This window comes from Nycticebus coucang, chromosome 10, assembly GCF_027406575.1.
Source record: "Nycticebus coucang isolate mNycCou1 chromosome 10, mNycCou1.pri, whole genome shotgun sequence".
Lineage (NCBI taxonomy): Eukaryota > Metazoa > Chordata > Mammalia > Primates > Lorisidae > Nycticebus > Nycticebus coucang.
The window spans coordinates 112533663-112796394 of NC_069789.1; the positions used below are offsets into that span (position 1 = coordinate 112533663).

General features: G+C 43.8%; 5 protein-coding genes and 2 pseudogenes across 37 annotated transcripts; 2 read left to right on the forward strand and 5 right to left on the reverse strand.

The window, feature by feature from the left end:
* Window positions 1-476: 476 nt before the first annotated feature.
* On the reverse strand, window positions 477-93738 carry LOC128595744 (zinc finger protein OZF-like). 19 transcript variants are annotated; one of them, XM_053604626.1, is made up of 12 exons: window positions 61973-62044; window positions 60716-60976; window positions 57776-57844; window positions 56941-57031; window positions 52213-52339; window positions 51818-51946; window positions 22514-22592; window positions 20379-20605; window positions 15177-15267; window positions 10162-10288; window positions 9764-9892; window positions 477-4211 (listed from the first exon to the last, which is right to left on the reverse strand). In XM_053604626.1, exons 9-12 carry the CDS (start codon window positions 15189-15191, stop codon window positions 1936-1938), a joined length of 2547 nt encoding a protein of 848 aa, XP_053460601.1. In that variant the 5' UTR covers window positions 15192-15267; window positions 20379-20605; window positions 22514-22592; window positions 51818-51946; window positions 52213-52339; window positions 56941-57031; window positions 57776-57844; window positions 60716-60976; window positions 61973-62044; the 3' UTR covers window positions 477-1935. The 19 variants fall into 19 exon arrangements, 16 of the variants coding, with proteins under 16 accessions (XP_053460601.1, XP_053460603.1, XP_053460604.1 ...); XM_053604628.1 differs by lacking the exon at window positions 52213-52339 and having other exon boundaries at window positions 61973-62045; XM_053604629.1 differs by lacking the exon at window positions 52213-52339 and having other exon boundaries at window positions 51818-51949; window positions 61973-62045.
* Window positions 80042-98316, reverse strand: LOC128595746 (zinc finger protein OZF-like). Of its 6 annotated transcripts, none has more exons than XM_053604647.1 (6): window positions 98234-98316; window positions 94140-94208; window positions 93043-93133; window positions 87851-87977; window positions 87458-87586; window positions 80042-82648 (listed from the first exon to the last, which is right to left on the reverse strand). In XM_053604647.1, exons 3-6 carry the CDS (start codon window positions 93055-93057, stop codon window positions 81300-81302), a joined length of 1620 nt encoding a protein of 539 aa, XP_053460622.1. In that variant the 5' UTR covers window positions 93058-93133; window positions 94140-94208; window positions 98234-98316; the 3' UTR covers window positions 80042-81299. The 6 variants fall into 6 exon arrangements, 5 of the variants coding, with proteins under 5 accessions (XP_053460622.1, XP_053460623.1, XP_053460624.1 ...); XM_053604648.1 differs by lacking the exon at window positions 98234-98316 and adding an exon at window positions 95054-96517; XM_053604651.1 differs by lacking the exon at window positions 80042-82648 and adding an exon at window positions 86525-86635.
* An 11198-nt stretch (window positions 98317-109514) lies between these two features.
* On the forward strand, window positions 109515-115363 carry LOC128596548 (etoposide-induced protein 2.4 homolog; annotated as a pseudogene).
* On the reverse strand, window positions 115159-142580 carry LOC128595745 (zinc finger protein 845-like). 4 transcript variants are annotated; one of them, XR_008382978.1, is made up of 6 exons: window positions 142534-142580; window positions 137424-137508; window positions 132625-132751; window positions 132236-132364; window positions 123269-128558; window positions 115159-115640 (listed from the first exon to the last, which is right to left on the reverse strand). XR_008382978.1 is itself a non-coding variant. In XM_053604646.1 (5 exons), the coding sequence occupies exons 2-5, from the start codon at window positions 137436-137438 to the stop codon at window positions 120071-120073; spliced, it is 300 nt and encodes a 99-aa protein (XP_053460621.1). In that variant the 5' UTR covers window positions 137439-137508; window positions 142534-142580; the 3' UTR covers window positions 119527-120070. The 4 variants fall into 4 exon arrangements, 3 of the variants coding, with proteins under 3 accessions (XP_053460621.1, XP_053460618.1, XP_053460620.1); XM_053604646.1 differs by lacking the exons at window positions 115159-115640; window positions 123269-128558 and adding an exon at window positions 119527-120099; XM_053604643.1 differs by lacking the exon at window positions 115159-115640 and having other exon boundaries at window positions 120107-128558.
* A 58022-nt stretch (window positions 142581-200602) lies between these two features.
* Window positions 200603-221210, reverse strand: LOC128597350 (zinc finger protein 888-like). 7 transcript variants are annotated; one of them, XM_053607667.1, is made up of 4 exons: window positions 221174-221210; window positions 217770-217851; window positions 211891-212017; window positions 200603-202017 (listed from the first exon to the last, which is right to left on the reverse strand). In XM_053607667.1, exons 2-4 carry the CDS (start codon window positions 217782-217784, stop codon window positions 200645-200647), a joined length of 1515 nt encoding a protein of 504 aa, XP_053463642.1. In that variant the 5' UTR covers window positions 217785-217851; window positions 221174-221210; the 3' UTR covers window positions 200603-200644. The 7 variants fall into 7 exon arrangements, with proteins under 7 accessions (XP_053463642.1, XP_053463644.1, XP_053463641.1 ...); XM_053607669.1 differs by having other exon boundaries at window positions 221099-221188; XM_053607666.1 differs by lacking the exon at window positions 221174-221210 and adding an exon at window positions 220863-221163.
* Window positions 204546-207620, forward strand: LOC128597352 (kelch-like ECH-associated protein 1; annotated as a pseudogene).
* Window positions 221211-237168: 15958 nt separating the features above from the next.
* Window positions 237169-238029, reverse strand: LOC128596549 (zinc finger protein 83-like). Its single transcript, XM_053606133.1, has one exon. The coding sequence runs from the start codon at window positions 238027-238029 to the stop codon at window positions 237169-237171; it is 861 nt and encodes a 286-aa protein (XP_053462108.1).
* Between the last annotated feature and the right edge of the window lie 24703 nt (window positions 238030-262732).

Genomic DNA, 262732 nt, shown 5'->3' on the forward strand with positions numbered 1-262732 from the left:
CTGTGTTTTATTATTATTTTTTTTTGGCCAGGGCTAGGTTTGAACCCGCTACCTCCAGCATATGGGGCCAGCGCCCTACTCCTTTGAGCCACAGGTACCACCCAGAAAGCTGTGTTTTGTTTTGTTTTTTCTTTTTCCTTTCTCTCTTTGTTCGCTCTTGTAGGTTTTCTACAGGCAAGTAGTGAACTGAGGACCTCTTGTCTCACCCCACGGGTGAGAGCTGTAGGAAGTGGGGACTACTTCCTCCAGAGGGATCCTGTGGTGACTCTGAACACTCTCACCAGGCAGAAAAATTGACCTAACATTTTCCCTGCCATTCTGATCTTCCAGTCCACCCTTCCTCCCTCACCTGATAAACCAGAATCCTAACCCCTGCTGAGACTGAGGGAGGAGGCTCCAGAGCAGCGTACCCCCACCCCAGTCTGCCAGACCAAACGCCCCGCCCCCCAGCCAGAGGCTGCTGGAGCCCTGTGCCCCACGCCCTCCCTGCCTCCACACCGAGCCTGCCAGGCCAGAGACTGCTGGAGCTTGGCACCGCGCCCACCCTGCCTCCATGCCAGACCCCCATCCAGCCACAATCAGGAGCCGAGGAACCTCGAGCCAGTGGTGCGCTCCTTGCTGAAGAATTGTAAGTGACTTCTTTTGTCTGAAGGCTTTGGCACATTCATCACACTTGTAAGGTTTCCCTCTAGTATGAATTCTGAGAGTAACTGTTAAGAACAATTTGTGCCTGAAATCTTTGCCACACTCATCACATTTCCAGGGTTTATTGGCTTTATAGATAACCTAATGTGTACGCAGTCTTGAAAACACACTAATTTTTTTCCACAGAGATTGCATTTCTATGGATTGTCTCCAGTATCAAAGCTTTGATGTTGTGTAAGGTTTGAATTGCTACTAAAGATGCTGCCACACTCATTGCATTTGTAAGGTTTTTAGTTCAGTATGTCTTGTCTGATGAACTGTAAGAGACAGCTTCTGTCTGAAGGCCTTGTCACACTCATTGCATTTGTAAGGCTTCTCTCCTGTATGAATGCCCTGATGTTGGATAAGTTCTGAAATGAACCTAAAAACCTTACCAAATTGATTGCATCTGTAAGGTTTCTCACCAGTATGAAAGACCTGATGTCTTCTAAGGTACCATTTGCAAGTAAAGACCTTCTACACTCATTGCATTTGTAATGTTTCTCTCCAGTATGTGTTTTCTGATGAGCTGTACAGAATATCTTGTGTCTGAAGGCCTTGTGACACTCATTGCATTTGTAAGTTTTCTCTCCAGTGTGTGTTTTCTGATAAACTGTAAGGGAGTCCTTCAGTGTGAAGGCCTTGTCACAATCATGACATTTGTAAGGTTTCTCTCCAGTATGAGTTTTTCGATGACAAGTAAGATTTGAAATTTAATTGTAGAACTTGCCGCATTAATTACATTTGTAAGGTTTCTCTCCAGTGTGCATTTTCAAATGAACTACAATGGGCATCCTCCGAGTGAAGGCCTTTTCATATTGATTACACTTGTAAGGTTTCTCTCCAGTGTGTGTTTTCTGATGAACTGTAAGGGATTTCTTCTGTCTGAAGGCCTTGTCACATTGATTACATTTGTATAGTTTCTCTCCAGTGTCTGTATTCTGATGAATTGTAAGGGCTGACTTTTGTCTGAAGGCCTTGCTACATTCATTACAGTTGTAAGGTTTTTCTCCAGTATATGTTTTCTCATGACATGTAAGGTTTATCTTCTGTCTGAAGGCCTTGTCACATTCATTGCATTGGAAAGTTTCTCTACTGTATGAATTATGTGATGAGCTATAAGATCTGATTATTGAGAAAAGACCTTGCCACATTTATTGCATTTGTAAGGTTTGTCCCCAGTGTGAATTTTTTTTTTTTTTTTTTAGAGACAGAGTCTGAGTTTATTGCCCTCGATAGAGTGCTGTGACGTCACAGCTCACAGCAATCCCCAACTCCTGGGCTTAAGCAATTCTCTTGCCTCAGCCTCCCGAGTAGCTGGACTACAGGTGCTTGCCATAACGCCCAGCTATTTTTTTTTTTTTGCAGTTTGGCTGGGGCCAGGTTTGAACCTGCCACCCTTAGTATATGGGGCCAGTGCCTTACCCACTGAGCCACAGGCACCGCTCCCCCAGTGTGAATTTTATGGTGTCGAATTAGGTGCTCCTTTCGCCTGAAGAGTTTCCCACAGTCATCACATTTGAAATGTTTCTCCCCAGTGTGAATTACCTGATGTCGAATTAGATGCTCATTTCGCTTGAAGAGTTTTCCACACTCATCACACTTAAATGATTTCTCCCCAGTATGAATTTTCTTATGTACAGTTAGGTATTGCTTTAGCCTGAAGAGTTTGCCACAGTCATCACATTTGAAAGGTTTCTCTCCAGTGTGTGTTTTCTGATGATCTCTACAGGTTTTCCTCTGTCTGAACACCTTGTCACATTGATTACATTTGTAAAGTTTGTCTCCAGTATGTGTTTTCTGATGAACTGTAAGGGATTTCTTCTGTCTGAAGGCCTTGTCACATTGATTACATTTGTATAGGTTCTCTCCAGTGTCTGTATTCTGATGAATTGTAAGGGCTGACTTTTGTCTGAAGGCCTTGCTACATTCATTACAGTTGTAAGGTTTTTCTCCAGTATGTGTTTTCTCATGACATGTAAGGTTTATCTTCTGTCTGAAGGCCTTATCACATTCATTGCATTGGAAAGGTTTCTCTACTGTATGAATTATGTGATGAGCTATAAGGCCTAATTGTTGAGAAAAGACCTTGCCACACTCATTGCATTTGTAAGGTTTGTCCTCAATGTGAATTTTATGATGTCGAATTAGGTGCTCCTTTCGCCTGAAGAGTTTCCCACAGTTATCACAGTTGAAATGTTTCTCCCCAGTATGAATTACCTGATGTCGAATTAGATGCTCATTACGCCTGAAGAGTTTTCCACACTCATCACACTTAAAAGATTTCTCTCCAGTATGAATTTTCTGATGTACAATTAGGTATTGTTGTCGCCTGAAGAGTTTGCCACAGTCATTGCATTTGTATGTTTTCTCTCCAGTGTGTGTTTTCTGATGGACTCTAAGGGATTTCTTCTGTCTGAAGACCTTCTCACATTGATTACATTTGTAAGGTTTCTCTCCAGTGTGTGTATTCTGATGATCTGTAAGGGCTATCTTCCTTCTAAAGGCCTTGTCACATTCATTACATTTGTAATGTTTCTCTCCTGTGTGTGTTTTCTGGTGAATTCTAAGGGCTGACTTTTGTATGAAGGCCTTGCTACATTCATTACACTTGTAAGATTTTTCTCCAGTATGTGTTTTCTCATGACACGTAAGGTTTATCTTCTGTCTGAAGGCCTTGTCACATTCATTACTTTGGTAAGGTTTCCCTCCTGCATGGATTGTGTGATGAGCTGTAAGGTGTGATTGTTGAGAAAAGACCTTGCCACACTCATTGCATTTGTTAGGTTTGTCCCCAGTGTGAATTTTATGATGTCGAATTAGGTGCTCTTTTCTCCTGAAGTGTTTCCCACAGTCATCACATTTGAAATGTTTCTCCCCCGTATGAATTACCTGATGTCGAATTAGGTGCTCATTTCGCTTGAAGAGTTTTCCACACTTATCACACTTAAAAGATTTCTTTCCAGTATGAATTTTCTGATGTAGAATTAGGTATTGCTGTAGCCTGAAGAGTTTGCCACAGTCATCGCATTGGTGAGGTTTCTTTCCAGCACGGATGCTCTGATGTTGTACAAGATCTGAATTGTGCCTGAAGGTCTTGCCATGCTCTTCACATTTCACATGTTTCTTTGTGTGTGTTTTTTTTATTGTTGGGGTTTCACTGAGGCTCAGATGTTTCATTCCAGTATAAAATTTCCCATCGTTAGGAGGTCTTGAAGACATACTAAAGGCTCCATCATGTTCATTATACTTGTAAGGTTCTTCCCTAATCTGTGTGTTCAGTTCTTGTGTGACTATGGCAGAACTTCCAAAACTGCTTTTATATTTATTATGTGCGTGGGTTTTGAGTTTAGAAGGAATGTTTTGAAGTGGAGAAAATGAGGTTATATGGTTGAGAGAGTTTGAAACGTCACTCCATACATCAATTTTTTCTTCATCTTGAATTGGCAGATAGGAATGAATGTATAATCCAAGTTGATCTTTAGTAGGCTTGTATCTTGTATCTATTACTAATACACAGCTCCTCCCTTAAAAAAAAAAAAAAAAGAGTAGAACTTGAGGCTATGGATATGGTATTTCTAGAGTCTGGAGGTAAGACTTGGATATGCATCATCTACTCAAACACTGAAAGGAAAATCCGAGGCCAGACATTGTGGCTCACAGCTGTAATCCTAGCAGTCTGGGAGGCTGACATGGGTGGATAGCTTGAATGCACAGGTTGGAGACCAGCCTGAGCCACAGGGACACCTCATCTCTAATGATAGCTGGGCACTGTCCTGGGCACCTGTAGTCCCAGCTACTTCAGAGGGTGAGGCAAGAGACTGGGTTGAGCCCAAGAGTTAGAGGTTGCTGTGAGCTATGTTGCCATTGCACTCTATAGAGGGCGACAACGTGAGACTTTATCTCAAAAAAAAAAAAAAATAAATAAAAAAGGAAAGGAACATCCCTATACGTTGTATGTCACATTGGCAATGCTAAGAGCACAAGGAGGTGAGATAATACATTTGAACAGTGGGAAATATACAGGGGCTCAGAGGATTATGGGTGAGTTGAAGAGAGATTAGGAGTAGAGAAATACAATATATGCTGAAAGTTGGGGCAAAAAGCACAGGTGAGCTTTGTAGGAAAAATAAGACATTTAAGGAAACCTGATTACACATTAGTAATAATACATGAAAATCTACCGAGATCTCAAACTAATAAGAAGAAAACAACAAACAATTTCATTTATTATTGGACATACAACATGACAAACACTTCTCTCAAGAAGACAGTTGAGTAGGCTCAGCTCCCATAGTACGACGTTTATGGTGCCAGCCACATACACAGAGGGTGGCAAGATCCAACCTGCCCCGGGCCACCTAAACAATGACAACTGCAACAAAAAAAATAGCTGGGTGTTGTGGCAGGAACTGGTAGTCCCAGCTACTTGGGAGGCTGAGGCAAGAGAATCGCTTAAGCCCGAAAGGTGGAGGTTTCTGTGAGCTGTGATGCCACAGCACTCTACCCAGGGTGACACAGTGTGACTCTATCTCAAAAAAAAAAAAAAATAATAATAAATAAATAAAAAAGACAGATGAGTAGCCAACAAACATGAAAAAATGCTCATTGTCCCTAATCAGCAGAGAGACATGCAAATCAAAACCACCTTGATGTACCACCTAACCCCAATGAGAATAGCCCACACCACAAAGTCCCAAAGCTGCAGATCCTAGTGTGGGTATGGAGGCAAGGGAACACTTATACAATATTGGTAGGATTAGAAACTCATACAGCCTTTTGGAAAAGACCTATGGAGAATCCTTAAAGAGCTCAAGGTGGACCTTCCCTTTCATCACACAATCCTATTACTAGACATCTACCCAGAAGAAAAGAAATCGTTTGACCATGAGGACTTTAGCACTAGAATATTTAATCACAGCTCATTTCACAATCAGCAAGATGTGGAAACAACCCAAGTGCCCATCATCTCATGAATGGATGAATTACCTATGGTATATGTAGACCATGAAATGCTATTCAGCCATAAGGAAGGATGGAGACTTTCCATCTTTTATATTTACCTAGATGGATTTGGAGAACATCTGGCCTAAGTCAACCATCACAAGAATGAAAAAGCAAGAGTCCCATGTACTCAATACTACTATGAAACTAGTAGATGAACCCCTGAATGCACACACGAGAGAAAAACATAATTAAATTCAAGGGGGGAAGAAGTGGGGAGGAGGGAGATTTCATAAGCTCGTAACCTTTGGGCATGCTCTAGGGATTTATGGCATACCTCTTGGGTGAAGGGCCCAACTACAACTTGGAGTTTACCTAACAAATGCAAACAATGTAACCTAATCATTTATACCCTCATATTAATCTGAAATTAGAAAAAAAGTCCCAAGTTTATTCTTTGGAACAACATGAAAATCAAATTAGATATCAATAACAACCAAAGTGACCCACAGATTCAGTAAAATTATAGCAAAATCTCAATGAAACTTCCTACAGAAATAAATATACCCTTAAACTAAAAAGAAATCACACTGTCACCTCAATAGCAAAAGAAATTTCAAAGAAATGGAACAGGAGGTCTCACCTTACATAAATTACAAAACTTATCACATAGCCACCTAATCCAAGCAGTGCAGTACTGCCATGGAGACAGATGTAGAAAGCAATGACACAGAGAACCCCAGAAACCCTCAACTACACTGTCCAATGATGGGCAGTCAGGGTGATACCAACATGTAAAGGGGAAAGGACAATCCCCTCAACAAATAGTGCCAAGGAAATGAAATATCCACAAGAAAAAGGAAGGTGGGCCCTTACCGTACATGACATCAAAACTTTAGTTAATGGGGGCCAGACCTGGTGGCTCGCATCTGTAATCCTAGTACTCTGGGAGGATGAGGTGAGTGGAATGCCTGAGCTCAGAGGTTTGAGACCTCCCTGAGCAAGAGTGAGATCCCTTTTTAAAAAATAGCTGGGTGCTGTGGCAGGCGCCTGCAGTCCCAGTTAGTTGGAAGGGGGAGACAAAAGAATCACTTGAGCTCAAGACATGGAGGTTGTTGTGAGTTATGATGCCACAGCACTGTACCAAGAGTGACAAAGTGAGACTATGTCTCAAAGAAAAAAAAAAGTTTACTTAAAATGGATTCCTAATGTAAATACTAGAGCAAAAAATAATGATAGGTGAAAAGATTTATAAGACTGTAAGGAACAATGACTTCCTAGGTAACCATCAATACAGAGTAAACAAGGTAAACATACCCACTAGGATGTTTATCTTCAACAATACAAGAAAATTCACCCACACATAAGAATTCTTGGGGAAAATGTGAGAAATGAAAGCCTTGAGCCCTGCTGCTGGGCATGGAAAATGGTAGAAACACTAGAAAAACCAACACGAAATCTCCTCAGATGATTCAAACTCGAATTATCTTAAAAGCCAATGATAACATATCTGGTTATATATTCAAAGGAATTCAGGAAAGGATTGCAAGTGGATATATCAAAAAAGAGACCAGCATTATTTGGGCAGGCGTGGTGGCTCAGTTTTGCAATTTGATCATTATAGGAGGCCCAAACAAAAGGAACTCTTGAGCTTATGAGTTCAAGACCAGCCTGAGCAAAAGCAATATCCCATGATTACTAAAAATAAAAAATTAGCCTAGTATCCTGGGAGGCTCCTGTAGTCCCTGCAACTCCACAGGTGGAGGCAAGAGGATAGCTTGTGTCTAGGAGGTAGACACTGCAGTGAGACAGGATGACACCACTGTGTATTACCTCATGACAAAGTGAGAATCTGTCTTAAGAAAGAAACCTCAAGGGTGGTGCCTGTGGCTCAGTGAGTAGGGTGCCGGCCCCATATACTGAGGGTGGTGGGTTCAAACCCATCCCTCGCCAAATTGCAACAACAACAACAACAAAAAGAAAGAAAGAAACCTCAACTCATAAACTGAAGTAAATGCCCAAAACACACTTTAATAATTTGTAATTGGAACAAAAAAAAAATTTAAATTACCAACATAAACCATTTCCACTTTGCAGAGGTTGTTTTTGTTTGTTTGTTTTGAGACAGAATCTTACTATGTCTCCCTTGGGAGAGTGCCGTGTTGTCACAGCTCACTGCAACCTCAAACTCTTAGGCTTAAGCGATTCTCTTGCCTCAGCCTCCCAAGTAGCTGGGACTAAGGCGCCTGCCACAATGCCTGGCTTTTTTTGTTGTTGTTGCTGTTATCATTGTTGTTATAGCTGGGCTGGGCCGGGTTCGAACCCACCAGCCTCGCTGCCATCTTTGGTGTATGTGGCTGGCATCATACCCACTGAGCTATGGGTGCCACCCACTTTGCAGAGGTTTTAAGGAAATTCCTGCTGACTACAACCTCTGTACTAAACAATGACATCTTTTAAAATATATAAATCAGTAGACACACAGAGGTACAGCATCTCAACATATTCCAGAGGACAATCCACAAAGAGAATAAAGACAAACATACACAATAGTAAAATAGATAATGAAATATATAAAAAACAGGATTATGTATAATATGTAAAAATGGACAAGATGAGAGTAGCAGTGCCTGAAGGAAACGACAGTAGGAACCACCATTCTAGCGAGCTATGCTCACCTTGTGGACCTGGGGATCCAACATAGGAAGCTCCTGTCCCCTCACTATTCTTTTCACTGAGGAAAAATTTCAGAGGAGCCAAACTCGTCCGCTGTTATAAACAGCAGGAAGCTTTGGATAAAGCATAAATGAAGAGTGGCTCAGGGATCTTGAAATAAGAAGAAACACATACATTTATCTCCTCCCTGGTTCCTCACATACACTCCTAACAGTTTAAAACGTCCAGGGGACAGGAATATGACATGTTCTGATGAGTCTACTTCTATGGTGTCCCACATAAGGACTGGTCACCAGAAAGATCAAGCTATGATTACAAGCCTGAAATTTTCAGCCCCAACCAACATCCTTAAGGAAAGAGGGAGAGTACTGGAGGTGAGTTAACATCCATGATGACTCTTTCATTAAAAAGTTCTACACCGTGGGGTTAGGAGAAATTCCAAGTGCTGAACACATGGATGTGTGTGGAAGGTGGGGCACCCAGTGAAGCTTCAATGAGCCTTGCCCTGTGAGCCTCTTCATATGGCTGTTCATCTGTGTCCTCTCAAATGTCCCTCATAATAGAACAGACACACAAAGTGTGTCACTGAGAGTGGTGAGCCAACCTCACAAATAATCACACCTGAGCAGGGCTTCAAGGAACCTCCAACTTAACTGCTGGTTAGTCACAAGGAGAGGTGAGAACCTACTATTTGTGAGTGGAATATGACGAGGGGGGATGCTTGGAGACTCAGCGGTCAGCTTGTGGGATCTGACCCTAACTCCAAGGAGATAGGGTCACAAATGAAGAACAGGAAATGCTTTGATGGCCACCAAAACATTGGGTGTTTGCGGGTAGAAACACAATATGTTTTGCTGACCAGAAGAGAGACATTCTGTGTTGAGTGGCAGGTGAGAAGATGATGACACTTTGGCTTGTTCTTATGTCCAACTGTTCTGAAAAGACAGAGTGGGCTGGAGACAGCTCTGTGCTATACCCTGGCCCAGATGCAAAGACAGAACAGTCATTATTTTCCCACATCCTAATTAGGTCTCCCAGTACAGAAAATGGGTTGGCACCTAAAAAGGTCAATGCCACAGGTCTATGGTGGCCTCAGCTCTGACCACTATGAGAGAACTGAGCACCAGATAGAATCAAATATAAAAGGACACATCACACGAGAAAGAGATCCTTGGACATGGCCTTCTCTGTGTCCTACACAGATAGAAGACCAAAGAGTTCATAGAAGTGTCGTACAATCAGATAATTTTCCTTGATCTCTGTTTGAGCTGAGCAGTATTGCAGGGTGAAAAAATCGAGTATTCCACATCCAAAGAACAGAGTGGTAAGTAGACACAAAGATTTCTCCTTAGAGCTCACGGGATTTAACCTTTTGCTCATCCACAGAACTCCCACCTGGCAGCCTTTCCCACACACTGTGTAACAGTGTGGCTTCCACTGTGCCCACCTGAGCTCTTACCTGAGTGCACATGTCTGATCCATTCCTCCCAGTTTGAATTTCTTGGTGTTTTCACTTCTGTCTCCACAGTCCAGGGCTCTGTCCCTTCCTCCAACATGGAGACAACACTTAGGTCAGGAAGCAAGAGTCCTGCTTGCAAAAACAAGGAATCAAGAAGTGCTGCAGCTTTGCCAAAATCCAACCCCTATGCTTAGGTAAGACAGAGGACATTACAAACGTACAAAGAAAAATATTTCACAAATTCATCCACATAAGGCTGCCTTCTGAATGTGTATGAAACTGTGCTATGCAAACATCAAGCTCTCTGTCAGGAAATACTGAATGAAAGGTCCTGGAGAGAAAATAGGGAAGTAGACATTTTTCCAAAATGTCACGATGTAGAGCCACGATGTGCTCACCCAGGGAGACCAGGTTCCTGTAGTTCTCCAACATCACGGCCCTGTACAAAGCCCTCTGAGCAGGGTCCAGGTACTGCCACTCCTCCTGAGAGAACTCTATGGCCACATCCCTGAATGTCAATTGTCCCTGAAATGAGAAACATGTTTCACCAAAGAGGGATGGAAAGAAATCCCCTCTTCACAGAAAACCAGAAAAGGAATGAAAAAAATTGATGTGATTGAAATACGTATTTTGAAAGATCCACATTAATATACTTTTCAGCTTGCTATGTAATGGACTCTAATTTTCTTTGAGCAGTTATGACATTCTCTAAATTAGTGTGGATCTCGCTGTTGTGGACATTACAAGAGAAACAAGTATGATATTACACAGGCTTATATCTGTTCTCTGTAGAGGTATTAGATCTGTTTGACACACCAAACTAGAAAACTCAGTGTCACCCAAACTAGAAATGAGTGTTGTCTTGAGAATCACTGTGTCTACAGTGGCTCACAGAGAGATCAGAATCTAAAAAGTGGTATGATGACAGAAATGGCTGTGTCAGAAGCTACTGAACAGTTCCCATGTGATAAGCATGACTCTGAATACTTAATACTCTGCTATACTAACAACAGCCATGAGAAAATGATTTCGTCCCATCTTACTGAGGAGACAACTGTGTCTCATACACTGTAAGAAAAATCTTCCCTGGGGTCAGTGGACTACAATGAGCATAGTAAACACTGACCCCAGGTGACTGGGTATTAGCATGGGACCTAATGATTCAAACCCTTAAGAAGCAGACCAGCCTCAGAGGTAAACTGACAGAGAATTACCTCGTTTAGAAAAACAGAAACAAGTTCAAGGGTGAGAACATGCAACTGCATAAAGGTCATGACATGCACACACACACACCTATGCTGTTTATATGTGAGCAGTGTTACTGATGTCAGCTCATTAACATGATAGAGGAGGGGGTCACCCAGTGCCTGTCCACCTCCCTGCACTGTGCTGAGTGGCCTCCTGAGGGTGGAGGGCAGAAACTCCTACATGGAGCTGAGCCAGTACCAGGACCAGCACTCCCAGGATGACAGTGGAAGCTACAAAAACCTACACAAGAAAAACTGTATCAGGGCCAGGTGTGGTACCTCATGTATGTAATCCTAGCCCTCCGGGAGGCCAAGGCAGGGGGATACCTTGAGCTTATGGGTTTGAGACCAGCCTGAGGAAGAGGGAGACTCATCTCTACTAAAAATACAATGACTAACCAGGCATGGTGGCAGGTACCTATAGTCCCAGCCATTCAGGAGGCTGGTGCAAGAGAGGAACTTGAGCCCAGGGCTTTGAGGTTGGTATGAGCTATGACATCACACCACTCTACCCAGGGCAAAACAGTGAGCGTATGTCTCACATAGATACACAAAAAAATTAATGAAAAGAAAACTGAACGTTGTTGGAAAAATTTCTTTGTACATAACTGAAAAACAATTTTATGAACTCTTCAGCCAAAGCAGTGACATAAATTAAAGTATTATGGTTCTGAATAAAATGAAAAGACCAGCACTTGGACTCTACTTTGTGGAATACTATTCAGGAGCATAATCAGAAAATTCCATGTGGTACATGAGTGGAACTGGTCTGCATGACATGATCATCCCCAGAGATTGGGGTGCAGGCTTTAAGGAGGGCAGGCAGTAGGGCTGTGGGCCATTTGGGGGCCAGGTATGAGAGGAGTATCAGTAAGACTATGAGGCTGGCAGAGAGGGCTATGGAGAACTGGCAGAAACCAGTGAGTGAGAGCTCTGAAAAACTGTGGCCTGTTGAACTTATTTATTTTTTAGAGACAAAGTGTCACTTTGTCGCCTTGGTAGAGTGCCATGGCATCACAGCTCACAGCAATCTCCAGCTCCTGGGCTTAGGCAATTCTTTTGCCTCATCCTCCCAAGTAGCTAGGACTATAGGTGGCTGCCACAATGCCTGGCAATTTTTTTGTTGCAGTTTGGCTGGGACCAGGTTCGAACCCGCCACCCTTGGTATATGGGGTTGGCCCCTACTCACTGAGCCACAGGCACCAGCTGCCTGTTAAATTTAGAAGAGAAAATTACCCAATTTTCCCACCAGCTTATTTTTACCTAGCTTTGATCAGTATTTCTACTGAGCCTGAAGCAAGGACAGAATACAAGAGAATACTTGGAATTCTAGTCTTAGAATCTTGGGTATACAGGGCGGTGGGTCACGCCTGTAATTCCAGCAGTTTTGGAGGCTGAGACAGGTGGATTGCCTGAGCTCATGTTTCAAGACTAGTCTGAGCTAGAGGGAGAACCCATTTCTAAAATTAGCTGGGCGTTGTGGTGGGTGTCTGTAATCCCAGCTACTCTGGAGGCTGAGAGAAGAGAATGGGTTGAGCTCAAGAGTTAGAGGTTGAACTGTGATGTCAGGGCACTCTACCGTGGCAAAAAAGTAAAGCTCTGTCTCAAAAAAAAAAAAAGAAAAAGAAAAGAAAAGAAAAAAAGATAAGGAAAAAACAGAAAGAAAACCACATACAGTGAATCTTACTTGAATTTTGTCTTCTGTAGCAGCTTTCAATAAAATTGGACCACCTTAGCTCAGCTCCTATAGCTCAGTGGATAGGGCGCTGGCAACATACACCGGAGCTGGCGGGTTCGAATCCGGCCCAGGCGTGCCACACAACAATGAAAACTAGAACAAAAAAACAGCTGGGTGTTGTGGTGTGCTAGTTGGGAGGCTAAGGCAATAGAATAGCTTAAGCTGAAGAGTTTGAGGTTGCTGTAAGCTATGATGCTACAGCACTCTATCAAGGGTGACATAGTGTGTATCAAAAAAAAATCATAAGGCCAAATAGTAATATGTTCATGTACTGTAGTTTCTTTATTTCTTCAGCCATTAATGGACACTTAAGTTTATTCTGTATCTTTGGTATTGCGAATAATGCTGCAATAAACATGTGGATGCAGATAAAAAAAAAATCAGACCTCCTTAAAAAAGAAATTATAAATATGTAAAATAACTGAAATTCCATGGAAAACATTCAAGAGAAAATTGCAATGGTAAAAAAACATAAAATTTACATAAAATAATGATGTGCCTTCAATGACCCATGGGCACGTTCATACATATCATACGTGCACACTCACACATGTACACACAGGTACACTGAAATAACAGGACGTGTCTCTTTGCAAAAACGGCCCTCTGCTGCTCACTGAGCCAGGGGGTTTCAAGGACAGTAAGTCCCATAGGAAGAGTTTCTCACCCCTTCTTCAGAACCTACTCACCTTCCAGTGAAGCCCACTCCCACACTTTAGCAGGAAGATCTGGGCTGGACTGAACTTGTCCCAGGGCACAGATGAAAACTCAGGCAGAGCACAGCCTCCACTCTCCCCATGGATCTCAGGCTGATCTCAGCACTCACAAATGTACAATACTGTGCCTTAATTTTCAATGCTGGATACAGAATAGGCTACAACACCCTGATCCACAGAGGATACACTCTATGAACACAGGGGATCTGTGCCTTTGAACCTTATGTGCTATGTAACTTGAAGAAACAGTAAAATAATTTTGAAAAGAACAAGAAAACAGGTAGCTTGCTAAATAATATGAATATATTATAACATATATGATCTGCCAACATGTGATCTTAAACAGGATCAGTGGATACTACTGAGGCTTATGTAGTATGTAAATTGACAGAACGGAGACATAGTTTTTATTTTTTTATTTTATTTTATTGTTTTTAGACAGAGTCTCAACCTGTTGCCCTGAGTAGAGTGCCATGGCACCACAGCTCACAGCAACCTCCAAGTCTTGGGCTCAAGTGATCCTCTTCTCAGTTTTTCTATTTTTAGTAGAGATGGGGTCAGGCTTTTGCCTCAGGCTCATCTCGAATTCGTTAGCTCAAGTAATCCACCTGTCTCAGCCTCCCAGAGTGCTAAGATTACAGGTGTGAGCCACTGCGCCTGACCAAAGACACAATTTTTAAAAGCAAGAAAAAAAAAACACAAAACTGGCATGCTAGATGCCACCAACATATTAGCACTTATCTATAAACATATGCTGAAAGCTGCATGATAGAATATACAGTGAAATAATCACTGAAGAATTTTCTCTAGCCATGCATGCGCCTCATGTTGGTAAACCCAGCACTTTGAGGGGTTGATGTGGGAGGATTATTTGAAGCCAGAAGTTCAACTCCACCTTGGGCAACATCGGGAAACCCCCTCAGTATACACAGGAAAAAGCAGCCAGGCGCAGGGATGTGCACTTGCACCCTCAGCCATGTGGGAGGCTGGGATGGGAGGATGACTTGAGCACAGTAATTAGAAGGTGCAGCAAGTGTGATTGGGCCACTGTACTCCTCTGGGTAACAGAGATCCTGTCTGTGAGAGGAAAAAAAAGTTCCTACAGGAACAGCAGCCTCTGTGGGGTAGAAACATTGAGACTGACTGAACCAATCTACTGAACCCAGACATTTATCATGACTCCATATTTTAAAACAGATGATGGAATAAATCACTCTGTACCACTGATGTCTCTCTGTCCATTCTATTCCTAGTCATGAACAATTAGGCATGAGAAACACAGTGATTCAGTCCTTTAACTGAAAACATAGAGGAAAATCAGTCAGAAAAGATGACCCTGAGGACGTCCATCCCAGAAGGTGCCATGTTACCCCATGACTACAGAGAGCTGGCAGTGTACCCAGATGTGGCCTCTGAACAGTCCCTCCTGCCCAACAGCACTGCTGCCACAGGGCCACTCCCCTTTTTGCCCTAGGACTGAGAGTGAAGCCCTTCCCAGGACTGTGCCCAAGGGAGCCTCTTCACTAGGTCATGTCACTAGTTCTCAGAGAGTTAGAATTAAAGTAGAGATAAGAAGACCTGAAGGAAAGCATGGGAGAGTGTGAGCAAACATGTCACTCAGAAGGGCTCAGAGTCAGAGAAGATCAGCAAGTCCAATGCCCAGTTCTGAGGAAGGAGAAAGACAGAATAATCCACCAAGAGTATCACGGTACCTGAGCAACAGCCATGACAGATTCCTCTTCTTTCCTCTTCCCCCTGATCTGGGTTTCTTCCTCATCCAACACGAATATTTAAAAGTCAATCCTGATTATAAAAAAACATGGTTGTCATAGCTGGGCATTGTGGTGGGCGCCTGTAGTCCCGGCTACTCGGGAGGCTGAGGCAAGAGAATCGCTTAAGCCCAGGAGTTGGAGGTTGCTGTGAGCTGTGTGACGCCACGGCACTCTACCCGAGGGCAATAAAGTGACACTCTGTCTCTACAAAAAAAAAAAAACACATGGTGTTCAATGGAGAATCAACACACCGCCTTTGTATGACAGGATCCCATGGAAATGAACGACTTCCAACATAAGAAGATGGTTCTCTCCTGTCCATAACACCAGGGGATGCAGAGAAAATACACACCTACAGGATGATGAACTAGTGAGTCTTTGACCCTTTCATCAGACCTCACCCACTCATGCTGGTGACTTCCCCACTCACACCATGGCAGGGGGAGCTGGGCTGCACTGAACTCTCCTCCAGAACATAGCCCCAAACCTTAGGCAGAGCACAGGCCCTTACTGCTCTGTGATCACAGGCTCAGCTCAGCCCTCAGCCATGGAGGACAGAGACCCTTTGTCTTTAAGTGCTGGACACGGACTGGACACATCTGGTGACTAGAACCATTATTTGTCGGGTCCCATCTGGGGTGCCACTTATTTGGCCAGGTCTCTGGCCCTGGCTTATCTAGTGTCAGGAAGTGGACCTTATACTGGGTAACAATTACCCTTAGGTGCCTTAGGGCTATTCGCCTTAGCAGAAGGGAGAGGGAGGGAGGAAGAGAGAGAGTCATTAGGGACAAGCAGTCTTAGTAGGAGAATAGATCTTCAGTCTTCTTGGAAGGATGTCAAGTAGATGCCCTGCAGGCAGGAGAAGTAACAGAATCAAAGTGAGCAGTCCATGAAAGAGTATGCAAGCTTGCGACTAACTTCTCCTGCAGCTTCTTTATTTTTTTTTTTTTTTTTTTTGTAGAGACAGAGTCTCACTTTATGGCCCTCGGTAGAGTGCCATGGCCTCACACAGCTCACAGCAACCTCCAACTCCTGGGCTTAAGCGATTCTCTTGCCTCAGCCTCCCAAGTAGCTGGGACTACAGGCGCCCGCCACAACGCCCGGCTATTTTTTGGTTGCAGTTCGGCCGGGGCCGGGTTTGAACCCGCCACCCTCGGTATATGGGGCCGGCGCCTTACCGACTGAGCCACAGGCGCCGCCCCCGACTCCTGCAGCTTCTTATAGAGGTGACCTTGTGGCTAGGTGGAGGTGTAGACTGCCAATCACTGATGTTCTCGTCTGCAAGCTCTCATATTAAGAGCCAAATCCCTCCCCACACCCTTATCACCAAGATGTTATATTACCGAGATGATACCCGTGTTTCTTATGATTACATAATGTTCTGAGCTTAACTCTTGCTTCTCCTTTCCTTAAAGCTATATGGTCTATTACAATTACCGAAGGTGGTTCCCAACTAGACTATGCAAATAGCAAGGGGACACAAGAGAAGTATTTGAGAAAAGCCTCAACACTCTAATGTAAGACCAGTGTTGACCTCCGCTCAGAGGGGCAAGGCCAGGACCCCTCCCTCCTTCTCACTCTGTTCTCTCCTTGGAGACTTGTCACTAGTATCCGGACAGGGAAATGCAAGAGACCCTAAAGAAAAAGTCAGATGGACCAATATTTGGTGTGGTGTGGGTGAAGAGGTGGCTGACATATTGAACAGGGGACAGAGTCCTCTGGGAAAAGGTGATATCAGCACAAACACATAAGGAAGGATGCATGTGACCTGCAGCTCAGGGGAGGAGACTTCTAGAAAGAGAGACATCTAGTATACACCCTGAGGCAGGAGCAACCAGGGGAAAAGAGAGAGGCCATGTGGCTGGAGCAGAGGCAGTGAGCAGGACATACAAGAAGTGGCCAGAGAGGTGCTGGGGGAGCTGAGCAGGGAGGGCCCTGGTCTGCACACCTATTTCTCCTATGTCTCAAGCAAAGTTTCAAAACCTAATTGCCCATTTTTTTTAAGTAAACATGTATTTTTTTTGCTTTAATACAAGAATGCACAGAACACACTGTTGACTGATTGTTAACTGACACAAGTTAACTCGTGTTTGCACTTGCATTAGCTACTGCAAGTTTTTTTTTGTTGTTTGTTTTCTGAGACAGAATCTCACCATGTCACCCTTGGTAGAGTGCAGTGGCGTCACAGCTCACAGCAACCTCAAACTCTTGAGCTTAAGCGATTCTTTTGCTTCAGCCTCCCAAGTAGCTGGGACTACAGGTGTCCACCGTGGCACCCAGCTATTTTCTTGTTGCAGTTGTCATTGTTGTTTAGCTGGCCTGGGCTGGGTTCAAACCCACCACGCTTGGTGTTATGTGGCTGGCACTGTAACCACTGTGCTATGGGCACCAAGCCAATACTGCAATTTTCAAAACATAGGGTAACACAGGATATAGTAAAAGTTTATTTTTTCACCAGAAAAATAACCAGAGACGTGGGATAGCTTCTGGGTAAAATTACCAGTCAACAATGTGTTAAGATATAAAGTCTTATCCACCTACAGTCCTAGAACTCTGAGAGGCTGAGGCAGTTGCTTGAGCTCAGGAGTTTGAGACCAGCCTGAGCAAGAATGAGATTCCAAAAAAAAAAAGAAGAAGAAGAAGAATGAGACTCCATCTCTATTAAAAATAGAAAAACTAGCCGGGTGTAGTGGCAGGTACCTAAGAACTCAGGAGGCTGAAGCAAAATGGTAACTTGTGCCCATGAGTGTGAGTTTTCTGTGAGCTATGATGATGCAATAATGCCATGACACTCTACCCGGGATGAAAGAGGAAAACTCTGCCTCAAAAAAAGAAAATGGCATGTTGTCTTATATACTATTACAAGAGGGCGGCACCTGTGGCTCAAGGAGTAGGGCACCGGTCCCATATGCTGGAGGTGGCAGGTTCAAACCCACCCCCAGCCAAAAACCACACACAAAAAAAAAATTATATATATATATATAATACTATTACAAGAGAGTGAGTACACAGTATGAGAAAATTTTGCTTTGGGGCCATGGTGTTTCCTTATGTCAAGATAGCTCAAGAGACATGTGAGTGATACATGTTTTTCTAAGTCCCAGGTTCAAAACTTGCATAAGTACAACTCACGTGGCAGTTACCATGTAAAATATATGACAAGAATATCCATGAACCCCAGAGCACAGGGTCGTCCTGCTCTGAGTTGTGAGGACCGCAGGAGAACATGTTTCTTACAGCAGAGAAAGTCCCCTTTGGACACATGAAGGTGGAAATGCCTGTTAGTTGGTAAGGACACAACTGGACAAATCCCAGACTTCAGGACAGAGGGCTGCAGGGCTAATGGAGACATATCACAGCCCTTTACACCACAAGAAGAGATAGAAGGAAAGGCAGAGAGTGGACAGAGATGACAAGAGATTCAAGGAGGAAATCCTGGGCTGGACACAGTGTCTCATGCCTGTAAGCCTAGCACTCTGGGAGGTTGAGGCAGAAGGATCCCTTGAGCTCAGGAGTTCCAGACCAGCCTGAGCAATAGTGACACCCCATCTCTACTGAAACTATAAAAACTAGCCAGATCCCCAGTTCCAGCTACTGAGCCCAAGAGTTTGAAAGTGCTGTGAGCTATGATGATTCCAGGGCACTATACCCAGGCCAACAGAGACTCTGACTCAAAAAAATAAATAAATAAATAAAAATTGAAAATAAAATAAAACTAAAAAAATGGAGACTTTACATCCTTCGTATTAACCTGGATGGAAGTGGAAGACATTATTCTTACTAAAGCATCACAAGAATGGAGAAGCATGAATCCTATGTACTCAATTTTGATATGAGGACAATTAATGACAATTAAGGTTATGGGGGGAAAGCAGAAAGAGGGACGGAGGGATGGGGGTGGGGCCTTGGTGTGTGTCACTCTTTATGGGGGCAAGACATGATTGCAAGAGGGACTTTACCTAACAATTGCAATCAGTGTAACCTGGCTTATTGTACCCTCAATGAATCCCCAACAATAAAAATAAATAAATAAATAAAATAAAACTAAAAATTGATGAAGCTGTGCAGGGAGGATGCCAGGCAACCCTGAGACTCTGAGGGGGACTGTCAGTGGTGCACACTCTCAGGGCCAGCAACACCCAGGAACAGGGATAGACCGTCCCCTGTCACTACTGAGTAGAGATCCCAGGCCCTCTGACAGGGAGGGTGGGTTGTTAGGAAATGTCTTCCCTTTAATGTTTGAAATAAAAAAATACTCAAATTGAACACAGAATATTTCCCTCTAGTCACTAATGCATGTGTGATGGCCCACACTGACCACTTGTCTGGGGGACTCCCAGCTGGGTGCCCCATAATTTAATTCAATTTTAACAGTACAGACATGTGTGGGGCAGCCTTGTGGCAATGAGGCCTACATGGGTGATCTGATCCCGGGTCCAGGTAGACAGTGTGATAGCCAAGTTACCTTATGGACACCCGTATGGATGTCTGATGGAGAATCGCAAGCTTATGGGGGGTACTCCACACAACACTGACCAGACATGACATATTCTGTGTTGAGTGCTCATTAACATATGGATTGTGAAAGCAGGACTCATACACTGCCTGATTCCCCACCCCACCTCAGGAAAAGGGAAGAGGGTGACCCATAATTGAATGGGCCAACTCCCAGCCTCTGGCTGAGACTGATCTGGGCTCATTTCCTTGTGTTTCCCTCTCTTACTCTACAAACCTCATCCTCACCTTCTCCCCTCTGCTGTTGCTTTTCTCTTCTCCTCTGTGTGTCCCCTGGGCTTCTGTGCCTCATTCTGGTTTCCTCTCTCCTGCTCTTTGTTCCCTATTCCCCTCTATTCTGTCTTTGAGCTGTTCTGCTCCATTCTGGAAATGAGTGTCATCTTTTCCACCTCTTTGTCCCTAATATTTTGACTGTCCCAATGTCACCTGTCTCTCCCTCTTTCTTCCCCAAATCTGCTCCCCATCTCCTGTCACCATTTTCTCTTCTTTGTCACATCCCGTCTCCTCTCTCTCCCATTCAGCTTTGATTCCTTCTCTGCTATCCTTGTCACCAGGTGCCCCTCCTAGGGTCCCAGCACCAGGCAGCTCTGTCTGCCCTGACTCCCAGTCATTCCTACTCATTCCTACCTGGGTTTCTCTGTCTGAGGCACCTCTCCACTTGCTGCCAGTTGCCCCATGTTGCTTTCCTTCATCTGTTAGGAGATAGAGGTTTTCTGAAATTACTTCAAGGACTTTTCTCTCCCTGCTAGTGTGCAGCTTTCTGACAGGCTGGTTAGAAGAATTCCAAAAACAGAGCAAGCATAGGCCACTCCCTTTTGAGCATAAGGCACTCCATCTTGGCTGTTCAGTGACCTCTGCGGAAACCACAAACTTGTTTCAGGACCCAGCCAGAAGGAAGGGATGAAAGTAGGGAACTCAATGGCTCCGAGGCAGGGCCTAAGCCTTAAAAGAACAGAAGGGTCTCAGTGGGAAGTCAGCTGCAACCTTACATGGCAACAGTTACTGGTACTCCAAAGTAACACCCTCCGCCTCCTACCCTACCTAAAACCTTTAAAATGTAAGCACTCTTACCCTTCAAAGTTGAGGTCTATTGAATCTCAACCTGCCTTCACCCAGGCGCCAAATAAACTTTAGCTACTGCTCTACATTCGGCTTTGTGACTTGATTGGCTGGACGGTTACTTTACGCCTTCTGCTTTAATGCTCACATTTCCTTGTAAATCCCTCGCACGTCCTCTAGTGGGCAGTGTTCATGCCTCTCCCTCACTCTTCCTCTGTAAATTTTCCTATCTCTTCTCTCCTGCTCTCCATGTCGGATACTCCACACATTCATAATGTTAGGCCTACTGGGCTTAGGTTAAGATAGAAAAGTGTCAGGCCTAGGCTATAATGGAAAAATACTAGTTAACTCCTGGCAAATTTCCTGACTGCAAGCTTTCAAAAAAAAAAAAAAAAATGAAATAAGTCTCATTCACTCCCAAGATAAATGAAAAAGTACTAATTGGGTTTTTGCTTCTAGTTCATAACCAGTTTCTTGCTTGGCTAACTCCCTAGGAAACAAAGCAGGAGGCACCAACTTTCCTCGGACTGACCTTTAAACAATACCAGGTGGGGAAAGTACTGAAAATAAGATGTATGGGAGGAAAGTACTGAACCTAAGATGTATAGGGGGAAAATATTCAAACAAAAATGTACAACATATGACTAACCGCAAAATTCTGCTTCTGTACAATGCTTGCTACTCCAAGCGGATGCACCTGGACAGCCTGCATGCCAACCAGGATGCAGACTAAGCCTTAAAAACCCAACCCCTTAAGCACTTGGGGCTTCTCCCAGAAACCCCATGTTGGAACACTGAGGCAGTCACCCCTCCCCCCCCACTCCCCTCTTCAATACAAGGACTCTGCTCTTTAAATTTAAGGTGTTTGGCAGTGTGGTCTTTGTGAAACTCCTGGGCATAACAATGAGGAATACAAATAACATGTTCATTGAAGAGCACACAAATATTATGGATGAGAAGACATTTAGGGTCACACTACAAGCCCCAGTTACCTCTCCCCTGACTCTACTTTGAGGAAGTGGTGACTGAGGGTTGTCCTGGGCAGCTGAACCCAACAAGGACAACGTGGGTAGGGGGGTGAGGGGGTGGGGATGAGGGGACTGAATCGGACAGAGGTGAAGTCTACAGATCCCAGGACCAGAAACAGGACGTAGCTTCTCCGGGGATGCCGCGCTGCACTACACGGGCGACTCAGGAGCGGTCTCGGGAGCCAGGAAGGACGTGAACACCCCCGTGGGTGAGCGCTTTAGGGGCGCCGAGGTAGTACAGGGGTCACTCAAGGGTTCTATGGGGGATGCGGGGCGAAAGGCGCCGTCTCCCCAGAGCTGTGAGTGGAGACCAGGGATAGGCCCAGCCTCAGGGCGACCAAACTCACAGGGAAGGAACTCTCGCTGGAACGTGAATTCAGTCAGGGCGGAAGGAGCCGCGCGGGATTTAAGGTAACTACAACCCTGATCCCCGAGATAAATGCGCTGGGTATTGAGAAGCGAACACCTAATCCCAAAAAGGTAAACTCACCAGCAACCCGGTGGCCTCTTTTCCACTCCAGCTGCTTCCGGGTTTGTGCGGAACCTGCGCGCTAGAGAGGCCGGGTTGGGGCGGAGCCTAGTGGTGGGCGGGGCAGGATTAGGGGCAGAGCCTATACTTCACTGGGTCTCGCTGTCCTGGTGCCCATTTTCTTCAGTTAATGTGACCAAACCTACCTTGACGCAGGAGCAACTCAGGGGTTAGGGAGCTGGGAGCGGCAACGTCCTCCTCTGGTGATTAAATTCAGGAATGTTTCTGCAATTAAAATTAAGTTCTGGGTTCGGCGCTCACACCATAGTGGTTACAGCACCGTCCACATGCACCCAGGCTGGTGGGTTAGAATCCGGCCCTGGCCAGCTAAGCAACAATGACAATGGCAACAAAAAAATAGCTGGGCATTGTGGCGGGCGCCTTTAGTCCCAGCTATATGTGAGGCTGAGGCAAGAGAATCACTTAAGCCCAAGAGTTGGAGGTTGCTGTGAGCTGTGACGCAACTACACTCTATAGAGGATGACATAGTGAGACTCTTAAAAAAAAAAAAATCAAATTCTGCAATTACGTTAAACACCCTAGGAATGTCTGCAGGTGAGGCGCAGTAAAATGGGAATTGCGAAACCCTCCCTGGGCTGAATGTGCATTTTAATGCTAGGCCCAACAAGAACACATTAGAAATCCTTTTTGTTTCCATTCCCCCTTTACATTGAAGGGAGAATGTCAAGCCTGAGATAACGTTGAGACTTTCAGAAGGGCAATCCCCAGGGTGTGGAGGCTGCAGGCCAGTTTAATATGGTCACCAAGGGTTGGTTTGAAAAAAGGAATAATCTTGAATATAGATGGAAATTACTTAAGCGTTCTTCACAGTTGTTATTCTCTTACACTGTAGAGATCATGTACTTTTAAAATGAACTTTGTTGGCCTCATAGTAGGCTCACATCAATATGTTCTAAATGTATGTACATTCATGTGAACGCAAGTTCGTATGAAGGTAATTAGAACTTCTATACCATGGAATACTATGCAGCCTTAAAAAAGGTGAAGACTTTACCTCTTTTATGTTTACACTGAGGGACCTAGAACATATTCTCTTGAGTAAAGTATCTCAAAAATGGAGGAAAAAGTATACAATGTACTCAGTACTTCTATGAAACCAACTTATATTTACTCACACTTTCTTATGAAAGATAGAACACAACTATAGCCCAGGATGAAGGAGAGAAATGGAGTGGGAAGGGTGGGGAGGGGTGAGGTTTGATAGAGGGAGGGGAAACGACAGGACCACACTGATGGAGCATATTGCAAGGGTACAAGTCAAATATGTCAAGTGTAGAACATAAATGTCTTAACATAATAATCAAGTAACTGAGGCAAAAGTAATATTGATTGGTTTGATGTAAGCACATCAGATTGTATAAAAAAAATCAATACATTGGGTCAGCGCCTGTGGCTCAAAGGAGTAGGGCACTGGCCCCATAAGCCGGAGGTGGTGGTCAAACCCAGCCCTGGCCAAAACCTGCAACAACAACAAAAAAAATCAACACATTGTACCCCACATATGCATAAATGTATTCATGATCTATGTATATATGACAATAAAAAATAAAATTTATTATATATTAATATATACTTTTTTTTTTGAGATAGAGTCTGAAGCTGTCACTCTGTATAGAGAGCTGTGGGGTCATAGCTCACAGCAACCTTCTCCAACTGGGGCTTAAGTGATCCTCTTGGGTCACGCACTTGCTCAGCCTGGTCTCCTACTGTGAGCTCAGGCAATCTACCTGCCTCAGTCTCCCAGAGTGCTATGATTACAGGCGTGAGCCATGCAACTGCACCCCTGCTTTTTTTTCTTGAGGGAGTCTTACTCTGTCACTCTGGTAAGAGTGCCTGTCATGTCATAACTCACAGCCTCCTGAAACTGTTGGGCTCAAGAGATCCTCTTGCCTCAGCTCCCCAAGTAACTGGGACTGCAAGTGCCTTCCAAAGCAGCTGAATAGTTTTTCTATTTTCTTTTTTTTTTTTTTTTTTTTTTTTTTTAATTTGGCCGGGGCTGGGTTTGAACCCGCCACCTCCGGCATATGGGACCGGCGCCCTACCCGCTGAGCCACAGGCGCCACCCTAGTTTTTCTATTTTCAATAGACATAGACTCAGACTTGCTCATGCTAGTCTTTAATGTCTGAGCTCAAGCTATCCATCTGCTTTGGCCTCCCAGAATGCTAGAATTACAGGTGTCAGCCACCATACCCAGCTAAATTGTTATATATTTTATGTCTTGTCTTTGTTTTCTCTTAAATGATCTTTGTGCCTCAGCTTTATAGGGAGCTAGGATTGTAAGTGTGCACCACCACATCCAACTTGAAATTGTTACATGAAAATCTATTTATTATGTAACTTCTTTTCTTGTGAAGTAATTGTGGATGAAATCAAATCTATTGGATGCTAGCTTTCCTGGAACAACCACAGAGACATCTTCCTTTGCTCAAAGACATTACTCTGAATAGAAATACCAGCCAGAAGAAGGTGGCATAATCGCCTCAGGGGATTCAGCAATAGAGATTATCTCCTTGTCCCAAATTCAAGGTGAAGTCTAGGGGCTTTTCCCTCTGATTAGTTTTCATTTTCCTCTGAAGATACTGGTTAACTTCCACACATGTGATTTCCAAGCATCTGGTCTTAGAGAAGGCCCACATTAAGAAATTACAGTTCACTATCTTGCACTCTCCCAAAGCTAACCCTAAACTTAACACTTCAAGGTGCTCTGCATTTTCATAAAGAACTTAGTTTTTGCCTGCCATTGGCCTATGAGCATGCTCAGGTCACAAAATTTGTCTCCAAACAGCACCGTCAAGTACAAACTCTATATCTGTCACTAGAATAACACAGGAAATAAATATATTAAACATACATGCTCACCTACAGTATATGAAAGAGAAAACATGAGACAAAAGAATCATATACAAACCAGATATTTTTATTATTATTATTATTTCAGAGACAGAATGTTACTTTATCGCCCTTGGTACAGTGCCAAGGCATCACAGGTCACAGGAATCTCCAACTCCTGGGCTTAGCTGATTCTCCTGCCTCAGCCTCATGAGTAGCTGGGACTATAGGTGCACAACACCCAGCTATTTTATTGTTGCAGTTTGGCAGGGGCTGAGTTCTAACTCACCACCCTCGGTATATGGGGCCAGCACGCTACCCACTGAGCCCAGGTGCCGCCCCAGATATTTTTATTAGACTTAAAATGAACCATTGTATATATTGCTTCATATCATAATCTTAAAATTGCTTCCCTCATTTTGTAAAAATCCTCTTTCGTAAAATTCCTTTTTCATATTTATTACATAATAAACGTTTCCACACAATAATCTAGATTCTAGTATACAAAATATATTAGGAAATTTAACTAAATAATATTTCACAAACTTTTTTTTTGAGACAGTCTCCCTCTGTTTCCCAGAGTAAAATGGTGTGGCATCAGCTTAGCTCACAGCAACCTCAAACTCCTGGGCTCAAGCGATCCTCCTGCCTCAGGCTTCAGAACAAATAAATGGCATCACCGGCCCTGCCCACTACAGTAGCAGGTCAACTTTTCTACTTTTAGTACAGTAATCATGCTCTTGCTCAGGCTGGTCTTCAACTCCTGACCTGAACTGAACCCCCAAATCCCCCTCCCAGAGTGCTAGGATTTCAGGTGTGAGCCACTGTACACTATACCATGTGAGTTATGGGGCAGCAAGAAAGGAATGAAATGTGCAATTAACAAGGTCTTTTCTAACCAAGTTGAGAAATTTCAGGAGAAAATACTCACTGCTATCTTAAAGTCAAACTGGGCTTGGCAACTGTAGTTCAGTGGTTAGGGCACTGGCCACCTGCCCTGGTGCTGGTGGGTTCAAACTCTGCCCAGATGGCTAAACAACAATGACAACAACCACCAAACAATAGCCAGGCATTATGGCAGGCACCTGTAGTCCCAGCTACTTCAAAGGCTGAGGCAGGGGAATTGCTTAAGCCCAGAGTTTGAAGTTCCTGGGAGCTGTGATGCCACAGCATTTTACAGAGGGCGACATAGTGAGTCTTTGTCTGAAAAAAAAAAAAAAGAAGAAAAAAGAAATTACATTTCACTATCTTGTACTATCCCAAAGCTAACCCTAAAGACTTTAAGATACGGGCGGCGCCTGTGGCTCAGTCGGTAGGGCGCCGGCCCCATATACCGAGGGTGGTGAGTTCGAACCCGGCCCCAGCCAAACTGCAACCAAAAAATAGCCAGGCGTTGTGGCGGGTGCCTGTAGTCCCAGCTGCTCGGGAGGCTGAGGCAAGAGAATTGCTTAAGCCCAGGAGTTGGAGGTTGCTGTGAGCTGTGTGAGGCCACGGCACTCTACCGAGGGCCATAAAGTGAGACTCTGTCTCTACAAAAAAAAAAAAAAAAAAAAGACTTTAAGATACACTGATTTTTCTTTTTTTTTAATTTTTTAATTTTTTTTTTTTACCGTACACTGGTTTTATATACCATTTGACAAATTTTCATCACACTGGTTAACATAGCCTTCCTGGCTTTTTCTTAGTTACTGTGTTAAGACATTTATATTCTATATTTAGTAAGTTTCACATGTACCCTTGTAAGATGTACCACAGGTGTAATCCCACCAATCACCCTCCCTCTGCCCCCCTCCCCTCTTTCTCCCCTCCCTCTCCTCCTTCCCCATATTCTTAGGTTATAGTTGGGTTATAGCTCTCATCTGAAAGCTATAAATTAGTTTCATAGTAGGGCTGAGTACATTGGATACTTTTTCTTCCATTTTTGAGATACTTTACTAAGAAGAATATGTTCCAGCTCCATCCACGTAAACATGAAAGAGGTAAAGTCTCCATCTTTCTTTAAGGCTGCATAATATTCCGTGGTGTACATATACCACAATTTATTAATCCACTTGTGGATTGATGGGCATTTGGGCTTTTTCCATGACTTAGCAATTATGAATTGGGCTGCAATAAACATTCTGGTACAAATATCTTTGTTATAATGTGATTTTTGGTCTTCTGGATATATACCTAATAGAGAATTGTAGGATCGAATGGCAGGTCTATTTTTGGATCTCTAAGTGTTCTCCAAACATCTTTCCCAAAAGGAACATATTAGTTTGCATTACCACCAGCAGTGTGGAAGTGTACCCTTTTCTCCACATACATGCCAACATCTCTGGTCTTGGGATTTTGTGATATGGGCTAATCTTACTGGAGTTAGATGATATCTCAAAGTAGTTTTGATTTGCATTTCTCTGATGATTAAGGATGATGAGCATTTTTTCATATGTCTATAGGCCATGCCCCTGTCTTCTTCAGAGAAGTTTTTCTTCGAGTCCCTTGCCCACCCTGAGATGAGATCACTTGTTCTTTTCTTGCTAATACGTTTGTTTTTTTTTTTTGTTTGTTTTTTTGTAGAGACAGAGTCTCACTCTATGGCCCTCGGTAGAGTGCCGTGGCCTCACACAGCTCACAGCAACCTCCAACTCCTGGGCTTAAGCGATTCTCCTGCCTCAGCCTCCCGAGTAGCTGGGACCACAGGCGCCCGCCACAACGCCCGGCTATTTCTTGGTTGCAGTTTGGCCGGGGCTGGGTTTGAACCCGCCACCCTCGGTATATGGGGCCGGCGCCCTACCGACTGAGCCACAGGCGCCACCCTTGCTAATACGTTTGAGTCCTCTAGTTATTAAACGTTTGTTGGAGACATAACCTGGAACTATCTTCTCCCATTCTGAGGGCTGTCTGCTTGCTTTACTGTGTTCTTGGCTGTGCAGAAGCTTTTTAGTTTGATCAGGTCCCAGTAGTGTATTTTTGATGCTGCTTCAATTGCAGGGGTGTTCCTTCTAATAAAATATTTGCCCAGGGCAATTTCTTTAAGAGTTTTCCCTGCACTTTCTTCTAGTATTTTTATAGTTTCATGTCTTAAGTTTAAATCTTTAATCCAGTGAGAGTCTATCTTAGTTAATGGTGAAAGGTGTGGGTCCAGTTTCAGTCTTCTACAGGTCACCAGCCAGTTCACCCAGCACTATTTGTTAAATAGGGAATCTTTTCCCCACTGAATGTTTTTAATTGGGTTGTCAAAGATCAAATAATGGTAAAGCTGGGTTCATCTCTTGGTTCTCTTTTCTGTTCCATACATCCACCTCTCTGTTTTTGTGCCAGTACCAGGCTGTTTTGATCACTGTCGACTTATAGTATAGTCTGAGGTCTGGTAGTGTGATTCCTTCTGCTTTGTTTTTATTTCTGAGTAATGGCTATTCGAGGTTTTTTCTGATTCCATATAAAACAAAGTATTATTTTTTTCGAGATCTTTAAAGTATGACAGTGGAGCTTTAATAGGGATTGTATTAAAATTGTATATTGCTTTGGGTAGTATGGACATTTTAACAATGTTGATTCTTCCCGTCCATGAGCTTGATATGTTTTACCATTTGGTAACATTTTCACCTATTTCTTTTCTTAGAGTTTAATAGTTCTCTTTATAGAGATCTTTCATGTCCTTTGTTAGATAAACTCCCAAATATTTCAGCTTCTTTGGCACTACTGTGAATGAAATACAGTCCTTAACTGTTTTTTCAGCTTAACTATTGTTGGTATATATAAAGGCTACCAATTTATGAATGTTGATTTTGTAACCTGAGATGCTGCTGTATTCCTTGATCACTTCTAAGAGTTTTGTAGTAGAATCCCTGGTGTTTTCCAGATATACAATCATGTCATCTGTCAAGAGCGAAAGTTTGATCTCTTCTGACCCTATATGGATACCCTTGATTGCCTTTTCTTCCCTAAATGTGATGGCTAAAACTTCCATTACAATGTTAAAGAGCAGTGGAGACAATGGGCAATCTTGCCTGGTTCCTGATCTGAGTGGAAATGATTTCAATTTAACTCCATTCAATAGGATATTGGCTGTGGGTTTGCTGTAGATGGCCTCTATCAGTTTAAGAAATGTCCCTTCTTTACCAATTTTCTTAAGTGTTCTGATCATGAAGTGATGCTAGATATTATCAAAAGCTTTTTCTGCATCAATTGAGAGAATCATATGGTCTTTGTTTTTTAATTTGTTTATGTACTGATTTATATCTATAGATTTACATATATTGAATCAGCCTTGAGACCCTGGGATAAAACCAACTTGGTCATGATGTATAATTTGTTTGATGTATTGCTGGATTCTGTTTCTTAGGATATTTTTGAATATTTTTGCATCAATATTCATTAGTAATATTGGTCTATAATTTTCTTTTTTTGTTGGGTCTTTTCCTGGTTTGGGGATCAGGGTGATGTTTGCTTCATAGAATGTGTTGGGTAGTCTTCCTTCTTTTTCTACCTTTTGGAACAGGTTGAGTAATAAAGGTACTAGTTCCTCTTTAAAGGTTTGGTAGAATTCTGACGTGAAGCCATCTGGTCCTGGGCTTTTCTTTTTAGGGACATTTTGTATGGTTGATGCTATTTCAGAACTTGATATAGGCCTGTTCAACATTTCCACTTGATTCTGGCTAAGTCTTGGAAGGTGACGTGCTTCCATGTATTGGTCAATTTCCTTCAGATTTTCATATTTCTGAGAATAAGGTTGCTTATAATATTAATTAAGAATTTTTTGAATTTCTGAGGAGTCTGTTGTTATTTCGTCTTTGTCATTTCTTTTTTTTTTTTTTTGTAGAGACAGAGTCTCACTGTACCACCCTCGGGTAGAGTGCCATGGCGTCACCCGGCTCACAGCAACCTCTAACTCTTGGGCTTACGCTATTCTCTTGCCTCAGCCTCCCGAGCAGCTGGGACTACAGGCGCCCGCCACAACGCCCGGCTATTTTTTGGTTGCAGTGTGGCCGGGGCTGGGTTTGAACCCGCCACCCTCGGCATATGGGGCTGGCGCCCTACTCACTGAGCCACAGCTTTGTCATTTCTGATTGATGAGATTAGAGATTTTACTCTTTTTTTCCTGGTTAGGTTAGCCAAAGTTTTATCTATTTTATTGACCTTTTCAAAAAACCTACGTTCATAATTGCAGGTAGAGAATATGTAGTTTTATACAGTGTTATGCCTGACAGGAGAGCGCCATGGCACCCTAGTAGGGGAAGTAGGTCCAGTTTTTTAGATGGTTTCTCCCATGGGATATAATGAGAGGACTTTTGGACTCTGCTCACTTCTTTGTATGGAGCACTCTGAGCCATTCTCATGGAGAATGGGACTCCCATCCGCTTGGCAGTGGATTTTTGTACCTTTTGTTTGTATCCTTGGGGTCGCAAGCTCACCTTAGCAGGGCTGATGTGTTCTTCAACCTTCTCTCTTGGTGCAGCTCTAATCCACCAGGTTACTTGCTAAATTTCTGTCCTTTAACTCTCCTTCTGGACGGGAGCCTCTGATTTTTCATATTAATAAAGAAATTAGTTTTTACCTCCCATTGTGCTACTATGCTCATGTCACAAAATCTATCTCCAAACACCACCCTCATTTATAAACACCAGATTTTTTCACTAGAGAGGAGGTCGGAGAGAGCTTGTGTTTCTGAGACCTGCTTTTGAGGCCTAAAATGTCCCTATGGGATAAGAAAAGACTGTTCTAAGAACAATGGAAATTATGAACCATGAACCATACATGAAAGCATACATATTTATATATCTCATGATATCACAGGCATAATGTACTTTCTATAGTACGTGTTCAATATTCTAAAGATATGTTTGTTGGGTTTTTTTTTTTGAGACAGATCCTCAAGCTGTGCCCTGGGTAGAGTGCCATGGCATCACAGCTCACAACAACCTCCAACTCCTGGGCTCAAATGATTCTCCTGCCTCTGTAGGAGCTGGGACCAAGTAGCTGGGACCACAAGTGCCCATCACAATGTCCGGCAATTTTTTGGTTGCAGCTATCATTGTTGTTTGGTGGGTCTGGGCTGGATTTGAACCCCATCAGTTCAGGTGTATGTGGCTGATGCCTTAGCCACTTGAGCCACAGGTGCCAAGTCTGTTGGTTCTTTTTTTTTTTTTTTTTTGAGACAGAGCCTCAAGCTGTTGCCCTGGGTAGAGTACGTGGCATCACAGCTCACAGCAACCTCAAACTCCTAGGCTCAAGCAATTCTCCTGCCTCCGCCTCCCAAGTAGCTGGGACTACAGGCGCCCATCACAATGCCCGGCTATGTTTTGGTTGCAGCCTTCATTGTTGTTTGGCAGCCCGGGCTGGATTCGAACCCGCCAGCTCAGGTGTATGTGGCTGGCGCCTTAGCTGCTTGAGCCATAGGCACCAAGCCTGTTGGTTCTTTTTTTAATGTCACATTTTGTTTTATGGATAAAGGTGATGTCTTTTACTTTGTTTTTATGTTTTAGATAGAGGCTCACTCTATTGTCCTGGGTAGAGTGCTGTGGTGTCATATCTCAGAACCACCTTGAACTCTTGGGTTGAAATCCTCTTGCCTCAGGGTCTGGAGTAGCTGGGACTACAGGCACATGCCACCACAACCAGTGAGTTTTTCTATTTTTATTTTTATTTATTTATTTTTGAGACAGAGTCTTAGTATGTTGCCCTCAGTAGAGTGCTGTGGTGTCACAGCTCACAGCAACCTGGTGCTGGTGCTGTAACCACTGTACTATGAGTGCCAAGCCCAGTGTCCATTTTTAAAATTTCTTTTTATACCATTCTGTGAACTAATGTATTTTATATTTCTTTGTAGTAAAGTATAACTGAGATTTCTATAGTCCTTCAGCGATTATTTGAATTATGTCCTCAGTAACAGGTTTTAATGAAATTGGACCACCTTAACAAAAACAAAACAAAACATATATACGTAGAAAAATTTAAAGTCCATAGGAAATATTCAACATAAAATTGCAATGGTCAAAAAACATAAAATTTATGTAAAATGATGATGTGCCTTTGATGACCCATTCCCCCTTACACATCGCTTTTCACACTCACACGAGCATACACATATCCAATGAAATAACAGGACGTGTCTCTCTGCAAAGACACCCATTGTGGCCCACTGAGCCAGGGGGTTTCAAGGAGAATAACTTCTATAAGAAGACCAAGTACAGAGTTTCTGAACATTTCTTCGGAACCAGCTCCCCTTCTAGGGAAGCCTACTCCCACACTTTAGCAGGGACATTTGGGCTGGACTGAACTCCCCTGAGGGCACAGATGAAAACCAGGTGGAGCACATCTCCCTCATCCCTCTGTGGGGCACAGGCTGATCTCAGCCCTCACAAATGCATGACACTGTGCCTTAGTTTTCAATGCTAGATACAGAATAGGCTAAACCTGCTTATCCACAGAGGATACACTCCATGAACACAGGGGATCTGTGGATATGAACCGTATGTGCTATATAAGTTGAAGGAACAGTAAAATAATTTTGAAAAGAACAAGAAAACAGCTTACTAAATGCCATGAACATATTAGGAAATATATTATCTGTAAAGATATAACTTGAAACTTGTATATAAAATATCACAATGAAACAATCACTGAAGAATTTTCTCCAGTCATGCATGTGCCTCATGTCTGCAAATCCAAGCACAGTGGAAGGCCAAGGTGGGAGGATTGTTTCAGGACAAGAGTTCAACCCTACCCTGGGTAACATCACAAGATCCCCTCTATATAAACAGAAAAAACAAGCAGCCAGGCGCAGGGATGTGCACCTGCACTCGGCTTCTTGGGAGGCTGAGACAGGAGGCTGACTTGTGCACAGGAATTGGAAGGTGCAGTGAGTGTGATCGGGCCCCTGCACTCCTGTCTGCATAACAGAGATCCTGTCTGTCTGTGAAAAAAAAAAGAGTCCCTGCAGGAACAGCAAACCTCTGTGGGATGGAAACACTCAAAATGACTGAACCAATCTCCTGCTCCCAGACATTTATGTTGATTCTGTATTTTAAAACATGATGGAATAAAACACTTTGTATCACTGATGTCTGACCATACTATTCTTGGTCATGAACAATTTAATATAGTAATTCATTCAATTTAGCTTGAAATAAAGTAAAAAAAGCAGGCAGAAAAGGTATCTGCTAAGATGATTCCCTTTCCAGAATGTACCATGTTACCCCATGACTTTTAAACTTTTAAAGGTTTTTTTTTTTTTCTGCAGTTTTTGGCTGGGGGTGGGTTTGAACCCACCACTTCCAGCACATGGGGCCAGCACCCTACTCCTCTGAGCCACAGGCGCTGCCCTAAAGGTTTTTTTTTTTTTTTAATAAAGTTAACCTTAACTCCTTAATGCAGTCTGGACATTTCTGGAAATGCTATTTTAGTCAAAGTCTTGGTAAGACAACCAGTGTCTTTATTATGTCCTATAGAATAAAATAGATTCTTATTGAACTTATGCAGATAATTGTATTGTTAAAAATTAAGAATATTTATAAAAGGCTTTTAAATTCCAGAGAAATTAAGGACAGAGAAAAAATAAATGTTTTAAATTTTGTTTATAACATACATTGTTGAAAGTTACAAATAGTTTAAGAGACAGAAAATAGTTTTTTTTTATTTCTGAAAAACAGAACATAGAGATTCGGGATTGTTTCTAACAAAAAGCTACAACAAATTAACTCAGTTTTATGTAACTGATTTCTGTTCTGTTTGAAGTTAGGTTAGTAATACTTAGAGACATGTTAACTTTTCAATTAAAATGCTAAAAGTCTGCTTTTTGTTTGAAGGCATTTAATTTTTAAAGATGTCAGAAATTTGAATTCAAGAGAATTCATCAGTTTCTCTTAACATTTTTCTTGAAGGACAAACTTTGGACTCAGTTATAAAAAACATTTTTTGAGATGAATGAAAATTATTACTGATATATATATATTAAGATCAATATTTTATAATATTGGAATATATCTGAATATAATTTATATAAAATTAATTACCATTTATATTTGACAATTTTTTTTTATATATTTTCAAATAAGTCTAATATGTGTTTTTTAAAAGACTAAATCTAGAGGTTTGATTTTGGAAGGTTTGTCAAATAGGAAAGGCTTAAAATATTTTTTTAAACAAGACTACAAGTTAAAGATTTTAAAGGTAATACATAGTTAACTGGATTATATGTAAATTTTCAAATAAATTTTCTTTGAGTTTTCTTTTTTTATGTTTAATTTTTTATTTTTAATAACTTATTTTTTATATAGTGTACTACAAAGTTAATTATTTACTTGGTTAGACTGATAATTAGAAGGTTTAAAAGGTAAGAATCTGTTTTTTTGACAAATATTCAGTTTCCCAAATAATTTAAATAACTAAATTATTACCTTTTACAAATGAGGGACAGTTTATGGAATATAATATTGATACAGGATTTTCTTGTTTAGGGCTAGACAGGTATCTCTCCCATTTTCAGGTTCAGGTGAACTCAGAAATTTGACTTTCTGTTTCTTTTTTAGAATTTATCTTTAGGCACAAGTGAGCTGCACCCTGCAGACCACACTCTCTAGATAAGTTCATAGTTGAATCTAGAAACTTTAGAAATATTACAGAGGTGGCAGTTTTACAATTGTTAAATATTTGGATTTTAATAACAGGCTTAAAATTAATTTTATTTTAAAGGAAACCATAGTTGCCTGAATAATCAGCCTCTTGAGTTATTCCTGTTCAAAGTTTTTTATTTTTCTGGAGACATACTTACAGGAGTCTCTCATAAGCTTTTAAAAAATGCTTCATGGGCGGCACCTGTGGCTCAAAGGGGTAGGGCGCCGGTCCCATATGCCAGAGGTGGTGGGTTCAAACCCAGCCCTGGCCAAAAAAAAAAAAAAACACACATAAAAAATGCTTCAGTATAGTTTTCAGTGTGGTGGGTTTCCCCGTGTTTTCTATTTTCTTCCCTCAGATAAACCACAGATAAGTTTCAGGTGGGATAAAAAACTGAGCTACAGACTGGGGCCACTCATACAATCATTTTACCCTGTGAAGGGGCGGGCGGCATGAAAGCCCACCTATCGTTATCCGTCTCAGTCAGTCTCCAAGCACTTACATGTACACAATTTCAACCTTGTTCTACCTTATTTATTTATTTATTTATTTTTTAAGAGACAGAGTCTCACGTTATGGCCCTCGGTAGAGTGCCGTGGCCTCACACAGCTCACAGCAACCTCCAACTCCTGGGCTTAAGCGATTCTCTTGCCTCAGCCTCCCGAGTAGCTGGGACTACAGGTGCCCGCCACAACGCCCGGCTATTTTTTGGTTGCAGTTTGGCCGGGGCCGGGTTTGAACCCGCCACCCTCAGTATATGGGGCCGGCGCCTTACCGACTGAGCCACAGGCGCCGCCCTGTTCTACCTTATTTTTAAAGTTGGGAAAGTCTGAGCTTTTCATTTAGTTATTTAAAACTTTCTCTAATACCACTGTTCAGAGTATTTCCCCAGTTCTTAGTAACAAAATTCACATTTGTACTCTTTCATACATCTTTTACAGTTCTGCTGCTGAGTTATTACTCAGAGAATGATTGGTCCTTTTTTTTGGTGATTAAACAGATTGTTGGGAGGTTTTTAAAGGAACAGAAATTTTATTTTTTGGTACAGATTCAGTATTCAATACAAGTGGGGTTTAAAAGCCCCACTGGTTTTTGGGCATACCTCTCATGCCGTCTAATTGGCAACTCGGACTCTGTGTCTGGAAAGTGAGATGGCCAAAAAATGGAGTCATTATAAATAACAACAGGTCAAACAGTGATATAAAGGGGCTGACCAGAGTGTCACAGATTTTCTGTTATCACCTGCCAGTCCTGACAATAGAGGAAGGGGTTAATAGAGCCTTGGGAGACCACCCCATCCTGAAGTTTGGCCATTTGAGCTCACAGAGGGTACAGAGATGTTTTCTAGAAACTTGATCCTATATTTATCACTTTTACCTGTAGAGAAAACATCTTTAAAGTGTCTTAATAAACAACCCACGGGGGTATCTGCCTTAGAAGAGGAGGAACCCATTTTAAACGGACAAAAGCAGCTGTGAAGCACAAAAAGGCACACTGACCACAATGGACTGACAAAAACTAAACTGACAACCAGAGAAAGTAATCAGAGTAACCAGAGGGACCCAGACCAGGGACCCAGACACAAGGGACCCAGACCAGAGAGACCTCCCAGGGAATTATGTTGTGTCTGACTTCCCTTTAGAGCCACCCATGTCCACGGACCCTGAACAGAAACAAAAACCATAAAATGGCTTACCTTCGGAGGTTACCTGATGGACTCATGTTTCTAATTTAGGGTGGTCGTGGGTTTGTTTCATGAGGGCTCCGGGTCCTCAGGGGCCCTGGAATGTCTCAGGGGGCACATCCCTTCTGAGGAGCCACAGCCTCTCTTTCTCTTGGAGGTCGTCTGAGGAGTTGCATGGCTGGGGTCTAGAGGATCTCACTGGGGCCTCCAAATATTATGCCCAGGAGTTCCACAAAGACCACACTGCCAAACAACTTAAATTTAAAGAGGATTCCTTTTATTGAAGCGCTGGCTGGCGACTGCCTCAGTGTCCCAACTTGGGGTTTCTGAGAGCAGCCCCGACTGCTTAAGTGGTTGGGTTTTTAAGGCCTGGTCTGCATCCTGATTGGCACACAGGCTGTCCTGGTGTATCTGGGTGGGGCAGCAGCCAAGCATTGTACAGTAGCAGAATTTTGCCGGTAGTTAACTATAGGTCATACATCTTTGTTTTAATATTCTTTCCACCTGGTATTGTCTAAAGGTCAGTCAAGGGACAGTTGGGTTCATTTCCCAGGGAGTTAGTCAAGCAAGAAATTAGTAAGTACTTTCCCATCTATCTTGAGAATGAACCAGACTTACTCCATTTTATCGAGGGCTTGCAGCCCAGAAATTTGTCAGGAGTTAACTGGTACTTTTCCATTATAGCCTAGGCCTAAGATCAGGAGACCTAGTTTTTCCTCTAGATTGCTTCAGGGACTTTTCTCTCCCTCCTGGGGTCCTGCCTGCTGCTTTCACTTCCACTGTCTCTTTGCAAATCCCTTCCAAGGCCTCTACTGGGCAGTGTCTTCCTCACTCTTCCTCTCTTTCTACATTTTTCCTATTTCCTCTCTCTTGCTCTCCAGGTCTCTTTCTCCACGTATATCCACAGCAAGGACTGGGAATTACATGCTCATCTCCCGAACAGCACCCAAGATTTAGCAACTAACAAAGATTTAGTGTCATAAAATAAGCCTGGGTCCCCTCCCTTAACCCGCGCCTGGAGGCCGCCGGGACTGAGACGGGCCTGGGAAGTTGATCCGGCCCAGGAGAGCCAGGGCGGGGTGGAAGGATGGTGAGGGGAGCGACTGGGGCGAGGTGGGATCTGTAGACCCCAGGACCAGGGACAGGACGCGGCTGTGACACTGCCCTCCAGGGGAGACTCCGGCCAGGCCTGGGGGCCGGAAGGGCGTGAACTCCCCGTCAAAGGTGAGAACTTTAGGAGAGCCCAGGAGTGCCGGGGTCACTGAGGGGCTTCAGGGAAGGAGACGGCACGAAAGGCGGTAGCGGTGTCTCCCTGGCCCTGCGGTAGGAAGACCGGGGACAGCTCACAGGAAAGCGTCCCCAGACTGTCACCGGGATGTGAATTTAATCTGGGCAGAAGGAGCCCCGCGGGAGTTTAAGGCCTCTACGGCCACAGATCCTGGGGTAGAAGCCCTGAGCACTGCGAAGTGGAGACTTAACCTACGGAGTGTCACCAGCCACCGCACGGCCTCCGTCCTGCACCTGAGGGAACCGGCGAGCACCGGAGTGACAAGGGCTGCCTGGCGGAGGGCGCATGGAATGGGTGGGCCTGATCTACCACCACCCTCGTTCCCTTGATACCCAGTTTTCTGCCTTTAGAGGGAAAAACTGACCAGTTGGGCTGGAGCAGCTCTGTGGCATGGGAACTGGAATATGGCTGGGAGAGTCAACGTCAGTTAATGATTGGATATGAACGTCCCTGCAATTAAAATTCAGTTTAGCAATTACATTAAACACCCAGGAATGTCTGTGAAGGAGAGGCAAACACCCGGGGCTTGGCGGGCTCGGGCCAGTAATAAGTTCACTATGTTCACTATGGTTGCTCTTTTAAGAGAAATATCTTCCCCAGGAGCGGTAGCTCATGCCTGAATTCCTAACAGTCTGGGAGGCTAATGTGGGTGGATCTGGTTGAGCTCCGGAGATGAAGACCAGCTTGAGCAAGAGCGAGACCCCATCTGTAAAAATAACCCGGCGTTGTGGCAGCGCCTGTAATCCCAGCTACTGGGTAGGCTGAGGCAACAGAATCACTTGAGTCCAAGAGTTTGAGGTTGCTGTGAGCTATGATGCCAGGGCAGGGCACTCTCCTAATGTTAACAAAATAAGACTCTGTGTCAAATCAATAAAAAACAATTAGCTTTTTCTTTTTTTGAGACAGTTTCCCTCTGTTACCCTGAATAAAGTCACAGCAACCTCAGACTGCTGGACTCAAACGATCCTCTAGCCTCAGCCTCCAGTGCTGCTAGTAGTTCTGACACTCTCTGCTGTGCCCTGCTAGGTTTTCCATTTTTAGTAGAGAAGGGGGTCTGGCTCTTGCTCAGGCTGGTCTCCAAAGGGCATGGCCTTCCACTGTCTCCTGGGCTAGAGTCCAGTGGAGCAATCATAGCTCACTGAAAACTCAAACTGCTGGGGTAAAACAATCCTTTGGTCTCAGCCTCCCAGAGTTCTAGGATCAATGTATGAGCCACCATGCCTGGCCTCAGCAAATTATTAATCTTTCAAATAAAAATTTCAAACTGGGAACTACTTTCATTTATGGAGTACCTATTACCGCTTGTGCGCGCGCGTGCGCACGCACACACACAATACACATATTCTAACACTGGTGGAAGAATGAAAATATTTATTTCTGTAATAATAGAAATTCAACCTCATGATAAAAGATATTTTATTGAGAGGGACTTTGCCTAACAAATGCAATCAGTGTAACCTGGTTTCTTGTACCCTCAATTAATCCTCAACAATTAAAAAATAAAAGATATTTTATTGAAAAGGGCTATGGCAATAGGGGGCATACTCCTATACTAACCTCTCCACATATCCAAGGGTCCCAGAGAAAACAGCATTTCTTTTATATGGGGCATGAACAAGGACTTAGAAGTACCAGGGATGGGGCAGTTGGGAGCACCTGAGATGATCTACAGTACTCTGGCAAGAGAGGGGCTGTCAAGAGTAGAGGGTGGTCATTTCATTGACTAAGGGTGGTCCAAAGTTCAGGGGCTTGGGAGAGGAGGAAAGCCTATGTGAAGTTTCATTAATTCAAATTCACAGGCCAGGCATGGTGGCTAACACCTGTAATCCTAGCACTCTGGGAGGTGCAGGTAGGTGGATTGGTTGAGCTCAGGAGTTGGAGAGCAGACTGAGCAAGAATGAGTCTCTTGACTCAAGAATGAGTCCCATCTCTACAAAAAATAGAAAAAATAGCCAGGCATTGTGCCAGGCACCTGTAGTCCCACCTACTCAGGAGGCTGAGGCAAGAGGATCGCTGGAACCCAGGAATTCTAACTTGCTGTGAGCTATGATGCCATTGATACAGGACAGGTGGCACCCCAGCCAGCTTGGTGGAGCTAGGGGGCATGAACCAGCTGCCTCTGCCTTGGCCGTGTAGGTGTGGTGCCAGCAAGCAGAGGAATCAGTGGGCTGGAGCGTAGGCAGAGGCGCCCCTGCAGAAGGCTCCAGTAGCCGGAGGGGCCAGACAACTGCTGGGGAGACACCAGCATGTTAGGTTTCCTTCCCCTTGCACTTGCAGCTGAACAGGGAAGCCCCCATTGCCTAGGCCTGGTCAATTTCATGCAAATTTCCTAAGCCCAGGAATAAAAGGGATTGTAGCCATTCATTTGCCACCCTGACATGCTAAATGTAACTACAGAGGGTCCCAGACAGGCTAAATGTAACTACAGAGGGCCCCATGCAACTATACATAGCCCTGGACAAAAAGCCTGGAGTCAGACAGAGAAAGGGAGAGAGCACACGGAGCTTTTCTCTCCAACTTGGGTTTTCTCTCTCTGCTGGAAGCTTTGGTGTTTTGATAAGTAAATCCTGTCTTACCACTGCTCTGTGGTTCGTGGATTCATTCTTCGAATCACAGGGACCAAGAACCCACTGAAGATGAAATTCCAGTATCGCCATGGCACTCTACCACAGACAGAGTCTCACCATGTTGCCCTCAGTAGAGTACTGTGGCATCACAGCTCACAGCAACCTCAAACTCTTGGGCTTAAGTGATTCTCTTGCCTCACCCTCCCAAGTAGCTGGGATTATAGGCATCTACCACAATGCCCAGCTATTTTTTTTGTTATAGTTGTCACTGTCGCTTAGTAGGCCTGGGCTGGGTTCAAACCTGGCAGCCCCGGTGTATGTGGCTGGCACCATAACCACTGAGCTACGGGTGCCGAGGTAGCGAGGATCTTTTGAGGCTAGTATTTAAGACTAGCCTGGGCAACATAAAACTCCATCTCTATATGAACGTTTTGAAAATTAGGGGTGTGGAGTTCACCTGTGTTTTCACGTACATGTGACTCTGAGGCAGCAGGGCCAATGAGGCAAAGGCATTCGAAGCTATAGTGAGCTATGACCACACCACTGCACTTTAGACTGAGGGACAGAATGAGACTCTTTCTCTAAAAGAAAAAAATGTACAACAAAAGAAAGTTTCACATAAGAGAACAAAAGTTGGTGGCTTTGGAGAGATTTGGGTTAGAGGTTTTAAGATAAAAGATTGGCAAAGGGAGATATGGAACCACTAGAAAGAACAAATTTGGGGATGTATCTTACTGAAACAGTCCTACTACCAAAAGAAGGAACGGTGCTGCCTTATCCAGCAGGGGGTGCTGTAGGCACGTTTCATCAAAATCAGGTCTACATGGTATTTTATTAAACAGGTAATAAACAGGTAATCTGTAAGAGGCATTTCCATGGAAGCAAAATAAAAACTTAGATAAATGCCTGGAGCAATCGCCAAACTAGTGTGTAAGTCTGGAGGGAAGTTGGCCATGATTTCTTTTTTTCTTTTTCTTTTAGTGCCGTGGCGTCGCAGGTCAGAGCAACCTCTTGGCTCTTGGGCTTAGGTGATTCTCTTGCCTCAGCCTGTGGAGTAGCTGGGACTACAGGTCCTGGCCACAACGCCCATCTATTTTTTTGTTGCAGTTTGGCCCGGGCCGGTGCCCTACTCACTGAGCCACAGGCATCGCCAAAGATTTCTTGATTTTAAAGCATATACAGTTGAATAAAAGTAAGCAGTGCCAATCAGACAGACTTGTCTTGATTGCCATTTGTATTAGGTATTCTAGAACTTTTGGTCCAAAAATAATTCGTGTGTGAATTCCACAGGAACAGCGTCTCACTCTTGCTCAGCTAGGATTACAGGCATGAACCCCCACGCCTAGCTGTCACTTTTCTTTTGAATCCCACAGCTCTTTCAGTTGATTCAGCAACAGCAAATAAGCACTCACCATTTTTGATACTTTCTGTGAGGGAAGCTTGTGCCAGGTGCTTCAGGTCTACCACCTTGGACCCTCTCCACAAATTGCTTGTTCCCCTTGACACAAAGTCACAATATGTGGCCCATCAAGGTTTCCTTCTTTTTTTTCTGTTTTGTTGTTGAGACAGAGTCTCACTTTGTCACCCTCCCTAGAGAGCTGTGGCATCAAGGCTCACAGCAACCTCAAACCCTTGGGCTTAAGCGGATTCTCTTGCTTCAGCCTCCCAAGTAGCTGGGACTACAGGTGCGTGCCACAACATCTGGCTATTTTTTTTTTTTTTTGTAGTTGTCAATGCTGTTTAAGCAGGCCCCAGCTGGTGTCGAACCTGCTGGCCCCAGTGTATATGGCTGGTGCACTAACCACTGATCAACCAGTGCCCAGGTAAGAGGCCAGGTCTTGCTCTTGCTCTGGCTCTTTAAACTCCTGAGCTCAAGCGATCCTCCCACCTCTGTCTCCCAGAGTGCTGGGATTAGAGCTGTGAGCCCCCGCGCTTGCTCTCACAATTTCAACAGTCATATCTTGAGATGACATGCGTATAGAATGTAGTGTGCTATTAAAATGAGAAAAATTCAGGTCTTTCCTAAACAAGTTGAAGGATTTCAAGAGAAAACACTCTTATTTTAAAAAGTCAAACTGTAGGGCAGCGCCTGTGGCTCAGTCGGTAGGACGCCGGCCCCATATACTGAGGGTGGCGGGTTCAAACCCGGCCCTGGCCAAACTGCAACCAAAAAATAGCCGGGCGTTGTGGCGGGCGCCTGTAGTCCCAGCTACTCGGGAGGCTGAGGCAAGAGAATCGCTTAAGCCCAGGAGTTGGAGGTTGCTGTGAGCTGTGTGAGGCCACGGCACTCTACCAAGGGCCATAAAGTGAGACTCTGTCTCTACAAAAAAAAAAAAAAAAAAAAAAGTCAAACTGTACTGTGTGATGTTTGAATAGTTAACATCTTTTATACCTGTGGGTTCCCTCTTCCTATTCTGCTCATCTGGTTAAGAGCAATGCCTGATGCTCCCTTCTTTGGCACCAGTTCCAGTTCTAAACTACATGTGGATGCCTCACCTCCACCCCAAACTAAAATTTTGTAACACCCTGCACATGACAGTTCCTCTCAAGCCATATCAGGACCTGCTGGTATAGGGGGGACTCATCTGCCTTCCTCAGAAAGCCTCACAGTGTGATACAAATTCTCACACCTGTTCAGTGTATAGCATCATTGTCAATGTCCCAACCAAAGGTTAGGTGCATCTGAACAAGCAAGGTCCAGGGGAGTGAAAAGTACAACCTGGGGACAGTGTTACCAGAGTGAATATAAGTGGTTCTTCATTTATCCAGGAAAAAAATTCCCATTTTCAGTGGTGATTCTTAAAATCCATGAGGGATAATATTTAAAAATTATGTCGCTGAGTAGTGTGAGAAAAAAGACAGTGTCATTTTTATCATTATTGCCCACATATTTTTCTTTCTTTCTTTTTTTTGAGACAGTCTCACTCAGACACCCTGGGTAGAGTGGTATGGAATCATACCTCACAGCAACCTCAAACTCCTTGAGCTCAAGCAATCCTCTTGCTTCAGCCTCCTGAGTAGTTGGGACTATAAGTAATTGTGCGCCTGTCACAATGACCAGCAATTTTTTTGAGACAGGGTCTTGCTCTTGCTCAGGCTGCTCTCCAAATCCTGTCTTCAAGCAATCCACCCACCTCGGCCTCCCAGACTGGTAGGATTAGACATGAGCCCCTGTGCTTGGACTCACATATTCTTTTTTTCAAGTAAGTTATCTATTACTATGTGTGCATTATTGCTTAAGGAAAAGGTAGGTGCATGCCATGGGTCCTCCTTGGCACATGAGGAAATGTAATGATACAGAGCATTTCATCCACAGTCATGTATGTTTAAGAGTGTAAGAGACTCTGCTACATTTACTGGACTCACATAAGTATCCTAGGGCAGAGTGTAGAAAGAATAACTTATCTACTAAGGACTACCTCTTAGTAATCCTACTCACCTAAGTGCATGTACCCAAAAGAATACCTTCTTTGATTTCACCAAAAAGAAATTGCTCTAGATGCTTAAACCATAAGGGGTTAATGGTTCATAATTATTGTCTATTATGAAGTATCCTCCTCAGGTGAAATAAAACAATGTTGGTAGAAACATTGTGACTCAGTTCCAGCTATGAAAAAATATTAATGTTTATTAGTTCAAACTGGGGAATTTTGATGTATCCAGAATAAAACAGTTGCAAATTACAATACCAAGAGGTAAATAAGAATCGTATCAATAACATGCTCTACTGGTAGTTTTGATGACACACTGCACTTGAATGTAAGTTTTCTCTCTTCACCTAAAAAAAAAGACTTTCTTATTCAATGTTTGATAAACAACACCTATTGCCATTCAATGAAGAAGGTGACCGCCAGTATCCTTGCATTATTTCTACAACTTTTATTAGTCCTTAAGAACCCACTACTGTCTTCCCATAAAATTCTCAGGGTCCAAAGCTTGTGAACTGTTCTGACACTGCAGTTGTACAATATTCACCGCTCACTGCCATCCTGTGTGTATCAGGCAACATTTAGCCTCAAAATAAAAAGAAATGATGACAGGTGGCGCCTGTGGCTCAGTCGGTAAGGCGCCGGCCCCATATACCGAGGGTGGTGGGTTCAAACCCAGCCCCAGCCAAAAACTGCAACCAAAAATAGCCGGGTGTTGTGGCGGGCGCCTGTAGTCCCAGCTACTCAGGAGGCTGAGGCAAGAGAATCGCTTAAGCCCAGGAGTTGGAGGTTGCTGTGAGCTGTGTGAGGCCACGGCACTCTACCGAGGGCCATAAAGTGAGACTCTGCCTCTACAAAAAAAAAAAAAAGAAAGAAAGAAACGATAACGACTAACATCTGTTATCCCAGCGTGCTGGGAGACCACGTTTGGAGTATAGCTAGAATCTAGTTTGAAACCAGCCTGGAGAACACAGTGAGACATTTCCTCTCAAAAACAAATTAAGAAAAATAAGGTGGGGGCGGTGCCTGTGGCTCAGAGGAGTAGTTGCCAGCCCCATCTGCTGGAGGTGGCGGGTTCAAACCCTGCCCCAGTCAAAAACTACAAAAAAAAAAAAAAAGAAAAGAAAGAAAGAAAAATAAGGTGTACCACTGCTTCTCACTATCTGGGAGGTAGAGAGGACAGGATGGCTGGAACCCGTGAATCATAGGATGCAGTGGGCTATGATTACACCACTGCACCTCACCATGAGTTAGTCTTTCAAAAAATAGAAAAAGGGGCAAGGAGCCCGTGGGTCAAGCGGCTAAGGCACCAGCCACATACACGTGAGCTGGCAGGTTCCAATCCAGCCCGGAGCCGCCAAACGACAATGATAGCTGCAACGAAAAATAGTTGGGCATTATGGCAGGCACCTGTAATCCCAGCTACCGGAGAGGAGGAGGCAGGAGAATCACTTGAGCCCAGGAGTTGAAGGTTGCTGTGAGCTGTGATGCCACGGCACTCTTGAGGGCGACAGCTTGAGGCTCTGTCTCAAAAAAATAAATAAAGTAAAAAAAAAAAAAAAAAAAAAAAAAAGGGGGTGGCGCCTGTGGCTCAGCGGGTAGGGCGCCGGTCCCACATGCCGGAGGTGGCGGGTTCAAACCCAGCCCTGGCCAAATTAAAAAAAAAAAAAAGGAATTAATCTCCAAAGGCAATGTCTCTTCCTTCCAGAAAATGGCACAGAAATGATTTATAGTGGTCAATTGAGACCTTTCATTGTACTGATTCTATCCAAGACAGCACAGTGAAATATTGGTTAAGGTAGGCATATGAAAAGATTTCAACGTTCAGGCTGAAAGTTATGAAAAGTAAAGTAGCTTTTGAAAGAAACTAAAATAATGAAATGTTGTATAAGCTAAATATATTTGACCATGTCCACATCATCTTCCGGGTTTGATATGGTATCAATTCATATGGTTGAATGTATTTTGGTTTATAGTTAGTTGCTCCATGTAACATCAGACATTAAATGCTGGAGAACCAGACATTTTTTTCTTTTGTAAACTCTCTGATGTTCCACAGTAACTGTCCTTCCGTATTAATTTCATGATAAACATCTCATTTTTGTGGTTTCACTGAAGATGTGCCTTCAGATGTGTAGTAAAAGTGAGTAGTCAGGCCTACATAAAGCCCCTGCCACATACATTGCATTAATTTGATTTCTCTGTAGGATGGACTCTGTGATGTTCATCAATGATGGCACTCATCACGAAGAATTTGCCACGCTTGATGAGGCTGCAAAGTCTGTCACACATCAATTCTCTGATGCTGTTCAAAGCATGAAATGTGACTGAAGACCATGTAACATAGGTTACATTTGTAAGGTTTCTCTCCAGTATGAATTCTGTGATGACTTTTAAGGTATAATTTAAACCGAAGAACTGGCCACACTCATAACATTTGTAAGGTTTCTCTCCTGTACGGATTGTGGGATGACAGTTAAAGTTTGATTTGTGATGAAAGACCTTGCTAAGGTTTCTCTACAGTGTGTGTTTTCTGATGACGTGTAAGGGATGGTTTGTGTCTGAAGGCCTTGTCACATTGATTACATTTGTAAGGTTTCTCTCCAGTGTGTTTATGCTGATGAAGTGTAAGTTGTATCTTCTGATGGTAGGCCCTGTCACATTGATTACATTTGTAAGGTTTCTCTCCAGTGTGTTTATACTGATGAAGTGTAAGAAATATCTTCTGATGGAAGGCCTTGTCACATTCATTACATTTGTAAGGTTTCTCTCCAGTATGTGTTTTCTGATGAACTCTAAGGGATGGCTTTTGTATGAAGGCCTTGCTACATTCATTACACTTATAAGGTTTTTCTCCAGTATGGATTTTCTCATGAAATGTAAGGTATATCTTCTGTCTGAATGCCTTGTCACATTCATTACATTGGTAAGGTTTCTCTCCTGTATGGACTGTGTGATGAGATACAAGGCCTGCTTTTTGAGAAAAGCCCTTGCCACATTCATTGCATTTGTAAGGTTTCTCCCCAGTGTGAACTGTATGATGTCGAATTAGGTGCTCCTTTCGTGTGAAGAGTTTCCCACAGTCATCACATTTGAAATGTTTCTCCCTAGTATGAATTACCTGATGTCGAACTAAGTGATAAATTTGCCTGAAGAGTTTTCCACACTCATCACACTTAAAAGATTTCTCCCCAGTATGAATTCTCTTATGTTCATTTAGGTGCCGCTTTACCCTGAAGATTTTGCCACAGTCATCGCATTTGTAAGGTCTCTCTCTAGTATGAATTACCTGATGTCGAACTAGGTGATGATTTTGCCAGAAGAGTTTTCCACACTCATCACACTTAAAAGAACTCTCCCCAGTATGAATTTTCTGATGTAGAAGTAGGTATTTCTTTAGCCTGAAGAGTCTGCCACAGTCATCGCATTTGTAAGGTTTCTCTCCAGTATGGATGCTCCCATGTTGTACAAGGACTGAATTGTGCCTAGAGGTCTTGCCACACTCTTCACGTTTCACAGGTTCCTTTTTGTTTTCTTTTTTTATTGTTGGGGATTTATTGAGGTTCAGAGGTTTCTTTCCAGTATGAATTTGCCCATGGTTAGGAGGGCTTGAAGACACACTAAAGGCTCCACCATGCTCATTATACCTGTAAGGTTCTTCCCTAATCTGTGTGTTCAGTTCTTGTGCAACTATTGCAGAATTTCCAAAACCGCTTTTATATTTATTCTGTATGTGGGTTTTGAGTTTAGAAGGAATGTTTTCCAGTGGAGAAAATGAGGTAATTTGGTTGACAGAGTTTGCAACCTCATGCCATATATCAATTTTCTCTCCATCTTGAATTGGCAGATAGGAATGAATGTATAATCCAAATTGATCTTTAGTAGCCTTGTATTTTGTATCTTTTCCCAATACACAGCTCCTCCCTTAAAAGAAAAAAAAAAAAAAGAGTAGAACTTGAGGCTAATGGATCTGGCATTTGTGGAGTCTGAAGGTAAGACTAGGCTCTGAGCTACCTACTTAAATATTGGAGGGTACATCCCAGGCCACGTGCAGTGGCTCATGGCTGTAATCCTAGCACTCTGGGAGACCACGGTGGGTGGATTGCCTAAGTTCACAGGTTGGAGACCAGCCTGATGACTCCTCATCTCTAAAGATAGCTCGGCAGTGTGCTGGGCACCTATAGTCCCAGCTACTTGGGAGGCTGAGTCAAGAGAATGGCTTCAGCCCAAGACTTTGAGGTTGCTGTGACCTATGTCGCCATGGCACTTTACAGAGGGCAAAAGCATGAGAATGTGTTTCAAAAGATAAATAAATAAATTAAATTAAAAAAAAAGGAACATCCCTATATGTTGTATGTCACATGGGCAATGCTAAGAGCACAAGGAGGTGAGATGATACACTGGAACAGTGGGAAATACACAGGGGCTCAGAGGATTATGGGTGAGTTGAAGAGAGAGCAGGAGTAGAGAAATACAATATATGCTGAAAGTTGCTGCAAAAACCACAGGTGAGCTTTGTAGGAAAAATAAGACATTTAAGGAAACCTGCTTACACATTAATAATACATGAAAATCTACAGAGAGTTCAAAGTAATCAACAAGAAAAGAGCAAACAGGGCGGCGCCTGTGGCTCAGTGAGTAGGGTGCCGGCCCCATATACCAAGGGTGGCGGGTTCAAACCCAGCCCCGGCCAAACTGCAACAAAAAAAATAGCCGGGCGTTGTGGTGGGCGCCTGTAGTCCCAGCTACTTGGGAGGCTGAGGCAAGAGAATCATGTAAGCCCAAGAGCTGGAGGTTGCTGTGAGCTGTGTGACGCCACGGCACTCTACCGAGGGCAGTAAAGTGAGACTCTGTCTCTGCAAAAAAAAAAAGAAAAGCGCAAACAATCTCATTCATTATTGGACATACAACATAAACTTCTCTCAAGAAGAGAGATGTGGGAGGTGCCTGTGTATATGGGGCGCCGGCCCCATATACAGATTGTGGCGGGTTCAAACCTGGCCCCAGCCAAACTGCAACAAAAAGAAATAGCTGGGCGTTGTGGTAGGCGTGTGTGGTCCCAACTACTCTAGCCCAGGAGTTGGAGGTTGCTGTGAGCTGTGATGCCACTGCACTCTACTGAGGGCGACAAAGTGAGACTCTGTCTCAAAAAAATAAAAAAGACAGATATGTGGCCAACAAACACATAAAAAAATGCTCTTTGTCCCTAATCAGCAGAGATATGTAAATCAAAACCCCCTTGATGTACCACCTAACCCCAGTGAGAATAGCCCACATCACAAAGTCCCAAAGCTACAGAGCCTGGTGTGGGTATGGAGGCAAGGGAACACTTTCACAACATTGGTGGGATTAGAATCTCATACAACCTTATGGAAAAGACGTAGGGAGAATCCTCAAAGAGGTCAAAGTAGATTTTCCCTTTCATCACACAACCCCATTACTAGACATCTACCCAGAAGAAAAGAAATCATTTGACCATGAGGACTTCTGCACTAGAATATTTATCACAGTTCATTTCACAATCACCAAGATGTAAAAACAACCAAAGTGCCCATCATCTCATGAATGGATAAATTACCTATGGGTATATATAGACCATGGAATGCTATTCAGCCTTAAGGAAGGATGGAGACTTTCCATCCTTTGCATTTACCTGGATGGATTTGGAGAACATTTGGCCTAAGTAAAGGATCACAGGAATGAAAAAGCAAGCGTCCCATGTACTCAATACTACTATGAAACCAGTGGATGAACACCTGAACGTACACACGAGAGAAAAACACAACTAAATTCAAGTGGAGGAGAAGTGGGGAGAGAGAAGAAGGGGAAAAGGACAATCCCCTCAACAAATAGTGCCAAGGAAATAAAATATCCACAAGAAAAAGGAAGGTGGACCCTTACTGTATATGACATCAAAACTTTAGTTCATGGGCTCAGACCTGGTGACTCACTCCTGTAATCCTAGCACTCAGGGAGGACGAGGTGGGTAGAATGCCTGAGCTCAGAGGTTCAAGATCAGCCTGAGTAAAAAAGACAAAGAAAACCATTTCCACTTTGCAGAGGGTATTGTTTTGTTGTTGTTTTCAGACAGAGTCTCATGATGTTGTCCTCGTAGAGTGCCCTGGCATAACAGCTGACAGCAACCTCAAACTCTTGGGCTTAAGCAATCTCTTGTCGCAGCCTCACATGTCGCTGGGACTATAGGCACCTGCCACAATGCCCAGCTTTTTTTTTTTGTTGCAGTTGTCATTCTTGTTTTAGCTGGGCCTTAGTTTGTGTGGCCGCCGTTCTACCCACTGAGTTATGGGTGCTGCTCACTTTCCAGAGGTTTTAAGAAAATTCCTGCTGGCTACAACTTGTGTAATAAACAAAGACATCTTCTAAAATATATAAATCACTAGACACACAGTGGTACGGCATCTCAACATATTCCAGACAGGACAATCCACAAAGGGAATAAAGACAAAGAAAAAAACACACAATAGTAAAACAGATGATGAAATATATAAAAACCAGGATTATGTATAAGTGAAAATGGACAAGATGAGAGTAGCACTGCCTGAAAGAAATGATATTAGGAACCACACCCATCATTCTAGTGAGCTATGCTCACCACGTGGACCTGGGGATCCAACACAGGAAGCTCCTGTCCCCTCACTTTTCTTTACACTGAGGAAAAATCTCAGAGGAGCCTGTTATACACAGCAGCAAACTTTGGATAAAGCATAAGTGAAAAGCGGCTCGGGAATCTTGTGAAATAAGAAGAAACATATACGTTGATCTCCTCCCCCGTTCCTCACATACACTCCTAACAGTTTGAAATGTCCAGGGGACAGGAATATGACATGTTCTAATGAGTCCACTTCTATGGTGTCCTGCATAAGGGCTGGTTACCAGAAAAATCAAAGTATGATTATAAGCCCAAAATTTTCAGCCCCAACCAACATCCTCAAGGAAAGGGAGAGGCCACTGGAGGTGAGTTAACATCAATGATGACACTTCCATAAGAAGGTGTAGACTGTGGGGTTAGGAGAAACTCTAAGTGCTGAACACATGGACGTGTGTGGAGGGTGGAGCACCCAGTGAAGCTTCAATGAGCCTTGCCCTGTGAGCCTCTTCATCTGGTTATTCATCTGTATCCTCTCAAATGTCCCTCATAATAAAACAGACACACAAAGTGTGTCACTGAGAGCAGTGAGCCAACCTCACGAATAATCAAACCTGGGCAGGGCTTCAAGGAACCTCCAACTTAACTGCTAGTTGTTCACAAGGAGAGGTGACAACCTACTACTTGTGAGTGGAGAATGATGAAGGGGGACTCAGTCGTTAGTCTGTGGGATCTGACCTTAACTCCAAAGAGACAGGGTCACAAATGAAGAATAGGAAATGCTTTGATGGCCCCCAAAACATCGGGTGTTTGTGGGGAGAAACCCAACACATTTTGCTGAACAGAACAGAGACATTTTGTGTTGAATGGCAGGTGAGAAGATGATGAACACTTTGGCTTGTTCTTATGTCCACCTGACCTGAAAAAACAGAGAGGGCTGGAGACAGCTCTGTGTTGTACCCTGGCACACATGCAAAGAAAGAATAGCCATTATTTTCCCACCTCCTGATTAGGTCTCCCAGTATAGAAAATGGAATGACACCTAAAGAGTTCAATGCCGCAGGTCTACGGTGGCCTCAGCTATGACTCCTATGGACAGAAACCTGAGCACCAGATGGAATCAAATAAGGACACACCACACGAGAAAGAGATCGTTGGACATGGCCTTCTACACAGACAGGGTTCCCACGTGTTCACAGAGGTGTTGTGATGCAATCAAATAATTTGCTTTGATCTCTGTTCCAGAGGCAACACCACTGCAGTGTCAAATAATCCAGTATTCCACATCCAAAGAACAGAGAGGTCAGTAGAGACAAAGAGCTCACAGGATTTAACCTTTTGCTCATCCACAGAACCCCCAACTGACAGCCTTTCCCACACATTGTTTAACAATGTAGCTTCCACTGTGCCCACCTGAGCTCTTACCTGAGTGCAAACCTCTGATCACTTCCTCCCAGTTTGAATTTTTTGGTGTTTTCACTTCAGTCTGCACAGTCCAGGGCTCTTTCCCTTCCTCCAACATGGAGAGAACAGTCAGGTCAGGAAGCAAGAGTCCTGCTTGTAAAAACAAGGAATCAAGAAGTGCTGCAGCTTTGCCAAAATCCAAGCCCTATGGTTAGGTAAGACAGAGGACATTATAAATGTATCAAGAAAAAAAATGTATTCATCCACATAGGGCTGCCTTTGGAATGTGTATGAAACTGTGCTATGCAAACATCAAGCTCTCTGTCAGGACGTACTGAATCAAAGGTCCTGGGTAGAAAATAGGGAACTAGACATTTTTCTAAAAAGTCTACGATTTAGAGCCACGATGTGCTCACCCAAGGAGACCAGGTTCCTGTAGTTCTCCAACATCACAGCCCTGTACAAAGCCCTCTGAGCAGGGTCCAGGTACTGCCACTCCTCCTGAGAGAACTCTATGGCCACATCCCTAAATGTCAAGCGCCCCTGAAATGAAAAACATGTTTCACCAAAGAGGGATGGAAAGAAATCCCCTCTTCACAGAAAACGAGAAAAGGAATGAAAAAATTGATGTGATTGTAATATGTATTTTGAAAGATCCACATTAATATACTTTTCAGCTTGCCATGTGCTGGACTCTAATTTTCTTTGAGCAGTTATGACATTCTCTAAATTAGTGTGGATCTCGCTGTTGTGGACATTACAAGAGAAACAAGTATGACATTAACAGGCTAATATCTGTTCCCTATAGAGGTATTAGATCTGTTTGACACACCAAACTAGAAAACTCAGTGTCCCCCAAACTAGAAAATAAGTGTTGTCTTGAGGATCACTGTGTCTACATGGCTCATAGAAAGATCAGAATCTAAAAAGTGGTACGATGGCAGAAACGGCTGTGACAGAAGCTACTGAACAGTTCCTATGTGATAAGGATGATTGTGAATAGCTGGACTACCTGCTATACTATCAACAATGCATAAGAGAAAGATCTCTTCCCACCTTACTGAGGAGAGAACCATGTCTCAGACATTGTATAAAACTTCCCTGGGGTCAGTGGACTACAACGAGTAGAGTAAACACTGACCCCAGGTGACTGGGTATTAATATGGACCTACTGGTTTAAACCCTTAAGAAGCAGACCAGCCTCAGAGGTAAACTGACAGAGAATTGCCTCATTTAGAAAAACAGAAACAAGTTCAAGGGTGAGAACATGCAACTGCATAAAGGTCATGACATGCACACACACACACCTATGCTGTTTATATGTGAGCAGTGTTACTGATGTCAGCTCATTAACACGATAGAGGAGGGGGTTACCCAGTGCCTGTCCACCTCCCTGCACTGTGCTGAGTGGCCTCCTGAGGGTGGAGGGCAGAAACTCCTACATGGAGCTGAGCCAGGACCAGCACTTCCAGGATGACAGTGGAGGCTACAAAAACCTACACAAGAAAACCTACACAAGAAAAACTGCATCAGGGCCCGGCGTGGTACCTCACGTATGTAATCCTAGCACTCTGGGAGGCCAAGGCAGGGGGATACCTTGAGCTCATGGGTTTGAGACCAGTCTGAGCAACAGGGAGAGTCATCTCTACTAAAAATAGAAGAACTGGCGGGGCATGGTGGCAGACACCTATAGTCCCACTGACTCAGGAGGCTGATGCAAGAGGACAACTTGAGCCCAGGGGGTTGAGGTTGGTGTGAGCTATGACATCACGCCACTCTACCCAGGGCAAAAGAGTGAGAGTATGTCTCACAAACACACACACACAAAATTAATGAAAAGAAAGACTGAACGTTGTTGGAAAAATTTCTTTGTACATAACTGAAAAAAATTTTATGAACTCTTCAGTTAAAGCAGTGACATAAAGAAAAGTATTATGGGGCGCCTGTAGTCCCAGCTACTCGGGAGGCTGAGGCAAGAGAATCGCTTAAGCCCAGGAGTTGGAGGTTGCTGTGAGCTGTGTGAGGCCACGGCACTCTACCAAGGGCCATAAAGTGAGACTCTGTCTCTACAAAAAAAAAAAAAAAAAAAGTATTATGGGTTTGAATAAAATGCAAAGACCAGCACCTGGACTCTGCTTTGTGGAATACTATTCAAGAGCATATGCGGAAAATTCCATGTGGTACATGAGTGGAACTGGTCTCTATGACAAGATCATCCCCACAGATTGGGGTGCAGGCTTTCAGGAGGGCAGGCAGTGGGGTTGTGGGCCATTTGGGGGCCAGGTATGAAAGAATTATCAGCAAGACTATGAGGCTGGTGGAGGGGGCTATGGAGAACTAGCAGAAACCAGTGAGAGCTCTGAAAACTCCTGTGGCCTATTGAATTTAGTAGAGAAAATTGCCCACAGTCGTCCAACTAGCTTATTTTTACCAAGATTTGGTCAGTATTTGCACTGAGCCTGAAACAAGGACAGAATCCCAAGAGATGCCTTCAATTCTACTCTTAGAGTCTTGGCTATACAGAGCCAGGTGCGGTGGCTCACGCCTATAATTCTAGCAGTTTTGGAGGCCGAGGCAGGTGGATGGCCTGAGCTCACATTTTGAGACCAGCCTGAGCTAGAGGGAGAACTCATTTCTAAAATTAGGCAGGCGTTGTGATGAGTGTCTGTAGTCCCAGCTACTCCGGAGGATGAGGCAAGAGAATGAGTTGAGCCCAAGAGTTTGAGGTTGCTGTGAGCTTTGACTCCATGGCACTCTACCAAAGGTGACACAGTGAGCCTCTGTCTCAAAAAAACAAAACACACATAGGTCCTCCTTAATAACACAACCCCATAAATATGTAAAATAACTGAAAGTCCATGGAAAACATTCAAGAGAAAATTTCAATGGTCAAAAAACATAAAATTTACGTACAATGTGATGTGCCTTTGATGACCCATGCCCACATTCACACACATCACTCGTACACACTCACACATGTACACACAGATACACTGAAATAACAGGACGTGTTCTCTTTGCAAAAACAGCCCTCTGCTGCTCACTGAGCCAGGGGGATTCAAGGATAATAAGTCCCATAGGAAGAGTTTCTCACCCCTTCTTCAGAACCTGTGCCCCTTTCAGTGAAGCCCACTCCCACACTGTAGCAGATCTGGGCTGGACTGAACTCTCCTCAGGGCACAGATGAAAACCCAGGAAGAACACAGCCCCCTCACCCCTCTGTGGATCTCAGGTTAATCTCAGTGCTCACAAATGCACGATGCTATGCCTTAGTTTTGAAGGCTGGATACAGAAATTGGCTAGAATCCCCTGATCCACAGAGGATATAATCCATGAACACAGGGGATCTGTGGATATGAATCATATGTAAGCGGCTATGTAAGTGCTATGTAAGTTGAAGGAATACTAAAATAATTGTGAAAAGAACAAGAAAACAGGAAGCTTGTCAAATGATATAAATATATTATGACATATATGATCTGCCAACATGTGATCTTAAACAGGGGATCAGTGGATACTACTGAGGATTATGTAGTATGTAAGTTGATGGAACAGAGACATAGTTTTTATTTTTTTATTTTATTTTATTGTTTTTAGACAGAGTTTCAACCTGTTGCCCTGAGTGGCATGGCATCACAGTGCCGTGGCATCACAGCTCACAGCAACCTCCAACTCTTGGGCTCAATTGTCCTCTTCCCTCGGTTTTCCTATTTTTAGTAGAGATGGGGTCTTGCTTTTGCTGGACTCAAACACATGAGCTCAAGTAATCCACCTGCCTCAGCCTCCCAGAGTGTTAGGATTACAGGCATGAGCCACCTCGCCAGGCCAGAGACATAATTTTTTTTTTTTGTAGAGACAGAGTCTCACTGTACCACCCCCGGGTAGGGTGCCGTGGCGTCACACGGCTCACAGCAACCTCTAACTCTTGGGCTTATGCGATTCTCCTGCCTTAGCCTCCCGAGCAGCTGGGACTACAGGCGCCCGCCACAACACCCGGCTATTTTTCTGTTGCAGTTTGGCCAGGGCTGGGTCCGAACCTGCCACCCTCGGCATATGGGGCCAGCACCCTACTCACTGAACCACAGGCGCCGCCCCAGAGACGTAATTTTTAAAACCAAGAAAAGAAACTGGCATGCTAGATGCCACTAACATATTACCACTTATGTTATCTGTAAACATATGACCTAAAAGCTGCGTGATAGAATATACACTGAAATAATCACTGAAGCATTTTTTCTAGCCATGCATGCGCCTCATGTCAGTAAACCCAAGAACGTAGAGGGGTTGACGTGGGAGGATTATTTGAAGCCATAAGTTCAAGTAAGCTTTGGCAACATTCAGTGAACCCCTTCTGTATACACAATAAAAAGCAGCCAGGTGCAGGGATGTGCACCTGCACTCTCAGCTACATGGATGGCTGGGAGGATGACTTGAGCAGAGGAATTGGAAGGTGCAGCGAGTGTGACTGGGCCACTGCACTCCTGTCTGGATAACAGAGATCCTGTCTGTGAGAGGAAAAAAAAAAGTCCCTACAGGAACAGCACAGCCTCTGTGGGGTAGAAACACTGAGAATGACTGACCAAATCTACTGAACCCAGACATTTATCATGACTCCATATTTTAAAACAGATGGTGGAATAAATCACTCTGTATCACTGATGTCTCTCTATCTGTCCATTCCCGGTCATGAACAATTGGGCATGAGAAACACAGTGATTCAGTCCTATAGTTCAAAATATAGTAGAAAATCAGGCAGAAAAGATGACCCTGAGGATGCCCTTTCCAGAATGTACCATGTTACCCATGACTACAGAGAGCTGGCAGTGCACCCAGATGTGGCCCCTGAACAGTCCCTCCTGCCCAACAGCACTGCTGCCAGAGGGCCACTCCCCTCTCTATCCTAGGGCTGGGGGTAAAGCCCTTCCCAGGACTGTGTCCAATGTAGCCCCTTCACTAGGTCATGTCACTGGGTCTTAGAGAGTTAGAATTAAAGTAGAGATAAGAAGAACTGAAGGAAGGCATGGGGGAGTGGGAACAAACATGTCACTCAGAAGGGCTCAGAGTCAGAGAAGATCAACAAGTCCAATGCCCAGTTCTGAGGAAGGAGAAAGACACAGAATAATCCACTGAGAGTATCACGGTACCTGAGCAACAGCCATGACAGATTCCTCTTCTTCCCTCTTCCCCCTGATCTGGGTTTCTTCCTCATCCAACATGAATGTTTAAAAGTCAATCCTGATTATAAAAAAACATGGTGTTCAACGGAGAATCAACATACTGCCTTTAGTGACAGGATCCCAAGGAGAGTCAAGACTTCCCACTTAAGAAGATGGTTCTCTCCCGTCCACAACATCAGGGGGATGCAGGGACAATACGCTCCTACAGGATGATGAATTAGTGATTATCTGACCCTTTCATCAGACTCACCCCTGTTCTGGTGACTTCTCTACTCTTGCTGTAGTACTGGGGAGCTGGGCTGCACTGAGCTCCCCTCCAGAGCACAGCCCCAAACCCTAGGCAGAGCACAGGCCCTTACTGCTCTGTGATCACAGGCTCAGCTCAGCCCTCAGCCGTGGAGGACACAGACCCTTTGTCTTTAGTGCTGGACATGGACTGGACACACCTGGTGACTGGAACCATTACTGAAGGTGGTTCCCCACTGGACTGTAAATGGCAAGGGGACATGAGAAAAGTGCTTGAGAAAAGCCTCAACATTCTAATGTAAGACCAGTCTTGACCTCCACTCAGACAGCCAAGGCCAGGACTCCTCCCTCCTTCTTATGCTGTTCTCTCCTTGGATACTTGTTGTCACTTGTATCCAGACAGGGAAATGCGAGGAACCCTTAAGAGAAAGTTAGATGGACCAGTATCTGGTGTGGTGTGGGTGAAGAGATGCCTGAAATATTGAATAGGGGACAGAGTCCTCTGGGAGAAGGTGATACCAGCACAAAGACATAAGGAAGGAAGGGTGCATGTTACCTGTAGCTCAGGGGAAGAGACTTCCAGAAAGAGAGACATCCCTTGTAAACACCTTGAGTCAGGAACAACCTTGGGAAAAGAAAGAGGCCCATGTGGCTAGAGCAGAGGCAGTGAGCAGGACACAAGATGTGGCCAGAGAGCCAGGGTGAGCCGAGCGGAGAGCCCCGGCCTGCACACTTCTTTCTCCTATGTCTCGAGCAAAGTTTCAAAGCCTAATTGCCCATCTGTTTTAAGTAAACGTGTACTTTTTTTTTTTGCTTTAATACAAGAATGAACCGGGGCGACACCTATGTCTCAAGGAGTAGGGGTGGGTTCAAACCCGGCCCAAAACTGCAAAAAAAAAAAAAAGAATTCACCTAGCATATTGTTGACTGATCACAAATTAAGTCATCTCTGCACTTGCATTAGCTACTGTAATCTGTTTTTAAAATTTATTGTTGGGGATTCATTGAGGGTACAAGAAACTGGGAGCTACTGCAATTTTTAAAACACAGGGTAATATAGGATATTGCAAAACTTTCTTGATTTTATAATAGAAAAATAACCAGTGACATAGAATTGCTTCTGGTTAAAATTACCAGTCAACAATTTGTTAAGATATAAAGTCTTATCTAGGCACAGTGGTTCATACCTACAATCCTAGCACTCTGAAAGGCTGAGACAACTGCTAAAGCTCAGGAGTTTAAGACCAGCCTGAGCAAGAGTGAGACCTCGTCTCTACTGAAAGTACAAAAATTGGCCAGGCATGGTGGGAGGCACCTAAAGTCCCAAGTACTCAGGAGGCTGAGGCAAAAGGGTAACTTGTGCCCAAGAGTGTGAGTTTTCTGTGAGCTATGATGATGCGATGATGTCACTACACTCTACCCAGGGCAAAAGAGTAAAACTCTGCCTCAAAAAAAAAAAAAAAAAAAAAAAATGGCATATTGTTTTATATACTGTGACAACAGAGTGTGTGCACAGTATGAGAAAATTTTGCTTTGGGGCCATGATGTTTCCTTATGTCAAGATAGCTCAAGAGACTTGTAAGTGATACATGGTTCTCTAGGTCCCAGGTTCAAAACTAGCATAAATACAACTCACATGGCAATTACCATGTTAAATATATGACATGAAGTTCCATGAACCCCAACAGCACAGAGTCATCCTGCTCTGAGATGTGAGGACTGCAGGAGAACATGTTTCTCAGAGCACAAAAAGTCCCCTTTGGACACATGAAGGTGGAGATGCCTGTTAGTTGGCACCACAAAGAGGTAAGGACACAACTGGACAAATTCCAGAGTTCAGGGGAGAGGGCTGCAGGGCTAATGGAGACATATCACAGCCCTTTACACCACAAGAAGAAATGTAAGGAAAAGCAGAGAGTGGACAGAGATGACAAGAGATTCAAGGAAGAAATCCTGGGCTGGGCACGGTGTCTCATGCCTGTAAGCCTAGCACTCTGGGAGGTTGAGGCAGAAGGATCACTTGAGCTCAGATGTTCCAGACCAGCCTGAGCAATAGTGACACCCCATCTCTATTGAAACTATAAAAAGCCAGATGTTATGGTGGGGATCCCCAGTCCCAGCTACTGAGCCCAAGAGTTTGAAAGTGCTGTGAGCTATGATGACTCCAGGGCACTATACCCAGCCCGACAGAGACTCTGACTCAAAAAATAAATATATAAATAAAAATTGAAAAGAAAATAAAAGTAAAAATTGATGAAGCCGTGCAGGGAGGATGCCAGGCAACCCTGTAAGTCTGAGGGGGCCTGTCTGTGGAGCACAATCTCAGGGCCAGCAATACCCAGGAACAGGGACAGACCCCTGTCACTACTGAGTAGAGATCCCAGGCCCTCATACGGGGATGGTGGGTTGTTAGGAAATGTCTGCCCTTTAATGTTTGAAATAAAAAAATACTGAAACTGAACACAGAATATTTTCTGTCTAGTCACTAATTTGTGTTGTGTGATTTCCCACAGTAACCATTTCTCTGGAGGACTTCCAGCTGGGTGCCCCACAATCTAACTCAATTTTGACAATATAGATGTGTGGGGCAGCCTTGTGGCAATGAGACCTACACAGGTGACCTGATCCCGCGTCCAGGTAGACAGCGTGATAGCCAAGTTACCTTATGGACACCCTATGGATGTCTGAAGGAGAACTGCAGGTTGATGAGGGGTACCCCACAGATCAGTGACCAGACATGACATATTCTGTGTTCAGTGCTCATTCACGAAAGGACTGTGAAAGTAGGACTCACATCCTGCCCCACTCCCTACCCCATCTCAAGAAAAGGAAAGAGGGTGACCCACAATTGAATGGGCCAGCTCTTGCCCTCTGGCTGAAACAGGGCTACAAGTGGAGGGTAACCTAGGAGGCTAGGAATTACTTCATGAACCAGAATTCCTGATAGGAGTTGTGCAATTCTCAATTCCATTTATATATTGGTAGCAAATGCTAAACTTATTAAATGACAAATAGGGAAACACTGTGTCACAATCGCTTGAACACTAATCTGGGCTCATTTCCTTGTGTTTCCCTCCCTTATTTTCTACAAACCGCTCATCCTCACCTTCTCCCCTCCTGCTGTTGCTTTTCTCTTCTCCTCTGTGTGTCCCCTGGGCTCCTGTGCCTCATTCTGTTGTCCTCTCTCCGGCTCTTTGTCCCCTGCTTCCCTCTATTCCTTCTTTGACCTGTTCTGCTCCATTCTGGAAATGGGTGTCACTTTTCCACCTCTTTGTCGCTAATATTTTGACTGTCCCAATGTCACCTTGTCTGTCCATCTTTCTTCCCCATCTCTGCTCCCTCTCTCTTTTATTATATTTCCCCTTTCTTCTCACATCCCATCTCTTCTCTCTCCTATTCAGCTTTGGTTCCTTCCCTGTGTCCCTGTCACCAGGTGCCCCTCCTGGGATCCCACCAGCAGGCTGCTCTGTCTGCCCTGACTCCCAATCATTCTTACCCAGGACTCTCTGTCTGAGGCACTTCTCCATTTGCTGCCAGTTGCCTCATGTTGCTTTCCTTCATCTGTCAGGGGAGCCAGGTTTTCTGGAAATTACTTCAGGGACTTTTCTCCCCCTGCTGGTGCAAAGCTCTTTGACAGGCTGGTTAGAAGAATTCCAAAAGCAGAGCAAGCATAGGCCACTCCAATTTGAGCATAAGGCACTCCATCTCGGCTGTTCAGTGACCTCTGTTGAAACCACCAACTTGTTTAGGGACCCAGCTAAAAAGGAGGGGCAGAAATGGGAATCTTAATGGTTCTCAGGCAGGGCCTAAGCCTTAAAAGAAGAGAATGGTCTCAGAGGGAAGCGAGATGGAACCTCATATGGCAACAGTTACTAATACTCCAAAGTAACTCTCCCGCTCCTACCCTACCTAAAACTTTTGACAGGTAAGCACTCTTGCCCTTCAAGGCTGAGGCCTATTGAATCTCAGCCGGCCTTCACTCAGATGCCAAATAAACTTCAGCTACTGGTCTAAATTCGGGTTTGTGACTTGATTGGCCGGACTACTACGTTACACCTTTGGCTTTCACACTCACACGTCCTTGCAAATCCCTCCCACATCCCCTAGTGGGCACTGTTCATGGGGCTCCCTCACTCTTCCTCTGTAAGTTTTCCTATCTTTACTCTCCTGCTCTCCGTGTCCCATACTCCGCTCATTCCTAAGTAAGGAATAAAAATAACATGCTCACTGAAGAGCGCACAAATATTAGGGATGAAAGGACATTTACTGTCACATTACAAACCCTGGTTACCTCTCCCCAGAATTTATTTTGAGGAAGTGGTGACTGAGGGTTGTCCTGGGCAGCTGAACCCCCCAAGGACAACGGGGAGATGGGAATGAGGGGACGGATTCGGGCAGAGGTGGGGTCAGTCGTCCACGGGCGACTCAGGCGCGGCCTCGGGGGCCAGGAAGGGCGTGAACACCCCTGTGCGTGAGCACTTTAGGGGCGCGGAGGGAGTACAGGGGTCACTCAGGGGTTCTATGGAGGACGCGGTGTGAAAGGCGGTGTCTCCCCGGTGCTGTGAGTGGAGACCGGGGACGGGACCGGCCTCATGGAGACTCGGCTCACAAAGAGGCAACTCTCGCTGGGACGTGAATGCAGTCAGGGCGGAAGAAGCTGCGGGAGGATTCAAGGTATCTACGGCCCTGATCCCAGAGATAAAAGGGTTGGGGACTGCGAAGCGAACACGTAATCGGAAAAAGGGAAACTCACCAGCCACTGGACACCTCCATTCCACTCCAGTTGCTTCCGGGTTTGTGCGGAACCTGCGTGCGCCAGAGAGGCCGTGTTGGGGCGGAGCCTGGTGGTGGGCGGGGGCAAGATTGGGGGCGGAGCCTATGCTTCCCAGGGTCTCGCTCGCCTGGTGCACTTTCTCTCGGGTTTATGTGACCAAACCTACCAGAAGGCAGGGAACTAGAATCTGGCTGGAAGCGTCAAAATCCGCTGGTAATTAAAACCAGGAACGTTCCTGCAATTAAAATTAAGTTCTAGGCTCGCCGCCCATACCACAGTGATTACGCCCCGGTCACATACACCGAGGCTGGCGGGTTAGAATCCGGCCCTGGCCAGCTAAGCAACAATGACAATTGCAACAAAAAAACAGTCGGGCGTTGTGGTGGGCGCCTGCCAGTCACAGCTACGTGTGAGGCTGAGGCAAGAGAATCGCTTAAGCCCAAGAGTTGAAGGTTGCTGTGAGCTGTGAGGTACTGCACACTACCGAGGGCGAGATAGTGAGACTCTGTCTCCAAAAAAATAAGTTCTGCAATTACATCAAACACCCCAGGAATGTCTGTAGGTGAGGCAACCTACAATGGGAATTGCAAAACCCTCTCTGGACTGAATGTGCAGTTTCATGCTGAGGCGCAACAGAACACACTAGAAATCCTTTCTGTTTCAATTCCAACTTCACAGTGGAGGGAGAACGTCAATCCTGAGCTGATGATGCCAGACTTTCAGAGGGGCAATCCCCAGGGTGTGGAGGCTGCAGGCCAGTTTAATATGGCCACCAAGGGTTGGTTTGAAAAAAAGAATAATCTTAAATATAGATGGAAATTACTTAAGCGCTCTTCACAGTTGTTATTCTCTTACATTCCTGAGATTATGTACTTTTAAAATGAACTTTGTTGGCCTCATAGTGGGCTCATGTCGATATGTTCTAAATTCACATAAATTCACATGAACGCAAGTTCATTATGAAAGTAATTACAAAATGCACTTGATTTAAAATTTGTTATATATATTAATAATACATCCTTTTTTTTTTTTTTTGAGACAGCGTCTGAAGCTGTCATCCTGTATAGAGTGTTGTGGGGGTCATAACTCACAGCAACCTCCTCCACCTCGGGCTCAAGTGATCCTCTTGGGTCACCCACTTGCTCAGGCTGGTCTGCAACTGTGAGCTCAGGCAATGCACCAGCCTCAGTCTCCGAGAGTGCTAAGATTACAGGCATGAGCCACCGCGACGGCACCCCTGCTTTTTTTTCTTGAGGGAGTCTTACTCTGTCACCCTGGATAGAGTGCCTGTCTTGTCATAACTCACCGCCACCTGAAACTGGTGAGCTCAAGAGATCCTCTTGCCTCAGCTTCCCAAGTAACTTGGACTGCAGTTGCCTTCCAAAGCGGCTGAGTAGTTTTTCTATTTTTAGTAGAGATGTAGACTCAGAGTTGCTGATGCTGGTCTTTAAAGCCTGAGCTCAAGTATCCACCTGCCTTCGCCTCCCAGAGTGTTAGGATTACAGGCGTCAGCCACCATACCCGGCTAAGTTGTTATATATTTTAGGTCTCTTCTTTGTTTTCTCTTAAATGATCTTAGTGCCTCAGCTTTATAGGGAGCTAGGATTGTTAAGTGTGCACCACCACATCCAACTTGAAATTATTATATGAAAATCTATTTATTATGTAATTTATTTTCTTGTGAAGTAATTTTGGATGAAATCAAATCTACTGGATGCTAGCTTTCCCGGAACAACATGAAGACATCTTCCTTTGCTCAAAGACATTACTCTGAATAGAAATACCAGCCAGAAGAAGGTGGTATAATCGCCTTTGGGGATTCCGCAACAGAGATTATCTCGTTGTCCCAAATTCACAGGGAAGTCTAGGGGCTTTTCCCTCTCATTACTTTTCATTTTCCTCTGCAGATGCTGGTTAACTTCCACACAGGTGATTTCCAAGCATCTGATCTTAGAGAAGGACCACATTAAGAAATTACAGTTCACGGGCAGCGCCTGTGGCTCAGTGAGTAGGGCACCTGGCCCCATATACTGAGGGTGGCAGGTTCAAACCCAGCCCCGGCCAAACTGCAACATAAAATAGCTGGGCGTTGTGGCGTGCATCTGTAGTCCCAAGTACTCTGGAGGCTGAGGCCAGAGAATCGCCTAAGCCCAAGAGCTGAAGATTGCTGTGAGCTGTGACCTCATAGCACTCTACTGAGGGTGCCAGAATGAAACTCTGTCTCTAAAAAAAAAACTTAGTATTTGCCTGCCCTTGTCTTATGAGCATGCTCAAGTCACAAAATCTGTCTCCAAATAGCACTCTACATCTGTCACTAGAGTAACACAGGAAATAAATACATTAAACATACACACTGACCCATAGTACAAGAAAGAGAAAAAATGAGACAAAAGAATCATATACAAACTGGATATTTTTCTTAGAGTTGAAAATGAACCATGATATATATTGCTTCATATCATAATCTGAAAATCATTTCCCTCATTTTGTAAAAATCGTCTTTTGTAAAATTCCTTTATCATATTTTTATGTAATAAATGTTTTCACACAGTAATCTAGATTCTATTTAAGTAATATCTTAGGAAATGTAACTAAATAATATTTCACAAACTTCCTTTTTTGGGGGGGCAGGGACAAAGTCTTCCTGCATTGCCCAGGGTATTATGGTGTGGCATCAGCTTAGCTCACAGCAAACTCAAACTCCTGAGGTCAAGTGATCCTCCTGCCTGAGACTCCAGAACAAATGGCAGCCTTGGCACTGGGCACCACACTAGCAGGCTAACTTTTCTATTTTTAGTAGAGTGATCTTGCTCTTGCTCAGGCTGGTCTTCAACCCCTGACCTAAAGTTAGCCCCCATGTCCCCCTCCCAAAGTGCTAGGATTTCAGGTGTGAGCCACTGTACACTATACCATGTGAGTTATGGGGCAGCAAGAAAGGAATGAAATGTGCAATTAACAAGGTCTTTTCTTTTTCTTTCTTTTTTTTTTTTTAACAAGGTCTTTTCTAACCAAGTGGAGGGATTCAGGAGAAAATACTCACTGATATCTTAAAGTGTCAAACTAGGCTTGGTGCCCATAGTTCAGTGCTTAGGGCACCATCAAATGTACTTGGGCTGGTGGGTTCAAACTCATCCCGGACCTGCTAAACAACAATGACAACAACAACCAAAAAATAGCCAGGAGTTGTGGCCGGCACCTGTAGTCCCAGTGACTTGGGAGGCAGAGGCAAGGGAATCACTTAAGCCCAGAGTTTGAGGTTCCTGGGAGCTGTGACGCCATAGCACTGTACAAAGGGCAACTCAGTGAGTCTCTGTCTCAAAAAAAAAAAAAAAAAAGAAAGCAATTTCAGTTCACTATCTTGTACTATCCTAAAGCTATCTCTGAAGACTTTAAGATGCACTGATTTTTCGTATTAAGAGAGCAATTACTTTTTACCTACCATGCTCATGTCACAAAATCTTTCTCCAAATACCACCCTCATTTACGAACTCCAAAATTTTTAATTAGAGAGAAGGTCAGAGAGAGCTTGTGTTTTTGAGACCTGCTTTTGAGGCCTAAAATGTTCCTATGGGATAAGAAAAGACTGTTTCAAGGACGGTGGAAATTATGAACCATCAACTCTATATGAAATCATACATATTTATATATCTCATGATATCACAGGCATAATGCATTTTCTATAATATGCTTTCAATATTCTAAAGATTTGTTTGTTGGTTCTTTTTTTACTGTCACATTTTGTTTTATGGATAAAGGTGATCTCTTTTACTTTCTTTTTAATATTTTTTTTTTTTAGACAGAGTCTTACTCTGTTACCCTGTGTAGAATGCTGTAGGGTCATAGCTCACCTCAAACTTTTGGGTTAAAGAGATCCTCTTGCCTCGGGGTCCGGAACAGCTGGGACTAGAGACACATGCCACCACAACCAGTGAGTTTTACTATTTTTATTTTTATTTCTTTATTTTTGAAGCAGAGTCTCAGTATGTCACCCTTGGTAGAGTGCTGTGGCATCAGCACTCGACTATTTTTTTGTTGTAGTTGTCATTGTTATTTAGCTGGCCCAGGCCGGGTTCTAGCCCACCAGCTTCAGTGTATGTGGCTGGTGCCTTAAGCACTGTGCTATGGGTGCCAAGCCTAATGTTCATTTTTAAAATTTCTTTCTACACCATACTTTAATCTAATGTATTTTATATTTCGTTGTAGTAAAGTATAACTGAGATTTCCATAGCCCTGACAACCACATTATTTCAATTATGTCCTCATTAGCAAGTTTCAATGACATTAGATCATCTTAACAAAAACACAAACATATATATGTAGAACAATTTAAAGGCCATGGAAAATATTCAACATAAAGTTGCAAAGGTCAAAAAACATAAAATTTATATAAATTGATGATGTGCCTTTGATGACCCATTCCCACATTCATACACATTGCATGTTCACACTCACACGTGTATACACACATCCCCTGAAATAACAGGACACTGTCTCTGTGCAAAGACAGCCCTCGCTGCCCACTGAGCCAGGGCGTGTCCAGAATAACTCCTATAGGAAGACCAAGCACAGAGTTTCTGAACATTTCTTCAGAACCGCCTCCCCTTCCAATGAAGCCCACTCCTACACTTTAGCAGAAAGATCTGGGCTGGAATGAACTCCCCTCAGGGCACAGATGATACCCAGGCAGAACACAGCTCCCTCACTCCTCTGTGGGGTGTAGGCTGATCTCAGCCCTCACGAACGCATGACTCTGTGCCTTAGTTTTCAATGCTGGATACAGAATAGGCTAGAACCCTCTTATCCACAGAGGATACACTCCATGAACACAGGGGATCTGTGCATATGAACTATGTGCTATGTAAGTTGAAGGAATAGTAAAATAATTTTGAAAAGAACAAGAAAACAGACAGCTTGGTAATGCCATGAACATATTATGAAATATATTATCTATAACGATATAACTTGAAACTTGTATATAAAATATCACAATGAAACAATCACTGAAGAATTTTCTCCAGTCATACATGTACCTCATGTCTGCAAATCCAAGCACGGTGGAAGGCCAAAGTGGGAGGATTGTTTCAGGACAAGAGTTCAACCCCACCCTGGGTAACATCACAAGACTCCCTCTGTATCAACAGAAAAAACAAGCAGCCAGGCGCAGGGATGAGCACTTGCACTCTCAGCTACTTGGGAGGCTGAGACAGGAGGCTGACTTGTGCATAGGAATCGGAAGGTGCAGTGAGTGTGATCGGGCCCCTGCACTCCTGTCTGCATAACAGAGATCCTGTCTGTCTGTGAAAAAAAAAAAAGAGTCTCTGCAGGAACAGCAAACCTCTGTGGGATGGAAATACTCAGAATGACTGAACCAATCTCCTGCTCCCAGACATTATGTTGATTCCATCTTTTAAAACATGATGGAATAAAACACTCTATATCACTGATGTCTGGCCATATTATTCTTGGTCATGAACAATTTGATATAGTAATTCATTCAATTTAGCTTGAAATAAAGTAAAAAACTGAGGCGGAAAAGGTGTCTGCTAAGATGATTTCCTCTCCAGAATGTACCATGTTACCCCATGACTTCTATGTGCAGCTGGTCTAATTCTCTACAGAGAGCTGGCAGTGCACCCAGATGTAGCCGCTGAACAGTCCCTGCTGCCGTACCACACTGAAACCACAGGGCCACATGTCCTATGTAACCTAGGGCTGATGGTTAAGCCCTTCCCAGGACTGTGCCCAATGGAGCTGCTTCACAAGGTCATGGTGTTGTGTCCAGGAGCTCCCAAAGACCACACCTCCACTCAGCGGAATTAGCAGAAGAGTCCTTTGTTAAAGAGCCAGCTGGCAACTAATGCGAGGGCTTGTGCCAGGTGCTTCAAGTCTATCACCTTGGACCCTCCCCACAAATCACTTGTTCCCCTTGACGCAAAGGCACAATATGTGGCCCATCAAGGTTTCCTTCTTCTTTTTCTATTGTTGACACAGAGTCTCACTTTGTCACCCTCCCTAGAGTGCCGTAGCATCATCATTCACAGCAACCTCAAACCCTTGGGCTTAAGCGATTCTCTTGCCTCAGCCTCCCAAGTAGCTGGGACTACAGGTCCTGCCACAACGCCTGGCTATTTTTTTGTTGTTGTTGTAGTTGTCATTGCTGTTTAAGCAGGGTTCAAAACTGCCAGCCCTGGTGTATATGGCTGGTGCACTAACAACTGATCAACCAGCACCCAGGTAAGAGGCCAGGTCTGCTCTTGCTTGGGCTCTCATCAGATGACTTAAGTGTATAGAATGTAGTGTGCTATTATAATGAGGAAAATTCAGGTCTTTCCTAACCAAGTTGATGGGTTCAAGAGAAAACAGTCACTCTTAGTTTATAAAGTGAAACTGTACTGTGTGATGTTTGAATAGTAACATCTTTTATACCTGAGTGTTCCCTCTTCCTAGTCTGTTCATCTGGTTGGCTAAGAGCAATGCCTGATGCTCCCTCCTTTGGCACCAGTTGCCATTTTAAACTACATGTGGATGCTCCACTTCTACCCCAACCTAAAACATTATAACACACTGCAATGACAGTTCCTCTCAAGCCATATCAGGACCTGCTGGTGTAGGGGGGACTAATCTGCTTTTCTCAGAAGGCCTCACGGTAAGAGATATACACACCTTTTCCATGTATAGCATCATTGTCAATATCCCAACCAAATATTAGGTGCATGTGAATAAGCAAGGTGCAGGGAAGTTAAAAGTGTTACCAGAGTGAATATAAGTGGTTTCTCATTTATCCAGCAAAAAGCATTCCCATTATCAGTGGTGATTCTTAAAATCCATGAGGGATAATATTTAAAAATTATGTCACTGAGTAGTGTAGGGAGAAAGAAAGACATAGTGCCATTTTTATCATTATTGCCCAGATATACCTTTTTGGGTTTTCTTTTGAGACAGTCCTGCTCAGCCACCCTGGGTAGAGTGGCATGGAATCGTTCCTCACAGCAACCTCAAACTGCTTGAGCTCAAGTGATGCTCTTGCCTCAGCTTCCTGAGTAGTTGGGACTACAGGCGCCTGTCACAATGCTCAGCTATTTTTAGAGACAGGGTCTTGCTCTTGCTCAGGCTGGTCTCCAACTCCTGACCTGAAGCAGTGCACCTGCCTTGGCCTCCCAGACTGGTAGGATTACAGACATGAGCCCCTGTGCCTGGACCCCCATGTTCTTTATTTTCAAGTAAGTTATCTATTACTATGTGTGCATTTTTGCTTAAGGAAAAGGTAGGTGCATGCCATATGTCCTCCTTGGCACATGAGGAAATGTAATGATACAGAGCATTTCATCCACAGTCATGTATGTTTAAGGGTGTGAGAGACTCTGCTATATTTACTGGACTCACAAAAGTATCCTAGCGCAGAGTGTAGAAAGAATAACTTATCTACTAAGGATTACCTCTTAGTAATCCTACTCACCTAAGTGCATGTACCCAAAAGAATATCTTCTTTGATGTCACCAAAAAGAAATTGCTCTAGATGCTTAAACCATAAGGGATTAGTGGTTCATAATTACTGTTTATTATGAAGTATCCTCCTCAGGTGGAATAAAACAATGTTGGTAGAAACACTGTGACTCAGTTCCAGCTACGAAAAAATATTAACTGTTATTAGTTCAAACTGGGGAATTTTGATGTATCCTGAATAAAAAGGTTGCAAATTACAGTAACAAGAGGTAAATAAGAATTGCCCTCAATAACATGCTCTACTGGTAGTTTTGATGACACAGTGCACTCGAATATAAGTTTTCTCTCTTCATCTTCTAAAAAAGTCTTTCTTATTCAATGTTTGATAAACAACACCTATTGCCATTCAATGAAGGTGACCGCCAGTATCCTTGCATTATTTCTACAACTTTTATTAGTCCTTAAGAACCCACTACTGTCTTCCCATAAAATCCTCAGGGTCCAAAGCTTGTGGCCTGTTCTTTTTGTCTGATTTGGTAGAACAGTTGGTTCCAATAAGCCACCATGCATTAAGGAGAAGCCTGTGCTGAATGCTCAAGGCATGAAGACTGACACTGCAGTTGTACAATATTCACCGCTCACTGCCATCCTGTGTGTATCAGGCAACATTTAACCTCAAAATAAAAAGAAATGATGACAACTAACATCTGTAATTCCAGCGTGCTGGGGACCACGTTTGGAGTATAGCTAGAATCTAGTTTGAAACTCGACTGGAGAACACAGTGAGATATTTCCTCTCAAAAACAAATTAAAAAAAATAAGGTGTACCACTACTTCTTGCTATCTGGGAGGTATAGAGGACAGGATGGCTGGAACCCATGAATCATAGGATACAGTGGGCTATGATTACACCACTGCACCTCACCATGAGTTACAGTCTTTCAAAAAATAGAAAAAGGGGCTCAGAGCCTGTGGGTCAAGCAGCTAAGGTGCCAGCCACATACACGTGAGCTGGCGGGTTCCAATCCAGCCCGGCCTGCCAAACAACAATGATGGCTGCAACAAAAAATAGCTGGGCATTGTGGTGGGCACCTGTAGTCCCAGCTACTGGAGAGGCAGAGGCAGGAGAATCTCTTGAGTCCAGGAGTTGGAGGTTGCTGTGAGCTGTGATGCCATGGCACTCTACCCAGGGCGACAGCTTGAGGCTTTGTCTCAAAAAAAGAAATAAATAGGGCGGTGCATGTGGCTCAAGGGGTAGGGCGCTGGTTCCATATGCCGGAGGTGGTGGGTTCAAACCCAGCCCCGGCCAAAAACCAAAAAAAAAAAAATAATAATAATAATAAATAAATAAATAAAAATAAAAAATAAAAAATAAAAAAAGGAATTAACCTCCAAAGGCAATGTCTCTTTCTTCCAGAAAATGGCACAGAAATGATTTATAGTGATCAATTGAGACCTTTCATTGTACTGAGTCTATCTAAGACACCACAGTGAAATATTGGTAAGGTAAGGCATATAAAAAGATTTCAATGTTCAGGCTGAAAGTTATGAAAAGTAAAGTAGCTTTTTTTTTTTTTTTTTTTTGTAGAGACAGAGTTTCACTCTATGGCCCTCAGTAGAGTGCCGTGGCCTCACACAGCTCACAGCAACCTCCAACTCCTGGGCTTCAACGATTCTCTTGCCTCAGCCTCCCAAGTAGCTGGGCGCCAGCCAAAATGCCAGGCTATTTTTTGGTTGCAGTTTGGCCGGGGCCGGGTTTGAACCTGTCACCATCGGTATAGGGGGCCGGCGCCTTACCAACTGAGACACAGGCGCCGCCCTAAAGTAGCTTTTGAAAGAAACTAAAATAATGAAATGTTGTATTAGGTAAACATATTTGATCATGTCCACATCTCCCTTTGTGTTTGATATGGTATCGATTCATATTGTTGAATGTATTTTGATTTATAGTTGCTCCATGTAACATCAGACATTAAATGCTGGAGAACAAGACATTGAGTTTTTTCTTTTGTAAACTCTGATGTTCCACAGTAACAGTTCTTCCATTTTTATGATAACCATCTCATTTCTGTGGTTTCCCTGAAGACGTGCCTTCAGATGTGTAGTAAAAGTGAGTAGTGAGGCCTACATAAAGCCCCTGCCACATACATTGCATTTATTTGATTTCTCTTTAGTATGGATTCTGATGTTCACTAATGATAGCACTCATAATGAAGAATTTGCCACCCTTGAGGAGGCTGCAGAGTCTGTCACACATGAATTCTCTGATGCTGTTCAAAGCATGAAATGTTTACTAAAGACCATGTAACATAGGTTACATTTGTAAGGGTTGTCTCCAGTATGAATTCTGTGAAGACTTTTAAGGTATTATTTAAACTGAAGAACTGGCCACACTCGTAACATTTGTAAGGTTTCTCTCCTGTACGGATTGTGGGATGATATTTAAAGTTTGATTTGTGATGAGAGATCCTGTTAAAGTTTCTCTCCAGTATGTGTTTTCTGATGAACTGTAGGGGACTTCTTTCATCTGAAGGCTTTGGCACCTTCATCACACTTGTAAGGTTTCCCTCCAGTATGAATTCTGAGATCAACTGTTAAGGACAATTTGTGCCTGAAAACCTTGCCACACTCATCACATTTCCAGGGTCAATTGGCATTACGTATACATTGATGCATATGCAGTCTTAAATACACACTAATTATTTTCCACAGACATTGCATTTCTATGGATTCTGTCCAGTATCAAAGCTCTGATGTCATGTAAGTTTGAATTGGTACTAAAGACCCTGCCACACTCATTGCATTTGTAAGGTTTTCTGTCCAGTATGTCTTTTCTGATGAACTGTAAGAGACAGCTTCTGTCTGAAGGCCTTGTCACACTCACTGCACTTGTCACGCTTCTCTCCTGTATGAATGCCCTGATGTTGGGTAAGTTCTGAAATGAACCTAAAAACCTTACCACATTGATCGCATCTGTAAGGTTTCTCACTGGTATGAGTGGCCTGATGTCTTCTAATGTACCATTTGCAAGTAAAGACCTTGCCACACTCATTGCATTTGTAAGGCTTCTCTCTACTGTGTGTTTTCTGATGAACTGTAAGGGAGTCCTTCAGTGTGAAGGCCTTGTCACAATCATGATATTTGTAAGGTTTCTCTCCAGTATGAGTTTTTCAATGACAAGTAGGATTTGAAATTTAATTGTAAAACTTGCCACATTAATTACATTTGTAAGGTTTCTCTCCAGTGTGCTCTTTCAACTGAACTGCAATGGACATCATCCAAGTGAAGTCTTTGTCGCACTGATTACATTTGTAAGGTGTCTCTACAGTGTGTTTTCTTTCTTTCTTTTTTTTTTTTTATTGTTGGGGATTCGTTGAGGGTACAATAAGCCAGGTTACACTGATTGCATTTGTTAGGTAAAGTCCCTCTTGCAATCATGTCTTGCCCCCAGAAGGTGTGGCACACACCAAGGCCCCACCCCTCTCCCTCCTTCCTTCTCTCTGCTTTTCCTTCCCCCCCCAATGACCTTAATTGTCATTAATTGTCCTCATATCAAAATTGAGTACATAGGATTCATGCTTCTCCATTCTTGTGATGCTTTACTAAGAATAATGTCTTCCATGTCCATCCAGGTTAATACGAAGGATGTAAAGTCTCCATTTTTTTAAATGGCTGAATAGTATTCCATGGTATACATATACCACAGCTTGTTAATCCATTCCTGGGTTGGTAGGCATTTAGCCTGTTTCCACATTTTGGCGATTGTAAATTGAGCTGCAATAAACAGTCTAGTACAAGTGTCCTTATGATAAAAGGACTTTTTCCTTCTGGGTAGATGCCCAGTAATGGGATTGCAGGATCAAATGGGAGCATCTAGCTTGAGTGCTTTGAGGTTTCTCCATACTTCCTTCCAGAAAGGTTGTACTAGTTTGCAGTCCCACCAGCAATGTAAAAGTGTTCCCTTCTCTCCACATCCATGCCAACATTTACAGTTTTGAAATTTTGTGATGTGGGCCATTCTCACTGGGGTTAGATGGTATCACAGGGTGGTTTTGATTTGCATTTCTCTATACCCTGTTTCCCTGAAAATAAGACAGTGTCTTATATTAAGGTGTGCTCCCAAAGATGCGCTAGGTCTTATTTTCAGGGGACGTCTTATCTTTGCTGAGAGTAGGTCTTATTTTCGGGGAAACAGGATATATAGGGATGATTAACATTTTTTCATGTTTGTTAGCTACTTGTCTGTCTTCTTTACAGAAGGTTCTATTCATGTCTCTTGCCCATTGATATATGGGATTGTTGGCTTTTTTCATGTGGATTAATTTGAGTTCTCTATAGATCCTAGTTATCAAGCTTTTGTCTGATTCAAAATATGCAAATATCCTTTTCCATTGTGTAGGTTGTCTCTTTGCTTTGGTTGTCTCCTTGGCTGTACAGAAGCTTTTCAGTTTAATGAAGTCCCATTTGTTTATTTTTGTTGTTGTTGCAATTGCCATGGCAGTCTTCTTCATGACATCTTTCCCCAGGCCAATATCTTCCAGTGTTTTTCCTATGCTTTCTTTGAGGATTTTTATTGTTTCATGCCTTCAATTAAAGTCCTTTATCCATCTTGAATCAATTTTTGTGAGTGGGGAAAGATGTGGGTCCAGTTTCAGTCTTTTACATGTGGATATCCAGTTCTCCCAACACCATTTATTGAATAGGGAGTCTTTCCCCCAAGGTATGTTCTTGTTTGGTTTATCGAAGATTAGGTGGCTGTAAGATGTTTGTTTCATTTCTTTATTTTCTATTCGATTCCAAGTGTCTATGTCTCTGTTTCTGTGCCAGTACCATGCTGTCTTGACCACTATGGCTTTGTAGTACAGACTAAAATCTGATATGCTGATGCCCCCAGCTTTATTCTTATTACTAAGAACTGCCTTAGCTATATGGGGTATTTTCTGGTTCCACACAAAACGCAGAATCATTTTTTCCAAATCTTGAAAGTACAATGTTGGTATTTTGATAGGAATGGCATTGAATAGGTGCATTGCTTTGGGAAGTATAGACATTTTAACAGTGTTGATTCTGTTCCTCTGCCCATCCATGAGCATGGTGTGTTCTTCCATTTGTTAAAATCCTCTGCTATTTCCTTTCTGAGGATTTCATAATTTTCTTTATAGAGGTTCTTCACCTCCTTCATTAGGTATATTCCTAGGTATTTCATTTTCTTGGAAACTATGATGAAGGGAGTTGTGTCCTGAATTAGCTTCTCATCTTCACTGTTATTGGCGTATACAAAGGCTACTGACTTTTGGATGCTGATTTTATATCCTGAAACACTACTGTATTTTTTGATAACTTCTAGGAGTCTTGTGGTTGAGTCTTTGGGATTCTCTAAGTATAAGATCATGTCATCAGCAAAGAGGGAGAGTTTGACCTCCTCTGCTCCCATTTGGATTCCCTTTATTTCCTTGTCTTGCCTAATTGTATTGGCTAGAACTTCCAGCACTATGCTGAATAGTAAAGGTGACAGAGGACAACCTTGTCTGGTTCCAGTTTTTTTTTTTTTTTTTTTGTAGAGACAGAGTCTCTTTTTGTCTTTTTTTTTTTTTTTTTTTTTTTTTGTAGAGACAGAGTCTCACTGTACTGCCATTGGGTAGAGTGCCGTGGCGTCACATGGCTCACAGCAACCTCTACTCTTGAGCTTACGCGATTCTCTTGCCTCAGCCTCCCGAGCAGCTGGGACTACAGGCGCCCGCCACAACGCCTGGCTATTTTTTGGTTGCAGTTTGGCTGGGGCTGGGTTTGAACCCGCCACCCTCGGCATATGGGGCCAGCGCCCTACTCACTGAGCCACAGGCACCGCCCTGAGACAGAGTCTCTTAAAGAGCTGGCTGGTCACTGCCTCACACCTAATGCAGGGGTTTGGACAGCATCCCCCAGTGCTTAAGGGGTTGGGTTTTTTGTTGTTGTTTTTTTGTAGAGACAGAGTCTCACCTTATCACCCTTGGTAGAGTGCCATGGCGTCACACAGCTCACAGCAACCTCCAAATCCTTGGGGTTAGGCGATTCTCTTGACTCAGCCTCCCGAGTAGCTGGGACTACAGGCGCCTGCCACAACGCCCGGCTATTTTTTTGTTGCGGTTTGGCTGGGGCTGGGTTTGAACCCGCCACCCTCGGCATATGGGGCCGGCGCCCTACCTGCTGAGCCACAGGCACCTCCTGGCTCCAGTTTTAAGAGGAAAAGCTTTCAGTTTTACTCCATTCAGTAAAATATTAGCTGTGGGTTTGTCATAGATAGCTTCAATCAGTTTTAGAAATGTGCCACCTATGCCTATACTCTTCAGTGTTCTAATTAGAAAAGGATGCTGGATTTTATCAAATGCTTTTTCTGCATCTATTTAGAGGATCATATGATCTTTATTTTTGCCTCTGTTAATATGGTGGATAACGTTTATGCACTTGTGTATGTTAAACCAGCCTTGCATCCCTGGGATGAAACCTACTTGATCATGATGTATGACTTTTTGGATGATAAGCTGTAATCTATTGGCTAGGATTTTGTTGAGAATTTTTGCATCTATATTCATGAGTGAGATTGGTCTGAAATTCTCCTTTTTGGTTGGGTCTTTTCCTGGTTTTGGAATCAGGGTGATGTTTGCTTCATAGAATGTGTTGGAGAAGATTCCTTCTTCCTCAATTTTTTGGAATAATTTCTGCAGTACAGGAATAAGTTCTTCCTTGAAGGTTTGATAGAATTCTGGTGTGAAGCCATCTGGACCAGGGCATTTTTTGGTTGGAAGCTTTTTTATTGTTTCTTTAAACTCAGTGCTTGAAATTGGTCTGTTCAGGAGCTCTATTTCTTCCTGGCCAAGTCTAGGGAGAGGGTGTGATTCCAAATATTGATCCATTTCCTTCACATTGTCAAATTTCTGGGCATAGAGTTTCTGGTAGTATTCAGAGATGATCTCTTGCATCTCTGTGGGATCAGTTGTTATTTCCTCTTTATCATTTCTGATTGAGGTTACTAGAGATTTTACTTTTCTATTTCTCATTAGTCTGGCCAATGTTTTATCTATTTTATTAATTTTTTCAAAAAACCAATTCCTTGTTTCATTAATTTTCTGAATGATTCTTTTGTTTTCAATTTCATTGATCTCTGATTTGATTTTGGACATTTCTCCTACTGACGTTAGGCTTAGATTGTTCTTCTTTTTCCAACTCCATAAGATGGCTTGTGAGTTTGTTGATGCGCTCTTTCTGGTTTTTTTTATTTATTTTATTTATTTATTTTTTTTTTGCAGCTTGGCGGGGGCTGGGTTTGAACCCGCCACACTCGGCATATGGGGCCGGCGCCCTACTCACTGAGCCACAGGCGCCGCCCCTGTTTTTCGAATGTAGGCATCTAAAGTGATAAATTTTCCTCTCAAAACTGCTTTTGCAGTATCCCACAGGTTTTGGTAGCTTGTGTCTTCATTGTTGTTATGCTCAAGGAAGTTAATGATTTCCTGTTTTATTTCTTCCTTCACCCATCTGTTATTCAACAGAAGATTGTTTAATTTCCATGTCTTTGTGTGGGGTCAAACGTTTTTGTTAGAGTTGAGTTCCACCCTTAGTGCCTTATGGTCTGAGAAGACACAAGGTAAAATTTCAATTCTTTTGATTCTGTTGATATTTGTTTTGTGTCCCAGGATATGATCAATTTTGGAGAATGTTCCATGGGGTGATGAGAAGAATGTGTATTCTTTATCTTTGGGATGGAGTGTTCTATATGCATCTATCAAGCACAGTTGTTCTAGGGTCTTATTTAAATCTCTTACATCTTTGTTTAATTTCTGTTTAGAGGATCTGTCCAGCTCTGTAAGAGGAGTGTTAAGTCCCCTGTTACTATGGTATTATCGGATATCATATTGCTTAGATTGAGTAAGGTCTGTTTCAAGAATCTGAGAGCATTTAAATTGGGTGCATAAATATTTAGAATTGAAACATCTGCTTGTATTTTTCCCTTGACCAATATAAAGTGACCATCTTTGTCTTTTTTCACTTTAGTTGTTTTAAATCTACATGTATCTGAAAATAGGATTGCAACTCCTCTTTTCTTCTGAATTCCATTTGCCTGAAAAATTGTCTTCCAACCCTTGACTTGGAGTTTTAATTTGTCTTTTGAAGCCAGGTGTGTTTCTTGCAGATAGCAAATGGATGGCTTGTGTTTTTTAATCCAGTCAGCCAAGCTATGTCTCTTCAGTGGGGAATTCAAGCCATTAACATTTATTGAGATAATTGATAAGTGTGGTAGTGTTCTATTCATCTTATTTTGTGATAGTCCATTGCTTAGTTTTATCTTTTGCATCAGTGTTGAGGTTAGGTTCTGTTCTTTAATTTCTGAGTTTTTACTTTGCTGCTGATCCATTGTGATGGTCAGGGTGTAGAACAGGTTGAAGTATTTCCTGTAGAGCTGGTCTTGTTGTGGCGAATTTCCTTAATGTTTGTATATCCGTAAATGGATTTCTCCAACAATTTTAAAGCTTAGCTTAGTAGGGTTTAAAATTCAGGGCTGGAAATTGTTCTGTTCAAGTAGATTAAAGGTAGATGACCATTGTCTTCTTGTTTGGAAAGTTTCATTAGAGAAGTCTGCAGTCACTCTGATGGATTTGCCCCTATAGGTCAACTGGTGCTTACTCCTGGCAGCTTGCAGAATCTTTTCTTTTGTCTTGACTTTGGACAGGTTCATCACAATGTGTCTTGGAGAAGCTCGGTTAGAGTTGCAGCGACCTGGGGTCCAATATCCCTCTGAGGGAAGTGTGTCAGAATCTTTGGTGATATTTGGGAAATTTTCTTTTATAATATTCTCTAGTATGGCTTCCATTCCTCTGGGGCATTCTTCTTCCCCTTCTGGAATTCCTATAACTCGTATGTTGAAACACTTCATAAGGTCCCATAATTCTGACAGTGAACGTTCTGCTTTCTCTCTCTTCTCTGCCTCTTTTACTATCTATCTCAAGAACTTTGTCTTCTACCTCTGAAATTCTTTCTTTTGCATGGTCTAACCTGTTGCTGATACTTTCCATTGCATCTTTAAGTTCCCTAATTGAGTGCTTCAGTTCCTTAAGCTCTGCTATATCCTTTCTATATTCTTCATATCATTCATCTCTTATTTGATTCTGTTTTTGGATTTCCTTTTGGTTATTTTCCACATTATTAGCAGTTTCCTTCATTGTTTCCATCATTTCCTCATTTCCTTCATTGTTTTCATCGTGTGTATTCTAAATTCCCTTTCTGTCATTCCTAACATTTCTTTATTGGTAAAATCCTTTGCAGTAGCTACCTCATGATCCCTTGGAGGGGTTGTTCTGGACTGGTTCTTCATGTTGCCTGGAGTTTTCTGCTGATTCTTCCTCATGAGTGATTTCTTTTATCTGTTTCCTTGCCCTAATTTTCCTTTCACTTCCTTTTGCTCTTTAAGTTCCCATGCCTGTGGACTAAGGTTTCTATGAGTCCTTTTGGTATAGGACCGGAAGGATGAGAAGGTTGGAAAGCAAGAGGGATGAAAGAAAGAAGGAAAGAACGAAAAGAAAATAGAGAAAGGAGAGGGGGTGGGTGAAAAGGAATATTGATAAAAGGAAGAGAGGCACAGAAAGAGGGAGACAGAGCAATATAGGTGTATAGCAGGGTACTTTGACACAACCTTAAAAAACCACAATCTCTGGGGGTGCCCGGTAGGGTGGTGCCCTTGATGTCAGCAACTCTTTGCTAACCTGATCAGATACAGTACCCCACCTCCACCAAGTAGAGAGGAAAGACAAAAATGCTATAAATCAAAGCCAAAGAAGCAAGCAGAAAACTTTACAGGATAAAATTGGGTGAAAAACCAAATCATAGGGGTAGAAACACTAGCAAAAATGAAGTTCTAGTTATTGAAAAAGCCAGCAATGGGAAATTGTATTTATACTAGAAAACTGGAGAAAAGAAAGAAAAAATCTGTACAGAAAAGGTTGAAATTAAAAAACAAAACAACATCAAAATAAACAAAAAAACAAACAAACAAAACAACCAAAAACAAAGCAGTATATATATCTTGTTGAATATCGTCTGGGCAAAAGGTGGTCTTCTGGGGTATGAGATGTTAATTACAATGCTGATACGATTGGAGGCCTCCACTGATTTCTCAAACCCCACAGGGTAGACACCCTAAGTCTCTCTTCAGCCCTCTTAAAAGGCACTTTAAGCTTCTACTCTTGCTAAGCAGAAGCTTTCCCAGGAAAGTGCTTGTCGCTGGAATCACTGGTGAAGTGGCTATCCACTTACCCAGTGTGCCAAAACCGGTCTCACTCTGCCCCTGAGGGTTAGGGCTGTAAGGCGGCTCAGACCCTGCCTTTAGGCTGCAAAGTCACTAGGTTACTAGTTCCCACCCGATACTTGCTCTGCAACCCCTAAGGTAGACCTTGTTGGGGCAGTTCTCTCACAATGGCTCCCCGCGGCCCACAGCCAAACACTATTATCTCTCGTCTGTCTGGCTCAACGGCTCAGTCTAGGGTCCCAGACAACGCCCAAAGTTCTCTGCACCCCTGCTCAAGTGCCACGGACCACCCTGTCGGTGGGCTCCAGTCCGAGGGAAAGCAGGGAGAAGGAACGAGGAAAGTTGAGAGGTCGGCGCAGGAATGACAGTCTGGCACACTACGGGTTAAAGTATGCAGCTGCAAATTTTACTGAGAGTATATGTTGGTATTTATACATTTTCTTTCCAAGGTTCAAACAATGCAATCTTCATTCTGCTTATGCTTGTAAATTATCTTTGTGTCTGCATATGCGGTTTATCATGCATTACATGTTTTCAAGGTTTTGCTCTCCGGAGGGAGGTGATTATCAGTAACACCTGCTTACTCCCTCTTTAGGAATGTCAAGGCTTACAACTCTTCTCAGTCCTGCAACTCTTTTCAGTTTCTTATAATCTTTTTAAAACAGCTGAACATATTCTTTTATGTATAATGCTTGACTACTTCTATATATATTCTATATATTTTTACTCTTATTAGTAACTATACTTTGATTCATAATTGATTGTCAAACATTAAACTACTCTATTGATTTGTATTACATATGAAAATTAGTGAAGCAAGATGTTTTTCTAAGTAAAGTTTTACTGCAGGTGGTGATAGTGCATGTCGTGTTGGAACATCTTGTTTAAACGTCTTGTTTGCTGTGCCTGCATTGTCTTAGCCCACTGACATTCATGGTGGGAACATGCTGTTGTGCAGGCTTACTTGGAGCCACTGAGTCTGGCACAGTCACACTTTTTGTGCTGTTTCTGGACCAGCTATTATTGTGTTCATTCTGACAAGACTTATTGCTTACTTATCAGGACAAACAGACATTCAGCATAATAAGTAAGTATTCTTTCACAAGAAGCCATACCCCTTGAGTTTTTGCGACAAAAACAGCATGCTAGGCAACATTTCTGTTGCTGTGCACACTGGGGGTGCTGGGGGCTTCGCTCCGGGGAGCACAGACCTCCTTTCCGTCGTTTTACAACGCGGACAGCGCCACCTCGCTGCGGCATGGTGCCGAGGGTGCGGCACTCAAGCTCTCCCCAAGGCAGTTCAACTGAGTTCCAAGTCCAAAAAGACCAAAACAGTTCACAGGTAAGGCCTTTCTGGTTTGCAGTCTCGCTGCTACTGCACTTACAGCTGTCAGTGGGATTAGACCGATCAAACACATGCGATTACTTGCCAATTTTCCACGGTTTTTGTCCTCCTCTCAGGTCCAGAAGTCTCTCGCTGACTCCCTGTATCCTCAAAGGGATGATTATAGGCAGATCCCACCAGCCAAAGATGCCTGGAGTCTTATCTCCCCAGACTCATGGTGCCCAGATGCAAGGAAGCTGTTACTCAGCCACCATCTTGCTCTCCCCCACAGTGTGTGTTTTCTGATGAAGTGTAAGGGATTTCTTCTGTCTGAAGGCCTTGTCACATTGATTACATTTGTAAGGTTTCTCTTCAGTGTGTGTATTCTGATGACGTGTAAGAGATGTCTTGTGACAGAAGGTCTTGTCACATTGATTACATTTGTAAGGTTTCTCTCCTGTGTGTGTTTTCTGATGAACTCTAAGGGATGACTTTTGTCTGAAGGCCTTGCTACATTCATTACACTTATAAGGTTTTTCTACAGTATGGGTTTTCTCATGAAATGTAAGGTTTATCTTCTGTCCAAAGGCCTTGTCACATTCATTACATTGGTAAGGTTTTTCTCCTGTATGGACTGTGTGATGAACTGTAAGGCCTGATTTTTGAGAAAAGCCTTTGCCACACTCATTGCATTTGTAAGGTTTCTCTCCTGTATGGATCGTGTGATGAGCTATAAGGCCTGATTTTTGAGAAAAGCCTTTGCCACACTCATTGCATTTGTAAGGTTTCTCTCCTGTATGGATCGTGTGATGAGCTATAAGGCCTGATTTTTGAGAAAAGACCTTGCTACACGCATTGCATTTATAAGGTTTCTCCCCAGTGTGAACTGTATGATGTCGAATTAGGTGCTCCTTTCTCATGAAGAGTTTCCCACAGTCAGCACATTTGAAATGTTTCTCCCCAGTATGAATTACCTGATGTCGAACTAGGTGATGATTTTGCCTGAAGAGTTTTCCACACTCATCACACTTAAAAGATCTCTCCCCAGTATGAATTTTCTGATGTAGAAGTAGGTATTGCTTTAGCCTGAAGAGTTTGCCACAGTCATCGCATTTGTAAGGTTTCTCTCCAGTATGGATGCTCCAATGTTTTAGAAGGTCTGAATTGTGCCTGAAGGTCTTGCCACAGTCTTCACATTTCATGGGTTTCTTTTTGTTTTCTTTTTTTATTGTTGGGGCTTCATTGAGGGTCAGAGGTTCCATTCCAGTATGAATTTGCCCATGGTTAGGAGGGCTTGAAGACACACTAAAGGCTCCACTATGCTCATTGTACCTGTAAGGTTCTGCCCTGATCTGTGTGTTCAGTTCTGGTGCAACTATTGCAGAATTTCCAAAACTGCTTGCATATTTATTATGTATGTGGGTTTTGAGTTTAGAAGGAATGTTTTCCAGTGGAGAAAATGAGGTTATTTGGTTGAGAGATTTTGCAACCTCTTTCCATACATCAATTTTCTCTTCATCTTGAATTGGCAAAAAGGAATGAATGTATAATCCAAGTTGATCTTTAGTAGGCTTGTATCTTGTATCTTTTCCCAATACACAGCTCCTCCCTTAAAAGAAAAAAAAAGAGTAGAACTTGAGGCTATGGATCTGGCATTTGTAGAGTCTGAAGGTAAGACTAGGATCTCAGCTACCTACTTAAACATTGGAAGGAACATCCGAGGCCAGGCGAGGTGGCTCATGGCTATAATCCTAGCACTCTGGGAGGCCAAGGTGAATGGATTGCCTAAGTTCACAGGTTGGAGACCAGCCTGAGCCAGAGTGACTCCTCATCTCTAAAGATAGCTCCACAGTGTGCTGGGCACTTATAGTCCCAGCTACTTGGGAGGCTGAGGCAAGAGAATGCCTTCAGCCCAGGAGTTTGAGGTTGATGTGAGTTATGTCGCCATGGCACTCAACAGAGGATGACATGGTGAGACTGTGTCTCAAAAAGAAAGAGGGCGGTGCCTGTGGCTCAGTGAGTAGGGCGCCGGCCCCATATACTGAGGGTGGTGGGTTCAAACCTAGCCCCAGCCAAACTGCAACAAAGAAATAGCTGGGCGTTGTGGCGGGCGTCTGTAGTCCCAGCTACTCAGGAGGCTGAGGCAGGAGAATTGCCTAAGCCCAGGAGTTGGAGGTTGCTGTGAGCTGTGTGACGCCACGGCACTCTACCGAGGGCAATAAAGTGAAACTCTGTCTCTACAAAAAAAAAAAAAAAAAGGGTGGCGCCTGTGGCTCAAGGAGTAGGGCGCCGGTCCCATATGCCGGAGGTGGCGGGTTCAAACCCAGCCCTGGCCAAAAACCACAAAAAAAAAAAAAAAAGAAAGAAATGAAATAAAATAAAAAGAAAGGAACATCGCTATACGTTGTATGTCACATTGGCAATGCTAAGAGCACAAGGAGGTGAGATAATACATTGGAACAGTGGGGAATACAGGGGCTCAGAGGATTATGGGTGAGTTGAAGAGAGATCAGGAGTAGAGAAATACAACATATGCTGAAAGTTGGGCAAAAAGCACAGGTGAGCTTTGTAGGAAAATAAGACATTTAAGGAAATATGCTTACACATTAATAATACATGAAAATCTACAGAGAGCTCAAACTAATCAACAATAAAATAGCAATCTCTTTCATTATTGGACATACAACATGAACAAAAATTTCTCTCAAGAAGACAGATGTGTGGCCAACAAACACATAAAAAAAATTTATTGTCCCTACTCAACAGAGATACGCAAATGAAAACCACCTTGATATACCACCTAACCCCAGTGAGAATAGCCTACATCACAAAGTCCCAAAGCTGCAGAGCCTGGTGTGAGTATGGAGGGAAGGGAACACTTATACAGTTTTGGTGGGGTTAGAAACTCATACAACCTTTTTGAAAAGACGTATGGAGAATCCTCAAAGAGCTCAAAGTGGACATTTTCTTTTATCACAGAAGTCCATTATTAGACATCTACCCAGAAGAAAAGAAATCATTGGACTATGAGGACTTCTGCACTTGAACATTTATCACAGCTCATTACATAATTAGCAAGATGTGGAAACAACCCAAATGCCTATCATCTCATGAATGGATAAATTACCTATGGTATATGTAGACCATGGAACGCTATTCAACCATAAGGAAAGATGGAGACTTTCCATCTTTTGCATTTACCTGGATGGATTTAGAGAACACTCGGTGTAAGTAAATGATCACAAGAATGAAAAAGCAAGCATCCCATGTACTCAATATTACTATGAAACCAGCATATGAGCACCTGAATGCGTACATGAGAGGAAAACAGAATTAAATTCAAGTGAGGGAGAAGTGAAGAAGAGGAAGGGGATTTTGTAAACTTGCAAACTTTGGGCAGACTGTAGGGATTTATGGCATACCTCCTGGGTGAAGGACTCAACTACAACTTGCAGTTTACCTAATAAATGCAAACAATGTAACCTAATCATTTATACCCTCATATTAATCTAAAGTTAGAAAAAAAGTCGCTCGTTTATTTTTTGGAATAACATTAACATCAAATAAAATGTCAATAACAACCAAAGTGACCCTCAGATGCAGGAAAATCCTTAGCAAAATCCCATTGAAACTTCCTACACAAATAAATGTACCCTTTAACTAAAAAGAAATCACACCTCAATAGCAAAAGAAACTTCAAGGAAATGGAACAGGAGGTCTCACCTTACATAAATTACACAACTTATTACATTGCCACCTATGGTATAAGTAGACCATGGAGACTGCCATGGAGACAGATGTAGAAAGCAATGACACAGAGAACCAGTCAGAAACCCTCAACCATATTGTCTAATGATGGTTAGTCAGGGTGATACCAACATGTAAAGGGGAAAGCACAATCCCTTCAACAAATAGTGTCAAGGAAATGAAATATCCACAAGAAAAAGGAAGGTGGACCCTTACTACATGTGACATCAAAACTTTAGTTCATGGGGTCAGACCTGCTAGCTCACTCCTGAAATACTAGCACTCCAGGAGCACGAGGGGGGTCGAATGCCTGAGCTCAGAGGTGCGACACCAGCCTGAGTAAAAAATACAAAGAATACCATTTCCACTTTGAAGAGGGTTTTTTTATTGTTGTTGTTTTCAGACAGAGTCTCACTAAGTTGCCCTTGTAGAGTGCTGTGGCGTCACAGCTCACAGCAACCTCAAACTCTTGGGCTTAAGCAATCTCTTGCCTCAGCCTCCCATGTCACTGGGACTACAGGTGCCTGCCATAATGCCCAGCTTTTATTTTGTTTCAGTTGTCACTGTTGTTTTAGCTGGGCATTGGTTTATGTGGCCGGCATTCTACCCACTGAGTTATGGGTGCCGCCCACTTTGCAGAGGTTTTAAGAAAATTCCTGCTGGCTACAACTTGTGTAATAAACAAAGACATCTTCTAAAATATATAAATCAATAGACACACAGTGGTACAGCATCTCAACATATTCCAGACAGGACAATCCACAAAGAGAATAAAGACAAGGAAAAACACACACAATAGTAAAATAGATAATGAAATATATAAAAACCAGGATTATGTATAATAAGTGAAAATGGACAAGATGAGAGTAGCACTGCCTGAAAGAAATGATACTAGGCACCACACCCATCATTCTAGTGAGCTATGCTCACCACGTGGACCTGGGGATCCAACACAGGAAGTTCCTGTCCCCTCATTTTTCTTTACACTGAAGAAAACTCTCAGAGGAGCCTGTTATACACAGCAGCAAACTTTGGATAAAGCATAAGTGAACAGCAGCTCGGGAATCTTGTGAAATAAGAAGAAACATATACGTTGATCTCCTCCCCCGTTCCTCATATACACTCCTAACAGTTTGAAATGTCCAGGGGACAGGAATGTGACATGTTCTAATGAGTCCACTTCTATGGTGTCCCGCATAAGGACTAGTCACCAGAAAGAACAAGCTACGATACAAGCCCGAAATTTTCAGCCCCAACCAATATCCTCAAGGAAAGGAAGAGGGTAGAGGCTGAGTTAACATCAATGATGACACTTCCACAAAAAGGTCTGCACTGTGGGGTTAGGAGAAATTCCAAGTGCTGAACACATGGACGTATGTGGAAAGTGGGGCACCCAGTGAAGCTTCAATGAGCCTTGCCCTGTGAGCCTCTTCATCTGGTTATTCATCTGTGTCCTCTCAGATGTCCCTCATAATAAAACAGACACACAAAGTGTGTCACTGAGAGAGGTGAGCCAACTTCACGAATAATCATACCTGAGGAGGGCTTTAAGGAACCTCCAACTTAACCGCTGGTTGGTCAGATGGAGAGGTGAGAACCTACTACTTGTGAGTAGAGTATGATGAAGGGGCTTTTGGGGGACTCAGCTGTTACCCTGTGAGATCTGACCCTAACTCCAAGTAGACAAAGTCACAAATGAAGAACAGGAAATGCTTTGATGACCACGAAAACATCGGGTGTTTGCAGGTAGAAACCCATCACATTTTGTGGACCAGAAGAGAGACATTCTGTGTTGAGTGGCAGGTGAGAAGATGATGAACACTTTGGCTTGCTCTTATGTCCAACTGACCTGAAAAAACAGAGAGGGCTGGAGACAGCTCTGTGTTGTACCCTGGCACAGATGCAAAGAAAGAACAGCCATTATGGGCGGCGCCTGTGGCTCAGTCGGTAAGGCGCCGGCCCCATATACCGAGGGTGGCGGGTTCAAACCCGGCCCCGGCCAAACTGCAACCAAAAAATAGCCGGGCGTTGTGGTGGGCGCCTGTAGTCCCAGCTACTCGGGAGGCTGAGGCAAGAGAATCGCTTAAGCCCAGGAGTTGGAGGTTGCTGTGAACTGTGTGAGGCCACGGCACTCTACCGAGGGCCATAAAGTGAGACTCTGTCTCTACAAAAAAAAAAAAAAAGAAAGAACAGCCATTATTTTCCCACATCCTGTTTAGGTCTCCCAGTACAGAAAATGGGTTGATACCTAAAGAGTTCAATGCTGCAGATCTATGGTGGCCTCAACTGTGACTGCTATGGACAGAGAACTGAGCACCAGATGTAATCAAATTGAGAGGACACACCACACGAGGAAGAGATCCTTGGACATGGCCTTCTACACAGACAGGGGACCAAAGTGTTCATAGAGGTGTTGTGATGCAATCAAATAATTTGCCTTCATCTCTGAGCTGCAACACCACTGCAGGATCAAATAATCCAGTGTTCCACATCCAAAGAATAGAGTGAGACAAAGTAGAGACAATACAGACAAAGCAGAGACAAAGACAAAGATTTCTCCTTATGGCTCACAGGATTTAACCTTTTGCTCATCCACAGAACCCCCAACTGGCAGCCTTTCCCACACATTGTTTAAGAGTGCGGCTTCCACTATGCCCACCTGAGCACTTACCAGAGTGCACACCTCTGATCCCTTCCTCCCAGTTTGAATTTCTTAGTGTTTTCACTTCTGTCTCCACAGTCCAGGGCTCATTCCCTTCCTCCAACATGCAGATAACAGTCAGGTCAGGAAGCAAGAGTCCTGCTTGTAAAAACAAGGAATCAAGACGTGCTCCAGCTTTGCCAAAATCCAAGCCCTAAGGTTAGGTAAAACAGAGGACATTACAAATGTATCAAGAAAAAATGTATTTATCCACATAAGTCCTCCTTCTGAATGTGTATGAAAGTATACTGTGCTAACATTAAGCTCTCTGTCAGGAACTACTGAATGAAAGGTCCTGGGTAGAAAATAGGGAACTAGACATTTTTATAAAAAGTCTACGATTTAGACCAACGATGTGCTCACCCAGGGAGACCAGGTTCCTGTAATTCTCCAACATCACGGCTCTGTACAAAGCCCTCTGAGCAGGGTCCAGGCACTGCCACTCCTCCTGAGAAAACTCTATGGCCACATCCCTGAATGTCAATTGTCCCTGAAATGAGAAACGTGTTTCACCAAAGAGGGATGGAAAGAAATCCCCTCTTCACAGAAAACCAGAAGAGCAATGAAAAAATTGATGTGATTGAAATACGTATCTTGAAAGATCCACATTAATATACTTTTCAGCTTGGTATGTGTTGTACTCTACTTTTCCTTGAGCAATTATGACATTCTCTAAATTAGTGTGGATCTTACTGTTGTGGACATTACAAGAGAAAGAAGTATGACATTAACCCAGGCTTATATCTGTTCTCTATAGAGGTATTAAATCTGTTTGACAATCAAACTAGAAAATGACTGTTATCTTGAGGATCACTATGTCCACAGTGACTCATAGAAAGATCAGAATCTAAAAAGTAGTATGATGACAGAAATGGCTGTGTCAGAAGCTACTGAACAGTTCCCATGTGATAAGCAGGACTCTGAATACTTGGACTACCTGCTATACTAACAACAGCCCATGAGAGGAAGATCTCTTCCCATCTTACTGAGGAGACAACCGTGTCTCACACACTGTAAGAAAAAAGTTCCCTGGGGTCAGTAGACTACAACGAGCAGAGTAAACACTGATCCCAGGTGACCTGGTTTTAGCATGAACCTACTGGTTCAAACTCGTATGAAGCAGACCAGCCTCAGAGGTAAACTGACAGAGAATTACCTCATTTAGAAAAACAGAAACAAGTTCAAGGGTGAGAACATGCAACTGCATAAAGGTCATGACATGCACACACACACACCTATGCTGTTTATATGTGAGCAGTGTTATTGATGTCAGCTCATTAACATGATAGAGGAGGGGGTCACCCAGTGCCTGTCCACCTCCCTGCACTGTGCTGAGTGGCCTCGTGAGGGTGGAGGGCAGAAACTCCTACATGGAGCTGAGCCAGTACCAGGACCAGCACTTCCAGGGTGACAGTAGAGGCCATGAAAAACTACACAAGTGAGTGGCGCCTGTGGCTCAGTGAATAGGCCGCCAGCTCCATATACCGATGGTGGCGGCTTCAAACTCGGCCCCAGCAAAACTGCAACAAAAAAATAGCTGGGCATTATGGCAGGCGCCTTTAGTCCCAGCTACTCAGGAGGTTGAAGCAAGAGAATCGCCTAAGCCCAAGAGCTAGAGGTTGCTGTGTACTATGGTGTCACAGCTATAGTGAAGGCAACAAAGTGAGACACTGTCTGTAAAAAAGAAAAAAAAAAAAGAAAAGAAAGAAAAACTACACAAGAAAAACTGTATCAAGGCCTGGTGTGGTACCTCAGGCATGTAATCCTAGCAGTCTGGGAGGCCAAGGTAGGGGGATACCTTGAGCTCACAAGGTTGAGACCAACCTGAGCAAGAGGGAGACTCATCTCTACTAAAAATAGAATGACTAGCCGGGCATGGTGGCAGGCACCTGTAGTCCCAGTGACTCAGGAGGCTGATGCAAGAAGAGAACTTGAGCCCAGGGGGTTGAGGTTGGTGTGAGCTGTGGCATCACGCCACTCTACCCAGGGCAAAAGACTGAGAGTATGTCTCACATACACACACACACACACACACACACACACATAAATTAATGAAAAGAAAAACTGAATAGAAAAATTTCTTCATATATAACTGAAAAACAATTTTATGAACCCTTCAGGCAAAGCAGTGACATAAATAAAATTATTATGGGTCTGAATAAAATGAAAATACCAGTACCTGAACTCTGCTTTGTGGAAGACTATTCAAGAGCATATGCAGAAAATTCCATGTGGTACGAGTGGAACTGGTCTGCATGCCAAATTCATCCCCACAGATTGGGGTGCAGGCTTTAAGGAGGGCAGGCAGTAGGGTTGTGGGCCATTTGGGGGCCAGGTATGAGAGGAGTATCAGTAAGACTATGATGGGGCAGAGAGGGCTATGGAGAACTGGCAGAAACCAGTGACTGAGAGCTCTGAAAAACTCCTGTGGCCTGTTGAATTTAGTAGGGAAAATTAGCCATGGTCGTCCAACCAGCTTATTTTTACCAAGCTTTGATCAGTATTTCTACTGAGCCTGAAGCAAGGACAGATACAAGAGAATACTTTGAATTCTAGTCTTAGAATCTTGGCTATACAGGGCCAGGTGTGGTGGCTCACACCTGTAATTCCAGCAGTTTTGGAGGCTGAGGAGGGTGGATGGCCTGAGTTTCGAGACAGCCTGAGCTAGAGGTAGAACCCATCTCTAAAATTAGCCGAGTGTTGTGATGGGCACCTATAGTCCCAGCTACTCTGGAGCCTGAGGCAAGAAAATGGGTTGAGCCCAAGAGTTAGAGGTTGCTGCGAACTGTGATGTCAGGGCACTCTACTGGGGTGCCAAAGTAAGACTCTGTCTCAATAAAAAAAAAAAAAAAAGAGAGAGAAGAGAAAACCACATGCAATGAATCTTATTTGAATTCTGTCTTCTATAACAGCTTTCAATAAAATTAGACCACCTCCTTGCTTCCTGTTACTCAGTGGTTAGGGCACTGGCAACATACACAGGGGCTGGTGGGGTCGAATCCGGCCCAGGTCTACCAAACAACGACAACTACAATAAAAAAATAGCTGGGCTTTGGGGTGGGCGCCTGTAGCCCCAGCTACTTGGGAGGCTGAGGCAAGAAAATCGCTTAAGCCCAAGAGTTTGAGGTTGCTGTGAGTTATGACGCCATGGCACTCTACCGAGGGTGACATAGAAAGATTCTCTCTCAGAAAGAAAAAGAAATTGGACCTCCTTAACAAAAAAGCCACCCATGAATATGTAAAATAACTGAAAGTCCATGGAAAACATTCAAGAGAAAATTCCAATGGTCAAAAAAACATAAAATTTGCTCGGCACCTGTGGCTCAAGCGGCTAGGGTGCCAGCCACATACACCTTAGCTAGTAGGTTCGAATCCAGCCTGAGCCTGCCAAACAACAATGACAGCTGCAACCAAAAAATAGCCATGCGTTGTAGAGGGCACCTGTAGTCCCAGCTAATTGGGAGGTGGAGGCAGGAGACTCGCTTGAGCCCAGGAGTTGGAGGTTGCTGTGAACTGTGATGCCACGGCACTCTACCCAGGGCAACAGCCTGCGACTCTGTCTCAAAACAAACAATCAAACAAAAAAAACATAAAATATATGTAAAATGATGATGTGCCTTCGATGACCTGTGCCCATATTCACACACATCACTCGTACACACTCACACATGTACACACAGATACACTGAAATAACAGGACGTGTCTCTTTGCAAAAACAGCCCTCTGCTGCTCACTGAGCCAGGGGGATTCAAGGATAGTAAGTCCCAGAGGAAGAGTTTCTCACCCCTTCTTCAGAACCTGCTCCCCTTCCAGTGAGGCCCACTCCCACATGTTAGCAAGAGCTGGGCTGGACTGAACCTGTCCCAGGGCACAGATGAAAAATCAGGCAGAGCAGAGCCCCCTCACCCCTCTGTAGATCTCAGCCTGATCTCAGCCCTCACAAATGCACGACCCTGTGCCTTAGTTTTCAATAGCTGATATAGATTAAGCTAGAACCCCCTTAACCACAGAGGATATAATCCATGAACACAGGGGATCTGTGCATATGAACAGTATGTGCTATGTAAGTTGAAGGAATAGTAAAATAATTTTGTAAAGAACAAAGGCAAATAAGATTCAAATGCTATGAATATATTATGACATATATGATCTGCCAACACGTGATCTTAAACAGGGGATCAGTAGATACTACTAAAGCTTATGTAGTATGTAAGCTGATGGAACAGAGACACAGTTTTTATTTTTTTATTTTATTTTATTGTTTTTAGACAGAGTCTCAACCAGCTGCCCTGAGTAGAGTACGGTGGCATCACAGCTCACAGCAACATCCAACTCTTGGGCTCAAGCTATCCTCTTCCCTCAGTTTTTCTATTTTTAGTAGAGATGGGGTCAGGCTTTTGCTCAGGTTGGTCTTGAACTGTGAGTTCCAGTAATCCACCTGCCTCAGACTCCCAGAATGCTAGGATTACAGGCGTGAGCCACTGTGCCTGGCCAAAGACATAATTTTTAAAATCAAGAAAAAAAAACTGGCATGCTAGATGCCACCAACATATTACCACTCATATTATCTATAAACATGTGACCTGAAAGCTGCATGATAAAATATACAACGAAATAATCACTGAAGAATTTTCTCTAGCCAGGAATGCGCCTTGTCTGTAAACCCAAGCACGTTGAAGGGTTGATGTGGGAGGATTATTTGAAGCCAGAAGTTCAACTCCACCTTGGGCAACATCGGGAAACCCCCTCTGTATACACAGGAAAAAGCAGCCAGGTGCAGGGATGTGCACCTGCACTCTCAGCCATGAGGGAGGCTGGGATGGGAGGATGACTTGAGCACAGGAATTGGAAGGTACAGCGAGTGTGATTGAGCCACTGCACTCCTGCCTGGGTAACAGAGATCCTGTCTGTGAGAGGAAAAAGAAAAAAGTCCCTACAGGAACAGCACAGCCTCTGTGGGGTAGAAACATTGACACTGACTGAACCAAACTACTACACCCAGACATTTATCTTGACTCCATATTTTAAAACAGATGATGGAATAAATCACTCTGTATCACTGACGTCTCTCTATCTTTCCATACTATTCTCAGTCATAAACAATTGGGCATGAGAAACACAGTGATTCAGTCCTGTAGCTCAAAACATAGTAGAAAATCAGTCAGAAAAGATGACTTTGAGGATGCCCACTCCAGAATGTACTGTGTTACCCTATGACTACAGAGAGCTGGCAGTGCACCCAGATGTGGTCCCTGAACAGTCCCTCCTGCCCAACAGCACTGCTGCCACAGGGTCACCCCCTCTCTACCCTAGGGCTGGGGGGTGAAGCCCTTCCCAGGACTGTGTCCAATGGAGCCTCTTCACTAGGTCATGTCACTGGGTCTCAGAGAGTTAGAATTAAAGTAGAGATGAGAAGAACTGAAGGAAGGCATGGGGGTGTGGGAGCAAACATGTCACTCAGAAGGGCTCAGAGTCAGAGAAGATCAGCAAGTCCAATGCCCAGTTCTGAGGAAGGAGAAAGACACAGAAGAATCCACTGAGCGTATCACAGTACCTGAGCAACAGCCATTGCTGATTCCTCTTCTTTCCTCTTCCCCCTGATCTGGGTTTCTTCCTCATCCAACACGAATGTTTAAAAGTCAATCCTGATTATAAAAAAACACGGTGTTCAACAGAGAATCAACACTGCCTTTAGTGACACAATCCCATGGAGAAGAAAGACTTCCCATGTAAGAAGATGGTTCTCTCCTGTCCACAATGCCAGGGGGTTGCAAAGAAAATACACATCGACAGGATGATGAACTAGTGAGTCTCTGACCCCTTCATCAGACTCACCCCTGTTCTGGTGACTTCCCTACTCTTGCTGTAGTACTAGGGAGCTGGGCTGCAGTGAGCTCCCCTCCAGGACACAGCCCCAAACCCTAGGCAGAGCACAGGCCCTTACTGCTCTGTGATCACAGGCTCAGCTCAGGCCTCAGCTGTGGAGGACAGAGACCCTCTGTGCTGGACATGGACTGGACACACCTGGTAACTGGACCCTTTAGTGAAGGTGGTTCCCAACCGGACTATGTAAATAGCAACGAGACACAAGATGTGTCCTCAACACTCTAATATAAGACTAGTCTTGCCAGGCGGCACCTGTGGCTCAGTCGGTAAGGCTCCAGCCCCATATACCGAGGGTGGCGGGTTCAAACCCGGCCCCGGCCAAACTGCAACCAAAAAATAGCCGGGCGTTGTGGCAGGCGCTGTAGTCCCAGCTACTCGGGAGGCTGAGGCAAGAGAATCACTTAAGCCCAGGAGTTGGAGGTTGCTGTGAGCTGTGTGAGGCCATGGCACTCTACCGAGCGCCATAAAGTTAGACTCTGTCTCTACAAAAAAAAAAAAAAAAAAAAAGAACTGAAGACTAGTCTTGCCCTCCACTCAGAGGGGCAAGTCTAGGATCCATTCTTCCTTCTCACTCTGTCTTTGGATACTTGTTGTCACCAGTATCAGGACGGGGAAACGCAAGGGACCCTAAAGAGAAAGTCAGATGGACCAATATGTGGTGTAGTGTATTTGAAGAGGTGGCTGAAAGATTGAATAGGGGACAAAAGTCGTCTATGAGAAGGTGATACCAGCACAAAGACATAAGGAAGGAAGGGTGCATATTACCTGTAACTCAGGGAAGGAGACTTCTAGAAAGAGAGACATCCAGTGTAAACACCCTGAGGCAGGAGCAACCTGGGGAAAAGAAAGAGGCCCGTGTGGCTGGAGCAGAGGCAGTGAGCAGGACACAAGATGTGGCCAGAGAGGAGGCTCCTGGGGAGCCGAGCGGGGAAGGCCCCGGCCTGCACCCTAATTTGTCCTAAGTCTCCAGCAAAGTTTCAAAACCTAATTGCCCAGCTTTTTTAAGTAAACATGTACCTTTTTTGCTTTAATACAAAAATGCACCAAACACATTGTTGACTGATCACAAGTTAACTCGTGTTTGCGCTTGCATTCCTACTGCAATTTTTACAAGATAGGTTAACACAGGATATTGTAAAAGTTTCTTGATTTTGACACCAGAAAAATAACCAGTGACATGGGATTGCTTCTGGGTAAAATTACCAGTCAACAATGTGTTAAGATATAAAGTCTTATGCAGGCAAGGTGGCTCATGCCTACAGTCCTAGGACTCTGACAGGCTAAGGCACTTGCTTGAGACCAACCTGAGGGAGAATGAGACCACGTCTCTGCTAAAAATAGAAAAACTGGCTGGGTGTAGTGGGAGGTACCTAATGTCCCAAGAACTCAGGAGGATGAAGCAAAATGGTAATTTTTGCCCATGAGTGTGAGTTTTCTGTGAGCTATGATGATGCGATGATGCCACTACACTCTACCCAGGGCGAAGGAGGAAAACTCTGCCTCAAAAAAGGAAAATGTCATGTTGTCTTATACACTATTACAAGAGAGTGAGTGCACAGTACGAGAAAATTTTGCTTTGGGGCCACGGTGTTTCCTTATATCAAGATAGCTCAAGAGACATGTGAGTGATACATGGTTCTCTAGGTCCCAGGTCCAAAACTAGCTTAAGTACAACTCACGTGGCAGTTATCATGTTAAATATATGACATGAAGTTCCATGAGCCCCAGGGAGCACAGGGTCATCCTGCTCTGAGATGTGAGGACCCCAGGAGAAGATGTTTCTCACAGCAGAGAAAGTCCCCTTGGTACACGTGAAAGTGGAGATGCTTGTTAGCTGGCACCGCAGAGTGGTAAGGACACAAGAGGACAAATTCCAGACTTCAGGAGAGAGGGCTGCAGGGCAAACGGAGACATATCATAGTGGTTTACACCACAAGAAGAGATAATAAGGAAAGGCAGGGAGTGGACAAAGATGACAAAAATATAAGAAGGACTGGGCTGTGCGTGGTGCCTCACACTGCAAGCCTAGCACTCTGGGAGGTGGAGCCAAGAGGATCCCTTGAGCCCAGGAGTTCCAGACCGGCCTGAGCAATAGTGATACCCCATCTCTACTGAAACTATAAAAACTAGCCAGATGTTGTGGTGGGGATCCCCAGTCCCATCTACTGAGCCCAAGAGTTTGAAAGTGCTATGGCTATGATGACTCCAGGGCACTTTACCCAGGCTGACAGAGACTCAGACTCAATAAATAAATAAATAAATAAATATTGAAAATAAAATAAAACTAAAAATTAATGAAGCCATGCAGGGAGGATGCCAGGCAACCCTGAGACTCTGAGGGGGAATGTTAGTGGTGCACACTCCCAGGGCCAGCAACACCCAGGAGCAGGGACAGACCATTCCTTGTCACTATAAAAAGCTACTCAAATTGAACACAGAATATTTTCTCTCTACACACATTTTCACTAATGTGTGTATGATCTCCCACACCAATCATTTCTCTGGGGGACTCTCAGTTGGGTGCGAGTTAATTAATTAACTCGGCCTCAGGGAGACTAATAGTTAATTAGTTAATTAATCTAACTCAATTTCGATGGTACAAACATGTGTAGGGCAGCCTTGTGGCAATGAAGCCTACATGGGTGATCTGATCCCATGTCCAGGTAGACAGTGTGATAGCCAAGTTACCTTATGGACACCCTATGGATGTCTGATGGAGAACTGCAGGTTGATGAGGGGTATCCCACACGTGTCAGTGACCAGACATGACATATTCTGTGTTGAGTGCTCTCTGGCAAAGGACTATGAAAGTAGGACTCATACACTTGCCCACTCCTTACCCCACCTCAGGAAAAGGGAAGAGGGTGACTCACAATTGAATGGGCCAACTCTTGCCCTCTGGCTCAAACCGGGCTACAAATGGAAGCTAGCCTATGAGGCTGGGAATTATTTCATGCACCAGAATTAATGACAGGAGTTGTGCAATTCTCAGTTCCATTTATACATTTGCAGCAAATGCTAAACTTATTAGATGACAAATAGGGGAAACACTGTGTCACACCTTAATCATCAGACACAATCACTTCAAGACTCATCTGGGCTCATTTCCTTGTGTTTCCCTCCCTCATTCTCTACAAACCTCTCATCCTCACCTTCTCCCTGTGCTCTTGCTTTTCTCTTCTCTGTGTCCCGCTGGGCTTTGGATCCTCATTCTGTTGTCCTCTCTCCTGCTCTTTGTCCCCTACATCCCTTCCTTCTTTGACCTGTTCTGCTCCATTCTGGAAATGAGTGTCACCTTTTCCAGCTCTTTGTCCCTAATATTTTGACAAGTCCCAATGTCACTTGTCTCTCCCTCTTTCTTCCTCAACTCTGCTCCCCATCTCCTGCCACTATTTTCTCTTCTTTGTCACACCCCATTTCCTGACTCTCCCATTCAGCCTTGATTTCTTCTCTGCTGTCCTTGTCACCAGGTGCCCCTCCTGGGGTCCCAGGACCAGGCTGCTCTGTCTGCCCTGACTCCCAGTCATTCCTACCCTCCCAGGACTCTCTGTCTGAGGCACCTCTCCACTTGCTGCCAGTTGCCCCATGTTGCTTTCCTTCATCTGTTAGGAGATAGAGGTTTTCTGGAAATTACTTCAGGGACTTTTCTCCCCCTGCTAGTGTGGAGCTTTCTGGTAGGCTGATTAGAAGAATTCCAAAAACAGAGCAAGCATAGGCCACTCCATTTTGAGCAAAAGGCACTCCATCTTGGCTGTTCAGTGACCTCTGCTGAAACCACCACCTTGCTTAGGGACCCAGCCAGAAGGAAGGGGTGGAACTGGGGAACTCAATGGCTCCGACGTAGGGAGTAACCTTAAAAGAACAGAATGGTATCAGTGGGATGAAGCAGGAACCTTATATGGCAACAGTTACTAGTACTCCAAAGTAACACTCTCCTCCTCCTACCCTACCTAAAACCTTTAAAAGGTAAGCACTCTTGCCCTCCAAGGCGGAGGCCTATTGCATCTCAACCCGCCTTCACGTAGGAGTCAAACTTTAGCTTCTGCTCTACATTCAGCTTTGTTACTTGATTGGCTGGACCGCTACCTTACACTTTCTGCTTTCAGGCTCACATCTTCTTGCAAATCCCTCCCACGTCCTCTAGTGGGCACTCTTCCTCTGTATGTTTTCCTCTCTTCTCTCCTGCTCTCTGTGTCCCATACTCCACACATTCATAAGTAAGGAATAAAAATAACACGCTCACTGAAGAGCGCATAAAAATTAGGGAAGCAAATACATTTAGTATCTCATTTCAAGTCCCGGTTACCTCTCTCCAGACTCTACTTTGAGGAAGTGGTGACTGAGGGTTGTCCTGGACAGCTGAATCCGCCAAAGACAATGGGGAGATGGGGATGAGAGGACGGCTTAGGGCAGAGGTGGGGTCTGCAGAGCCCAGGACCGGGTACAGGACAAGGCTCCTGCAGACCCCAGGACCGGGGACAGGACAAAGCTCCTGCAGGACCGGGGATCTGCGCTGCCCTCCACAGGCGACTCAGGCGAGACCTCGGGAGCCAGAAAGGACGTGAACACCCCTGTGCGTGAGCACTTTAGGGGCGCGGAGGGAGTACAGGGGTCACTCAGGGGTTCTATGGAGGACGCGGTGTGAAAGGCGGTGTCTCCCCGGCTCTGTGAGTGGAGACCGGGGACGGGACCGGCCTCAGGGAGACTCGGCTCACAAAGAGGCAACTCTCGCTGGAACGTGAATTCAGTCAGGACGGAAGGAGCCGCGCGGGGATTTAAGGTATCTACGGCCCTGATCCCGGAGATAAATGGGTTGGGGATTGAGAAGCGAACACCTAATCGGAAAAAGGGAAACTCACCAGCCACCGGTCGCCTCTTTTCCACACCAGCGGCTTCCGGGTTTATGAGGAACCTGCGTGCGCCAGAGAGGCCGGGTTGGGGCGGAGCCTGGTGGTGGGCGGGACAGGATTAGGGGCGGAGCCTATGCTTCACTGAGTCTTGCAGCCCTGGTTCCCATTTTCTTGGGTTTATGTGACCAAACCTAGGAGGCAGGAGCAACTCAGGGGTTAGGGAACTGGAATCTGGCTGGGAGCGGCAACGTAGATTGGTGATTAAATCCAGGAACGTTCCTGTAAATAAAATCAAGTTCCCGGCTCGGCGCCCATACTACAGTGATTACGGCGCCGGTCACATGCCCGGAGGCTGGCGGGTTAGAACCCGGCCTGGCTCAGCTAAACAATGACAACTGCAACAAAAAAATAGCCAGGCGTTTTGGCGGGTGCCTTTAGTCCCAGCTATTTGTTAGGCTGAGGCAAGAGAATCGCTTAAGCCCAAGAATAGGAGGTTGCTGTAAGGTGTTACTCCACTGCACTCTACACAGTGAGAGTCTGTCTCCAAAAAATTAAGTTCTGCAATTACGTTAAGTACCCCAGGAATGTCTGCAGGTGAGGCAAGCTACAAAGACAATTCGAAAACCCTCCCTGGGCTGAATGTGCAGTTTCATGCGGAGACCCAACAAGAACACACTAGAAATCCTTTCTGTTTCCATTCCCCCTTCACATTGGAGGGAGAACGTCAAGCCTGAGATGATGTTGAGACTTTAAGAGGGGCAATCCCCAGGGTGTGGAGGCTGCAGGCCAGTTTAATATGGCCACCAATGGTTGGTTTGAAAAAAGGAATAACTCTTGAATATATATAGATGGAACTTAAGCATTGTTCACAGTTGTTACTCTCTTACATGTAGAAATCATGTATATGTATATGCATATATACGTATATATATATATATAATTTTTTTTTTTTTTTGCAGTTTTTGGCCTGGTCTGGGTTTGAACCCGCCACCTCCATCATATGGGGCCATCGCCCTACTCCTTTGAGCCACAGGCGCCGCCCAGATCATGTACTTTTAAATGAACTTTGTTGGCCTCATAGTAGGCTCACATCAATATGTTCTAAATGCACATAAATTCACGTGAACACAAGTTCATTATGAAGGTAATTAGAAAATGTACTTGTATTCAACATTTATTAGGCTTGGTGCCAGTAGCTCAGTGAGTAGGGCACCAGCCACACACAGCAAGGTTGGCAGATTGGAGCCCAGCCCAGGCCTGCTGAACAACAATGACAACTGCAACCAATAAATAGCTGGGTGTTGTGGTGGGCACCTGTAGTCCCAGCTACTTGGGAGGCTGAGGCAAGAGAATCGCTTAAGCCCAAGAGTTTAAGGTTGCTGTGAGCAGTGATGCCACAACACTTAACCCGAGGTGACATAGTAAGACCGTCTCAAAAAAAAAAAATAATAATCTATTATTATTTAAGAAAGTAACATTCTTTACAAGGTTTTTGTTTCTAATTCTTATCTTAAACATTGTTATCATTATTATATTTTAAGTCTTTTTAATTTTGTGAAGGCAACAAAAATGGAAACCTAATTAACACGTGTATATGAAAAAATAAAAAATAAAAAGAAATAAATAACAAATAAAATTAAATTAATTATAAATGTTAATATATACTTTTTTTTTTTGAGACAGAGTCTGAAGCTGTATCCCTGGATAGAGTGCTGTGGGGTCATAGCTCACATCCTCCTCCAACTCCGGGTCAAATGATCTTCTTGGGTCTCACACTTGCTCAGGCTAGTCTGGAACCGTGAGCTCAGGCAATCCTCCTAGAGTTCTAGGATTACAGGCATGAGCCACTGTGACCGCACCCCTGCTTTTTTATCTTGAGGGAGTCTTACTCTGTCACCCTGGGTAGAGTGCCTGTCATGTCATAACTCACAGCCAACTGAAACATTTGGGCTCAAGAGATCCTTTTGCCTCAGCTTCCCAAGTAACTGGGACTGGAGGTGCCTTCCAAAGCAGCTGAGTAGTTTTAATAATATTAGTAGAGATATAGATTCAGAGTTGCTGATGCTGGTCTTTAATGCCTGAGCTCAAGCTATCCACCTGCCTTGGCCTCCCAGAGTGCTAGGATTACAGGCGTCAGCCACCATACCCAGCTAAATTGTTATATATTTTGTTTTTTCTTTGTTTTCTCTTAAATGATCTTTGTGCCTCAGCTTTGTAGGGAGCTAGGATTGTAAGTGTGCACCACCATATCCAACTTGAAATTATTATATGAAAATCTATATATTATGTAACTTTTTTCTTGTGAAGTAATTTTGGATTAAATCAAATGTATTGGATGCTATTTTTCCTGGCACAACCATAAAGACATCTTCCTTTCTCAAAGATCTTACTCTGATTAGAAATACCAGCCAGAGGGCAGCGCCTGTGGCTCAGTTGGTAAGGCGCTGGCCCCATATACCAAGGGTGGTGGGTTCAAACCCGGCCCCGGCCAAACTGCAACCAAAAAATAGCCGGGCGTCGTGGAGAGTGCCTGTCCTCCCAGCTACTCGGGAGGCTGAGGCAAGAGAATCACTTAAGCCCAGAAGTTGGAGGTTGCTGTGAGCTGTGTGAGGCCATGGCACTCTACCGAGGGCCATAAAGTGAGACTCTGTCTCTACAAAAAAAAAAAAAAGTACTACTCAACACAGAATATTTTACCTCTGGTCACTAATGTGTGTGTGGTTTTTCCCATATTGGCCACTTCTCTGGAAAGCTCCCAGCTGGGTGCCCAACCATCTAAATCAGTTTTTATAGTATGGACATGTAGATTGGGTTACATCACACCGGTTGAGGACTGAGTCCCTCTGACTGCCTCTCCCTTCAGACGCAGACACAAATCATGGTTTCCAAAAATCCCCTCCTAGGTTTTCATTAACTTGAGAGAAGGGTTCTTGCTTCTGTCTCTTCATGTATGAAATGAGGCAAACCATGTAAAATGTTTCCCTGAGTTTTACAACAGGTCTTTCTAATTTAAAAAAGATGAGGGCAGGCTTGGTGCCTGTAGCTCAGTGATTAGGGCACTGGCCACATACACTGGGGCTGGTGGGTTTGAACCCAGCCCGGACCTGCAAAATAATAACAATTACAACAACAAAAACAACAACAAATAGTAGGGCATTGTGGTGGACACCTGTAGTCCCAGCTACTTGGGAGGCTGAGGCAAGAGATTTGCTTAAGCCCAGGAGTTGGTGGTTGCTGTGAGCTGTACCTTCATGGCACTCTACTGAGGGCTACATAGTGAGACTGTGTCTCAAAACAAACAAACAAACAAAAAAAGATGAGGGCAGGTCATAAAACACAATTTGTAGTTGTTCAGTCAGAAGTTCAGGTCCCTTCCTGGGACCTAGGACTGGCATCTGATGTGGGGCAGTCTCGTGGAGCTGAGTGCTACAACTGCAGCCCCAATCCCAAGTCCAGGTAGACATAACCCAGTTCTCTTTTGCACCACCCTTGGGTGTCAGATGGACAGCTGCATGCTGATGAAGACTGACCCCATACATGTCAGTGACCAAACGTGATATATTCTGTGTTGGTGCCGCGCCCACGGCATATAGCCGTAGTGAGGCAGTGCTGTCCGCGTTATAGAACGACGGGAAGGTGGTTTGTGCTCCCCGGAGCTTTGCCCCCAGCGCCCCCAGTATGCACAGCATCAGAAATGTTGCCTAGCATGCTCAGTTACCCGCTTAAGTTTAAAGATTGTGGCGTCTACTCATGTGTTTGTCATCCTGTACCAGAAGTCTGTTTGTTCTAATAAATTGTCAATATGTACTTTCCTAAGAATGAGCACAATGCACTGCTAATCCAGATAGAGCACAGCCTTGTGAGCTGCTAAACTCAGTGACACCAACAATGAGCACATAAAGATGTTTTCCCACCAGTGAGCTAAGACGATAAGCCCAAGGACATGAAATACAAATTATCTACATAAGTTACAAAGTCACTGAAACACATCCACCCACCATAAAGTCCTGTTCAGAACATCTTGTTTCACCAATTGTCACGCATAATAAAAATCAATAGGAAAAATAATACTTGTCAAGGAATTTACTCTAAATCAAAATTATAATTATCAATAACAATAAGATCAAATAGTAAATGTAGAATTAGTCAAGCATTAACATAAAGAAGATGTCAAGCTGTTCTAAAAAGATAATAAGAAACTGAGATAGGAGAAAGCGGGCAGAGTTGACTAATAACCGCCACCCTCCGGAAGCAGAACGTTAAAACATAACAATGCATGATAAATCACACTTGTAAACGCAAAGATAACCCGCACACGTAAGCAAAAAGATTGCATTATGTAAGCTCTGTAAAAATGTATAAATACCAACATGTATACCCAATAAATTCACAGCTGCTTCCTTCATCACATGCTGTGTGGCAGTCTGTCATTTTTCCTGCGCCGACCTCTCAACTTTCCTCGTTCCTTCTCCCTGCACTCCCTCGGACTGAAGGCCACCGACAGGGCGGTCCGTTGCATGTTGGGTGCTCACTAATTTACTGATTGTGAAAAGTAAGAAAAACACTTTGATTTTTTTCTCTTATCTCATACACTGCCCCACTAGCTAACCCATCTCAGGAAAAGGGTGAGCCACAGTTGAATGGGCGAATTCACTGCTCTCTGCGTGAATCCAGGGTGTAAGTGGAGGCTAGCCTGTGAGGCTGGGAATTATTTCATGCAAGAGCATTATGGACAGGAGTTGTGCAATTCTCAATGTCATCTGTATCTTTGCAGCAAATGGTGAACTTATTAGATCAAAAATAGGAAAGACACTATGTCACAACTTAATCATCACACACAATCACCTCAAGACCCATGTGGGCTCAGGACCCCTCTGTGAATGAAGGGCCCCCTTGTGTTTCCCTCCCCCATTGTCTAGAAATCTCTCATCCTCACCTTCTCTCCCAGGCTCTTGCTTTTCCCTTCTTCCCTGTGTCCCTCTGAGCTTGTGCTCCGCATTTTCTTGCCCTCTTTCCTGCTGCTCTTTCTCCCTTTTTCCCCTCGATTCCTTCTGGAAACTTATATCACCTTTTGTTGCTCTCCCCAATCTTTCCACTGACCAAATCTCACATTATTTCTTCCTCCTTTGCCATCTCTGCTCCCCTCTGTTGCTGGTGAAATTCCCTCTTCCCTGTCACACTCCCTTGTCCCCCAGTCTCTAACACCCCAGCTCTTGTTCCTTCTCTGTTCCACCTGTCACAGAAGTGCCCCTCTTGTTGTCTCAGCACCAGGCTGCTCTGTCTACCCCATCCCAAATCACTAGTCCCCACGGTCTGCTCTGTCTGACGTGCCTCCCTCTTTGCTGGCCTGCGCCTATGCTGCTGTCCTCCACCAGTCAGGAGACCGTCCTCTAGATTGCTTCAGGGACTTTTCTCTCCCTCCTGGGGTCCTGCCTGCTGCTTTCACTTCCACTGTCTCTTTGCAAATCCCTTCCAAGGCCTCTACTGGGCAGTGTCTTCCTCACTCTTCCTCTCTTTCTACATTTTTCCTATTTCCTCTCTCTTGCTCTCCAGGTCTCTTTCTCCACGTATATCCACAGGAAGGACTGGGAATTATATGCTCATCTCCCGAACAGCACGCAAGATTTAGCAACTAACAAAGATTTAGTGTCATAAAATAAGCCCGGGTCCCCTCCCTTAACCCGCGCCTGGAGGCCGCGGGGACTGAGACGGGCCTGGGAAGTTGATCCAGCCCAGGAGAGCCAGGGCGGGGTGGAAGGATGGTGAGGGGAGCGACTGGGGCGAGGTGGGATCTGTAGACCCCAGGACCAGGGACAGGACACGGCTGTGACACTGCCCTCCAGGGGAGACTCCGGCCAGGCCTGGGGGCCGGAAGGGCTTGAACTCTCGTCAAGGGTGAGAACTTTAGGGGAGCCCAGTAGTGCCAGGGTCACTGAGGGGCTTCAGGGAAGGAGACGGCACGAAAGGCGGTAGCGGTGTCTCCCCGGCCCTGCGGTAGGAAGACCGGGGACAACTCACAGGAAAGCGTCCCCAGACTGTCACTGGGACGTGAATCTAACATGGGCAGCAGGAGCCCCGCGGGAGTTTTAGGTCTCTATGGCCACAGATCCTGGGGATAGAAGCCCTGAGCACTGCGAAGTGGAGACTTAACCTACGAAACTCAGGCGCCACCGCATCGCCTCCTTCCTGCACGCGGGGGTTCCGGGTCTGAGGGAACCTGCGCGCGGCGGCTAGACCAGGGCGCCCGGCGGAGGGGGCGTGGGGGTGGGCGTGGCCTGACCTACTCCCGCCCTCATCCCTGGGTACCCATTTTTCTGCCTTTAGGAAGAAAAACCGACCAGTCGGGCTGGAGCAGCACTGCGGCATGGGAACTGGAATCTGGCTGGGAGAGTCAACGTCAGTTAATGATTGGATATGAACGTCCCTGCAATTAAAATTCAGTTTAGCAATTACATTAAACACCCAGGAATGTCTGTTAAGGAGAGGCAAACACCCAGGACTTGGCGGGCTTGGGCCAGTTGTAAGGTGTTCACTATGAGTTGCTCTTTTAAGAGAAATAACTTCGCCAGGCGCGGTAGCTCATGCCTGTAGTCCTACCACTCTAGGAGGCTAATGTGTGTGGAACTGGTTGAGCTCAGGAGATCGAGACCAGCTTGAGCAAGAGCGAGACCTGGTGTTGGTGTTGTGCCCTGGAGTTCCACAAAGACCACACTGTCAAACAAGCCCATTATAGCAGAGTCCCTTTATTGTAGAAACTGCCAGTGACTGCCTCAGTGTCCCAACATGGAGTTTCTGAGGGCAGCCCTGAGTGCTTAAGGGATCAGGTTTTTAAGGCTTGGTTTGCATCCTGGTTGGCACACAGGCTGTCCAGGTGCATTTGGGTGGGGTAGCAAACAAGTGTTATGGGGCAGGATTAAGGACCACTAACTCAAATTAGAATTTCAAAAGGACTCTTTTATTAACCGCAGGGCTGTCTCAGCAAAGTCTAAAGCAGACTAAGTGAGAGAGCATGGAGGGGTCTGAAGTTGAGGCTTTGCTAGTCTAAAAGTTGGCAACGGGCCAAAAAGGTGGTCTGAAAGTTAGCAACTAAAAGTAAAAAGAAAATTAATGAAAGAAGCAGAAAGCGAGCACGGGGTCATGATGACCCCCTTTTACCAAAGCGAACTGGCAGTTTAGCGGATTAGCCAATAGGTAACATAAAGTGCAATTAGATGACAATAAAGTAACAGAATGCAGATCTAGCAACTAATGGATAAAACAATTTGTCACAGCACTTAGCTCATTAACTCTCGTGATGACAGTTCTTCACCCATTCGTTCTTATCTTGTCCTGTTCCTGCCCGATCCGAACTGATTTAAGAGTAATGGTACTTGGTATCGTTTCATTTACCTCTTTTTCCCCTTCCTCCTACCTGGGGGGCGGGTGAGGGGATGGGGGTGGTGTGAGGCCCTTGTGAGGCCACCGGCATCCATCTTATGGGGGTGATGAGGCAGCTGGCACCCATCTCACAAGCATTGTACAGAAGCAGAATTTTGTGGTTAGCCATGCATCATTCATTTTTGTTGTAATATTTTCCCCAATACATCTTAGTTTCAGTACTTTTTCCCCATATATCTTTGTCTCTGTATTTTCTCCACTTAGTATTGTCTAAAGGTCAGTCTGGGGACAGTCAGTTTGTTTCCCAGGGAGTTAGCCAAGCAAGACACTGGGAGTGAACTAGAAGCAAGAAATCAATTACTACTTTCTCATTTAACTTGGGGGTGAACTAGACTTATTTCATTTCTTTTTCTGAAAGCATGCAGTTCAGCAATTTGGCAGAAGTTAAGTGGTATTTTTCCATTATAGCCTAGGCCTAACACCTGTCTGTAAAAATAGCCCAGCACGGTGATGGTCGCCAAGAGTTTGAGGTTGCTGTGAGCTATGATGCCAGGGCAGGGCACTCTCCTAACGTTAACAAAGTAAGACTCTGTGTTTTAAAAAATCAAATAAATAAAAAGCAATAACTTTTCTTTTTTTGAGACAGAGGCTCCCTCTGTCACCCTGAATAAAGTGCTGTGGCATCATAGTTCACAGGAACCTCAAACTCTTAGTCTCAAACAATCCTTTCACCTCAGCCTCCAGAATTGCTAGTACTACAGGCACTCTCAGCAGTGCCCTGCTAAGTTTTCCATTTTCAGTAGAGAAGGGGGTCTGGCTCTTGCTCAGGCTGGTCTCCAAGAGACATGGTCTTCCACTGTCTCCTGGGCTACAATACAGTGGAGCAATCATAGCTCAGTGAAAACTCAAACTGCTGGGGTAAAACAATCCTGTGGCCTCATCCTTCCAGAGTTCCAGGATTAATGTATGAGCCACCATACCTGGCCTCAGCAAATTATTAACCTTTCAAATAAAATTTTTTTGTGTGTGGTTTTTGGCCGGGGCTGGGCTTGAACCCGCCACCTTGAGCATATGGGACAGGCGCCCTACTCCTTGAGCCACAGGCGCCACCCTCAAATAAAATTTTTAAAGTGGGAGCTACTTTCATTTCTGGAGCACATATTATAGTGTGTGCACACACATAAACAGAATACACATATTCTAACACTGGTGGAAGAATGAAAATATTTATTTCTGTACTAATAGAAACTCAACCTCACGATAAAAGATATTTTATTGAAAACAGGGCATCTTCCAAGACTAACCTCTCCACATAGCCAAGGGTCCCAGAGAAAATGGCTTTTCTTTTATATGGGGCATGAACAAGGACTTAGAAGTACAGGGATGGGGCAGTTGGGAGCACCTGAGATGATCTACAGTACTCTGTCAAGGAGTAGAGAGTGGTCATTTCAATGACTAAGGGTGGTCCAAAGTTCAGGGGCTTGGGAAAGGAGGAAAGCCTATGTGGACTTTCATTAATTCCAGTTCACAGGCCAGGCATGGTGGCTAACACCTGTAATCCTAGCACTTTGGGAGGTGTGGCTGGTGGATTGGTTGAGCTCAGGAGTTGAAGAGCAGACTGAGGAAGAACCCCCCCCATGTCTACTAAAAATAGAAAAAGTAGCCAGGAGTTGTGCCAGGCACCTGTAGTCCCACCTACTCAAGAGGCTGAGGCAAGAGGATTGCTAGAACCCAGGAATTCTTTTTTTTTTTTTTTTTTAATAGAGACAGTCTCACTTTCTTGCCCTTGGTTTCTTTTTTTTTTTTTTTTTTTTGGTTTTTGGCCAAGGCTGGGTTTGAACCCACCACCTCCGGCATATGGGACCGGCGCCCTACTCTTTGAGCCACAGGCACCGCCCACTTTCTTGCCCTTGGTAGAGTGCTGTGGCATCACACAGCTAACAGCAACCTCCAACTCCTAGGCTTAGGTGATTCTCCTGCCTCAGCCTCCCAAGTAGCTGGGACTATAGGCGCCTACCACAACACCCAGCTATTTTTTTTGTTGCAATTTGGCCAGGACCGGGTTTGAACCCACCACCTTCAGTATATGGGGCCGGCGCCCTACCCACTGAGCCACAGGCGCCGCCCAGAACCCAGGAATTCTAATTTGCTGTGAGCTATGATGCCATGGCAGTCTACCCAGGGTGACAGAGTGAGACTCTGTCTCAAAAACAAACAACAAAAAAACATCCTGAGGTTATTTGGCTGACAAAAGGTTCGTGTAGTTTCTAACTATACACACTTCCTGAGACAGTCCTCATATTCACAAGTTCCCTATGGTAAATGTTCTGAGAAAGAGAGAAGGGAGGAAAATGTCTTCTCCTATGTTCAAAAGAGGAAAAATGCCTATGTTTGTATTTCTAATTTCTCCTCAGGATGCTCACAAAGAATGTTTATCAGTGACCGTAATGTGGCCAAAATGTTAGCTCAGTGAACAAATTAAAAACCAAGTGAATATATTTCACAGTTACAGGAATTGAGCTGGGCAGCATGGTTCATGCCTGTAATCCTGCCCTCACAGAGGCAGAACTGGGAGAATTGCTTGGGACCATGCTGGACATCAGCCTGAGCAAGGGTGAGATGCCACAGAGATGAAAAGAGAAAAATGGGAGTGTGTGTGGCAACTCCCAGCCAATTGTGTGTGTGTGGGGGGTGCTGAAGAGAATCCGTTGAATACAGAATTTTGTGGTTTCAATGACCTATGAGGACACCACTGTACTCTAGGCCTGGCCACAGATAGGAACTTACAATTTCCCTTCCAGAGTGTAATAAGGAGGTTAGCATTTTCAGGGGAGACCAATCAGGTCCTTGCTGAATTAAATAAGCCCTTGTAATGGCCACATCATCACAGCAACCAATTACCCTACAGACTCCCTTCACCGTGGCCAGGGCACTCTCTTCGCCCACCCTTGTACAAGCTGAGTCCTACTCATCTCACCTGTAGGACACGTGTCCTCACCTGCTATCATAAGGAGCCCTTCATTAAAACCATGTTCACTTTCACTGGAAACCACTGGTTGGCATTCAGTATAACCACTCTCTATAACTCTAATCTTTGTCTTTAAATTATTTGACATATTAACTTACAATAGTCAGGAAAGAGAGTGATTTGGAGAAATTCTATATTCATAGATGAGTATGGATGCTGGATGAGCTCCTTTCCTTGAGACCATGGAGTGGCATGAGTGGAACAAAGCCAGCCAGGGATCTGCTAGTGTACTAGGGCCAAGGATAGAGGCCCCGTTTACATGGGTCTCAGGGCAGAACTAGTCACACTTTCACAAATCTAACCTGTGACCTGGGGAAAATTAATTTACTTCTCTTGTGTCAACTGGGGCACACAACTTTTAGGCATTTCCTGGTACCTAGGAGGAGGCCCCCATTGGCCCTGTTATGTGTACTAGTTCTCCAGCCATGGGCAACAGCCAGAGATGGGCACATAGCCCCAGGCAGGCCAATGGCATTCTCTCTCCTGGGAATTGGGAATGTGAAAGTTCACATATGAGGACACGGTAATTACAGAGCTCTAAAGACAAAGGCCACAGGGTGGCGCCTGTGGCTCAGTGAGTGGGGCGCCGACCCCATATACCGAGGTGGCAGGTTCAAACCCAGCCCCGGCTGATCTGCAACCAAAAAATAGCCGGGTGTTGTGGCGGGCGCCTGTAGTCCCAGATGCTCCGGAGGCTGAGGCAGGAGAATCGCTGAAGCCCAAAAGCTAGAGGTTGCTGTGAGTCCTGTGACATCATGACACTCTACTGAAGGCGGTAAAGTGAGACTCTGTCTCTACAAAAAAAAAAAAAAAAGACAAAGGCCACAAACTCCTTCTGCCTCTTGGTTTCCCAGGTGGCCCTGATCTTTACTACACTCCTAATTTCAGAGCAGTTGTTTGGAGCTTCTAGTATATTCCAGTGTCCTACCCATCAATACACTTTTCGGTTCATTCTAACCCAAAACAATTAAAAACAAGATAAAAGTTGAGGCCAAGCACAGTGGCTCACATCAGTCATCCTAGCATTTTGGGAGGCTAAGCAGGGAGGATATTTTTTTTTTTGAGACAGAGTCTCACCATGTTGCCCTCAGTAGAGTGCTATGGCATCACAGGTCACAGCAACCTCAAACTCTTGGGCTTAAGCAATTCTCTTGCCTCAGCCTCCCAAGTAGCTGGGACTCCAGGCACCTGCCAAAACACCTGGCTACTTTTTTGTTATAGTTTTCATTGTTGTTTAGTAGGCCTGGGCTGGGTTCAAATCTGGCAGCCCTGGAATATGTGGTGGTGCCCTAACCACTGAGCTATGGGCACCGAGGCAGGAAGGATCTTTTGAGACCAGCCTGGGCAACATAAAACTCCATCTGTATATGAATGTTTAGAAAATTAGTGGGTGTGGCTCGGGCAGAGCGGGCAGCCTAGCGGAGGGCCAGGAGCTGGGCGGGAGCAGCGGCAGCAGAGCTGCCAGTCCTACATGATGAGAGATTTTGGGGTGCTTTTCTCTCCTCTGTGTAGTCGATAATTTGGGTGGTGAAAAGATGGCTGACAGTGTCAAAACATTTCTCCAGAACCTTGCCAGGGGAATCAAAGACTCCATATGGGGTATTTGCACCATCTCAAAGTTAGATGCTCGAATCCAGCAAAAGAGAGAATAGCAGGGCTGAAAAAGGGCAAGCAGTGTCCTGGCACAGAGGAGAGCCCAGAGCACGGAGCAAAGCAAGAGAGTGAGCCACGTATTGTTGGTAGAATTTTCCAGTGTTGTGCTTGGAATGGTGGAGTATTCTGGTGTAGTCTCCTCTTATTTTATCGAATGTTTATTCCTGGGCTTCAGTATGTAACAGCCCTAATTATCGGTGATCCATCACTGCATGGAGTTTTTTGGTCCTGGCTGGAATTCTTCCTCACTTCAATTTTCAGCACTTTCTGGGTGCTCCCCCTGTTTGTGCTGAGCAAAGTCATAAATGCCATTTGGTTTCAGGATATAGCTGACCTGGCATTTGAGGTATCAGGGAGGAGACCTCATCCATTCCCAGTGTCAATAAAATAATTGCTGACATGCTTTTCAACCTTTTGTTGCAGGCTCTTTTCCTTATCCAGGGAATGTTCGTGAGCCTCTTTACTATCCATCTTATTGGTCAGCTGGTTAGTCTCCTTCATATGTCCCTTCTGTACTCACTGTATTGCTTCGAATATCATCGGTTCAATAAAGGAATTGAAATGCACCAACGGTTGTCAAGCATTGCAACGGACCGCTCAGTCGGTGGCCTGTCCTTCAGGTCCCTGTTCGAGGCGCCACCTGCAACGGACTGCTCAGTCGGTGGGTTTCAGTCCGAGGGAGTGCAGGGAGAAGGAACGAGGAAAGTTGAGAGGTCGGCGCAGGAAAGACAGTCTGGCACACCACGGGTGAAGTATGCAGCTGTGAATTTATTGGGTATACATGTTGGTATTTATACATTTTTACAGAGCTTACATAATGCAATCTTTTTGCTTACGTGTGTGGGTTATCTTTGCGTTTACAAGTGTGATTTATCATGCATTGTTATGTTTTAACGTTCCGCTTCCGGAGGGTGGCGGTTATTAGTCAACTCTGCCCGCTTCCTCCTATCTCAGTTTCTTATTATCTTTTTAGAACAGCTTGACATCTTCTTTACGTTAATGCTTGACTAATTCTACATTTACTATTTGATCTTATTGTTATTGATAATTATAATTTTGATTTAGAGTAAATTCTTTGACAAGTATTATTTTTCCTATTGATTTTTATTATGTGTGACAGTTGGTGAAACAAGATGTTCTGAACAGGACTTTATGGTGGGTGGATGTGTTTCAGTGACTTTGTAACTTATGTAGATAATTTGTATTTCATGTCCTTGGGCTTATCGTCTTAGCTCACTGGTGGGAAAACATCTTTATGTGTTCATTGTTGGTGTCACTGAGTTTAGCAGCTCACAAGGCTGTGTTCTATCTGGATTAGTAGTGCATTGTGCTCATTCTTAGGAAAGCACATATTGACAATTTATTAGAACAAACAGACTTCTGGTACAGGATGACAAACACATGAGTAGACGCCACAATCTTTAAACTTAAGCGGGTAACTGAGTATGCTAGGCAACATTTCTGATGCTGTGCATACTGGGGGCGCTGGGGGCAAAGCTCCGGGGAGCACAAACCACCTTCCCGTCGTTCTGTAACGCGGACAGCACTGCCTCACTACGGCTATATGCCGTGGGCGCGGCATTTCCCCCTTTTTTGTTTTTAAACCGCAGTTCAAAGACTTCTTGGCGTATAGAGTTAATAGAGGAAAACAGATACTGTATGAGACATGGTAACAACAACACAACACAAAATGACAAACAACTAATAATGGTTATGAGCACAATATACTGGATCCAGTCAAGAGGATTGAGTGCTTTAAACCCATTAGTTAAAGATTGAGTTAATGTGTTAAGAGAAGTTATTGGTAAATGAGCTTGACTCATGGTTGTAATATCTTGTTGTAAGCTGTGTAAATTATGTGTTATATTATTGTCTCTCTAGACATCTTGAAGATGTGTTTGTACTTTGTTCCATGAGTTAGATACATTATATGGTAAAGGTGTAATGTAAATGGCTTGAAATGTTGAGTGACATTTTGTTTGTAGTTTCTGTTGTATGTACTTAATGTTCTGACCTAAAGTTAAGACTACCCTTTTTTAACACATTTAATTTAGTTTTAAGCTTATTATCCATATTAGCTTGTGTCATTAATGTTAAAGTTATATTATTGCCAAGAGTATTGACATAGTATGTTGTATGCATTTGTTGCACTAAAGTTGTAGTAGTTACAGCAAAAGTAGTGATTATAGAAATTAAAGCTGCAATACTTAAAATTAAGGTTGCTACAAATTTTTTAGGTCTAATTAATTCATTAAGTGTTTTTAACACTTGTAATGCTGTATTATCATACTATGGATTGCTTTGTAGATTTACAGGTAACATTACATAAGAAGGTTTTTTTATAATTAACATAACATTTACTTGTTTATCATGTTGAATATTAAAGGACGCAATACAATTAGTTATTTTTACAAGTTAAAAGATTTTAAAGGAAATACATAGTTAACTGGATTACATGTAAATTCTTTCATAAATTCTCTTTTATGAGTTTCATTTAACCTGCACAGACCATCTACAAACATTCTAAACTTTCTTGAACCTTTGCCCTGCCTTTTACTTTCTTACATAACTATTCTGTTTCAGGACAAAATTTATCACACAAGATTCTTTCTTTACACAATGTCATTCTCCTTTCTGTTTAATTTCTCTTACTCTCAAAAACTCACTTTCCACTAAACAGGATCCTAGTTTACTATGAAGTCACTTATTCACTCAGCTAAACTGATAATTAGAAGGTTTAAAAGGCAAGAATTTTATCCGTTGACAAAGATTCAGTTTGTAAAAATATTTTTCTTATTTATACAAATTACTAGTGGCAAAGGGCCAATAATAAAGGTTCTAAATCTCACCCTTGGGATTCTGCCAGTGCTGCTGTCTGGGGGCTGTAACACTTGGGAGGTAGGCCCGCCCCACGAAGGGTAGGGGGGCCCCCAGCTTCCTTCCCCGCTGGGTTTTTTCAGCTGTCTTGGAGCCAGTGGAAATGCGCCCGGTGGTTTTGTTTGCTATCGGCGAGTGTACTTTCATTTTCTTCAAGCGGCGGGTGAGATCTTGTAGTAGCTGCTGGCGCCTCCTTCTGCGTTGTCTTTTCCGAATCTGAGTTAACTACTCCTGGAATAACTTCAAAGTTTTTAGTATAATTTGAACTTTTACTAATTATAATTCCAACCGTTCCAGGTAAAAGTTGCCTTTTCATTGCAGTGGGGATTAAAGTAACACCGTCCCATTTGGATAATAAGACATTCTTTTCACTTGTTAAATTTAAACCTGCACTTTCAGGAGTGCCCCGTGAAAGGTCATGAATAGTAAATTCAGGGGCTTGAGGATTCAATGTAGATAAAGGCTGTGTGTTACAAGCTACAGCCTGCTCTCCCTTGGGGCCTGGGCTGGGAGAATGCCCCTTATCTAGTTTTTTGATCTCTGTACGTCCTGATCCTCAGGATCAGTGTCTCCCTTGTTATTTAAGGGGGTTCCATTCTTATGAAATTTTGATTTACATTCATTTCTCTAATGTCGCCCCTTCTTACAACGAGGGCATAAGCCGGGCGGTTCCCCCCTCGGCTTATTGGCATGGGACTGTTTACAGTCCTTCTGCATGTGACCTGGCTTGCCACAATTGTAGCAAGTGTCAGCAGGAGCTCTCGGCCCCTTACCTCCCTTATTGAAGGTATTTTTAATATAGGCGCTGAATTTCTGTCCTTGCATTGCTGCAGCATAGGCCATATCTTGGACTATCGCTGGTGAGGCATCCATGCATGTTTTAATATCCTTGGTTAATGCGTGCCCCATGGTACCTGCTGATTGCTCACACTTAACCGGTCAGCCTTTACCGGCGGGACTGCAGTTCCCTGGTGAGAGCCGCCCTCAACCTTGAAAAAGAAAGAAAGAGAGAGAAGATTACCTGTCCTTCAGGTCCCTGTTCGAGGCGCCACCTGCAACGGACTGCTCAGTCGGTGGGTTTCAGTCCGAGGGAGTGCAGGGAGAAGGAACGAGGAAAGTTGAGAGGTCGGCGCAGGAAAGACAGTCTGGCACACCACGGGTGAAGTATGCAGCTGTGAATTTATTGGGTATACATGTTGGTATTTATACATTTTTACAGAGCTTACATAATGCAATCTTTTTGCTTACGTGTGTGGGTTATCTTTGCGTTTACAAGTGTGATTTATCATGCATTGTTATGTTTTAACGTTCCGCTTCCGGAGGGTGGCGGTTATTAGTCAACTCTGCCCGCTTCCTCCTATCTCAGTTTCTTATTATCTTTTTAGAACAGCTTGACATCTTCTTTACGTTAATGCTTGACTAATTCTACATTTACTATTTGATCTTATTGTTATTGATAATTATAATTTTGATTTAGAGTAAATTCTTTGACAAGTATTATTTTTCCTATTGATTTTTATTATGTGTGACAGTTGGTGAAACAAGATGTTCTGAACAGGACTTTATGGTGGGTGGATGTGTTTCAGTGACTTTGTAACTTATGTAGATAATTTGTATTTCATGTCCTTGGGCTTATCGTCTTAGCTCACTGGTGGGAAAACATCTTTATGTGTTCATTGTTGGTGTCACTGAGTTTAGCAGCTCACAAGGCTGTGTTCTATCTGGATTAGTAGTGCATTGTGCTCATTCTTAGGAAAGCACATATTGACAATTTATTAGAACAAACAGACTTCTGGTACAGGATGACAAACACATGAGTAGACGCCACAATCTTTAAACTTAAGCGGGTAACTGAGTATGCTAGGCAACATTTCTGATGCTGTGCATACTGGGGGCGCTGGGGGCAAAGCTCCGGGGAGCACAAACCACCTTCCCGTCGTTCTGTAACGCGGACAGCACTGCCTCACTACGGCTATATGCCGTGGGCGCGGCAAAGCATAGAAAGGAACTGGCCTTATTACTTTGGGTTTGGTTTGCCGTTGGCTTTTCTCAAGGCAAGGCAGTCCTCGTACATTATCAGTGGCTGCCTCTTCTCTATCCTCTTTCCTTTATTCATTAGCAGCGCCAATGAGGCAAAGACCCCTGGAAAAGCATACCTCTTCCAGTTGCAACTCTTCTCCTTGGTGGTCTTCTTAAGCAACTGACTCTTCCACGAGACAGTGTACCTGCAGTCTGCCCTGAGCAGCTCAACCTCTGCAGAGACATTCCTTTCGCCACATCCATCTCCTGCCAAACTGAAAGCTGCTGCAGGCCACTGAGCTGCCTGCCACCCAAACGGGATGGGTGGGAGTGGAGGGAGGATGCCAAGGGCCTTCTGCATATTCACTTCTCTCTGAGGAATTGGAAGGTTTGTCTCTGGTGCACATAAGGCAGAATCTTCCTGACACCATGGGCGGCGACTATGGCTCAGTCGGTAAGGCGCTGGCCCCATATACCGAGGGTGGCGGGTTCAAACCCGGCCCCGGCTGAACTGCAACCAAAAAATAGCTGGGCATTGTGGTGGGCGCCTGTAGTCCCAGCTACTCGGGAGGCTGAGGCAAGAGAATCGCTTAGGCCCAGGAGTTGGAGGTTGCTGTGAGCTGTGTGAGGCCACGGCACTCTACCGAGGGCCATAAAGTGAGACTCTGTCTCTACAAAAAAAAAAAAAAAAAGAATCTTCCTGACACCAGTGTGTGGATTCTTAACACCACCTGAGTCTGAAAGGACCACAGGTTTTTCTGCAGCTATTTTCTAGCCTTTGCCATCCCCTGTGCCTGGATTTTGTTTTGTCCCTGTGCCATTTACCCTCCTCCTTTCCTGCCTTCCACCACCCTTGGATGAATGGGTTTTGTAATTCTAGCTGTTGTATTTTGTGGATTTGTTATTTTTGTTGTTTTTCTGTGAAGCACATACATTGGATGTGGGAGGTAAAGGAGGATCTCAGTTGCTCCTGGTCACTCCTGTTATAGCCATCACTGTCTTGTTTCTTGTAACTCAGGTTAGGATTTGGTCTCTCTTGCTCTACTGCAAAAAAATAAAATTAAATAAAAAGAAAGAAAAAGAAAAAAAGAGCCTGAAGAGATGAAGAGATAGGACAGGAGGAAAGACCTCACAGCCCGATCCTCTAGGTTTTGGAGTGATTTTTTTTCTTCCCCTTGAAGGGGAAAAAAAAGCTTATTTCACTGGTACATTACAGCCCCCCAATTTGGGGAGGTACCAATTTTGGCAAGTGCCACTGCAACATAATACTCAGAGACCTGAACTTTTAAACTCTGGGGGAACAGAAATTTATGGTTGGCCACTGCTGGGTCTGTCTGGTATTGCAGAGGAATATCGGGTGCTGCAAATAGGAACTGAAGGGGTAAACTTATTAAACCCATGGCATCCTGTGATTGGTTGGTATTTTCCTGTCATGAGAGACTAAATATAGGGGAAATGTCAAAATACTTGTACAATTTTAAAATTTTAAAATTTCACAATTAAACGTGAGCTGGTCTCCCACAAAAAAAAGAAAGAAAATTAGTGGGTGTGGAGTTCACCTGTGTTTTCACGTACTTGTGACTCTGAGGCAGCAGGGCCAATGAAGCAGAGGCATTCGAAGCTATAGTGAGCTATGACCACACCACTGCACTTTAGACTGAGGGACAGAATGAGACTTTTTCTCTAAAAGAAAAAAATGTACAACAACAAAAGAAAGTTTCACATAAGAAAACAAAAGTTGGTGGCTTTGGAGAGATTTGGGTTAGAGGTTTTAAGATAAAAGGCTGGCAAAGGGAGATATGGAACCACTAGAAAGAACAAATTTGGGGATGTATCTTACTGAAACAGCCCTGAGACCACAAGAATGTGTCAACTCCTGACCTGAAGGAAGCCCCCATGCCCTCTCCCAGAGTGCTAGGATTTCAGGTAGTAAAAGCCACTGTACACTATACCATGTGAGTTATGGGGCAGCAATGAAATGTGCAAATAACAAGGTCTTTTCTAACTAAGTTGAGGGATTTCAGGAGAAAATACTCACTGATACCTTAAGAAGTCAAACTGCATCATGTGATATTTGAATGTTAACACCTCTATCTTTCCTCTTACTATTCTGTTATCTGGCTGACTAATAGCAATGCCTGAGTGCTCCCTCCTTTGGCACCAGGTGTAACTTTACACCACATGTGGGTACTCCACCTCCACCCCATCTTTTTTTTTAATTAATCATAGCTGTGTACATTAATGCAGTCACGGGGCACCCCATCTTTAAAATTCATAACACCCCACACATGCCACATCCTCTAAACCATATGTACACCAGCTGGCAGGGTGGGGGGACTATTCTGCCTTCCTCAGAAACCTTAATGTGCAATACAAATTCTCACATCTCTTCTGGGTAGAGCATCACTGTCACCATCCCAAAGGTTAGGTGCATGTGAACAAGCAAGATCCAGGGGAGTGGAGAGTGCAACCTGGGGACAGAGAGTTACAAGAGCCAATATCGGGAGTTTCCTAGTTTATCCAGCAAAACACAGTCCCATTTTCAGTACTGATTCTTTTTTTTTTTTTTTTTGTAGAGACAGAGTCTCACTTTATGGCCCTCAGTAGAGTGCCATGGCATCACAGCTCACAGCAACCTCCAGCTCCTGGGCTTAAGCGATTCTCTGGCCTCAGCCTCCCGAGTAGCTGGGACTACAGGCGCCCGCCACAACGCCCAGCTATTTTTTGGTTGCAGTTCAGCCGGGGCCAGGTTTGAACCCGCCACCCTCAGTATATGGGGCCGGCGCCTTACCAGAGCCACAGGAGCCACCCCTTCAGTACTGATTCTTTTATTTTTTTGTGTGTGTGCTTTTTGGCTGGGGCTGGGTTTGAACCCGCCACCTCCGGCATATGGGACCGGCGCCCTACTCCTTGAACCACAGGAACTGCCCAGTACTGATTCTTAAAAGGACAAGCATGAAGGGTAATATTTTAAAATTATGTCGCTGAGTTCTGCAAGGACAAAAGGGAAGTGGAAGTTTTATCCTTATTGCCCGGACATGCCTTTATTTCATAATAAATACTGTATTAGTAAGTATGCATTTTTGCTTAAGGAAAATGCAGGGACATGTTGTAGATCACACTTGGCACAGGAAGAAGCATGTGTAAATATAACCACACAGAGCATGTTCACCCACAGTGATGCATGCTTAAGGGTATGGATGTCTGAAGTTACACCTCTCTGCAATTTTTACTGGACTCATGTAAGTTTCTCGGGGCAGAGTGTAGAGACAGTAACTTACCTTAAGAATGATGACTTTGGGGTGGTGCCTGTGGCTCAGTGGGTAGGGCGCCAGTCCCATATATCGAGGGTGGTGGGTTCAAACCCAGCCCCAGCCAAACTGCAACAAAAAAATTGGGCGGCACCTGTGGCTCAGTGAGTAGGGTGCCGGCCCCATATGCCGAGGGTGGCGGGTTCAAACCCAGCCCTGGCCAAACTGCAACAGAAAAATAGCCGGGCGTTGTGGTGCGCGCCTGTAGTCCCAGCTGCTCGGGAGGCTGAGGCAAAAGAATCACGTAAGCCCAAGAGTTAGAGGTTGCTGTGAGCCGTGTGACGCCACGGCACTCTACCCAAGGGCGGTACAGTGAGACTTTGTCTCTACAAAAAAAAAAAAAAAAAAATAGCCAGGCGTTGTGGCAGGTGCCTGTAGTCCCAGCTACTTGGGAGGCTTGAGGCAGGAGAATTGCCTCAAGCCCAAGAGTTGGAGGTTGCTGTGAGCTGTGATGCTACCGTACTCTACCAAGGATAATAAAGTGAGACTCTGTCTCTACAGAAAAAAAAAAAAAAAGAATGATGACTTTGTAGTAATCATACCTACCAAGTGCATGTCACCAAAAGAATTTGTTTCTTTTGATTTCACCAAAAACAAACAAACAAACAAACCCCAAAAAACTGTCCTAGGTACTTCAACCATAAGAGCCTAATGTAATGATTTTCAGCTGATGCGCCATGGCATACTGGTGTGCTTAGGTGTGCCTCTAAAAATTTTAACGACCATTAATTTAAATTACTTTTGAACAAATTTCAAAGCACGGTAAGTATATTTTTTATACTGTTTTATTTGATCTAAATAATCAAAGTGTGCACCACAAGTTTAACTGTAGGTTCAAGTGTGCTAGGAAATAAAAAAAAAAAAAGGTTAAAAAACACTGGCGTAAGCATTCCTTATTATTATCTGCTCTGAAGTATCCTCTCCAGGTGGAATAAAATAATGTTGGTAGAGGGCAGCGCCTGTGGCTCAGTCGGTAGGGCGCCGGCCCCATATACGGAGGGTGGCAGGTTCAAACCCGGCCCCGGCCGAACTGCAACAAAAAAATAGCCCGGTGTTGTGGCGGGTGCCTGTAGTCCCAGCTACTTGGGAGGCTGAGGCAACAGAATCGCTTAAGCCCAGGAGTTAGAGGTTGCTGTGAGCTGTGTGATGCCATGGCACTCTACCTAGGGCCATAAAGTGAAACTCTGTCTTTACAAAAACAAACAAACAAACAAACAAACAAATAATGTTGGTAGAAACACTGTGACTCAATTACAGCTATTAGAAAAAATTAAGTTTTATTAGTTCAACCTGAGGAATTATAATGTGTACTGATTAGCATGCACACATGTGACTTCTAAGCATCTCATCTTAGATAACATGCACGTTAAGAAATTTCAGTTCAGGCTGGGTGCCCGAAGCTCAGTGGTTAGGGTGCCGGCCACATATACCCAGGTTGGTGAGTTAGAACCTGGCCTAGGCCTGCTAAACAATGACAACTGTAACAAAAAAAAAAAATAGCTGGGCATTGTGGTGGCCACCTGTAGTCCCAGGTAATTGGGAGACTGAGGCAGTTGCTATGAGCTGTGATGGCACAGCACTCTACGGAGGGCGACATAGTGAGACTCTGTCTACAAAAAAAAAAAAAAAAGAAATTTCAGTTGACTATCTTATAGTATCCCAAAGCTATCCCTAAAGATGCACTGATTTTTCATATTAATAGAGAGATCAGTTTTTACCCAATATTGTCCTATGACAATGCTCATGGCACGAAGTCGGTCTCCAAACACCACCCTTACATACAAACTCCAAAACTTTTCAATAGAGTAACACAGGCAAAAGAATGGATTAAATATACACGCTGGCCTACAGTGCATGAAAGGTAAAAAATAAGACAAAAAAAATGTACAAAGCAGAACATATTATTACACTTGAAAATGAACCATGGTATATATAGCTTAGTACCATAATCTGAAAATTATACTTCCATAATTTTGTAAAAATTCTTTGTGTACAATTCCTTTATCACATTTATTGTAAATTAAACACTTCCACATAATAATCTAGACTCTACATACAAAAAAGTGTTTTAGGAAATTAAAGTAAGTGGAATTTCACTTTTTTTTTTTTTTTTTGGAAACTGATCCTCAGTCTGTTGTCAAGGCTAGAGGGCTATGGCACCAGTGTCCCTCACAGCAACCTCAAGCTCTTGGGTTCAAGCCATCCTCCTGCTTCTTCCACCCCAAAAGTTGTGACTACAAGAGCCTGCATGCTACTGGTGAATTTTTCTATTTTTAGTAGAGACCAGGTCTTTATTTATTTATTTATTTTTTATTGAGACAGAGTCTCACTATGTTACCCTCATTAGAGTGCCGACGCATCACTGCTCATAACAACATCAAACTTTTGGGCTTAAGTGATTCTCTTGCCTCAGCCTCCCAAGTAGCTAGGACTATAGGTGCCTGCCAAAACGCCTGGATATTTTTGTTGCTGTAGTTGTCATTGTTGTTTTGGCAGGCCCAGGCTGGGTTCCAATCTGCCAGCTCCGGTGTATGTGGCTGGCGCACTAACCACTGAGAAACAAGTGCCAAGATAAGAGGTCAGGTCTTGTTCTTGCTTGGGCTCTCTTTAAACTCCTGAGCTCAAGTGATCCTCCCACCTCTGCCTCCCAGAGTGCTGGGATTAAAGCTGTGAGCCCCCGGGTTTGCTCTCACATTTTCAACAGTCATACCTTGAGATGACTTATGTGTCTAGAATGTAGTGTGCAATTAAAATGAGAAAAATTCAGGTCTTTCCTAACCAAGTTGAAGGATTTCAAAAGAAAACACTCTTATTTTAAAAAGTCAAACTGTATTGTGTGACATTTAAATATTAACATCTTTTATACCTGTAGATTCCCTCTTTCTAGTCTGCTCATCTGGTTGGCTAACAGCAATGCCCGATGCTCCTTACTTTGGCACCATTTGCAGTTTTAAACTACATGTGGATGCCTCACCTCCACCCCAAACTAAAACTTTATAACACCCTGCACATGACAGTTCCTCTCAAGTCATATCAGGACCTGCTGGTGTTGGGGGGGGACTCATCTGCCTTCCTCGGAAAGCCTCACTGTATGATACAAATTCTCACACCTCTTCCGTGTATAGCATCATTGTCAATATCCCAACCAAAGGTTAGGTGCATGTGAACAAGCAAGGTCCAGGGGAGTGAAAAGTGCAACCTGGGGACAGTGTTACGAGAATGAATATAAGTGGTTCTTCATTCATCCAGCAAAACAAATTCCTATTTTCAGTGCTGATTCTTAAAATCTGCAAGGAATAATACTTAAAAATTATGTCACTGAGTACTGTAAGGAGAAAAAAAGACATAGTGTCATATTTATCATTATCGTCCATATATTCTTTTTTTTTTTTGAGACAGAGTTCTCACTCAGCCACCCTGGGTAGAGTGGCATCAAATCGTACCTCACAGCAAGCTCAAACTCCTTGAGCTCAAGTGATGCTATTGCCTTAGCCTCCTGAGTAGTTGGGACTACAGGCACCTGTCACAATGCCTAGCAATTTTTAGAGACGGGTCTTGCTCTTGTTCAGGCTGGTCTCCAACTCCTGACCTCAAGCAGTCCACCTGCCTTGGCCTCCCAGACTGGTAGGATTACAGGCATGAGTCACTGTGCCTGGACTCATGTTCCTTTTTTTTTTCATGTAAGTTATTCATTACTATGTATGCATTTTTGCTTAAGGTAAAGGCAGGTGCATGCCATAGGTCCTCCTTGGCACATGAGGAAATGGAATCATAAAGAGAATTTCATCCACGGTCATATATGTTTAAGGGTGTAAAAGACTCTGCTATATTTATGGTACTCATAAGTATCCTAGGGCAAAGTGTAGAAAGAATAACTTATATTCTAAGGATTACCTCTTAGTAATCCTACTCACCTATGTGCATGTACCCAAAATATCTTCTTTGATTTCACCCAAAAAAATTTGCTCTAGATGCTGCAACCACAAGAGCTTAAGGGTTCATAATTATTGTCTATTATGAAGTATCTTCCTCAGGTCTAATAAAACAATGTTGATATAAACACTGTGCCTCAGTTACAGCTATGAAAAAATATTAACTTTTATTAGTTCAAACTGGGGAATTTTGATGTATCCTAAATAAAATAGTTGCAAATTACAATACCAAGAAGAGGTAAATGAGAATCAGTTTCAAGAACTTGCTCTACTGGTAGTTTTTTTTTTTTTTTTTGAGACAGAGTCTCACTATGTCGCCCTTGATAGAGTGCTGGGACATCACACCTCACAGCAACCTCAGACTCTTGGGCTTAAGTGATTCTCTTGCCTCAGCCTCCCAAGTAGCTGGGACTACAGGCGCCCACCACAATGCCTGGCTATTTTGTAGTAGTTGTCGTCGTTTTTTAGCAGAACCAGGCCAGGCTTGAACCCACCAGCTTCGGTGTACCTGGCTGGTGCCCTATTCACTGAGCTACAGGTGCCGAGCCTCTACTGGCAGTTTTAATGAAACTGTTTACTCAAATATAAGTTTTTTCTCTTCACCTTCTTTTTTTTTTTTTTTTGTAGAGACAGAGTCTCACTTTATGGCCCTCGGTAGAATGCCGTGGCCTCACACAGCTCACAGCAACCTCCAACTCCTGGGCTTAAGCGATTCTCTTGCCTCAGCCTCCCGAGTAGCTGGGACTACAGGTGCCCGCCACAACGCCCGGCTATTTTTGGTTGCAGTTTGGCCGGGGCCGGGTTTGAACCCGCCACCCTCGGTATATGGGGCTGGCGCCTTACCAACTGAGCCACAGGTGCCGCCCTCTCTTCACCTTCTAAAAAAAAGACTTTTTAATTCAATGTTTGGTAAACAACTATTGCCATTCAATGACAGTGACCACCAGTATCCCTGCATTATTTCTACAACCTTTATTAGACCTTAAGAAGACATTTTTGTTTTCCCATAAAATTCTCAGGGTCCAAAGCTTGTGGCCCGTTCTTTTTCTCTGATTTGGTAGAACAGTTGGTTCCAATAAGCCACCATTCATTAAACAGAAGCCTGTGTTGAATGCTCCAGGCATGAATACTGACACCACAGTTGTACAATATTCACCCCTCACTGCTATCCTGTGTCTATCAGGCAACATTTAAGCTCAAAGTAAAAAGACATGACGACAAGTAACATTTGTAATCCAAGCATACTGGGAGACCACATTGGGAGTATAGCTAGAATCTACAGTTTGAAATTCTGGAGAACATAGTGAGACATTTTCTCTGCAAAACAAATTATGAAAAATAAGATGTACCACTATTTCCAGCTGTCTGGGAGGTAGAGAGGACAGGATGGCTGGAGCCCATGAATCATAGGATGCAGTAGGCTATGATTACACCACTGCACCTCACCGTGAGTTAGTCTTTCTTTTTTGTTGCTGTTGTTGCAGTTTGGCCGGGGCTGGGGCTTGAACCCACCACCCTCAGCATATGGGGCCAACACCCTACTCCCTGAGCCACAGGCGCGGCCCCAAATTAGTCTTCCTAAAAATAGAAAAAGGAATTAATCTCCAAAGGTAATGTCTCTTCCTTCCAGAAAATGGCATAGAAATGATTTCTACATAAAGCCTCTGCCACATACATTGGCATAGAAATGATTTCTACATAAAACCATGCCACATACACTGCATTTATTTGATTTCTCTTTAGGATGGAGTCTGTAATGTTCATTAATGATAGCACTCATAATGAAGAATTTGCCACACTTGAGGATCAATTGAGACCTGCCAGTGTACTGATTCTTTTCAAGACACCACAGTGAAATGTTGGTGGTAGGCATCTGAAGAGATTTCATGTTTAGCGTGAAAATTATACAAAGTAGCTTTCGAAAGAACCTAAAATAATGAAATATTGTATAAGCTAAATGTTTCACCATGTCCACATGTCCTTCCATGTTTGATATGGTATCAGTTCATATGGTTGAATGTATTTTGGTTTTTATAGTTACTGTATAGTTCTGGCTCCATGTAACATCAGACATTAAATGCTGCTGAACCAGACATTGAGTTATTTCTTGTGTAAACGGTCTGACGCTGCACAGTAACAGTCCTTCTGTATTAATTTTATAATAAAAATCTAATTTCTGTGGTTTCACTGAAGATGTACCTTCACATGTGTAGTAGAAGTGAGTAGTCAGGTGTAAAAGACCAAGCACCAGGCTTGTAGGAACAGTCACTGGTTCTTGAGAGAGGTGCTGGGAGCGGAACAATCTCCTGGCTGGCATTGGAGATGTTTTGTAGCCTGGAGACATCCCTCAAATGATTTAAGATCAGTTGGTCATTGGGAAGCAGGTGCTGGACTTTGACATTTGTGGTGCAACAGGGTGGGAGTTGAGTCCCTGGGTAAAGCACATGTAGCGATCATTAAGCATGTAGTCCTAGTACAAGGGCCCCCCACACCTGTTGTATACTGTTTCAATAAAAGGCCACAATAGAGGTTACTTGGGGCTCTCCCTGCACCTACGGGAAACCCACCTCTTGCAGGTTTGTGCCTTCAATCTGTGTCCCAGCTCTTTTATTCATGTGGTGATGGGGTGCCACGGTGACACTGATAGTCAAGCCTACATAAAGCCCCTGCCACACACATTGCATTTATTTGATTTCTCTTTAGGATGGACTCTGTGATGTTCACTAATGATGGCACTCATAATGAAGAATTTGCCACGCTTGAGGAAACTGAAGAGTCTGTCACACATCAATTCTCTGATGCTAACCAAAGCATGAAATGTGACTAAAGACCATGTAACTTAGGTTACATTTGTAAGGTTTCTCTCTGGTATGAATTCTGTGATGGCCTTTTTTTTTCTTTTTAATGACTTCTGATTTTAATTCTTTTCTAAAAGAATTAAGACCTTTATTGTAGATTATGTATCATCTCCTCTTTGGCTATGAGATGCGTAGTTTTGTTAACTAGAGACATCAATGAGTTCAGTTTCTGAGACCAGTCATTTAATAAATTATTTAGATCCTTGGGTCTCTGGAAGTTGATAATTCCTGCCAGTCTTCTACTTTAGCAAAGATGGTCTTGTTAACTACTAAATTTGAGAGAAAAGCTTCTGACTCATCAACAGATGGATCCAGAAGTTATGCCATTCTTTTCATTATTAGCTGAGTATAGTACTTGGCCATTATTCTCATATTATCTTCAACAACTCTGTTCTTCAAGTCTTTCCACCTTTTTTTACCTTCCTCCATGGAAGCAAAAACATCAGCTGCAGGACTCTCAAGGGAACCTTTTCTTAATTCCATCCCATAGTCCTCAACAAGTGTGGACCAACACATTAACTCCAGTGTGGTAAAAAGCTTTAAAAGAGCCTTGTATTTGGGAATTTCTTCTAACTTCTTGTCAGGACTTATTCAGTGAACCAAATCTGACTGTTCATTGTCAAAAGGAGCCAGGATAACATAGAACACAGCACTCTTCAGAGCCTGATAAATATAACATGGGTTACATTTTTGTACAGTTTCTCTCCAGTATGAATTCTGTGATGACTTTTAAGGTATAATTTAAACTGAAGAACTGGCCACACTCATAACATTTGTAAGGGTTGTCTCCTGTATGGATTGTGGGATGATATTTAAAGTTTGATTTGTGATGAGAGACCTTGTTAAGTTTTCTCTCCAGTATGTGTTTTCTTGATGAACTGTGACTTCTGTCTGAAGGCTTTGGCACATTCATCACACTTGTAAGGTTTCCTTCCAGTATGAATTATGAAAGTAACTGTTAAGGACAATCTGTGCCCGAAAACTTTCCCACACTCATGACATATCCAGGATTTATTGGCTTTATAGATAACCTGATGTGTATGCAGTCTTGAATACACACTAATTTTTTTCCACAGACATTGCATTTCTATGGATTGTCTTCCAGTATCAAAGTTCTGATGTCATGTAAGGTTTGAATTGCTACTACAGACCCTGCCACACCCATTGCATTTGTAAAGTTTTCTGTCCAGTATGTCTTTTCTGATGAATTGTATGGGATATCTCCTGTATGGGATATCTTCTGAAGAAACCTTGCATTTGTAAGGTTTCTTTTATGTGAATGTGCTGATGTTGTATAAGATATGAATCACAACTAACAACCTTGCCACATTTATTGCATTTGTAAGGTCTTCTGTCCAGTATGTCTTTTCTGATGAACTGTAAGAGACAGCTTCAGTCTGAAGGCCTTGTCACAGTCATTGCATTTGTAAGGCTTCTCTCCTGTATGAATGCCCTGATGTTGGGTAAGTTCTGAAATGAACCTAAAAACCTTACCACATTGATTGCATCTGTAAGGTTTCTCTCCGGTATGAATGCCCTGATGTTTTCTAAGGTACTGTTTGCAAGTAAAGAGCTTGCCACACTCATTGCATTTGTAAGGTTTCTCTCCAGAATGTGTTTTCTGATGAGCTATAAGGAAGATCCTGTGTTTGAAGGCCTTGTCACACTCACTGCATTTGTAAGGTTTCTCTGTGGTGTGTGTTTTCTGATGAACTGTAAGGGATTCCTTCAGTGTGAAGGCCTTGTCACAATCATTACATTTGTAAGGTTTTTCTCCAGTATGAATTTTTCGATGACGAGCAAGATTTGAAATATGAATGTAGGCTTTCCCACATTCATTACATTTGTAAGGTTTCTCTCCAGTGTGTTTCTCTCCAGTGTGTTTTTTCAAATGAGCTATAATAGATGTCCTCCTAGTGAAGGCCTTGTCACACTGATTACATTTGTAAGGTTTCTCTCCAGTGTGTGTTTTCTGATGAACTGTAAGAGACACATTGTGCCTGAACGCCTTGTCACATTGATTACATTTGTAAGGTTTCTCTCCAGTATGTGTATTCTGATGATCTGTAAGGGATATCTTCTGTCTAAAGGCTTTGTCACACTGATTACATTTGTAAGGTTTCTCTCCAGTGTGTGTTTTCTGATGAACTGTAAGGGATTTCTTCTGTCTGAAGGCTTTGTCGCACTGATTACATTTGTATGGTTTCTCTCCAGTGTGTGCTTTCTGATGAACTGTAAGATATATCTTGTGTCTGAATGCCTTGTCACATTGATTACATTTGTAAGGTTTCTCTCCAGTGTGTGTTTCCTGGTGAAATGTAAGGGATGTTTTCTGTCTAAAGGCTTTGTCACATTGATTACATTTGTAAGGCTTCTCTCCAGTGTGTGTATTCTGATGATCTGTAAGGGCTATCTTCCATCTAAAGGCCTTGTCACATTCATTACATTTGTAAGGTTTTTCTCCCATGTGTGTTTTCTGATGAACTCTAAGGGCTGACTTTTTTCTGAAGGCCTTGTTACATTCATTACACTTGTAAGGTTTTTCTCCAGTATGTGTTTTCTCATGAAATGTAAGGGCTATTTTCTGTATGAAGGCCTTGTCACATGCATTACATTTGTAAGGTCTTTCCCCTGTATGGATTGTGTGATGAGCCATAAGGTCTGATTGTTGAGAAAAGACCTTGCTACATTCATTGCATTTGTAAGGTTTCTCCCCAGTGTGAATTTTCTGATGTTGAAATAGGCACTCCTTTCGCCTGAAGTGTTTCCCACAGTCATCACTTTTGAAATGTTTCTCCCCAGTATGAATTACCTGATGTCGAATTAGATTTTGATTTTGCCTGAAGAGTATTCCACACTCTTCACATTTCATAGGTTTCTTTCTGGTTCTTTTTTTTATTGTTGGGGATTCATTGAGGGTCAGAGGTTTCTTTCCAGTATGATTTTTCCCATGGTTAAGAGGGCTTGAAGACACATTAAGGGCTCCACCATGCTCATTATACCTGTAAGGTTCTTCCCTAATTTGTGTGTTCAGTTCTTGTGTGACTATTGCAGAAATGCCAAAACCGCTTTTATATTTATTATGTATGTGGGTTTTGAGTTTAGAAGGAATGTTTTCAAGTGGAGAAAATGAGGTAATATGATTGAGAGAGTTTGCAACCTCATTCCATTCATCAATTTTCCCTTTGTTTTCAATTGGCAGATAGGAATGAATGTATAATCCAAGTTGGTCTTTAGAAGGCTTGCATCTTGTATCTTTTCCCAGTACATAGCTCCTCCCTTAAAAGAAAAAAAACAGTAGAACTTGAAACAATGGATCTGGCATTTCTGGAGTTTGAATGTAAGACTAGGATCTGCACCATGTACTTAAACATTGAAAGGAAAATCCGAAGCCAGGCACGGTGGCTCACAGCTGTAATTCTAGCAGTCTGGGAGACAAAGGTGGTGTATTGCCTGGGTTCACAGGTTGGAGACAATCCTGAGCCAGAGCGACACCTCTTCTCCAAAGATAGCTGGGCACTGTGCTGTGCACCTGTAGTCCCAGCTACTTGGGAGGCTGAGGCAAGAGAATGTCTTGAGCCCAAAAGTTGGAGGTTGCTGTGAGCTATATCACCATAACACTCTATAGAGGGTAACAACGTGAGACTCTTGTCTCAAAAAATAAAATGAAATAAGAAGAAAGGAACATCCCTATACGTTGTATGCCACATGGGCAATGCTAAGAGCACAAGGAGGTGAGATAATACACTGGAACAGTGGGAAATATACAGGGGCTCAGAGAATTGTGGGTGAGTTGAAGAGAGATCAGGAGTAGAGAAACACAACATATGCTGAAAGTTTGGGACAAAAAGCACAGGTGAGCTTTGTAGGAAAAATAAGGTATTTAAGGAAACCTACTTACACATTAGTAATAGTACATGAAAATCTACAGAGAGCGCAAACTAATCAACAAGAAAACAGCAAACAATCTCATTTATTAATTACATACAACATGAACAAAAACTTCTCTCAAGAAGACAGATGAGTGGCCAATAAACATATGAAAAAATGCTCATTGTCCCTAATCAGCAGAGATATATAAATCAAAACCACTTTGATATACCACCTAACCCCAGTGAGAGTAGCCCACATCACAAAGTTCCAAAGCTGTACATCCTGGTTTGGCTGTAGAGGCAAGGGAACACTTATACAATGTTGGTGGGATTAGAAACTCATGCAGCCTTTTGGAAAAGACATAGGGAGAATCCTCAAAGAACTCAAAGTGGACCTTCCCTTTCATCACACAATCCCATTACTAGACATGTAGCCAGAAGAAAAATCATTTTCCCATGAGGAGTTCTTCAAAAGAATATTTACCACAGCTCAATTCAGAATCACCAAGATCTGGAAACAACCCAAGTGCCCATCAACTCATGAATGGATAAATAAATTATGGTATATATAGCCCATAGAATGCTATTCAGTCATAAGAAAAGATGGAGAATTTCCATCTTTTGTATTTAGCTGGATGGATTTGGAGAACATTAGGCATAAATAAATGATCACAAGAATGAAAAAGCAAGTTTCCATGTACTCAATACTACTATGAAACTAGTAGATGAACTCCTGAAGGTGCACACGAGAGAAAAACACAATTAAATTCAAGTGGGGAGAAGTGGGGAGAAGGGAGGGGATTTTGTAAGCTCACAACCTTTGAGCACACTGTAGGGATTTATGGCATACCTCCTGAGTGAAGGGCTCAACTACAACTTGCAGTTTACCTAATAAATGCAAACAATGTAACCTAATCATTTATACCCTCATATTAATCTGAAATTAGAAAAAAAGTCCCACGTTTATTTTTTTGGAACAACATTAACATTATGTTAAATGTCAATAACAACCAAAGTGACCCACACATTTTGTAAAATCCTTAGCAAAATCCCAATGAAACATCCTACAGAAATAAATGTAACCTTTAACTAAAAAGAAATCACACTGTCACCTCAAAAGCAAAAGAAACTTCAAAGAAATGGAACAGGAGGTCTCACGTTACATAAATTACAAAACTTATCACATAGCCACCTAATCCAAGCAGTGCAGTACTGCCATGGAGACAGCTGTAGAAAGCAATGACACAGAGAACCAGCCAGAAACCCTCAACTACACTGTCCAATGATGGACAGTCAGGGTGATACCAACATGTAAAGGGGAAAGGACAATCCCCTCAACAAATAGTGCCAAGGAAACGAAATATCCACAAGAAAAAGGAAGGTGGACCCTTACCGTACATGACATCAAAACTTTAGTTAATGGGGGCCAGACCCGGTGGCTCATGCCTGTAATCCAGAACTCTGGGAGGATGAGGTGAGTGGAATGCCTGAGCTCAGAGGTTGGAGACCAGCCTGAGCACGACCTTGATTCCTTCTTTAAAAATTCGTGGGCACTGTGGCAGGCACCTGCAGTCCCAGCTACTTGGGAGGAGGAGGCAAAAGAAATCACTTGAGCCAAAGAGTTGGAGGTTGCTCTGAGCTATGATGCCACAGCACTCTACTGAGGGTGACAAGGTGAGACTCTGTCTCAAGAAAAAAATAGTTTACTTAAAATGGATTCCTAATGTAAATACAAGAGCAAAAAATAATGATAGGTGAAAATCTTTATGAGATTGTACGGAACAATAACTTCCTGGATAAACACCAATACACAGAAAATAAGGTAAACATACCTACTAGATGTTTATCTTCAACAATAACACAAAAAAATTCACCCCAAGGCTCAGCACCTGTGGCTCAAGTGGCTAAGGCATCAGCCACATACACCTGAGATGGCGGGTTCAAATCCAGCCCAGGCCCGCCAAACAACGATTGGCTGGAACCAAAAAATAGCCAGGCATTGTGGTGGGCACCTGCGTCCCACCTACTTGGGAGGTGGAGGCAGGAGAATTGCTTAAGCCCAGGACTTGGAGGCTGCTGTGAGCTGGGATGCCAAAGCATTCTACTCAGGGTGACAGCTTGAGGCTCTGTCTCAAAAAAATAAAATAAAAAGAAAATTCACCCCAGAATAAGAAGTCCTGGTGAAAGGTGAGAAATGAAATACTTGAGCCCTGTTGCTGGGGATGTAACAATGGTACAAACACTATAAAAACCAACATGAAGGTTTGGTGCCTGTGGCTCAAGCGGCTAAGGCACCAGCCATATACACCTGACCTGGCGAGTTAGAATCCAGCCCAGGCCTGCCAAACAACAATGACGGCTGCAGCCTAAAAATAGCCTGGCATTGTGGCAGGCACCTGTAGTCCCAGCTACTTGGGCGGCTAAGGCAAGAGAATCTCTTAAGCCCAAGAGTTAGAGGTTGCTGTGAGCTGTGACACCACAGCACTCTACCCTGTGTTGAATGACAGGTGAGAAGATGATGAACACTTTGGTTTGTTCTTATCTTCAACTGACCTGAAAAGGCAGAAAGGGCTGGAGACAACTCTGTGTTGTACCCTGGCCCAGAAGCAAAGAAAGAACAATAATTATTTCTCATGTACTGATTAATTCTTCCAAGTATAGGAAATGGGAAGGCACCTAAAGAGGTCAATGCGTCTGGTTTATGGGGGCATCTCGTCTGACCTGTATAGACAGAGAACTGAGCACTAGATGGAATCAAATACAGAAGGACAGACCACAAGAGAAAGAGATCCTTGGAAATGGCCTTCTCTGTGTCCTACATAGACAGGGGACAAAAAGTTCACAGAGGAGTCATCATGCAATCAAATAATTTGCCTTTATCTCGGTTTGAGCTGCAGTACCACTGCAGGGTCAAGTAATTGACTATTCCACATTCAAAGAACAGAGTGGTAAGTAGAAACAAAGATTTTTTTCTTAGAGCTCACAGGATTTAACCTTTTGCTCATCCACAGAACCCCCAACTGGCAGCCTTTTCCACACATTGTTTAACAGTGCAGCTTCCACTGTGCCTACCTGAGCTCTTACCTGAGTGGACAGCTCTGATCACTTCCTCCCAGTTTGAATTTCTTGGTGTTTTCACTTCAGTCTCCACAGTCCAGGGCTCATTCCCTTCCTCCAACATGGAGAGAACAGTCAGGTCAGGAAGCAAGAGTCCTGCTTGTAAAAACAAGGAATCAAGAAGTGCTGCAGCTTTGCCAAAATCCAAGCCCTATGGTTAAGTAAGACAGAGGGCATTACAAATGTATCAAGAAAAAATGTATTTATCCATATAGGGCTGCCTTTGGAATGTGTATGAAACTGTGCTATGCAAACATCAAGCTGTCAGGACGTACTGAATCAAAGGTCCTGTGTAGAAAATAGGGAACTAGACATTTTTCTAAAAAGTCTACAGTTTAGAGCCATGATGTGCTCACCGAGGGAGACCAGGTTCCTGTAGTTCTCCAACATCACGGCCCTGTACAAAGCCCTCTGAGCAGGGTCCAGGCACTGCCACTCCTCCTGAGAGAACTCTATGGCCACATCCCTGAATGTCAAGCGCCCCTGAAATGAGAAACATGTTTCACCAAAGAGGGATGGAAAGAAATCCCCTCTTCACAGAAAACCAGAAGCAATGAAAAAATTGATGTGATTGAAACACGTATCTTGAAAGATCCACATTAATATACTTTTCAGCTTGCTATGTGCTGGACTCTAATTTTCTTTGAGCAGTTATGACATTCTCTAAATTAGTGTGGATCTTGCTGTTGTGGACATTACAAGAGAAACAAGTATGACATTAACAGGCTTATATCTGTTCCCTATAGAGGTATTAGATCTCTTTGACATACCAAACTAGAAAATTCAGTGTCCCTCCAAACTAGAAAATGACTGTTATCTTGAGGATCACTATGTCCACAGTGACTCACAGAAAGATCAGAATCTAAAAAGTGGTACGATGACAGCAGGCGCCATGTCAGAAGCTATAGAACAGGGTGGCGCCAGTTGCTCAAGGAGTAGGGCGCAGGTACCATATGCCGGAGGTGGCAGGTTCAAACCCAGCCCTGGCCAAAAAAAACACACACACACACACAAAAGAAGCTATTGAACAGTTCCCATGTGATAAGGATGATTGTGAATAGTTGGATTACCTGTTATACTAACAACAGCCCATAAGAGAAAGATATCTTCCCATCTTACTGAGGAGAGAACTGTGTCTCAGACACTGTAAGAAAAAACTTCCCTGGGATCACTGGACTAAAAAGAGCCGAGTAAACCCTGACCCCAGATGACCTGGTATTAGCATGGGACCTACTGGTTCAAACCCTTAAGAAGCAGACGAGCCTCAGAGGTAAACTGACAGAAAAGTATCTCATTTAGAAAAATTGAAACAAGTTCAAGGGTGAGAACATGCAACTACATAAAAGGTCATGATATGCACATACACACACCTATGCTCCTTATATGAGCAGTGTTATTGATGTCAGCTCATTAACATGATAGAGGAGGGGGTTATCCAGTGCCTGTCCACCTCCCTGCACTGTGCTGAGTGGCCTCCTGAGGGTGGAGGGCAGAAACCTCCTACATGGAGCTGAGCCAGGACCAGGACCAGCACTCCCAGGATAACAGTGGAGGCTACAAAAACCTACACAAGAAAAACTTTATCAGGGCCCGGTGTGGTACCTCATGTATGTAATCCTAGCACTCTGGGCAGCCAAGGCAGGGAGATACCTTGAGCTCATGGGTTTGAGACCAGCCTGAGCAACAGGGAGAGTCATCTCTACTAAAAATAGAAGAACTGGCGGGGCATGGTGGCAGACACCTATAGTCCCAGTGACTCGGGAGGCTGATGCAATAGGAGAACTTGAGCCCAGGGGGTTGAGGTTGGTGTGAGCTATGACATCACGCCACTCTACCCAGGACAAAAGAGTGAGAGTATGTCTCACAAACACACACAAAAAAAATTAATGAAAAGAAAGACTGAACGTTGTTGGAAAAATTTCTTTGTACACACCTGAAAATTTTATGAACTCTTCAGGCAAAGCAGTGACATAAAGAAAAGTGTTACAGGTTTGAATAAAATGAAAAGACCAGCACCTGGACTCTGCTTTGTGGAATAATATTCAAGAGCATATGCGGAAAATTCTGTGCGGTACATGAGTGGAACTGGTCTCTATGACAAGATCATCCCCACAGACTGGGGTGCAGGCTTTAAGGAGGGCAGGCAGTAGGGTTATGGGCCATTTGGGGGCCAGGTATGAAAGAAGTATCAGCAAGACTATAAGGCTAGTAGAAGGGGCTATGGAGAACTGGCAGAAACCAGTGAGTGAGAGCTCTGAAAACTCCTGTGGCCTGTTGAATTTAGTAGAGAAAATTACCCACGGTTATCCAACCAGCTTATTTTTACCAAGCTTTGATCAGTATTTGTATTGAGCCTGAAGCAAGGACAGAATCCCAAGAGAATGCCTTGAATTCTACTCTTAGAATGTTGTCTATACAGGGCCAGGTGCAGTGGCTTATGCCTGTAATTCCAGCAGTTTTGGAGGCTGAGGCAGGTGGATGGCCTGAGCTCACATTTTGAGACCAGCCTGAGCTAGAGGAGAACCCATCTCTAAAATTAGCCAGGCGTTGTGATGAGTGTCTGTAGTCCCAGCTACTCCGGAGGATGAGGCAAGAGAATGAGTTGAGCCCAAGAGTTTGAGGTCGCTGTGAGCTTTGACTCCATGGCACTCTACCAAAGGTGACATAGTGAGCCTCTGTCTCAAAAAAACAAAACAAAACAAAACACACATAGGACCTCCTTAACAACACAACCCCATAAATATGTAAAATAACTAAAAGTCCATGGAAAACATTCAAGAGAAAATTCCAATGGTCAAAAAACATAAAATTTATGTAAAATGATGACGTGCCTTTGATGACCCATGCCCATATTCACACACATCACTCGTACACACTCACACATGTACACACAGATACACTGAAATAACAGGGTTCTCTTTGCAACAACAGTCCTCTGCTGCCCACTGAGCCAGGGGGCTTCAAGGATAATAAGTTCCATAGGAAAGGCTTCTCACCCCTTCTTCAGAACCTCCTCCTCTTTCAGTGAAGCCCACTTCCACACTGTAGCAGGAAGATCTGGGCTGGACTGAACTCCCCTCAGGGCACAGATGAAAACCCAGCCAGAGCACAGCCCCCTCACCTCTCTGTGGATCTCACGTGGATATCAGCACTCACAAATGCATGAAACCGTGCCTTAGTTTTCAATGCTGGATACAGAATCGGTTAGTACCCCCTTATCCACAGAGGATATAATCCATGAACACAGGAGATCTGTGCATATGAACCATATGTGCTATGTAAGTTGAAGGAACAGTAAAATAATTTTGAAAAGAACAAAAAAACAGGCAGCTTGTCAAATGATATGAATATATTATGACATATATGATCTGCCAACATGTGATCTTAAATAGTGTATCAGTGGATACTACTGAGGATTATGTAGGATGTAAGTTGATGGAACAGAGACATAGTTTTTATTTTTTTATTTTATTCTATTGTTTTTAGACAAAGTCTCAACCTGTTGCCCTGAGTAGAGGGCTGTGGCATCATAGCTCACAGTAACCTCCAACTTTTGGGCTCAAGCGATCCTCTTCCCTCAGTTTTTCTATTTTTAGTAGCGATGGGGTCAAGCTTTTGCTCAGGCTGGTCTCAAACTCATAAACTCAAGTAATCCATCTGCCTCAGCCTCCCAGAGTGCTAGGATTACAGGTGTGAGCCACCTTGCCAGGTCAGAGACATAATTTTTCAAAGCAAGAAAAGAAACTGGCATGGTAGATGCCACCAACATATTACCACTTGTATTATCTCTAAACATATGACCCAAAAGCTGCGTGATAGAATATACAATGAAATAATCACTGAAGAATTTTCTCTAGCCATGCATGTGCCTCATGTTAGTAAACCCAAGAACGTAGAGGGGTTGTTGTGGGAGGATTATTTGAAGCCAGAAGTTCAAGTCCAGCTTTGGCAACATTTAGGGAACCTCCTTTGTATATACAGTAAAAAGCAGCCAGGTACAGGGATGTGCACCTGCACTCTCAGCCATGTGGAAGGCTGGGATGGGAGGATGACTTGAGCAGAGGAATTGGAAGGTGCAGCGAGTTGTGATGGGGCCACTGCACTTCTCTCTGGGTAACAGAGATCCTGTGTGTGAGAGGAAATATAAAGTCCCTACAAGAACAGCACAGCCTCTGTGGGGTAGAAACACTGAGAATGACTGAACCAACCTACTGAATCCAGACATTTATCATGACTCCATATTTTAAAACAGATGATGGAATAAAACACTCTGTATCACTGATGTCTCTCTATCTGTCCATTCTATTCCCGGTCATAAACAATTAGACATGAGAAACACAGTGATTCAGTCCTATAGCTCAAAATATAGTAGAAAATAAGTCAGAAAAGATGACCCTGAGGATGCCTTTTCCCAGAAGGTACCATGTTACCCCATGACTACAGACAGCTGGCAGTGCACCCTAATGTGGCCCCTGAATAGTCCCTCCTGCCCAACAGCACTGCTGCCACAGGGCCAAATCCCCTCTCTACCCTAGGGCTGGGGGTGAAGCCCTTCCCAGGACTGTGTCCAATGGAGCCTCTTCACTAGGTCATGTCACTGGGTCTCAGAGAGTTAGAATTAAAGTAGAGATAAGAAGACCTGAAGGAAGGCAGGGGGGTGTGGGAAGGGCTCAGTGAGTAGGGTGCCAGCCCCACATACGGAGAGTAGCAGGTTCAAACCCGGCCCTGGCCGAACTGCAACAAAATAATAGCGTGGGGTTGTGGCGGACACCTGTAGTCCTAGCTACTTGGGAGGCTGAGGCAGGAGAATCGCTTAAGCCCAGGAGTTGGAGGTTGCTGTGAGCTGTGTACTCTACTGAGGGTGATAAAGTGAGACTCTGTGTCTACAGAAAAAAAAAGAAAGAAAAAGAACTGAAGGAAGGCATGGGGGAGTGGGAACAAAAATGTCACTCAGAAGGGCTCAGAGTCAGAGAAGATCAGCAAGTCCAATGCCCAGTTCTGAGGAAGGATAAAGACACAGAATAATCGGGTGGCGCCTGTGGCTCAAGGAGTAGGGCGCCAGTCCCATATGCTGGAGGTGGCGGGTTCAAACCCAGCCCCGGCCAAAAACCAAAAAAAAAAGACACAGAATAATCCACTGAGAGTATCACGGTACCTGAGCAACAGCCATGACAGATTCCTCTTCTTTCCTCTTCCCCCAATCTGGGTTTCTTCCTCATCCAACACGAGGGTTAAAAATCCTGATCATAAAAAAATATGGTGTTCAACGGAGAATCAACACACTGCCTTTAGTGACAGGATCCCAAGGAGAGTCAAGACTTCCCACTTAAGAAGATGGTTCTCTCCCGTCCACAACACCAGGGGGATGCAGGGACAATACGCTCCTACAGGATGATGAATTAGTGATTATCTGACCCTTTCATCAGACTCACCCCTGTTCTGGTGACTTCTCTACTCTTGCTGTAGTACTGGGGAGCTGGGCTGCACTGAGCTCCCCTCCAGGGCACAGCCCCAAACCCTAGGCAGAGCACAGGCCCTTACTGCTCTGTGATCACAGGCTCAGCTCAGCCCTCAGCCGTGGAGGACACAGACCCTTTGTCTTTAGTGCTGGACATGGACTGGACACACCTGGTGACTGGAACCATTACTGAAGGTGGTTCCCAACCGGACTATGTAAATGGCAAGGGGAGGCGAGGGGAGTGTTTGAGAAAAGCTTCAACACTCCAATGTAAGACCAGTCTTGACCTCCACTCAGACAGCCAAGGCCAGGACTCCTCCCTCCTTCTCATGCTGTTCTCTCCTTGGATACTTGTTGTCACTTTTATCTAGACAGGGAAATGTGAGGGACCATTAGAAAAAGTTAGATGGGGGCGGCGCCTGTGGCTCAGTTGGTAAGGCGCCGGCCCCATATACCGAGGGTGGAGGGTTCAAACCCAGCCCCGCCTGAACTGCAACCAAAAAATAGCCGGGCGTTGTGGCCGGCGCCTGTAGTCCCAGCTACTCGGGAGGCTAAGACAAGAGAATCGCCTAAGCCCAGGAGTTGGAGGTTGCTGTAAGCTGTGTGAGGCCACAGCACTCTACCGAGGGCTATAAAGTGAGACTCTGTCTCTACAAAAAAAAAAGAAAAAAGAAAAAGTTAGATGGACCAATTTCTGGTGTGGTGTGGGTAAAGAGGTGCCTGAAATATTGAATAGGGGACTGAGTCCTCTGGTAGAAGGTGATACCAGCACAAAGACATAAGGAAAGAAGGGTGCATGTTACCTGTAACTCAGGGGAACAGACTTCTAGAAAGAGAGACAACGCTTGTAAATACCCTGAGGCAGGAGCAACCTCAGGAAAAGGAAGAGGCCCGTGTGGCTGGAGCAGAGGCAGTGAGCAGGACACAGATGTGGCCCAGAGAGGTCCTGGGGAGCTGAGGAGGAGGGCCCCGGCCTGCACACTTCTTTCTCCTATGTCTTGAGCAAAGTTTCAAAACCTAATTGCCCATCTGTTTTAAGTAAACTTGTACTTTTTTTTGCTTTAATACAAGAATGCACTGGGGCAGCGCCTGTGGCTGAAGGAGTAGGGGTGGGTTCAAACCCAGCCCCAGCCAAAAACTGCAAAAAAAAAAAAAAAAAAAGGAATGCACCCAACATATTGTTGGCTGATCACAAGTTAAGTCATCTTTGCACTTGCATTAGCTAATGCAATTTTTAAAACATAGGGTAATGTAGGATACTGTAAAACTTTCTTGGTTTTGTCACCAGAAAAATAGCAGTGACATGAGATTGCTTCTGGTTAAAATTACCAGCCTACAATTTGTTAATATATAAAGTCTTATCCAGGCACAGCAGTTCACACCTACAATCCTAGAACTCTGAGAGGCTGAGGCAGCAAGAGCTCAGGAGTTTGAAACCAGCCTGAGCAAGAGTGAGATCCAGTCTCTAGTAAAAATAGAAAAATTAGCCAGGCATGGTGGGAGGCACCTAAAGTCCCAAGTACTCAGGAGGCTGAAGCAAAAGGGTAACTTGTGCCCAAGAGTGTGAGTTTTCTGTGAGCTATGATGATGTGATGATGTCACTACACTCTACCCAGGGCAAAAGAGTAAAACTCTGCCTCAAAAAAGTAAAATGGCATGTTGTCTTATATACTATGACAACAGAGTGAGTGCACAGTATGAGAAAATTTTGCTTTAGGGCCACGGTGTTTCCTTATGTCAAGATAGCTCAAGAAACATGTGAGTGGTACATGGTTCTCTAGGGCCCAGGTCCAAAACTAGCATAAGTACAACTCATGTGGCAGTTACCATGTTAAATATACGACAAGAAGATCCATGAACCCCAGAGCACAGGGTCGTCCTGCTCTGAGTTATGAGGACCGCAGGAGAACATGTTTCTTACAGCAGAGAAAGTACCCTTTGGGGGCGCCGGCCCCATATACCGAGGGTGGCGGGTTCAAACCCGGCCCCGGCCAAACTGCAACCAAAAAATAGCCGGGCGTTGTGGCAGGCGCCTGTGGTCCCGGCTGCTCAGGAGGCTGAGGAAAGAGAACCGCTTGAGCCCAGGAGTTGGAGGTTGCTGTGAGCTGTGTGACGCCATGGCACTCTACCGAGGGTGATAAAGTGAGACTCTGTCTCCATAAAAAAAAAAAATAAAATAAATAAATAAATAAAAATAAAAATTGAAAAGAAAATAAAACTAAAAATTGATGAAGCCGTGCAGGGAGGATGCCAGGCAACCCTGAAACTCTGAGGGAGACTGTCAGTGCTGCACAATCTCAGGGCCAGCAACACCCAGAAGCAGACAGACCGACCCCTGTCACTACTGAGTAGAGATCCCAGGCCCTCTGACAGGGAGGGTGGGTTGCTAGGAAATGTCTTCCCTTTAATGTTTGAAATGAGAAAACTACTCAAACTGAACACAGAATATTTTCTGTCTAGTCACTAATGTGTATGTGATTCCCCACACTGACCATTTCCCTGGGGGACTCCCAGCTGGATGCCCCATAATCTAACTCAATTTTGACAGCACAGACATGTGTGGGGCAGCCTTGTGGCGATGAGGCCTACACAGGTGATCTGATCCCATGTCCAGGTAGACAGCGTGATAGCCAAGTTACCTTATGGACACCCGTATGGACGTCTGAAGGAGAACTGCAGGTTGATGAGGGGTACCCCACACGTCAGTGACTAGACATGACATATTCTGTGTTGAGTGCTCATTCACAAAAGGATTGTGAAAGTAGGACTCACATCCTGCCCCACACGCTACCCCATCTCAGGAAAAGGAAAGAGGGTGACCCACGATTGAATGGGCCAACTCTCACCATCTGGCTGAAACCGGGCTACAAGTGGAGGGTAACCTGAGAGGCCAGGAATTATTTCATGTACCAGAATTACTGATAGGAATTGTGCAATTCTCAATTCCATTTATATATTGGTAGCAAATGCTAAACTTATTAAATGACAAATAGGGAAACACTGTGTCACAATCGCTTGAACACTAATCTGGGCTCATTTCCCTGTGTTTCCCTCCCTTATTCTCTACAAACCGCTCATCCTCACCTTCTCCCCTCCTGCTGTTGCTTTTCTCTTCTCCTCTGTGTGTCCCCTGGGCTCCTGTGCCTCATTCTGTTGTCCTCTCTCCGGCTCTTTGTCCCCTACTTCCCTCTATTCCTTCTTTGACCTGTTCTGCTCCATTCTGGAAATGGGTGTCACTTTTCCACCTCTTTGTCCCTAATATTTTGACTGTCCCAAAGTCACCTGTGGCTCCCTCTTTCTTCCCCATCTCTGCTCCCTCTCTCTTTTATTATATTTTCCCTTTCTTCTCACACCCCATCTCTTCTCTCTCCTATTCAGCTTTGGTTCCTTCCCTGTGTCCCTGTCACCAGGTGCCCCTCCTGGGATCCCACCAGCAGGCTGCTCTGTCTGCCCTGACTCCCAATCATTCCTACCCAGGACTCTCTGTCTGAGGCACTTCTACATTTGCTGCTGTTGCCCCATGTTGCTTTCCTTCATCTGTCAGGGGAGCCAGGTTTCTGGAAATTACTTCAGGGACTTTTCTCCCCCTGCTGGTATATAGCTCTCTGACAGGCTGGTTAGAAGAATTCCAAAAGCAGAGCAAGCATAGGCCACTCCAATTTGAGCATAAGGCACTCCATCTTGGCTGTTCAGTGACCTCTACTGAAACCACCAACTTGTTTAGGGACCCAGCTAGAAGGGAGAGTCAGTACTGGGGCTCTCAATGGCTCTGAGGCAGGGCCTAAGCCTTAAAAGAACAGAACGGTCTCAGCGGGAAGCGAGATGGAACCTTATATGGCAACAGTTACTAATACTCCAAAGTAACACTCTCCCGCTCCTACCCTACCTAAAACTTTTTTTTCCCTACCTAAAACTTTTGACAGGTAAGCACTCTTGCCCTTCAAGGCTGAGGCCTATTGAATCTCAGCCGGCCTTCACTCAGATGCCAAATAAACTTCAGCTACTGGTCTAAATTCGGGTTTGTGACTTGATTGGCCGGACTGCTACGTTACACCTTTGGCTTTCACACTCACACGTCCTTGCAAATCCCTCCCACATCCCCTAGTGGGCACTGTTCATGGGGCTCCCTCACTCTTCCTCTGTAAGTTTTCCTATCTTTACTCTCCTGCTCTCCGTGTCCCATACTCCGTTCATTCCTAAGTAAGGAATAAAAATAACATGCTGACTGAAGAGCGCACAAATATTAGAAATGAAAGGACATTTAGTGTCACATTACAAACCCTGGTTACCTCTCCCCAGACTTTACTTTGAGGAAGTGGTGACTGAGGGTTGTCCTGGGCAGCTGAACCCGACAAGGAGAACGAGGAGGTGGGGCTGAGGGGACGGATTCGGGCAGAGGTGGGGTCAACAGACCCCAGGACCAGGGACAGGACGAGGCTCCTCCAAGACCCGGGATGCGGCGCTGCCCTCGACGGGCGACTCAGGCGCGGCCTCGGGGGCCAGGAAGGGCGTGAACACCCCTGTGCGTGAGCACTTTAGGGGCGCGGAGGGAGTACAGGGGTCACTCAGGGGTTCTATGGAGGACGCGGTGCGAAAGGCGGTGTCTCCCCGGCGCTGTGAGTGGAGACCGGGACAGGACCGGCCTCAGGGCGACTCAGCTCACAGGAAAGCCACTCTCGCTGGAATGTGAATTCAGTCAGGGAGGAAGGAGTCGCGCGGGGATTTAAGGTATCTACGACCCTGATCCCGGAGATAAATGGGTTGGGGATTGCGAAGTGAATACTTAATCGGAAAAAGGTAAACTCACCTGGCGTCTGTCGCCTCTTTTCCACACCAGCTGCTTCCGGGTTTGTGGGGAACCTGACCACGCCTGAGAGGCCGGGTTGGGGCGGAGCCTGTGGTGGGCGGGGCAGGATTGGGGGCGGAGCCTATGCTTCCCAGTATTATATGAAAATGCGTTTATAATGTAATTTCTTTTTTGTGAATTAATTTTGGTTGAAATCAAATCTATTGGATGCTATTATTTCCGGCACAACCACAAAGTCATCTTCCTTTGCTCAAAGGCGTTACTCTGAATTCAAATACCAGTCAGAGGAAGGTGGCACAATGGCCTCTAGGGATTCAGCAATAGGGATTCAGCAATAGAGATTATCTCTTTGTCCCAAAGTCAAGGTGAAGTCTGGGGATTTCCCCTCTGATTAGTTTTCATTTTCCTCTGCAGATGCTGGTTATCATCCATACGGATGATTTCCAAGCATCTGATCTTAGAGAAGGACCACATTAAGAAATTACAGTTCACCGGCAGTGCCTGTCGCCCAGTGAGTAGGGCACCCAGCTCTATATACCGAGGGTGGCGGGTTAGAACCCAGCCCCGGCCAAACTGCAACAAAAAATAGCTGGGCATTGTGGCGGGCGCCTGTAGTCTCAACTACTTGGGAGGCTGAGGCAAGAGAATCGCCTAAGCCCAAGAGCTGGAGGTTGCTGTGAGCTGTGACCTCACAACACTCTACGGAGGGCGACAGAATGAAACTGTCTCTAAAAAAAAAAGGAAAAGAGAAGAAATTACAGTTCGCTATCTTGCACTCTCCCAAAGCTAACCCTAAACTAAACACTTTAAGATACACTGCATTTTCATAAAAACTTAGTTTTTGCCTGCCCTTGTCCTATGAGCATGCTCAGGTCACAAAATCTGTCTCCAAATAGCACTCTACATCTGTCACTAGAGTGACACAGGAAGTAAATACATTAAACCTACACGCTGACCCACAGTACAAGAAAGAGAAAAAATGACACAAAAGAATCATATACAAACCGGATTTTTTTCTTAGACTTGAAAATGAACCATAGTATATATTGCTTCATCATATCATAATCTGAAAATCATTTCCCTCATTTTGTAAAAATCCTTTTTTATAAAATTCCTTTATCATATTTTTATGTAATAAATGTTTCCACACAGTAATCCAGATTCTATTTAAGTAACCTCTGAGGAAATTAAACTGAATAATATTTCACAAACTTTCTTTTATCGGGGGGCGGGGACAAAGTCTTCCTGCATTGCCCAGGGTATTATGGTGTGGCATCAGGTTAGCTCACAGCAAACTCAAACTCCTGAGGTCAAGTGATCCTCCTGCCTGAGGCTCCAGAACAAATGGCAACCTTGGCACTGGCCACCACACTAGCGGGCTAACTTTTCTATTTTTTTTTTTTTTTTGTAGAGACAGAGTCTCACTTTATGGCCCTCGGTAGAGTGCCATGGCATCACACAGCTCACAGCAACCTCCAACTCCTGGGCTCAAGCGATTCCCTTGCCTCAGCCTCCCGAACTTTTCTATTTTTAGTAGAGTTGATTTTGCTCTTACTCAGGCTGGTCTTCAACTCCTGACCTAAAGTTAGCCCCTATGTCCCCCTCCCAAAGTGCTAGGATTTCAGGTGTGAGCCACTGTACACTATACCATGTGAGTTATGGGGCAGCAAGAAAGGAATGAAATGTGCAATTAACAAGGTCTTTTCTTTTTTTTTTTTTTTAACAAGGTCTTTTCTAACCAAGTGGAGGGATTCAGGAGAAAATATTCACTGATATCTTAAAATGTCAAACTAGGCTTGGTGCCCATGTTCAGTGGTTAGGGCACCACTAAATGTCCTGGGGCTTGTGTGTTCAAGTTCCATACCTGCTAAACAACAATGACAACAACAACCAAAAAATAGCCAGGAGTTGTGGCCAGTGCCTGTAGTCCCAGCTACTTGGGATCTGAGGCAAGGGAATCACTTAAGCCCAGAGTTTGAGGTTCCTGGGAGCTGTGACTCCATAGCACTGTACAGAGGGCAACTCAGTGAGTCTCCGTCTCAAAAAAAAAAAAGAGAAAGAAAGCAATTTCAGTTCACTGTCTTGTACTATCCCAAAGCTATCTCTGAAGACTTTAAGATGCACTGATTTTTCATATTAAGAGAAAAATTACTTTTTACCTACCATGCTCATGTCACAAAATCTTTCTCCAAATACCACCCTCATTTACGAACTCCAAAATTTTTATCTAGAGAGAAGGTCAGAGAGAGCTTGTGTTTCTGAGACCTGCTTTTGAGGCCTAAAATGTCCCTATGGAATAAGAAAACACTGTTTCCAGAACATGGAAATTATGAACCATGAACCCTATATGAAATCATACATATTTATATATCTCATGATATCACAGGCATAATACATTTTCTTTTCTTTCTTTTTTTTTTTTGTAGAGACAGAGTCTCACTTTATGGCCCTCAGTATAGTGCCATGGCCTCACACAGCTCACAACAACCTCCAACTCCTGGGCTTAAGCGATTCTCTTGCCTCAGCCTCCCGAGTAGCTGGGACCACAGGCCCCAGCCACAACGCCCGGCTAATAATGCATTTTCTATAATATGTTTTCAATATTCTAAAGATTTGTTTGTTGGTTCATTTTTTTGTTTGTTTGTTTTGTTTTGTTTTTGTAGAGACAGAGTCTCACTTTATTGCCCTGGGTAGAGTGCCGTGGCCTCACACAGCTCACAGCAACCTCCAACTCCTGGGCTTAAGCCATTCTCTTGCCTCAGCCTCCAGAGCAGCTGGAACTACGGGCGCCCGCCATAACGCCCAGCTATTTTTTTGTTGGTTCTTTTTTTAATGTCACTTTTTTTCTTTTTTTTTTTTTTTTATTAAATCATAGCTGTGTACATTGATATGATCATGGGGCATCATTCACTAGCTTCACAGACCGTTTACCAAGTTTCACATATACTCTTGTAAGATGCATCGCTGGTGTAATCCCACCAATCCCCTTCCCTCTACCCACCTCCCCCCCTCCCTCCCCTCCCTTTCCCCCTTCCCCCTATTCTTGGGTTGTAACTCACATTTTATTTTATGGATAAAGGTGATCTCTTTTACTTTCTTTTTTTAATTTATTTTTATTTTTTAGACAGAGTCTTATTCTGTCACCCTGGGTAGAATGCTGTAGTGTCATAGGTCACAACAACCTCAAAGTTTTGCTTTTTTTTTTTTTTTTTTGTAGAGACAGAGTTTCACTTTATGGCCCTTGGTAGAGTGCCATGGCATCACACAGCTCACAGCAACCTCCAACTCCTGGGCTTAAGCGATTCTCTTGCCTCAGCCTCCCTAGTAGCTGGGACTATAGGCGCCCGCCACAATGCCCAGCTATTTTTTTTGTTGTTGTTGTTGCAATTCGGTGGGGCTGGGTTTGAACCCACCACCCTCTGTATATGGGGCCGGCGCCCTACCGACTGAGCCACAGGCGCCGCCCAAAGTTTTGCTTTAAAGAGATCCTCTTGCCTCAGGGTCCAGAACAGGTGGGACTACAGACACATGCCACCACAACCAGTAGTTTTACTATTTTTATTTTCATTTCTTTATTTTTGAAACAGAGTCTTAGTATGTTGCCCTTGGTAGAGTTCTGTGGCAACCCAGCTTACAGCAACCTCACACTCTTGGGTTTAAGAGATACTCTTGCCTCAGCCTCACAAGTAGCTGAGACTGGGCGGCACCTGTGACTCAAGGAGTAGGGCGCTGGTCCCATATGTTGGAGGTGGTGGGTTCAAACCTAGCCCCGGCAAAAAACCAAAAAAAAAAAAAAAAGAAACAAGTACCTGAGACTACAAATGCCCACCACAGAACTCAGCTGTTTTTTTGTTGCAGTTGTAAATGTTGTTTTTTTTTTTTTTTTGGTAGAGACAGAGTCTCACCTTACCACCTTCAGTAGAGTGCCATGATGTACACAGGACTCACAGCAACCTCTAGCTCTTGGGCTTCCGCGATTCTCCTGCCTCAGCCTCCCAAGCAGCTGGGATTACAGGCGCCTGCCACAACGCCCGGCTATGCAGTTGTAATTGTTATTTAGCTGGCCCGAGCCAGGTTCTAACCTGCCAACTTCAGTGTATGTGGCTGGCTCCTTAAGCACTGTGCTACAGTTGCCGAGCCCAATGTTGATTTTTAAAATTTCTTTTTACACCATACTTTGATCTAATGTATTTTATATTTCTTTGTAGTAAAGTATAACTGAGATTTCTATAGTCCTTCAACAATTATTTGAATTATGTCCTCAGTAGCAAGTTTCAATGAAATTGGACCATCTTAACAAAAACACAAACATATATGTAGAACAATTTAAAGGCCATGGAAAATATTCAACATAAAATTGCAATGGTCAAAAAACATAAAATATATGTAAATTTATGATGTGCCTTTGATGAACCATTCCCACATTCATGCACATTGCATGTTCACACTCACATGTGTATACACACATCCCTTGAAATAACAGGATGTGTCTCTGTGCAAAGACAGCCCTTGCTGCCCACTGAACCAGGGCGTAATCAGAATAACTCATATAGGAAGACCACGCACAGAGTTTCTGAACATTTTTTCAGAACTGCCTCCCCTTCCAGTGAAGCCCACTCCTACACTTTAGCAGGAAGATCTGGGCTGGAATGAACTCCCCTCAGGGCACAGATGATACCCAGGCAGAACACAGCTCCCTCACTCTGTGGGGCGCAGGCTGATCCCAGCCCTCACGAATGTATGACACTGTGCCTTAGTTTTCAATGCTGGATACAGAATAGGCTAGAACCTGCTTATCCACAGAGGATACACTCCATGAACACGGGGGATCTGTAGATATGAACCGTATGTGCTATGTAAGTTGAAGGAACAGTAAAATAATTTTGAAGAGAACAAGAAAACAGACAGGGGAGGCGCCTGTGGCTCAAGGAGTAGGGCACTGGTCCCATATGCCGGAGGTGGCGGGTTCAAACCTAGCCCCGGCCAAAAAAAAAAAAAAAGAAAACAGACAGCTTGCTAAATGCCATGAACATATTATGAAATATATTATCTCTAAAGATATAACTTGAAACTTGTATATAAAATATCACAATGAAACAATCACTGAAGAATTTTCTCCAGTCATACATGTGCCTCATGTCTGCAAATCCAAGCACGGTGGAAGGCCAAAGTGGGAGGGTTATTTCAGGACAAGAGTTCAACCCCACCCTGGGTAACATCACAAGACTCCCTCTGTATCAACAGAAAAAACAAGCAGCCAGGCACAGGGCCACATGTCCTATGTAACCTAAGGCTGAAGGTGAAGCCCTTTCCAGGACTGTGCCCAATGGAGCCGCTTCATGAGGTCATGGTGTTGTGTCCAGGAGCTCCCAAAGACCACACCTCCACTCAGCGGAATTAGCAGAAGAGTCCTTTGTTAAAGAGCTGGCTGGTCACTGCCTCACACCTAATGCAGGGGTTTGGAGAGCATCCCCCACTGCTTAAGGGGTTGGGGTTTTTTGTTGTTTTTTTTTTTTTGTAGAGACAGAGTCTCACCTTATCGCCCTGGGTAGAGTGCCATAGCATCACACAGCTCATAGCAACCTCCAAATCCTTGGGCTTAGGCGATTCTCTTGCCTCAGCCTCCCGAGTAGCTGGGACTACAGGCGCCCGCCACAACGCCCGGCTATTTTTTTGTTGCAGTTTGACCGGGGCTGGGTTTGAACCCGCCACCCTCGGCATATGGGGCCGGCGCCCTACCCACTGTGCCACAGGTGCCACCCAAAGGGTTGGGTTTTTAAGGTTGGTCTGCATCCTGGTTGGCACGCAGGCTGCCCAGGTGCACCTAGGTTGGTAAGCAAGCAATGTACAGATGCAGAACTTTGCAATTAGTTAGTCAAACATCTTTGTTTCAGTACTTTCCTCACCTGGTATTATTTAAAGGTCAATCCCGGGTACTTCCTGGTCTTTTTCCCAGGGAGTGAGTGAGTCAAGCAAGAAATCAATTAATACTTTCCCAGCTCAGCACCTGTAGGTTAACTGGCTAAGGCGACAGCCACATACAACAAAACTGGCGGGTTCGAATCTAGCCTGGGCCCGCCAAACAACAATGACAACTACAACCGAAAAAATAGCCGAGTGTTGTGACGGGTGCCTGTAGTCCCAGCTACTCAAGAGGCTGAGGCAAGAGAATAGCTTAAACCCAGGAGTTGGAGGTTGCTGTGAGCTGTGATGCCACAGCACTCTACCCAGGGTGACACCTTGAGGCTGTCTCAAAAAAAAAAAAAGCTTTCCCATATATCTTGGGAGTGAACCAGACTTACTCCATTTTGTTGAGGGCTTGCGTCCCAGAAATTTGCCAGGAGTCAACTGGTATGTTTCCACCTTAGTCTAGGCCTAACATTGTGACTGGGTCACAGTGACATGGCGTCAATGTGGAGATGACAAAAACTGAAGGAAGGCATGGGAGAGTGTAAACATGTCACTCAGATGGCTCAGAGGCAGAGATCAGCACCTGCAATGCCAAGCATTTGAGAAAGGAGAAAGACACACACAATCCATTGAGAATTTTACTGTACCTGAGCAAGAACCATTCCAGACTCGTTTTCTTTCCTCTTCCTCCTGATCTGGGCTTCTTCCTCACTCAATGTGAATTTTCATAGGTCAATCCGGAATGTCAAAAAATATGGTGTTCAATGCTGAGAATCAACACATTGCCTTTCTGTGCCAGGATCACATAGAGGGGAAAGTCTTCCCATGTAAGAAGATGGTTCTCTCCTGGCCATAACACTAGGGGCATGCAGGGATGATACACTCATAAAGGATGATGAACTAGTGATTCTCTGACCCCTTCATCAGACCTAGGCCCCCTCCTGTTGAAGACCCCACATACCCTGCAGCAGTGGGGAGCTGGGCTTCACTGAGCTCCCCTCCAGGGCACAGCCCCTCATCCCTCTGTGATCATATGCTGAGCTCAGCCCCCAGCAGTGGAGGACACAAAGCCTTGGTCCTCAGTTCTGGGGACATAGACTGGGCACATCTGGTCACTGGGTCCCAACCTGACTGTGTGAATGGCAAGGTGACATGAGAGATTTTATTTGAAAATAACCTCAGCATTCTAATGTGATGCCAGGCCTGAGCTCCACTCAGAGGGCAAAGCTTGGACGGCTCCTAGCTTCTGGATCTGCCCCCCCTTGGAGACTTGTAACCAGAGTTCTGACCATGAAAGGAGAGGGACCCAAAAGAAACACACGGATCAGCTAATATGGTCTCTATGGTGGTGGGAGAATGAAGAAGTGGCTGAACTGTTAAATAGGGGACAGGAGTTGCAGAAGTCCCCTGTGAGAAGCTGATATCCTAACAAAGATGCAGGAAAGAAGACTGCTTGTTACCTGCAGCTGAGGGGCAGGAAAATTCTAGAAATAGAGGTATCCATTGTAAACACCCTGAGGCAGGAGCAGCCTGGGGAAAAGCAAGAGGCCAGTGTGGCTGCAGCAGAGCCAGCAAGCAGGACACAGCAGAACAGGAGGCGAGAGAGGTCCTGGGGAGCAGAGCACGGAGGGCCCAGGCCTGTGAACTAATTTTTCCTGTGTCTCAAGTGAAGTTTCAAAATGATGTACTTCCCCACCTGTTTTTTTTTTTGTTTGTTTTTTTTGGTTTTTGGCCGGGGCTGGGTTTGAACCTGCCACCTCCGGCATGTGGGACCAGCGCCCTACTCCTTGAGCCACAGGCACTGCCCTTCCCACCTGTTTTAAGTATACATGTAATTTGTTTCCTTTTTTCGTATAACAATGCACATGATATCTTATATATTTTAAATATATGACAAGAAGTTCCACTAAACCTCAGGAAGTAACAGGGTCGTCCTACTCTGAGGTGTGAGGACTGCAGGAAAATGTTTTGGGAGTAGTGAGAAAGTCCCTTTAGGACAGCGGTTCTCAACCTGTGGGTCTCGACTCCTTTTTTCTATTTGTAACAACACAGTGGGCGGCGCCTGTGGCTCAGTCGGTAAGGCGCCGGCCCCATATACCGAGGGTGGCGGGTTCAAACCCGGCCCCGGCCAAACCGCAACCAAAAAATAGCCGGGCGTTGTGGCGGGCGCCTGTAGTCCCAGCTACTCGGGAGGCTGAGGCAAGAGAATCGCTTAAGCCCAGGAGTTGGAGGTTGCTGTGAGCTGTGTGAGGCCACGGCACTCTACCGAGGGCCATAAAGTGAGACTCTGTCTCTACAAAAAAAAAAACAACACAGCAATTAGGAACGTTGAGAACCACTGCTTTAGGACATACAAAGCTGGAGACACCTTATAGATGGCCCAGCAGAGACGTAAAGAGACAGTGGAGGGTGGCGCCTGTGGCTCAAAGGGGTAGGGCGCCGGCCCCATATGCTGGAGTTGGTGGAGGGTTCAAACCCAGCCCTGGCCAAAAAGTGCAAAAAAGAAACAAACGACAACAACAACAACAACAAAAAACAGCGGAGAGGATTCTAGAGTTTAGGAACAGGGCTGCAGGGGAAGTAGAGACATGTCGAAGGGGTTTAAATCATGAGATGACATGACAAGGAAAGGCAGTGGGTGTGGACAGAGATGATAAGTAGTTCAAGGAACAAATCATGGGACACTCCCACCTTCCGAGAATACAGTTCCAGAGACACCAGTGAGGAAACTGGTAAGAGATGAAGGTAACAACAAAGATCTAAAAGAAAGTGATTTCTAAAATTTAGAGATATGTCTCCAAAGAAACAGAGAAGGAAAAATGATCACCTGGGAAATAAGCAGTGACAGGAAAAGAAGGATGGAAGACCAAAATTTGAAAATGGATTTTAGACATACAGAGGTTACTTGTGGCTGAGAAAGAACCAGTGAGCAAGCTTGACTGGAAGGGGGAAATTAAGAACTGGAGGTAAGATTTGAAGACACAGGTTAGGCTCACGCCTGTAATCCTAGCACTCTGGGGGGCCAAGGCGGGTGGATTGCCCTGAACTCAGGAGTTCAAGACCAGCGTCTCTAAAAAAAAAACAAAGCTGGGTGTTATGGTGGGCACCTGTAGTCCCAGCTACTTGGGAGGCTGAAACTACAGAATTGCTTAAGCCCAAGCCAAGAGTTTGAGGTTGCTGTGAGCTGTGATGCCAGAGCACTCTACTAGGGGGCAACAAAGTGAGACTCAGTCAAATTAAAGAAAAGGAAGATAGAGAGACAGAGAGACAGGATATAAAGTATATTTTACTGTTAATTGGAACATAAAAGGATAGGGTGCATTTTGCTTCACTGATATAAGAGTAGAAGCAGGGCGGCACCTGTGGCTCAGTTGGTAAGGCGCCGGCCCCATATTCCGAGGGTGGCGGGTTCAAACCCGGCCCCGGCTGAACTGCAACCAAAAAATAGCTGGGCGTTGTGGCAGGCGCCTGTAGTCCCAGCTACTTGGGAGGCTGAGGCAAGAGAATCGCTTAAGCCCAGGAGTTGGAGGTTGCTGTGAGCTGTGTGATGCCATGGCACTCTACCGAGGGCCATAAAGTGAGACTCTGTCTCTACAAAAAAACAACAACAACAACAAAAAAAAAAGAGTAGAAGCAAAATAAAGGCTTTCATGGGAATGAAAGTGGAGTATTTTTTTCCTCAGACATAGTCTCACTCTGTCACCCTGGGAAGAGTGCCATGGCATCATATAGCTCACAGCAACCTCAAACTCTTGGGCTTCAGCCTCCTAAACAGGCGGGACTATAGGTGTCCACCACAATGCCCAGCTAGTTTTTCTATTTTTAGTAGAGATGGGGTCTTGCTTTTTCTTATGCTGGTCTTGAACTCCTGAGCTCAAGGGATCTTCCTGTCTCAGCTTCCCAGAGTGCTAGGATTACAAGGATGGACCATCACACCCAGCCTGTGTGTGGTTTTTATGAACAATACCACCACAGGGTATGTTGACAAAAAACGTTCCCTAAGGGTGGCACCTGTGGCTCAGTGAGTAGGGTCCCAGCCCCATATACCGAGGGTGGTGGGTTCAAACCCGGTGCCAGCCAAACTGCAACAAAAAAATAGCCGGGCATTGTGGTGGGCGCACCTGTAGAACCAGCTACTTGGGAGGCTGAAGCAAAAGAATTGCCTAAACTCAAGAGCTGGAGGTTGCTGTGAGCTGTGATTTCACAGCACTCTGCCGAGGGCAACAAAGTCACACTCTGTCTCTAAAAAAATAAAAATAAAAATTCCCTAAATGTAAAAATTGGTGACACTGTTGAGGAAGGATGTCACACTGTCCCACGAGTGTGAGTGAGGCTGACAGGTACTGCACAATTGCAGGACCAGAAACAGCCAGGAGCAGGTATAGACCATTCCCAGTTATAGGCTCTGAGATAAGGGGAACCCCCAATTGGGACTGTCTTCCCTGTAATATTTGAAAAGGAAAAAAAGTACTACTCAACACAGAATATTTTACCTCTGGTCACTAATGTGTGTGTGGTTTTTCCCATACTGGCCACTTCTCTGGGACACTCCCAGCTGGGTGCCCAACCATCTAAATCAGTTTTTATAGTATGGACATGTAGATAGGGTTACATCACACCGGTTGAGGACTGAGTCCCTCTGACTGCCTCTCCCTTCAGACGCAGACACAAATCATGGTTTCCAAAAATCCCCTCCTAGGTTTTCAATAACTTGAGAGAAGGGTTTTTGCTTCTGTCTCTTCATGTATGAAATGAGGCAAACCATGTAAAATGTTTCCCTGAGTTTTACAACAGGTCTTTCTTTTTTTTTTTTCAGGTTTTTTTTTTTTTTTGTAGTTTTTGGCCGGGGCTGGGTTTGAACCCGCCACCTCTGGCATATGAGGCTGGCGCCCTATTCCTTTGAGCCACAGGCGCCGCCCACAACAGGTCTTTCTAATTTAAAAAAGATGAGGGCAGGCTTGGTGCCTGTAGCTCAGCAATTAGGGCATCGGCCACATACACTAGGGCTGGCAGGTTTGAACCTAGCCCTGGCCTGCCATACAATGATGATGACAACAACAAAAAATAGCTGGGTGTTGTGGTGGGCACCTGTAGTCCCAGCTGCTTGGAAGGCTGAGGCAAGAGAATTGCTGAAGCCCAGGAGTTGGAGGTTGCTGTGAGCTATGAAACTACAGCATTCTACCGAGGGCTACATAGTGAGACTCTGTCTCAAAACAAACAAACGAACAAAAAAGAGATGAGGGCATGTTATAAAACACAATTTATAGTTGTTCAGTCAGAAGTTCAGCTTCCTTCCTGGGACCTAGGACTGGCATCTGATGTGGGGCAGTCTTGTGGAGCTGAGTCCCAGGTCCCAAGTCCAGGTAGATATAACCCAGTTTTATTTTGCACCACCCTTGGGTGTCAGATGGACAGCTGCATGCTGATGAGGACTGACCCCACACATGTCAGTGACCAGACGTGATGTATTCTGTGTTGAGTGCTCACTGATGTACTGATTGTGAAAATTAGAAAAAACACTTTGATTTTTCATCTTATCTTATACACTGCCTCACTGGCTAACCCATCTCAGGAAAAGGGAAGAGGGTGAGCCACAGTTGAATGGACGAATTCACTGCCCTCTGCCTGAATCCAGGGTGTAAGTGGAGGCTAGCCTGTGAGGCTGGGAATTATTTCATGCAAGAGCATTATGGACAGGAGTTGTGCAATTCTCAATGTCATCTGTATCTTTGCAGCAAATGGTAAACTTATTAGATCAAAAATAGGAAAGACACTATGTCACAACTTAATCATCACACACAATCACCTCAAGACCCATGTGGGCTCAGGACCCCTCTGTGAATGAAGGGCCCCCTTGTGTTTCCCTCCCCCATTGTCTAGAAATCTCTCATCCTCACCTTCTCTCCCAGGCTCTTGCTTTTCCCTTCTTCCCTGTGTCCCTCTGAGCTTGTGCTCCGCATTTTCTTGCCCTCTTTCCTGCTGCTCTTTCTCCCTTTTTCCCCTCGATTCCTTCTGGAAACTTATATCACCTTTTGTTGCTCTCCCCAATCTTTCCACTGACCAAATCTCACATTATTTCTTCCTCCTTTGCCATCTCTGCTCCCCTCTGTTGCTGGTGAAATTCCCTCTTCCCTGTCACACTCCCTTGTCCCCCAGTCTCTAACACCCCAGCTCTTGTTCCTTCTCTGTTCCACCTGTCACAGAAGTGCCCCTCTTGTTGTCTCAGCACCAGGCTGCTCTGTCTACCCGGATCCCAAATCACTAGTCCCCACGGTCTGCTCTGTCTGACGTGCCTCCCTCTTTGCTGGCCTGCGCCTATGCTGCTGTCCTCCACCAGTCAGGAGACCTAGTTTTTCCTCTAGATTGCTTCAGGGACTTTTCTCTCCCTCCTGGGGTCCTGCCTGCTGCTTTCACTTCCACTGTCTCTTTGCAAATCCCTTCCAAGGCCTCTACTGGGCAGTGTCTTCCTCACTCTTCCTCTCTTTCTACATTTTTCCTATTTCCTCTCTCTTGCTCTCCAGGTCTCTTTCTCCACGTATATCCACAGCAAGGACTGGGAATTACATGCTCATCTCCCGAACAGCACCCAAGATTTAGCAACTAACAAAGATTTAGTGTCATAAAATAAGCCCGGGTCCCCTCCCTTAACCCGCGCCTGGAGGCCGCCGGGACTGAGACGGGCCTGGGAAGTTGATCCGGCCCAGGAGAGCCAGGGCGGGGTGGAAGGATGGTGAGGGGAGCGACTGGGGCGAGGTGGGATCTGTAGACCCCAGGACCAGGGACAGGACGCGGCTGTGACACTGCCCTCCAGGGGAGACTCCGGCCAGGTCTGGGGGCCCGGAAGGGCGTGAACCCCCCAAAAGGTAAGAACTTCAGGGGAGCGCAGGAGTGCGGGTCACTGAGGGGCTTCAGGGAGGGAGACGGCACGAAAGGCGGTAGCGGTGTCTCCCCGGCCCTGCGGTAGGAAGACCGGGGACAGCTCACAAGAAATCGTCCCCAGACTGTCACCGGGACGTGAATCTAACCGGGACAGCAGGACCCGTGCGGGAGTTTAAGGTCTCTACGGCCACAGATCCCGGGCATAGAAGCCCTGAGCACTGCGAAGTGGAGAGTTAACCTACGAAACTCAGGCGCCACCGCATCGCCTCCTTCCTGCACGCGGGGGTTCCGTGTCTGAGGGAACCTGAGAGCAGCGGAGAGAGAAAGGCGGCCGGGCCGAGGGGGCGTGGCCCGATCTACCCCCGCCTTCCTTCCCTGGGTACCCAGTTTTCTGTCTTTTCTGGGGAAAAACCCCTACCAGTCGGGCTGGAGCAGCTCTGCTGCATGGGAACTGGAATCTAGCTGGCAGAGTCAACCACAGTTAATGATTGAATATGAACGTCCCTGCAGTTAATTTATGAAGTTTAGCAATTACATTAAACACCCAAGAATGTCTGTTAAGGAGAGGCAAACACCCGGGACTTGGCGGGCTTGGGCCAGTTATAAGGTGTTCACTATGAGTTGCTCTTTTAAGTGAAATAACTTCGCCAGGCGCGATAGCTCATGCCTGTAATCCTAGCACTCTGGGAGGCTAATGTGGGTGCTCAGGAGATCGAGACCCTGTGTTGTGCCCAGAAGTTCCACAAATACCACACTCAAACAAGCCAAATTCATAGCACAGTCCCTTCATTGAAGAGCTGGCAGGTGACTGCCTAAGTGTCCCAACATGGTGTTTCTGAAAGCAGCCCTGAGTGGGTTAGGGGTGGGGTGTTTAAGGCTTGGTCTGCATCCTGGTTGGCATACAGGCTGTCCAGGTGTATTTGGGTGGGGGTAGCAAGTAAGCATTGTACAGAAGCAGAATTTTGTGGTTAGCCATAGTCATTCATTTTTGTTATAATATTTTCACCTATATGTCTTAGTTTCAGTACTTTTTCCCCATACATCTTTGTCTTAGTATTTTCTCCACTTGATATTGTCTGAAGGTCAGTTGGTTCATTTCCCAGGGAGTTAGCCAAGCAAGAAACTGGGAGTGAACTAGAAGCAAGAAATCAATTAGTACTTTCTCATTTATCTTGGGGGTGAACTAGACTTATTTCATTTCTTTTTCTTAAAGCTTACAGTTGGAAATTGGCCAGGAGTTAACTGGTGTTTTTCCATTATAGCCTAGGCCTAACACCTGTCTGTAAAAATAGCCTGGCATTTGTGGCAGCACCTGTAATCCCAGCTACTCCATAGGCTGAGGCAACAGAATCACTTGAGCCCAAGAATTTGAGGTTACTGTGAGCTGTGACGCCAGGGCAGGGCACTCTCCTGAGGTTAACAAAGTAAGACTCTGTGTCTCAAAAAATCAAATAAATATAAAGCAGTAACGTCTTTATTTTTATTTTTTGTTGTTGTTGAACTTCTTTATTTTTGAGACAGAGTCTCCCTCTGTCACCCTGAATAAAGTGCTATGGCATCACAGCAACCTCAAACTCTTGGTGTCAAATAATCCTTTCACCTCAGCCTCCAGAGTTGCTAGTACTACAGGCACTCTCAGCAGTGCCCTGCTAGATTTTTCTTTTTTTTTTTTTTGTTTTTTGGCTGGGGGGTTTGAACCTGCCACCTCTGGCATATGGGACCGGCGCCCTACTCCTTGAGCCACAGGCGCCGCCCTAGATTTTCCATTTTTAGTAGAGAAGAGGGTCTGTCTCTTGCTCAGGCTGGTCTCCAAAAAACATGGTCTTCCACTGTCTCCTGGGCTAGAGTCCAGTGGAACAAACATAGCTCACTGAAAACTCAAATTGCTGGGGTAAAACAATCTTTTGGCCTCATCCTTCCAGAGTTCCAGGATTAATGTATGAGCCACCATACCTGACCTCAGCAAATTATTAATCTTTCAAATAAAAATTTCAAAGTGGGGGGGCGGCGCCTGTGGCTCAGTCGGTAAGGCGCCGGCCCCATATTCCGAGGGTGACGGGTTCAAACCTGGCCCCGGCCAAACTGCAACCAAAAAATAGCCGGGCGTTGTGGCGGGCGCCTGTAGTCCCAGCTACTCGGGAGGCTGAGGCAAGAGAATAGCTTAAACCCAGGAGTTGGAGGTTGCTGTGAGCTGTGTGAGGCCACGGCACTCTACCGAGGGCCATAAAGTGAGACTCTGTCTCTACAAAAAAAAAAAAATAAAAATTTCAAAGTGGGAACTACTTTCATTTCTAGAGCACATATTATAGCATGTGCACACACATAAACAAAATACACATATTCTAACACTGGTGGAAGAATGAAAATATTTATTTCTGTAATAATAGAAACTCAACCTCACGATAAAAGATATTTTATTGAAAAGGGTTATGGCAAGAAGGGGCATCTTCTAAAACTAACCTCTCCACGTATCTAAGGGTCCCAGAGAAAACGGCTTTTCTTTTATATGGGGCATGAACAAGGACTTAGAAGTACAGGGATGGGGCAGTTGGGAGCACCTGAGATAATCTACAGTACTCTGGCAAGAGAGGAGCTGTCAAGGAGTAGAGGGTGGTCATTTCAATTGCTAAGGGTGGTCCGAAGTTTAGGGGCTTGGGAAAGGAGGAAAGCCTATGTGGACTTTCATTAATTCAAGTTCATGGGCCAGGCATGGTGGCGGCCTATAATCCTAGCACACTGGGAGGCACAGGCAGGTGGATTAGTTGAGCTCAGAAGTAGGAGAGCAGACTGAGCAAGAGTGAGACCCCCCCCCCCATCTCTACTAAAAATAGAAAGAGTAGCCAGGTGTTTTGGAAGGCACCTGTAGTCCCAGCAACTCAGAGGCTGAGGCAAGAGGATTGCTAGAACCCAGAAATTCTAACTTGCAGTGAGCTATGATGCCATGGCACTCTACCCAGGGTAACAGAGTGAGACTCAGTCTCAGAACAAAAAAAAAGAAAGAAAGAAAAAAGAAAGAAAGACACCCTGAGGTTATTTGGCTAGCAAAAGGTTCGTGTAGTTTCTAACTATACACACTTCCTGAGACAGTCCTCATATTCACAAGTTCCCTATGGTAAATGTTCTGAGAAAGAGAGAAGGGAGGAAAATGTCTTCTCCTATGTTAAAAAGAGGAATGAAGCCTCTGTAGTTCAAATTTGTGCTCAGGATGCTCACATAGAATGTATATCAGTGACCTTAATGTGGCCAAAAGAAAATGTTAGCTCAGTGAACAAATTAAACACCAAGTGAATATATTTCACAGTTACAGGAATTGAGCTGGGCGACATGGCTTGTGCCTGTAATCCTACCCTCATGGAGGCAGCGTCAGGAGAATTTCATCGGACCATGATGGACATCAGCCTGAGCAAGAGTGAGATGCCAGAGACCAAATAGAGAAAATGAACAGGGTGTCAGGCAACTCCCAGAAAGTTTGTGGGCTGAGGAGAACCCCTTGAACCCAGAAGTTTGTGGTTTCAATGAGCTATGAGGACGCTACTGTAACCTAGGCCCGGCCACAGATAGGAATTTACAATTCCCTTCCAGAGTGTAATAAGGAGATTAGCATTTTCTGGGGATGCTACTCAAGTCCTTGCTCAATTAAATAAACCCTTGTAATGGCCACATCATCAGAGCAACCAAGTACCTACAGGTTCCCTTCACCGTGGCCAGGGCACTCTCTTCGCCCACCCTTGTATAAGCTGAGTCCTACTCATCTCACCTGTAGGACACGTGTCCTCACCTGCTCGCAAAAAGAGCCCTTCAGTAAAACCGTGTTCACTTTCCCTGGAAACCACTGGTTGGCATTCAGTATAACCGCTCGCTACAACTCTAATCTTTGTCTTTAAATTGTCTTTTAATTGTTTGACATCTCAGGAAAGAGAGTGACTGGGAAAAATTCTATATTCATAGATGAGTATGGACGCTGGATGCGCTCCTTTCCTTGAGACCATGCAGTGGCATGAGTGGAACAAAGCCAGCCAGGGATCTGCTAGTGTACTAGGGCCAAGGATAGAGGCCCCGTTTACATGGGTCTCGGGGCAGAACTAATCACACTTTCACAAATCTAACCTGTGACCTGGGGAAAATTAATTTACTTCTCTTGTGTCAACTGGGGCACACAACTTTTAGGCGTTTCCTGGTACCTAGGAGGAGGCCCCCAGTGGCCCTATTATGTGTACTAGTCCTCCAGCCATGGGCAACAGCCAGAGATGGGCACATAGCCCCAGGCAGGCCAATGGCATTCTCTCTCCTGGGAATTGGGAATGTGAAAGTTGACATATGATGACAGAGTAATTACAGAGCTCTAAAGACAAAGGCCACAAACTCCTTCTGCCTCTTGTTTTCCCAGGTGGCCCTGATCTTTACTACACTCCTTATTTCAGAGCAATTGTTCAGAGCTGGTAGTATATTCCAGTGTCCTACCCATCAATACACTTTTTGGTTCATTCTACCCAAAGCTCACAATAATTAAAAACAAAATAAAACTTGAGGCCAAGCACGGTGGCTCACATCAGTCATCCTAGCATTTTGGGAGGCTAATCAGAGAAGATCTTTTTTTTTTTTTTGAGACAGAACCTCAAGCTGTGGCCCTGGGTAGAGTACCGTGGCATCACAGCTCACAGCAACCTCCAACTCCTAGGCTCAAGCGATTCTCCTGCCTCCGCCTCCCAAGTAGCTGGAACTACAGGTGCCTGCCACAACACTCGGCCATTTTTTTTTTTTTTTTTGGTTGTAGCTGTCATTGTTGTTTGGCAGGTCCAGGCTGGATTCGAACTGCCAGCTCAGGTTTATGTGTCTGGTGCCTTAGCCAGAGGCGCTGAGCCGAAGCATCTCATCTTAAATAACACACACATTAAGAAATTTCAGTTCAGGGTGGTGCCTGTGGCTCAGTCGGTAAGGCGCCAGCCGCATATACCAAGGGTGGCGGGTTCGGACCCAGCCCCGGCCAAACTGCAACCAAAAAATAGCCAGGCATTGTGGCGGGCGCCTGTGGTCCCAGCTACTCGGGAGGCTGAGGCAAGAGAATCGCTTAAGCCCAGGAGTTGGAGGTTGCTGTGAGCTGTGTGAGGCCACGGCACTCTACTGAGGGTCATAAAGTGAGAGTCTGTCTCTACAAAAAAAAAAAAAAAAGAAATTTCAGTTCACTATCTTGTACTATACCAAAGTTATCCCTAAAGGCTTTAAGATGCACTGATTTTTCACATTAATAGAGAAATTAGTTTTTATGTACCATTGTCCTATGACAATGCTCATGGCACAAAATCTGCCTCCAGACACCACCTTGATTTACAAACTCCAAAATATTTCACTACAGTTGTTGCAGGAAGACAAGGCCCAACAGAGAGAAAGAGCACCCAAACACCACGTTTATAAGAGGAAGGGCTTTATTCACCAGCCGGGAGCTTACAGTATAAAAGAATTCCAAATGGCCACGCTCCTACTGCCTTGGTCTTTTCCTTTTTATTGACAGTCAAAAAGTTCCACCCCACAGGTACCCTTTTCATTGGCCAGTTTGAATCAAGCGGGAGATGCTATTCCCACCCGTACAGAACTACAGGATTTCACAGAACTTGGAAATTCCCAAGTTTCAGGAAGTTAAGTTTACAAATTCCCAAGAGCTGAGTCACCGTGGAGAGGACCCTGCATGTGTATCCCTGTAGTCTCCTTGAGAAGACCTGTTCTTCTAGACCTCACCCTTCTCGGCTATCCTCTCTCACAGTAACACAGGCAAAAAATGGATTAAATATACACGCTGGCCTACAGTGTATGAAAGATAAAAAATAACACACAAAAACACATATAGAAAGCAGAACATATTATTAGACTTGAAAATGAACCCTGATATATATTGCTTAGTGAAGGAAAGTACTACAAAATCCAAAAAGGGGGGGGACCAGATATGTAGCAGCACCCCTCGCCCCCTACCATAAGAATGTGACCTTTTGTAACTGTCCTAGGAAATAGCCCTGAGCTGAAGCAGATAACCCGTAACTGGTTCTGAAAGAAAAAAGCTAAGCAAATGTTTAACTGCTGATCTTGTCTTAAGATAGATGAGTAATGAACCAGAGTTCTTCTTATCTGGAAAAGCCCCTATGTCTGCTACCCCTCTCTAAAGCCCCTGCTATGTCTGCTGCCCCTCCCTAAAGCCCCTGCTATGTCTGCTACTCCTCCCTACTTGGTTTTTGCCTTTATAAGCTTGTAAAAACTGCTGTTCAGGGCTTGACTCCTCGGCTCCTAAAAGAGTTGCGGGTCAGGCCCCAGCATGCTGGAATAAAATCCTCTTGCTGTTTGCATCAAGCGCCGTCTCTTGCGGTTGATTGGGGTCGTCATCGCTCAGGGCAGAGTGGGGGGTCATTCCCCAAGTCTTTCATTAGTACCATAATCTGAACATTATGCTTCCATAATCTTGTAAAAATTCCTTTTGTACAATTCCTTTATCATATTTATTATAAAATAAACACTTCCACATAATAATCTAGATTCTACTATAAAAATGTTTTAGAAAAAGTAACTAAATGGTATTTCACTTTTTTGGGGGGGGAGGGGACAGAGCCTCTCTCTATTGCTAAGCCTAGAGAGCCATGGCATCAGTGTCCCTCACAGCAACCTCAAGCTCCTGGGGTCAAGCCATCCTCCTGCCTCTGCCACCCCAGTAGCTGTGACTACAGGTGCCTGGCATGCTACTGGTGAATTTTTCTAGTTTTAGCAGAGATGAGGTCTTGCTCTTGCTCAGGCTGGCTTTAAACTCCTGAGCTCAAGTGATCCTCCCATCTCTGTCTCCCAGAGTGCTGGGATTAGAGCTGTGAGCCCCTGTGCTTGGTGTCACATTTTTAAGTGTCATAGCTTGAGATGCCTTATGTGTACAGCCAAGTATGAATATAGTGTGCTATTTAAAATGAGAAAAACTCAGGTCTTTTCTAACCAACTTGGAGGATTTCAAAAGAAAATACTCACTCTTTTTTTTTTGCAGTTTTTAACCAGGGTGGGTTTGAACCCGCCACTTCGGTACATGGGGCCAGTGCCCTACTCCTTTGAGCCACAGGCACTGCCCTGCTCAGTCTTATTTTTATTTATTTATTTATTTTTGGCCGGGGCTGGGTTTGAACCCACCACCTCCGGCGCCCTACTCCTTGAGCCACAGGCGCCGCCCCATCAGTCTTATTGTTAAAAGTCAAACTGTATTGTGTGACATTTGAATAGTAACACTTTTTTTTTTTTGTAGAGACACAGTTTCACTTTATTGCCCTCGGTAGAGTGCTGTGGTGTCACACAGCTCACAGCAACCTCCAACTCCTGGACTTAGGCGATTCTCCTGCCTCAGCCTCCCGAGTAGCTGGGACTACAGGCGCCCACCACAACGCCCGGCTAGAATAGTAACACCTTTTATACCTGTGGGTTCCCTCTTCCTACTCAGCAATGCCTGATGCTCCCTCCTTTGGCACCAGTTGCAGTTTGTTTTTTTTTTTTGGCCGGGGCTGGGTTTGAACCCGCCACCTCCGGCATATGGGCGCCCTACTCCTTGAGCCACAGGCGCCGCCCACCAGTTGCAGTTTTAAACCACAAGTGGATGCTCCACGTCTATCCCAACCTAAAACATCATAACATCCCACACATGACAGTTTCTCTCAAGACATGTAAGCATCTGCTGATGGTGGTGGGGGGACTATTCCATTTTCCTCAGAAAGCCTCGCTGTGTGATACAAATTCTCACACCTCTTCTGTGTATAGCATCATCGTCAATAGGTTAGGTGCATGTGAACAAGCAAAGTCCAGGGAAGTGAAAAGGGCAACCCGGGGAGAGTGTTATAAGAATGAATATAAGTGATTCCTCCTTTATCTAGCAAAACAAAGTTCCGTTTTCAGTGCTGAGTCTTTATTTATTTATTTATTGAGACAGAGTCTCACTATTTTGCCCTCGGTAGAGAACTGTGACATCACAGCTCACAGCAACCTCAAACTCTTTGGGCTTAAGCAATTCTCTTGCCTCAGCCTCCTGAGTAGCTGGGACTACAGGTGCCTGCTGTAGAGAGCGGGCTGTGAGACGGCAGAGCACTCACAGCCTGGGGAACATTCAGAGAATAAACCCTCAACTGCTTCTCCTCCATTCCCAAAACAGCCATTTTCTTCTTGCTCCCTCTCCCAGAATTCACATAGCTCTTTCTTTCTATAGTTAACTATGCAGAGATCCTTGAGAGCGCTCCCTTCTTTCTCCTTGTCATATGCTAATAAAGTTAAGTAGTAACCACTAAGTCACATAGTTCTTCCTTTGTTTTGTCAACTATGCTGAGATCCTTGTGATCTTGCCCTTCTTACTCCTTGTCATATGTTAACGAGTTGAGCAGAAACCATTAACAAGATGGTCCTCGTTAAAGTCATTTACATTTTCTTATTGTACTGTAAGAGCCAAACTATGTCTTTTGTTTATGCCACGTCCCCATTTTGTTTATGTTACTTACCCATGGACAACCCTGTAAAGATACTATAAAATAAAGCTGATTTTGTGCTTTGGTGCTGGCTGCAGTCATCAGCTCAGTCAGTCCTCCCGATCCCAGCCTTTGTTTCCATCTCTTCTCTTATGCTGTATTTTTCTCAGTCCCCACCAATTCCACTCTGGTTTGCTCCACTTCGCTGTGCTGGTTTGTGACAGCACGCTACAATGCCCAGCTAATTTTTGGTTGTAGTTGTCATTGTTGTTTGGCAGGTCTAGGCTGGATTTGAATCTGCCAGCTCAGGTTTATGTGGCTGGTGCCCTAGCCACGGAGCTACAGGTGCTGAGTCAGTGCAGAGTCTTTAAAGGAAATGCATCAGGGATAATATCTGAATATGTCACTGAGTACTGTAAGAAGAAAAAGGAAATAGTGTTATTTTTATCATTATTGCCCATATATATATATATACATTTTTTTTTTTTTTTGTAGAGACAGAGTCTCACTGTACCGCCCTTGGGTAGAGTGCCGTGGCGTCACACGGCTCACAGCAACCTCTAACTCTTGGGCTTACGCGATTCTCTTGCCTCAGCCTCCCCAGCAGCTGGGACTACAGGTGCCTGCCACAACGCCCGGCTATTTTTTTTGTTGCGGTTTTGCCGGGGCTGGGTTTGAACCCGCCACCCTCGGCACATGGGGCCGGCGCTCTACTCACAGAGCCACAGGCGCCGCCCACATATTTTTTTTTTATAGAGACAGTCTCACTTTATGGCCCTCGGTAGAGTGCCGTGGCCTCACATAGCTCACAGCAACCTCCAACTCCTGGGCTTAAGCGATTCTCTTGCCTCAGCCTCCTGAGTAGCTGAGACTACAGGCGCCCGCCACAACGCCCGGCTATTTTTTGGCTGTAGTTTGGCCGGGGCCGGGTTTGAACCCGCCACCCTCGGTATATGGGGCCAGCGCCTTACCGACTGAGCCACAGGTGCCGCCCCATATTTTGTTTTTTGAGACAGAGTCTCTGTTAGCTAATTGCCCCAGAGAAAGCCCCTCCCCTAGAAAAAGCTCCTCCTGCTTTCTACAGACCGAGATTAGCTATCTCACTCTTAAAGTAACCGCTGAAAATTTCAAACTATGGCCTTCCCCTAATGCCTCTTCCGGCCAGAGCAGTAACTCCTTAATGGCTATTCTACCCTCCCATCACTATTCTAAGACTTCCCCTAACTGAATCTATATAGCTCTCTCGCATGCGTGCTCTCTCTCCCCTCCTCTCTCTTCCTGTCTCTCTTGGTCTCTCCTCTCTCCCCCTCTCCCTCTTTCCTCTCTCTCTCTTTTCTCCCCTTCGCCTTTTCTCCCCTCCTTGGTGCTGCTCTGCAGCATCCCTCCCTCGCCAATAAAAACCTTTCGTACAAGCCTTGGTGATCTGTGAGATCTTTGCCGGTCGAGTGCCCTCCTTTTAGTCTCACTCAGTCACCCTGGGTAGAGTGCTATGGCATCGGAGCTCACAGCAACCTCAAACCTCTTGGGCTCAAGTGATCCTTTTGTCTCAGCCTCCTGAATAGTTGGAATGATAGGTGCCTGTCAGAATGCCCAGCTATTTTTTAGATAGTGGGTCTTGCTCTCTCTTAGGCTGGTCTCCAACTCATGAGCTCAAGCAATGCACCTGCCATGGCCTCCCAGAGTGGTAAGTGGTAAGATTATAGGCATGAGCCACATGCCTGTCCTCACATTCGTTTTTTTGGCTGGGTCCGGGTTTGAACCCACCACCTCCGGTATATGGGGTTGGTGCCCTACTCCTTGAGCCACGGGCACTGCCCAACATATTCTTTTTTTTTTTTTTTTAAGTAAATTATATATTACTATGTATACATTTTTGCTTAAAGAAAATGCAGGTGCATACCATGGGTCCTACTTGGAGCATGAGAAGCATGAGGGAATATAATAATACAGAGCATTTCATCCACAGTCACGTATGTTTAAGAGTGTAAGAGACTCTGCTTTATTTACTGGACTCACATACGTATCCTAGGGCAGAGTGTAGAAAGAATAACTTATATTCTAAGGGCTACCTCTTAGCAATCCTACTCACCTAAGTGCATGTACCCAAAAGAATCTCTTCTTTGGGCTCAATGCCTGTAGCTCAGTAAATAGGGCACCGGCCACATACAGTGAGGCTGGTGGGTTCAAGCCCAGCTGGGACCTGCTAAACAATGACAAATGCAACCAAAAATAGCTGGGCATTGTGGCAGGCTCTTGTACTCCCAGCTACTTGGGAGGCTGAGGCAAGAGAATCGCGTAAGCCCAAGAGTTAGAGGTTGCTGTGAGCCATGTGACACCACGGCACTCTACCAGAGGGTGGTACAGTGAGACTCTGTCTCCACAAAAAAAAAAAAAAAAAAAAAAAGAACCCACTACTGTCTTCCTATAAAATTCTCAGGGTCCAGAGCTTGTGGCCCGTCATTTTTCTCTCATTTGGTAGAACAGTTGGTTCTTTTTTTTTTTTGTTTTGGCCAGGGCTAGGTTTGAACCCTCCACCTCTGGCATATGGGACTGGCGTCCTACTCCTTGAGCCACAGGCACCGCCCAGAACAGTTGGTTCTAATAAGGCACCATGCATTAAGGAGGAGCATGTACTGAATGCTTGAGACATGAAGACTGACACCACAGTTGTACAACATTCACTGCTGACTGCCATCCTGTGTGTATTAGACATTTAACCTCAAAGGAAAGAGATGAGAACTCACATCTGTAATCCCAGCATGCTGGGAGACCAGGTTGGCAGAATTACTAGAATCTACAGTTGGAAACCAGCCTGAAGAACACAGTGAGACATTTTCTCTCAAAAACAAACTAAGAAAAATCAGCTGGACCAAATATGGTATACTTCTAATTCCAGCTATCTGGGAGGTAGAGAGGTTAGGATGGCTGGAGCCCATGAATTATAGGATGCATTGGACTCTGGTTACATCACTGCACCTCACCATGTGTTACAGTCTGCCACTCATTGCATTAGTAAGGTTTTCTGTCCATGTGTTTTCTGATGAACTGTAAGGGATACCTTCTTTCTGAATGCCTTGTTACACTCATCACATTTGTGAAGTTTCTCTTTTTTTTTGTGGTTTTTGGCCGGGGCTGGGTTTGAACCTGCCACCTCTGGCATATGGGACCGGTGCCCTACTCCTTGAGCCACAGGCGCTGCCCATGAAGTTTCTCTTTTATATGAATGTGCTGATGTTGCATAAGATATGAATTGCGGGTGGTGCCTGTGGCTCAGTGAGTAGGGTGCCGGTCCCATATGCCGGAGGTGGCGGGTTCAAACCCAGCCCCGGCCAAAAACCACAAAAAAAAAAAAAAAAAAAGATATGAATTGCAACTAAAGACCTTGCCACACTCATTGCATTTGTAAGGTTTCTCTCCAGTATGTGTGTTCTGAAGAACTGCCAGGGCTATCTTCTGCCTGAACGCCTGTCACACTCATTACATTTGTCTGATTTTTCTTCCTTATGGACTGTATGATGAGATATAAAGCTTGATTGCTGAGAAAAGACCTTGCCACCTTCACTGCTTTTGTAATGTTTCTCTCTAGTATGTATTTTCTGATGAACTATAAGGAACGACTTTTGTCTGAATGCCTTGCTACATTCATTACACTTGTGAGGTTTCTCTACAGTGTGTATATTCTGATGAACTGTAAGGGCTATCTGATGTCTGAAGGCCTTGTCACATTCATTATATTTGTAAGGTTTCTCCCTAGTGTGTTTCCTGATGAACTATAAGGGCTGACTTCTGTCTAAAGACCTTGCTACACTCATTACACTTATAAGGTTTCTCACCAGTGTGTGTTTTCTGATGAACTATAAGGGCTGACTTCTGCCTAAAGACCTTGCTACACTCATTACACTTGTAAGGTTTCTCACCAGTGTGTGTTTTCTGATGAACTATAAGGGTTGACTTCTGCCTAAAGACCTTGTTACACTCATTACACTTATAAGGTTTCTCCCCAGTATGAATTTTCTGATGATAAAATAGGTGCTCATTTCTCCTGAAGAGTTTGCCACAGTCATCACATTTGAAACGTTTCTCCCCACTATGAGTTATCTGATGTCGAATTAGGTGCTCATTTCGCCTGAAGAGTTTTCCACACTCATCACATTTAAAAGATTTCTCCCCGGTATGAATTTTCTGATGTTGAATTAGGTATTGATTTAGCTTGAAGAGTTTGCCACAATGATCACATTGGAAAGATTTCTCCCCAGTATGAGTTTTCTGATGTAGAATTAGGTGATGATTCAGCCTAAAGAGTTTGCCACAGTCATGGCATCTGTAAGGTTTCTCTCCAGTATGGATGCTCCAATGCTGTACGAGGTCTGAATTGTACCTGAAGGTCTTGCCACACTCTTCACATTTCACAGGCTTCTTTCTTCCCCCCCGCCTTTTTCTTAATGTTGAGGATTCATTGAGGGTCACAGGTTTGTTTCCAGTATGAATGTACCCATTGTTAGGAGGGTTTAAAGACACACTAAAGGCTCCACCATGCTCATTATACTTGTAAGGTTCTTCCCTAATCTGTGTGTTCAGTTTTTGTGTGACTATTGCAGAATGGCCAAAAACGTTTTTATATTTATTATGTATGTGGGTTTTGAGTTTAGAAGGAATGTTTTCAAGTGGAGAAAATGAGGTAATATAGTTGAGAGAGTTTGCAACCTCATTCCATTCATCAATTTTCCCTTCATCTTGAAATGGCAGATAGGAATGAATGTGTAATCCAAGTTGATCTTTAGTAGGCTTTTGTCTTGTATCCTTTCCCAATACATAGCTCCTCCCTTAAAAGAAGAAAAAAAGAGTAGAACTTCAAACTATGGATCTCGCATTTCTGAAGTCTGAACGTAAGACTAGGATCTGGGCCATCTACTTCAACATTGAAAGGAATATCTGAGGCCCAGCGTGGTGGCTCATGGTTGTAATTGTAGCCCTCTGGGAGGAAGAGGCGGGTGCATTGCTTGAGCCAGAGTGAGAAGACCTTGTCTCTAAAAATAGCCCAGCTTTTTGGCAGGCACCTGTAGTCCCAGCTCCTTAGGAGGCTGAGACCAGAGAAATGCTTGAGCCCAAGAGTTTGAGCTTGCTGTGAGCTATGATGCCAGGACAATCTACCAAGGGTGACAAAGTAAGATACTGAATAAAAAGAAAAAGAGAGAAAGAAAGAAACATCCCTCTTGTACGTTGCATGTCACACTGGCAATACTAAGAGCACAAAGAGGTGAGATGATACACTGAAAAAAAAAATATTTTTTTTTTTAGAGACAGAGTCTCACTGTACCGCCCTGGGGTAGAGTGCCGTGGTGTCACACGGCTCACAGCGACCTCTAACTCTTGGGCTTACACGATTCTCTTGCCTCAGCCTCCCGAGCAGCTGGGACTACAGGCGCCCACCACAACGCCAGGCTATTTTTCTGTTGTTGTTGTTGCAGTTTGGCAGGGGCTGGGTTTGAACCCGCCACCCTCGGCATATGGGGCCGGCGCCCTACTCACTGAGCCACAGGCGCCGCCTGAGATGATACACTGAAACAGTAGGAAATACATAGTGGTTCAGAGGATTATGGGTGAGTTTAAGCGACATTATGAGTAGAGAAATACAACATATGCTGAAAGTTGCTGAAAAAAGAACAGGTGAGCTTTCTAGGAACAAAATGACATTTAAAGGAAGCTGCTTGGGGCGGCGCCTGTGGCTCAGTCGGTAAGGCGCTGGCCCCATATACCAAGGGTGGCGGGTTCAAACCTGGCCCCGGCCAAACTGCAACCAAAAAATAGCCGGGCGTTGTGGCGGGTGCCTGTAGTCCCAGCTACTCGGGAGGCTGAGGCAAGAGAATCGCTTAAGCCCAGGAGCTGGAGGTTGCTGTGAGCTGTGTGAGGCCACAGCACTCTACCGAGGGCCATAAAGTGAGACTCTGTCTCTACAAAAAAAAAAAAAAAAAGGAAGCTGCTTAGACTTGGAACTTGCAGCTTAGCAGGCAGGGGGCCAGCCACATAGATTGGGGCTGGTGGGTTTGAATCTGGTCTGGGCCTGCTAAACAACAATGACAACTGCAACATAAAATAGCTGGTTATTGTGGTGGGTACCTATAGTCCCAGCTACTTGGGAGGCTGACTCAAGAGAATCGCTTAAGCCCAAGAGTTTGAGGTTGCTGTGAGCTGTGATGTCACTGCACATTACTGAGGGCAACATAGTGAGACTCTGTCTCAAAAAAAAAAAGGATGTTGCATACACATTAGTAATAGTACATGAAAATTCACAGAAAGTTCAAACTAATCAACAAGAAAAGAGCAAACAATTTCATTTATTACTGGACAAATGACACGAACAAAAACGTCTCTCAAAAAGACACATGAGGCTGGGTGCCATGACTCACACCTGTAATCATAGCACACTGGGAGGCCGAAGCGGATGGATTGCTTGAGCTCACAGGTTCAAGACCAGCCTGAACAAAAGCAAGACCATGTCTCTACCAAAAATAGAAAAACTGAGGCAAGAGGTCGCTAAAAATAAAAAATTAGCCTGGTATCCTGGGAGGCTCCTGTAGTCCCTGCTACTCCAGAGGCAGAGGCAAGAGGATAGCTTGGGCCCAGGAGGCAGACACTGCAATGCAATAGAATGACACCTCTGCATATTACCTGGGATGACAAAGTGAGATTGTCTTAAAAAAGAAATCTCAATTCATAAACTGAAGTAAATGACAAAAGCACACTTTAATAGTTTGTACTAGGAAAAAAACAAATATCTAAATGACCAAAGAAAACCATATCCACTTTGCAGAGGTTGTAAGGAAATTCCTGCCAGTTACACCTCTGTACTAAACAATGACATCTTCTAAAATATATAAAACAGTAGACACACAATTGTATGGAATCCTAACACATTCCAGACAGGACAATCCACAAAAGGAATAAAGACAAAGAAAAACATACACAATAGTAAAACAGAGAATTAAATACATAAAAACCAGAATCATGTATAATATGTGAAAATGGATAAAATGAGAGTAGCAGTGCCTGAAGGAAACGACAGTAGGAACCACACCCATCTTTTTAGTGAGCTATGCTCACCACGTGGACCTGGGGATCCAACACAGGGCGCTTCTGTCCCCTCACTTTTTCTTTCACTGAGTAAAAATCTCAGAGGAGCCGACCTCGTCCCCTGTTATACACAGCAGCAAACGTTGACTAATACCTAAGTAAAGAGTGGCTCGGGGATTCTTGTGAAATAAGAAGAAACACATACACTGGTCCCCTCCCAGGTTCCTCACATACATTCCTAACAGTCTGAAATTTTCTAGGTGACAGGAATGTGACATGTTCTAATGAATCCACTTCTATGGTGTCCCGCATAAGGGCTGGTCACCAGAAAGATCAAGCTATGATTACAAGGCTGAAATTTTTAGCCCCAACCAACATCTTCCAGGAAGGGGAGAGGGCTGGAGGCTGAGTTAACATCATTGATGACACTCTATAAAACGGTCTACACTGTGGGGTTAGGAGAAATTCCAAGTGCTGAACACACGGATGTGTGTGGAAGGTGGGGCACCCAGCGAAGCTTCAATGAGCCTTGTCCTGTGAGCCTCTTCATTTGGTTATTCCTCTCAAATGTTCCTCATAATAAATCAGTGACACACTTTGTGTGTCACTGGAGATCAGTGAGCCAGCCTCGAAAATAATCACACCTGAGCAGGGCTTCAAGGAACCTCCAACTTACACCTGGTTGGTCAGAAGGAGACACGACAACAACCTACTCCTGTGAGTAGAGTATAACGTGAGGAGCAGACCTTACCCTGTGGGATCTAACCCTAACTCCAAGGAGACAGGGTGACAAATGAAGGATAGGAAACTCTTTGATGGCCACTAAAACATAGGGTGTTTGTGGGGAGAAACTCAACACGTTTTACTGGGCAGAAAAGGATAGTCTCTGTTGAGTGGCAGGTGAGATGATGAACACTTTGGCTTGTTCTTATCTCCAATTGACCTGAAAAGGCAGAGAGGGCTGGAGACAGCTCTGTGCTGTGCCCTGGCCCAAATGCAAAGAAAGAACAGCCTTTATTTTCTCACATCCTGATGAGGTTTCCCAGTATAGAAAATGGGTTGACACCTAAAGAGTTCAATGCCGCAGATCTATGGTGGCCTCAGCTCTGACCACTATGGACAGAGAACTGAGCAGCAGATAGAATCAAATAGAGAAGGACACACCACAGGAGAAAGAGATCCTTGGACATGGCTTTCTACACAGACAGGGGACCAAAGTGTTCATAGAGTTATTGTCCTGTAATCAAATAATTTGCCTTGATCTCAGTTTGAGTTGCAGCACCACTGTAGGGTGAAAACGTCAACTGTTCCACATGCAAAGAACAGAGTGGTAAGCAGAGACAAAGATTTATCCTTAGAGGTCATAGGATTTAACCTTTTGTTCATCCACAGAACCCCTAACTGGCAGGCTTTCCCATACACAGTTTAGCAGTGTGGCTTCCACTGTGCCCACCTGAGCTCTTACCTGAGTGGACACCCCTGATCCCTTCCTCCCAATTTGCATTTCTTGGTGTTTTCACTACAGTCTCCACAGTCCAGGGCTCATTCCCTTTCTCCAACATGCAGGTAACAGTCAGGTCAGGAAGCAAGAGTCCTGCTTGTAAAAACAAGGAATCAAGAAGTGCTGCAGCTTTGTCAAAATCCAAGCCCTATGGGTAGGTAAGACAGAGGACATTACAAACGTATCAAGAAAAATATTCCACAAATTCATCCACATAAGGCTGCTTTCTGAATGTGTTGAAACTGTGCTATGCAAACATCATGCTCTCTCTCAGGACGTACTGAAGAAAGGTTCTGGGTAGAAAATAGGGAACTAGAGATATTTTTCTAAAAAGTCTACGATTTAGAGCCACAATATGCTCACCCAGGGAGACCAGGTTCCTGTAGTTCTCCAGCATCACAGCCCTGTACAAAGCCCTCTGAGCAGGGTCCAGGCATTGCCACTCCTTCTGAGTGAACTCTACGGCCACATCCCTGAATGTCAATTGTCCCTGAAATGAGAAACCAAAGAGGTTTCACCAAAGAGGAATGGAAAGAAATCTCTTCACAGAAAACCAGAAGAGCAGTGAAAAAAATTGATGTGATTGAAATATGTATTTTGAAAAATCCACACTAATATATTTTTCAGCTTGCCATGTCTTGTGCTCTACTTTTCCTTGAGCAGTTATGACATTCTCTAAATTAGGGTGGATCTCGCTTTTGTGAACATTACAAGAGAAACAAGTATGACATTAACACAGGCTTATATCTGTTCTCTATAGAGGTATTAGATCTGTTTGACACACCAAATATCATTCAGTGTCCCCCCAAACTAGAAAATAAGTGTTGTCTTGAAGATCACTATGTCCACGGTGGCTTGTAGAAAGATGAGAATCTGGCTCAGCTCCCATAGCTCCTATAGCTAGCCACATAACACTGAGGCTAGCAGGTTCTAACCTGGGCTGGGCCTAGCAAACAATGACAACTACAACAAAAAAATAGCCGGGCATTGTGGCAGACACATGTAGTCCCAGCTACTTGGGAGGCTGAGGCAAGAGAATCACTTAAGCCCAAGAGTATGAGATTGCAGTAAGCTGTGATGCAACAGCACTCCACCAAGAATGACATAGTGAGACTCTGTCTCAAAAAAGAAAAAAAGAAAAACATCAGAATCTAAAAACCAGTATGATGATAGCAAAAGCTGTGTCAGAAGCTACTGAACAATTCCTATGTGATAAGAATGACTCTAAACACTTGGACTACCTGCTATACTAACAACAGCCATGAGAGAAAGATCTCTTCCCATCTTACCGAGGAGGCAACCGTGTCTCACACACTATAAGAAGAATCTTCCCTGGGGTCAGTGCGCTAAAAAGAGCAGAGTAAATCCTGACCCCAGGTGACTGGGTATTAGGCTCGGACTAATGGTTCAAACCCTTAAGAAGCAGACCAATCTCAGAGGTAAAATGACAGAGAATTACCTCATTTAGAAAAATAGAAACAAGTTCAAGGGTGAGAACATGCAACTGCATAAAAGGTCATGACATGCACACACACACACACCTATGCTGTTTATATGTGAGCAGTGTTACTGATGTCAGCTCATTAACATGATAGAGGAGGGGGTCACCCAGTGCCTGTCCACCTCCCTGCACTGTGCTGAGTGGCCTCGTGAGGGTGGAGGGCAGAAACTCCTACATGGAGCTGAGCCAGTACCAGGACCAGCACTTCCAGGGTGACAAGGGAGGCTATGAAAACCTACACAAGAAAAACTGCATCAGGGCCGGATGTGGTACCTCATGTATGTAATCCTAGAACCCTGGGAGGCCAAGGCAGGGGGATACCTTGAGCTGATGAGTTTGAGACCAGGCTGAGCAAGAGGGAGATTTCATCTTTACTAAAAATAGAATGACTAGCAGGGCATGGAGGCAGGCACCTGTCATCTCAGCAACTCAGGAGGCTGACACAAGACAAGCACTTCAGCCCAGGGATTTGAGGTTGTTCAGGGCTATGAAATCATGGCACTCTACTCAGGGCAACAAGAAAAAAAACCTGGCATGCCAGATGCCATGAACATTTTACCACATACATTATCTGTAAACATACGACCTGAAAGCTGCCGTGTAGAATATATAATGAAACAGTCACTTACAAATCTTATCCAGTCACGCACCTCATGTCAGTAAACCCAAGCACATTGAGGGGTCGAGGAGAGAGGATTATTTGAAGCTACAAGTTCAACTCCAGCTTGGGCAACTTGAAGAAACCCCCCCTGTATACACAGTCAAAAGTAGCCAGGCATGGGGATGTGCACCTGTACTCTCAGCTATGTGGGAGGATGACTTGAGCACAGGAACTGGAAGGTGCAGCGAGTGTGATTGGGCCACTGCTCTCATGTCTGTGAGAGGTAAAAAAAAGTCCCTACAGGAATACCACAGACTCTGTGGGATAGAAATGCTGAGACTGAGCAAATCTATGGCACCCAGAGATTTATCTTGACTCCATATTTTTTACTTTTTTTTAGACAGAGTCTCATTATGTCACCTTGGTAGAGTGCTGTGGCGTCATAGCTCACAGCAACCTTAAACTCTTGGGCTTAAGCAATTATCTTGTGTCAGCCTCCCAAGTAGCTGGGACTACAGGCGACTGCCAAAACGCCCAGCTATTTTTTTGTTACAGTTGTCACTTGCTTTAACTTGCCCGGACTGGGTTTGAACACACCAACCTTGGTATATGTGGCCGGTCTCCTACCACAGAGCTATGGCCACTGCCTTGACTTCTTATTTTAAAACAGATGACGGAGGGCAGCGCCTGTGGCTCAGTCGGTAAGGCGCGGGCCCCATATACCGAGGGTGGCGGGTTCAAACCCGGCCCCTGCCAAACTGCAACCAAAAAATACCCGGGCGTTGCGGCGGGCACCTGTAGTCCCAGCTACTCGGGAGGCTGAGGCAAGAGAATCGCTTAAGCCCAGGAGTTGGAGGTTGCTGTGAGCTGTGTGAGACCGCGGCACTCTACTGAGGGCCATAAAGTGAGACTCTCTCTCTACAAAAAAAAAAACAAAAACAGATGATGGAATAAAACAGGCTGTATCACTGATGTCTCTCTATCTGTCCATTCTATTCCCGGTCATAAACAATTGGGCATGAGAAGCAGGGCGTTGTGGCGGGCGCCTGTAGTCCCAGCTGCTCGGGAGGCTGAGGCAAGAGAATCGCTTAGGCCCAGGAGTTGGAGCTTGCTGTGAGCTGTGTGAGGCCACGGCACTCTACCGAGGGCCATAAAGTGAGACTCTGTCTCTACAAAAAAAAAAAAGAAACAATTGGGCATGAGAAACACGGTGATTCAGTCCTTTACCTTAAAACATAGTAGAAAATCAGGCAGAAAAGATGACCCTGAAGATGCCCTTTCCAGAATGTACCATGTTACCCATGACTACGCAGAGCTGGCAGTGTACCCAGAGGTGGCCCCTGAACAGTCCCACCTGCCCAACAGCACTGCTGCCACAGAGCCACCCCTTCTCTACCCTAGGGCTGAGGGTGAAGCCCTTCCCAGGACTGAGCCCAGTGGAGCCTCTTCACTAGGTCATGTCACTGGGTCTCAGAGAGTAAGAATTAAAATAGAGATGAGAAGACCTGAAGGAAGGCATGGGGGAGTGGGAGCAAACATGTCACTCACAAAGGCTCAGAGTCAGAGAAGATCAGCAAGTCTAATGCCCATTTCTGAGAAAGGAGAAAGACACAGAATAATCCACTGAGAGTATCACGGTACCTGAGCAATAGCCATTGCTGATTCCTCTTCTTTCCTCTTCCCCCAGATCTGGGTTTCTTCCTCATCCAACACGAATATTTAAAAGTCAATCCTGATTTAAAAAACATGGTGTTCAATGGAGAATCAATACACTGCCTTTCTATCCAGGATGTCATGGAGAGGCAAGACTTCCCACATAAGAGGATGGTTCTCAGCTCAGCGCCTGTGGCTCAAGTAGCTAAGGTGCTAGCCACATACACCTGAGCTGGCGGGTTCGAATCCAGCCCAGGCCCACCAAACAACAATGACGGCTGCAACCAAAAAATAGCCAGGCATTGTGGCAGACGCCTGTAGTCCCAGCTACTTGGGAGTCGGAGGCAGGAGACTTGCTTGAGCCCCGGAGTTGGAAGTTGCTGTGAGCTGTGATGCCACGACACTCTACCCAGGGCGACAGCTTGAGGCTCTGTCTCAAAAAAAAAAAAAAAAAAAAAAAAAAGATGGTTCTCTCCGTCCCTAAAAGTAGGGGGATGCAGAGAAAATACACTTCTACAGGATGATGAACTACTGAGTCTCTGACCCCTTCATCAGACCTCACTCCTGTGCTGGTGACTTCCCCACTCACGTTGTAGCAGGGAGGAGCTGGGCTGCACTGAGCTCCCCTCCAGGGCACAGCCCCAAACCCTAAGCAGAGCACAGGCCCTTACTGCTCTGTGATCACAGGCTCAGCTCAGCCCTCAGCCGTGGAGGACAGAGACCCTTTGTGTTTAGTGCTGGACATGAATTGGACACACCTGGTGACTGGAACCATTATTGACATGGTGGTTCCCAGTCGGACTATGTAAATAGCAAGGGGACATGAGAGAAGTATTTGAGAAAAGCCTCAACACTCTAATGTAAGACCAGTCTTGACTCTACTCAGAGGGGCAAGGCCAGGACCCCTCCCTCCTTCTCACTCTGCTCTTTCCTTAGAGACTTTTTCTTTTTTTTTTGAGACGGAGCCTCAAGCTATGGCCCTGAGTAGAATGCCGTGGCGTTACAGCTCACAGCAACCTCCAACCCTTGGGCTTAAGCGATTCTCTTGCCTTAGCCTCCCAAGTAGCAGGGACTATAGGTGCCTGCCACAACGCCCGGCTATTTTTTTGTTGTTGTTGTTGCAGTTCAGCCAGGGCCAAGTTTGAACACGCCACCCTAGGTACACAGGGCCAGTGCCCTACTCACTGAGCCACAGACGCTGCCCTCCTTGGAATGCAAGGGATCCTAAAGAAAAAGTCAGATGGACCAATATTTGGTGTGGTGTGGGTGAAGAGGTGGCTGACATATTGAATAGGGGACAGAAGTCCTCTGTGAGAAGGTGATACCAGCACAAAGACATAAGGAAGGAAGGGTGCACGTGACCTGCAGCTCAGGGGAGGAGACTTCCAGAAAGAGAGACATCCAGGGTAAACACCCTGAGGCAAGAGCAACCTGGGGAAAAGAGAGAGGTCTGTGTGTCTGAACCAGAGGCAATCAGCAGTACACAAGATGTGTACTAGGTCCCGGGTGGGCCTAGCAGGGAGTGTCCCGGCTTGCACACTTATTTCTCCTATGTCTCCAGTAAAGTTTCAATACCTATTTGCCCATCTTTTTTTTTTTTAATTAATTTTTTTTTGTTGCAGTTTTGGCCAGGGTCGGGTTTGAACCTGCCACCCTTGGTATATGGGACTGGTGCCCTACTCCTTGAGCCACAGGCACCACACTTGCCCATCTTTTTTAAGTAAATGTACTTTTTTTTTGTTTTAATATAAGAATGCACTGAACACATTGTTGACTGATCACAAGTTAATTCGTGTTTGCACTTGCATTAGCTACTGCAATTTTTAAGTAACGAAGGATATTGTAAAACTTTCTGATTTTGTCACCAGAAAAATAATCAGTGACTTGGACTGCTTCTGGGTAAAATTACCAGTCAACAATGTGTTAAGATATAAAGTCTAAACTAAGCATAGTTGCCGGGAGCCAAAACATATCACAAAAATGCCCCTTGCTATCTTGATTTTACAAGCAAACTACTCTCAGGAATTCAACCATAACCGCAATGATACTTTCCCCTTGCGTATCTCTTCAAAAATGCACCCCCCCCCCCCGCCTTAGGGTCCTTCTCCTAGTAATTTTCCAGAAACTAGCCCTCTCCCCGCCCTGTTAGGAATAGCCCTTAGTTACTTCCTCGTTTGAATGCTTATAAGCCCAGCTGAAACAATAAACTCTTCGGAGCTTGATCAGACTCTTGACTTGCTCTCATTCTTTCATGTCTCTTGTCCCCTCATTCGACTGACCCCTTTGTTTCCCAGGTCCCCATTGAATTCCCCGTGGGCCGGGGCACATAGTGTGATTCATGCCTATAATCCTAGAACTCTGAGAAGCTAAGGCACTTGCTTGAGCTCAGGACTTGGAGACCAGCCTGAAGGAGAATGAGACCACATCTCTACTAAAAATAGAAAAACTAGCCAGGTGTAGTGGTAGGCACCTAGAGTCCTATGTACTTAGGAGGCTGAAGCAAGATGGTAACTTGTGCCCATGAGTGTGAATTTTCTGTGAGCTATGATAATGCAATGATGCCACTACACTCTACCCAGGGCAAAAGAGTAAAACTCTGCCTCAAAAAAAGAAAATGACATATTGTCTTATATACTGTGAGAGTGAGTGCACAGTATGAGAATATTTTGCTTCGGGGCCATGGTGTTTCCTTTTATCAAGATAGCTCAAAAGACATGTGAGTGATACATGGTTCACTAGGTCCCAGGTTCAAAACTAGCATAAGTACAACTCACGTGGCAGTTACCATGTTAAATATATGACAAGAAGTTCCATGAGCCCCAGAGCACAGGGTTGTCCTGCTCTGAGATGTAAGGACCACAGGAGAAGATGTTTCTCAGAGCACAGAAAGTCATCCCCTTTGGACACATGAAGGTGGAGATGCCTGTTAGTTGGCACTGCAAAAAGGTAAGGACACAACTGGACAAATTCCAGATTTCAAGAGAGAGGGCTGCAGGGCAAATGGAGACATATCACAGTGGTTTACACCACAAGAAGAGATAGAAGGGAAGGCAGGGTGTGGACAGAGATGACAAGAGATTTAAGGAGGAAATCCTGTGCTGGGCACGGTGTCTCACCCCTGTAAGCCTAGCATTCTGGGAGGTGAAGCCAAGAGGAGCCCTTGAGCTCAGGAGTGCCAGACCAGCCTGAGCATTAGTGATACCCTATCTCTACTAAAAATAGAAAAACTAGCCAGATATTGTGGGGATCTCCAGTTCCACCTACTGAGCCCAAGAGTTTGAAACTGCTGTGAGCTATGATGACTCCAGGGCACTTTACCCAGGCTGACAGAGACTCTGACTCAAAAAAAAAATAAATAAATAGGAATTGAAAATAAAATAAAAGTGGGTGGCGCCTGTGGCTCAGTTGGTAAGGCGCCGGCCCCATATACCGAGGGTGGAGGGTTCAAACCCGGCCCCGGCCAAACTGCAACCAAAAAATAGCTGGGCATTGTGGCAGGCACCTGTAGTCCCAGCTACTTGGGAGGCTGAGGCAAGAGAATCGCTTAAGCTCAGGAGTTGGAGGTTGCTGTGAGCTGTGTGAGGCCACGGCACTCTACCAAGGGCCATAAAGTGACACTCTGTCTCTACAAAAAAAAAAAAAATAAATAAATAAAATAAAAGTAAAAATTGATGAAGTCATGCAGGTACGATGCCAGGCAACCCTGAGACTCTGAGGGGGCCTCTCAGTGGTGCACAATCTCAGGGCCAGCAATATCCAGGAGCAGGGACAGACCGTCCCGTCGCTACTGAGTAGAGATCCCAGGCCCTCATACGGGGATGGTGGGTTGTTAGGAAATGTCTTCCCTTTTATATTTGAAATTGTTTTTTTTTTTCTTTTGAGACAGAGTCTCACTATGTCATCCTTGGTACAGTGCCATGGCGTCACAGCTCACAGCAACCTCCAGTTCTTGGGCTTAAACGATTCTCCTGCCTCAGCCTCCCGAGCAGCTGAAACCACAGGCACCCACCACAGCACCCGGCCATTTTTGTTGCAGTTGTCATTGTTGCCCACCTGGCCCGGGCCATGATTGAACCCATCACCCTCGGTGTATATGGCTGGCGCCCTAACCACTGTGCTACAGGCGCCGAGCCCCTTTTTATGTTTGAAATAAAAAGTTACTCAAATTGAACACATAATATTTTCTCTCTAGTCACTTATGTGTGTATGATTTCCCACACTAACCACTTCTCTGGGGGATTCCCAGCTGGGTGCCCCATAATCTAACTCAAGACAGACATGTGTGGGGCAGCCTTGTGGCGATGAGGCCTACACGGGTGATCTGATCCCATGTCCAGGTAGACAGTGTGATAGCCAAGTTACCTTATGGACACCCTATGGATGTCTGATGGAAAATTGCAGGTTGATGAGGAGTACCCCACATGTGTCAGTGACCAGATGTGACATATTCTGTGTTGAGTGCTCATTGACGAAAGGACTGTGAATGTAGGACTCATACACTGCCCTACTCCTTACTCCATCTCAGGAAAAGGGAAGAGGCTGACCCACAATTGAATGGGCCAACTCCTGCCCTCTGGCTGAAACCGGGCTACATGTGGAGGCTAGCCTGTGAGGCCAGGAATTATTTCATGCACCCGAACTCCTGATTGATATATATTTGCAGCAAATGCTAAACTTATTAGATGACTAATAGGAGAAACAATGTGTTACAACTTAATCATCAGACACAATCACCTCAAGACTGATCTGAGCTCACTTCCTTGTGTTTCCCTCCTTTTTTTTGTTTTTTTTTTTGCAGTTTTTGGCTGGGGCTGGGTTTGAACCCGCCACCTCCGGCATATGGGACCGGCGCCCTACTCCTTGAGCCACAGGCGCCGCCCGTGTTTCCCTCCTTCATTCTCTACAAACCTCTCATCCTCACCTTCTCCCCGTGCTCTTGATTTTCTCTTCTCCTCTGTATGTCCCCCTGGGCTTCTGTTCCTCATTCTGTTGCCCTCTCTCGTGCTCTTTGTCCCCTACTTCCCTCTATTCCTTCTTTGATCTGTTCTGTTCCATTCTGGAAATGAGTGTCACCTTTTCCAGTTCTTTGTCCCTAATATTTTGACTGTCCCAATGTCACCTGTGTCTCCCTCTATCTTCCCCATCTCTTCTCACCTCACTATTATATTTCCTGTTCCTTGTCACACCCCGTCTCTTCTCTCTCCCATTCAGCTTTAGTTCCTTCTCTGCTGTCCTTGTCACCAAGTTGCCCCTCCCGGGGTCCCAGCACCAGGCTGCCCTGTCCGCTCTGACTCCCAGTCATTCCTACCCTCCCAGGACTCTCTGTCTGAGGCACCTCTCCATTTGCTGCCAGTTACCCCACGTTGCTTTCCTTCATCTGTTAGGAGATAGAGGTTTTCTGGAAATTACTTCAGGGACTTTTCTCCCCCTGCTAGTGTGAAGCTTTCTGATAGGCTGGTTAGAAGATTCCAAAACAGGGCAAGCATAGGCCACTCCATTTTGAGCATAAGGGACCTCTGCTGAAACCACCAACTTGCTTAAGGGATCCAGATGGAAGGGGCAGAAGTGGCGAACTCAATGGGTCTGAGGCAGGGCCTACGCCTTAAAGGAACAGAAGGGTCTCAGCGGGAAGCCAGATGGAACCTTACATGGCAACAGTTACTAGTACTCCAAAGTAACACTCTCCCCCTCGTACCCTACCTAAAACCTTTAAAAGGTAAGCATTCTTACCTTTCAGGGCTGAGGCCTATTAATAAATCTCAGCTCACCTTTACCCAGGAGCCAAATAAACTTTAGCTACTGCTCTACATTCAGCTTTGTGACTTGATTGGCTGGACGGCTACTTTACACCTGCTTTCAGGCTCACATCTTCTTGCAAAACCCTCTCACGTCCTCTAGTGGGCACTGTTCATGGGTATCCCTCATTCTTTCTCTGTATGTTTTCCTCTCTTCTCTCCTGCTCTCTGTGTCCCACACTCCACACATTCATAAGTAAGGAATAAAAATAACATGCTCACTGAAGAGCGCATAAAAATTAGGGAAGAAAACACATTTAGTGTCTCATTACAAGTCTCGGTTAACTCTCTCCAGACTCTACTTTGAGGAAGTGGTGACTGAGGGTTGTCCTGGACAGCTGAATCCGCCAAAGACAACGGGAGGTGGGGATGAGGGGACGGATTAGGGCAGAGGTGAGGTCTGTGGACCAGGAACAGGACGAGGCTCCTCCAGGACTAGGGATGCTGCGCTGCACTACACAGGCGACTCAGGTGCGGCTTCGGGAGCCAGGAAGGGCGTGAACACCCCTGTGCGTGAGCACTTTAGGGGCGCGGAGGGAGTACAGGGGTCACTCAGGGGTTCTATGGAGGACGCGGTGCGAAAGGCGGTGTCTCCCCGGCGCTGTGAGTGGAGACCGGGGACAGGACCGGCCTCAGGACAATTCAGCTCACAGGGAAGCAACTCTCGCTGTAACGTGAATTCAGTCAGGGCGGCAGGGGCCGCGCGGAAATTTAAGGAATCCACCGCCATGATGTCGGAGATAAATGCGCTGGGTACTGCGAGGAGAACACCTAATCGGCAATAGGGAAACTCACCACCCACCGGCGGCCTCTTTTCCACACCAGCGGCTTCCGGGTTTGTGCGGTTCCTGAGTGAGCAGAAGAGGTCGGTTTGGGGCGGAGCCTGTGGTGGGCGGGGCAAGATTGGGGGCGGAGCCTATGCTTCTCTGGATCTCGCTTTCCTGCCGCCCATTTTCCTCGGTTTATGCGTCCAAACCTACCATGATGCAGAAGCAACTCAGGGGTTAGGGAACTGGAATCAACGTCCACTGGTAATTAAATGCAGGAACGTTCCTGTAATTAAAATTAAGTTCTGGGCTCGGCGCCCATACCACAGTGGATAAGGAGCCGGCCACATACAACGAGGCTGGCGGGTTAGAATCCCGCCTTGGCCAGATAAACAATGACAACTGCAACAAAAAAATGGCTGGGCGTTGTGGCGGGCGCCTTTAGTCCCAGCTACATGTGAGGCTGAGGCAAGAGAATCCCTTAAGCCCAAGAGTTGGAGGTTGTTGAAATCTGTGATGCCACTGCACTCTAACGCCACTGCACTCTACCGTAGGCAACATACTGAGACTTTGTAAAAAAAAAAAAAAAAAAAGAAAAATTAAGTTCTGCAATTACGTTAAACATCCCAGGAATGTCTGCAGGTGAGGCAAAGTACAATGGGAATTGCAAAACCCTCCCTGGGCTTAATGTGTAGTTTCATGCTGAGGCCCAACAAGAACCTACTAGAGGGTGGCGCCTGTGGCTCAAGGAGTAGGGCGCCGGTCCCATATGCCGGAGGTGGTGGGTTCAAACCTAGCCCTGGCCAAAAACCACAAAAAAAAAAAAAAAAAAAGAACCTACTAGAAATCCTTTCTGTTTCCATTCTCCCTTCACATTGAAGGGAGAACATCAAGCCTGAGATGACATTGAGACTTTCAGAGAGGCAATCCCCAGGGTGTGGAGGCCTCAGGTCAGTTTAATATGGTCACCAAGGGTTGCTTTGAAAAAAGGAATAACTCTTGAATATAGATGGAAAATACTTACGCGTTTTTTACAGTGGTTATTTTCTTTCTTTTTTTTTTGTGGTTTTTGGCCGGGGCTGGGTTTGAACCCGCCACCTCCGGCATATGGGACCAGCCCTACTCCTTGAGCCACAGGCGCCGCCCAGTGGTTATTTTCTTACACTGTAGAGATCATGTACTTTTTTTTTTTTTTTTTTTGTAGAGACAGAGTCTCACTTTACTGCCCTCGGTAGAGTGCCGTGGCGTCACACTGCTCACAGCAACCTCCAGCTCTTGGGCTTACGTGATTCTCTTGCCTCAGCCTCCCGAGCAGCTGGGACTACAGGCGCCCGCCACAACGCCCGGCTATTTTTTTGTTGCAGTTTGGCCGGGGCTGGGTTTGAACCCGCCACCCTCGGTATATGGGGCTGGTGCCCTACTCACTGAGCCACAGGCGCCCCCCGAGATCATGTACTTTTAAATGAACTTTGTTGGCCTCATAGTAGGCTCACATCAATATGTTCTAAATGCACGTAAATTCACGTGAACGCAAGTTCATTATGAAGGTAATTAGAAAATGCACTTGTATTTAAAATTCATTATATATATTAATATATACTTGTTTTTTTTTGAGACAGTCTAAAGCTGTCAGCCTGTATGGAGTGCTGCGCAGTCATAGCTCATAGCAACCTCCTCCAACTTGGGCTCAAGTGGTCCTCTTGGTCACACACTAGTCTCCAACTGTGAGCTCCGGCAATCTACTTGCCTCAGTCTCCCAGAATGCTATGATTACAGGCGTGAGCCACTGCAACTGCACCCTTGCTTTTTTTTCTTGAGTCTTACTCTGTCACCCTGGGTAGAGTGCCTGTTGTGTCATAACTCACAGCCTCCTGAAACTGTTGGGCTCAAGAGGATCCTCTTGTCTCTGTAGGTTCCCTCCAAAGCAGCTGAGTAGTTTTTCTATATTTAGTAGAGATGTAGACTCAGACTTGCTCATGCTGGTCTTTAATGCCTGAGCTCAAGCTATCCACCTGCCTTGGCCTCCCAGAGTGCTCGGATTACAGGCGTCAGCCACCATACTCAGCTAAATTGTTATATATTTTAGGTCTTTTCTTTGTTTTCTCTCTCTTTTTTTTTTTTTGGTTTTTGGCCAGGGCTGGGTTTGAACCCGCCACCTCCGGCATATGGGACCGGCGCCCTACTCCTTGAGCCACAGGTGCCGCCCTTTGTTTTCTCTTAAATGATCTTTGTGCCTCAGCTTCATAGGGAGCTAGGATTGTAAGTGCACAGTACCACATCCAACTTGAAATTATTATATGAAAATCTATTATGTAATTTATTTTCTTGTGAAGTAATTTTGGATGAAATCAAATCTATTGGATGCTATTTTCCCTGGCACAACCACAAAGACATCTTTCTTTCTCAAAGATGTTACTCTGAATAGAAATAACAGCCAGAGGAAGGTAGTGCAATGGCCTCTAGGGATTCAGCAATAGAGATTATATCCTTGTCCCAAAGTCAATGTGAAGTCTAGGGGATTTTCCCTCTGCTTAGTTTTCATTTTTCTCTGCAGATGCTGGTTAACTTCCACACATGATTTCCAAGCATCTGATCTTAGAGAAGGCCCACATTAAAAAATTACAGTTCACTATCTTGTACTCTCCCAAAACTATCCCTAAACTAAACACTTTAAGATGCACTGCATTTTTATAAAGAACTTAGTTTTTGCCTGCCATTGTCCTGCTCTGGCCCGCGGGGAATTTAACGGGGACCTGGGAAACAAAGGGGTCAGTCAAATGAGGGGACAAGAGACACGAAAGAATGAGAGCAAGTCAAGAGTCTGATCAAGCTCCGAAGAGTTTATTGTTTCAGATGGGCTTATAAGCATTCAAACGAGGAAGTAACTAAGGGCTGTTCCTAACAGGGCGGGGAGGGGGTTAGTTTCTGGAAAATTACTAGGAGAAGGACCCTAAGGCGGGGGGTGCATTTTTGAAGAGATGCGCAAGGGGAAAGTATCGTTGCTATTTATGGTTGAATTCCTAAGAATAGTTTGCTCATAAAATCAAGATACCAAGGGGCATTTTTGTGATATGTTTTGGCTCCCGGCATCTCCTCCCTTTTAGTTTTTTAGATTGTTGGGGTCTGTCAGTTGTCAGCGTAGAAGAGAGGGCATTAACCTTTTGGGGGGAAGTATTGACCTGATTCCTCCCATGGGCATAATGACCGCATGATAAGTTTGAGCGTCTTTTGGGAAGGAGAGGAGAAATTTTTACGACGCTAACCTCTATGCAAATCAGGTTTGCTTCCAAGGGACTCAGAGAGGCTATTTATGCCTTCCCTCCGCAGTGTCTTTATTGCACCCCGTAAAAAGGTACCCAGGTTGTACTCACATATGATGGTGAGTCAACATGCATAGCTCTGAGTGCTTACGCGGTTCCCGGAGGAATATCTTCGTTGTTAGGTTCGGCAAGGCCCCGGTCTGCAAGGTCGAGTCTATGATAATGGACTTGAATGGGTTTTGATGCCAGGGAGTCAATCTGTGATTTGATAAAATTCATGATTTTGTTAAGAATAATGGGTCCAAGGGTGACTATCAATAGCAAGCTAATAAGGGGACCTGCAAGGGGCATGAGTAAGGAGTACATGGAGGATTTCCACCACTCGTTTGCCTCAGATGAAAATTTTTGTTTTTGTAAATCTACGCTAAGTTTATGAAGTTTGTTAATCTGTGTTTTCATCAGTCGAGTTTTCAGTTAAATAGAAGCGCCAAGCGAAGGGCTTGGTGACCGCTGGAACAGGTTGGCCCAGTGCCGGGAGGCAGAAGATCAGGAGATAAGGCAGCATCATGGATGGAAATCCGTGGTTCTGGAAGGGAAAGGAGAAAGATAATCTCAGGGAGGTTTTTCTCCCTGGATTTTAGAATTGTTATCAATTTATTTTACTAATCTTTCAGGCAGCCATCTGGCTGCATTTTCTTTGGTATCAAATAGGCATACGGATCCTCGGCCCCAGATAAGAACTGGGTCTGGGCCGTTCCATTTTGAGGTGAGTGGATCCTTCCATAGGACTGTGGCATAATTGTTATTTGTTTCTGGGTGCCAAAGGCGGTCAGCGGCAGACTTGCCCTGGGCATCCATATTTAAAAAATTAAGGACAAATAGGGCATGATGAAGAATGTTTCTTGGGGATCCTTTCGTGGGGTATAATTCTCCCTTTTTTAATTTGTGAAAGGTATTTTTAAGGGTTTGATGAGCACATTCAACAATGCCCTGTCGAATGTTGGCCAAGGAGGTAGTTGCCCATCTCTTGGGAGGGAGCTTTTTCTATGCCTTGAGGGCAGCATTCTGTATTTGGGCCAGGAGGCCAGGGGAAAATTTAGCTTGTATAATATTAATATCATAGGGACTACGTCCCATGAGTTTATCCCTAGTCCATTTCTTGGAGGTTTTATTTTTAAGATTACGGGCTGCTGTTTCTTAGCAGTTATCAGCATATTCAGTTCTCCAGAGGACATAATCACCTCCAGGCAGGGTGGCATGGGTTATAAAGAACCAGTCATTTGGGGTGAGCCACCGCTCGCTCACAGATTCAACTATAGATATAGTGAAAGGGGCTGTGGGGCCATAGAGGGACACAGCAGTTTTTAATTCTTTAACATGCGTGAAATTCAAGTGATGATACTGCTGATTGGTAGTTTCAGTTTTTTCAGCATCTGAGTCAGAGGCCTCGTGGTCATTATCTGAGGCGTCATCTGCCGAGGGGTGTTCGTCCCCATCCGAGGGAGGTTTTAGTTCTGATTCGGGAGGGGGATTCCCTTTTATCTTAGTTACAGGAAAGGCGTGCAGCGCCTTTAAAGGTTTTTGTTTTGAGCTATGTTTATGGAACGTTGGGGTGGGGGGGGTGTTTTAGCTCCAATTCTAAAGCACGTAACTCTTGAATGAGTTTTAAATGTTCCTTCCTTGTTTGGAGTAAGTCCTTAAGGGAGGAGACCTCTTGACATAATTTGCGTTTGACATTATCAATTGGAGTATCTACACCTAGAATCGGAGCACAAAATAGAGGGGCAGAAGCATAGGAAGGGGGATGATTTAGGACGGAAGGGAAGGGAGGCCAGTCAGAATTGTGATACTTAGCGGCCTCCTCTTCCCGGGTGGTCGTTTCTTCGGGGGACAGGGAGTCAGGCTCAGGCATAGGAACAGAAACAGAAGGGCAGGCTGAGGGTGGTCTGGAGTGTTCTTTAAGCGCCTTCTCTCCTTCTTTAACAACCTCTTGGACATCAGGCCATTGGTTGTAAGTTTTTAAAATATCATAGATCAAGTTCCAGTAGGAAAATGCCTGAAAGGGGATTTTTTCGGGGCCGAATGTTCTATAATAATCTTTTAGACAATCACCAACTCTAGTCCATCTCAGAACATCAATAGTGCCTTCTTGGGGGAACCAAGGACAGATATCACCAATAAAAACAAAAAATTTATAGAGATCTTTTTTCTTTCTTTTTTTTTTTGTAGAGACAGAGTCTCACTTTATGGCCCTGGGTAGAGTGCCGTGGTGTCACACGGCTCACAGCAAACTCCAGCTCTTGGGCTTATGTGATTCTCTTGCCTCAGCCTCCCGAGTAGCTGGGACTACAGGTGCCCGCCACAACGCCCAGCTATTTTTTGGTTGCAGTTCAGCTGGGGCCGGGTTTGAACCCGCCACCCTCGGTATATGGGGCCGGCGCCCTACCGACTGAGCCACAGGCGCCGCCCGAGATCTTTTTTCTTTACCCAAATTCCTCGTGTCTTGAGGGACTCCTTGAGTCCCTGAATAAACAAGTCATGTTTACTTAACGTTTGTCCCATAAACTCGTTGCTTTCTCTTACCTTGATGGATCAGACACGCTGGTGGGCAATTCTGCTGCGATCGTGGTGCGGATCTTCACTCACGTCCTTCTTGTGGCGTGGCGATCACAGTGCGGATTTTCACTCACAACCTTGGTGTTACGGCAATCCAATGATAAGGGTACCCTTACTGGCAGCAACGTTTGATGACATCCCCGTACCCTTGCCCCACGTCAGGCGCCAATTGCCCCGACCCGCGGGGAATTCAACGGGGACCTGGGAAACAAAGGGGTCAGTAGAATGAGGGGACAAGAGACACGGAAGAATGAGAGCAAGTCAAGAGTCTGATCAAACTCTGAAGAGTTTATTGTTTCAGCTGGGCTTATAAGCATTCAAACGAGGAAGTAACTAAGGGCTATTCCTAACAGGGCGGGGAGGGGGCTAGTTTCTGGAAAATTACTAGGAGAAGGACCCTAAGCGGGGGGTGCATTTTTGAAGAGATACGCAAGGGGAAAGTATCGTTGCTATTTATGGTTGAATTCCTGAGAATAGTTTGCTGTAAAATCAAGATAGCAAGGGGCATTTTTGTGATATGTTTTGGCTCCTGGCATTGTCCTATGAGCACGCTCATGTCACAAAATCTGTCACCTAACAGCACCCTCAAGTACAAACACTACATCTGTCACTAGAGTAACAGAGGAAATAAATACATTAAACATACATGCTTACCTACAGTATGTGAAAGAGAAAAAATGAGACAAAAGAATCATATACAAACCAGATTTTTTTTTTTTTTTTTTAGAGACAGAGTCTAACTTTGTTGCCCTTGGTAGAGTGCTGTGGCGTCACAGCTCACAGCAACCTCCAGCTCCTGAGCATAGGCAATTCTCTTGCCTTAGCCTCCCGAGTATTTGCCACCCTCAGTATATGGGGCCGGTGCCCTACTCACTGAGCCACAGGCACCGCCCTACAAATCAGCTATTTTTATTAGACTTGAAAATGAACCATGGTATATATTGCTTCATATCATAATCTTAAAATTGTTTCTCTCATTTTGTAAAAATCCTCTTTTGTAAAATTCCTTTATCATATTTATTACATAATAAACGTTTCCACACAGTAATCTAGATTCTACTTTTAAAAATATTTTAGGAGGGGTGGTGCCTGTGGCTCAGTGGTTAAGGCGCCGGCCCCATATTCCGAGGGTGACAGGTTCAAACCCGGCCCCGGCCAAACTGCAACCAAAAAATAGCCGGGTGTTGTGGTGGGCGCCTGTAGTCCCAGCTACTTGGGAGGCTGAGGCAAGAGAATCGCTTAAGCCCAGGAGTTGGAGGTTGCTGTGAGCTGTGTGAGGCCATGGCACTCTACCGAGGGCCATAAAGTGAGACCCTGTCTCTACAAAAAAGAAAAAAAAAATTTTTAGGAAATTGGGTGGTGCCTGTGGCTCAGTGGGTAGGACCCCATATACCGAGGGTGGCCGGTTCAGGCCCGGCCTCGGCCAAACTGCAACAGCAACAACAAAAGATATAAATTCTTATCCAGGCATGGTAGTTCACACCTACAATCCTAGCACTGAGTGCCTGAGGCAGTTGCTTGAACTCAGGAATTTGAGACCAGTCTAAGCAAGAGCAAGACCCTATTTCTATTAAAAATAGAAAAACTAGCCAGGTATAGTGGTAGGCACCTACAGTCCCAAGTACTCCGGAGGCTGAAGCAAAAGGGTAACTTGTGCCCAAGAGTGTGAGTTTTCTGTGAGCTATGATGATGTGATGATGCCACAACACTCTACCCAAGGTGAATGAGGAAAACTCTGCCTCAGAAAAAGAAAATGGCATGTTGTCTTATATACTATTACAACAGAGTGCACAGTATGAGAAAATCTTGCTTTGGGGCCATGGTGTTTCCTTATATCAAGATTGCTCAAGAGACATGTGAGTGATACATGTCTTTAGGCCCCTGGTTCAAAACTAGCATAAATACAACTCACATGGCAGTTACCATGTAAAATATATGACAAGAAGTTCCATGAGCCCCAGGGAGCACAGGGACATCCTGCTCTGAGATGTGAGGACCACAGGAGAAGATGTTTCTCAGAGCACAGAAAGTCCCCTTAGGACACATGAAGGTGGAGATGGCTGTTAGTTGGCACTGCAGAGAGGTAAGGACACATCTGGACAAATTCCAGAGTTCAGGGAAGAGGGCTGCAGGGCTAATGGAGACATCACAGTGGTTTACACCACAAGAAGAGATGATAAGGAAAGTCAGGGTGTGGACAGAAATGACAAGAGATTTGAGGAGGAAATCCTGGGCTGGGCACGGTCCGCATGCCTATAAGCCTAGCAGTCTGGGAGGTTGAGGCAGGAGGATCCCTTGAGCTCAGGAGTTCCACAGCAGGCTGACCAATAGTGACATTTCATCTCTACTGAAAATAGAAAACCTAGCCAGATGTTGTGGTGGGGACCTCCAGTCCCAGCTACTGAGCCCAAGAGTTTGAAACTGCTGCAAGCTATGACGACTCCAGGGCACCCTACCGTGAAGGACAGAGACTCTGTCTCAAAAAATAAATAAAAATTAAAAATAAATGAAACTAAAAATTGATGAAGCTGTGCAGGGAGGATGCAAGGCAACACTGAGACTCAGAGTGGGACTGGCAGTGGTGTACAATCTCAGGCCAGCAGCACCCAGGAGCAGAGACAGAGCATTCCCAGCCCCTTAGACAGGGAGCATGGGCTGTTAGAAAATGTCTTCACTTTAATGTTTGAAATAAAAAACTACTCCAATTGAACACAGAATATTTTCTTTCTATGAACTAATGTTTGAGTGATTTCCCATTCTGATGATTTCTCCAGGGGACTCCCAGCCCAGTGCCCCATAATCGAACTCAATTTTGACAGTACAGATGTGGGGACCAGCCTTGTAGCAATGAGGACTACCTGATCCCAAGTACAGGTAGACAGCATGATTGCCAGGTTACCTTATGGACACCCTATGGATGTCTGATGGAGAATTGCAGGCTAATGAGGGGTACGCCACACCTGTCAATGACAAGATATGTCATATTCTGTATTGAGTGCTCATTGACGAAAGGATTGTGAAAGTAGGACTCATACACTGCCCCACTCTCTACCCCATCTCAGGAAAAGTGAACAGGGTGACCCACAATTGAATGGGCCAATTCCCAGCCTTCTGGCTGAAACGGGGCTACACGTGGGGGGTAGCCTGTGAGGCTGGGTATTATTTCATGCACCACACTTACTGATAGGAGTGTGCAATTCTCAATTCCATTTATATATTTGCAGCAAATGCCAAACTTATCAGATGACAAATAAACACTATGTCACAACTTAACCATCATACACAATCACCTCAGGACTCATGTGTGTTCATTTCCTTGTGTTTCCCTCCCTCATTCTCTACAAACCTCTCATCCTCACCTTCTCCCCCCTGCTCTTGATTTTCTCTTCTCCTCTGTGTGTCCTCCTGGGCTTCTCCTCATTCTGTTGTCCTTGCTCCTGCTCTATCTCCTCCACTTCCCTCTATTTCTTCTTTGACCTACTCTGCTCCACTCGGGAAATGAGTGTCACTTTTCCAGCTCTGTCCCTAATATTTTGACTGTCCCAATGTCACCTGTCTCTCCCTCTTTCTTCCCCATCTTTGCTACACCTCTGCTCTATTAAATGTCCTCTTCCTTTTCACACCCCATTTCCTCTCTCTCCCATTCAGCTTTGGTTTTCTCCGCTGTCCTTGTCACCAGGTGCCCCTCCCGGGGTCCCAGCACCAGGCTGCCCTGTCTGCCCTGACTCCCAGTCATCCTGCCCTCCCAGGACTCTCTGTCTGAGGCACCTCTCCATTTGCTGCCAGTTGTCCTATGTTGCTTTCCTTTATCCTTCAGGAGAGCAAGGTTTTCTGGAAATTACTTCAGGGACTTTTCTCCCCTGTCAGTGTGCAGCTTTCTGACAGGCTGGTTAGAAGAATTCCAAAAACAGGAGGCGCCCTTAGCTCAGTGGGTAGGGCGATGGCCACACATACCCAGGCTGGCAGCTTCAAACCCACCCAGGCCAGCTAAAGAACGACAACAGTAACAACAACAAAAAATTGCTGGGCGTTGTAGAGTGCGCCTGTAGTCCCAGCTATTTGAGAGGCTGACGCAAGAGAATTGCTTACACCCAAGAGTTTGAGGTTGCTGTGAGCTGTGATGCCACAGCGCTCTACCGAGGGTGACATAGTGAGACTCTGTCTCAAAAAAAAAAAAGAAAGAAAGAAGAAGCATACCAAAAACAGAGCAAGCATAGGCTCCTCCTTTTTGAGCATAAGGCACTCCATCTTGGCTGTTCAGTGACCTCTGCTGAAACCACCAACTTGCTTAGGGACCCAGCCAGAAGGAAGAGGCGGAACTGGGGATCTCCATGGCTTTGAGGCAGGGCCTAAGCCTTAAAAGAACATAACGGTCTCAGCAGGAAGCCAGCTGGAACCTTATATGGCAACAGTTACTAATACTCCAAAGTTACACTCTCCCCCTCCTACCCTACCTAAAACCTTTAAAAGGAGAGCACTCTTGCCCTTCAAGGCTGAGGCCTATTGAATCTCAGCCAGCCTTCACCCAGGTGCCAAATAAACTAGCTATTGGTCTACATTCGGCTTTGTGACTTGATTGGCTGAACTGCTACCTTACACCTTGTGCTTTCCGCTCCTTGCAAATCCCACCCACGTCCTCTAGTTGGCACTGTTCATGGGGCTCCCTCTTCCTCTGTAAGTTTTCCCAGCTCTTCTCTCCTGCTCTCCAGTCCCATACTCTACACATGCATAAGTAAGGAATAAAAATAACATGCTCACTGAAGAGTGCACAAGAATTAGGGATGAAAAGACATTTAGTGTCATATTACAAACCCTGGTTACCTCTCCCCAGACTCTACTTTGAGGAAGTGGTGACCGAGGGCGGTCCTGGGCAGCTGAACCCACCAAGAAGGACAATGGCGAGGTGGGGATGAGGTGACAGCTTAGGGCAGAGGTGGGGTCTACAGACCCCTGGACCAGGGACAGAACGAGGCTCCTGCACTCCATGGGCGACTGAGGCACGGCCTGGGGACCAGGAACGACGTGAACACCATGTGGGTGAGTACTTTAGGGGTGAGGAAGGAGTACAGGGGTCACTCGAGTTCGGTGCGAAAGCTGGTGTTTCCCTGGGGCTGTGAGTGGACACCGGCGACAGGACCAGCCTCAGGGCGACTCAGCTCACAGGGAAGCATCTCAGGCTGGAACGTGAATTCATTCAGTCAGGGTGGAAGGAACTGCGCAGCAAATTATTAATCCCTATTGTCCACTCTGTCTGAGGAGCCTCCCCCTTTGTTGGCCTCTCCCTGTGTCATCCTTCTTCATCTATCAGGAGATGTAGGTTTTCTGTAAATTGTTTAAGGGTCTTTTCTCCTTCTGCTGGTGTCCTGCCTTTTGGCTTCACTCTCCTGTCTCTTTGCAAATCCCTCTGAGTCCTCTACTGTGCAGTGTTCAAGGGTTTCCTTCACTCTTCCTCCCTCTTTCTACACTTTTCTATCTCCTCTCCTGGGAAAGGAATTCTCATAACCCTGAAAAGAGTGCAGCCATTTTACATAAAACAAGCATCTCCCTCCCCAAGCTCCTGGAGTGCTTCAAGGCCAGAGTCCCTGTTAATGCCCAACCCATATCCTGATCAGGCACTAAAGGTGAGCGGTACCGATCACTTCCCCATTCCAGCTATACTGATAAAGCTAATAAAAGCGTTTTGCAACTGCGTGGAGCAGCTGACTCCTGGTCAGCCTCCACTCTCGTCTTCCCTCTAATAAAGCCTTTCCTAATCCCTGGGCTGGTCTCCTCTCCATCTTGCCGCCCCTCATCCCGTCTCTACGCCTAAACCCCTCACTCTCTCTTGCTCTCCACGTCTTTCTCCACATATTCACAGGAAGGACTAGGAATAACTTGATCACCTCCTGAACAGCACGCTAGAATCAGGGAGGAAAGAACGTTCGGTATCATAAAACAAGCCCCCGTCCCTCCCCTAACCCGCAGCCGGAGGCGCCAGGGACTGAGACCGGTCAGGGGAGCTGACCCGTTCCAGAAGGACCAGGGCAGGATGGAGGTGGGATGAGGGGACCGATTAGGACAGAGGTGGGGTCTGCAGAACCCTAAGGCCAGGAAGAGGACGTGGCTTTTCCGGGACTGGGGCTGTGGCGCTGCCCACCAGGGCGACTCGGGTGAGGACTTCAGGGGGAGCCGAGGAAGTGCAGGGGTCACTCAGGGGCTGTAGGGAGGGATACGGCGCGAAAGGCCGTGTGGCAGGAAGACCAGGGACAGGACCTGCCTCCGCTCACGGGTGAAGTGACCCCGGAGGTCAGGGCGCAAAGAGCCATCGGAGATTTATGGTCGTCACTGCCCCGGATCCTGGGTTTAGAGGCGCCAGGGACTGCGAAGCGGACAGTTAATCTCGATGAAGGGAAACTCACCGGCCTTTCAGCGGTAGAGGCTTTCGGGTCTCGGAGCAACCGCGAGCAGGAGGGGGCGGGGCGGAAGGCGGGGCCTGCGCTTCCCCGCCCCGGCTCCCCGGGTGCCCGTTTTCTGCCTTTAGAGAGCAAAACCTACCTTTGAGGCTGGAACAGCTCAGAGACATGGGAACTATTATCTGGTGGGGAGACTCAAGAACCGTTCGTGATTAAAAAAAAAAAGAACCGTTAGTGATTGGATCCAGTGAAGTTCCTGCAATTAAAATTAAGTTCTGCAACTAAACTTAATACCCCATGTTAGGGGTTCCGCGGTAAAATTGAGATGAGCGTCCCCAGGAAGGAGGCTCCGCAAGAAGGAGAGGAGGCCAGTTCAGGGAGTAGGAGAGTCTTTACTGAACAGAAAAGAGCAGAGTGGAGTCTGACCAAGAGCCAGCTCTCTCATAGTTTAAAGAGGCTTTTTATTAACCCTTGACCCTATCAGAGTAGGTGGAATGTGGGAAATGGTGGGGGGAGTGGGGGAGTAATTGTCTTCTGAGGAGTGCCAGATTCTGCTGTGGGGGCCCTCAGGTTGTTAACCTTCCCACCAGGGGCTTATCTCTAGTGTCAGCCAGTAATGGGGTAGGATATTTCCCAGGAACACTGGCCGTGAAGCATTCCAGGAGTCTGTGTGTGTGGGTGCTGTCTGGTTTCTGTCCTGCTTTCTTTCACTAACTATAGAGGCATATACTTCTTATCAGGGTGGTGAGGATTCCTTCCCCGCCCAAGGAATATCTGTGTAGGAGAGGCAAAGTACAATGTGAATTGCAAAAACCTGCCTGGGCTCAATGTGCAATTTCTTTCTTTTTTTTTTGAGACAGAGTCTCATTATGTCGCCCTCCGCAGAGTGCTATAGGCATCACAGCTCACAGCAATCTCAGACTCTTGGGCTTCAGAGTTTCTCTTGCCTCAGCCTCCCAAGTAGCTGGGACTACAGGCGCCCTCCACAACGCCCGTCTATTTTTTGGTTGCAGCTGGCCCCGGTCAGGTTCGAACCCGAGATCCTGGGTGTATGTGGCTGTCGCTGTAACTACTGTGCTACAGGCGCTGAGCCATCAATGTGCAATTTCATGCTGCAGGCCAACACAACACCTATTCCCCCATTACTCAGGAGGGAGAGCTTCAAGCTTGAGCTCAGTTTCAGAGACTCTCACAGGGATAACATTGAGGGCATGGAGACTCAGGAGGAGTGATAAGGTGGTCACCAAGGGGTACTTACAAAAAAATTACCTTATTTTAACCAGGGGTGGTGGCTCATACCTGCAATCCTAGCACTCTGGAGGCCAAGGTTGGTGGATTGCTTGCGCTCAGTTCAGAGACCAGCCTGAGCAACAGCCAGACCTCAGCTCTCCCCAAAATAGAAAAACCAGCTGGGGGTGCTGGCAGTGCCAGTAATCCCAGCTACTCCCAGGATGCTGAGGCAGGAGAATTTCTTGAACCCAGGAGTTTGAGGTTGCTGTGAGCTATGATGCCATGACAGTCTACCTGGGTGACAGAGTGAGATTCTCTCAAGAATAAATAAATAAATATATATAAAACATGATTGACTTTTCTAGAAGGGTATTTTCTCAAAGAGAATGGAAGTAACATTTTCAGTTCATGGTACTGAAAAATAGAGAGTATGGTCCATGGTCAACTGTGGTAAAATGACCTTTTGTTTTTGTATATTTTTACTTGCCATTTCTTATTCCTTCTATATATTCTAATTCAGTTTGTCCAATACCTTCTTCCCTGTATACATTGCTTCTCAATGGAAGCATTGGCATTGACCTTCCAAGTTTTATTGATGCCGCAGTTGCATGAGCTCTTTTACCCCCATACAGTACTGTTAATATAGCCCGGAAGGCTAGAACTAGTCTAGTCCTTGTGTTTGTCATCATCATGGGTCATGCAGGTAATTAAAGGAATGGGTTGAGTCAATGAAGTAGCACTAAGGTTTTTGCTAGTTGCGGTTATAACATTCTACCACAGAGCCAAGAAAATTAAATCAGGCACCTCTAGCTCCCTTCCAGGTGATGGGCATCAAACGTTCACTTTGTAAGCCAGATCTTGGCTTCTGTCTCTCAGGTCACCTTAACTAAGGGTTAAAAAAAAACCCAGGTGGGGTACTTGATGTCTTCTATTCCCATGGAGGCCTATTAGTTGTCAGGCCTCCTGTTTTATTAGCAGGTGTCATTAGGGCCAACTATTCTTGCTTAACTCTATTTGGGACATTACTTTGGCTTCCCATCCAAGTGGTCTTGGCAAAGACAATCCATTGTTTTTTCGTTTTTTGAGAGAGTTTCAAGCTGTTGCCCTGGGTAAAGAGCCGTGGCATCACAGCTCACAGCAACCTCAAACTCCTGGGCTTAAGCGATTCTCTTGCCTCAGCCTCCCAAGCAGCTGGGACCACAGACACCCACCACAACGCCTGGCTATTTTTTTTTTCTTTCTTTTTTTTTGTTGCAGTTGTCACTGTTTCAGCTGGCCTGGGCGGGGCTTGAACCTGCCAGCCTTGGTGTATGTGTCCGACACCCTACCTACTGAGCAACGGGCACCACCCGGACCATCCACTGTTATTCCCTATGCCCCAGGATGCCGGGATGTCTTCATCAGCAGCCAGGCTGAGCTGATACACAGTGACAGAGTGGACTGTAGCATTTTTATCTGCAGCAAGCCCTGAATTAGAAAGAATGTTATTTTTTCCCAGTTAGTATGTGGTACTTCTTTGTGAAACAACCCACTGGAGCTTGTATTAGCTTAGTTGGGTGGCTCTGGGGATCTGGGTGTGCCTTGCTGTTATGGCTCACAATGTTAACTGTAAGTGAACATAACCCAGTGATGCTGTGTGCTAGAGGCAGCCAAAATGCCAGAGCCTGTCATGCACTCACAGATACGCCACTCAAAGAGGCCCAAAGGGCTCCACCCACAAACAGGTAGGGACCATAAACAAGTAGGCACCATGGGATGCCACGCTTATCCCCAACCTCCTAATGTCATTCCTTAATTCCCCTCCCCCCTTTTCTTCTTTTATCCTGAGTATAGGGCCAATGGCCTCTAGGGGAAACATGAAGAACTTGGACTAATTCCTAATACCTCATTGAGTCTGAGACATCAGGTCTTCAATGCCCTTCTTAAACATAGTAACCAGGCAGCATAAGACTTCCCTGGCCTTTGTTCATATCTTTCCCCTAATTTTCTTTTTTTTTTTTTAAGACAAGTCTCACTCTGTTGTGGTGGGTAGCTGTGCCATGGCGTCATGGCTCAAGCACCTCAGCCTCCTGAGTAACTGGGACTATAGGTGCCCACTACAACACCCAGCTAGCTTTTCTATTTTTAGTAAAGATGAGGTTTTGCTCTTGCTCAGGCTGGTCTCAAAGTCCTGAGCTCAAGCAATCCACCCACCTTGGCCTCCCAGAGTGCTAGAATTACAGGCATGAGCCACCACATGTGGCCCACTGTTTATTTTATAATACACCTTTCTACACATTAATTTTCACTGAATTAGTGTAAAAAATATCTTACACAGGCCAGGCATGGTGGCTCGCACCTGGAATCCTAGCACTTTAGGAGGCCAAGGCAGGTGGATTTCTTGAGCTCAGGAGTTTGAGACCAGTCTAAGTGAGACCTCATCTCGAAATAAATAGCTGGGCATTGTGGTGGTGCCTATAGTCCCAGCTACTTGGGAGGCTGAGGCATGAGGATAACTTGAGCCCAAGAGTTTGAGGTTGCTATGAGCTATGATGACACCATGACACTCCACCCAGGGTAACAAAATGAGACTCTGTTTAAAAAAAAAAAGAATTAACATTCTGGGTGGCAGCAAAGACTCAGACTTTGTCTCTCACATGTGACTGCTAACACCCTTTATACTTTCCATCATACCATCTGGACAACAGATGACAATGGCTCACTGCTGCCTCCTGCGACACCAGCTGGAAGTTGAAAGCACAAGTGGGCACCACCAAACCACAGCAAGTTAAGCCAGGCAGTCACCTACTGCTGTTCTCTCAAGCCATTTTCAGACTAGGTTGGAAAGCCTATTCTGCCTCCCCCAGAGTATTTTTTCCTTAATTTTTGCTAAATAGCAAATGCCATTCAATGGAAAAGACAGCCATTTTTTTGCTACCTGCATTTTTGCTACCACAAACATCAGTCCCTAATAACCTATTCATCTCCTCCCATAACGACCCATGTCTGACTGGGTGTGTGGCTTTTGCCTGTAATTCCAGCACTCTGGTAGGCCAAGGTGAGTGGACCGCTTGTGCTCAGGAGTTTGAGACCAGCCTGAGCAAGAGCAAGACTCTATCTCTACTAAAAATAGAAAAACAGGCTGGGTGTTGTGGTGGGGGTCTGTAGTCCCAGCTACTTGGGAGGGTGAAGAGGATCTCTGGAGCCCAAGAGTTTGAGTTTGCTGTGAGCTATGAAGCCATAGCACTCAACACAGGGTGACAAAATGAGACTCTGCCTCAAAGAAAAAAAAAACAACCCATGCCTTAAGATCTTGCCTTGTTCTATTTCATGGTCAACTGGTAAACTGCTTCTTTCATTCAACCCAAGCTGCCCTCCTGTCAGGAAAAAGATACCCTGAACACAATGAGCATGATGAGTGACATCATAGTTTGACATTATTCTCAGCACCTCCCACAGGCTAATTCAGATATATTTAGTTTTAAAGGGCAGAGTAATTCTTCCTCAAGGAACTTGGATAGAAATGATCCTGACATAATTACGGAGGGTCTTTCATGTTACTGATACTTGTTCAGAGACAATGAGAGGCATGTAAGAATATATAATGGTAACAGATTTCAAAGTTCATGTTGTTAAGTGTCATAAGTAGGAATGCACCCTTTTGAATAAACCTCAAATAATTGAATAACATGAAGAAAATCGTCCATTTCTATCTTTCTTTTTTTTTTTTTGTAGAGACAGAGTTTTACTTTATTGCCCTCGGTAGAGTGCTGTGGCATCACACAGCTCACAGCAATCTCCAACTCCTGGGCTTAGGCGATTCTCTTGCCTCAGCCTCTTGAGCAGCTGGGACTACAGGCGCCCGCCACAACACCAGGCTAGAAAATCGTCCATTTCTAAAAAGTCTTGGTAACTTTTTTTTTTTTGAGTCTAACTCTGTCCCCCTGGGTAGAGTACCATGGCATCATCATCAAACTCTTGGGCTCAAGTAGATCCTCTTGTCTCAGCCTCCCAAGTAGCTGGGACTACAGGTGTGCACCACCATGCCCGGCTAGTTTTTCTATTTTTAGTAGAGATGGGATCTTGCTCTTGCTCAGGCTGCTCTTGAACTACTGAGCTCAATCAAGCAATACACCCACTTTCGCTTCCCAGAGTGCTAGGATCATAGGCATGAGCCACCACACCAGTCCAATTCCTGGTAACTTTGATATATCCTAAGTTTTAACATATTTTGACTTGTAATTGTTGTGCAGTATATAACCTCAAAGGTTAATTGAGGGGAGAGAGAGAGACAGAGAGACTGTATTCCTCAGATAAACCAACAGATGTTCTATGGTTTTGATACAGAGTTAATAACCTCAGAAGACACCTTACAATTGTATGGTTTCATCAAAGATATGTGTTTTGGTGTTTGGTGAATTACAAAACCAGCATAAATATTCATGCCACATATCGTTTATACAAATTCCTTTAATATGAAAGCTCTAATGTTAATTAATATTTGAACTCACATTGAGAAGTTTTGCAATACTCACTGCATTTGTGAGAAGTATCTGAAAAATGAATTCTCTGATGTTGTATGAGGAGTGAATTTTGACTAAAGACTTTGTCACAGTTATTGCATTTGTAACGTTTCTCTCTAAAATGAATTTTATGATGTCTAGTGAGGTGTGAGTGGAGACTAAAGGCTTTGCCACACTCGTTACACTTGTATGGTTTCTCCCCAGTATGAATTCTGTGATGTAATGCTAGGTGTGAGGTTTGTGTAAAGACCTTGCCACATTTACTACATTTGTAAGGTTTCTCTCCAGTATGGATTCTCCCATGATTGGTCAGGTGTGAACTGTGACGGAAGACCTTGCCACATTTATTACATTTGTAGGGTTTCTCTCCAGTGTGAATTCTCTGATGAACTGCAAGGGTCGCAGTTCTACTGAATACTTTGCCACATTCATTACATTTATATGGTTTCTCTCCAGTATGAATTTCTCGATGATTTGCAAGGAGTGTGAGTTGACTGAAGACTTTGCCACATTCATTACATTTGTATGGTTTCTCTCCAGTATGAATTCTCTGATGACTTGCAAGGTTTACTTCTTGATTGAAGACTTTGCCACATTCATTACATTTGTAAGGTTTCTCTCCAGTATGAATTCTCCAGTGTCTTTGAAGGTGTGAATTACGACTGAAAACTTTGTCACATTGCTTACATTTATATGGTTTCTCTCCAGTATGAACTCTATAATGACTTGCCAAGTTTGATTTCTGATTAAAGGCCTTGCCACATAAATCACATTTATACTGTTTCTCTCCAGAATGGATTGTCTGATGTATACTAAGGTGTGTGACATAAATGAAAGATTTGCCACATTCAGTACATTTGTAACGTTTATCTCTAAGATGTGCTTTCTGTTTTTCTGTGAGTATTGAAGAATGGATGAAATTATTCCCATATTGATGAGAAACATGGATATTGAGCCTAGAAGAAATTCTTTGGGGTGTTGAATCTGAGGATTTTTCACCTTGATGACAAATTTTCCCATCAGTTTCAAATACATGTAGTTCAGGAGGATGAAAGCTTAACCCAAACTCATTTGTAATAGGCTTATTTTTAGCATCCCTTATATCACATTGGTCTCTACTACCAGTAAAATTTTCGATGTCTGTCAAAGGTACTATGTTGTCATTTTGTTCTTCATCTCTCCACTGAAACTCAAAGTCATAGACGCATTTCTGAATTTCCACGAAGCAAAAATCTCCACTGCGATGGCTTGCATGTCTTTCCAACATCAGTGTGTGGAATATATCTCCTGTCCTACTTTTCTTTGTTGGGGGTAATTCCTTGATCACGCATTTAGGAAAGATATCTACAAGATATAAAAATCCGTAAGTTTCCTATTAACTACAGATAGTAGGTAAATATTGAAATGTATAATATTATATAAAAAGCAATACATATTTAAAATTTCCTAGGGGTATATGGCATACCTCTGGATGAAGTGCTCAACTACACCACTTGGACTTTACCAAACAAATGCAAACAGTGTAACCTAATTGTTTGTATCCTCATATTAACCTGAAATTAAATAAATAAGTAAATAAAAATAAAAAAATAAACTCCCTAACCATGGTCATCAACATTTAGGAACACAAAAGGAATAGGATTCTTTTTTTTTTTTTTTTTTTTGGAGACAGAGTCTCACTATGTTGCCCTCAGTAGAGTGCTGTGGAGTCACAGCTCACAGCAACCTCAAACTCTTGGGCTTCAGTGATTCTCTTGCCTTAGCCTCCCAGGTAGCTGGGACTATAGGCACCCACCACAATGCCCAGCTATTTTTTTGTTGCAATTGTCATTGTTGTTTAGCTGGCCCCGGTCAAGTTTAAACCCGATAGTCTTGATGTATGTGGCCGGTGCCGTAACCACTGTGCTATGGGTGATGAGCCAAGAATATGATTCTTTAACACAGAAAGAGTCATTAAATGTACTTCAAATTAATTTTAGAGAATTTTAGTTTCCAACATCGTAATAAAACATTCACATTGCACGAATATACGTAAATATACAGAGTAGAACCTCCATAGTTGACCACCTCCCTAAGCTGACCTAATTTTCATAGATTAGACATGTACCACATGTACAGTACATAATCAGTACAGTAGGCCTAGTTTCTTATGTTGACCACCTCCATATGCTGACCGTTTGTGACAGTCCCTTGGGTGGTCAACCTACAGAGGTTCTATTGTAAATGGTAATTCTGGATTATAATGATAGCAACGAGAAAAGAAGAAAAGATCAACAAAACAATGTTAGCAAATATAATATTTTTCTAAACATCTGCCATTAAATTGTCTATATCTTCACAGAATAGGTACTTTGTGACATTAACAAGTGGTGCATTTCAGTTATGTTGCACAACACACACTGGAAAATCATAATCTATAAATCATAGTAAAAACTATTTAAGTTGGGCACAGTGGTTCATGACTATAATCTCAGGAACCAGAGAATCAGAAGCAGGAGGATCACCTGAGTCCAGGAGTTTGAGGCTTCAGTGAGCTACAAATTGCACCATTGCACTCCAGCCATGAATACAGAGCAAGATCTCCTCTCTTAAAAAAATGTAATTAATAAGACCCTGCAGTCATCTGTGATAAACAAATATGCAAATAATTATTAAGCTCATTAATGCAAAGTCTGGTATATCTTTGGGAGCAATCTAGAAACCAGTAAGGAAACCGCAGAACTCAGATGAACACCTAACCTGAAGGAGTAGTTTCTGTCTCGTATAACTGGGATTATGGAAAGAATCAGTGCTGTAGCTGCTTTATCAGACTGAAGGCTACAGAAAATATATGCAGCTTCTGGGTAGCTTAAAGCAGCACACATTGGAAGAGGGGAGATGACAGGGAATGATTATGGGCAGAAAAATATAACAGAAGTTTAAGCTTCTGGGAAGGAGCAGCAATACATTTCTTGGGGGAGATAATAACATTTATAAGCAGCCACACATCCTGTAGTAAAAGCAGATACAAATGGCTAGGCAAGACATAGCCCAGAAGACAACTGATGGTCCCAGAAACTTACAACAGGCTGATTAGGGAAGGTCTCCCTTGCATGAAGCTAATTCATAAAATCCTGGGAGAAGTGGCTGTTTTTCCAATGCCCACAACACAACAAAAGAATATAACTCCTACAAAAAGACAGGAAAATATCACAAAATCAAACGAATACTATAAAGTTCAAGCTGGGCATAAAGGCTCATGCCTGTAATCTCTCAGCACTCTGGGAGGCCAGAGGTGGGTGGATTGCTCCAGCTCACAGATTGGAGACCAGCCTGAGGGCAAGTGAGACCCTGTCTCTAAAAATAGCCTGGCCTTATGGCAGGCACCTGTTTTCCCAGCTACTTGGGAGGCTGAGGCAAGAGAATTGCTTGAGCTCAAGAGTTTGAGGTTGCTGTGAGATATGACACCACCACACTCTACTGAGGGTGACAAACTGAGACTCTGTCTCAAAAAAAAAAAAAAAGGCCAGAAATTGATCCTAAAGAAACAAAGTTCTCCAAATTACTTGGAAAAAAGTTGAAACAACTGTCTTAAAGATGTTCAAGGAACTGGGGCGGCACCTGTGGCTCAGTGAGTAGGGTGCCGGCCCCATATGCCGAGGGTGGCGGGTTCAAACCCAGCCCCGGCCAAACTGCAACAAAAAAATAGCCGGGCGTTGTGGCGGGCGCCTGTAGTCCCAGCTACTCGGGAGGCTGAGGCAAGAGAATCGCGTAAGCCCAAGAGTTAGAGGTTGCTGTGAGCCATGTGACGCCACGGCACTCTACCCGAGGGCGGTACAGTGAGACTCTGTCTCTACAAAAAAAAAAAAAAAAAAAAAAAGATGTTCAAGGAACTAACAGCAATAAATATAGACAAATAGGATCAGAGAAGAAAAAGTAATCACAAAATGTGAATATCAATATAGAAGCTATAAAAGAGAGTGATACTGAAATTCTGAACAATTGACATTTTTACTAGAATAGTGTAAGAGCAGAGCAAATAAGGCAGAAAAAAGAATGAGCAAACTTGATACATGGTGTTGGAAAATTACAGAGTCCAAGGAAAAAAATGAAAATAATAACAAAGGCCTCTCCCCACATGCCGCGATGGAGGTGCTGGGAATCTGGAGGCAGAGGCGGAGCCACAGCGTGGCCACCGCAGGGCCCCTGAGGCCAGAGGTGTTGTTCCTTGTCATCGACAAGTGTCCTTCGAGCCTGCAGGGACTTCCTGGTGCAGCAGCTGGACCCAGGCTTACTGGAGCTGGTGCCTGCAGCCGGTTCCTGCCCCTAAAGTCACAGTGCCCCAAGGGGGCAGGGGACACGATGATGTACACCTCCACTGAGTCTAAGGCTGAGGTGACACCCTCCCAGCATGGCAACCGCACCTTCAGCTACCCCTGGAGGATCATACCAAACAGGCATTTGGTATCGTGAATGAATTGAGGCTCAGCCAGCAGCTGTGTGACATCACCCTCCAGGTCAAGTGTGAGGATGCACCGGCCGCCCAGTTCATGGCCCCCAAGGTGGTACTGGCCTCATCCAGTCCTGTCTTCAAGGCTATGTTCACCAATAGGCTGCGAGAACAGGGCATGGAAGTGGTATCCATCGACAGCATCCACCCCAGTTATCGAGCACCTCATCGATTTGTCTACACAGCCTCCAGGTCTATGGGTGAGAAGTGTGTGCTCCATGTCATGAATAGAACTGTCATGTACCAGATCGACAGTGTCGTCCGAGTCTGCAGGGACTTCCTGGTGCAGCAGCAGGACCCCAGCAACGCAAATGGCATCACCAACTTTGCCAAGCAGATCGGCTGTACTGAGCTACAGCAGCGAGCCCGAGAGTTTATCTACATACACTTCGGGGAGGTGGCCAAACAAAAGGAGTTTTTCTTTTTTTTCTTTCTTTTTTTTTTGGTACAGAGTCTCACTTTATCGCCCTCGGTAGAGTGCCTTGGTGTCATACAGCTCACAGCAACCTCTGACTTCCGGGCTTAGGCAATTCTCTTGCCTCAGCCTCCTGAGTATCTGGGACTACAGGCGCCGGCCACAACGCTGGGCTATTTTGTTGTTGTTGTTCTTGTTGCAGTTTGGCCAGGGCTGGGTTTGAACCTGTCACCCTCCGTATATGGGGCTGACGCCCTTACACACTGAGCCACAGGCATCGCCCCAAGAGGAGTTTTTCAACCTATCTCACCGCCAGCTAGTGACCCTCATCAGCCGGGATGTCCTGAACGTGGGCTGCGAGTCTGAGGTCTTCCATGCCTGCATCAACTGCGTCAAGTATGACTGTGAGCAGCGGCGCTTCTCTATCTATGCGCTGCTGCAGGCGGTTGGCCGCCACTCGCTGACGCCGCACTTCCTGCAGATGCAGAAGTGTGAGATCCTGAAGTCAGACTCCCGCTGTAAGGACTACCTGGTGAAGATCTTCCAGGAACTCACCTTGTACAAGCCCACGCAGGTGATGCCACGCCAGGCACCCAAGGTGGGCTGGCTCATCTACACCGCAGGTGGTTACTTCCGCCAGTCCCTCAGCTACCTGGAAACCTACAACCCCAGCTATGGCACTTGGCTCCCCGCTGGTGAACTCTGGCAGGCTGCGTGGTGGGTGGGCTGTTGTACACAGTGGGAGACCACAACAACTCTCCAGACCGCAACACCGAATCCAGTGCCCTGGACTGCTACAATCCTATGACCAAACAGCGGTCCCCCTGTGCCCCTGTGAGCGTACCACGCAACCGCATTGGGGTTGGCGTCATTGATGGGAGCATCTATGCAGTCGGCGCCTCCCACGGCTGAATCCACCATTACAGCATGGAGAGGTATGAGCAAGAACGGGATGAGTGGCACTTGGTGGCCCCAATGCTGATGCGAGGGGTTGGGGTGACAGAGGCTGTCCTCTACAGTCTGCTTTATGCTGTTGGTGGCTTTGAAGGAACAAACCGCCTTAACTCTGCCGAGTGCTACTACCCAGAGAGGAATGAGTGGGAGATGATTACATCCATAAACACCAGCTGAAGCAGGTGTCTGCTTCCCGCACAACTGTATCTATGCTGCAGGGGATTAAGCTGGTCAAGATCAGCTGAACAGTGTGTAACGTGATGATGTGGAAACAGAGACATGGACTGTCACAGCCCCCATGATGCATTGGGGAAGTGCCCCGGGTAGCACCGTGCACCAGGGAAGAATTTAAGTCCTTGGAGGCTACAGTGGTCATATGTTCCTGGACAGTGTGGAATGTTACAACCCAGACACAGACACTTGGAGTGAGGTGACCTGCATGACATCTGGCCAGAGTTGGGTGGGTGTAGCTGTCACCAGGGAACCCTGGTGGAAGCAAACTGACCAGCAGAACTGTACCTTGTACCTGTTGAGCTGATTTTATTTCCTTGCGAAGAAACAAAACAAAACAAAAAAACCCCAACAGTCCAACGGAGGAGTATTGTTGTTTTTGTACAAAAACAGGGACAAGAGAAAAGGCCACAGTGCAAATAATACTCCTCATCCTCCAAGAAGGGAGGCTGGATGCTGCAGTGTTTTTTTAAACAACAGCTTGAAAGAAAAGGAAGGGCAGGGCAGGAATCCATCAGCCCCTCACAGCACTCCCAGGAAGGTCTGAGACAAACTGCCTGGATTGTGGGATGGGCAGAGGCAGACCTCTAGGAGAGAGGCCTCCAGACCTGCTGGCCAGATACTAGGCTGGAGTCATACTCCAGCGTCCATTATTTCCCTTTGTTTCACTGAAAGCAGGTGCTGAGGTCAGCCTGGTTTTTGTTACTGCCATCTTGGTGATTCATTCCTAGAGACCTGGAAGGGGGGCCAGTGAGGCCTTGGGAGTTGCAATCCCTCTGTTAATGTGGCTCCTGGGGAATGATCCTGTACAGAGAAGCTACCGGATATCTCTGGCCTGGACAGTTATTTTGTTGATAAGTAACCTGTAACTTTCCAAGGAAAATAAAGAACAAACTAACTAGTGTCAAAAAAATAAAACAAAATAACAAAGACAACCAAATGGAGCCTGACTTTTCGTTTGCTAAGAAGCAAAACAATATATACCACAACAGTCCCAAGAGGAGAACAGAGAAGTTCTAAATGGTTATTTGAAGGTATAATGGTCAAAATGTTCCATATTTGTTGAAAAAAATGGACTTATAAAGTCAAGAAATTCATCAACTCCATCTAGAATGAACCCAAAGGCACTATCATAGAGACACGTTATAAATGAATTATTGAAACTCAAAGAAAAAGGAAGATCTTGATAGCAACAATAGAAAAAAAACTTGTCATAACAACAACAAAAAACCAGTTAAGCTGAGCCTGGTGGCTCACACTTGTAATCCCAGCACTCAGGGAGGCGGAGGAAGATGGATTGTTTGAACTCAGTTCAGAGACCAGCCTGAGCAACAGCAAGACCCTGTCTGTACTAAAAATAGAAAAACTAAACTAGCTGGGCATTGTGGCAGGTGTGTATAGTCCCAGCTACTTGGAAGGCTCAGGTAAGAGGACTACTTGAGCCCAACAATTTGAGATTGCAGTGAGCTTTGACACCAGGACACTCTACTGAGGGTGACAGAGTGAGACTTTCTCAAAAAAAGAAAAACTAAAAAAAAAAAAAAAAAAGGGTGGTGCCTGTAGTTCAGTGGGTAGGGCGCCGGCTACATACACCCAGGCTGGTAGGTTCGAACCCTGCCCAGGCCAGCTAAATAACAATGACAACTGCAACAAAAAATAGGTGGGCCTGTGGTGGGTGCCTACAGTCCCAGCTACTTGGGAGCAATTCAGAGAATTGCTGAAGCCCAAGAGTTTGAGGTTGCTATGAGCTGTGACACCATGGCACTCTACCCAGGGCAACAGCTTGAGACTCTGTCTCAAAAAAACAAAAACTAAAAACAGTGTATGGTACACTTGAAAGTCACTTAACAGTCCATTTTAAATGTTCCAACTATAAAAAAAATCATAAGTATATGAGATGATGCATTGACAGCTACCTCAATTTCACCATTCCATAAACTATCCTTATTTCTTTCTTTCCTCCTTTTTTTTCTTTTTTATTGAGACAGACTCTCACTTTGTCACCCTGGGTAGAGAATGTCATGACATCATAGCTCACAGCAACCTCAAACTCTTGGACTCAAGCGAGTCTCTTGCCTCAGCCTCCCTAGCAGCTGGGGACAACTGGCTATTTTTATTTTGTTTTGTTTTGTTTAGCAGGCCTGGGCCAGCCCTGGAGCATGTGGCCAGCGCCCTAACCACTGACCATGGGTACCCAAATCATCCTTATTTCAAAACATGCTATTTTACAATGTAAATATAAAATGGAAAAAAAATGCACAAAATATTGATAATTACGTATTTCACAAAGGGAGAGATCTAAACTAAACATTTCCAGATAAAGAGCTAAAGAGGATCACTAGCACTGTAGAACTGTCCTACAAGAAATCCGCTGTAGAACTGCCCTACAAGAAATCCTTAATAGGGTACTTGATGTTAAATCTAAAAGATGCTAAAAAAAAAACAAACTAAAAAATGCTGAAAGTGACAACACACATGAAAATATAAAATTCTCCAGTAAAGGTTAAGTAGAGAAATCTAGAAACCTGCATTTTTATATTTTCATTAATAGCTTTTATTTCCCTGCAAAGCAGAAGCACCCCCCCAACACTGAATATGTGTTAGTATAAATACAACACACACAGAAGTCATTTCTGTCATCAATAACATAAGGGGGTGTTGGAGCCATAAAGAAGTCACTGTTGTCTGTTGACTGAAGTTAAGTTTTTATCAATTTAAAATGGAGGGCTATAAGTTTAAGATATTTTAAGCGCTGGCAATAATAACCACAAGATTCTATCTGTATGATATACAAAAAAGGAAATAATATGGGCATTGAAGTCTATTTACCATAAACAAAAATCAGGGCAATATGAACAAAAGAACTAAGAAAGAAATAAAGATAAAAAATGTACAAAAGAAAAACAATATGTAACAAAATAGCATCAGTTAGGCCTTCCTCATCAGTAATTACTTTTAATGTAAAGGGTGTAACTCTGTAATCAGAAGACATAGATTAGATGGATAGAGAAGAAAACAGGATCTAACCATCCATAACAGACTCACTTTTGCTGTAGGAACACATACAAGCTAAAATAGAAAAAGATATTCCATGTACATAGTAATCAAAAGAAAGCAGAGATGGCTATGGCAGTATGAGACAGAATAAACTTTAAGTCAAAGTTATAACAAAAAGAGACATTGGAAAATAATAAAAGCAGGAGGCTGGGCATGGTGACTCACACTTGTAATCCCAGCACTTTGGGAGGCTGAGGCAGGAGGAACATTTGAGGTCAGAGTTTGAGACCAGCCTGGGCAATATAGCATGACCCCATCTCTACAAATAAATTTTACTATTAGCCCAGCACGATGGCACATGCCTGCAGTCCTACCTACTCAGGAGGATGAGATAGAAAGATCACTTGAGGGAGGCGCCTGTGGCTCAAGGAGTAGGGCGCCAGTCCCATATGCCGGAGGTGGTGGATTCAAACCCAGCCCCGGCCAAAAAAAAAAAAAAGAAAGATCACTTGAGTCTATGAGCTCCAGGCTGCAGTGAACTATGACTATACTACTGCACTCCAGGCTGCTGGGAAACAGAGCAAACCCTGGTTCTCTTAAACCAAAACCAAAACAAACCAAACATGCCCTGGGGAAGATAAATAAGGAAACAGATGATATAAATGTCACTGGAGACTAACTGTACCTAACAGACTTATATACAACAAACCACCTAAATAGCAGAATGGACATTGGTCTGAAGTAAACGGGGAACAACTGTAGAATAGACCTCATGTTATGATGTAAGTTTTTATTTTTTATTTTTTTTAGAGACAGAGTCTCACTTTATCGCCCTTGGTAGAGTGCTGTGGCGTCATAGCTCACAGCAACCTCCAGCTCTTGGGCTTAGGCAATTCTCTTGCCTCAACCTCCCGAGTAGCTGGGACTACAGGCGCCCGCCACAACGCCTGGCTATTTTTTTGTTGCAGTTTGGCCGGGGCCGGGTTTGACACCGCCACCCTTGGTATATGGGGCCGGCGCCCTATCCACTGAGCCATGGGCGCTGCCCATGATATAAGTTTTTAAAAATTTCACAAGACTCAAATCATACAAACTACCTTTCCCTATCACAGTGGAATTAGAGATTAAGAGAAGTAACACAAAATTCTGAAGATATGTGGAAATGAAACAACACTGCTCTATCAACCAATGAGAAGATGAAATCGCAAGAGAAATTAGAAAATATCCGAGACAAAAGAAAAGAACATACAACACACCAAAGCTCATGGAATGCAATAACAGCGCTCCTAATAAGAAAATTTATAACTATACATCATTATCTAAAAATAGAACAAATGTTTCAAATCAATAATTTCATTTATCCCTCAGTGAATTAGGAAAAAACCCAAACTAAACAAAAATATGGCAGAAAGAAGGAAACGATAACTTTTGTTTTCTCACATAAACCTCCATCATGCTGAGAGATTCTCAAACACCATTTAATGTAACAGCTTCCACTATGCCCACCTGAGACCTCTTACCTGTGATCACACCTTTGACACTTTCTTATAGCTTTTGTTTCCTTCCTATTTTCACTTTTCTCTCCACACACTAGGCTTTTCCCCTGTTTCTAACATGGAGCTAATATTCAGGCCAAGAAAAGAATATCCTGCTCATAAAATGCTAGGAACATAATATACTCTACATTTGGCAGAATTCCTACCCTATGTCCTTGTGAGAATAAAGGACGTAACAATTGAATCTAGGATTTTATCTCACAAACTCATCCACTGATTGCCTCATTTTGAAAGCCTAAAGAATGCTATAAAATGATGATATCATTTCTGTCCCCTGAATTACTGAGTCAAAAGCATAGGGGCAGATAATACAGAACTGGGTGTTTGATAAGTTTGCAGTAAGTGTCTATGCATATTTCAGGTCTGCAACCATCACTGCTGTACCATGAATGGGGCAGAACACCTAAAGAACAGGGATGCTGAAAGGCCAGAGGCTGCATTACAGAGCTTCCATCTCTGAGTCAACAAGGGTTCAGTCTCAGTCATGCAATGCAGGGGCTCCCAAGAGGCAAACAAGATTAAATGCAAAGAAACACAAGGGCAGGCCCCTATTTCTAGAGGAAAGTTATTCTCACCCAAGGAGACCAGGTTCCTGTAGTTCTCCAACATCACTTCCCTGTACAAAGCCCTCTGAGCAGGGTCCAGGAATTTCCACTCCTTCTGAGAGAACTCTATGGCCACATCTCTGAATGTCAAGTGTTCCTGAAATGAAAAATACATTTCACCAAGGCATTATGTACAGAGTTATTTTCACACAAAATGAGGAGAGGAGAGAAATTAAGTATTAACTAGACTGAAGTGAGTGTTCTGGCAAATCCAGGTATTTTTGAGCAAGTTTTCCCTCTCTAAATGCATTATACTTCTGATTATACTTTCCCATTAGAGATTATGATATTCTCTAAGTCAATGTGAATTTCTCAGTTTTGTGGAAATAAAAAAATAAACACAGGGTTCTATCTGTAGAAGTGTTAGATTCTATTTTCAACACAGTAAGGGCTCTTCAGTATCTACATGTGCTGGAATACAAGCAATGTCTTCAGAGATGACAAAATCCAAGTGGTTTAGTGAAAACCAAGTCACACCTGACAACTGTAATGATTAATAGCAATAGCCATGGCTAACATTCTTAAACATTTCCCATGTGCAAAACACCATTCTAAATGCTTTACAAGTACTAGATTGTAAAATGTTAGCCCATGACAGAAAGCTTTCTCCTAGAAGCCAATTCCCTTCACAGACGTTCCAAGAAACTGGCAGGAAAATTAAAGAACTAAAAATAGCAGAGCAGGTGCCTGATCCCAGGGGATTAGGATTCAGGTCTGAACATAAAGAAACAATGATTTAAATAATAGACACAGCTTTAAGTAAATTGGCAGAGGTTTAGTCAATAGAGAAAATGTGAAACAACTTCAAAAGTAAGAACGTGGAACATCATAAAAGCTCACTGTATACAGACACAGGCATGTACACAGTGTTACTGTCCTTATTACTACTACCTCATTAACATGACAGTTTAGAACAAATTTAAGCCTATGGAAAATATTTAACATGATTTGGCTATTGTAAAATATAAAACTTACTTCAAATGATGTCTCCTTGATATAAACTATGGGCTTGCCATCCATGCATTCATGAACGTATATCACAAATGCACACACTTTAATTAACTTCAGATAGCAGGAAGGGGGAAAGGGAGGGAGGGAGGGGGATGTGGGTAGAGGGAAGAGGATTGGTGGGATTACACCAGCAGTGCATCTTACAAGGGTGTATGTGAAACTTGGTAAACGGTCTGTGAAGCTAGTGAATGATGCCCCATGAGTATATCAATGTACACAGCTATGATTTAATAAAACAAAAAAAATTTTCAGATAGCAGATCATAAGCCTACAGAGCACATAGGCATAGAAAAGGCTTGAGAACTGCCAAGAATTTTGAGCCTGGCTGTTTGGATAACATCCTTCTTGAATGAATCCAGACACCAAAAATGGGGAGAATGGTTTGATTTTGAACTACCTAAAGTACTAACAAAAGATAACAAGACACATAAATAGAAAAGAAAATACAGATGATACAAAGAGAAAAACTACATCACCACAAACTGACATTAAAGAAATAGAAATTTATAAATAACCAGACCAAGAATTCAAAATAAGAGTCATAATGATGTGCAGTGAGTAACAAGACAGCATACAATGACAGCCTGAAATCATGAAAGCAATGCGTGAACAAAATGAGAATAGTAACAAAGAGATAGAAACTATGAAGAAGAATTAAGAAGATATTCTCGAGTACAAAATATAATTATGGAACTGAAAAACTCAACACATGGGTTCAAAAGCAGACCTAACCAGGCAAAAAATTTGTCAGAAGAAAAGCAGCAGAAGAAAAAAATAAAGAAAAATGAAGAAAGGCTAAGAGACTAACGGGATTCCATGAAGGGCAACATCCTATACATTGTTAAAATCCCAGAAGAAGGTGACAGAGAAAAAGGGACTAAGCCCCTGTTTGAAGAAACAATGGCTCAAAAACTCCCCAAATTTCAGAAGACACATGGACATACAAATTGAATAGCTTAAAGATATATAGACAGGATAAACTTCAGAGAACTACAACAAACAACATCATAAAAGAAAAAAAATAGTCTAAGTTCAGAGAAAAAGAAAGAATCTTAACAATAGCAAGAAAAAACCTAAGTCTATATGGGAGCCCCTGTGCCCAAGATATTCCTTGTGGCCTAGAAGGATGCGGGATAATTTATTCAAAGGAAGACAACTGGAAATGAAAAATATTATACCTGGGAAAACTTTCCTTCAAAAGACATGGAGAAACTAGGTCTTCCTCAGATAAACAGAAGGTGAGGAAGTTGGCCCCTACTAGACCTGGTCTAAAAGGAAAAATTCATTCTTGTGGCATACAGCTTCAGCTTTACAAGATGAAAAAGTTCTAGAAATCTGTTGCACAATAATGTAAATATACCTAAAAATGTAAAATACCTAACACTACTAAAGCTTTACTAAAACAAAAACTTTACTAAAATACATGATCAAAAATTGACATATACAGATGAGGTGACATCAAGACTTTTATAAATACAGACATTAAGAGCCATTAAACATAAAAGAAATAGTCTAATTTCAATAAAATCTGCCTTCTGTAGATGGAAAACCAAAATATCTAGTAAAGGAAAAGGACAAGCTAGCTTGTTAGCTTACAAGGAAAAAAAAGAAAAAAACAGAACACAGATGAGATTACCAAACCAAATAATTATGACATATATTACCTGAAACTTTAAAATGAGTCAAATAAAATACCTAAAAGTTACACATAAAAATCCAAATTGGGGGGCGGCGCCTGTGGCTCAGTGAGTAGGGTGCCGACCCCATATACCCACGGTGGTGGGTTCAAACCCCACCTCGGACAAACTGCAATAAAAAAATAGCCAGGCACTGCAGCGGGAACCTGTAGTCCCAGCTACTTGGGAGGCTGAGGCAAGAGAATTGCCTAAGTCCATAGAGCTGGAGGTTGCTGTGAGCTGTGATGCTACCGTACTCTACAGAGGGCAATAAAGTGAGACTCTGTCTCTAAAAAAAAAAAAATCCAAATTGGGGCTGGGCAAGGGGGCTCATGCCTCCTAGCACTCTGGGAGGCTGAGGCGGGAGGATCCCTTGAGCTCAGGAGTTGGAAAACAATCTGAGCAAGAGTGAGATCCTGTCCTTACTAAAAACAGAAAAACTAGCTTGGCGTGGTGGTAGGTTCCTATAGACCCAGCTACTTGGAAGGCTGAGGCAAGAGCATCGTTTGTGCCTAAGAGTTTGAGGCTGCTGTGATGCCACAGCACTCTACCAAGAGCAACAAAAAGAGACTCTATCTCAAAAAAAAAAAAAAAAATCCAGGCTCGGTGCCTGTAGCTCAGGGTCTAGAGCGCCAGCCACATCAGCGCTGGCAGGTTTGAACCCAGCCCAGCCCCACCAAACAATGAAAACTACAACCGAAAAAAGAAAAAAAATAGACGGGTGTTGTGGAGGTGTAAAGCCCAAGAGCTGGAGGTTGCTGTGAGCTGTGACACCACAGCACTCTACCCAGGGTGACATAGACTCTGTCTCCAAAAAAAAAAAAAAAAAAATCCAAATTAAATACAGGTATAAACAAAATTTTATGTATGTATGTATGAGACAGGGTATCACTTTGTTGCCCCAGTAGATGCCATGGCATCATAGCTCACAGCAACCTCAAACTCTGGGGCTCAAGTGATTCTCTTGCTTTAGCCTCCCAAGTAGCTTGAACTATAGGCGCCTGCCAGAACACCTGGCTATTTTTAGAGGCAGGGTCTCAGTCTAGTGGGCTGGTCTCAAACTTCTGAGCTCAGAAGATCCGCCCCCCTTGCCTCCCAGATATAAACAATAAAATTAAATCTCAGTGAAACACAGTATTTTAGTTTTTTGTTTTTTTTTTTTGCAGTTTTTAGCCGGTGCTGGGTTTGAACACACCACCTCCAGCATATGGGGCCGGCGCCCTACTCCTTTGAGCCACAGGTGCTGCCTGAAACACAGTATTTTATAATCATGCACTAAACAAGGCCTGTCAAAGAAAGAAGAAACAAATGGAGAAAAAGAGACATCAGACTTCTGTTTTATACTAAAAAAAGCAACATGAAAAAAAGTAACTCCAGTGTATAAACTACAGAATAAAAAATAGCTCTTAAAATACATGAAAATTGAGTATAGTATTAAAGACATTTTATATATACATGTCCACAAATTAAGGAAACCTACTCAGACTCCTAAAGAATTAAAAAATGTAAATATAAAGAGTTACCATTGTCTCCACATAATCCAAACACAAAAAGAACATAGTATGTGTACTACATTTTACTTAAGCGAGTGGGCACTCCCACATGGTGTTGGTGTGGGAGGGCACATTTCCAGTTGGGAATAGCAGAGAAATCTCCCCACATCTAAGAAAACAGGAAATAACCCAGGCTAGAAGAAGTAACCCAAGTCCTCAGAGATCCCTGTGCTCACACACAGGCAGACTTTCTTTAAAACCAGGAAAAAAGGAGATGCACCTGTCTTAAGAGAACAAAGGAGGATGTAAAATGACAAGCTATCCTGTTTCCTAACCTGAAAACATGTAAATTTTCAAAACATGCAGGACAGACAGGGTGTGGTGGCTCATGCCTGTAATCTCAGCACCCTGGGAGGCTAAGGCACCCTTGAGCTTAAGTTGGAGACACCAGCCTGAGGAAGAGGGAGACCCTGGCTCTACTAAAAATGAAAAAACTAGCTGGGCATTGTAGTGGGGTCCTGTAGTCAGCTGCTCAGGAGGCTGAGGCAGGAGGAATGCTTGAACCCAGGAGTTTGAGGTTGCTGGGAGCTATGATGCCACAGCACTCTAGTGAGTGCCACAGAATGAGACTATCTCAAAAAAAGAAAAAAAAAAGACACATGCAAGATAAAATACCTCAACAAACCATTCACTGAAGAACTTTCTTCAAAATCTCATGACATCACAGAAATACATCTGCACAGTACTTGCACTGATGCTTGCAAGAGAACTGACAATAGTGGGTCCCCATTTGAGAGAGAGGCAGCGTGACTTCAGAAGATCGGAGATGCTTTGTGTCTCAGGACTTAAGAGCATCTCTGCCTGCATGTTTACCAGAAAACAAATACATAAATCATGTGAAGCTTAACAGAACATCACATTTAATAATAGCAGGTGGAAAGACAGTATGGGTTCATCTTCTGTAATAAGAAGTTCTGCTCTGATTTCTGAGGAAAATACTAACCATTTTTAATCTAAAATACCTACAGCACAAGAGTCTGCAGAAATACCACAGTGCCCATAGGATGAAAGTGTTGAGAATGATTTAAAGACTCTCCTGTACTTGGTATTAATTTCTTATTTTAAATTTAATGACAGAAGGAAACATCCTCTGTCACTGATGTTTCAACTTTCCATTCCATTCCTCTTCCAAAAGAGACATACTGATACACTAGAGTTTAGGAGTGAATGCAAGATAATACCAGCCTAAAAATAAGGTTTCCCTTATTGGTTTCCTTTTCTAGAATTTACCAGGTAATTCTGCACATTAACACCTGACTTCCACACATACCTTCACCAATCTTGGTCTACAGAAACCTGGCAGTGCATCCAGACATGGCACTGTCCATTCTCCCAACAGCTGACCCCAGGGGGCCACAACCTGTCCCGGATGTACATCTGTGTGAAGCCCTTCCCTTTCCCAGGACAATGTCCAATGCAGCCTTTAAGCAAGGTCATGCCACTGGGTCACCATGGAATGGAATCTAAGTGGAGATGACAAGGACCTAGGGAAGTAAGAGTCAGGAAACATGCCAGGCTGGACATTTCAGAGTCTGAGATCAGCACATCCAGTGCCCAGCACCTCAGATGGGAGAAGACTCAGAATGATTCACCCCAAACACCACCTCACCTGAGTAACAGCCATTCCTGACTCCTGTTTTTTCCTCTTCTTGCCTTCTCCTTTATGTATGATGAATCTTTAGACGTTAATCCTGATTGTCAAAAATATGAGGTTTAACACTTATAAGCCACACACCCCCTTCCCATGCCACAGCCACACACAAGATCTCACTCTATGCACAGTCTTCTGTGACCCACAGTACTGGAAGGCAGGATGCGGGGACAATATTCAGGATGACCAACTGCTGATTTAGTTTGATTAGCAAGGACCCCTTCATCAGACCCTGCCCCTCTCCCAATGAAGCCCACACACTGCAGAAATGGGGGAGATGGGCTGCAGGGCAGCCTGAGATCCCCTCCAGTGAGGCAGAGGACAGCCCCTCACCCTTCTGTGATCACAGGCTGAGCTCAGTGCTCAGTAATGGAGGACATAGAGCCTTGGTGCTCAGTTCTGGTCACCGAGTGGACATACCTGGTCACTGGAACCCAACATGACTGTGTGAACAGTAAGGGGACATGAGAGATGTATTTGGAAAAAAGCCTCAGCACTCTAATGTGATACTAGGCCTGAGTGCCACTCAGAAGGTCAAGGCCAAAAACCCTCCCTCCTTCTGGCTTTGCTCTTCCCATAGGATGTTATTGCCACCATTGTCCAGACAGGGGGTCACAAAGGAAGAAAAAGCAAGATGCAGAGCAGGAAATAAAGACCAGAGGTGGGACAGAGGGGATGGCTGGAATGCGAACTTAGGGGAAGTCAGAGAAGCCTCTACTGAGAAGGTGATGAGAGAAGCACACAGCCTGAGGTGTCACCTGCAGCTGAGGGACTAGGGAAGTTGAGACAGAAAGACAGTTCATGTGAAGGCTCTGAGGCAGGAGATCCCACGTTCCCAGGAAAAGGAAAGAGGCCTATGTGGCTGGAGCAGAGTGAGGATGACATAAGCAGGAGATGAGGCCAGATAGGCCCTCAGGGCAGAGCAGGGAGGGCCCGGCCTGTACGTATTATTCTCTTTCACCTAGAATAGCAGTTCTTAACCTGTGGGTCTCAACCCCTTTTTAACAATGAAAATATATCCTGCATATCAGATAGTTACAATTCATAACAGTAGCAAAATTATAGTTATGAAGTAGCAACAAAAATAATTTTATGGCTGGGGTTCACCACAACATGAGGTTGCAGCATTAGGAGGCATTAGGAAGGTTGAGAACCACTGACTTAGAACTTTGGACACAATGTATTTCCTCATCTATTTTAAGTAAATATGTGTTATTTATTTATTTATTTAGAGACAGAGTCTTACTTTGTTGCCCTTGATAGAGTGCCATGGCATTATATAGCTCACAGCAGACTCAAACTCTTGGGCTCAAGTGATCCTCTTGTTTCAGCTTTTCATTTTTAGTAGAGATAAGGTATTACTCTTTTTCAGGCTGGTCTCCAACTCGTGAGACCACCCACGTCCGCCTATCAGAGTGCTACAATTATAGATTATAGGCGTGAGCCACCACACATGGCTGTATTTGTTATTTATATTATAAATTAAAGCCTGGCATGGTGGCTCACGCCTGTAATTCTAGCACTGTGGGAGGCCAAGGTGGGGTAGACTGCCTGAGCTCAAGAGTTAGAGACCAGCCTGAACAAGAGTGAGACCTTGTCTCTAAAAAACAGCTGAGCATTGTGGTAGGCGCCCATAGTCCCACTCTTTGGGCAGGAGGATAGCTCCAGCCCAAGAATTTGAGGTTGCTGTGAGCTATGATGCGAGAGCACTCTACCCAGGGCAATAACAAACAATTACAACACTTAGGAATAATGTACTTATCTCAGATATTTAAATACATGCTAATGAATTCAGCTAAGCTCCAGCAAATGCAGGGTACTCTTCTTTTGAGATGTTAGAATAGTATAGGAACACTTTTGGGTGAGTTCAGAAAGTTACTTTTGGACATATGAACGTAGAGATGCCTGTCAGATGGCCCAACAGAGAAGTCATAGAGCAGCTGGAGACGATTCTAGAATTCAGAGGGGAGATCTGCAGGGGAAATGGAGAGATATAGGTTGGGTTTAAACCATGACATAAGATGATAAGGCATTGGGTAAGGATAGGATGAGAAAAGGTTCAAGGATCAAACTAGGGGTCACTTCACACTCAGACAACAGGGGATTCAGCAGAGGAAAGCTTTAAATGATCAGGCAGGTAACAACAACATTAAATGGAAAGGATTTCTGAAGGTGAGTGGGATGTCTTCAAAGCAAGATAAGAAAGAGATCAACTGTGCAACACGCTGCTGACAGGAAAAGAAAGATGAGGACAGCAAATTAAATACTGGACTTACAAATGAGAAGATCACAGGTAACTCCGAAAAAGAAAATATCAGTGGAATAGTGCTCAGATGGGGAGCGAAGGTATGGTCTCTATGTTTCCGTGGTTCCCTTTCTGCTCTAATCCTCAGGTGCCCCCTCTTGTCCTTGAAACATGCTGCTCTGTCTACCCTGGTTCCAAATCATCTACCCCCACCCCCACTGTCTGAGGTGCCTCCCCCTTTCCTGCCACTCGCAGTCCTTCACCTCTTGGGACATAAAGCTTTTCTCTAAATTTCTCCAGTTCCTTTTCTCCTCATGCTACCTTCTCAGCTTCTTCTTTCACTCTCACTGCGTCTCTGCAAATCCCTCTCCGCCCTTTATTTTGTCATTTGTTTAGGGGTCTCCTCATTCTTTTATTCACTCCCTCAGTTCTATTTTTTCTCAATTGCTATTTCTTTGGGTCCCTTGTACCCACACATTCCAAGGGAGGGGAATAAAGTAAGACGTCCAACTCCAAGAAGAGCACCATTTTCCAGTGGGCGTCATTTGGGAAGGATGGGCACTGGGTGTCTCAATACAGGCCCAGGGTCACCCTCCCCAAGGCGAGATCAGAAGCAGTAGTGACCATGAAGAGAGCGGCGGGGTCCGCTCCAAGGTGGCAAGCGCGGGAGTGTATGCAGGCAGGGACAGTGTCCGCACAACCGCAGGACCAGGAGGAGCCCGCGGCTCCCCCCTGGAAGGGGCTGCGGCGCTCTGTCCAGCGGCCGAGACCCCCTTGGGGGCCTGAAGGGCTCAAATCTACCCTACCTGGGAGGACTTTACGTAGCGCGGGGCAGGCGGAGAGGTGAGTGAAGGAAAACGGGGGAATGGAGGTGTCTACTTGGCTCGAAGGCAGAAAGACCGGGGTAGGGAGGGAGGACCAGCCCCTGAGAGATTTTGCCCTAAGAGTCGCAATCCCCGGACCCTCACGGCGACGTCCGATTTACTGGAGTCGACGGGAACGGTGTGCGGATTTAACGTCTATCCTCGGTACGAACCCCCACCTCAAATCCCTGATATAGAAGGGGGCGAAGACTGCGAAGCCCAGGATTAATCCTAAAACAAATAAAAGGACTCACGCCCGGAACACTCAGAACGCCCAGCGTTGCCGGTTTCCGGGGGTCCCAGAAATCTGCGCGCGCAGCAGAGCTCGAGCCTGGGCGGGGCCATCTTATTGGGGCGGAATCTGGGCGGGGCGAGCGGAGCCAGAGGAGGTAGGGCCGGACCCCTGGCCTCCTTTAGCCTGGCTCTCGGAGTATTTCAGTGGATTGGGAGCTGGGACATATCTGGCGGAAAGCACCTGGGATGGCGATTGCATTCAAGACAGTTCCGGCTATTCAAATTACTTTTAGCAATTTAAATCTAAACCCCGGTAATTGTGAAGGGGATGCAAACTGGAATGTGAAATGCAAAACTCTTTGAGTGGCCAGGATGTGCAATTACATGCTGATGCCCAACAGAACAGAATGGAAATCCGTTCTACTTCTATTCCCCAATCACTCCGGAGGGAGAGAGTCAAACTGGGGTGCTAGGCATGGAAAGCTAAATGAGAGTGGTAAGGTAGATTGACAATCATTGCTTTAAAAAAGCAACACTTTTAGAAGCACATATTAATTAGCTGTTCTTTACATTTGTTTTATTACACTGGAGATGAGTTAACCTAATATGCTTTTGAGATAAATTTTGAGATCATAATATTGTCACGTCATTAATTTCTAAATATACTGTAATTTCAAATAGACTTCATGTGCATTCTGAAAACATATATTTTAAAATTAGAACGTATTTTAGGGCTTCGTTTCCCCTTTCTGAATGTTCTGGCATGTGGAGATAACAAAGACATTAGCATTTATTCTCCCCTACAGAATAATTTTGCAATAGTTCTAAAGGCATATGGCAGGTAGGTTATTCTCCATCAAAAGAATCCTGAAGAAAGGCCAGGTGCCTGTAATCCCAGCTCTGGGAGGCTGAGGCAGATGGATTGCCTGAGCTCATGAGTTCCAGACCAGCATGGGCAACAGTGAGACCCCCATCTCTGAAAAATACCTGGGAATTGTCTTGGGCGCCTGTAGTTCCAGCTACTTGGGAGGTTGAGGCAAGAGGATCACTTGAGCTGAAGGATTTGAGGTTGCTGTGAGCTATGACGCCAACGCACTTTATTGGGGGCAAGAAAGTGAGACTCTGTCTCAAAAAAAAAAAATCCTGAAGAAGGTAAAACTTGATTATTAAATACCCTTATTTCTACCAGGAATATTTTGATGGCTAATATCTGTGAGTGATCATGTACTGAGGTATGTTTTTCTCTACCATCATTATTTCCGGAAAGTTTCATTCATGGAAAAATGGTAAACAATTTAAATCTGATCGTGCTTGCATAGGAAAATTATCATAGTTAACATTTTTTTATGATCAAAGTATTTTCATATTTGTATTTTGTAGTCCTTGTCCACAAAAAACACACATTTATTTGGCATCGTGACAAGTTCATTGTAACATGCCCATTAAAGAATCATACTTTTTAAACTTAATATTATATCCATATAATGTACTTACATATTTCCTTATGTTTATGCATTGTCTTCATTACAGTCATTTTCTTTTTTTTATTATTAAATCATAGCTGTGTACATTAATGCGATCATGGGGCACCATACACTGGTTTTATAGACCGTTTAACACATTTTCATCACACTGGTTAACATAGCCTTCCTGGCATTTTCTTGTGTTATTGTGTTAAGACATTTATATTCTACATTTACTAAGTTTCACATGTACCATTGTAAGATGCACCACAGGTGTAATCCCACCAATCACCCTCCCTCCGCATATCCTCCCTCCTTCCCCCTCACCCTCTCCCTACTTCCTCCTATTCTTAGGTTATAACTGGGTTATAGCTTTCATCTGAAAGCCATAAACTAGTTTCATAGTAGGGCTGAGTACATTGGATACTTTTTCTTCCATTCTTGACATACTTTACTAAGAAGAATATGTTCCAGCTCCATCTATGTAAACATGAAAGAGGTAAAGTCTCCATCTTTCTTTAAGGCTGCATAATATTCCATGGTGTACATATACCACCATTTATTAATCCATTTGTGGATTGATGGGCACTTGGGCTTTTTCCATGACTTAGCAATTATGAATTAGGCTGCAATAAACATTCTGGTACAAATATCTTTGTTATAATGTGATTTTTGGTCATTTTTAGTAGAGGAATTATAGGATTGAATGGCAGATCTATTTTTAGATCTCTAAGTGTTCTCCAAACATCTTTCAAAAAGAAATGTATTAATTTGCATTCCCACCAGCAGTGTAGAAGTGTTCCCTTTTCTCCACATCCACGCCAACATCTCTGGTCTTGGGATTTTGTGATGTGGGCTAACCTTACTGGAGTTAGATGATATCTCAAAGTAGTTTTGATTTGCATTTCTCTGATGATTAAAGATGATGAGCATTTTTTCATATGTCTGTAGGCCATGCACCTGTCTTCTTCAGAGCAGTGTCTCTTCAAGTCCCTTGCCCAGCTTGCGATGGGATCACTTGTTCTTTTCTTGCTTATACGTTTGAGTTCTCTGTGGATTCTGGTTATTAAACCTTTATATCTTCTCCCATTCTGAGGGCTGTTTGCTTGCTTTACTCACTGTGTTCTTGGCTGTGCAGAAGCTTTTTAGTTTGATCAGGTCCCAGTAGTGTATTTTTGAAGCTACTTCAATTGCCCGGGGTCGGAGTGGGCGGTGTCCTTCTCATAAAATACTCGCCCAGACCGATTTCTTCAAGGGTTTTCCCTGCACTCTCTTCTAGTATTTTTATAGTTTCATGTCTTAAGTTTAAATCTTTAATCCAGTGAGAGTCTATCTTAGTTAATGGTGAAAGGTGTGGATCCAGTTTCAGTTTCAGTCTTCTACAGGTCGCCAGCCAGTTCACCCAGCACCATTTGTTAAATAGGGAATCTTTTCCCCACTGAATGTATTTAATTGGCTTGTCAAAGATCAAATAATGGTAAGTAGCTTGGTTCATGTCTTGGTTCTCTATTCTGTTCCATACATCTACCTCTCTGTTTTTGTGCCAGTACCATGCTGTTTCGATCACTATCAATTTATAGTATAGTCTGAGGTCTGGTAGCGTAATTCCTCCTGCTTTGTTTTTATTTTTGAGTAATGTCTTGGCTATTCGAGGTTTTTTCTGATTCCATATAAAATGAAATGTTATTTTTTCAAGATCTTTAAAGTATGACAGTGGAGCTTTAATAGGGATTGCATTAAAATTGTATATTGCTTTGGGTAGTATGGACATTTTAACAATGTCGATTCTTCCAGCCATGAGCAAGGTATGTTTTTCGATTTGTTAACATTTTCAGCTATTTCTTTTCTTAGAGTTTCATAGTTCTATTTATAGAGATCTTTCACGTCCTTTGTTAGGTAAACTCCCAAATATTTCATCTTCTTTGGCACTACTGTGAATGGAATAGAGTCCTTAACTGTTTTTTCAGCTTGACTATTGTTGGTATATATAAAGGCTACCAATTTATGAATGTTGATTTTTTTTTTTTTTTTGGCCGGGGCTAGGTTTGAACCCACCACCTCCGGCATATGGGACTGGCACCCTACTCCTTGAGCCACAGGAGCCGCCCCATGAATGTTGATTTTGTAACCTGAGACGTTGCTGTATTCCTTGATCACTTCTAAGAGTTTTGTGGTAGAATCCCTGGTGTTTTCCAGATACACAATCATATCATCTGCGAAGAGCAAAATTTTGATCTCTTCTGACCCTATATGGATACCCTTGATAGCCTTTTCTTCCCTAATTGCAGTGGCTAAAACTTTGATTACAATGTTAAAGAGTAGTGGACACAATGGGCAGCCCTGTCTGGTTCCTGATCTGAGTGGAAATGATTTCAATTAACTCCATTCAATATGATATTGGCTGTGGGTTTGCTGAAGATGTCCTCTATCAGTATAAGAAATGTCCCTTCTATACCAATTTTCTTAAGTGTTCTGATCATGAAGAGATGCTGTGTATTATCAAAAGCTTTTTCTGCATCAATTGAGATAATCGTACGGACTTTTTTTTTTTTTTTGTGGTTTTTGGCCAGGGCTAGGTTTGAACCCACCACCTCCGGCATATGGGACCGGCGCCCTACTCCTTGAGCCACAGGCGCCACCCTGGACTTTGTTTTTTAATTTGTTTATGTGCTGAATTATACTTATAGATTTACGCATATTGAACCAGCCTTGAGACCCTGGGATAAAACCAATTATACATAAAAACTTATGTATAATTTGTTTGATGTGTTGCTGGATTCTGTTTGTTAGGATCTTGTTGAATATTTTTGCATCTAAATTCATTAGTGATATTGGTCTATAATTTTCTTTTCTTGTTGGGTCTTTTCCTGGTTTGGGGATCAGGGTGATGTTTGCTTCATAGAACATGTTGGGTAGTCTTCCTTCTTTTTCTATATTTTGGAACAAGTTGAGTAATATAGGTACTAGTTCTTCTTTAAAGGTTTGGTATAATTCTGACGTGAAGCCATCTGGTCCTGGGCTTTTCTTTTTAGGGAGATTTTGTATGGTTGATGCTATTTCAGAACTTGATATTGGCCTGTTCATCATTTCCACTTGATTCTGGCTAAGTCTTGGAAGGTGACGTGCTTCCACATATTGGTCAATTTCCTTCAGATTTTCATATTTCTGAGAATAAAGTTTCTTGTAATATTCATTAAGAATTTTTTGAATTTCTGAGGAGTCTGTTGTTATTTCGTCTTTGTCATTTCTGATTGATGAGATTAGAGATTTCACTCTTTTTTTCCTGGTTAGGTTAGCCAAAGTTTTATCTATTTTATTGACCTTTTCAAAAACCAACTTTTCAATTTATTGATCTGTTGTATAATTCTTTTGTTTTCAATTTCATTTAATTCTGCTCTAATTTTGGTTATTTCTTTTCTTCTACTGGGTTTGGGGTTGGAATGTTCTTCCTTTTCCAGTTGCTTGAGATGTCCCATTAAGTTTTTAACTTCCTCTCTTTCCATTCTCTTAAGGCTTGCTGTGCTATAAATTTCCCTCTTAGGACTGCCTTTGCAGTATCCCAGAGGTTCTGATAGTTCATGTTTTCATTGTCATTTTGTTCCAAAAATTTGGCCATTTCCTTCTTGATCTCATCTCTGATCCAGCTATCATTCAGCATAAGGTTATTTAATTTCCATGCTTTTGTATGAGTATGCAGATTTCTGTTGTTACTGAGTTCAACTTTTATTCCATGGTGGTCCAAGAAGATGCAAGGAATAATTTCTATTCCTTTAAATTTATTGAGGTTAGACTTGTGACCTAAGATGTGATCAATTTTGGAGTATGTTCCATGGGCTGATGAGAAGTATGTGTATTCAGTTTTGTTGGGATGAAATGTTCTGTAGATGTCTGCTAAATCCAAATGTTGGATGTTATGTTTATTTATTTTTTTTTTTTTCAATTTGAAAGCAGTCACTATTTATTCACTGACAAGATTACAAAAATAATCAGGGCAGATACCTTAGTTCATTCTTCTAATAAGGCTATTGATTTGATCTTCCCTGTTACCAGCATATCCACCTTCTACAAAGTGGGTTGTTTCTTTCTTCATCCCGCCCCGCATGGAGATGATAACTTAAAGGGCCACAGGAAGTTATTTGCTTCTTTGAAGCGTTTTCCAACAGTATAGATCTCATGAATCAGATCCTCCATGCAGATGATGCCATATTTACCAAGAGATTGTGCAATCAAATTGTTATCAGTCAACGCAATTCATTTCTTATTGATTTTGCCATAACCATGCTTGTAGATTAGCTCATTTACTGACTTCAGATTGGGGTACCCCCATGCAATATACGGTTCTACAATCCTCAGCATGTTAATGGAAGCCTTGTTGAGCTTAACAAAAGTTCCTTTGAGGGCGGCACCTGTGGCTCAGTCCGTAGGGCGCCGGCCCCATATACCGAGGGTGGCGGGTTCAAACCCGGCCCCGGCCAAACTGCAACCAAAAAAATAATAGCCGGGCGTTGTGGCGGGCGCCTGTAGTCCCAGCTACTCGGGAGGCTGAGGCAAGAGAATCGCTTAAGCCCAGGAGTTGGAGGTTGCTGTGAGCTGTGTGAGGCCACGGCACTCTACTGAGGGCCATAAAGTGAGACTCTGTCTCTACAAAAAAAAAAAAAAAAAATGTTCCTTTGAAGATCTGGTGAAGGCAAAGAAGCTGCAACACTTTTTGGACCTTTGGACTCACACCATTCATACCTCTGATCCTGATGACAAATGCCAATTTTGGTTCTGCAGGTACATAGAAGTTGCCAGCTTTTCTTGCCATCCTAGCCATCTGAATCTCAGGTCTATACATCTGCCTATATTCTTTATGATAATGCTTAGCTTTTTCATAGATAAGCTTCCTCCTTGCCTTTCAAAGCATCTTTTGGGCACACTTCTTTCTCAGATGCTTGATCTTCAGCTCTGCAAAATTCTTTTGCTTTTTTGTAAGGGTTTCTGGCACAGCAGGAACCTTCTTTTTCTTCTCTTCACCACCCACCATGGTTCCAGCCAGAAAAAGAGGACTGATGGTTAGGTTTAAATCTAAAATTTCTGTGCTCAGCTTCTTATTGGAGGATCTATCCAACACTGACAAAGGAGTGTTGAAATTTCCAACTATTATGGAGCTGGAGTAGAACAAGTTGCTCATGTCTGTTAGAGTTTCTCTTATAAATTGAGGTGCATTCTGGTTGGGTGCATAAATATTAATAATTGAAATCTCATCATATTGAGTATTACCCTTAAAAAATATGAAATGACCATTCTTATCCTTCCTTACCTTTGTTGGTTTAAAGCCCTTTGTGTCTGCAAATAGAATTATAACACCTGCTTTATTCTGATTACCATTTGCCTGAAATATGGATGACCATCCTTTCACCCTGAGTCTGTATTTATCTTTTAAGGTAAGATGTGACTCTTGTATGCAGCAAATATCTGGCCTGAGTTTTTGTATTCAGTCAGCTAACCTGTGCCTCTTTAGAAGACAGTTTAAGCTGTTCACAGTAATGGAGAATATTGAAAAGTCTGGTAAAATTTTGAGTATCGAGTTGTTCGAAAGTCCAGTGGACATTTTTAATCCTTTTGCCACTGTGGAAGTTGGAGTTTGATCAAAAGTTTCTGAGTGAGTTTACTTTTGTGGTAGAGGATTGGGCTGGTCATTATGGAGGATAGGTCTGAGAATATCCTGAAGAGCTGGTTTGGTTATGGCAAATTTCTTCAACATATGAATGTCATTAAAGTATTTAATTTCTCCATCATAAATGAAACTAGTTTAGCTGGATACAGGGTCTGGGGTTGAAAGTTATTTTGCTTTAGGAGATTAAAAGTTGATGACCACCCTCTTCTGGCTTGAAAAGTTTCAGCAGAGAGATCTGCAGTCATTCTAATATTCTTCCCTTTGTAGGTAATGGATTTCTTACGTCTAGCTGCTTTCAGAATTTTCTCCTTCATATTAACTTTAGTGAAGTTAATTATGATATGCCTGGGGGATGTCTTATTCGTACTGAGTCATGCTGGGGTTCTGAAACTGTCTGCCAACTGAATTTCAGAATTTCTCGGCATGTCTGGAAAATTCTCCTTCATAATTTCATGGAGAAGGGCCTCTGTGCCTTGTGAGGCCACATCATCAGTTTCAGGGATTCCAATGAGGCGGATATTAGCCTTCTTCAAATTATCCCAGAGCTCTCTGAGAGAATGATCTGTTTTTGTTCTCCATTTCTCTTCCTCTTTGAGAGTTTGGGAGCGTTCAAAGGCTTTGTCTTCAATGTCAGAAATCCTTTCTTCTGCTTGCTTGCTACTCATGCTATGGTATTTTTCAGATCTTTGAGGGTTGCAAATTCTTGCTTCAGTGCATCAAAATCTTTGGTGCTTTTGTCTTTAAATTTGTTAAATTCTTGAGAAAACTTTTGAATTTCTCCTCGAGTTTCTAATTCCGACTTTTGAATTGTTCCTTGAATTTCTAATTCCAAATTTTCCTCCATTCTATTAATCTTATTTGCAATCCAAATTCTGAATTTGGTTTCTGACATCTTGGCCAGCTGTTTATAAATGGGATCTTCAGTTACATCTGCCATATCTTTCCGTGGGTGGGCGGGAGCGTTGATCTATTCTGGTTATTCATGTTACCAGAGTTTTTCCACTGATTCCACCCAATTATTATTTTACACCATTTGATTTTCCCCCTGGAGCTTTGTTGAGGACCCGTACAGTGCTACGGCCTGTGAAACTGGGGATCTGTTTGGTGTTGTGGGGCTAAGTGGTTCTGCTTTGTTTTCAGCTGGTGTCTGTTCGATCCTAGTGAAACAGTTACTCTGGCTGAAGTCTCAGCTGTGGAGAAATAGCAGCAATTAAGTCACCCTGCCCCTCACAGGCAACAATTGGAAAAGGAAAATCAAACCTTCCTACAACCACACACCCAGGGCACCACTTGAATAGTCCTCGGGTGATTGGCTCAGTTCAAAAGGTCCAAATCAATTGTCTCAGTCAGCATCTGTCTCAGGTTGAAGAGTTTAAAAGGTCTCTGGCAACTGGATCACAGGGGTCTTGTGACAACTCAGATATGACTTGCTCCAGTGCTCCGTGAAGTCAGGAGGACCCATCCAGCAAATAGATTAGTCTGGGAAGATTGATGCCTTTCCCCACCTTGCACACCCAATCATTGATAGCCCCGCAGGGCTGTGACCCAGTTGCCTGTAGTGAACAGATTCTCCCAGGGTTTGCACCTGCCTGAATCACAAGGAAATCTATATCTGCTCAGCCAGGCCGCTGCACTCTGCCTCTATCCAGCAGGGGGAGGTGGGGGTCTGACAACCTTGGGCGCTTGATGGAGGCTGGGTGGTGTTCACTCAGTTCCAGCCCCACCCTTGATTGATGTTACTGACAGAACAGAACAGAACAACTTTGCGGGGATTTATTTCTGTCCCTGCTAAATTCCCCTGCAGAAGAGAAGCAGTTTTGAGTTCCCAGAGCCTGCGCCACAGGCTCTGTCTTTGCTCCTGCAGGTTTGTATTTGGTTAGCTGTCAGTTCTAGCCTCTTGCCTTCCTTTGTCTATAGGCTGACGATCCCCTGAGGGCTGGGTGCATCTTAGGCTCAGTAAAGCAGTTCTCTGGGTCAGCCCTTCCCTGGAAATTTGCTGGCTTTGCACGTGAATTTTCTAGTCCCCGCGCTCCATCCAGGCCAGTACCGCCTCAGTCAAACCCTTTACTCATGGGGCCTGCGCTTCCATCCCAGGTCTGTTCCATGGTGCTTGCCACCTGAGAAGATGCCCGGCCTCCTCTGGTTGCCCAGGGAGACAGGGGGTGTGGCTTCACAATATCTGGGAGTGAGCCCTATTGTTGCCAAAAGCAGTTTCTGCTCTGTGCCTCGGGTCACCGCCGCTCAGGTGTGGTTCCCTCTCAGCCAACTGTACTCTCCTCACTCCCACGCCCAAGAGTCAGCACTGACCAGCTGCAGACTAGGCCCTGCCCAGACCCCTCGTGAAATCACCCAAGAATCTGGACTCCTGGGGGACAGGCCTCCAGACCTCAGAGTGATAGTGGAGGGGAGTGCTGGGAGCTCAGAATTGCAGGTGGAGAATATATACAGTTTTATACAGTTTTATGCCTGGCAGGAGAATGCTGTGGCACTGTAGTAGGGGAGATAGGTCCAGTTTTTAGAGGTTCTCTCCAGTGGAGTGTAGTGGGAGGACCTTTGAACTCTGCTCGTTTTTTTGTGGGGCACTCAGAGCCATTCACATGGGGGAGGGGACTCCCATCCACTTGGTGATGGATTTTGTATCTTTTGTTTGTATCCTTGGGGTTGCAGCTCACCTCAGTGGGGTTGATGTGTGTTCTTCAACCTTCTCTCTTGGTGCAGCTCTATTCCACCAGGTTACTTGCTAAATTTCTGTCCTTTAACTCTCCTTCTGGATGGGAGCCTCTGTGGAAAGCTGGCTTCAGTCAGCCATCTTGTCTCTGCCCCTCATAGTTAACATTTTAGCAGACTAAAATTGAGGAGAATGGGCTCAGCGCCCGTATCACAGTGGTTATGGCACCAGATACATACACCAAGCCTGTTGGGGTTCGAATCCAGCTGGGCCAGCTAAACAACAATGACAACTGCAACAACAAATAGCTGGGCATTATGGCAGGTGCCTGTAGTTCCAGCTGCTTAAGAGAAGCAAGAGAATCGCCTTAAGCCCAAGAGTTTGAGGTTGCTGTGAGCTGTGATGCCATAGCAGTCTACTGAGGGTGACATAAACATTCTGCCTCATAAAATAAAATAAAATAAAATAAAATAAAATATAATGAAATAAAATAAGCAGAATGCCCTGGCATGGTACACAGATGAATACAAGAAAATACTGCAGAACCTCCATAATGGACCATCTCCCTACATTGACCACCTTCCTAAAGTGACCTAATTTTCATAGATGGGGCATGCACCACATGTATGTATCAGTACAGTAATCCTACTTTCTTATGTTGACCATCATATGACTTCTATACATTGACCTTTCTTTATAGTCTCTTGACATGTTTTTAAGAGACACGGTGTCCAGAGAAGAATTTGAGATCTTTACAAGGTAGATTTTTCATTATTATGCAATGCTAAGTAGCTACATTGCCTAGAAAGAACTTTTGGCTTGGTGCCTATACTCAGTGGCTAGGGTGCCAGCCACATACACTGGGACTGGTGGGTTTAAACCAGTCCTGGCTTGCCAAACAACAATGACGACAACAACCACAACAAAAATAGCTGGGCATTGTGATGGGCACCTATAGTCCCAGCTACTTGGGAGGCTGAGGCAAGAGAATCAATCACTTAAGCCCAAGAGTTTGAGGTAGCTGTGAGCTGTGATGCCATGCACTCTATCGAGGGTGACATAGTGTGACTCTGTCTCAAAAAAAAAAAAAAGAAAGAAACAAAGAACTTTTAGCCTGGACTTGCATGATCCCAAGCAAATAAATCAATTGCTTGTGAAACTTTTTTTTTTTGCTTTGAAGAGACCAAAGTTTATTGGGGTTTTTTAGTTCGTGTACATTTGTTTACAGGGGAAAAAAAGTTGTTATTCCATGGGTGTATCTTAACCCAATGAAATCACCCTCTTCCCCACAATGCATTCTCCTTGGATTATGAGTAAGCGGGTCCCTCCTTGCTCCTCTGTGGCCAAGGGCCAACCCACTTCTTGTGGGACCAATTCACAAAACCTTCTCCCCAAAGTATCTCCACTTACATAATCAGGGCACTGCATGCTCTTATCTCCCAGAGCCGAGACTGGAGGGGAGATGTTCAGGCCAGTTTTTTTTTTTTTTAAGAGACTGGGTCTCACTATATTGCCCAGGCTGGACTGCAGTAGCTATTCACAGGTGCGATCCCATTACTGATCAGCGTGGGAGTTTTGACCTGCTCTGTTTCCAATCTGGGCTGGTTCACCCCTCCTTAGGCAACCTGGTGGCTCCCTGCTCCCAGAAGGTCACCATATTGATGCTTAACTTAGTGCAGACACCCGATCAGCATAGCACACTATAGCCCAGAACTCCTGGACTCAAACAATCCTTCTGTCTCAGCCTCCTGAGTAGCTGGGACTATAGGTGCATGCCACCACTTCCGGCTTGGGCCAGTTTTATTGAAAGGGGGTGGTGGCTTGTGAAACTTTTGATTAAAGTCAGAACAGTAGATGAAGAGCTGTTTATAGCTGAAAGTCAGACATCCATTGTGTACATGAGAAATTTTGTTGCTTCTAAAAACTTCAAGGAAGCAATGTGGATATTCTTATTCACAAGAAATATAAAGGGGCTTGGTGCCCATAGAACAGTGGTATGGCACCAGCTGCCTACACTGAGGGTGGTGGGGTTGAACCCAGCCTGGGCCAGTTAAACAACAATGACAACTGTAACAAAAAATAGCCCGGCCTTGTGGCAGGTGCCTGTAGTTCCAGCTACTTGGGAGGATGAGGCAAGAGAATCACTTAAGCCTAAGAGTTGGAGGTTGCTGTGAGCTTTGATGCCACAGCACTCCACTGAGGGGGACATAGTGAGACTCTCTCTCTCTCTCTCTTTCTCTCTCTCTCTCTCTATATATATATATATTTATAAAGGGATATTTTCTGTCACAGAAAGCTCTTGATAGATGCCTCTCTGCAATGTCATTATGATGTAATAGTGGAGGGAGGCTTAGCATAACTAACTCCATTTTTTCCTCTGATCCCCAGCAGCAACATCCCTTAGGTTAAAAGATTCTGCTTAGCTTTGCCCACAGGCAAGCTAATGATAGTTGAAAGATAGTTTGCAGTTCAATTTCATAAGAAAAATAACTGCTCCTTTCCCCAAACTAGCTCCCAGGGTGATAAAGTATGTACACAAGTAACAGTGTTACCTTAAAGAGGAATATTGTGACCTAACCTATATCATCTAAAGTGAACTGAGCTAAGAACAAAGAAGTTTGGACCCCCAGACCCTTGCTCAAGTATCTGTGGTCATCAGTCACCTCTTCCCACTGCTCTCCTCCTCCCACTTCCCTTAACATTAAACGGAGCCTGATGTTCATACTAACCTAAGATTGTTCTTTGGGACATCAGTCTGTCATGTCAGTTTTCTGGCTTTCTGAATTAAAGGAGGTGTTTTCTTTGGACCCAATACATTGACTCTTGATTTATTGGCTATGTTTAGTGGGCAGTGTGAGCTCTGACTCGGAGAGATAAATTACTAAAGATTTTAAAAAATTGTTTTAATCAGGAAGTACTGTCACCTATTGAGCATGTATCATAGCCTGTGCTGCCAAAAAGATAACGTGTGTATTCTAACATGGATTGAACAATGAAAATATTTACTAGTGTTAAAAAATGCATTTAGATACGTTAGGAGAGATTTTATTCAAAAAAATTGCTGCAATAGGAAGAATACTTCAACCACACGGTCTGCAAATGTCCCAGTAATGAAGGAATAAGGAAGAAAAGGAAAGGTTGAGATAGCCTCTGTGCAGTGATTTTGGTCAATACCAGATCATAACCTTCCTGAACAGGGAAGTCATCACAAGTTCTGGCCCAGAACTGTGCACACCCAGAAGGTGAATTACTAGGCTGGATGCCTCACAAACTGTTTCTGCTTACCTTTCTGTGACAGCAGTTTACGATTAACCTTTATGACCTGACCTCAAGACAATGCTGGTTGCACACCAGGCTTTTGAACATTTAAAAACCTTATTATTGCCCCATAAGGGGGGCCCCCTTCTGCTCCAGAAGGACCCCTAACTGTAAAAGAACTATTCACAAAAACACACACAAAAATTTTATTACAGTTGAAAATGAACTATGGAATATATTCCTCAAAATAACATTTCTATCCCTTTTGGAAGAATGCTCTTCTAGTAAAATTCCTTAATCATATTCATTAAACTATAATAAACTTCCACATGATAATTTTAATTGAAGTACTATAAAAACTTGTTCGGCAATTTAAGTGAATAGTCTCTCACATTTTTCACTAAGTCATATTGTGCCATGAGACCCATGTCTGCACCCCAGATAGAAATGCTGTTACCATGAGGAAATCAGGGCCTTTCCTATCTAAGTTGAGAGTTTGAAAACTAAAGATACAGCATGTACTAAAGAGTCGGCCTATATTGTGCGATGGTTGACTACTAACATCTCTTACACCTCTGCACTCCCTGATTTTATTTTGCCTACCTGGTCAAGCTGACAGAGAAGCCTGAGTATTCCCTCCTTTGGCACCAACTGGAAGTTTAAACCACAAGTGGATATCCCCATCTTAACCACACCCTTTAGCAATCACAATACTGATAGTCAGCCTTCTATGCCAAGTTCAATAAAGCCAGTTTTGGACAAATTGCTTTCCCTAGGAAGCCTAATTATGTAATAAAAATTCTCATAACACTTCACTGTACAGTGTCATCACTCTCAATATCCAAACTGAATGTTAGGTGCATTTTAACCAGGTTTTACTGAAGTGGTCAAAAGCTGAATATACCAAGTAATAGACAAACTACAGGCCCTCAAAAGAGAAAAACATAAACTGAAATAGGGAGGAGGGAGTAGGAGAGGATTGGGGTATGGCAAGCTGAGACACTACCCAACAATGTAACCCAATCTTATGTATCCTTATATTAATCTGAAGTTAAAAAAAAAATTGAATGTACCAAAAATGTGATGACGGTAAATATAGAAAGTTTCTACTTTATCTACCAAAACATATTTCCATTCTGCATGCTCATTCATATGTGGAAGTTTGTGAACATTATTTTCAAGTTATATCCACTAGCCACTCCAAGGACCAAAAAGAGATGGTATTCTTATTCTCATTTGCCACTTTTTAAAATTTTGTAATATTTTTCATATTACTATTTTTGTATTTTTTGTTTCATGAAAATGAAGGTACATGCTAGGGGTCTTATGTAGCACACAAGAAGGGGGCATGTAGAATATAATAATATAGTGCATGTTTATCAATAGCAAAGGACATTTGAGGATCTAAGAGTCTGCAGTTGCACTGCTAAGGGATTTTCACTGTACCCACATAAGAATCTAGAATGTAGAGTATAACTCAAGTGCTAATAATGACTATCCCAAATCATACTGGCCTAAGTATATGTACCAAAAAGTATATGTTGTTTGATTTCCCACACACACCCACACAAAAATGTTCTAGCTAAAGGTACATTATTACCGTTATGAAGTACCCACCTGAGGTAGAATAAAATATTGTTGGTAGAGAAAATGTGATTCATTCAGTTATAAAAAAATATGTATTTTTCAGTTAAAAACATGATAACTATGGTCAGGTGCAGTGGCTGACACCTGTAATCCTGGCCAGCCTGAGCAAGAGTGAGACCCCATCTCTACTAAAGATAGAAAATCCAGCTGGGCATTGTGGTAGTTGTTTGTAGTCCCAGCTACTTGGGAGGCTGAGGCAGGAGGATTGCTTGAGCCCATGAATTTGAGGTTGTTGTGAGCTAGGCTAATGCCTTAGCACTGTAGCCTAGGCAACAGAGTGAGACTCTGTTTCAAAAAAATAAAAAAAAAACATAAAAACAAAAGTGTCCTTATTCTTTCAGAAAATTGGCTAAAAATGATTCTCACTAATCAAGTCAGCTTGTTAACTCATTGTTTCTGAGACATCAGAGTGACACATCATTATGGAAAGCATATGGAGAGATTTCAAATTTCAGGTTAAAAAAAAATTCAGGTCAATACTTATTGTCATAACTGACCATTTCTCTATGTCTTTGAACACATGCTATATACCATGTGATGAGATCCAACTTATATTGACTTGTAATTATCTCCACCAAAAAGTATCATAGATTAATATTGGATAACAAAAGACTGAGTTATTTCCTGTGTAAATTTTCTGATGTCCTACACTATCGCCACATTCCATTTGTATGGTTTCAGTGAAGATGTAGGATACTCCACTGCATGGTTTTATTAAAGATGTTGTACACTTGATGTTCAGTGTGCTGAGGCATGAATACAGCATTTGATACATGTACTAGATTTCTCCTTAGTATGCATTCTCTGATGTTGATTAATTCTACTATTCATGATGAGGAGTCTGCTGTACTCACTAAAATTTTAAAGGCTCTGTCATGAATTAATCTCAGATCATGTGCAAGGTGGAAATTGTGACTAATGGTCACAATTGTTTGTAAAAATTCTTTCTGTCCAGTATGACTGCTGCAACATCACATAAGATGTGAATGGCAACTAAAGACTTTGCCACATTCATCACATTTTGTAAAATTTCCCTCCAGTATGAATTGTTTGATGAACTGTAAGGGATATGATTTTCCTGAAGATCTTGCCACAATGATTACAGTTGTAAAGTTTCTCTAGTTTGCCATGCTGATACTGTTCTAAGGTTTCTCCCCAGTATAAACTCTTTGATAAACTATTAGGGATAATTTCTTGATGAAGACACTTGACACATTCATTATACTAGTTAAGGTTTGTCTGGATTGTGGATAACCTGGTGATGGGAAGATATGAACACATACTAAATGCTCTGGCATATTCATTACATGTCTAAGGTGTCTATCCAGTATGAACTGTCCAATGTTGAGCAAAGTGTGAAAGTTGACTCAAGACTTTGCCACAATCATTAGATTTATAAGGTGTTTGTCCCGTATGAATTTTCCAGTGTTCTGTAAGATTTGAATTGTGACTGAAGGCCTTTCCACATTCCTTACATTTGTAAGGTTTCTCCCCAGTGTGAATTCTCTGATGTCTGGCCAGGTGTGAAATTTGATTGAAAACCTTGCCACATTCATTACATTTGTAAGGTTTCTCTCCAGTATGAATTCTCCAATGTTCTGCAAGTTTTGAATTATAGCTGAAGGCCTTTTCACATTCCTTACATTTGTAAGGTTTCTCTTCAGTATGAATTGTTCGATGACGAGCAAGAGTTGAAATCTGATTGAAAACTTTGCCACATTCATTACATTTATAAGGTTTCTCCCCAGTGTGGATTCTCTGATGTTGGGCAAGGAGTGAAACTCGATTGAAGGCCTTGCCACATTCATTACATTTGTAAGGTTTCTCTCCCATATGAATTCTCTGATGTTCTACAAGATGTGAATTGTATCTGAAGACTCTGCCACATTCCTTACATTTGGAAGGTCTCTCTCCATTATGGATCACTTGATGATTAGTAAGGCTTGAAGATACACTAAAGGCTTTGCCACACTCATTACATCTGTAAGGTTTCCCCCTAATGTATGCTTTCTGTTCTAGCATGAGTAATGGGGAATCAACAAAATCAATTCTATATTTATTAAAAATGTGATTTTTGACAGAAGGAATGTTTTCAAGTTGTGAAAATGAGGAAATATGGTTGATGTACTTTTCGACTTGATTACATTCACGAGTTTTTGCCTCAGCTTGAAATAGCTGCATTTCGGGCAGATATAACTGAATGTTTAATCCACTTCCATTGTTAGTAGGCTTGTTTTCTGAATTGCTTTCCAATGTACAGCTTCTCCCTGTGAAAGCAAAAAAGAAGTAGAACTTGAACCCATGGTTTTGGCATGTCTACTCTCTGAGAGAAGGACTAGAATTTGCCTTGCCAACTCAGACATTGAAAGGAATATCAGCATACTCAGTATATCATGTTGGTGAAGCTGAAAACATAAGGGGGGTGAAGGGGGCCATGGGAGCAGTGGAGGATCTGCAGGAGCCAGGAGGATTATGGATGAGTTTGAGAGAGATTATGATCAGAGAAATGCAACAGAAACCAAAAACTTCTTAAAACAGGCAGGGATAAACCTCTTATGGAAAACAACATTTTAAAGCTGCTATATAAACATTAATAGCACATATTAAAGCCAGGAAACATACATCCCCAGAAGAGAAGTGCTGCTAGATCCTTCACAACAGGATGAGGAAAAAATTGTGCAGTCTCTCTCTGCACAATTTTAGGGCAGAAAGACTGAGAGAGGTGGATGTTTTGCCAGGGCCCAAACCCACACTGAAAATTGCAATGCTCACCAAAAGGCCCGGAAGAATGGTCAAATGAAAGGAACAAATTAAATGTTCTGAAATAAAACCTAAGGAAATATAGCCCTCTGAATTACTTGACAAATAATTGAAGTGACAATCCTAAGACATTTGATGAGCTAAAAGATAACAGATATGCATAACAAAATGAATAAAAGAAAATAATACTTGAAAGAAGAATATCAAATATAAGAGAAATTATTTGTAAAGTAGTAATTATGGAGCTGAATGACAATAACAAAGAAAAGATTCACTAGCAGATTCAATAGGAGACTGAATAAAGTAGAGCAAAGAATGAACAGATTTGAGGACATGTTAGCAAAAATACCATCTCCAATGAGAAGAAAGAAAAAATAATGAAGGAAAGCAAACAAACACTAAGAGATTTAGGAGACACTAACAAGCAAAATGACACACATTACGGGAGTTTCATAAGAAGACAAAGCATCAGACATCACATTTTAAGAAATAATGTCCAAGATTCCAAATGTGAAGAAAGAGCTGGATGCACAAATCTAAGAAGCTCAACTGTTATTACTAAAATTACCCATGGACATTTACACAGCCACAAATTATAAACAAATCATCAAAGTCAAAGACACAACCTTGAAAGTAATAACAAAAGAGAGACTTGCATATACAAAGGAAACTTAATAGGACTATGGGCAGTTTTTCAGCAGAAACTCTGCTGCAAGGCAGTGTGATAATATATTCAAAGTAATTGAAAAAAAAAAGTCAATCGCAACAAGTAAAGCAAAAAGACAACCTTTACAATGGGAAAAGATATTTTCAGGGTATGAATCTGACAAAGGATTGATAATTAAAATCTATAGAGAACTCAAATTGATCAACCAAAAAGAGTAAACAATCCCATCTACCTCTGGGCAAGAGATATGAACAGAACCTTCTCTGATGAAGACAGACCAATGGCTAATGAACATTTGAAAAAATGCTTATTGTCCCTGATTGTCAGAGAAATGCAAATCAAAACCACCCTGAGGCAGGTTATACCTCCAAAAAAGGTCTAATAACCAGAATCCACAGAGAACTCAAACGTATTAGCAAGAAAAGAACATGTGACCCCATCTCAGGGTGGGCAAGGGACTTGAAGAGAAAATTCTCTAAAGAAGACAGATGCACAATTTACAAACACATGAAAAAAAGCTCATCATCCTTAATCATCAGAGAAATGCAAATCAAAACTACTTTGAGATATCACCTAACCCCAGTAAGAGTAGCCCACATAACAAAATCCCAAAACCAGAGATGTTGGTGTGGATGTGGAGAAAAGGGCACACTTCTATACTGCTGGTGGGAATGCACACTAATATGTTCCTTCTGGAAGGCTGTTTGGAGAATACTTAGAGACCTAAAAATAGACCTGCCATTCGATCCTATAATTCCTTTACTAGGTTTATACCCAGAAGACCAAAGTCACAATATAACAAAGACATCTGTACCAGAATGTTTATTGCAGCCCAATTCATAATTGCTAAGTCATGGAAGAAGCCCAAGTGCCCATCGACCCATGAATGGACTAGCAAATTGTGGTACATGTATACCATGGAATATTATGCAGGCTTAAAGAAAGATGGAGACCTTACCTCTTTCATGTTTACATGGATGGAGCTGGAACATATTCTTCTTAGCAAAGTAGCTCAGGAATGGAAGAAAAAGTATCCAATGTACTCAGCTCTACTATGAAGCTAAATATAGCTTTCACATGAAGGCTATAACCCAACTATAGCACACGACTATGGGGAAAGGGCCAAGGAACGGGAAGAGAGGGGGGAGGTTTTGGTGGAAGGAGGGTAATGGGTGGGGCCACATCTATGGTGCATCTTAGAATGGGTACAGGCGAAACTTACTAAATGCAGAATACAAATGCCTACATACAGTAACTAGAAAATGCCATGAAGGCTACGTTGAACAGTTTGATGAGAATATTTCAGATTGTATATGAAACCTGCACATTGTACCCCTCGATTGCACTAATGTACACAGCTATGATTTAACAATAAAATAAATAAATAAACAAAAAAAGAGCAAAAAACAATACAAAAAACAAAAACAAACAAACAAAAAACAAACAAAACCATCTGAGAAATCACCTAACCCTAGTGAGAATAGCCCACATCACAAAGTCTCAAAGCTGCAGATGCTGGCATGGATGTGGAGAGAAGGGAACACTTTTACATTGCTGGTGAGATTGCAAACTAGTACAACCCCTTTGGAAGGATCTATGGAGAATCCTCAGAGAACTCAAATTAGACCTCCCATTTGAACCCTCAATCCCATTACTAGGCATCTACCCAGAAGAAAAAAAAAATCATTTTATCATAAGGACACTTGCACTAGACTATTTGTTGCAGCTCAATTTATAATCACCAAAATATGGAAACAATCTAAATGCCCACTAACCAAGCAATGGAATCACAAGCTGTGGTATATGTATACCATGGAATGCTATTCAGCCATTAAAAAAGGTGGAGACTTTACATCTTTTGTATTAACCTTGATAGAGTTGGAACATGTTCTTCTTAGTAAAGCATCACAGGAATGGAGAAGCAAGAATCAAATGTACTCAATTCTAATGTGAAGACAGTAGACAATCTAATACACACCCACATAAGAGAAACAGTCAAATCAATTCAAGATAGGGGGTGAGAGAATGAGGGAGTGGGGAGAAGGGAGGTGTGCTCCTACTTAATGGGCACAATGTTAGGGTGTATGGCACATCTCTTGGGGGGAAAACAATTATAAGGGGACTTTACCAGGCGGTGCCTGTGGCTCAGTGGGTATTGCGCTGGCCCCATATACTGAGGGTGGCAGGGAAACCTGGCCCTGGCCAAACTGCAACAACAACAACAACAACAAAAAATGGCCAGGCATTGTGCTGGGCATCTGTAGTCCCAGCTACTTGGGAGGCTGAGGCAAGAGAATTGCCTAAGCCCAGGAGTTGGAGATTGCTGTGATCTGTAATGCCATGGCACTCCACAGAGGGCGATAAAGTGAAACTCTGTCTCTTTAAAAAAAAAAAAGAGTGACTTTACCTAAAAAATGCAAACATTGTAACCTAATTCTTTGTACCCTCAATTAACCTGAAACAATAAACAAATAATTAAAAACATTTTTAAGGGTGGCGCCTGTGGCTCAAGGAGTAGGCGCCGGTCCCATATGCGGAGGTGGTGGGTTCAAACCCAGCCCCGGCCAAAAAAAAAAAAAAAAACATTTTTAAAAGTGCTTTGAAGAGTAGACTAGGAGCTTGAGTCAGTATATAGCTTACTAAGGGGAGTACTTTGAAGGTGACTGTAGTGATATTCAGCAATAAGGTAGTTAGCACTTTTTCTCAGATAAGTTCATGAACTTAATTGTCTCACTCGTACTCTACCCTGAATGCTAATTACATTGCTTATTACAAATGATCAGAGGGGCAACTGTATGTAAAAGTATCTCCACTAGGTAGCACTTATGTGTAATATTTTTGTTAAGCTCAATATTCATAATTATTTTTCTTCTAGTTTCATTACTTGAGTGCTGATAAAATAGCCTTAAAACAAATCTCTTTAAAAGCAAGTGCTCTAAACACTACTTCTATGTCATATACGATGGTCCAGTGATTTGCTGATCATATAATAATAATTTTCAATAAATAATTGCTGCATAAGTAAAAAAAAAGGTCAATCAAAAATATTATTTTTAGAAAACTCCCCCTTTAGAACAATAAAAGAGAAATTTAGAGAAAGAGCTGAAAGAGTTCATTAGTACTCAGGATCTGCCTATAACAAATGTTAAAGGAAGTCTTTCAAGATGAGAGACAAGCACTCCCTCTAGATTAAAACTCCAACCAATATAAAAACGTAATGTTCTCCATGATAGGTCAATAAATGATCAAATATGGAAACATGCAGTATGGTACTTTTCATTTGTACCTTGACTTTTTTTTTTTTTCAGTTAGAGTGTCTCATTTCGTCACCCTCAGTAGAGTGCTGTGGTGTCATAGCTCAGAGCAACCTCAAACTCTTGCGCTGAGGCAATCCTCTTACCTCAGCTTCCTGAGTAGCTAGGGCTACAGGCACCCACCCCAAGGCCCGGCTAGTTTTCAGAGACTGGGTTTTGCTCTTGCTCAGGCTGGTCTCGAACTCTTGAGCTAAGGCAATCCATCTGCCTCGGCCTCCCAGAGTGCTAAGATTACAGGACTTGGGCCACTGTGCCTGGCCTATGCACCTTGATTTTTCATATCTTCCTAGCATTTTAGAGACAAAGTTATTCAATAAGCACTATTAATATATATTATTGGAACACAGGGTACAAAGAAATAATTTCTGAAGGAATTTTTGTACATAATTGAAGTTAAGCTGTTAATATTTTAAAGTATGCTGTTAGAACTTTACAATAGTCCATGTAACTGCAATGGTAACCACAAAAATAACTGTAGAGAGCAAAAAAAGATGAGATGGCCATCAAAGCATTTCACTACCAAAAAATCAGCAAAACACAAAAGAAGGCAATTAAAGAGTGTTGGAAAATTTTTAAAGTCTATACCATATTACAAAATATACAAGTAATACGTAACATAACAGAAATTGTAAGGTTCTCTATCAATAATTACTTCCTATCTAGATCACTTATCAATGAGAAGAAAACAAGACTCAACTAAATCTTGTGCAAAAGAGAGTCTCTTTAACTTTGAGAACATACACAGGCTGAAATTAAAAAGATGCAAAAAGATACTCCATGAAAAAACTAACCAGTAGAGAGCAGAGGCACCCATATTAATGTCAGAGGGAATAGAATAGAGAATAGACTTTTATTCTCAAAATAGAATAGAATAGAGAATAGAATAGAGAATAGACTTTTATTCTCAAAATGTTAAGAGACAAAAATTATTATAAAATGACTTCCTCAAATTTGGGTAAGTTCCCCAAGAAGATATAACCCTTATAAATATATGACCACGGATCATTAGAGACCCTAAGAATAGAATGGAAACATTCACAAAAGAAAACTAGAAAATCAAAAGTAAACAAAACACTTAAGAAAATCACAACATACCAACTCATGAGCATAACTAGTGCTGGGAAAGATATTTGTAAGTTATCTATACTTACATTAAAAATAAACAACAATCACATAGCGATAACCTAAGTATATGTCAATGAGGAAGAAGAACAAATAGAACAGAAAGGTAGCAGAGAGAAGGAATAAAGATTAGAAAAAAGAGCGAATCGACCCTAGAACAACTGTGCTTGATAGATGTATATAGAACACTCCATTCCAAAGATAAAGAATATACATTCTTCTCATCGTCCCATGGAACATTCTCCAAAATTGATCATATCCTAGGACACAAAACACACCTCAACAGAATCAAAAGAATTGAAATTCTACCTTGCATCTTCTCAGACCACAAGGCACTAAAAGTGGAATTCAACTCTAAGAAAAATGCTCAACCTCACACAAAGACATGGAAGTTAAACAACCTTATGCTGAATGACATTTGGGTGAGGGAAGAAATAAAAAAGGAAATCATTAATTTCCTTGAGTATAACAACAATGAAGACATAAGTTAGCAAAACCTATGGGACACAGCAAAAGCAGTCCTGAGATGAAAATTTATCTCTTTAGAAGCCTACATTTGAAAAACAGAAAGAGAGCACACGTCAACAGACTCACAAGCCATCTGATGGAATTGGAAAAAGAAGAACAATCTAAGCCCAAACCCAGCAGAAGAAAAGAAATATCCAAAATTAAATCAGAGATTAATGAAATTAAAAACAAAAGAATCATTCAGAAAATTAATGAAACAAGGAGTTGGTTTTTTGAAAAGATAAAGGACATAGATAAACATTTGGCCAGACTAACTAGAAATAAACAAGTAAAATCTCTAGTAACCTCAATCAGAAATGACAAAAGGGAAATAACAACTGATGCCACAAAGATATAAGAGATTATCTCTGAATACTACCAGAAATTTTATGCCCAGAAATTTGACAATGTGAAGGAAATGGATCAATATTTGGAATCACACCCTTTCCCTAGACCTGCTCCAGATCTCCTGAACAGACCAATTTCAAGCACTGAGATCAAAGAAACAATAAAAAATCTTCCAAAAAAAAAAAAAAATGCCGTGGTCCGGATGGCTTCACACCAGAATTTTATCAAACCTTCAAAGAAGAGCTTATTTGTATATTGCAGAAATTATTTTAAAAAATTGAGAAGGAAGGAATCTTCCTCAACATGTTCTATGAAGCAAACATCACTCTGATACCAAAACCAGGAAAAGACCCAACTAAAAAGGAGAATTTCAGACCAATTTCACTTATGAATATAGATGCAAAAATTCTCAACAAAATCTTAGCCAAGTTTATCATCAAAAAGTCATACATCATGATCAAGTAGGTTTCATCCCAGGAATGCAAGGCTGGTTTAATATACGCAAGTCTATAAACATTATTCACCGTATCAACAGCTATCTCAGCCACTCTGAGTAGCTAGGACCAGGAACTACAGGTGCATCTCATTGTGCCCTAACCCAACTTCTCTTTTCTCCACTTCTCTTCTCTTTTCTCCTCTCCTCTCCTCTCCTCTCCTCTTCTTTCCTGTATATGATTTCACTTGCTGTCACCTGGACCAGAATGCAGTGGCAGCATCACAACTCACTGCAATCTCGAACTACTGAGCTCTAATGATCCTCCTGCCTCAGCCTCCTAGAGTGTTAGGGTTACAGGCATAACCCACAGTGCATGGCCTTGGAATATTTCTAAAAAATGCATTGTCTGGGATAGATTTACAAGATGTATAATTATAGATGTCTATAATTATACAATATTGCTAAATAGCTATGTTGACAAGAGAAAAACTTTTAGCACGGATTTCTATAATCCAAAGCAAAGAGCTAAGCTGATTGTGGAGCTTTTCCTTAAACTCAGAACAGCAGAGGATGAGCTAGTCATACCTGAAAGTCGTGAATCCATTTCCTATATAGGGAGTTTGTTGCTTCAAAAAATTTTTCAAGGGAAAAACATGAACGTATTTGTTTTCCTAATAAATAAAAACAGATATGTCCTCAATCACAAGATTTTGACTTATTCTCTATGTACCTTATAAGACAGATGCAAATTTTTAAAGTTTCAGCCTATTATGTATTTGCTGTCACAATAAACACTAATTAGCTCTAAGTAGGAGGACTTGATGGCATGCTTGGAAACACACAGTTCATCTTGACTCTATTTGGTAACTGGGGTGAAAATCTATGTTAGATAATTGGCTTTATCCAAAGGGATGGGGAAAACTCTAAACCATATCTGTAGCGGGGCAGGGTGGCTCACACCTATAATCCTAGCACTCTGGGAGGCCCAGGTGGTGGATTGCTTGAGCTCAGGAGTTTGAGACCAGCCTGACCAAGAGTAGGACCAGTCTCTAAAAAGAGCTGGGCATTGTGGCAGGAACCTATAATCCCACCTACTTGGGAGGCTGAAGCAAGAGAATCTCTTGAGCCCAAGAATTTGAAGTTGCTGTGAGCTATGACACCATAACACTCTACGGAGGGCAATGAAGTGAGACAAATAAAAAATAATAAAAAATAAATCATGGATCTCATCTGAACCCCCAGCATCCAGTAAAGTTCCTTTTTAACACATACAAAAAGAAAAAAAATAGATGTCACCCAAATTTATTTTAAAGAGATATGAGTTAAGAATTCACCTCTACTGGGTTCGAGCCTACCACCCTCGGTATATAGGGCTGGTGCCCTACTCACTGAGTCACAGGTGCTGCCCAAGAACTAGCAATTTAAATAAAATTGAACAGATTCTTTTACAGCAGGATTTTGTAACAATATGTATGCAACATTTCCCAAACTTATTACACACTGGACTTTCTTTTTGGTCCCATGCAACCCATATTAATATTTCTGGGACAGTTTCAGAGAAGCTGGGTTAATGGGAACTAAGAATTCCCAAGGAGGAATCTGTAAAAAGTCAAAAAGCATGATGTGGTCTCCTTCTTTCTGGTGTCTCCTTCATGCTCTGCAGACAGGTGTTTACATGGACTTGTTATTGGTTCCTCTGTTTCAAGAGATGGGTCTTTCACTTAGTTACGATAGTGCATTGGATATGTGATCCGATAATGAGATCTGCTATCAGATGATGATAGAAATATGGACCTGATTATGTGGAATTATCAATCACCCCTGAAAAGCTGTGCTTGAGTCTTCTGTGTGGTTCTTTTTCCTCTTTTACTTTCTGTTTTAGGGATAGACTACTTAAGGATAACCACATAAATAAAATAAAAGTAAAAAAAAAAAAAGAATTCACCTCTAGTGTGTATTAGGGAGTTTGTGTTTCACCTTCCCATTTCCAGTAGCTACACAGACTACTTAGGTCCTTCTTTAGTTAAATAAGCTGCTCCAGTTGCCAGTTCCAGAGTGTAGCCACGACCCTACAGGGTTCCTTCACTGGAGCCATTGCACACTCACCCTCACCCTTCTCAGACTCATCTTATGTGTAGGACCCATGTGATTAAAGTTGCCTGTCATACCTTTTATTACTGTGACATGTAGGTGATGCATGTGATAGTGTCCCAGATTTCCTTAGTGTTCATTCCTTCTACCTGGACAAATCCACTCTAGAGACCCACCAGTGTGGTTTGTAGTTTTCCCATTCAGTTACTATTTTTCAGCTGAAGAATTTATCTTCTGACTCTTATCTAGAGTTCCCTCCCCTTCCCTCTCCTCTCCCCCTCTTCTGGACACCCACTCTATGTCCTGGGTAGAGTGCTTGGCATTATAGCTCACAGCAACGTCAGAACTCCTGGGCTCAAGTGATCCTCTTGCCACAGCTTCCGGAGTAACTGGGACTACAGGTGCCCACCTTGACATCCAGTTAATTTTTTCTATTTTTAGTAGAGAAGGGTCTAGCTCTTGCTCAGGCTGCTCTCAAACTCCTGAGCTCAAGAGATCCACCCCCCCCCCCCCCCCGAGTGCTGGCATTACAGGCATGAGCCCCTGCTTCCATTCTAGAGTGTCTATTTCTGTTGATAATCTCATTTTGTTTTTACATTGATTTACTGATTTCCTGAAGTTGTCCACATGTGCTGTCTTACTTCATTGAGCATCCTTATGACTCTTATTTTCAATTTTTTGAATGGTAATTCAGAATCTTCATTTCCTGAGTGTCATTTGGTGGTGATTCAATTCGGTCCTATGTATGGGTTATGTTTCCTTTTATTTTATGGATGTCGTTATCTTCTCCTTGGAATTTCAGCCCTTCACAAATCAGCTGCTTATTTCACGTTTCGGTGTCTGGCTTTATTCAAGGAGAAAACTCTTCATATAGCCCAACTAGAGATTCTTGGAGACCTCTCAAGACTTTTTTGAGGATATGTCCTCTCTAGGCTTCTGCTTATAATCTATCAGTGGTTCTTAACGTTCCTAATGCCGCGATGTACTTTCATTGTTAAAAAGGGATCGCGACCCTTTTTATGGTTGAGAACCGCTGAAAGAGATTTTGCCATTTTCTACTCAGCAGTTCTTGTGCTGCATGTTGGACAGTCTAGGTTTGCAGCCCCCACCCCTCCACCCCCCGGGTGCTTATAATAAACTGCCGCCTGGATCTCCCCCTAGTGTCTTGTTCGTGTTAGTGCAGACACTGGTTATGCTGAAGGCCTTTATTCTCAGTGGCTCCCCATTCAGTGCCTTGTACTTTCAGTGCTTGTTTTCCACCAAGATGGAAACTTGTCCCTCCAATAGTCCCCTGAAAATCAGAACGTTGAATGAAAGTTCCCATACTTTCCTTCCCCTCAGAGAAATAAGGAATTGGGGCTTTCCTGAAAATGACACCACATAATTCTTGGGTGAGTTTTCTCCAGTGATCTCCCTGGGTTTCCATCCATTAGGGGTTCCAACCTCTTAAGAGATTTCTTGATTTCTCTCAAAGGCAATTCAACTGCGTGTTGTTATTAATCCACATCTCCATGTCTGGGGCTTCCTAGTCATCTATCTCACTGACATCACCACTTCAGTACGATTTTATAATTTGTTTGCATAGTTCTGGAAATGCATTTTCATTAGGTGCTGTGGTGTTCTGATATATATACTATACAGGGTGGCTATAAAGTTCAAATTTCACACCAACTTTATGGCCACCTTGTATCTATTGGTTTTTAGCCACAGTTCCCACAGTCCTTGTTATAATGTTGGGGCATTTAAGGGCACAGGAGCAACCTTGGGAAACAGAGTTTCTCTTTCTCTGGCCTTCTTCTGTCCTCCTTCCACCTGCCCAAGGCAGGACTCTAATCTGATTGTGGATGAGGAAGGGTCTTGCCCCACACTCTGGAGGAACAGATGCAGCACAGAGAGGCCACAAAGAATCCGATCTGGGTTTAGATGACATGCTTCTTTGTCCAACCACATTTTGACACAGTTGTCTGTGCTTCAGTCATATGTAACCAATGAAGTCTCCATAAAAGGACAAAAGGATTGGGTTTAGAGAACTTCCAGAGAGCTGAATATGTGGAACTGGACAGAAAAGTGAACAATAACTCATTCATGTGCCAGAGGGTGGCACTCCCCAACTCTGGGGACAAAAACTCCTGCACTCTGGACCCTTTCAGATCTTGCCCTGTGTATATCTTCATCTGACTGTTTGTATCCTCTAAGATATCCTTTGTTATGAACATATACATGTGAGCAAGTGTTTCACTGAGTTCTTGGAGCTGCTCTAGCAAATTGATCAACCCCACAGAGGGGGCAGCAGAAATCCCAGTTTGAAGCCAGTCAGTCAGAAGTTCCAGAAGCCCAGACTTGTGACTAGTGGCAGGTAGGGGTCAGTCTTGGGGACTGAGCCCTCCGCCTGCGGGACCTGACCCTGCCACTAGGTAGATAGTGTAGGAGTTGAACTAGAGGCTGCCCAGCTGGGGTCTGCTGCTTGGCTTGTGAGAAACAGTCTCACATTTGGTCACAGAAGTTTTCTTCTATGTTGAACTATTGCGAAGTTAGAGGAAAGCAAGGTTTGAAGAGTGTTTTCCTAAAGCAGCTGCCATGATATATTGGCTAGTGGAAATGTAGTATATATGTATGTGTTCAATAAAAGCTAACAAACAGGGAAGATGGTTTTCAGTACACTGGTCTTATATTTAAACAACACTCTTTAAAATTTTTTTTTTTTTTTATTGTTGGGGATTCATTGAGGATAGCAGGCATCTGCCACCACACTCAGGTAATTTTTCTATTTTTTTAGGATGGGGTCTCACTCTTGTTCAGGCTGGTGTCAACTCCTGAGCTCAAGGGATCTGCCAGCCTCGGCCTCCCAGAGTGCTAGGATTACAGGTGTGAGCCACCACATCCAACCAAGATAGGTTTTAAAACAAGGAGTTTATTTTACTTTCCAAGTGAGGAAAGGGCATGAGGTGAAAGGAAGAAGAAATGCTAGCCCAAAGGATAAGTAGTTTGGGCTTTTATTGTAGTTATAAAGAGTAGAGCAGGTGTTATTTTGAAATGATAACAGAAGTGGTTGTTTTCCAGAGACTTTTTTTCTGTTAGACTGGTTTTACCTGACTTCTTGGAACACCCTCTGGCAGATGCTGAGGGGGCTACATCCCATTTTCTGTTTGTTCAGTATTTTTCCAATCCTACCAAACAATCTCTTAAAAATCAAGTTAACCTCCAGATGGTCAAGCAAGAAGCAGACACTGAGGCCAGCACAGCATTGTGTACAGCAATGTTTTTGTGTCAGATGATTTACTAGCAGTGTTGTTTGTCCTTTCAACTACACTATGAATACTTTGATGGCCTTGGGCCTATAATCCTAGCACACTGGGAGGCCAAAGCTAGAGGATCACTTGAATCCTGGAGTTTGAGGTTGCTGTGAGCTAGGTTGATGCCACGGCACTCTAGCCTGGGCAACAGAGTGAGATTCTCTCTCTCTAAAAAAAAAAAAAAAAAAAAAGTTTGAGGAGAATTGGTGTATTTGAACACACTTCCTGTGCGGTGGTGGTGTCCTTTCAACCTGATTGCATTGTGGCAATGATGTCATACCTGACTGAGAAATGTCTTCCATGTGTAGTATTGTCCAACAGAAGCCATGTAAATCAGTCCTTTAAGAAATACTAATTAGACATGCTAAATGGAAGCCAATCATGTCACCAGAGCCCACACAGTATAGAATAGAAGCTGGAGTGGGGTGGAACAAATTCTCCTTTGTTTTTCTTTTTTTGAGACAGAGTCTCACTCTGTCACCCTGGGTAGAGTGCCCTGGCATCATTTTAGCTCACAGCAACCTCAAACTCTTGGGCTCAAGCTATCCTCTTGCCTCAGCCTCCATAGTAGTTGGGACAACAGTCGTCTGCCATGACATCCGGCTAGTTTTTCTATTTTTAGTAGAGGAGGGGTCATGCACTTGCTCAGGCTGGTCTTGAACTCCCAAGCTCAAGGGATCCACACATGCCTCAGCGTTCCAGAATGCTAGGATTACAGGTGTAAGTCACCATAAGTAGATTCCTTCTTCTTTCCATCTTAACTTCATGTGTGTAATGTTTACCTTGTCCTCATCAAACTACCTCCAGGTGCTGTCCTGTTGTTCTTAAGCTCTTCTCTGCTGCTTGGTTGCCTCTTCCAGTGACCTCTTCCATGTCACTGCCAGAGAATGGTTCTGCATGTTGCAGCTGGCTACTAACATTACCTTTCAGTGCAAGCCATTCCCCTTTGTTGTATTTACTTATTCTTTTTCTACAAGGGGAATTATTTTCCACAGGTGATAATTATGAAGCCAAATATATTAATTTTTTAGGAGTGTATACATTATTCACACAAACATCTGTTTACTAATTATACAGTAGCACCCTTGATGTCATATCTTGTTCATAAATTTTCTCATATAACTTTTCTAATACTTTTCATTGTTTTGGCATAGCAAATTGCATGGTCTTTTAGCATTTATTTGAGATCACTAAATATGTTGTATGTATAGTATATTTTTTTCTCTTCATTTATGAAACAGAATCATGTTTCTAAAAATTTTTTGTACTTTGGGGTCATGGTGGAAGAAAATGCTGTTTATTTTAGGCTTACGTATATTTGTGCAATGTTAATATTTGGCCAAGATGTTGGAAACTAGGGTTCCCTAGAATTAATTTGAACTACATGTAAAGATTATTAAAAATTATATTCCTTTTATGTTCTTAAACATTGATGATTATAGTTAGGAAGTTTAAAATATTGCCTGTTGGGTAATATTATACATTCAGTATTAAATTTTTGCTTACTCTCTGTAGTTAATAAGAAACTTACAGATTTTCTTTTCTTTTTTTATTGTTTGGGATTCATTGAGGGTACAAAGAATTAGGTTACACTGATTGTGTTTATTAGGTAAAGTCCCTCTTGTAATTGTGTCCCGCTCACAGGAGGTGTGCCATACATCCTGACCCCCCATCCTCTTCCCCTCTCTCCCCAGCCCCTTATTGCCCTACCCCCACCTTGTATTAGATCATCTATCGCCTTCATATTAGAATTGAGTACATTTGATTCTTGGTTCTCCATTCTTGTGATGCTTTACTAAGAAGAATGTGTTCCAACTCTAACCAGATTAATACAAAAGATGTAAAGTCTCCATCTTTTTTGTCTGAAATAGTATTCCATGGTGTACATATACCACAGCTTGTTAATCCATTGCTGAGTTGGTGGGCTTGTTTGCATATTTTGGTGATTGTAAATTGAGCTGTGATAAACAGTCTAGTGCAAATGTCCTTATGATAAAATGATTTTTTTTCTTCTGGGTAGATGCCTCGTAATGGGATTGCAGGATCAAATGGGAGGTCTAATTTTAGTTCTCTGAGGATTCTCCATAGTTCTTTCCAAAAGGGTTGTATTAATAGCCAGGTGTTGTGGTGGGCACCTGTAGTGCCAGCTACTTGGGAGGTTGAGACAAGAGAATTGCTTAAGCCCAAGAGTTTGAGGTTGCTGTGAGCTGTGATGCCACAGCACTCTACTGAGGGCGACATAGTGAGACTCTGTCTTAAAAAAAAAAAAGGTTCTATTACTTTGCAGTCCCACCAGCAGTATAAAAGTGCTCCCTTCTCTCCACATCTATGCCAGCATCTGCAGCTTTGAGACTCTGAGACGTTAAGAAAGTGTGTGGAAAACTCTTGATAATGTTGGACCGGGGAACAATTTTATGAAAAATACTTCAGAGGCCATTGCAACAACAATAAAAATTAACAAATGAGACTTAATTAAGCTGAGAAACTTCTGCATAGCTAAGGACACAACAAGTAAGGAATAAAGACAACCTTCAGAATGGGAAAAGATATTTTCAGAGTATAAATCTGACAAAGGGTTGATAATTAAAATCTACAGATTAACCTACAAAAGAAGAGTAAACAATTCCATCTACATCTGGGCAAGAGATATGAACAGAACCTTCTCTGATGAAGACAGACCAATGGCTAACAAACATTTGAAAAAATGCTTATTGTCCCTGATTGTCAGAGAAATGCAAATCAAAACCGCCCTGAGATATCACCTAACCCCAGAGAGAATATAATTTTTATTGTTTCATGTCTTAGATTTTAGACTTTTATCTATCTTGAGTCAATTTTTGTAAGTGGTGAAAGGTGGGGGTCGAGTTTCAGTCTTTCACATGTGGTTCTCCCAGCACCATTTGTTGAATAGGGATTCTTTTCCCCACTTTTTGTTTGGTTTATTAAGAATCAGATGGAAAGTAGAGACTGGTTTCACCTCTTGTTTTTCTATTCTGTTCCATATGTCGTATCTGTATTTTTGAGCAAATACCACAGTTTTGATCACTGTGGTCTTGAAATAGAGCCTGATGTCTGGTAGGGGTGATGCCTCTGTCTTTGTTTTTATTACTAAGAATAGCCTTAGCTATATGAGTTTTTTTCTGGTTCCATACAAAACGAAGTACTATTTTTTCCAGTTCTTACCAAAATATGATGTTGGTATTTTAATGGGGATTGCACTGAATCTGTAGATAGCTTTAGGTAGAGTAGACATTTTAAAAATGTTGATTCTTCCCAGTCAAGAGCATGGTATGTTCTTCCATTTGTCAGTGTCTTCTGCTATTTCTTTTCTTAGGGGTTTCATAATTATCTTTAAAAAGATCTTTCAGCTTTTTTGTTAGGTATATTTCTAAGTCTTTCATTTTATTTGAAGCTCCTGTGAAGGAAATTGTGTCCTTGATTAGCTTCTCAACTTGGCTGTTATTGGTATATACAAATGCTCCTGATTTGTGGACATTGCTCCCTATAGGGTTGGGAGTCTGAAGCTCTCCTCATCCTACTTAATAGACACACTTTGATCTTTCCAAACCATGTCCTTTGGCTATGCAGTAGCTTTCCCAAGAAAGCGTGTGTCTCTCAGATCTCCCCAGGAGTGGCTGCCCTGCTTATCAGGTGCACCAGAAGCGGCTTTGCACCACGACCCCCCCCCCCCCCACCCCAAGACCCTACAAGGCAGCTTCTCCACAATGGCTGCACTGGGCCTGCAGCCAAACAAGGAAAGCTCTGCTCCACCCACTGTCTCAGTCCTGGGCTCTGAGTGCTGTTCAAAATCATTCGCTCACTCGCTTGCCCTAGCTCTCCCAAGGTAACTCAACTGCCCAGGTCCAGTAAATAAATAAATAAATAAATAAATGAATAATAAACAAAAAAATGGGCAGGGCAAGCATTCTCTGTCTATAAACCGATGCCACTGCTGCCACTGCTGCCTTTAGGGTGGCTGGCCTCTGCCTTGTATGCAGGTACTTGCTGCTTCTCTATTGCTTTCATCCTTCTCTCAGGTCTCCTGTGGCTTCCTCGTGCCCCTGCAGGGTTGTTTCTGGGGAGAGCCCACAAGCTAGAGGTGTCTGGAGTCTTTTCTCTCCAATCTCACCACACACTCCTGCAAAGAAGCTGTCTCTAGTCTGCCATCTTGTTCTGCCCCTTTAAACGTACGGGGTTTTATATCTTGTAGATATTGCTCCTAAATATGTGATTAAGGTATTACTCCCAACAGGGAAAGATACCCCATGAGTATTCCACACTGATGTTGGAAAGACATGAATGCCATCCCAGAGGAGATTTTTGCTTCAGAGAAATTGAGAAAAGTATCTATGACATTGAGTTTCAGTGGCGAGATGATGAACAAAAAGACAACATGGAAAATTTTACTGGTGGTAGACACCAACGTGATACAAGTGTTGCTAGAAAGAAGTTATAAATGAGCTTGGGTTAAGCTTTCAGTCACATCCTCCTGAACTGCTCCTATTTGAAGCTGTTGAGAAAATTTGTCTCATCAAGGTGAGACATCTATCAAAAGTGGTTCTTCTGGGGCTGGGCATTGTGGCTTACTCAGGTACAGCGATGTTCTCCATGGGTTGTTCAGAGTCTCCCTCCTTTCTGAAATGCTGGGCACTAGACTTGCTGATTTTCTCTGACTCTGCAGAGTCTGATTGACATGTTTGCTCACCATCACCCCTGCCTTCCCTTAGCCCCTGTTACCTGCACTGAGATCCCATCTCACTGTGACCAGTGACATGAGCTTGTGAAGAGGCTCCATTTGGCCAGTACTGGGAAGAGCTTCTCACCCAGACATAGGTTAGAGAAGGAGCAATAGGGCCTGTTCAGGGGCCACATCTGGGTGCACTGCCAGCTGTCTGTAGAAAAGAATTAGACCAGCTGCATATGGAAGTCATGGGGTAACATGGTATATTCTGGAAAGGGTATCCTCTTAAGGGACATCTTTTCTGCCTGATTTTCTACTACATAGCTCACAGCAACCTCCTGGGCTCAACTGATCCTCTTGCTGCAAACTCCGAAGTAGCTGGAACTACAGGCACCTGCCACCACACCTGGCTAACTTTTCTATTTTTAGTGGAGATGGAATTTCCCTCTTGCTCAAGTTGGTTTCAAACTCCTGAGCTCGAGCAATCTACCTGCCTTGGCCTTCCAGAGTGCTAGAATTACAGGTGTGAACTACTACATCCAACCTATTTTCTTTTTCTTGTCAAAATTATGTTGATATTTCTTCAACATACATAGTACATGAGATTCAGTACTATCTGGGCACTCAGTTATATCTATTGGGGGTCTTGGACGGTATTCCCTATAGAGAAGGGGATTCTACACTGTCCTGTATCCAGCTTTTTGGATTAAGGCTCTGTATTCTACATCTGGGTGGGCTGAGTACAGCCTGTGATCCACATAAAGGTGAGGGGGGCTGTGCTCCGAATTGGGTCTTATCAGCTGTGCCCCATACAGGAGCTCAGTCTAGCCCAGCCTCCTACTGCTGCAGCATGTGTCTGGGCTTCCCTGGGGCGGGGGAGGGCAGGTTCTGAAGAAATGGTCAGAAACTCTGTACTTGGTCTTTCTGTAGAATATTTTTGTCCCTGAAAACCCCTGGCTCAGTGGGCAGCAGAGGGCTGTCTTTGCACAGCAACATGTCTTGTTATTTGAGTGGATATACATAAGCATGTATGTGTATACACGTGTCAGTATGTACATGTGATGTGTGTGTCAACGTGGGCATGGATCAGTAAGCCTATGGTTCTTATCAAAGACACATCATCATGTCATATACATTTTGCATTTTTTAACAGTTGCAAATTTTTATCTTAAATATTTGCAACGGCCTTAAAATTGTTCTGTTATTGTGTTAATGATTTGATATTAGTGAGACAACACTATAGGCAGCATACATGTATGAATGTGTACATAATGACCTTTTATGCAGTTGTATGTTTTTATTCTTGAATTTGTTTCAAATTTTCTCAATTAGGTAATTTTCTGTCAGTTCACTTTTGAGGCTTATCTACTCCTTAAATATTTGATCCATTAGGTCTGATCCAAATGCCCAGACACCTAGGAACAGTACTTACCCTGCCATTTTTTAGCCATTTGACTTCAAGCAGGTTTTTTTCTTAAGTGTCTGAGACACAGCTATGTCCCCAGTAAGACAGGAACAGATCTTTTTCTTCTGGGCTATAGCATGTAGTCCATGTAAAGTGTTTAGAATATGCCTAACATATGGGAAGTGTCTGAAAACTTTTGGCATGGTTGTTGCTGTCATCATCACAGTTTTTAGATTCTGATCTTTTTTAAAAAAGCTATAATGGACATAGTCATGCTGAAAACACCATTTATACTCTGGCGCAGGTAAATATTAGACTATCTGACACCTCTATAGAGAAAAGAGACAAGCCTGTGCTGATTTTTTTATTTGAGAGAAACGAGAAGATCCACATTGATTTAGTGAATATTGTAACTTCCTATGGAAAAGCATAATAAAACACTATTACAGACGCAAATGACCTCAAAGATACCTTAACACGCATCTGTCAGAATACTCATTGCAGTTGAATCAATTTATTTTTTATTTTTATTTATTTATTTTTTTATAGACAGAGTCTCACTTTGTCACCCTCGGTAGAGTGCCATGGTGTCACAGCTGATAGCAACCTCCAGCTCTTGGGCTTAGGCGATTCTTCTGCCTCAGCCTCCCAAGCAGCTGGGTGAATCAATTTATAAAACTATCTTCTCATTTTGTGTCAAAAGAGGATTTCTCCCCATCAGTTGTTGGTAAAATATGTTTTCTATTTTAGGGACACTTAACTTTCAGGGATGTGGCCATAGAATTCTCTCAGGAGGAGTGGCAGCGCCTGGACCCTGCTCAGAGGGCTTTGTACAGGGCTGTGATGTTGGAGAACTACAGGAACCTGGTCTCCCTGGGTGAGGATAACGTGTCTCTCACAGTCGGGCTCTGCCTTGTGTGTCTTTGCATTTTCTCTTCTGTGCCCTGTGGGAGCCCCCGTATAGCTTGAATGAGATGGAAGCCTCATTCACTCAGAGTGGACTTTCAGTGTCCCTTTTCTTCAGCTGTTTTGCCCCCTTCATGACACATAATTTTGTAGTACCACAGCTCTCATATGCAAAATACCTTATGACAGCTTTTTACAATGTCCAGTTCCCTGGTTTGTACCCCTGTGCCTTTGATTCAGTAGTTCTTAGAACAGAACTAGATATTTGCATAGCACAGTGTTCCCTACACTTTCAGAAGGCGACCATCTGTAGATGGATTTGTGAAATATATATATATTTTTGGAGACAGAGCCTCAAGCTGTCGCCCTGGGTAGAGTGCTGTGGCATCACAGCTCACAGCAACCTCGAACTCCTGAGCTCAAGCGATTCTCCTGCCTCTGCCTCCCAAGTAGCTGGGACTACAGGTGCCTGCCACAATGCCCGGCTATTTTTTGGTTGCAGCCATCATTGTTGTTTGGCGGGCCTGGGCTGGATTTGAACCCGCCAACTCAGGTGTATGTGGCTGGTGTCTTAGCCACGTGAGGCACAGGCACTGAGCCGGATTTGTGAAATATTTTTCATGATCTGTTTGTAATGTCCTTTCTCTTTGCTAAACCTAGGATTTAGATTTTAGAAAAGCATTGCACTTCTTGATTTGCTTTTGTTTTTATAACCAGGGATCTTACTTTCTGACCTGAGTGTTCCCTCCATGTTAGAGTGAGGGAACAAGCCCTGGACTGTGGAGCATAAAGTAAAAACATCAAGAAACCCAAATATGGGGGAAAGGATCAAAGGTGTGAACTCGGGTAAGAGCTTAGGTGGTCACAGTGGAAGGCACAGCATTCAACATTATTTGGGAAACTATCTGGAAATGGGGGAGTTCTGTGACTAAACCAAAGTTTAAATCCTATGAACTGTAAGCAGATATCTTTGCCCTCTCTTATTACCACACTGTTCTTTAGCCATGTCATAGTTTTCACTTCGCCCTCTAGTAGTGCTACAGTGCAGCTTAAACAGAACAAGGCAAAGTCTTTGTTCTATTGGACAGCACCTTGTCATCCATTTGGCTTCTGTGAACTCTTTTCCTTCCTGACTGTGTGTGACACAGGGAGGGAAATTTCCAAGGGGTCTCTTTCTCCTGTGGTGTGTCCTTCTGTGTTTGTTTTCATCTAGTGCTCAGTTCTCTGTCCATAGAGATGAGACCTGAGATCTCTGTAGACCTGATGCCTTGACCTCTTCAGGTGCCACCCCATTTACTATACTTGTATGAGCTAATCAGGATGTGGGAAAAGAGTGGATGCTCTTTCTTTGCATCTGGGCTGGAGGACTGTATGGAGCTGTCTCTGTGTTCTGGTCAGTTTGAGATAAGACAAAGCCAAAAAGCTTTTCCTGTTCTCACCTACCACTCAACACAGAATATCTCTCTTCTGGTCATCAAAATATGTTGGGTTTCTCCCCACCAAGAACCAGTTTTCAGTGGTTATCAAAGGGTTTCCTGTACTTCATTTCTGACTTTGTCTACCTGGAGTTAGAGTCCCCAAGGCTGCTCCCCATGTCATACTCCACTCACAAGTAGTAGGTTGTCACCTCTCCTTGTGACCAACCAGCTGTAAGTTGGAGGTTCCTTGAAGTCCTGCTCAGGTGTGATTATTTGCTAGGCTGTCTCACAGCTCTCAGTGACAAACTTTCTGTGTCTGTGGTTTATAATAAGGGACATTTGAGAGGATACAGATGAACACCCAGATGAAGAGGCTCACAGGGCAAGACTGGTTGAAGCTTCACTGGGTGCCCCACTCTCCATGTGCATCCATGTGTTCAGCATTTGGAAGTTCTCCTAACTCCATGGTACAGGGATTTTTATGGACATGTCATCACATGGGCATGACTGATGTTAACTTAGCCTCCATCTCTCTCCCCTTCCTGGAGGATGTTGGCTGAGGCTGAAAGTTTTAGCTCTCTTTTTTTTTAATCATAGCTTCATCTTTCTGGTGACCAGCCAACATTCAGGAGAGTGGAAGAGTTGTCTCATTAGTATATACAAGGTCGAACAATTAAGTTTGCTTTCATCCTATAAAAAGTGCTGCCTCATTGCTGAATATACTAGGTCGCCTTCAAAGTACTCCCCTTGGGAAGCTATGCACTGATGCCAGCACCTAGTCCATCCTTCAAAGCACTTTTTTTCTAGGACAAGTTTGCAAACTTAATTGTCCAACCTCATATTACAACAGCTCTTATGGCCATTTCAGAAAAAGAGTGCCAAAATTGCTTTGAAGGGTGGACTAGGCACCGGTGTCGGCACATAGCTTCCTGAGGGGAGTACTTTGAAGGAGACCGTAGTGATATTCAGCAATGAGGTATGTAGCTGAACATTAGCCCATGAAAATGAACACTTTTCCTGGGACAAGTTTGCAAACTTTTTTCTTTTTTTTGAGACAGAGTCTCACTCTGTCCCCTGGGTAGAGTGCCGTGGCATCATAGCTCACTGAGACCTCAAACTCCTGGACTCATGGGACAGTCCTGCCTCAGCTTCCCAACTAGCTGGAAGTGATAAGTGCGTGCCACCACAGCTTGCTAATTTTCTATTTTTTCTAGATATGGGGGTCTTATTTTGCTCAGGCTGATCTCCAAATCCTGGCTTCAAGCAATTCTCCAGATTCAGCCTCCCAGAGGCCTAGGATTATAGGAGTTAGCCATGGCATCCAGCCACATTCCTATCTCTTTGGAATATATTTGCTTCATAGTTAACTTTTTTCCACTGAGTTAAAATATTCTATTGGCCTATGTTAAGGTCATCTACAAATATTCTGTGTGAGCATCCTGAGGACAAATTCAACTTACAAATGAGAGGTTACATTCCTCCTTTGAAAATAAGGGAAGACCCTTTCCTCCCTCCTCCTTTTCCAGAACATTTATTGTAGAAAACACATGAATATGAGGACTGTCCCATGAAATGCATATTGTGAGAAACTACACAAATTTTTTGCCAGCCTAATAAACTGAGGGCATTTTTTTTTTTGCAGTTTTTGGCCAGGGCTGGGTTTGAACCTGCCACCTCTGGTATATGGGGACGGCACCCTACTCCTTTGAGCCACAGGCGCTGCCTCTGAGGGTGTCTTTTTGATGGACTTTGAAGGCTGTTCACCTGACATGTCAACATCAAGGGAAGAATACCTGTATCTCAGTTCTCTGGGACCATAAGAGCCTAACCAGAGAGAGCACTTGGTTCCAAGCTGTAAACCCAGCACCTGTCATCAATATGTGGGTTAGGGTTTCCCCATCCCTCTGGATAATGCCAATCAGCCAAGGTAGATGGTCACCCCAATTAGCAAATAGAGTCAGGGTGAACCTCATGTGACGAAGGGTGCTGTCAGCTTCTCTTACTTGAGGCTAATTAGTGTTTATCTTGAGAATAAAAATCGATACAGAAGGAGTTGGATGTCTGTCTGACATTTCTTCCTGTTTCCTTTCTTAGCAGGCTATGTCTCTTGCTTGTCACATTCTGGCTTAATACTGCTTTATTCATTCATAAAATTTTCTGTCTTCATTACTTCTGTGGAGAGGAGTTTTGGATCAGGATGGGATTTTTAAAAATTTTAGTTATATTTTACCAGTACTTTTAAAATGAAATCAATATCATTTCTTGGATAATGTCCTGAATTTCAGCAGTTTGGGAGTTTGTAGTTTGTGTTTACTAGGTTAGATGCACTAAACCCTAGTAGGTCCTCACAGAGGGATTAGATGAAGACTATTCAGCAGGTTGGTGGACACAGACTTTTAAAGGGAGATCTATTTCATCTACATCAGTATTTATTCTGTATATGCCAAATCTTAATTCTGAATTCACACAGCTTTCTTTCCTAGGTCACAGTAAACAACAGACGTTTCTTTGTGTTTATGAAGAAAAAATTATTCTCATGAGCTCATTTCTCTGAAAGAGAAAAAAAAAGTCCCCTCTTGTGTTCAGCAGGGCTCAGCTTGTACAGAGGGGATATTGGGTCAACTTAGATTAATTTTTCACTGACAAGTTGATATTACATTTCAATTACTGTTTGTATTACCTAATTATGACCAAAGAATTCATGCAGCTGTGTGCACATTTCCCCCCCACGATCACCAGGAAAATGGAAAAGAGAAAAATATTTTTCTAAATATAACTCCAGGTTTTTCAATTTAACAGTTACACAAAACCCCAACTAACTTTGGAGATTTACAGCCATATCTTTTTGTTCTTCTTTTTCCTTCCCCGCCCCCACAGTTTTCTTCTCATCAGTCAACATGGATGGCCAATAATATGTATATATAATAATATATGTAATTTAACAATTATAATAATGTCTCATTTATGTGACGCAAACAGACACCACATGGCCAAAGACTGAGGTACAGGGCAAATTTGTTGCTATTATTATTATTACTGTACATTTTCTCATGTTTCATTTGTGAAATATAGCATGTATTAATTTTATAATATAGCTTCATGTTATAATACCTGGTGATATGTTGAAGCATCCTTCACCATATACTCCTAGGAAATGAGAAAATATAAAGAACAACAACCACGCCCTTCTTCCCATTGCCTTTTTGTTTTTGTGGAAACAGCTCATTGCAAAGAATCACATCTCCTCACAGTACTTAAGTAAGTCTAAAGAAAGCTCCCTTATTTACAGAAGTAAAATCCAGAGACAGACCCTCCAAATTCCCATCCTCTTCTCAGGAAAGATTGTTGAATTTTTTGTCCCCACTGATCAATGAGAAATGTTAGTGAAGTTGACTTAATCAAACCTCAATTAGGCTTTCCTCCTTCTCCCAGGCCCCTGAACTTTGAACCACCTTGGTCATTGAAATGACTACCCTCTCTTCCATGACAGCCCATCCTGAGAGGAGGCTTAGTATAAAGCATTCCCTGGGGAACTGTAGGTCATGCCAAGTGCTCATCACTGCCCGGTACCTGGTGCTTTCCATCCTTGTTTCTCCCTCCATACCAAAGAAAAGGTGTTTTCTGTGTAACCCTTGGGTATTTGGAGAGCTAAGTTTTGGAGCATTCCTTTTATTGCAATAATCCTTTTCTTTCTTTCTCTTTTTTGTTTTTGAGACACAGTCTCACTTTGTTGCTGTGAATAGAGTACAGTGGCATCATAGCTCACAGCAACCTCAAACTTTTGGGCTCAAGAAATCCTCATGCCTAAGTCTCCCAAGTAGCTAGGACTACAGTTGTGCCCCACCCCGCCCGGCTAGAATGCTGTTCAATAAAATATCTTCTAAGCTGAGTTTGAGTTTCTATTATTACAGAGATAAGTATTTTTTCATTGTTCCA

Excerpts from the sequence above, each read along its gene's own strand:
- LOC128595744 (XM_053604633.1), bottom strand. Across the intron at positions 9,893-10,161 it reads CAGGAACCTGGTCTCCCTGG|GACTCTTGCTTCCTGACCTA; the intron begins GTGAGCACATCG and ends TTTTGCAAGCAG. Across the intron at positions 4,212-9,763 it reads GATCAGACATGTGCACTCAG|GGAGGAGCTGTGTATTAGTA; the intron begins GTAAGAGCTCAG and ends TTTTTTTTTAAG.
- LOC128595746 (XM_053604647.1), bottom strand. Across the intron at positions 87,587-87,850 it reads CAGGAACCTGGTCTCCCTGG|GACTCTTGCTTCCTGACCTG; the intron begins GTGAGCACATCG and ends TTTTACAAGCAG. Across the intron at positions 82,649-87,457 it reads GATCAGAGGTGTGCACTCTG|GGAGGAGCTGTGTATTGGGA; the intron begins GTAAGTGCTCAG and ends TTTTCTTTTAAG.
- LOC128595745 (XM_053604643.1), bottom strand. Across the intron at positions 132,365-132,624 it reads CAGGAACCTGGTCTCCCTCG|GACTCTTGCTTCCTGACCTG; the intron begins GTGAGCACATCA and ends TTTTACAAGCAG. Across the intron at positions 128,559-132,235 it reads GATCAGAGCTGTCCACTCAG|GGAGGAGCTATGTACTGGGA; the intron begins GTAAGAGCTCAG and ends TTTTCTTTTAAG.
- LOC128597350 (XM_053607667.1), bottom strand. Across the intron at positions 202,018-211,890 it reads CAGGAACCTGGTCTCCTTGG|ATATCTTTCCTAAATGCGTG; the intron begins GTGAGAATAACT and ends TATATCTTGTAG.
- LOC128596549 (XM_053606133.1), bottom strand. The coding sequence starts at position 238,029 with ATGCAGCTATTTCAAGCTGAGGCAAAAACTCGTGAATGTAATCAAGTC.